The sequence below is a fragment of the Microtus pennsylvanicus genome, chromosome 3 (genome assembly GCF_037038515.1).
Source record: "Microtus pennsylvanicus isolate mMicPen1 chromosome 3, mMicPen1.hap1, whole genome shotgun sequence".
NCBI lineage: Eukaryota > Metazoa > Chordata > Mammalia > Rodentia > Cricetidae > Microtus > Microtus pennsylvanicus.
Genome location: NC_134581.1, coordinates 67,301,618 through 67,506,663, shown reverse-complemented (window position 1 = coordinate 67,506,663; position 205,046 = coordinate 67,301,618). Strand labels below are relative to the sequence as shown.

Sequence of the window (205,046 nt, the reverse complement as noted above, 5' to 3'; positions counted from 1 at the left end):
CAGTGGATACTCAGAAAACACTGTTTGAAAGAGGAACCACACTCCAGGGACTCCAGTGAGGGCGACTGCCAAGCACAAAAGAAATGAAACAGGTGAGCCTCTGAGTGAACCGTGCCAGCGAACTTCACAGTTCCCCAACTCTGGGTCTCGTACACGGCGGACACTTACTGTACCACTAAAGGCACAACCCAAACCTGACCCTGTAACGTTTAAACCTGTTTTTTTCTGACTGAATGTAGTAGTGCTCACCTTTAATCCCCACACTTGGGAGACAGAGGCAGGGGGATGACAGTGAGTAAAAGGCCAGGTGGTCTACATAGAGTTCCAGACCAGCAAGAGCTGTGAATTAAAAGCAGGATTTCTCCACAGGGCAAGGTAGCTTACACACCTTTAATTCCCCCCCCCCCCCCACACACACCCCGTACTAGACAAGGCTGTGAGGAAGGACTGCCATTGGTTCAAAACTAGCCTGAGCTAAGAGGGAGACGTCCTTCTCAAAAGGAAAAACAAAAACAAAATATAAAATAAGTGAAAGCGGTTACAACAACAGCTGCCTTTCTCCAAACTTCTGACAAACTCGAGCCTCTAGTGGAGGGAGGCCTGGGGACGGTGCACGCCAACATCCTGTCGGCTCCGGGGCGCGCACAGGGCCCGCGCGGGGCGGCTCTAGGCAGAGGCCCGCCCCCGGGTGTCCCCTGGAGCCCGGCGCTCCTGCCCCTTCCTGGCCGGCCGAGCTGTGAGCCGGCGACCATGCTGGGCATCCCGCGGGCCCCGCTGCTGCGGCTGCAGCTCGTCCTGCTGGTGGCCGCGGGGGCCGGGGCGCGAGTGAGCGCACCGCGGAGCCTGGTGTGGGGCCCGGGGCTGCAGGCCGCCGTCGTCCTGCCCGTGCGCTACTTCTTCCTGCAGGCGGTGGACTCGGACGGCCGGAACCTCACTAGCTCGCCGCCAGGTCAGTGCCCGTCGCCATCCCCGCGCGTCCCTGGCCCCATACACAGCCACTTCCCGCTGTGAGTGTCGCCCTTCCTCCTTCCCTGACACCCCCGGGGGCGGGAGACACCACCTTGGTCCGTTGGGTGACTAACTCCAAGGGCTGGGCCATACGTCCCGCGCGTGGACTGATGTTGGCGTAAATGGCACCGCTGATGTCCTATGGGGTGCGGTGGCGCGATCACGTGATGCAGATGGTCCTTCCTCCCTGACTGCACCCAGTAGGCCTGCAGTGCAGGGTCTTCTTGCACGCAGGGTTTTCCTTTTCTTCTTACCTTTGACTTATTAAATGTAGACCACAGAAATCGGTGAAACTAAGTAGAATCGGGACGGGGGATGGGGACGGGATCTTGTCCTGATGCTCTGCAGGGTTCTCCTCCCACATCTGACAGCTTCTCTGGACTTGTCCAGCTGGTTTCAAGTTGTTACCTGTCAGGATTTGCTCAATTGTGTCTAAACTTAAGGCTGCTTCTAACAGGCGCTCTATTTTGCCAGCAAAGAGACCGAATAGTCTAGGCCTACCTCCTCCACAGTGCAAAGGTACTTGGAGATCGCTATATATTTGGTAATCCTGGAGTTAAGAGAGGATGTTAATGCCTGCCTATCAGAAAACTTAAGACTCTGCTGAGAAAATGGATAAGCAACTGAGCTATCGGGGCATGTCACGGTTACTACAGTGGGATATGTACAGCGTGGTGTAAACATTGAAGAACTGCCGGTGGGCCCAGGGAAGTCTGGGAAACCTTCGAGAGTACGGGTTTGGAGGCTGTTTTTTCTGGGCATGCTTGCAGATGTGCAAAAGCTGAGAGTGTGAGGACCAATTGTTCAGAACAGAAGCCCGTAGGGCATGTTTCAGATTCAAAACATGACATAGTATCACTCCAAGTTTGTTTCCAATAAATGAACCCACGCATGCACGTCTGTGGTTACAGCAAGGGAGTAAGGATTTTTCCTCTAATTCCTTTTTGCATTCTTTTTCCCAAATAAACTTTTCTGCAAAGATTCTATCTTATTTATATGGATGTGGGGTGTGTGTGTGTGTGTGTGTGTGTGTGTGTGTGTGTGTGTGTATGCCACTTGTATGCATGTGTGCGTATAGACCATAAGGGGGCGCTGAAGCCGCCGTAGCTGGAGGTCAGCTTGCTGAGAACTGAACATGTGTCCTCTGGAAGAGTAGAAGGTGCTCTTAATCCCTGAGCCAACTCTCAGCCCCAGTAGATCATCATGTTTTCATAGTGAGGGGGGGAAAGCCTCTCGATATGTTTGCAGTGCATGAGTGGATGGATCCTGGAGTGTGTCCATGGTAAGAAGTCAGACATATTTGAAGGATTATGTAGTCCTAGGGCGTAACACTTTGGTCTTCTGGGACACTCTAGTTGCAAATGTAAGATCAGTGCTTTCCCTGTAACTGCAGAGAGCTTTGGTAAACTTCCTAACTGGTCTTGGTGGGTGGTGAGATCCCCGTTGCCAGAGACTCTCTTCCACTTAAAAAGCTGGAAAGCTGTGACTGTCTCCTGGCTGTGCAGTTCATTGATATTGACCCTCGATTACTTCTTGGAGCCGGGTCTCTCACTGCACAGCGTGGGTGTTAACTACCTATCTGACATACCAGTCTTACAGGAGGCAGGTAGAATGCTCGAGAGCTGGTGTGATGGTGAGGGCTTATAACCCAAGCATTTGTGAGGCAGAAGTAGGAAAATTGTGGGTTCTAGGCTAGCCTTGACTATGTAATAAGAAGTTGATCCAAAAAATAAATAAACAGACATGAACACAAGGAATAGCCCATCGTAGGGGATAAGTAAATATTTTTTTTAAAAAAAAATGCTTTTGGCTTCTTTGAAATTTAAGTGTTCAGAATTTCTGATGTAAGGGTTTGGTACTTGCTGCCTCCCTTTGTGTCACGATGTTCCCTTCAGTCAGCTTTTCTGTCTTTATTTCTTCTCCCTCCCTCACTCCCTCCCTCCCTCCCTTCACTGTTGTTATTGAATAGCTAACAACTCCCTTGCTAAGTCAGATCCTTGGCTTGAGGATGGGTCAGGCATGGTTGCTGCCTCAAGGATCTCCCAGGCTGAGCTGAACGTGGTTTACCATGAACACTGCAGGGCAAAAGAATTCCTGTACAAAAATCCCCGTCTAATCACGAGACATGAAAATCAGGAAATGGTCATGCTATTTGTATTTCTTCTGCTCCCAGGTCAAACACAATTCAAAGTAGTCGTAAAATCCCTTTCACCGAAAGAGTCAGCCCGAATTTATGTCCCTAAACCTTTGGACAGAAATGATGGAACATTTTTGGTGAGATACAGGATGCACGAGACTGTCCATGAAGGCCTCAAGGTGGAGGTTCTTTATGGTGGTGAACACGTAGCTCAGTCTCCCTATATTTTGAAAGGTAAGTGATATTAGTCACCTGAACCTCGACTTCTGTGAGAGGCATGCTTTTCAGAATGGCTGTAATGAACCTGTGGTCAAGTTCAACAGAGTAAACATTAGATAGGCACTCCTTGAAGATCAAATTTTATATCACTTTGGCATTTAAAAAAATTATCATTGTCTGGGTTTGGAGAACACTGGTTGCTCTTGCAGAGGATCTGGGTTCAGTTTCCAGAACCCACAGGGAAGCTAAGTCATCTGTGACTCCAGTTCCAGGGATCCAGCATCCTCTTCGACCTCTGTGGGTACCAGACGTGCATGTAGTATACACACAAACATGTAGACAAGCACACACCTAAAGTTATCTTTTAAAAAATGTTTTTCTGTCTCATTTTGTGTAGTTACTATTGCTGATTTGTTCATCTTTTTGTCCTGCATTGCCAAGTTGCTATTAATATCCTACAGTGTGTGTATATATATATATATATATATATATATATATATATATATATATATTCTTTAATTTTCTTAAGCTTTATCCCTGGGATATGGCCGAGTTGACTGAACATAATTTAATTCTTTTTTTTTAAATTTATTTGTTTATTAAAGATTTCTGTCTCTTCCCCGCCACCACCTCCCATTTCCCTACCCCTCCCCCAATCAAGTCCCCCTCCCTCGTCAGCCCAAAGAGCAATCAGGGTTCCCTGCCCTGTGGGAAGTCCAAGGACCACCCACCTTCATCCAGGTCTAGTAAGGTGAGCATCCAAACTGCCTAGGCTCCCACAAAGACAGTACGTGCAGTAGGATCAAAAACCCATTGCCATTGTTCTTGAGTTCTCAGTAGTCCTCATTGTTCGCTATGTTCAGCGAGTCCGGTTTTATCCCATGCTTTTTCAGACCCAGGCCAGCTGGCCTTGGTGAGTTCCCGATAGAACATCCCCATTGTCTCAGTGTGTGGGTACACCCCGCAAGGTCCTGAGTTCCTTGCTCATGCTCTCTCTCCTTCTGCTCCTGATTTGGACCTTGAGATTTCTGTCTGGTGCTCAATGTGGGTCTCTGTCTCTGTCTCCTTTCCTCGCCTGCTGAAGGTTAATATTCAGGAGGATGCCTATATGTTTTTCTTTGGGTTCACCTTCTTATTTAGCTTCTCTAGTGATGTGGGAGTGTCATATCAATCTGTTGATTTCATTGTTTAAGCAATAAAGAAACTGCTAGGCCCATTTGATAGGCCCACCCTTAGGTGGATGGAGTAAACAGAAGGGAAGGCTGGGAGGAAGAGGAAGTGAGGTCAGACTCCGCAGCTCTCCTCTCCAGAGCAGACGCAAGAGAGACGCCATGCTACCTGCTCCAGGGAAGATGCACACCATGCCCCAGCTCCGACCCAGGATGGACTTAGGCTAGAATCTTCCCGGTAAGCGCACCTAGGGGCGCTACATAGATTATTAGAAATGGGCCAGAGCAGTGTTTAAATGAATACAGTGTCTGTGTAATTATTTGGGGCATAAGCTAGCCGGGCAGAGCCAGGCGGCTGGGGTGTTTGGGGATGCAACCCTGCTGCCGCCCATATTACTACACTCTAGGATCACGAATTATAGGCTCAATGTCCTTGGTTTATGGCTAGAAACCAAATATGAGTGAGTACATCCTATGTTCCTCTTTTTGGGTCTGGCTTACCTCACTCAGGATAGTGTTTTCTATTTCCATCCATTTGTATGCAAAATTCAAGAAGTCCTTGTTTTTTACTGCTGAGTAATACTCTAATATGTATATATTCCATACTTTCTTCATCCATTCTTCCGTTGAAGGGCATCTAGGTTGTTTCCAGGTTCTGGCTATTACAAACAATGCTGCTATGAACATAGTTGAGCATATACTTTTGTTGTATGATAGGGCCTTTTAAAACCGGATCAGGTTTCTCTGCTGGCCAAGGGCTTCTCTTACAGAATGCCCTCGCTCTGTTTCCTGGCTCCTGCCGGGGGGCCAAGATCCCTCTCACCCCTCAGAAGGGTCTTCAGGAACAGGAACAGGCTCCCCATTTGCCAGGGACCTCGCCAACCAAAGGCCTACCTCTTTGATTTAATTGTAGTGGGGCGATCTGCTCTCGGTGTTGCCCGCTGGTCCCTGCCTCCTGCGTCTGTGCCACGCTGGTCGCCACCGCCAGCCAGTGTCGTCTGCCGCTGCACTGGTACCTGCCAATCCGGCTGCCTGCCGCCTGCGTTGTCTGCCCATAATTTAATTATTTTGAGTTAAGTTTTCACAGTTTGTTAGTAGATGAGATTGAGCCACATTTAATCTTGGGCTAAATATTCTCAAGGACTGAGATATGCTTTTCCCAAGTCCCAAGAACGAAGAGGCTTTGTACCTTGGCTGGTACAGGCACTTTCCTCAGCCCTGTGGAGTGGTATGCATTGCCCTCCAGTGTTCTGGATGGTTCTTTCCTGTACTGGGTGACTTCATTACAGATGCCCTGATCATAGGCTGGGATGTCTTCTCACTCACAAAGGCCTGCATGTTTCCAGGCTTTTCCATGTTCCATTCTTACCCTTCACCTACTCTGTCTTCCCAGGCCCTGCGGCCCTGTTCTCCCGTACTCTTGCTTTCCTCAGCTCAGCGAGACTGCCCAGCTCTAGCCACGCCCCCTTCCCTTTTCCTCTGCCTTAAGCGAGCTCCTGCGACCCGGAGGCTTGCTTTGCTGGTGTTCATCCCCCAGACTCACTGTCCTTCACTGCCTCCTGTCCAGAGTCTGGAAACTGAGTTCACCAGTTCCAAGTGAAGAATAAGTCAGTGCCTCCTATTAGTCTTTCTGAAGTTAGAAATTTTCAAAACAAAACCAAATATCAGGCTTAATGAAGTAATTCCAGCACTAGAGAGGTAGAATCAGAAGGATCAGGAGTTAAGGTTAACTGGGCTACATGGGACTATTTCCAAAGATCATAAATAAATCCTCAAGAAAATTTAATTTTTTTCATTAAAATAAATATGGGTATGTCCTGAAATTATATGTTAGATTTGTACACATTGTTTTCTAGATGCGTCTTCAGGAAAGCCCTCTGCGTTCGGCTGCCCCCCTAGCGTCATACTGAGAGGTCCTTTCAGTTACTCTGTCTTTCTCTGAGACATGCCGACCGAGACTGCACTAGAGGCTTTGAGGAAGAGGCCCCCCAGTTTCTCAAAAACTCACTGCTTCTACATTCAAATGTCCAAAAACCAGGAAGCCCTCCTTCTGTGTGCTAAAATGAAGTGGTTGTATACTAATTACTGACAGCTCACTAGACGCGAATGTGTCACCCAAGTGACTGGGTGGGAGGAAGCATGTACTGTCCAGTCTGTCTAAAGTGCCTCGAGACGGGGCAGACGTGGGACTCCGACATAAATACTGCGCCACTCCCTTGTCTAAGATAGTTTTGCCTCTGTTGGTAGTTTTCAGATTTGCCAAGCTCTTATCCAGTGTTCACTTCTCATTGTTAACTTGGGGGTGACATTGTGTGTGTGTGTCACCTCCTCAGGACCCGTGTATCACGAGTACTGTGACTGCCCAGAAGAGGATCCTCAGGCCTGGCAGGAGACCCTGTCTTGTCCAGACACGGAACCACAGATTGAGCAAGATTTTACTGCCTTCCCCAGTATCAATCTCCAGCAGATGCTGAAGGAAATCCCCAAAAGATTTGGGGACGAGCGGGGTGCTGTTGTTCATTACACAATTGTCAATAACCACATCCACCGGAGATCCTTGGGGAAATACACAGACTTCAAAATGTTCTCTGATGAAATTTTGCTGTCTCTGGCAAGAAAGGTATGAAAACGAATGAACCAGATCTCAAAAATAGTATCATTTAATTTCTTTTTGTTGCAGCAGTTACATATTTAGATCGAGTGGCTTTTAGGACCCAGAACTGTGTCACGGAATATGCGTGTGTCTTTGTAGATGACTCTTTCCTGTAAGGTATAAACTAAAGTGGGCTTGGTGGCTCTTGCCTGTAATCTGGCATTCAGGCTCACAAAAGAGTTCAGTCTAAGCTAGAGAAAGAGCAAGACTCTGAATGCCAGGACAGAAAACTGGTCCTATTCCATAGCCTAAAGGTTCCAGTAAGCCTAGGTGACGTTCATGGGGGTGTAGAGATTTGGATAGCTATGTAGGTTCGAGTTGAGGGAGGTGAAGTCAGAATGCCCAAGAAGGAAACTGAGGCAGCATTCCAAGCAAAAAGACCTCCGTGGAGGACCAATCGTGGACATGGAAACGGTGGAGGATAATAAAACAAACAAACAAACAAACAAAAACCAAGGTAGATGGCTCTTGAGGAAAAATGCCAAAGATTGATTCCTGTCCCCTACACATATACATGCATAGCCAAGAGACTGGGGTATTTGGTGCCTCCCAACACTGATGTTTGAGCCTTTGTTTTTGTAGGTCACCCTCCCAGATTTAGAATTTTATATTAACCTTGGAGATTGGCCCTTGGAGCATCGGAAAGTCAATGACACTCCTGGCCCTATACCTATCATTTCCTGGTGCGGCTCCTTGGATTCAAGAGACATTATCCTTCCAACATACGATGTCACCCATTCCATACTTGAAGCAATGAGGGGTGTCACAAATGATCTCCTCTCTGTTCAGGGAAACACAGGTAAGCTAAGGTTATTTCTCATGGGGAAAACCTTAAAGATAAAAAGGTGGAGGGAATCAGAAAGAATAGATGTGTATGCTTAATCACTCTTGCTTTCTACCCAAGAAGAATACATGTCTAGCGTGTGCAAGGGCCCAAGCTCCATTCCCAGCACAGCAAAGTAGGGAAAAGCTCCCTATGGCCAAAAGAGAACGTTTGGGATTCCAATTTGAAAATTAAAAACACATCCTTTAGGAAACTAACACCCAGGCCTGTATTCACGGAGGCTCCCTTGAGTTCAGTCGTGCGTAGATGTCTTCTCAAGTCGCATTGGTTGTACTTACGTGAAATGTTAAATCAAAACATTAAAGATATGTTTATTTGGTAAACCTGCCACTAATTCTGACTCCAATGATTCTTATTACTGGATGAAATGAGAGCAGCCTGAAAACCCTAAGACGGCCGTGGTCATGGTGTCATTCATTGGGCATCATGACCCCATCCTCGGGTACTCTGTAAGGAATTCACTTCATCTTTCCGTACTTCCCGAGTCTTCAGAATTGGAATCCTTCCTCTCTTTATGATTTCTTCCATTTGCAACACAATGGAAGCCTCTTTTTGGAAACTCATTGGGCTGCGAAAAACTTGGCTTTGTCCTTTCCAGCCTCTGTTTCTTTTTATTGTTATTTGGAGGCAAGATCAGAGATTTGTGCAAAGTACCTAAAGATATCATGAAGAGAAAAGATAAATAAGAATAAGATGAAAACCATATGAAGTAAACGTTGGCCTACTTTCAATTTGATAGTGGTGACTTTCTGGGTACTCTGAGAAGCTTAAGCCCCTTCGATTCTTCTCTCTTATGATGTCCCCGGGGCACTGATGGGCATTTAGCCAACATCTTACTTTAGAATAGTAAGAGGGTTTTTTCAGAGATTGAAATTAATTTTTCTAAAACATCTCCCTTCCTAAAAAGAGAAGATACAAATGTAGAGAGAGCTGGGCATAGTGGCTCACGCCTGCAATCCTAGCACTTGGAGGCTGAGGCAGGAAGAGTGTCTTTAGTTAGAGATCCGTCTGGGCTACATAGCAGGTAGCAGATCAGCCAGGGATGAAGAGCAAGAGCCTGTCTCAGAGTCCTCATATACCTGTGTGAATGCGGTGAATTGTATAATTACACTTAACGGCATCCAAGAAAAATATATTTTCTCTATCCAAATTTATGAGTAGCTGAACTGGAGAGATGGTCAAGTGGTTAAGAGCACTCACTGTTCTCCCAGAGGACGCAGGTTCAATTTCCAGCACCCACTTGGTGCACAACAATCTGTCACTTCAGTCCCAGGAGATCTGGCGCCCTCCCCTGGCTTCTGTGGGTACTTCACGCACACAGTGCACAGGCATACATGGAATACATATACACATAAAACAAAACTAAAGGGAGAAATATGAACTAAGAACTCTGTTGGGTGGCTTAGTTATGCAGTTTTCTGTTGACCTCTAGCGCAAAAGCCTAACCCCCTGTGTGATTGTGAAACATGAAAGTAAAAGGAACTGTGGCCTTGGCAGTAGGACAAGTCACAGAACCGTTTGCTCTGAGTTTGCCTGATACCGTGAGGGCTATTTCCCAGTGTGAACACAGTGAATAGCAGTTCCCATGAGAACTGTGGTTGATAGGTAAATGGGAGGGGCTGGAACAGACAGACAGACAGACAGCCCCTGAAAGCACCTCTGGCAAACTGAGACTCAGTCCCAGGTGTTTTGGGAACAGCGTCTGTGTTACGAAATGGGTTTGTGATGAGTACCAACATTTTAAATGGAAATGGTGGATTAAAGGTCATTGTGCTGTCTTATGATTTCAGATTCTTAATCATAATTTTTTATGGCCTCAAACTTCTAGGGCCTTCCTGGATCAATAAAACAGAGAAAGCTTTCTTCCGAGGTAGAGATAGCCGGGAGGAGAGGCTGCAGTTGGTACAGCTGTCCAAAGAAAATCCACAGCTGCTAGATGCAGGAATTACAGGATATTTCTTTTTCCAAGAGAAAGAAAAAGAGCTTGGAAAAGCCAAGTTGATGGGTTTCTTTGATTTCTTTAAGGTATGAGTCTTCCTATGGCTATGAAGTGATAAACTGTGTCCAAAGTCCACGAAACTGGTAGTTCAAACAGGTCGCTTTGGTGTCTAGCTAACTTCGCTTTCGCTCTCTCCAGTCTGACCGAGGAGTCACTGAACTCTCACAGTTTTGTCTGTTAATTTTGTTAACCGAATAACCTAGAACTATATTTAATGTTTAATGTAAGAGCTAGCATGAAGTTTTACGTATTTATTATGGCTTTTCCCTTTGATTTAATGATCTGCAAAGATGTTTCTTTTATGTGAGGTGATCTCAAGTATCTTTGGTAAATAAAAAGAGCGTTCATTTTTATACATGCAAAAAAAGAGGTGGAGCTGGAGGGAGTGCGGGTTCTGCCTGTGGCCCCTCATCTCTTCGTGGCTCTGGTGACCTGTGATGCCTGCTATGTTCCTTTATTTTCTTTTTATATTGATTTTGGCACGCATGTGTGTTTGTATATAAATGTGTGTGTGCGTGTGTGGTGTGTGCACGCACATATATGTGTGTGCCCCTTTCTCTGTCATGAAACCCACACCTAACTGGCTAGGAAAGACGTGGTACTGATTATTTAATAAATTTGTTTTTTTTTAAGAGATTACTAAGAATTTAGAGTGTACCCCTGTGCAGAGGACTTCTGTTACATGAGAGAGGCATAGGTCTGATCTCCAGCACTGAAAAGGAAAGGGAGGGGAATGGGAGGGAGGAAGGGAGGAGTCAGTGTAGTCGGAAATGGACCAGCTTCATCTGGGGGGTTTCGTGGTAAAAAGAGCAGTGAATTTGTGTTCAGAATGAAGGTTTATAGCTTTCTCTGTATTCCAGTTTTCTCACTTGTAAAGACAAAACAAAAAACCTTGCCTCATAGTATAATTAAATAGGATTTTTCATGCCTTTGATATATGCTTTTGAAATGGAAGTTAGAACTTACTACTCCAATACATGTCAGTGGAGTAACTAGTTTTTATAGCACTTAATTTCTCCCTCCCTTCTCTCTCCCTCCCTCCCCCCCCCCCTCTCTCTCTCTCTCTGTGTGTGTGTGTGTGTGTGTGTGTGTGTGTGTGTGTGTGTGTGTGTGTCTGTGTCTGTGTGTTGTCTGTGTGAATGACAACTTAACAGAGTTAGCTCTCTTCCTCTACCAGGTGGGTCCTGGGTATTGAACTTGGGTCATGGTTTGGCAACAAACTTCTCTTCTCACTGAGCCATCTTTCCTACAGTTCACAGGCTGGAAAGATGTAGACTCTGTTTTACACAAACTCTAGTTTATGTTTTGTGGGTTTAGTGTAAGGAACAAACAAAATTTTATATATACATGAAAATTGATAATATCACTTTTCAGAATATTAAGATGTAGAACTTTGACAGCAGTTTGACAGGAGTCTAGACTCTCCGCTTCACAGACGTAATTGAAACAGACACTTGTTCCTGTGTCCTAGAAGGTCCTGCTAGGGACGCGTTAGAGGCTGTTTGTCATTTTTATACAAGGAGAAAATGAAAGCAGTTTGCAGTGCAGGTGTGGGAACGTGGAAGACGATCCCTCGTGTTTGATTTAATACTGTGAGAAGCGGGAGTGGAGCAATGGCTTGCTGAGGTTCTTTCTTTTCGTCTTCTAGTACAAGTACCAGGTGAACGTGGACGGCACGGTGGCTGCTTACAGGTTTCCCTACCTCATGCTGGGGGACAGCCTGGTTCTGAAGCAGGAGTCACCGTATTATGAGCATTTCTATGTGGCGCTAAGGCCCTGGAAGCACTACGTTCCCGTGAGAAGAAACCTCAGTGATCTGCTAGAGAAAGTGAGGTGGGCCAAGGTATGCTTCATGCCATTTTCCTTCTTAGGGCAATATCAAAGTTATCGATATGGAGGACCTGTGTTCCATTACGACCATGTATCATACTGAAATAAAAATCAAAGGAAGTATAATTTTCTTTAAAAAAAAAATGTGTTCCCTTTAAGTAGCTAAAGAATAGACATGGGGGGGGGGGGGGCTGGAGAGATGGCTCAGCGGTTAAGAGCACTGACTCTTCTTCCAGAGGTTCTGAGTTCAATTCCCAGCAACCACATGGTGGCTCACAGCCATTTGTGATGAGATCTGGTGCCCTCTTCTGGGGTGCAGGGACACATGCAGGCAGAATACTGTATATGTAATAAATAAATAATCTTAAAAAAAAAAAAGAATAGACATGGGGCTGGAGAGGTGGCTGAGAGCCCTTGCTGTCCTCCCAGAGGACCTTGGTTTCCAGCACCCTCGTTGGGCAGCTCACGAGGTCCTGTAACTCCAGCTCAGGGGATCAGAGGGCTTCTCCTGGCTTCCATAGTCACTGCACTCATGCGCACAAACCCACATGCAGATACATACATGTGCACATGTCAAAGAGAAAGAAAGGCCATCAGAATCATTTTGTATGCCTCTGTCAACATTGTTGAGGGTTGGATTTGAAGTCCAGTGTTATTGTGATGTGGATTTTTCTAAATGATTCACTGTTTGCTTTTATATATGCAAAAGAAGAATTGCAAAATGAAAATTGCAGATTGAAAAGGTCAGAATTGAAAGGCTTTATATTTTAAGAGAACATCCCAGGTAAATCTGGTAGTCTTCTTTTCCTTATATACAAAAAAAAAACCCCACAAGTCCTTACCCAACACAAACTACAAAGCCTACAAGAGCAAGGTCCCCATAAAACAAGGATTTCTTTTTTTTTAAGGAATAAATTTTAAAATAAAATTTAAGAAATAAATTTTATAATAAATTTTAAAATAAATTTGAAGGAATAAATATTAAAAACTACTGTGGTTTATTATGAAACTATAAAGATTTATCCTCCTACAATAACATTTTTCCATTTTTTAAGTTTTGAGAAATAATATTTTGGTTATGGGAATAATGGATCAGAATCATCATTCTGGCTTTCCCTAATATCCATGATCGCCAGCAAATAGCTTTTCCTATCAACAGCATGCAGAAAGTCAGGCGTTTCCTGTGGCTGTAATCAGGAGCATTGATTACTCCTGGCACTATAGCCCGTGAGTACTAGTGGATGGATAACTTTTATCACAACGGCATTTTAGTCTTTCGTGGCCATCGCTTTGTAACAGAACACTATCTCTGCATATTTGAATGAAGCTTTATGAAAAACACATTTCTATTATTTTTAATTTTACACACGTTTCAGTGTAGAGGTCTGTACACTTGAGTGAAGATGCCCTCAAAGGCCTCAGGCCCCGGATCCCCAGGAGCTGGAGTTGAGAACCACCAAGATGGGTGCTGGGAACAGAACTTGGGTCCTCTATAAGAGCAGTATGCACATTTAACTGCCCAGCCAGCTCCCCAGCGCTGAAGCTTTTAAAAGACATTTTAACATGAAAATCGATCCATTCTGTCCTTAGGCAGAGGGCCCCGCTGGGGAGGCAGATGATGGACCCCAGGCTTTCTCCCTAGGTGCTAGGAAAGCACCAGAATAGGCTCAGGAGAGGCCGGTGAGGCCGGTAGAGTCAGGTCCACACACCTACGATCCTTCCTCATTAACAGATATTAGTAAACGATCCCATGGCCTCCTTTGTCTTAGCCCATTGCAGTCCACTTCCTCCGTGCTGTTAACATTCGCCTCGCCTCTCTCTCACTTAGCGTTCTCTGTGGGCTTCAGCAGCAATTTTTCTTCTTTCCTTTTAGGAAAACGATGACGAAGCAAAGAAGATTGCGAAAGAAGGGCAGTTAACTGCTAGGGACCTGCTCCAGCCGCCCCGACTTTTCTGTTACTATTACAGAGTGCTGCAGGTCAGTTCAGGGTCCAACCTGGTGAGTCGGGGTCCTTAGGCCACATGAGTGGCCTGGACACTTTGTACCATGCTTCCTGAGGGGATCAGCCGCAGCTTGTGGAAAGAATTTGGATTCAGCTGAGACTCCAGCCTGAGGGAGGAAAGAACCAGTGCCTCCACCCTTTCAATCTCTGTTCTTGGAGCGCAGGGAAGTAGATTAATTAGAGGCTCTTCCCCTCTTGTTAGGGTGCGCCCCCTGGTGGTTGATTTTTAGAGACCGTCCTTCTTGTCTGTGGGTGGAATAAAGGCAAGTTACGTCCCCTGAGCCACTCCCCCCCACCACGTCTGTCTTGTCATCCTTAGATTGGTTCCATCCTGTGTACTAATCTAGTTTTAACATTTTAATTTTAATTGCATTTTACTTATTTTGTGAGCTCGGGGAGGTGGAGGAGGAGTGGAGCACCTGTGGAGGTCAGAGGGTAGAGGACTCCCGTAGGAGTCGGTTCTCTCCTTCCACCACGTAGGTCCCAGGGATTGAACTAGGGTTTTAAGGCCAGGAGGCAGGCATCTTTACCCAGTAAGCCATCTTACCAGCCCTAACTTTAATTTTAATGGTAGGAGCTTTCTACCCCTAACATGTTTATTAAGTTCCCTTAGTTATATTGTTATTTTGTTGGCATTAGCCCAATACTAGGAATACCTACCAGAGCTGACCCAGAATGAAGACAGGGAAAGACTCGGTGCATAGGGATATTTCTCACCAGGGTGTAAGAACTTTGCACGGGCCTCTTGGCGTGGTTGTAACTCCAGCCCTCCGGGATGGATGGACGCTGTCTGGAGATGCTGCTCATCTCGAGTTGCAGTCATGAAAATCCAACAAGACAGTCATTCATTAGAAGGGAGGATACGTGCTGGCGCCACTGTCTCAGTTAGAGGCATTTGGCTTGGCATCTCTTTTCTAATTTACACAGAAGTGTAGATTAGGGTTCCCTGCCAGACTATGAGATGTTTCACCAGCCTTTGGTTTGGGTCTGAAACTTTGCAATTGAAGGTGGAGATGTGTGGGAGGTGGGACTAGAATGAAGCATCAACTAAACCTTCCATGGCTTCCATATTTCAGAAATATGCTGAGCGCCAGACCAGCAAGCCCATGATACGTGACGGGATGGAGCTTGTTCCCCAGCCGGAGGATGCCACATCCTTTTGCCGGTGCCACAGGAAGACGCCTGGGAAGGAAGAGCTTTAAGGAGGCCCCGGCTTCACACTCTTTGTGTGCTGGCTGCATCTTTAAGACTTGTGAAAGATGCCAAGCCCTGAGGAAAGAGCGGAGCCAGGCCTGGTGGGTCAGGCTCACACTTCTAATCCCAGCACTCCGGAGGCGGAAGCAAGAGGATTTCTTACTGCAAAGCCTGCCTGCGATATATGGTGATTTCGTGGCCAGCCCAGACTTCCCAGTTGAATCTTATCAAAAAGCCAAAACAACCGGGAAGTGGTGGTGCACACCTTTAGTTCCAGCACTTGGAAAACAGAGGAAGGCAGATCTCCGTGTGAGTTCAAGGCCAACCTGGTCTACAGAGTGAGTTCCAGAATAGCCAGAGCTACACAGAGAAACCCTGTCTCAAAAACAAAACAAAACAAACAAAAAGCCAAAGCAAAAAGAAATGCAGAGGGACGCTAAGCATGTAATCCCACACCGTGAGGCTGAGGCAGGAAGATCATGAGTTCCAGTATTACCAAATGCCTCTGGATCTTCATTTTATTTGGGGTGAAACTGCTCATTTGAGCATCACAATAGATAAAAGGACTTATAAATCACCTGGGAATCTGTGGATGTCACATTTACCGGTTTGTTTCTATCTTTTCTTCACTTATTTTACATTCAGTTATGAAGGGAAAAGCGTTGGGGGAAGGTTTTATTTTCTCCGCCCTGTGTAGTTTCTCCTTTTGCAAGCTGTTCTGATGCTCTGTGATTCCAGCCTCCTGTTGGAAGAGCTGATGAAGCTAACTGAGGAACAAGCTAAGTAAGGAACAAGTCTCCTTGCTGTTAAGGGTAACATAGAGACGCTGGAGGAACACGCTGCGTCGTTTAAATCTTTTCAGCTAAGTTTTTGCCAGGGCCTAGGACAGAATTAAGGGGAAATTGTACCTTACACTGGTGAATCAGTCTGTTTGGGTTGCACACCTGTTAAAGACAGCATAGCTATTAATGTAGACGGTGGCATTCTATGGGTATCTTTATCATCTATGTACTAGGAATATAAGAAATAACAGCTGTCAACGTGAGATCTTTAATTCCCTTTCTCCTTCCAAAAGAGTCCTCGATCGCTGCTACACCAGCCTCAGGAGGCCTCAGCATCCTGGGATTCACTAATATGCCCAGGTACTGGTTCCTGGATCTACAGATGGACAGAAAGAGCCTCCTCTTTCAATGGGTTGAACCGTTAAGATAAAAACTTTGGCACTTGCCTCTGCCTTTTAGAACAGGGTCGAGATCTAAGTCTCATACCCTTAAATTCCTGTCTAACTCCTCAGAGCACCATCAATCCAAGACACAGTTTATGACAGAGTGCGCTCCAAAACCAGAGCTCCCCTAACCGGGGAACTCATGTGGTCATGTCTGTTCTCCCGAGGGCCGAAAGGAACACGGGAATTTGTGTTTTTAAGTAGACCATAGAAATGATCAGCAAGCCCATCGCTGATTTAAACCCGACCTGTGTAGTATGAACTAAAGGACAAGCTGGCCTGAGGCCACACCTGGTGCATCTGAGTCTGCCTTCTGTTGTTTATAGAGAGTAGAGCCTTATGGGAATGGGTTATGGAAAGAAAGGCTGCCTTCCTCTTTGCTACCTCTGTAACCCCAGGTCCAGGAAGCAAAATGGCAGTTTGTCGTAGACACAGTAAGTCTTTTAGGTTGATGTCGTATGATGAACAATCCTAACAGTTAAAAGGAGTTGAGACAAACTGGGCAGTTTCTATGGACTCCTCGGGGCCCCCGCGGTCCTCACTTTTGGAGCATTGAGTCTCTGACGTGAACCTGCAGGGGACATTTCACATCTAAACTGTAGCGCTAAAGTCTATCACGAAATTTAGATAATCCCCCATCTCCCCAGCTTGACCACAGGCTTTGAAATGAATTTTAAATGGCTTTTTGGTTTACTAGATTGAATAGATCTTAGTGAAAGAAACTGGCTTATTAAGCCCTGATTCTTTCCTTCCCAGCTCATCTGTTACCCATATACCCAGAGCCACTTTTAATCCTGAAATTCTTATTAAAATGTATCTGGCTTCAGAGGCCAGGAATCGAGAGAGAGAGTTAAGATGATTACCTGGGAGAGGTTGGAGGAAGGAAAGGAGACAATGATTTATTTTAATTTCAACAAAAATATTTTTAATTTAACTTTTGAAAAGAGAGGGATGTAAGGGTGTAAAGATATAGTTCCGTGGGGCTGGAAAGATAGCTCAGCAGTTAAGAGCACTGACTTTCTTCCAGAAGACCCAGGTTCAATTCCCAGCACCCACAGGGTGACTCATGACTGACTGTAACTCCAGTTCCAAGGGATCTGATACCTTCATGCCAATGCACATAAAATAAATAAGTTAAATGAATTTTTAAAAAAGATATAGTTGTGGGGGCTGGAGAGATGGCTTAGAGGTTAAGAGCATTGCCTGCTCTTCCAAAGGTCCTGAGTTCAATTCCCAGCAACCACATGGTGGCTCACAACCATCTGTAATGAGGTCTGGTGCCCTCTTCTGGCCTGCAGGCACACACACAGACAGAATATTGTATACATAATTAATAAATATATTTTAAAAAGATATAGTTGTGCTCGTTTGAATAAACTGTCACCAATGCTTGTGGCTTCCAACACTCCACGTGGCCGTCACCCATCAATAGTGAATGCATTGCCTAGAGAGATCCTAATGCATTGAGGACTGCGTACACCATCGGTGAGAACAAAGCAGTTTTAACTGCGCTGCATGGAGAGTTCCCACGACGAGTTCCGGAAAGACCAAAGGTACAGGACATAGTATGTGAAAACATTTTGCCAAAGACGAAAAGAAAATGATTGAGTTTGAAGGACAAACTGCCAGTGTTGTGGAAAGTTGTGGAGAGAAGGGAATTTTTTTTTTCGTTATACCTTTTTATAATATTTAAATTGCTTTTTAACCATGGATATAAATCAAGTTGTAAAATAAAAATGTCAACATGGTAAAAGAATAAGTCCACAGAGGACATAAGAAAGAAAAGAAAACGTTATTAATGTTTTCCACGATGCCATATTAAAAACCTATGTCTAGAACTTTGTCATGTGGTTTTATTATATACTCTTTTTAAATAAAGCAAATTTTCTTAATTAAAAATTGGAAACCATGTGATTTGTTTTAAGAAAGGTTATCACCACCTTCTCCCTGGTGCGTCTATGACAGTTAGTCTAACCTGAATTTCTAAAGATTTTATTTATTGATCTTCTGTGTATGAAGTTTTGCTTGCCTATACATCAGTACCCCACATGCGTGCCTGGTGCCCAGAGAGCCCAGAAGAGAGTTGGATTCCCTCAGGACTGGAGTTACAGATGCTTATGCCTGCCACGTGGGTGCTGGCAACTGAACCTGGGTCCTCTACAGGAGCAGCCAGTGCTCCTAACCCCTGAGCCATTTAGATGAGTCTAACTTATGTCCTCATGAATAACTGAACTAAAACTGCTGTGTGGTCATTCTGTCTGAATTCTACTCTGCAGAAATAGGAAAAAAATAGGCTTCATGCCACTATATTTTAAATACTAATCTTTAAAGTTAATATACAAAGCAGCGGGTCTCATTGTGCTATTCTCCTACATATATGTCATTATACTCAGCGCTAATCGCCCTGCCCCTTCCGCTTCCTCCCTTGTGCTTTCCCGATGTTAGTAAAGAAAACAAGAAAATGAACCCACAGATTCACCAACACGCTAATCTGAGGGAGATATTTTCCCAGTTGAGGTTCCCTTTCCCAGATGTCCCTAGCTTGCTAACAAAGAGCTAAGCAGCATAGTTCTGCAAAGGCTCGAATGTTTGAACACTTGGTCCGGTTTGTGGTGTTGTCTATGGAGGTTATGGAACCTTCAGGCTACTGGGTCTAAACCTTCCTAATTCTGTGACCCTTTAATACAGACGTCACTAGACGACATCAATTATGTTGTGGTGACCTCCCAATCATAAGCATTATTTTTGTTGCTACTTCATAACTTACTTTGCTACTTTTCAAATTGTGATGTAAACATCCATGTGCAGGATGATCTTAGGGGACAGCTGTGGAAGGGTCACTCCAGCCCCCAAAGGGGTCAAACACACAGTTTGAGAACCACTGCTTGAGGAACGACAGCCTCGACAGAGGAAGACCATTGCTGGGAGGGGATTTGAGGGATTAGATAGCCTGCTCTGCTTCCTGCTCTGCTTCCTGCTCTGCTTCCTGCTCTGCTTCCTGCTCTGCTTCCTGCTCTGCTTCCTGCTCTGCTTCCTGCTCTGGCTGCGCTTCCTGGGCAGAGTTAAACATTGCTATCAGGCAGCCTCCAGCTCCTGCGGCCGTACCACCCCTTTCTTTCCTCGGTGGCCTCTGGAACCATAAGCCAGAAATAACTCCTTTTTCCTCAAGTTGCTTGTTCTGCCATCTTGCCACAGCAACAGCAAAGTAACTGACACACATGGTTTCCAAAGATTCACTGTTGTGCCCAGATTACGACCCCCAGAGAGGCCCAGACTGTAATAAATAAGGTTTAATCAGCATAATACAAATATGTTTGGAACTCATCTCCATCCCCGTTACAACAAGGTAGAGAGGAGTTGTATCTCCTCTGTGGGGTAAGTTTTTAAAGGCATAACCACAAAGAGAATCTCTGAAGCTGCTTTGGCACGGGTACAAGGACTTTTGCTCCCTCCCATTCTGCTAAATCAGCCTTTTCCTTGTTCTTAGAGCAAGGCCACTGTTCTTGAGTTAGGCCATCTTTATCAGCCTGTACCAAGTGCCTGGCTGGGCTGAGCTAAGTGACCTTGTGCTAGGAATCTCCTGGGTGGGAGAGGGGAAGGCCACTATCTTCCTGGGAAAACATTCTGCTAGGAAATTTCTTCCTGCCCCTTCGAGAATAAGGGGTGAGGGTCCCACATTCACCTTCATTGTAAACGATTGGGAGGAAAGGAGAGAAAATGAGCTCCCTCCAGAAACATGAAAGCAGTGTCCATGTCTCTAGGAGTAATGAGAGCCCCCTGCCACTACTGGCATTACTGCCTACAGACAGGTGACCCTGAGATGGAAGCTAAAAAAAAAAGAAAAAAATTAAAAAAAAAAAACTTCCATGGACAATTGTTTGTCCACTGTGCCAGGACTTCAGCATTTGGGGGAAATTCATCAAGGAGTTCACTGAACTAGTTTGGAGTGCCATGGAGCCTCACAAGAGGAGAAATGTTATAAATATTCTGTTTTTACTGGCACTGTGGAATTTCTGTTACTAAAGGGAGCCCATGGATTTGGACGCCTGCCCTTAGCCCAGCGAGCCAGAGGAGCCCAGAGACTGGTGGTTCTTAGCACCTGAGCTTGCTGCAAAACTCCCTGCATCCAATTAGCAGGCAAATGAGCCATAACAACCGACTGGCTAACTAGGCTGTAGGTAATTTATTTTTGAGGCCCCATGTCTGTTTCTTATAAATGCCGATGGGCAGAGGCTGATTGAAGTTCTCAGAACACCCTTCAGCAAAGGTCAATTACAGACTCCTGAATAGTTTTGTTGGGGTTTTTGCTTGGATTGAGTAAACCCTGCTGACTTTACTGTTCTAGGAAATGTAAGTGATTTTGGTCTAGTCGTGAAGGTCCGAGAAGGTACACTGGCCCTTAGGGACCTCATGTCAGTTCTCCACCAGGTCCACAGTACCCACTGTTTCCTAACCGACTCTGGGCATTGTGAGAAAGTTCAGATTCTAGTTTCTTTGTGTTCTGAGTATCTGAGTTTGGCTGTTTGCTTTAGTGGGAGAGCTGTTGGGGGCAGGGTCCATGGCTTTCTAGACTAAATGTCCTACAACTGAGGTATTGTAATACCAGACTTTGATGAGACTTGTTTTTAAAAATCTACTGTGAATGGCCTAGGGGAAGTCCCAGCCGCAGCCCCCCAACCCCCTGCCTAAAAACACCCCAGACTGCTAGGTGGGGAGGGCTCGTGGGGTTTCGCTGACTGATGTCCCCCACAAACCCCTTCTGGGTGTCTCCACCCAGGCCGCCAAACTCTTGAAGATCCAAGTTCTGGGCTGCCCGAGCCGTCCAGGCCATCTCTCTCATGAAGCCAACCACAGAAGAGGCGGCGGCAGCAGGTGCAGCGCCCGAAATCAGTTAGCTGGTGGCAGACAAGCTCACTTCCACCACTCTTGCTTCTGGCGCAAGCATCACCACACCAACCCCCCTGGGCAGTTAGGATGCACTGCACGGTGAATTTTACTCCTTCCTTCCTTCCTTCCTTCCTTCCTTCCTTCCTTCCTTCCTTCCTTCCTTCCTTTCTTCCTTCCTCCCTTTCTTTCTTCCTTCTTTTTTTTTCAAGACCGGGTTTCTCCGTGTAATGGTCCTAGCTGTCCTAGAACTTGCTCTGTAGACCAGCTTTCTTCGAGCTCACAGAGATCCTCCTGCCTCTGCCTCCCAGGTGCTGGGATTAAAACCGTGCGGCTTCACCGCCAGCACTTGTTAAGAGCAAAGGCAGCTACGATGAGAGATTTGGTCATAAACTTCACAAGGAGATGGACTTGGGCTCCAAGACAGCCCGAGATCCCTCTAACAGTCATTCCTTCCCCACATGGGGGTAGAGCTGGCCAGTGGGAGGGACATTGATCTGGGCCTTTGGAGTGGGGGTGGGGAGCTGAGTGGGAAGGGATGAGGCTCCCTCTAACAGGTTTCAGACTTAGGGCTCTGCTCTAGGATGCCTTAGTTTTCCCACAGGCGGTGGGGGTTGGGAAAAACAGAATTGAAATTTTCACCATGCTGCTTCCTTCAGCCCATTTCACCTCGCCCACGGGTCCCGGGGGGGGGGGTGTGGGGGAACAAACCTAGGTTCACTATTTAGAGGTGCCTTTTCTCCCACCTGCTCTCTTCAGGCTCCCAAGCTCCCTCACTGCCACCGGGGCCACCCCTACCCGTCCCCCATCTACTTCTGCCCTTAATCTGGTCCTGAGCCATGCTGGAAGAAGAGGAAGAGTGCACACGTTGGGTCTCATAGATGCCACCCGGGGGTGGGGGGTGGGAGGAGAGGCAAGACAGCCGGCACCCCTGGGGTCTGGAGGCCCCGCCCACCACAGAGCTAACGTCCCGCCAGGCTGAACCTCAGCTGACAGGGTTGGCAGTAGCTGCGTTTGCCTCCTGTCCGGTGTTGTGCTGTTTGGAACAAGGCTTGTGTGGATGAGCTCATCTTGAGAGGACTGACTACAGTTGAGTCTTTCTGGAAGCTCTCACTTAAAGTCAGCCGGGCCATAGAGTAATCCAGCACCGTCAACACAAACCAAGTATTCTGGAGTGGAGTTTGCAGAATTTTCCCTCCATCCTTGGGGGGCTCTGTTTACCAAGCAAACCAAGCAGAGAGGCTAAGAAACAGCAAGCTGCAAAAGAGGCTCCCCAAGAATAGAGTTCGGGATCAGAGATGTCCAGAGCCCTCGCTTCCGGTTCTCCAGCGGACTTTCAGAGCCATCTTCTTTTAGAGAAGAGCAGCTTCTTTAAAAGTGCCCGCAGTGGGAGTCTATTCAGCACCAGGAACCGTAAAACGTAAGCATTTCTTGTTTTCTTCGGTCTTTTTTAAAGAGCAGTTGGCAAGGACACACCTGCCAATATCTCATACAGTTCTTCAGTTAACAAAATCAAACTGTCCCACAAAACAGAAATTGGTGTCATTGGCCTCTTAAAATGGGATTAGAGAAATTCTAATCAGGCCTGACATGGGCCTTGACCTTGATTTAAAATTTGTAGCTTAATTTTATTTAATATAAAAATTTGAACTGTTTGTACTAGATTAAAAGGTATGAGTATTAAATTTTGCTCATGTCTGTGTGTTAATACATGGCAACAGCTATGTGTTAATACTGTGTATCAATAACAGCTATTTATTAAAAACTTATAATGATTTTTGAAGGACTCTGAAGCTTGCTTTGTCACTAAATTCTCTACAGGGTTTTTTCTTCCCTCTGTACAAATGTGTTTAGTATATAAAAAAGTATTTTCCTAGAAGCATCTTCCATGCGAGAGCATTGAAGGAACATAGAAGAGCTGGGCAGGCCGAAAGACGCTTCACTTTACGTCCTTACACTCTGACACTGAGGTAACGTCCATGTGTGGGATATTCGGCATTCAAGCAAATAAAGCATGCGTTAAATATGCAGTAAGATTTCCGCTTCTGGGAAGTCCTCTATTTTTACAGAAAACCCGAATCATGCTAAGGAGCTTAAATTTGGAAACATTAGACTGTGGCCTCACGGCACATACAGGCGGTCCCTCGGAGTTCCTTTCTAAGTACTTTGCCTCTACGTCACTGAGAATGGAAGAGAGAGAGAACAAACCAGAACAGATTGGGGGTGGAGCCTAAGAAGGTTGCTTTGGAAGGAGCTGTTAAGTCATTTCCCACTGCGTCGTTACCAAGGAAACAAACAGAGAGTGAGGCCACGGAGATTGGCAAGTCAAGGGACGCGTCCCCTCCCAGGCTCCTTTTTGCTCTGGCATCTGATCGGAACTTGGCCTTTCCCGGACCCTAAACACCCTCAGCACGCTCCCATTCATCCTGGTATAGACGCGCTCTGTCCGCAGTTGCTCTGGTCTGATGGAAAAGCTTTCCTCTAGCTCACCAACCCCTTCTCCAGCCCTTCCCTAATCCCTGGCCTGCAGCCTTGAGGACATTACTAATTCACTTCTCACCTCTGGATTCCTCCCCACACCCTGTTCAATGTAGTGCTTGGCTTTAGGCCTTTGCCTAAAATGTTTAGAGATAGAGGGAGTGTTCTAAAGGGCACATGAATAAGGGCTTCTGTTGACGTCTGTCTTGACTCTCAGAATAAGCGTCTATAGGTAAAGAGAAAAAACAAAATCATGGCACATTCCTGGAGAGAATACAGTTTAGTAAAGAGGATGGGAATACAGGTTCTGCGTTAAAACTACACATGCAAGGGAATTGATTTGAGATCGGCTTGAATGCCCACCTCTGAATCACATGACAAGGGCATTGAGTTAAGATCGGCTTGCAGGCCTACCTCTGCATCACATGACGAGGATATTGATTTGGGATTGGCTTGCTGGCCTTACCTCGGAATTATCCGTGCACGGGGATATCTAGCGAAGTCACGACTTGGCCGATGGTTTACAAATACTCGAGTCTTAAAAGCAGTATTTTCACGTGATTAGTTCGTCCCATTACTCAAAGGATTTTTCATTTCCTCTACTCACTCCTGCACTCCAGCAATATTTTCACATATTTTAGTGCATCATGTTTAAGAAAGAAAAGCCCTATCGAGTCCAGCTCCCTCTTCCAGCTGTGTCCCTGCTTCTGCATAACGCTCCAGAGTCTTTCTCTACTTGCCCAATTCCTCTACTCACCTCTGCCTTTCCCTCTGCTACCCCACTTCCTGTAAAGTCAGCATTCAGGAGACTGAGGCTGTGAGTTCTGGAACATCTTGGGCTACATGATGAAATTCTGACTCTCTCTCTCTCTCTCTCTCTCTCTCTCTCTCTCTCTCTCTCTCAAAAAAATGGCTACTGACTTTACTCAAGCTCATTTGCCTGACCCACCGTTTAGTGTGTTAACAATATTTAGGACAATTGAGTTTGTGATTGTTTTGTTTTCCTGTCTTGAAGTGCCCGATCATGTCTGCATCACTGTGCTGCTCATGACGGAATGATACACACACTACACCTTTAATCTGCATTATTAACACATCACCATGTTATCCTTACATCTTAAGTCAACCAGAAAAAAAAACATTAGGTACTGATTTAAAATGTTAGACAACTTTCATGATGTAAATACTTCTATGGTCAATCTCACAGCCTCAGGATGTGGGAGAAACGAGGCAGTGTTTTATCACGAGTTTCTTCTTTATCATTATTGTTACTGTTATTGCTGTGTTATTGTTATTATTTTGGAGGTAGCCTGGATTGAACTGTGGGAGCCAGGTAAGCACTCGGCTACTGAGGTGCAACCCCAGCCCTCCCTCTTCCCACCATGCTGGTTCAATAGACTACTGTTCTTCAAGTGTGACAATTACTGGAGACATTTTTTTAACTTTACATTTGTGTATATGTGTGTAAGCACCTGTGCCGTGGCACCTGTGTGAAGTCGGAGGGCAACTCTCCTTCCACCTTTATGGGGATCAAGCTTGGGTCATCAGGTAGATGGCAAGTGCCTTTACCCGCTGAACCCTCTCCCCAGCCCTTTGGAGACAGCATTGGCTGTCACAGTGTGCGGTTGTATTTGGTAGGCAGAGGAGGGGATTCTACTCAGCACTGTGCCTTGCACTCCCTGCCACCACTCACAGGAAAATAATGCAGCCTGAAGAACCAGGAGTGCCACTCTTAAGAAATACTGAAATAGACATACATCACCTCAACGGTATTGTAATAAGGAGCTGTAATAGCACAACTAAGAGTCTTAGGTTCTGAGTAGATTTATAAGTCTAATTTCTTATGACTACCTTTATGCGTGGTTAAGCAACAATGATAGCTTAGGGCTTCTTTATGTTTCTTTTGTACCCTTTCAGAGCTATACTTTAAAAGTGTAATTCAGATCATGTTTAATAGTCATTAAAATTGTTAGGAAAGGGGAGAAACTAAATGTGTGTGTACACATATAAATATTTGCAGACCCACTGATTATATGTTTGCATGCTACAGCAATGTAAAATGGCTATAAAGGTATCTGCTCTCGTGTGTGTGTGTGGTGTGGTGTGGTGTGTGTGTGTGTGGTGTGTGGTGTGTGTGTGTGGTGTGTAGTGTGTGTGTGTGGTGTGTGTGTGTGGTGTGTAGTGTGTGTGTGGTGTGTATGTGTGTGGTGTGTAGTGTGTGTGTGTGTGGTGTGTGTGTGTGGTGTGTTGTGTGTGTGTGTTGTGTTGTGTGTGTGGTGTGTGTGTGTGGTGTGTAGTGTGTGTGTGTGGTGTGTGTGTGTGGTGTGCAGTGTGTGTGTGTGGTGTGTGTGTGTGTGGTGTGTTGTGTGTGTGTGTGGTGTGTAGTGTGTGTGTGTGTGTGTGGTGTGTGTGTGTAGTGTGTGTGTGTGTGGTGTGTGTATGTGTGAATGTGGATATGTGGCCACAAGTGCAGGTGCACACAGAGGCCAGAGGCATCAGATTCCCTGATCTGGAATTACAGGCAGTTGTGGACCACCTGACTTGGGTGGTGGAAACCGAACTCGGGTCCTCTCAAAGAGCAGCAAATGCTCTTCACCACTGAGCTGTCTCTCCCGTCCCTGCTTATGTATTTGTTGAGACAGCCTTGGTGAACCTGGAACTCATCATGTTATCTCGACCAGCTTGCCAGTGAGTCACTTGGGATCCTCCAGTCTCTGCCCCATTGTGCTCTTAAGGGCTGGGGCTACAGATGGCTGTAGCTTCCTGCTTTTTATACAGATGCTAAGCATCTAAACTTGGATCTTCACGCTTACGGAGCAAGAAGTAACCCACTGAACCCTCTCCCCAATCGCTCAACTTTTTGAAGGATGTAATCTCATATGCTAACATAGGAATTGAGTCCAGCATGAGTCCACAGAACACCCTCAGAGTAGCACGGCTTGCCATCCATTACCTCCCGACATAGTCGTCAAAAGCTATAGCAGGGATAGGGAGCAGGAGTGTCTGTCTGATTTCCCCAATACTCTTGACAGTTCAAATAAAATCTGTGCAGTACAAGTAGTGATTTTGTTTTGCTCATTAATAGTTCAAACATCATCTTTCTAAAGATGGTATGCATGATCTATATAAAATAGGCAGTGTGGATAAGAAATCTATAACCAATCCCCAGTTCTAGGTTAGGGGCTTGGGTAACCTTGTGGCTACAGCTGTTTCCCTATGAATTCTGGTTAAGTTCAAGTCTTACAACAAAGTAGGTAAAGAGCACAGGCTTTAGAGACACAGACTGAGATCAACTCTGATGAGTTATTTACTATTTGACCTTAAATCTTGAGATTTATCCCAGCACAGACATAGTAAAACCTCTGCAGGGAATGGAGAGATAGCTTAATGGTTAAGCAGAGTGTTCACTGCTTTACCAGAGGACCAGAGTTCGGGTCCCAGCACCACCATTGGTGGCTCTCAAAAGACTGTGGTCCAGTACCAAGAGATGTGATGGCCCCTTCCGGCATCTGTGGGCACTTGCACACACAAATATCCATCTTTTCAAAAATCTCTTATGCAAGGAAGGCACTTGTTAGAAAACCAAGTGTACTATATTAAGAATATAATTTAAATACCAAATCTTACTTCATTGTTTCCTTTAGACAACTTTATTTAAATTCTACTGGGTCCCAGCTTCACAGTGGAGCATATACAATTATTTCAAGGTTCCCATTTTGCTTATTTTTCTTTTAGGACTTCAAGATGCCTAGCAAATTGTCCTCAAAACTTCCAGACCAGGAACTGGCTGCAAGAGTCATTCAGAGGGCCTGGAAACGTTTCCTTGTGAGTCTGTTTAGCTAATCCCTTCAGAGATAACTTACAATTCACAAAATTCATGTCCGTAAAGTGTGCACAGTTCAATAGCTCTTTTGTGTTTTTATACAGGTTTGTGCCACCTTTTAACTTAGAAGTCTACTATTCAGTTTCAAAAGTTATAATTAGTGGTGGTGGTGTGCCCCGACCCGTGGGTTAGTCAACGGAGACCCTAAAGGGGGGGGGATGAGAATTAAAAGGGACAAGAGACACAAAAGATGGAGACAAGACAGGATTCTGATCAAGTCTTGTTTATTAGGGGAATAAACAGGGTAGATATAGGACAATGGGGGAAAAGGAGCGGGTTCTTACGTCAATGGGTAACTAGGCAGCTCTCATGAAAAATGTTTCAGAGGAGATTTACAGTGAAAGTCACTAATTGCAAGGAAACAGATATTTTTAGCAATTAGCTAGAAAAAGGGACTGTTAGTAATATCAGAAGGTTAATAAATCTGAATAATCAGTTCTTAGGCTGGGAACTTAGAAGATAGCAAAAAGTTTCCCACAGTGGTGCACACCTTTAATCCCAGCACCCGGGAGGCAGAGTCAGGCAGATTACTGTGAGTTCGAAACCAATCTGGTATACAAAGCAAGTTCCAGGATAGCTAGGACCATTGTTACACAAAGAAACCTTGTCTTGAAGAAGCCGAAATAAAAAATAAGTTAAAACTATTTCATTAGGTTCACAAACATTTACATTCTTTTTAGTTAAAACAGTTTGTGTGTGTGTGTTCATGTATGAAGGTATGTTTGTGGTATGTGTGGACATATTTGTGCGTGCATGCACGCATGTGGAGGGCACAAACCAACTTCAGACATTATTTCTCAGGATGCTGTCTCCTTAGTTTTTGAGACAGGGACCCTCACTAGCTTGTCACTTGCCTAGTAGGTTATCCAGCCAACATCAAAAGACACATCCAGCTCTGGCTCCCCCGTGCCAGGACTGTGGGTGTCCCACTGCATTCAGCGTTTTTACATGGGTGCTGGAGATCAGATCCAGGTCCTCATGTTTACACAGCAAGCACTTTCTTACTGAGCCATCCCTCCGGCCCCCACTGAGTTTCTGAACAGGGTCATACTCTTTGATAATAGCTAATACCCGTAAATGTATCACTGGTAGTCTCGTTTGACTTTGACCCATGTCATGTTTGGGAGGAAATGGTGAGGGCATATTTACTCATCCAGTATTTATGGAATACTCTTGAGGATCTTATGGCTAAATGACATAATTTATCTGAGCTAATGTATTGCTCGCTTACGGCGCTCTTAACTTGGATAGAATTGGTCTCAGAAGTAATTTTCCATGTTTGCTTACCTGGTTGGGTGACAACCAAGAGGTAAGATGACTTCACTCCTTTTTATAGCCCCAGCAGTTCTGTCACTGAAGGGCTTTGACAGCCCTGAGCCTGGTAAATGTGGCTCCAGGAGGTTGGGCCCTTTCCCCTTCCCTTTGCCTGGCTAAACCTTTAGATTACATTCCTAAAGCTAGCCACCAAGGTCTAGTTCCTTATTTGGTCACGTTGTCAGGTGTGACTCATTCCTGAGACTGATCACCAAGGTCCAACTATCAAAACATCGAGGCCCAGCAATCAAAATTTATTATTTAACTAACCTAATTAAAATACCCAATCAGAACTTACCAACGCGTCCTAGCTCATTCTAACACAGACTACCCTAAGCCATTTGCTGCTGTTTCTGCCCGTCCACTTTCAGCCACCAGTCAGTCTCTTTGCCTTGTGTAAATTGCGTTTCTGTGTGGTCCATGCCTAATTCCGGAGTCCAGAGGGGGACCCCACACAGTACGTGGGTCCCTTCAGTCCCTATGCCTGGTGGCCTGTGTTAAGTTAGACTGCTGCTTCTAGTCCACAAGACCACCATCAGATCGATCAGATCTTGCAAATCCCCTATCACCCCCTCTGGAAAAGCCATACAACCTGTGCTGGTGCTTCTCCACTGATTTCCGTCACGCAGACAGCAGCTTCTGCTTGCTTTAAGTTTGCATTTACTTTAAACATCGCATCCATGCCTTTTCCACCATCCCCTGTGCCTTGACTGATGGCTTAAGTTTCTGATAAGTTCCAGGCAGAATATTGTTTTGGTCTTGTTTTCTAATTCTGCTGATAAACTCTATATCGCTTAATTGGAGAATTTAGTCTGTTTACATCTAAGATTATTAATGGAAGTAAAGACTCCTGTTCATTTCTTGTAATTGTCTTGAATATTCATTGTAATTTGATTTTGTTGATGGTGTACTGTTTTCTGATGAAGACTGATTATTCTTCATTTTCCTTTTGTTTGCTGGCTCTGGTCTGGTCGATGCTTCCACGTGCTCTCATGATGCTATCTTTTGTTCACCTTTGAGCCGAGCACTCTCTCAAACAGATTTTCACTTAACTCTGTCACCTCACGGCTCACTGTGCTTTCTCACGTGTGCATATTGACCCCTTGGGTCTCTGGGGCCGATGGATTGCTATGTCTTTTGCAGGACATCTCTTGTCTCCCACACTGAGATTTGCACATCTGGTAGGTCAGATAGCCCCATTAACATACAGGGTAGCCTTGGTAGTTGATGGAGGAAGGTCATTGGTTAAGTAATAAAGAAACTGCTTGGCCTCATAGGTTAAAACATAGGTGGGAGGAGTAAACAGAACAGAATGCTGGGAGGAAGAGGAAGTGAGCTCAGAGGCCATGCTCCCCTCTCCTAGGCAGACGCCATGAAGCAAGCTGCCAGGTCAGACATGCTGAATTTTTCCCAGTAAGACTGATGCTACACAGATTATTAGAGATGGGTTGATCGGGATATGAGAATTAGCCTGTAAGGGCTAGAGTTAATGGACCAAGCAGTGTTTAAAAGAATACAGTTTGTGTGTTGCTATTTTGGGGCATAAGCTAGCCAAGCAGCCAGGAGCCGGGCTGTGGGAAGAGGCCTGCAGCTCCTACTACAGGTAGTGAGCGCTCTGCTCCGAAAGATGAGCCCAGCAGCATCAGTTTACTGCACGGCATTGGCTTTGTTTCCACTAAGCACCATAGCATCTTCCCCATAGCTGCTTTAACTGGAAGGGGAGACTTTGGGCATGGTGTATACATGTACACAGTAGCTAGAGCCTGCTAGCTACTGTGAGACAGACTCATGGTCTCTGGGGGCCAACAAGAGCGGGGACTGTAGTGGTCCAGGGAGCTGAGACACAGGCATGGGTGCTCAGGATGGGGCAGCACCACAGTGGGAACAGCAGCCTGGATCAGATGTTTTTTCCCACACACTGCTTCTGGAAAAGTCTGCTTGCAGTGCGAGTTCCAACCGTCCTGAGGAGCCTGAGGCACCATGACTGTCCCTCCACTTCCTCAGGATCATTGCTCACTGAGGTAACTGGAGCCAAGGCATTTCTCTCTGCCATCCCAGTGGTAACAGACCCAGGCACAGAGCAGGAGCTGGAGCCCCTTTAGCAAGCCCATGTGAGTAGACCAGCAGCAGGGACCACAGTGTTTCCTTACAGTTCTAGTGAGCTTCATGGGTCTCTGCTTCAGTTTTGACACAAGTGCAAGGCCACAAGCAGCTGCCACACCCTGGGCCTCAGGATGCAAGTGCCGAGAATTGCTGGTTCTTAAGATCTGTGCCCCGTTTGTGTTCATGTTAGAAGCCCGTCCTTTGCGATGCAGAGCATCCAACTAGCATAGGGCACAGAGACTCTGCAATGTCAGGCCGGGTTTGCAAGGTAGCTATCCTCCAAGTCAGTGCAGTAGGTGTCTATGAAACTTTGGAGGGGCTAGAGAGATGGCTCAGCAGTGAAGAGCACTAGCTGTTCTTCCACAGGTCCTGAGTTCAATTCCCAGCAACCACATGGTGGCTCACAACCATCTGTAATAAGATCTGGTGCCCTCTTCTAGCTGCAGGTATACATAGATAATAAATAAATAAATCTTTAAAAAAAAAAGAAAAGAAACCTTGGAGGGGGAGGGGTGCACAGGGATTTCTGACTCCTAGAACCCTCCAAATTTACACAACAGTACATGTCTTGAGAAGCCACCAGCTATAGCAGCCTGTGCATCCACCTGGAGAGCCTGAAGTCCTTGTCCAAAGTATAGCCACCATATAGAGTTATGGTTGCTTACCTGACTAAACCATAAACCTGGGAGAGCTAAGAAGCTTTTTGCTAGCAGGGGCAGCCAAGCTGACAGGAGTCTATAGGAACTCTCCTACAAGGCGTGGGGGCTGGGCTTCCTTGTAACTCTGTGGAGCCAGGTGGGAATTGAGGAAATGGTTTCCTTTCTATGCTGTCACCCCAAACATCTTAATCCTTTCCTCTCTCCCTCGCTCCCTCCCTTCTGCTTTGTCGCTCTTATTTAGTCCCCAATCATCTCCTGAAGTCGCTCGGCTCATAACGCAGCTATGTCTGTCAACTTGGTTCTTTTCGGAGTGGGTGATGGTCTATATATAGCATTCCCTCTGTCCTTGTGTCTAACCCCTCACCCCTCTTTTACAGTGTTCTCGAGAAGACTTAATGTCAGGATAACACCAGCCTCCTCAAAGGAGCTGGAGAGAGCCATGAGGGTGAGGAGCTTTTGCTCTCCCTGAAAGGGTTTCATTTTGAAGCCTCGTTTCTCTGCTCCTGCAGAACTATTCAGATCTGTGTTTTTGGGTAGGTGTACGAACGGGTAATAAGAAATAGAAAATTCGGGACCGGTGAGATAGCCCAGTGGGTAAAGGCAAGGGCCACCAGGCCTCGTGATGTAAGTTGTAGCCATAGGATGCACATGCCGGAAAGGTGAAGCCAATTTCCAGAAGTTGCCCCCTGCTCTCCAAATGTGTACTAAAGTACCCCCATCACAAATAAACAAATGTAAAACTACCTTTTCAAACCCTGAAAATGTAGAGAATCTAGTTTTAAGCATAAAATTCTGTGTTCCGATTTTAGAATATTGCTGTGTTCCATCACTTCAAAAGCATGATTGACCTGAGAAGACAGGGGGAGCCGCGTCAGATAGTGAAGTATATTAATCCCAAAGAGGTGAGACAATTCTTACTGACACAGCATCTTCGGTGTTCTCGTGTTTGCTTCCTTCTGAATCTTTGACTGAAGCTGTAGCATACAAGGGCCAGCCAAAGAAACCCACTCTGGCCCTGAAACCAGAACCGGTGAAAGAAACCAACCCTGACCCTGAAACCAGAGCCAGTGACAGAAACACACCTTAACTCTGACACCAGAGCCAGTGAAAGAAAGACTTTATCCCTGAACCCAGAACCTAAGAAACATACCCTGACTCTGAAACCAGAGCCAAAGTAACACACCTTTGCCCTGGAACCAGAACCAGTGAAGGAAATACGCCCTGGACCCAAAACTAGAGCCATAGCTCTGCTAGGATGTTCCCTTAGGAGAGCAGAGCAGAACTCAGCTGCACTGGCTCTCTGAGAGGAACAGGATTGCTCCATCCTTCAGGGAGATCATTCCCCACCACATCCCAGCTTCAGGCACCACCTGACTTCCCGACAAGTCAGGGTATCTTTCTCTCCAGAGCTGGCCCTTCACAGCTCCAGGCATCACCTGACTTCCCGAAAACTGCAGCCCAAAAGAACCGGCTTCTGGGCTACAAGCAGGACTCAGAGAAAAACTCCACAGCATTGTAAATCTAAGACTTTATCTGAGGGATTTCAAGGGGAAAGAACAAGCATATACGTTCTTGCTGGTATTACTCTTTATTCCCTCGTATTAAATCCCACCAGCTTTCTTTGTGCTTCACAGCTTACAAAGACCCACACAACCTTTCAGGCATTACATCTGAAGGTCACATACCATTTCTTAAGTAAACGATAAGAAACAGAGTCCTCTCAACAGCAGTAACTACAGATATCAGGAAAAGAGCATTTTCTTTCAGTCGGCTTCCTGACTAGTGGGCTGCAAACCACAGCTGCAGGAGGACAAGCATTTTGTCATCGTATCTTCAGAGGTGGCCTTATGAAACTCAACTATTAAGGAGACTAAGAGAAATAAGGAAACTGTGTGCTATAGCCTATACTTTTAAATATGTAGTGGTCATAAAAGCCAGGACTTTCTCAGACTGGAGACTTTACAAAAAGCAACGTATCGGTAGAGAGTGTGCAGCACCCTCAGCTGAGGAGCCCTTCATGGCAGGAGCTGCAGGGCAGGGGGTGGAGCACAGCAGAGGAGCTTACTCGGCACTCTTCAGGGCACAGCTCTTCAGGGCACAGCGACCTGCCTGTAACCCTTGACCATAAGAAGGGAGACTTGGAATTCCTTTCCAGGTCTGTGAAGTTAGTTTATGTTTTGTGGTCCTGGTCAGTAAGGAGCCTATTCCTGTGGTCTCTGGACAAAAGCCATAAGACTGACGTTAGAATTTGTCCAGAGAGTTAATCGCTTCCCTCTGGCACCACAATTAGATTGCTTCACACTGTTTACTTTGGTTCAGCAAATCAGACCACCAGCTAGTGTCCTTGTAAATAAGATTGTATTTTTCTGTGAATTGTCTTCAGATAAGAGATCAATCCCCCTCTTCCATTTTCTTTTTTATACAGGGCACTATATTTACAAGATTTACTACACACAAAATTAAGATCTTTTTTGACTTAACAAAAACTAGTTAGGAAAAGCCCATGTAGTGTTGAGCTTGAGAGGACCGGTTATTATTTTTTCCTGAATTTATTTACATGGTGTAATATTTTATATGTAAGTCATATATTTGAGAACTTATTAGTTACTTGGGATTTGTAATTTTGATTGTTTTGCAACAGGATCTCCCTATCTATACAGTCCTGACTGTCCTGGAATTTACTATGTAGACATGCTGGTCTCGAACTCCCAGGGATCCACTCTCTCTGCCTCCCAAGTGCTGGGATTAAAGGTGTGCACCACCATGCTCATTTGAAGATTGTATTTATATTGCACAGAAAGGAGAGTTTGGCAGTATCGTTCCAGTTATCCTCAGGACTGTCCATAAGTCCTTAGCTCTCAAAGTGTATCATGATTTTGGGGCTGGAGAAATAGCCCAGCAGTTAAGAGCTCACACTGCTCTGCCTGAGGACCCAAGTTCAGTTCCCAGCACCCACATAGAGAGGCTCACAACCACCTTACTCCAGCTTCAGTGGGATCCAATGCCTCAGACTTCCGTGAGCACACACACACACACACACACACACACACACACACACAATCATAATTAGAAATAAAAATATCTTATGATTAAATCTAATTATTTGAAGTCCACTCACCCACCCTGCTTTATAAACAGTAAATGCCAGGGACTATTTGTAATGGACAGAATGAGAAGTGACGAGGTGCTGCTCACGGCATGCTGAGGGCCATCTATCTCTTTTCTCACAGGCGGAGCTCCTAGATGCTGCGGCTGGCATTCAAGTCCGATTCAGGCTGGGTGGGGTGAGTATGGAGGAATCTTTATTTGGTAGGTTAGATTTTCCCCATTATTGAAAGTAGATTTTCTTCTCACATAATATATCCTGATTACAGTTTCCCCTCCCTCTATGCTTCCCAGTTCCTCCTCACCTCCCTTCTCATCCAGATCCACTCTCTTTCTGTTTCGTTAGAAAACAGACTTCTAAGGGATAATGGCATGCACAATACGTTATGATAAAACAAAAGCTAACACACCAGAATTGGACAAAGCAAACAGAAGGAAAAGAACCTAGGAGAAGGCACAAGAGTCAGAGCCCCACTAGATAGTACATTCAGGGATCCCATAAAAACACTAACTGAGTCGTCATCTATACACAGAGGACCCTGGTACAGACCGGTTCAGGCCCTGCGCATGCTGCCTCAGTCTCTGTGAGTTCATATGAGCTTTGCTCATGTTGGTTTAAGAGGGCCTTGTTTTCTTGGTGTCTTCCAACTTCTCTGGCTCTTACACTCCACTTCCTCTTCCACAGAGTTCCCCGAGCCGTAAGGGGAGGATTTTGATGGAGATTCCTCATTTAGAACTGAGTGTTTCAAGATCTCTCATTCTCTGCTTACGTTCCAGCTGTGGGTCTCTATATTTGAACATCTGCTGCAGGAGGAAGTTTCTCTGATGCTGGTAGAACAAGGCACTGTTCTATGAGTATAGCAGAATGTCATTAGGAGTCATTTTATTTGCGGGGACAGTATTTGGTTTTACCCTTGGTCCTTGGACTATCTAGCCTCAAGTTCTTGGGCCCCCCAAGCAGTGTCAGGTATGGGGTCCATCTCATAGAGTAGACCCTAAGTCAGATAAGATATTGGTTTTTTTACTCCTACAGACTTTGTGCCACCATTGCCCTAGCATGTCTAGTAGGCGGAACAGCACTGTAGATCAGAGGGTTGGTGGCTGCATTTGGTGTTTACATTTCTCTTTTGGTAGTGTACATATTTTCCTGTGTCATAGATGCTCAACTTGGGGGTGAAGGCTTTATGTAGGTACCAGCTTGACTTCACATCCAATCAGTTGTGTAGGTATTGTCTTCAGCAATGGGGGCTTTCTGTCAATTTGTGGAGTGTAAACTATAGTCTTGGCAACAGCCTGGGCCATTTGGGGATTCAACGGGACTCCTTTGGCCAACAGCTCAATTAGATGTAACCCAATTCTGGTACTGGATGCTTCATTTGATGATAAGAAATGGCAAGATGGGGCCTTCAGAGATGGCTCACTGGTTAAGAGCACTGACTGCTCTTCCAGAGGACCTGGGTTCAATTCTCAGCACCCACATGACAGCTCACAACTGTTTATAACTCCAGCTCCAGGAGATCTCATACCTTCACCCCAGTGCACATAAAACAAAGTTAATAAATTATTTTTAAAAGGAAAAGAAATGGCTAGATGTCTTCCCAATTATTTGGTATTTCATTTAGATCGCCTTCATATATATATACATATATACATGCATATATGTGTATATATGATCCTCTACTGTACTGTTTCCATACTACCCTTAAATTTTTAGCCGTCTCTCCCAACATTTATTCCCTCATCCCCCTTTTAATCCTCCTCCACACTTGATCCTCCCATTCCAGACTCCCCCATCCATATCTATCCTAATTCTTTTTCCTAACAAGTTCTGTCACCCCTTGTCCCATAATCTATGCCTAACCTCTATGGTTCTACAGATTGTAGCTTGGTTGTTGTTGACTTAACAGCTAATATTTACATATAAGTGAATAAAAACCATATTTCTGGTTCTGAGATACCTCACTCAGGATGATTTTTTTTCTGGTTCCATCCATTTACCTGTGAATTTCATGATTTTTATCATCTTTTTAATGGGTAGATAATAATCCATGGTATAAATGTACCACATTTTCTTTTTTTTTTATTGAGAAAAGGAAGAAAAAAAAACAAGTTTCCACCTCCTCCCAGCCTCCCATTTCCCTCCCCCTCCCACCCTTCTCCCCCTCCTCCCACCCTTCTCCCCTTCCTCCCACTCCTCTCCCCCTCCCTCCTAGATATGGACAGAGGGGGGAGGACCTAGGACTTACCACATTTTCTTTATTCATTCTTCTGTTGAGGGAAATCTAAGTTATTTCCAGCTTCTGACTACTATGAATAGAGTATCAGGGGTCATGGTTGAGCAAGTGAAGAGGAAGAAGCATCCCTTGGGTATATGCCCAAGAGTGGTATAGCTGATATTGGTGAAGGTCCATTCCATTTCCCAAGGAAGCACCACACTGATTTCCAAAGTGCTGTACAAGTTTGCAGTTCCACTAGCAATGGCAGAGTGGGTCCCTTACTCTACATCCTCACCATCATGTCTCATTAATCTTAACCTTTCTGATAGATGTAAGATGAAATCTCAAAGTAGTGTTGACTTGCGTTTCCCTGGTGGCTAAGGATGTTGAACATTTCTTTAAGTGTTTCTTAGCCATTGAGTTTCTTCTTTTGAGAATTCTGTTTGGGTCTGTACCCCATTTTTTAATTGGGTTATATATTTTGTTATCTAGTTATTTTAGTTCTTTCTTTATTTTCTATATTAGACCTCTATCCAATATGTGGTTATTAAAAATCTTTTCCTGCTCTGTAGGCTGCTGCTTTGTCTGTCCTACTGATGGTATCCTTGACTTTTTAACTTCATGAAGTCCCATTTATTAATTTATATAATTGTTGATCTTAGTGCCTGAGCTATTGGTGTTTTGTTCATAAAGTATTTTCCTGTGCCAATGACATATCATTAATTAATAATATTAATATATATAAAATATGCATTGGTGTTTTGCCTGCTTTATGTCTGTGTTTGATCTTGGAATTACAGACAGTTATGAACTGCTGTGTGGGTACTGGGGATTAAACCCAGGTCCTCTGGAAGAGCAGTCACTGCTCTTAAGTCTGAGCCATCTCTCCAGCCCTGCTAAGTAGTTTGAGTATTCCTACTTTCCCTTCTATCAAGTTCAGTGTATCTGGTTTTATATGGAGGTCTTTGATCCATTTGGGTTGAGTTTTGTGCAGGGTGATATGTATGGATCAATGCATTCTTCTACATGCAGACATCTAGTTTGACCAGTACTATTTGCTGAAGATACTGCCTTTTTTTTCCAGTGTGTATTTCTAGCTTCTTTATTTAAAAAAAATCAAGTATCCATAGGTGTGTGGATTTATGTTTGGGTCTTCAATTTGATTCCATTGATCACATGTCTGTTTTGTACCAGTACCATGCGATTTTAATTACTGTAGCTCAGTAGTACAGTTGAAATCAGGGATAGTGACGCCTCCTGCAGTTTATCCATATGCAGCTTTAAATTGTCCTTTCAAGATCTGTGGAGAACTGTGTTGGAATTTTAATGGGGAGTACATTGAATCTATAGATTGCTTTTGGTAGGATGGCCATTTTTACTGTATTTAATCCTACCGATCCATGAGCATGGGAAATCTTTTCATCTTCTGATAATTTCAGTTTCTTTCTTCAATGTCTTGTTTTTTTTATACTTGGTTATAAGTTGCTTAGTTAGACAGCCCCAAGATGTTTTATATTATTTGAGGCTACTGTGAAAGGTTTTCCCCCGATTTCTTTGTTTGTTACTTGTATACAGGTGAGCTACTGATTTTTGTGTGTTAATTTTGTACCCAACTACTTTGCTGAAAGTGTTTTATCAGCTGTAGGAGTTCCCAGTGGAATTTTTAGGGTCAATTCTGTATACTGTCATATCATCTACAGATAGATACCTCTTCCTTTCCAATTTGTATCCCCTTGATCTCCTTCAGTTGTTATATTGCTCTAGCCAAAACTTAAAGTATTATATTGAATAGGTTCGGAGAAAGTGGACAGCCTTTCCTTGTTCCTGATTCTACTGGGATTGCTTTGCATTTCTCTGCATTTAAATTGATGATGGCTATAGGCTTTATGATGCTTCAATATACCCATGGTATCCCTAATATCTCCAGGCCTTTCATCATGAAGGGGTGTTGGATTTTGTCAAAGGCCTTTTTTGCATTTAATGAGACGATTGTGTGGATTTGGTCTTTAAGTTTGTTTATAAGATAGATTACACTTCTCAGTTTACATATGTTGAATCATCCCTGCATCTCGGGGATGAAGCCTTCTTGATCATGGTGGATGATCTTTTTGATTATCCATGTTCTTGGATTTGGTTCAGAGGGATTTTATTGAGAATTTTTGCATCTAGGTTCATAAGTAAAATTGTGATTTTTTATCTTTGTTGGGTCTTTATGTAGTTCGGATATCATGGAAACTGTGGCCTTGTAAGACAAATGGGACAATATTCCTTCAATTTTTATTTTGTGGAATAATTTGAGGAGGATTGGATTTAACTGTTCTTTGAAAGTCTGATAGAATTCTACACTAAAACCATCTGGCCCTGGAGGTTTTTCTTTTTTAATTAGCATGCTTAACTATTGCTTCTATTTCAGTAGAGGTTAAAGGTCTGTTTAAATTGCTTATCTGATCTTGATTTAACTTTGGTAAGTGGTATGTACCAAGAAAAATCATTCATTTCTTACAGGCTTTTAAAGTATGTCCTTATGATCCTCTGGATCTCTTTGGTGTGTTGTGTCTTCCTTTTCATTTCTAACTTTGTTAATTTGGATATTCTCACTTCACACTTTAGTTAATTGGAATAAGGGTTTGTCGATCTTAATGACTTTCTCAAAGAACCAACCTTTTGTTTCATTGATTCTTTGTACGTTTTTTTCTTTTTTATTGATTTTTTTATCCCAGAGTTTCATTATTTCTTACTGTCTTCTCATCTTGGGTGCAGTTTCCTTCCTTCTGTTCTAGAGTTTTCAGGTGTGCTGTTAAGTTACTATATGAGATAGCTCCAATTTTTTTTTTTACGTAGGTACCTAGTGCTATGTTCTTGCATCTTAGAACTGTTTTATTGTGTCCCATAAGTTTGGGTCCATTGTGTGTTCATTTTTATTCAATTCTAGAAAGTCTTTCATTTATTTCTTAATTTTTGCCTTGACCATTTTTTTTCATTCAGTAGTGATTTGTTTAGCTTCTGTGAGTTTGCAAGCTTTATGTTGTTGTTGATATCCAGTTTTAATCTGTGGTGGTCAGTTAGTGTAGTAATAAGGGGCGGCGGTGTTGCGTCCCCAACACCCCAGCCGCCTGCCTGGCTAGCTTTACCCAAAATAATTACACAGACACTGTATTCATTTAATCACTGCTTGGCCCTTAGCTCTAGCCCTTACTGGCTAATTCTGATATCCCAATCAACCCATCTCTAACAATCTGTGAGCACCGGTCTTACCGGGAAGATTCTAGTTCAGAGCTTCATCGCGTGTGTCTGCCCAGGAGCCTGGAGCATGGCGCCTCTCCTGAGGCGTCTGCTCCCGAGAGGAGAGCTGTCGGGTCTGACATCACTTCCTCTTCCTCCCAGCGTTTTGTTCTGTTTACTCCTCCCACCTATCTCCTAACCAATGACAGCCAAGCAGTTTCTTTTAATTTAACCAATGACCTTCCTCCATCAAGTTAGGATGCAGGGAGTTATATCAAATTTTGAGACTTTGTGTTTGACTATGTAGTCAATTTTGGAGAAAGTTCCATGAGGTTCTGAGAAGGTATATTTGTCTGCATTCGGGTGAAATGATCTGTAAATATCTATTAGGTTCATTTGGTTTATAATGCCAGTTAGCTCCAACATTCTTTGTTTAGATTTTGTCTGGATGACCTAGTGGTTAGAGTGGGGTATTGAAGTTTCCCACTATCACTGTGTGAAGGTCAATATGTAATTTAAGTTATAGTGGTGTTTCTTTTATTTACGTGGGTACCCTTGTCTTTGGTGCATAGGTATTAAGAATTGTAATGTCTCCTTGGTGGATTTTTCCTCTGATGACCATATAGTGTCCTTCCCTATCTCTTATCAGTTTTGGTTTGAAGTCTGTTTTGTCAGATATTAAAATTGCTACACCAGCTTGCTTCTTAGGTCGATTGAATAGACATCTCTTTAGCCTGGGTGATGTCTATTCTTGATGTTAAGATACATTACTTGGATGCATCAGAAGTATGGATCTGTTTTTGCATCCGTTCTGTTAGTCTATGTCTTTTTATTTAGCAATTGAGACCATTGATGTTGAGAGATATTAATGAGCAGTGTTTGTTGATTGTTATGTTGTCGTCATGGTGGTGGTGTATGTATGTATGGGGGTGGGAGTGTGTGTGTTTTCCCTGGTTTGATTTACTTGTCGGGGATTATTCCCTGTGTTTTCTAGGGTGTGGTTAGTCATTTTAGGTTGGAGTTTTCCTCTCAGCACCTTCTGTAGGGCTAGATTTATAGATAGATATTGATTAAATTTGATTTTATCATGGAATATCTTATTTTTCCATTTGTTTTAGTGGAAATTTTGTTTGGGCTAGCATCTATGGTCTCTTTGAGTCTATAAAATATCTTTCTAGGCCATTTTGGTTTTTAGAGTCTCCATTGAGTTGAGAAGTCAGGAGTTATTCTTAGTAGCTTTGCCTTTATATGTTACTTGGTATTTTTCCCTTTCAGCTTTTAATATTCTTTGCTCTGTATGTTTAATATTTTGATCAATATGTACCAGGGGTTGAGGGGATGACTTATTTGCTGATTCAGTCTATTTGATGTTCTGTATGTTTCTTATAATTTGATAGGCATTTTCTTCAGGTTACAGAAATTTCTTTGATGATTTTGTTGAAAACATTTTTTGTGCCTTTGACCTGTGTCTCTCTTCCTTTCCTCTATTCCAATTACTCTTAGATTTAGTCTTCTAATAGTGTTCCAGATTTCCTGGATGCTTTATGCCATGATTTTTTTTTTAGAGTCAACATTTTTTTTAATTGACTTAGCCATTTATTCTATTGTGTCTTCAAATATCTGACATTCTCTCTTCCATCTCTTGTATTCTGTTGGGGAGGGGAGACTTACCTCTGAGGTTTCTACTTGAGTTCCTAAATTTTTCATTTTCAGATTTCCCTCAATTTGGGTTTTCTTTATTGATTCTATTTCCACTTTCAGGTCTTGAACTGTTTTATTATTTCCTTCCACTGTTTGCTCATGTTTTCATAGATTAAGAGATTTGTTCATTTTTTCTTTAAGAGCCTCTATCATATTCATAATGGCTATTTTAAGGCCCTTGTCTAGTGTTTCAGCTCTGCTGCATTTCTCAGGGCTGGGCGAGGGTTGCTGGGCTCTAGCGGAGAGATTGTTCTGGCTGTTTTCTTGGTTTTATGCTGGTGTCTAGGTATCTGGGTTTGGGAAGATTGTAATTCTAGGTACTGATGCTGATCTTGTCTTTGTTGGTTAGGTGTTTTGTTTCTTGGTTTCTGTGGCCCTCTCTGGTTCTTAGTAGATAGTAGTCGCTATGTGTTGCCTGGTAGGAATTTTTTTCTGGGATCCTGATAGATAAAATGTATTTCTAGATATTGGGCGCTCACAGGTAAGAATGGGGATGGGCTAGAAGGGAGATTTGGAGGGAGGGAGAAAAACAGGGTATTCCAGAGGACCTGCTTAGTCCCCTGGGAGTGGGGGCAGAGAGTGAGGAGAGGCCTCAGAGGGTCCGCTACAGAGCTGGCGATGAGACTGGGGGATTGGATTTAGAGGAATAGAGAGAAAGGAGAAGATCTGCAGTTGCCTGTGTGTGCCCAGAAAGTGCCTGCTGGATTAGCAGCTGAGATAGAGCAATGAAGTGGGGGAAGGAGGCTAGGAGGGCAAGATGTGTGTCGTCCACTGGAGATGGGCCTCAGCAGGTGGTCTGGGGCAAAGCTTAGTCAGGGGGATTGGGTTTGAAAGAGCTGAGGAAGAAGTTAAGATCTACAGTTGGCTTACCTGATTCCCTGGCTGGAGTTCTGATTTGGTAGTTTTAAAGCACACTTACTTGAAGTGCAAAAGAATTTTAAAAATGTAATCCATGTCTGTTACCGCCTTACAATGACGCTTTGAACTTTCCCATCTACAGGTTAAATTTCCACCGGAGATATACTATAAAATTTTTACTCACAGACATGTTGAAGATCTGTGTGCTAACAGCCCTAGAGATTACACTAAGCTTCCAGCAAGATACACATCTCATAACAAGAATGATCCGCCTCCGGTTGAGGACCACAGTGGCTGGTACCGCCGCATAGAGAACAATGGCTGGAGGCCTGTCACCCAGAGAGTAAGACAATGGCAATAGTAGTCATTTTTATTTTATTTTATTTTTTTAGTCATTTTTATTTTTATATATTTAGAAATTAATCTTGAATTTTAAAAGTAATAGTTGTGATTCAATTGAAAAAATGCTAACTTAGCTATTCTGGAGTTGTTATATATGATAAATTGTTATCCTTAGAAATTATTTGAATTATTATTCTGTGGGTGTGTGGGTGTAAATGGTGTGTGTGCGAACATGGGGGATCATGTGCTCCATGTGCATGTAGACAGCTTGTAGATGTTGGGCTCTCCTCATACCCAGGTTGTCAGGTTTGAGTGGTGTTTTTATATGGTGAGTTGACTCATTGGCTCCTTACGCTTAATTTTTTTCAACACAATAATTATTTTTTTGGTTTTTCGAGACAGGGTTTCTCTGTAGCTTTGGATCCTGTCCTGGAACTAGCTCTTGTAGACCAGGCTGGCCTCGAACAGAGATCTGCCTGCCTCTGCCTCCCGAGTGCTGGGATTAAAGGCGTGTGCCACCACTGCTGGCTAACATCATAATTTTTTATTGGTTCTCTGGGAATTTCACATCATGCACCCCAATCCCACTCATTCCCCAGTCCTTCCATGCCTGCCTTCCACCCCTGTAACTTCCCATCCAAAGGAAACAAACAAAAGTAAAAATTAAAAACCAAACAAAACCAACATCTTGCCGACCCCTCTTGGCAACTACCTGCTTCTCTATCAACATCAGCCTTCTCCCACACCCAGCATGGCTGTGTCGTCTCCAGGTCGGCCTGGCGTGTACCACTCCTCTCCTCCATCATGCCTCTCTATCACATATTCATCTGTTGGAGTGGATTAGGAACTCCAGTGTGTCGCACAGTATACCCTTTTGCCTAAACAGCTTTACTTGCCAGCGTTCCCTGCAGTGAGTCACTGGTCTGGTTCAAGGCCGCTGGTTTCTGCTACACCATCAATACTGATAAACAGCTTTACTTGCCAACGTTCCCTGCAGTGAGTCACTGGGTCTGGTTCAAGGTTTCTGCTACACCATCAATACTGATAAACAGCTTTACTTGCCAACGTTCCCTGCAGTGAGTCACCGGTCTGGTTCAAGGTTTCTGCTACACCATCAATACTGACCGGACCTTCACCAAGATTCCTCTTGGGTATCCTGCTGTTGCCCTAGTCATGGAGACCCTATGGCTCTGGTTCCACAGAACCGACCCCTTCACATGTTCCAGCAAGTCATAAATGGGGTAGATGCTGGGGACCCAGGTGGCAGCACAGGCCACTCCCATCAGTCTGGTTCTCACTGCTGCCATGTCTCCAGTTACACCTCTCTCCACCGCACAAGAACTGCCCACATCCCTCTCTCCTCTCTATCCACCACATATACGCTCATCAGGAGGCAGCGGGCAGGCTTCTCTTGCATTTATTTTTAACAATCAGGTTTGAAACTAGGGCATTTTTATTTTCTCTCTGCTAACTATATACTTAAAACCCCAATTATAGGATGTGGTATACTTATACAACAAATTTTTCAATGTTTGAGATGTTTAAAATGACCAAGGTGTGAATCCGCTCATTCAGTACTTGATTACGTGCCTGTCATACACTAGACATGGTTCCAGATGCTAACTAAGCACACCGTGGTAAGAAGACACAGCTCCTTCTCTCACAGATAATGCTGTACCTAGAGATCAGTCAAGTAGGCAGGATGCTTTCGTGTGGTATGGGAAGTGGTTAAACAGGGCAAACTGTTGGGAGACACAGCAAACGTTATCTAGTGTTGTGGAAAGAGAAGATAAACTGGAACTGGGAAAACAACCAACCAGCTAGGAGGACATGGCATTCAAAGACACCACAGTTTGGGACATAGCAGTAGACACATCTTTTCTGAGTGGATATAATCCTTGAGGATAGTCATGAAAAGCCAGCAGCACTAGGAGGGGCTGGGTATGTTCAGGTGAGATGAGACGGACATGCTTAGAACAGGTCTGCTATGCATCCACTTCACCAAGTACTGAAGGAATGCGTCAGTGCACAAGTGGTTTGCCAGTGTTGCTATAACACGTGCTTCTGAACCTGCTATGTTATTAATGGGCACATGACTTAATGAGAGCCACCTCGAAAAGGCTGGCTTCTCTTCTACCCCTCTCCTGTACATTCCCACCAACACAAAGTCCTTGTCTATGGAGGGTCCTTCACAATCAGTATTTTAATTCTGTGTATGTTCATCTCTACTCGGCCATAGTTTTGGCTACCATTTGAAAATGAAGTGTTGGAAAGCACAAAGGAAAGTGAATTCCATTTCTCTAAACTGAAGAGAAAGCAAGATATGGAAAAGAAAAGAAAAATTAAAAAGATAGAATGGATGCGGGAGATGTAAGTAGATAATTTGGTCATATTAAAGAAATAGTATTTTTTTCAAGATATTTTTCTTTTTATCATTATTATTATTACAAATTTTCACCTCCTCCCATTTCCTTTCCCCTCCCCCCATTCTCCCTCCTCCTTCCTCTCTAGCAGTCAGGGTTCTCTGCCCTGTGGGAAGTCCAAGGTCTTCCCCTCTCCATCCAGGTCTAGGAAGTTGAGGATCCAAACAGACTAGGTTCCCACAAAGCCAGTACATGGAGTAGAATCAAAACCCAGTGCCTATGTCCTTGGCTTCTCAGTCAACCTTCCATGTCAGCCACATTCAGAGAGTCTGGTTTGATCACATGCTCCATCAGTCCCAGTCCAAAGAAATAGTATTTTTGAGAAAAGAAGTTAGAGAACTCATACTACTTAATTTTGAATTCTAAGGCTTACAAAACAACAGCAATAAAGACATTGTGACCAACATAAAGCCACAGAGATGACTGGGTCAGACCATAGGACTGAAAAAAAGACCAACACATACACTGTTAGTTGGTTTTTTAAAAGCAAAGTGCCTGGTTTTTCTCTGCTGCTTTGAGAAGATAATCTGACCACAGCAATTTAAGGGAGGAAAGGGTTCATTTCAGCTTGCAGGTTACAGTCCATCACTGAGGGAAGTCGGGGCAGGAGGCCATGTACTACTTGAAGCAGAAACCATGGAGTAATGCTGTTTTCTGGCTCATCCTTAGCTAGCTTTCTTCCAGCCCAGCACCTGCCCACCGAATAGGCAAACTGGGTCTTCCATATTAACTAATGATCAAGACAACCCCCCCCCCCCACACATACCCATAGGCTAGTCTGATCTGGACAATTAAAAGTGGCTAGGACATTGCACGAGGAATTGCATTTAGAAGACACTGCCCTTGTACTTGAGATGCAGGCATTCTTTGAGCAATTTTTTTTAGGTCAGGTCTAGTGATGAGGTGGTGAGTTCCCTCAGTTCTTGGCTCAGAAAGTCTTTATTCATCTTAATGAACTTTGTTCAAACTGTCCAGATCATGGCATCCCCAAGTATTTGGATTACAGGCATGAGCTATCACACAGGGCTTTATTGTATCACATTCTTCCAGGGCCCTTGGGCCTCTGTGCCTGCACAACCGCATCTTTTTCCAAGTCAGAGACACTTCATTGACAAGGTTCTGTGTCTTTCTACTTTTTGACATCTTGTACTGATTCAAATATTTTAACAGTGCCACTGTGTCCCAGAGTTTTTCTTCATTTTTTCCATCTAATATACCACAAAAGGCCTATCTTTATGTTCATTTTTTCCTCTTGGTTTAATGCAATGATGAATCTCTCAACTGCATGATTAATTTGAAATAATGAATTCCTCATTTGTAAAGATTTCCTTATCTGTATCTGCTAGACATTTCATTCATGAATTTCCCCAATTTTGTTGAATTTTCTGTATGTAATTATCCTGTATCTCGCTGAGTTTTCTCAGATTTGTTAAATATTGAATAGGCATTTAATTAGTATACTTTCCTTTTGAAGTCTGTGGCTAGAGTTCTGGTCCCTTGGAAGTTTCATGTTACTTTGTTTTCTCCATACTTCTGTGTCTACACCTGGTGGTTAAGTTGGACTAACTTTACAAATGGGCCCTCAGAGTAAAAAGTCATGTCTCTTTGAATGTTGGCCCAGCAAAGGACACTGGCTTTGCTTCCAGTTGGCCATGGAAATAAACTACTTCCCTGCCTCATCAGTGACTCCTGGATACGCTGCATGTAACAGCAGGTTCAGACTCTCCCAAAATGAGTGTTTACATACAATGAGGAGCACTGTGGGAGCACTATTTCCTTGGGCACTCTGGGGGCAATGTAACATGAGGGGCCTGCTTGCTTGTTGGTGTTTCTGTCCCGCCTGGTACCCCACAGCTGGCAAGTCCCAAAGAAAATCACACAGAGATCTCCACAAGTTATAAAACGGATTGGCCCATTAGCTGAGGCTTCTTATTAACTCTTATAACTTATATTAACCCATTGTTCTTATCTATGTTACCTTTCACAGTGGAGCAGATCACATCTTGCTTCTTCAGTGGTCTGGGCAGGAGTGCAGGAAGAGCTCCCTGCTTCCCAGAATACTCCTGTTCTAATTGCCCCACCTCTACTTCCTGTCTGGTTCACCAGCCTATACTTCCTGCCTGGCCAATCAGTATTTATTTAAAACATGATTGACAGAATACAGACAATTCTTCCGCACCAGGGCAAAGCATTATTTATGTCCGTTTACTACAGGTTCAGGCCTACTCTAGGCATTTTTTTTGTAGCTCAGGTCTAGTAATGATGACAAAGTCTGCTGATGATATATTCGTCTTCTCAGTGAATTTCTGTGTTCCCTGTTCTTGGTAAGAACTACTAATGTCTCCCTATTCATGTTTGGTAGGAACATGGACCTTAAACTAATGTTTAAGATAGTATCCAGTCAGAAGGAGCATGTGCTGAGAGTCAAATTTGCAATTCCTTGACTTCTCCAAGTCTCAATTTTTTATATAAGAAAGCAGAAACAACCACCACAAATGGCTGTCTTTTTAAAAGAAAGATATGAAAATTATGCAGTGTATAAGACACTAATATGTAGATAAACCTCCTTTCCCCTTCACTTGCTGTTAGCCTCGTGACTTTGTAGAAGTCACATGACTCCTCCTGGTCTTAGTTCTTCACCTGTAAGACCAGAGAGCTGGCTTAGTCTTTAAGAGTCTTCTCAGAATTGGGTTCATATTTTGTTATGAAACTTACAGCAGCTGAGTAAGTGAAGTCTTTCTGGTTAGTGATTAGTTTGCCCCAGGAAGAGTCATCCACACCGGTCTTAGTTTAGAAGTATACAGAACAAAAGCTTGATTTAATTTATAATTTTAATATATAAACATCTATCAATTGTATTCACTTCTAATCACTTATTGCAAAGGATGTGTGTCACTTCTTTTCCCTTATTTAGGTACTACCTGGGAAGTCTGGAGGCCAAGGCGACCCGGCTTGAAACGTTAGGCCTAATTCACAAAGCCACAAAAGGACTAATCAAGAGTATTGAAGATGGCGGCATAGATTCTGTGATGGAATGGGAAGTAGACGAAGTGCTGAACTGGACGAACACACTCAACTTTGATGAGTAAGTTACTGCCACTCACAAGGGGATGAAGTCCTGTATTTTTCTTTCTAGAATTTCCTGTTTCCAGGTTGAACCTTGGGTTATGAACATAACCTTTAAAAATATAATTTGTCTAAAACAGAAAAGGAAAAACTGATTTTGAGAAAATATAGCAAGGCAGAAGAGTAGATTATAGCAGCTATGTCTAATTTACTGTTTTACTTTGGGATTCAGAAACAGAAAAAAATAAAATTTTTAATATCTAAAAAGAATAGACCATATAGATTGAAGCTATTTCTTTACATAATTAATATAAATAAATTCATATAATTAATGTAAATAATTAAAGCTTTATATATAAACATACATAAAAGCTTTATATATAAAGTTTTACTATACTATATATTAATATAGGTGTATTATATTTATATAAAGCTTTAATTGCATTATGTAAATTAAATAAAGATTTATATATATTATTTAAATATAAATATATAACATATATAAAGCTTTAATTTAATTGCATTAATTATGTTAAGAAATAGCTTCAATCTATATGGTCTACTCTTTTTAGATATTAAAAAACAGTACCAGTAACTTAAATGGCCATTGAAAGGTCTTTTTAGGATTTTGTGTGGTGGGAATTTCAGTTCAATGCAGTCATCAGGTAAACGCCAGCTGAAAGCGCAGTGGGGCCTTGACACGACCAGCGTGGCTAGTAAGGAGTGCTGGCAGGAGTTCTCAGAGTGGAGCCTTGATACGGCCGGCAGGAATGTGCGGTGGTTCCGCCACTCCGGGAGATGGCTGGTGATTGCTCAAGTGTTGCAATGTAACCTAGCAATACCACTCCAGCAGCTGCACAAAGAAAAAGGAAAATGTACATCCATGCAACGACTAGCCAAACGTTCACAGAAACATTTTACAGCGAGGAAAAACTTAGAAGTAATCCAAATGTCCATCAGGTGTGGATTAGGCGAGTAAAGCACAGTTTGTTTGCACAATGTAGGATTGCTCAGCAGCAGAGCAGAGAAATTCTGGTACGTGCCATGATGCCCATGGAATTGTCACGTGATAGCAGCTTAATTACAAGTGATATATGCAGAATAAGTAAGTTTAGAGACGACATATATTAGCAGTGGTTACCTGAGGCTGTGGACCGGGGATTACAGGAGGTTACAACTAAGGAACATTGAGTGTCTCCTGGCTGTAATGACAATGTTTGAAAATGGACTGTGGAGAAAATGCACAACTCTGAATATACTAACCGTCTCTGAACCATGAGTGGACTGTAGAGCCAACAAGTCGTACCTCAGCATCGCCGTTAAAATATTCAATGCATATTCAGCTGCAAAAAGAACTGTGGATATTGCATGGGCAAAGAGAAAAATTATAAAGATGGTAAAGAAATGGGAGACATTAGAAAGAGGGAGTTAAAAGGGGACAGGAAGAATTGAGGTGTCAGCCATTGACAGAACATGAGGAAGAGACCAGAGGAAGTAGGTGATAAAAGGGAAACTTCCCATTATTCAGAGACGTCCTTGTCATCATGTCTGAGGAGATGCTGGCGGAGATGTTCTTGTCATCACGTCTGAGGAGATGCTGGCGGAGATGTCTTTGTCATCATGTCTGAGGAGATGCTGGCAGAGATGTCTTTGTCATCATGTCTGAGGAGATGCTGGCGGAGATGTCCTTGTCATCATGTCTGAGGAGATGCTGGCAGAGATGTCCTTGTCATCATGTCTGAGGAGATGCTGGCGGAGATGTCCTTGTCATCACGTCTGAGGAGATGCTGGCCTAGACAAGCCCATGCTGCCAGTCATCTCTCTGTTAGACTCTGTGGGATGAACACACCTTCTTTTGACATGGTGAGAGAACTGAAGAGCCTAAATGTTTCCAAATTATGTACTTCTTTCAGTTCACTCCAGTTAAGTAAATAAAAAGCAAAGTGTTTCGCTGTACCCCGACAAGAACTCAGACGAGGTGATTGCTGCGAGTGTACAGGCGGCACTTCTGCCTGCAGACACACGGTATCTGATGCAGTTAGGTTCTGCGGCAGCCTGGTCCTAGGCAGCGGCAAATAGCAACCTCCCTAGGCTTTTATGGCATCCGGTCCCCATTACTGTTCTCTTCAGTTATAATTGGTTTACTGACACATCCTGTGAGAAAAATTCAGAATCTGCCATTTCTCCCTACAGGAAAATTGGTAAGTTAGTAATTTCTTGGAAAGACCTCTAAAAAAATCTGAATAAATACACTTACAGGTGAATTTGTTTTACAAGTGCCTCATTATTTTGAGACAATGTCTTACTATGTAACCTCAGCTGTCCGGGAACTCGGAGATCTGCCTACCTGTCTCTGGAGTGCTGGAGTTAAAGGTGTGCGCCACCATGGCCAGAGGTTCCATTTGAACCTCTTGTAACTCGTCTTGGAGATTGCCTTATAATCACATGTGACCCACTAGGAGGTGGTAAAGTCATGAAAATCAGACACTGAGGCTAGTGAAGATGCGATCATTAGGCATTGTTAATTAGCATTATTTAGTAATAAGTCAATTTAATGCCCATATAATATGTTACAGATATATTGCTACCTGGAAAGAAACTGCTACAAGCATGTCTTCAGCTAAGTTAAAAGGTAGGTGATTGTTTTTTTGTGTATGAGAATCTTGACTCCATGTAAGCGTACCCCATGCATGAAGTGCTTGTGGAGGCTAAAGAGGACACCAGATCCCCTGAAACTGGAGTTACAGTTATGTGCCAACACACGGATGCTGGGAACTGAACATGGGTCCTCTGGAAGAACAGTCAGTACTCTTAACCACTAAGCCATCACTCCAGTCCAAAGTAGGTGGTTTTTAGCAATACTTTTTGGAAAAACCTATATGGGTCCATGTAACACCCGATTTGGTGTTACACCCTCGGTACAGTTCGCGCGCCACTGTACCGAACGCGAGTCGGGCAAGGGCCTGGAGATTGAAAAGAAGACACAGAGAGACCAGGGTCATTCGAAAGGGGGAGTCTTTATCTACCTGACTGCAGCACAAGGATCTCCGCCCAGGCAGGTGGGAAATTACCATATTATCAATGGAGTGAATGCCCTGCAGCTAACAACCAGACGGGGCAGGCATAGCACAGAAACACACAGGAAGCTTAGTAGTTGATCATAAACTGTCCTCATGAATGCACCACAGGAATAAGGGAGACCAGGGCCCTACAGGTCCAAATGAGCTGTACATATTCATCATTATCTGAAGAATGTGTGTATGCACACGTGGATATAAATGTCAGGTCATGGTCGTCATGTCTATTTTTCTTTATATGCTGGGCTCTCATTTGGAAATATGTTTTCCATTTTATTTAAGGCAGGATAAAAGTTTTGAAAGTTGTATAGCTCATGGTCTCAGTAATGACTTCCAGTGGGCAAGCTAGATTTGGCAAAATGAATGCCTCCAAATGTTGGAAATGTTTAAGTTCCATTCCACCCTTGTCCTTCAGTAACGGCACACAGAATCCTACCATTATGCCACAGAAGTACAATGAGTCTAATGTCTTAGGGTTTCTACGCTGTGATAAAACACAGGGACCGAAAACAACTTGGGGAGGAAAAGGCTTATTTCACCTACACTCCACATTACACTCAATCATCCAAGGCAGGGCAAGACTGATGCAGAGGCCATGACGTGCTGCTTACTGTGCTCTCCGTGGCTTTCTCAGTTTGCTTTCTTATAGACCCAGGACCACCTGCCCAGGGATGGCAATGCCCACAAGAGGTGGGCCCTCCATCCCCCATCACTGGTCAAAGCCATAGCTCAGGCTTGCTTACAGGCCAGTCTTTTAAAGTGGCATTTCTCAGTTAGGAGTCTTTCTACCCATGTCTGTGTTTGTGTCAAGTTGACACAACCAACCAGCACAACCGTCAAAGACTATGATTTATTTACCTGTGACCAGAATGTAACTCTACTACCTTGTATGAGAAGCAGCCAGGCAGAGCAGTTAGAGTGTGGAGTCTGGGTTTGAGTTCCTGTTCTGCTGTTGTTATAACACAGAGAAGAAGCGTAGACTAGGGCTTGACACTTAGCAGAGCTTAGGATGCTGCCCAACACATATCACCCCATCGATATGAGCTATCGTTTTCATTCGTTGTTCACTTCCTCCCAGCTCACCACTGCCACTCAAATCTAGCATGTGATTGGCCCTCGTCCCTTCTGGGATGGTTCCCATGCTGACATTGCCCAGGGCCATTCTACACACAACAGATAGTGTGAACTCTTAGCAACTACTGTGGAGAATGAATTTAACTTGATCTTTCAAACAAACATATGAAACAGGTTCCATTATCTGCATTTTCTGAGGGAGGAGAGACGATATGACTTGCTCAAAGCCAGTCTGTGCTGGGATTTGAACTAAAGCAGGTTAAGAATTCACAGCTGAAACACTGTCATAGTCTGCTGCCTCAAATGCACGCTTTCCACATAGAAACCATGGCCTCTGGCTGTACCTACACGGACATGTCCCGCGTTTCATTCATACTCTTCATTTTCCAGACCCATGCCTGTTCCTCAAACACACCAAGCAGTTTTTACATTGGGGATTAATGGAGTTAGTGCTGATCTGTTAGACTGTCTTATATGGTGTAATCTGTATAGTCCAGCAACGGCTCCCATGGGACAGTCTGAGGATCCTGCGGCTGCTCATTCCATGGGGGCTGGGTGCAACGTCAGCACTGGAAGCTGGAAGGGTCCCTGGAGAGCTGCTGACCTTAAGGACATGTCAGAAACCTGAAGAAGCTGATTCTGCTCTCAGAGAAAAAATGCAGCAACAGCATAGACAAACTTGCCATTATAATGAAAGCAGGCAGGCAAAGCGAGCCTTTCCTTTCCACCTTCTCTTATTTTGGGTTGCCACCAAAAGGTGCCACCCATATTGTGGGTGGGCCTTCTTACTTCAATTAACCCGGTAAAGCAAATTCCTCATGGGATAGCTGATTCCAGACAGAGTAAAGTTGACGGCCAAGTCGAACCATTACAATGGCCTTCTACAGAACAATTTTGGTTACTATCTTTATGATAAAGGGCAAGGAGATTAAAGCAGAAATCACAAGAAGTACACACTTAAGTGATTTACTGATGAAGAATATACATGACAGATACAAAAAAGGAAACAATATGAATTACTAAGTTATGAAAGGTTATGGTAAAAATATGTTCCTTCCAATTATCATATTGATAAGGGTAAGGGAAAACTATCTTAAATACTGAGGAAAGATGGTGGCACCGGGAGAATATGTGTGCCACCCTTTAAGAAGCTAGAGAAAGCCAAACACTTGAGGTAGGCAGGCATTCTCTGAGTTCAAGGCCAGCCTGATCAACATATTAAGTTCCCAGGATAGCCAGGGTGACATAATACAAAGACCCCTGTCTCAGAAACAAAACAAAACAAAGAGACAGGGTGTGCATGTGTGTACACAGGGGCTGGATGGGGCAGGTATCCAGAGCAGATTCATAAACGGACAAGATAGTTCATTTGGGAGTGAAGAAACGGCTCTAGCTAATTACACAGCACTCATTCCAAACACAATGGACCATCTCATTTAGTTATCACAAATCCAGGCAGGTTCTGGGAATGGCTTAGTGGAGAAGACCACTTACTGTGCAAGCTTAAAGACCCTGGCACAAGAAAGGCCAGGCAGAACTTGTGGGTGCCTGTAACCATAGCATGAGGGAGTGGACACACGTGGATCCGAGAGGCTCCATGTTTAGTGAGATTTTAGGGCAGCGTGAGGATACCTCACAACATCCTCTGACCCCCATGGGGGTATATACACCATGCAGCAGGTGCTACCACAATCTTAAATTTTACAGATGAAGACTTGGGCTTACAGAACATCAACGACTGCCCCAAATTACAGAGGTATTTTTTGGTAGGTCACACCTAGAACTTGGGTCATACAGAAACCTGTGTAGAGAGGAACAGTAGTTAAAATAGAATGAACAGAGATGGGGGCACTGAGAATTTCTGTTAAACAGCAATAAGGACATGTGTTCAGAGTGTGACGGAAGGACTTACAGACAGGGTACTGTTGTAACCATCTGTCCTTTCTTTTCAGATATGAGGCTTCAACAAATCCAGAAAAACCTGTATTATAACTTTGATGAGTCAGAGGAACCAAAGAAAGGGTCATATGAGGATAATCACTATGAAAATATTTACGTAAGGCCACAGTTCACTAGCTTAACACCCAATTCCACGTTTGGAATGAAACCATAAAGGACTCCCTTTTCTGAGCAATGGCCCATTTTTCAGTTAAAGCCTAGAGACTGACTATTTCGACTGTAATGACTTTTGTATATGTTTACTCCTATTAAGGACTTCAGAAATACTACACTGGACAGTGTATAGTTCTTCCTGGTATTCTGATAAACTGTAGTTGTCTGAAATCACACTTAAAATAAAGCATATTTAGGTTGTTTAAAAAAAAAACCTCCAAATGCAATTTGCTTTTAGCACAGTTGCTCAGGGCAGAGCTCATTCACTGTATAAATGGCCCTCACTTATTTTTTCCTGAACTGTCCACTTTTTTAAATGATGCACAGTATTTTTTAAATACTTTTTAAAAGTATTTTTTAAATGATGCACAGGTAACAACTTACACATCTCAAGGGGGGAAGTGTATTTCACAATGCACATACAACATGTACCCGTCAAATCTGGGTGCTCAGGGCTCCATCTCCTTTAGTTTGGTGCCTTTGGATGGAAGCAGTCAATGTAGGAAGCATGGATTTCTTTGATACGTTGGTTTCCTTTAGATAAACACCAGAAGTACCACTGCAGGATCACACAGTAGTTTTGCTTTGAATTTTTTGGAGTAGCCTCAGGGACAGACATATTCAAATACAGTTAACAGTGATTTAAATACCTCATCAAGAAATCATCCTCTTCTAGAAAAAAGAAATGTAGTTTATATGTACAGCTGAGTACTATTTAGCCATAAAAAGAGTAAAATCATGTCACCTAGCATCTGGGAGAAAATAGATCTGGAGAGTATCATGTTAAATAAAATAAAAGTCAGACATAGCAAAACCACAGGCACTCTTGTGTCACATGGAAATAAAAGGGAGGAGGAAACCTCCCCAAGAGAGGAGAATGAAGATCAGACATGATCAGTAAATTTACACACATGCACACACAGAGAATCAATATGCCTTAGGTTCTGTGCCTCTGTAGTGGGGTAGCTATAAGAAACAATATTCTGTATATTTCCAAAAGCCTGAGAGAAAGGGCTGTGAAGACTTACCATAAAGAAACTATACACCCGGGGCTGGAGAATTGGCTTAGTGGTCGAAAGCACCAACTGCTTTTCCCAAAGACCAAGGTTTGATTTTTCAGCACTGACATGTGACTCACAACTATCTAACTTCAGTTCTAGATAATCTACTGCCATCTTCCAGCATGTGAGTGGTAGACAGACATAAACGTAGGCAAAAACCCATCCATACACCTAAGAACAAACAACAGAAGCCCTCTTGAGGAGAAACACTTAACCTGATGGCATATGTTTTCAATCTCAAGAAATCATACATTGTGAGAATTAAAAGGTGAAAAAAAAAAGCCCCAAACAAAAGGACACCATTTCTGGTTTTATACCAGAGCTAAGGACAGAGTCCTAATAAGATGTCCACATACCCATGTATGTTATGATAGCATTCTACTGTTGGGGTAAAATGCCTAAGGTACACAATTTATCAGACTCCTTCACTTCAGGTTCTGTGGTGAGACAGTATCACGCCAGGGAGCAAGTTGTCTTGCAAAGCTGACCATTTCAAAGACAGGGAGCAGCAACACAAAGAGGCACCAGGATTCCACTTTATGAGTTCAAAGGTCATAACCTGCCTCTCCCCTACCTGCACTGGCCTACCTCCTAAAGATCCCACCAATTCTCAGGTGTTGAAAGTGTATGGCTGACTTAATTTTAGGAAACCTAATAGTGTGAACACCAAAATGACACGCTCACTTTCAGAAAGTGGTCATTTACAGCAAGTGCAGTAACTGTTAACCCAACCCCAAAGCGTCACAGCAGTCCAGGGATTTCTTTAACAGGAAAAGTGACACAGACGCCTCACTAACAACCCTTCAGGAAACAGAAAATGGGGAAACACTGACACTTGAGCGTTGGCCATGAGCCATAGGACTGTTCAAACATGACGGCTTGTATCTTCCGTTATCGCTGTACAAGCAGAGGCTGTGGCCAAAAGAGTAGAGGAAGATAAAGTAACAAAATAGTATTAGATCTTGGAGGAAAAAAATAATTATTCATAGCAGAAATGAGCACCTAAAACACCAGTTCTCAACCTGTGGGATGTGACCCCTGTGGCGGGGATTGAATGACCCTTTCGTAAGGGTCAACTGAGACCACTGAAAACTATAGATTTACTTTACAGTTCATAACTGTAGCAAAATGATAGTTGTGAAGTAGCAATGAAAACAATTCTATGGCTGAGGACAACAGCTATATGAGAACTGTATTAGGAAGGTTGAGAACCACTGGGGCTAAAAGAACCAACGTAAGTTTCTAGAAAGAATAGGTAACATTTCCATGGAGAGTAAGCACCTTAAATTCCAAATAATAATAAGAGACAAGAGATACCGTATAAAAACCACAAAGGTGCCGAGAAAGAAATGAGATAACAGTATGAGGATCTCCACAACAGAAACTCTAAGACTTGGATAGCGTTGAAGGGAATTCCTTACAGAAAAGATTTAACTACCTGTGAAACTGGTGATGACAATGAACGATAAGCCAACAGAGGGGAAGGAGCAATGTATTGCAGAGTGTACACTCTTACTCCTGCTGTATACAAAACCATGCATCCTGTCAGAGCAAAGTAGGGGGCTTTTATTCCAAGGAGTAATTCCATTATATGAGATTTTTTACTAAGTCTAAACCCAATTTTTCTGGACACTCTGACCACACTGTATACAAAATTCATTTTACCAGAAGCTGCACAGAGGAACATGAAACTTTCAAGAAGAATGAATTTATTTTAAAATAATATGATAAAATGAAACATCACATTTAGGATATCAGGATCTTTATTTGTCATATCCTGGTGCAACTTAGTTTTTCAGATTTGAGAAATGTCAACTAGATCATTTTCTAAAGCACAGCCAAGAACACAGCCGGGAGCCCTCCTACCTGGATTCTGAACCGAGTGCTGACTTCTGGGCTCACTGCTGTCTCCCTAGGAACTAGCCCCGTGACGGGCACATATCAAGTATTTCATAAAATGGACATACACTTGTACCGTTAACATAAACTTGTATAATTCTTTATTAAATTTTTTTTGTAACATTCAGGTAACAATGTAACAGATTACATTTAATAACACTAAACACATCTATATAAAATATATAATTTCATGAAGGTGCAACTAAAACACTTGAAATGGCACTTTTCTCTATTCCATACTGGCCTTCTACTTAAAAAGGTGGTTATTATAAACCTTAAGGTGCCCAAAGTTTTTCCTTTTTGCTTTTGTTCCTTTTACCATATTTAAATTTGTGACAGATTTCTAGGTGCACATCTTTTCCCCATTTTAAGTGAACACTATGACGACCTTACATTTGGGGCCTGACTTGGGACCACTCTGAGGGTGCACAGGGTTGGAAGAGGGACTGCTGCCTCCCTCACTCTAGACACACCAGCTGTCTAACTTCCTTTTCTACCAGCTTCTCTATTTGCTCTTCACTGACTTATACCTGACCAGTGAACGCCAGATTCTTTTTACTAAAAGCTCTTCAACTGAAGAGACTGCTTATATGATACTTGTGTGTAATGTCTTCTGGCCTCAGACAAGTAACCTTTTCCAACTTTTACTTTCTCTGGATATAAAATGAAATACCTGATGACATCAGTTAACAAGATAACGACTAATCAGCAGCATGAAAAATTTCCAACTGACACTTTAAAATTATTTCTTCATAAAATAGAAGGTATACCAATGTTTTGAATGCCGGCTACCTAAAAAAAACTTTGGAATACAATTTGCCCATCAAAAATATATGTTTTAAAGAGTCATTGTAAAACATGAACCCAGCCTTATATGCATTTTCTTCTCTCAGGAAAAGGGCACTTAGTGTATAGCTAAGGCATTCAGAACAAAAGTCCGACTTATTTATTGCTAGTATGTATGATGCTTGTATTTTGAATCTTTGAGTTGTACAGATACGGTACCTTCAACACTTCTGTTTCTGAGGGCTCTCTAATCTGGTTTCCTACTTTTACACATGAAAAACTAAGAAGGTTTTGGAAAATTCAAGGGCTATATATCTGCTGATTATCTAATGAACTGATGGTATGCAAAATCATGCTATAAGGTTTTAATCATCGTGGCTCAACTTACAATCAATGAAATTTATTGTGAGGTAATAAATATCACAATGTTGTTGCCATTTTTCCTGGCAGGTAAAAGGCATAGATTATTTTTCCGTGTTTTATACCAATAACTTTCTCTAATTATAGTATGCTACAAACAGTATTTTTCTATTATTAGCCTAACCGTAGCGTTATTTATATAGGTTCATCATGAAAAGAATTTACACATCAGCAGCAGCTGGGCATGCTCATCCGCCCACTGTGATCCACAGTTTGATAGGACTGGACTAGGAGAGCTACTCATCCATTAACATTCTTGTTGGCTTTTGCCCAAAGATTTCAACTGTGTACTTTGTATATAGGTCTGTTGCCCAGTTTTGCTTTCTGGGATCAAAAGATTTACTAAAATGTAGCTTAGTTTGCTAATTTTATAGGTTTCTAAAGTGATGAAAGGCTTAAGGATATGCTTAATAAATATAAACCTACGAATAATTATTTTCAAAAGCAAAACAGGAATATGGCTTTTCCCAGGTGACTCAAAGATGCCGCGGTCTTTTCCTAGCAGATATGGAGGCATTATGACTTGTAACAAGTTTCTTTATCTGTCACTCAAACAAGGCTGGAATGCATAAGTACTGTCTATATGCTATATTTTTATCTATTAATATTTTCCTACTTCCTTTTTCTATAGGTGTATATATTGTATATTAAAAGGGGTCTGATAAAACAATTTAGTAATTTTATGTGTATAGGTGAAGCACTTGTCATGGATTTAAACAATGAGTACAGTAAAAAAAATTTTGTTTTCAAAGCATTAAAAAAAAGAAAACCATCCATTATCACAAGTTTTGGTTGTAGGAATCAAACATACTGCTGACAGACATGTCAGGTACTCGGCATAAAGGAAATTCCTGATTTTAATACCTGTAAATCTCACCTCATTGGCTCTTGTAACTGCCCATCTTACTCAAGTTTGTCAAAAATATTTTATAACTTAATCTTTTCATATTTCAATTAGCTGCTTCTAGGTTTACCTGAAAACCTAATATAAACTTTTCAAAGTCATCGATAAAATGTTTGTGGCATATAATTCAAGGGTGAAGAATGGATCAACTATATTATTCCAACCTCTTCAGTGATTTAACTACAGAAACATTACAAATTCATTTAACTAGCTGTTATTAGCTAATATCATTATCTATGAGGAGATCAACACTTTCTTAAAGACATTCTAAGTTCAACACATCCCCTTGATTACTACAGTAAGTAGATAACAAATATTCATAATATCAAATTCTGACAAAAGACACAAAGCAGGAAAGTTAAAATGCAAAATAATTTTCATAATAGTTTGCAGAAACCAAGAGTTTGGCTTTGTGTATGTGTGTGTGTGTGTGTGTGTATATATATATATATATATATAATATATATATATACACACACAATAATGCAAACATCCATGTGTGTATTGATGTATATATATTTGTGTGTGTGTGAGTGTGAGTGTGTGTGTGTGTGTGGACTAAAGAATCTTAGGCTTGCAAACAGCAAGGGAGAGACATTAGATGCACCTCCCTTCACCCTACCACCTTGATGCACATGCAGGCTTAGCTTTCACTGAAAAGGGTATCAGTACAACACTCTCTGCCTATTTGCACAGAGATAACAGAGGCCTCTGTCATGGCCTGGGAGACTCTTCTGCTCTCAGCAATCTACACTATTCCTGAGACCTAGAGCCTGGAGCCGAGGAATTTCTGTGATGTCCCTGGGGACATGAGCAAACTCTCTTGAAGAATCACTCTTAACCTAGGCCATGCAGGAGTCTCACACACACACATGTGAGAAGGGGGCTGAAAATGAGCTCACCTTTCAAAAAGACAAACTAGCTCACCAAACTCAAGAATCAACAATATAAACACCCAGCATGAGACGTTTAAGACGGTTAGTGACAGAAAAGGACGCGAAAAGTTCATTAAGCTGAGTATGGTGATGCACACCTTTAATCCCAAAACCTGGGAGGCAGAAGCAGGTAGAGGTCTATTAGTTCCAGAGCACACAGCTGAAAATAAAATCTACTTTTTCCCTCGTAAAAATAAAAATAAGCTTCATTGTTGTATGTGTGTGGACATGCATGTGCCATGGCAGGCATGTGGAGGTCAAAGAACAGCTTTACATGGGTTCTCGGGGCGGAACTCAGGCGGAACTTGTACGGCAAGCGCTTTACCTACTGAGCCACACTGTCAACCCTGAAAAACAATTTTTGAAGGAATCTAGGAGATGAGATGTAGTTAACAGGAGAATTCATGAACTAGGAGAAAGGTAAGAAAGAAACATACAGCAACGGTGAATACTAGAGGGTCTGAAAGAGGAAGAGCACAGTACTCACTTAAACACCACTAGCTACACATGCTCTTCCTCTCCAGACCTCATCACTTGGGAACACTGAGTGATCCTGCAACTGAAATCAGAACATTTCTTCTGCTTTGGTTTTAGAGACAGGGATTCTCTGTGTAGCTCTGACGGTCCCGCCATGCCTGGCTTGAAAGCAGACCATTTCTTAAGTGCAGGTTTATTCAGTGTCCCCTCCTAAAAATGCCGAGGACCAGAGCTGCCTCTGGTTTTGGATATTTTCAGATTGTAAAGCATTTGTGACGACTGCAAGCTAAGACTAGCTATGCGCCTAATCTGAACCTCTGAAATGTGCTCAATATGTCAGAAAGCTTTGGATACCAGAACATCTCATGTTTTGGACTTTGAAACTAAGTGTGTTCAACCTATACTACTTTGTTTTCAACACCATTTACTTACTCCATTCCCCGCCACCCCTTTAATCTGCAATTCTGGTTTTGAACTTGGGGCCTCAGACAGTTTGGGCACTTGTTCTATACTGAGCTACACTCCAGTCCAACATTTATTTTAATGTGAGTTTCCCATGATATAGTGACAGTTATAATTTTAACGTCTACCCTTTCTACAGTATTACTAAGTACTTTGGAATTCGCACGCACATGCTAACACAGTGACTGTCTGGGAACTTGCTTTAACTAAAGACTGCTTAGAGCAAGAGTTACAAACTCGTCCTAACACACACCAAAGCAAAACTCACTCTGCTGCTCCCACTGGCTTCAGGTCCCTGTGCACCTCAGTGATCCCACTGAAAACAATACAAGCTTGATCTTAAGAGTCAACATTCATCCTAACATACAAGAGCAGAAATATTAATTTTTGGCTGGTTATGTATCAAGGAGAAAACTGGTTCAAAAGCAGTTATTAACTAATTTCCATCCAAATATGGTGGCTGATATGTAATTTCTGAAGTCTTGAGTTTAGAGTAATTCCTGAGCTGAAGGTCACACCCAAGCTTTCCATCCTGGGAAGAGTCGGCTGAGATTTTTGGGATCCATGGCCTGCTGGATAAGCAAGTTCACCTGTCCGCCCACACTGAGCACAGTGCCTTCTTCCACGCCTTTCAGTTTCTCCTGCAACCTCATCAAGACACGTTCAGCTACTTTGTTGAAACTCTGATCAGTATCACTAAGGATGAAAAACATAAAGAAATCAAAGAGGCACAACAGTTAAGGGCTTGGGAATAACAAAATCTAAGTAACTAACAATAGGTCCCTCCTAATATCTCCCACCTAAGACTTCGTTTGCATTCTTGATCTTCCGCATTGGGGGTAGAATGGAGGTCAGTCTCATCTTCTGGCCTCTGTTGCAAATACAAAGCTTTTAAAGGATTCATAGTCCAGTCAAAGAGAGGATCGTACAAAAGGACCTAGACAAAAAAACAAACGATGTGCATGTTGATTACAATCAACAATAGCAACCACATGAAATAACACTAGTCTCGAGCAGCCGGCGGAGGGAGCAGACTAAGAGATGAGTTATGTATTTGTGCAGAGGAGCTATGTTAAATATAAGCTCCAAGGTTCTCATCCCACCCCGAGTTCACTCTTCCCCCAGGGTCAGGTGTCAGGCTGGATGACACTGTCCTAGCTGGAGGAGATTGTCACTGTGGTTTTTACTCTCTTCTCTCTCCAGGTCTATTTCACCTCACTCTTAAGCCATGTTCCCTAATGGAGTTTTAGCTCCATCAAAACTAACATTTTGACCACCATCCTACTACCCACTCCAGTGGCTCTTTTTCTATTAATTAGATCCCAAGCGGAGTGAATCTAATAAAAGGATGTAAAGTATTCAACAGCAAACTGCCCTGCTGTGTGTACACACAGACATTTCTTGTTTCTCAGTCAGACTTAGGCAGTCTCGGTAGTAAGTAGAATACTTGGTTACAGAGGCCAGGCCAGTATCACAGGACCACAATCGTTTCTGATAGTCACCTTCACTGGGTTTCCTCAGCATCCACATGCTAGGACTGTAAAATGTCTTCAGCATATTTTAACTGTAGGACATGTACTAGATCAGCAGTATCAAAAGCTTTTAATTTTGTGCCGCTGCTCTGAGTGTCCTCCAGGACCACTGATAAACCATGGAGGGACTGAAATTAAAAGGAGTGACCTCGGGATTGAAAGTCAAAATACTATTGGGAAGCACTGCCCTAGAGCAGGAGACAGCAGTGATGAAAGAGAAACTGTTCCTTAATATTAGGAAAACCATGGCAAATGACTCTCAGAAATTTGGACTGATTTACCAGGGGCAACAATAGAACTTTGTGTGACTGTGAAGGGTGGGTTTGTTCTAAAGGGATAGAGGTATTGTAAGTGGGAACAGAAATCATTTCTCAGATGTAATACTCTCACTCAGACCAGCATGGCAAACTGCTAATTGAATCTTCTAAAGGACACAGCTCCACCCTTACTATGAGTCTCAATAGTGCCAGCGAAATACAAATGACTCTCAACCCTGCCTGCACAGGAGGGATTTACAAAACACACATGCTCCTACTTCTTCGTCCCTAAAAATCTGGTTCAAACTCAGGTAACAGTACTCGTTAGAAGCAGAACAGGTGATACCTGTGTGCAGTCGGGCCTGTACTCAACTTCCTTTATTTCTCTCTGTAGGAAATAGCTGAGTTCTTGTCTCACACATCCTTACCAGCTTTGTAATGACTGCCAGACGCACACAATTCTCACTTGGGTAGAATTAATGTCATAAGCACTGGAAGTATGACTTTTTTCCCTCTCTGTCCTGGGTCTACATGAGATGATAAACCTGATTTAAACACATGTTCTGCAGGACACAGCTCCATTCAGATGAACTGTCTCAAAGCTACATAGCAAACAAGAACTACAAGAGCCTCAACAGCAAACCTCATTCTTCAGTTACATAACTAACAGTGTTGGTATTCTGATTTGCAATTAAATTAGCTCTGAAATTTGGAGGGAAAATGACATATATTACTGATTTCATGGAAACCAATCTCAATCCCATATGGGATACATACAGCTACATTGGTATGTATATGTACACACGTGTGAGGGTGTGATGGGACCAGAGGTTGATGTCAGGTGTTTTCTTCAATCATTTTTCTATTCATTTTCTTTTTGAGACAGTGCCTATCACCGAATCGGTAACTCACCAATTTGGCTATACTAACTGGCCATGAGTCCCAAAGATCCTCCTGTCCCCGCCTCCTCAGTGCTAGGATTATAAACATGCACTACTATGTTAGGTTTTTATAAGGCTTCTAGGGATACCAACTCAGGCCCTCATGCTTGTGTGGCAAGCACAACAGCAACAGGCCGAAGTGGGATGTCTAGGATGTCAAAGTGCTCATTTATTTTTTAGAAATTGGAGATTACTTAAAAATGCTACAATATCCCAAGACACGTTTCTAACCCCAAACATTGTGACGTAAGAAAATGTCCACTGTGTCCCTTTCTGCTGCTGCCCAGCATCAGTCTACATGAAATGAGCAATGCTCTTCAAATGAGTGACTTCCTAACAAGGCAGGCTGACCAGTAAAGGAATCCAGATGTCTTACTTCTACAATGGTTAGCAGAGTTTCCTGAGAACTGCGCATAACTTCCATGGTTTTCTCACAGCATCTGCAAGGTAAAACACATTACAAACATGAATTCTGTAGCACACCAATATTTCAGTCATCTTTGCCTATATGCACTTATGCATGCATACTTAGATGATCCTTGTTAGCAATTCCCAAAATTTTATTTCAAAAAGCAGACCAGTTGGCAAAGGCAGCATTTAAGAGATGTCCCAGAAATTAATATAAATAAATACAAATATGTGGTGTGTATTTTATAAGATCAGCACTTATTTTAAAAAAAAGACACTACTGCTATGAAATACTTTGTCTTGATTGATTACTGGGGCAAGTATTAATTTACTTTTACAATCTGAGATTATAGATCTTTACTGGGAAAACTACAAAAAATCTTTGGCTTTGAACTATACTAGAACATGGTTCTTTCAGACAGAAGTATCATCTCTTGAGCCCAATTTGGAGATCTCTATGAGGTCCCTCCCCTTGGAGCTCAAGAACCCCCATTGAAGAGGCAGAGGAAGAACTGTAGGAGCCAGAGGGGTTGAGGACCCTGGAGAACATGGCTGACAGAATCAACAAACAAGGGACTCACAGCAGCTCAGAGACTGAAGCGGCAATCAAGGAGTCTACATGGGTCTGAGATAGGTCTTCTGCATATATATTATGGCTGCTAGCTTGGTGTTTCTGACTCTTTTGCCTGCTCTTGGAACCGTTTCCCTTCTACTGGGTTGCCTCGCCCAGCCCTTAATATGCAGGTTTGCTGCCAGTCTTATTGCATCTTGTTATGCCATGTTTGATTGATAACCCTGGGAGACCCGATCTTTTATGAAAGGAAATGGAGGGAGAGTGGATCTGGGAGACAGGGGAGGTGGGGTGTGCTTGAGAGGAGTAGAGGGAGGAGGAACTGAAGTCAGAATGTATTATATGAGAGAAGAATAAAAATAAAAACAAAAAACTACTATCTCTTTAACACCCCCAACAATGAGCACCAACAAAACAGTAAAAACAGAGCATGTCAGCTAAGGTTGAATAACAGTAAAAGTGGGCCTCTTCCAGAGGACGTTAGATGTGACAACATGTGCCATGCTGAATTAAGTCCCAGGTGGCTGGAAAGAAAATTACTATCTGTACCAAGGGTCTTTTCCTTAGTACTAAGTACCGGGATGTCATTCTACCACTGAATCCCATCATCTATATAAATTTATTAGCTGAATAATAAACTTGATAGCAAAAATTGTTTGCCTTCCTCCCTTACCTTCTGAAGACACCTTCCACACCAGTGATGCCCATGCCATCCACGATGTCTCTGCTGAGTCTAAAAGGAACTGTTTCTGGAGTGGGAAGGATTTTACCCTGCTCAAAAGCCACTCCTAAAATCAAAGATGTGAAGCAAGAAAGTGTGACTGGCTGACACACGGTCTCTTTAAGTACATGCTAACTCTGTAAAGGCAGCAAATAACCTGTCACTCACATGCTATCAGTACTTGAGGATTACTCTATTTTTGCTTTCCCTGCCTATTACCTCTCCATCATCTTTGAGAACCACTTCAAATGCAAAAGAACAGCTTACTGGCAAAGGAATGCACATTAAAGGATGATTTAAACAGTGGAAAACTGGCATGTTTGAAATTTAGAAGACTCGTGTAGTAAATGTTTTGAGATATAAACTCACATGCTTATTTTGGGGTAAAAATACAGATTCACATGCAATTCTAAGAAATAATGCACAAGGACCACCCTTCACACCTTCTACCAGTCTTTCTCACTACAGGAAAAAACCATGATACAGCATCATAGCCAGGATATGGACACTAGTACAGCCAAGGCATATAACATTCCATCACTAAGAGGTCCTCCATACAGCCCTTTTATAGCCACACCTACTTTCCTCACATGGCTTGTCAATCCCTACATCTATCCCCAATCATCTAACAACCACTAATTTGCTTATTTATATAATTTTGCCATATCAAATGGACTATATAAATGAAGTCACACAGTATGCAGTTTTTGGGATGGGATTTCCTCACTAGGAGGACACTCTAATTCTCTTCACCTCTCTGTTGTAATTAACCCTGGGCTTTATTATGGCCTTCATGGGATATTTTCCTCCTGTGGCTCAGAAGGTGACTCCTTGCAAGGCTGAAGAAATGGCTCAGCAGCTAAGATACCTCTTCCTCATGGTTTCTGAGACCTATTTTTATCTTTTTGTTTTGAAATGGAGTCTCATTTCATAGCTCAGACTGGTAAAAAATTCCCTATATAACCTAAGCTGTCCTTGAACTCAGAAATCCTCCTCCACAGCCTTTTAAGTGCTAGGATTATAATAACCAAGTCCACTCTGGTTTAGCATTCCCAAAGCCTCCATCTCCAGTGTGAGATCAGAATCTCCGCCAGCCCAGGGATTTCAGTCTTCTCTACTGCTGAGAGTTTGACTTGCCATTACATCCAAACGCTTTTATATCAAGATTCCACTACTTTCCAGAAATCTCACTGTTTTAAAATAATGTGTAAAACACATAATTTTTCTTATTTTCATTTATTCGTTCATTATTTTATTTGTTTTTTTATGAAGCCTGCTGTATTCCTTTGTTAGATGCTTCAGCTGTCTAGAAATCCCTCTCTCAGTCTGCACAACTAACGTTAGTGGTAAAACCTAGAACACAACCATCTTCAACTCTAATCTCCTGGTCACTACAACTCTAGTCCAAACCTTCATCATTTCATATCTACACTATTATTTTCTCTCTTAACTTCCTGGTCCAAATTGCTTAGAAAGTTACCTAAAATTCAAACATGATTGGCTCTTGGTTAAATATTTCCCAAAATTTAGCAGATGAAAAGTCAAAACTCTTTAGCCTATCTATCTTGTTAATTTACTACCCCGCCCTCTACTTAATTATAGGCAGAGTTCCCTCTAGCGATATTTAGGACAGCTCTCAATTATTACCCTGTCCCCATTTTTAGATTTCCACCTTCTCGATCACTCTTCCTTCTTTTCTTGAGCTGCCCCCTCTTACAGTAAGTTTTACTTATTATTGTAAGTGAAGATGGTTGCTCATCTCACAAGTGCTTATGCTGAAGAAAAAAACTTAAGTTATATACTTTCTCATAGGCAAATAGTCCTTGATGACTAAACATTAATGAAAGATACAAATCTTTTACTACTCACCTAAATCTATGTGTACGAGTTCTGCTGACTGCTCGTTTATCAAGATATTCTGTACATGCCTATCACCAAGTCCAAGGATGTAACCAACTAGGGAAAAAACAAAACAACCATGTAAAATCTCTAACATATATCCAACCATAATACTGCTGATTCTAAACAATTTTTAAGTAGTTCAGACTTTAAAGCTATTTAAAGAAAATTATACATTGTAAGTAGCATGTAGAGTTTAAGTCAAATCTAGCCAGATATTTTAATGTATACTATGTTTTAAAAATAGATATGCTGCTAAAATTGTTTTCTCTTTATTAGAAAGCACTGATTTTCTCTGAAATTAGTGTGGAAAAATTAGTGGAAAGCTCAAGACCCTGATTTACCTCAGCCAGTGTAATACACTCAAATTTTTATTAAGTGTTCTTAAGAGAGATACAGTGATTGGCAACTTCAACATTCAACAGTGAAACTTTCCTCTCTGCCTGATAAACTACGCTGACCAGAAACGGATCACTACTTGATTTCACAGGTGCTTTTGCAGGCATAACTGCATTTTGATTTTTAAGACAGAGAATGACATGCCTTAAAATACCTTTAGTCTGCTGAGCTACCATGTAGTACTACAGAAAAGTCATTGGGTGGCAAACAGGATGTCCCGTGCCTGGCTGGCCTTACTGTTAACTGAGCCTGATTTCTTATTCATAACTCACACCACTTTAACCCAATTAGTGATTTTCAAGGAAGAAGAGGTTCCACAAGTACTGGGGATCTTGCCTAAACCTACATGTCCTGTCACTCTAAGTACATTACAAAACTGGCACAAGAAACTGTTTTTAGTTGCAAATTAACATGAGACAGTTTCTACATTGTTATTTTTGTAGGGAGAGGGCCCACTTGTTCTTCTCGGCCACCCAGTTTCTACATTGTTATGGTTTTCATACTTTAGGATTTTGTTAACTAATTTATCTAACAACTTTATTCCATTCTCATAAAAAATTAAAAAGTCAAAACATACGTTGAATAGCAAGTATTTAAATACATATCACAATTTCTGTTCTGAGATTCTACTAAACAATGAACCATTGAGTGGAAATCTATTACAGAGATTCTGTACAGAAGAACAATAATAAAAGAAAGCCAAAGGGTGCTATGAGAAGTTTTATATTCCAAAGAAAATCTCAAAGAACTTATATTAAAGGGAGTGAAAATAAACTATATCCACTATATTAAAAACAAAACAAAACTGGTTTTAGTTTCCTACCTCAGAATGGAATTCTCGTCTATAAAGATGGTTGCAAGCTAACAAATTAGCATGAACAAACACAATGATCAAATGGTGAAGACAGTTTGAGCAACAACTACCATTACCACTATCATCATCTGGTAAGTCAGAATATAGTTATGTGCTCAATATGTAAGTAATACAGGATTACCAATAGAAGATGTGGCCACACTACGCGTATATGCCAATCGTTTCTCAAACCAAACAGCTGGGTCCAAGAATTTTTCCAGGCAGAAGTAACGAAAAACTGGTTCAAAGTTTTGGCAAATATTCATGAAGGTATCATATTTCTCTTCAAAAGACTTCTTCTGGACATCCTTTAAACAGAACATTTGCAACATTTTCTCAGTGTTGTGTTCACGTCATTCAACTAATATCCACAATGTTTCTATGTGAAATAGCTAACAAATTATAGGGACAATAAGAAGAAAAACGAGACATTCTACCCATAAGAGGTTAGCAACTTGGCCAGGAAAGTTTTATTCAAGTGGTGATCCCATTAGGATCCTATCCTTTGACTGATTAAATTCTAATTTGAAGGGTCTTATACTATAGATGGAGTGACACAGACATGCTAGAGGCAGCTCCCAATCATCTTAGGTGGTGTCACCACATGCACTGTGACAGGATGGAGACATCAGGCTTCTGTCCTGAAACCTCTCTCTGGAATATTCTCCTGAGGCAAAGTTTATCGACTTCAGCAGGCTCAGTGCCCATACACTAGACGATGACATCCTAACCTGGTCCAGGCGCCTCCAGTTAACTTGAGTGATGTGCCAAAGCCAAACACAGCTGCTCACCTCACCATCCAGAAAACTGTGAAGAGCACACCCTTCTGCACACGGTTTTTGTTGCTGTTGTTTACTTTTTAATAAAATTTTATCCAGGTATATATTACGTATTGAGTATATTACCCCACCCAATACCCTTCCGCTGTGAATCCTTTGTATTCCTAAACAATTTCATTTCTGATTTTCTTCATTTTATATATACATATATAACCATTAATTAGTCTTACTTAGTTAAAATATATCCCTAATCTGTTTTCTCAAAATGACAACATATATTGGTGTCAGAACTCTCTTTCTACAATGTAAATCTGTAGCTGGGCATGATGGCATGTGTTTTTACTCCCAGCACTCAGAAAGTAGAGACAGGCACATCTCTGCAGGTTTGAGGCCAGCCTGGTCTACATTGAAACCTACAGGATAGCCAGGTCTAGAGGGACTCTACCTCAGCTCCCCACCCTTTTACCCTCCCGCTAAAGGAAACCTGATATCCTATTCGTCACAAGGGTCTGTTTCGAGAATCTAACTCTCCACTCCTCCCCACCAGGCACAAGAAGCACCTCCTCCTCTAAGCCTATCCTTTACCACTAGTGCCTGCACAAACTTCCATCAAATGCTGATCACATATTTAAAATAAACTTTGAGGGGCCAGTGAGGTGGCTCAGCAGGTAATGGAGCTTGTCATGCAAGTCTGGCAACCTGAGTTTAATCTCTGGTTCCCATAGACAGGCACAGCAGAACCGACACTACAGAGTTGTCCTGTGACCTTCAGCACATACACACATACAGGGACACAAACACACACACACACAGTTTAAAACAAGCTAACAACAAAAACCATGTGACAGAAATCAAAATGAATTTTCTGGAAAACAAACAAAAATACAAAAACAAAAAACAAATAATTTACCTTGGACAGACAAGTCTTAAAGCTCTGCTATAAATTACAGTCCCTAATCTCACTTTAAAGTAGGGATAAGAATGACTGTCAAATTTGTGACGTCTCAGCTTAGTACCTGGTTGACAAGAGGCATTCAATAAGTGCTGCTAAAACAGCAAGTAAAAGCCAAACCAGACAGCCAATGGCATGGAAATTATTTCAGAAACTTGTTTAATGTAAAAATGGCTTAATTTGTTTCTCTACTTTAACTGGTATTTTGTTTGTTTTATTAAGAATCACCTTATCACAAACTGGAAGCAAACTAATATAAACTGGACAATGTTTATATTTTTAATATGACAGAGTTGGCACTTCATATTGTGTAAAGACCTCCCTATGTCACTTACACATTCATCTTGGTAAGTTTACATCTCGTAAACTAAATACTATGTTCAACAATTATCTCATGAAGCTATATTTTGTATTTTACAATATTTGGTAGCTTTATATATTTTTATAAGCTATTAAATAACCTTTCAACTCACCATCATTTTCTTTTGGCACTGATGGGCACTGAAATCATTTGGCCTGTATCTTTTATGAGCACCTTCATCGTTGTTGACAAGATATTCACCAATAGGGATGGTTCCTGTGCACCACTCAAGAACACCGCTTCGCTGAGAGAGGGGAACCACCTGAGGTGAAATCAAATACATTTGATTACAGAAAGACATCAAAGACCCGTGGATGACCATTCATCATCAGTAGTGCAAAGCATCTCCCAGAATTTATTAACATCTTGGGAGGAAAGCAAGAAATAACAAGGCTCAGAAATGAACACCTTTCTAGCTTCTGCTTAGACTTAAGACAAGCTACCCATCCCTCAGTACCCAAAATTCTCCGAGATATCATTCGTATTAGTGACACTCAACATTATCTGTGATTGGTCCATAATTAATTTGTTCATTTAGTAGAGAATGCTTCAATTATGCTTTGTTTCTGAAACAGGGTGGTTATGTAGCCTACGACCCTTGAACTTTCAAAGCTCCTGCCTCAGCCTCTGGAGTAGCTGGGATTATAGGTATGCACCACTACACCCACTACTTCCCTTACACTTTTGTTACCCAGGACACTTAGGACATTTCACCTAGGAAAACAATTACTTGTGACTGTGGCCTCAATTTAACATACTTTCACTATTTAATTATACTGTATTTTTGTTTAAAGTCTTATTAATTTTAAGAAGAGAAAAAATATAATTCTCAACAAAAATGAGAACTTTTACTGAGATAATTGTTTTTAAAATCATGGTATTTTATAAACATACAAATGTAAAAATAATAAGAAACAAATATTATTTTATACATTAAACCACTTTACCAAATCTAAGAGTTTGTCAAATTTGCAGGGAAGAAGTGAAGCTTATTTTGTGCCTCTTGCTGTGTTCACGCCTCCTCCCACCATCACAATGCTTGCTACTGCTTTTCCACATTCATGCATTTTTGGTGTTTTATTTTCAAAGCTATTTATGTACAAATACCTGCCAACATTATTTCACAAATTAATTAATTATTACTGGGGGCATGCGTGCCAGAAGACAAGAGAGCTACAAACTTTAAAAAAAAATATGTGTGTCAGCTTCTACAATGTGGTTTTTCTCACTTGATATTCTCATATTTGGCTTTGTTAATATACTTAACTATCAATTTCATAACTTTATGGTAACACACACATACAACTGTCCAACTTATCCAGCTTGCATTTCAACATTTATATTGGTTGGTATTGTTTTCTTATTTCCTGAAGGAGACATGTAGGTCCTTGTGCTCACAGATGAGAACTAGAAAAACCTTTGTCTCTTCAAAGGGAGAGCTGTATAACCTGTTTTCTGCTCAGAAGACTGGGAGCAGAGACAGATAATAGCCTGGTGAACTCTGTGCTATCTGTACGGCCAGGACATACCAGCTCCTCTAAACCCTTACCTTGAGCTTATCTTGGCTAATTTATAGCATTATCCTCTCCTAGATCCCTATCATGAGCACTGATGACCTTGAGTCTGCTCTCAGTTAATATATGGAACCTATCTTTATGTCACTTGTACTTTGCAGGAGTTTTGATGTAGTCATGTCTTAACCTTTACTGTGCACATGGGACTGAGTTAATTATCATTGGGAAATTTTTTACCATATTGTGCTGTGCTTAAATATGCCTAAAGTAAACTACTGAGTGCCAGACTCTGGAAGTTTGACCAACACTGGCTACTGAGTTGTGCTGAAGCCGACTTCTAGCCTCTGCTGGCCATAGCGTTTGTGGAGACCCCCACAATTTTCCCTGAAATACTGCTGCAGTGATAGACCATGGGTAAAAATGTAACAGGGTTACAGGGAATGTATATCTTTAACTTAATGAAGTAACTATCCAAGTTGACTGTTGCAATTTATAGAATTACCAAGAAAGTTGTTACTGAATTTTTCCAACACATGTCTGACTTTTACATTTTGCCACTTTCACGCTAACTGTAGCACACTGTGGGTTTTAGTCTGTATTTTTCAGATGACTAACAGAATATCATATGATAAATTTATAGGCCACACAACTTTTTACTTATGAATTCTGTTCTTTTCTATCTTTTTCTAATGACAACCTTTAAATTCCCTGTAAGAGGTATTGTATAGTCTATATGTAAATTTCTTGTTATAATATTAAAATTTACTTTCTTTATGGATCCCCTGTTTTTATGGTATCTTTAATTCTAAATATTTTTTTCTTTTACTATATTTAGATATGTAGAAATACTTTGTTTTGTGTCCCGAGGAACCCTTTAGTTCCAGCTCAGGTCCTCATGCTTGCAAAGGAAGCACTTTACCCACTAAGACATCTCCCCAGCCCCACATATTAAATTTCCGTAAAATAAAATACAGTGTCTGAGCTTTACTCTGCCTGAAAGCAGTACCTTTAGCTGAGGCATGAAGAAAGGGTTATTCTGAAAGTGAAGATGGTTAACAAAAGAGCTCTACTTTACATTTATTGTGTTTGAGATGCAAATAACCTCACAAGAAGTAGTCCTTCCAATTGGTAGGTGACAATCTATCTTTAGAGATCAAATGAAGGACAAACAGGGAGTCTGTAAAAGCAAGTTAGATTTCCAAAGAGCGTAGGGACACAATCCATATGTAAATTCTTCTAGCAACTTGAATGGCTTCAAAAGCCCAAGCACACTAGGACGTCAGCCCCAAACACACTCTGAGTCTGAGTTACAGGAGACCCAGCCTTAAACTCGTACACTGATGGGGTAGGTGTGGAGAGAGAAAGGGAAGCGGAGAGAGAAATTAAGAGCACTTATTCTTGCAGAGAACCTGGGTTCAGTTCCCAGTGCCTATATGGCAGCTCATCTGACCTCGGAGGACACCACACACAATGTGGTGCACAGACACATATGTGAGAAAAACACTCATATACAAAAATAAATCTAAAAATAAAAAGCTTTCACAGAACCGTAACTACATCTGTTGGACTGGGAATGTAACTGAGCTGGTAGCATCTACACTGGGCTTTTAGAAATGTATCCCTGAAAATATTTTAAGGCTTACTCAGTTTTACTGATTTCCTCCACCCCCATCTACACCCCACCCCAGTGATGGAGATAGAAGCCATGTATGTGCTAGGCAAGCATTCAACAGTACTTACAAAATGTCTTACTGAAATTTTACCATCAAAAATTATTTTGAAATAAGCTGATATTTTTCAATGCCATTCCACTTAAGATATATCTCAGCTTTCCTTTACATTTTATGCTTTCCTAATTTTTTTTAGCCCATTCCTGTATTTATTTTGTTAATGCCACTGCTAGGCAGTTACTCTTATTTTCCTTCTTGTGCAGGAACTATGTTAATTTTATCTGAATTGTTCCAATTTTAGTATACGGGCTGCTGAAGCGAGTTTAATGTTACTCTTTAACTTGTGAAGGGAACATTTTCCCACTGTATTTTCAAACAAGTATTAATGTTTAGGTTAGCTCCTGATAAAATACTTAAATTTCTAGAGAAAATACTTATAGAATCTACCCTTCTGAAAATAAAAGAGACAGATAGTTAGACTGTCTGGAAAGAACTGGTTCTCGACTACAAGGTGAATTAAATGCGTTTTAGTTTGTTCATATATTTCTGGGAAAAGGAAAAGGCACCAGCAGTAAGTCCTGTTACAGCAGTGACAGAGGACGGAGAGGTGGGTGAGACCTGGGAACAAAGCCAGAGAAGGACACACCTACGGAATTTTATCTCTTATGTTTATTAATTAATTAAAATAGTTGGTTCTTATATTAACTAATTAAGAGTTAATTAAGAAGCCAAAGATCAGCTAATAGAATAACATGATTTGAAGATTTCTACTGTGAAGGAAATGGAAATGGGTCTAACTCCACTGACTGTCCTCTAGCAAAATCTACCAAATTATAGTTGCATGTGTCCAATCACCTATTAATCCAAATTTTGGAAATCTTTCCAATAGACTGACCTGAGTATGAATGAAACCATGACCTAATAAACGATATACATACAAACAACAGCAAAATCCCTATAGTTCATTACAATAACGGTAGACAGAATATTTCAGGTAACTACAGGAAATATCTAATGGCAAATAACTTTAAATGATAATGAAAATTGTATTGTCCCACCAGAGAGTGGCAATCAATGGCCTCTAAAGAAAATAACAGCATCAATCTATTTCTGTACAGCATGTAAGCAAAGAATGGCTTTACAGATTTAAAATTCAAGGGACCTAAGTGGCTCTCAAAGTCTAAAATATTCACTATTTGTTAATTTACAGAAAACATTTGCTCATCCTTGGTACAAATAGTACACTTTACTTGGTGAAGCACCAGAATAGAAGCCAGTAAGTTACCTTGTATGTGCAGATAGTCAGTTTCCTCTTTCTAGTCTCAGTGTTTCTCTGCAGTAGTGTATTGCACATCTGGAAAACCTGCTGCATGACAGCATCTTGCCTGAGGTCATCACGGCCCTTCAGAACAACCAGACATAAACAGGTACTATAAGTACACAGTGATCTAAGAACAGCAGTACAAGGCTCTCAGAAATCAATCTGAGGTATGCTCCGTTTCAGAGTCTCTTGAATAATTAATAGCTACTGTGATTCTTTCATTTAGAAAAAACTATGAAACTGGGAAGCAGACTAATACAAAAGACTAAGTTTCTCTTGCTTCACTATTAACTGAACTCCCTCACCTGAAGGCACAAACAAAACACCCAGCTAAAGTAATATCTTATCTCTTTTCTATCTTCAGCAGGACCTCAAAAGCACCTCCGCAAGCTTGTTTTTTTCAGAAACAAGCTCATGGTGTGTATATACTTTGGTAACATTCTTTCTCTTGAATCAGCCATACAACGATAGTACGCTAAACCCAGTAGTGCTGACCTACAATTTCAGGTTCTCCAGAAGTTGAGTTGAGAGGGTCCCAAAGTCAAGCTCAGCCCAGTCATCTTAACAAGATCTATTTCAAATAACACCTAAACAAGAGCTGGGATATAACTCACAAGCAGAGACTTGTTGAGCATGAGCAAGGACCTGGTTTTAATCCACAATATCAGGAAAGACTTTCTCTGATAGTCTTTCAAGAAAGACACACAATAAAAAAGCAGTCTGGTTCTAGCAAACTGTATGTCTACTTCACAGATGTTTCCTACCTGTCATTATTCAGGATAAAGCTAGAGTCACACAGCCAGCAAATGAAAGAAGAAGACAACATCTACTCAAATTGTTCTTGACTTTGATGTCATTAACCCTCAAAGGACTATACCAGAAACAGGAAGTCTCACCTTGACAAGCTGTCTCCTTTCCTTGCCGTCAGAACCCACACAATCTATTATTTTTGGTAAATTTAAACCTCCTGCTAAGCGAAATTCTGCTTTAAATGATTTTATAGTCACCAGATTTTCATACTCTCCTGTGGGATCAACCTAAAAAATGACACATAATTAGTATAGGAGAGATAAACACTGAACACTGAAGAAAAACAAATCATAAATAGTAAGAGAAAAAACAGATAAGAACATACTGCTGGTTAAGAACTGGATCTTTAACTTACTTTGTTTAAAGTCAGAATAAATGACATTGGTAGGTTTTTATTTCATTTGCTTATTTACTTTGTGTGTGAGTCTACATTTGTGTGTGCCACCATGTTGGTCCCTGGGTTGAGCTTTGTTTACAGGCTTGGCAACAAGTGTCTTTACATGGTGAGGCATCTTGCCAACCCAGATTTTTAAAATTACATATAATTTAGTTTACTTTCTTTTTTTTAAATTTACTTATTTATTTAATTATTTATTTATTATGTATACAATATTCTGTCTGTATGTCTGAAGGCCAGAAGATGGTTGTGAGCCACCATGTGGTTGCTCGGAATTGAACTCAGGACCTTTGGAAGAGCGGGCAATGCTCTTAACCACTGAGCCATCTCTCCAGCCCCTTAGTTTACTTTCTTAAACATCTTTTAATAAAACTTCAGCATTTCAAGTCAATTAGAATAGTGTTGCTGAAAAATTACTGAAAAATTAGAACTCAGTTGTTATTTACATCTATTAAATCATCTAAGAAATTATATAATTCACAAAAACATCAGGTTAATTTTGAAAAGTGAAAATATTCAGTTAAACAACAGAGCCTCAATCAGTTAACAAATATGATTCAGTAACAGGTCAGATTCAGTAACAAAGATACTAATTTTAATATATAAACTCACACATCAGTTTGTAAAATGATAACCATAACTGTTACATGCATCCTGTCTACATGGTACTTCTAGTAATAAAAAAAGACCACTGTGAATAGCTAAATTTAGTATGTACACACAGCAACTTAAAAGTACTGTAGTACTGTATACTGTTGTTCTATTAAATAATACAATACATCACAACCAATACTTCCACTGTATAAAGAATTATTAAAAAACAAAATAACTGGTAAAGTGCTTCCTTACCACGAGCACCATGTCCCCCTACCCCCATGCAAGCATGTACATACTTGAAAAAAGTGGAGCAACGTGAAGTGAAACAATTGAACGGGCCATGGGCCTACAGTCCCAGGTACTAAGGAAACTGAGACAAGGAGGGCTGTCAAGTTTCAGGCTTGCCTAAATTACAGAGCAGGTTCTAGGTCAACTCAGTAAGACCCTGTCTCAAAATTAAAAGTATAAAAAGGCTTAGTATAAAAACGTTTAGTCCTTAGTGCTAAAGTAATAGTAAAACAATGGGAATTCTCAGAAGCTTGTGTATTTTAAGGCTTAGGGAAAGGAAATCTAACAGACAATATCTAGGTGGAAACACATGAAACTGCAATGACTAGCCATTTGGACTACATAAAAAGGTCTACAGATAATTTAATCTACTAATGTGTAATTTAGTATTATTAAAAATCAAGATTTAATGGTAAATTACCTTAATTTCCATAGTGGGAACAACAACATCTTCTAAATTCTTCAGTTTAGTGATTGGCTGGTTTGCTGGAATATTGATGCCTTCTATATTTAAAAATAAAGAGTTTAGTGACAACAGTAAACTGAGGAGTATCACTGAAGGTCAAGCTGAAACAATAGCAGCAACAACACTTTCAAACATACTTCTCTGGTTCCTCCACTGAGAGGCATCCAAGTTTGCCAAAATAATGTAAGCATCACAGAGTGCCTCCATGTCCTTCACCATCTTACACCTCTCACTTCTGATGGTATGGATTATCCTGGTTGCAGCCTCTGTTCGATCCTATCATCATCAACAAGGAACAAAGAAAGACAGAACGAGATCCACTGAACCAAGCTTCTTGGAGCTACACAAAGAGAATTTATATCTAGACAATGGAAGGACTATAATGCCTCAGATATAAACAAAACACCCATACAGTGAATGACATACACACATAAAATCCAAGGTTAAGACTTGTGTACTTTTCAAAAAATCTGTTTTTCTGAGGTTAGAGAGATTGGTCTGATGGTTAAGGGCGCCTGCTGCTCTTTCAGAGGACCCAAGTTCAGTTCCCAGCATGCACATGGCAATTCTAGGTCTAGGGGATTAAAACACCTCTTTTGGCCTCTGTGAGCACAAGATACATACATGCAAACACACGTATTAAAAATAAATCTATTTAAAATCTGGATTTTCTTTGTCTATTGCTACAAGAAAACAAAACTAAGCCAGTATTTGTGCTCTGGAAAATGTTCAGGGATTGTTAACAAATTTTGGGTGGCATCATCATAATAAAGTATTTAGAATCTACTACCAGCAACACACATTCCTAAAATCTGAGAATTAAGAAAGGAACACTCTGAGAAAAAACAACCACGACAACACAAAGGGCATTTGTATTTAATCTGAATACCTCATCAAGCTGAGAGCTTTCTTTTGGTGCATTTTTGGGTATTCTACTCCTTCTTGCTGCCTCTGGTTTGCTCAAAAGTTCATCTTTGTTTGCATTTGCTAAAGCCAATATAATGAACAGAGTATGATGGGGGTGATCCATTGAAATCCTGGAGATCAGCTATCAGAAAATTAATAACTATTAGTTTTACCCAATAGAAAAAAATTAAATATACATTTTAAATTTTGCTTTACATATAAATTCAAATTATGTCACTACTGTGCAGTAAGTAGTACATGTCTGTGTGAAAGAGAACTAGGAAGGAACATGAGAAATAAGAGACAAATTTATCTGTAATAAAAGGAAACAATTTGATGTTCTAATGGTGTAGGAGGTTCTTCTGTTTGTGTGTTGCTTTCATTGGTTGAATAAAGAGTCCGTCTGCCTTGGCCTTTTGATAGGGCAGCCCTTAGTGGGCAGAGTAGACAGAACAGAATGCTGGGAAGAAGGGAAGTATGGCAGACGCCATGCAGCTCTGGCCCAAGATGGACGTAGGTTAGAATCTTTCCCGGTAAGCCACGACCTCATGGTGCTACACAGATTATTAGAAATGGGTTAGATCAAAATGTGAGAGTTAGCCAATAAGAGACTAGAGCTGATGGGCCAGGCAGTGTTTTAATTAATACAATTTCTTTGTGGTTATTTCTGATATAAGCTAGCTGGGCAGGATGCAGCCGCTCCTCTTACTACATTCTGATTTCTCACTTTCCTTTATATTTTATTCAGTAATATAAAAGAAAGGTAATTATTACATTTTGACTTCAAGTCTACTTACATTATTGAGAACTTCATGAAATCCTAGGCCTCCCATCATTTTGGTTCCCATTCTAGCAGCCAATTGATACATAAGAGGCAAAAATTTATATGATGAAATCTTCATTCCATCTCTCTATTATTAAAAAAAAAGCAAGATTAAGACATGTGTAATATAACCTCACATCTAAGCCAAAATGATGATAGTAAAATAATGTTCCTCTACTAGCACAACCTAGTGGCTATCAAAACTTCACGAACTACACAATTTCCCTTGTCTCTTGGCCTGTCTCAAAGACTTTCTAATAAAGCCTAGGAAGCCTGATTCAGTGATAATAAAAATACTTAGCCCTAAATTAAGTTGCATCTCGAGCTGGAATGCTAACCACTGCATACATTCTAGTGACTCTGAGGAACACAAATGTGGACCCGAGTCCTACTATGCTCTCCATTCCCAAGAAGTCGGTGTATAACCAAAATGCAAGTTCTTTTCCCTATATGCCAGAAATAATGAAGTTAAATGCACACAGTAGTATAGACTGGCTCTACTTAACCCTGAGTTTTATTATTCTTTTCATTCTAGAGAAACATTTTGCCTTCAAACTAATTGACAATATTTTATAACCATATCTTAAGATTTTTTTCAATAAAAACTTAGAAAGTATTCCTGTATATATTATAAAATTTCTTTATTTGTAAAAGCACTCTATTGGGAAAAAAATCCCTTAAAAGTATTTTTAAAAAAAGGAAAAAGGAAAATTCTTGCTTAGGATCACATTATCTTTAATGGTTTTTCTATTCCCCAGTCTAGCATTCCCTTTGAGGCACTGCCATATGATATCTGCAAGGATAAATCTCTCACCCCTACACAAACCTGCATCATTTAGAGCTTATACTTATTCTCGGAGCACCAAACCCACTGCTGGGGAACACAGGGATGTAAAAAACCAGACACTGAAGGGGCTTATGCCTCAGTTTTTAAAGCAGATGCTCAAATGCTGGGTTGAGTAAGACTTGCCTTCATCATGCCATTGACTTCAGCAACTCCAGAATTTTCAAGCCAGAGGGAGCAAAGCCGGAATACCCACACATCATGCTCTTCTCCACACAGCAAGCAGCTGATGTAGTTCTCAACTGCCTTACACAGGAAGCGCTTCCGGTCTTCTCTCAGCGCACGGAGAGCACACTCATCTAGCTCCAGCTCTCTCTGAACCTTTACTGTGTATCTTGCATTTGATAAATTCACACATAAAAGTCACAAAACTTTACATAACTATAAAATCATACATCTCATACAGCATAAATGAAAAACAAGGTGTTTATTCCCAAGGAAAAAAATTCTAAGGATAGTGAAAGGAACTAAATGTCACAACTGCAACCTATAAAAGTCTTCCATACACCCAAGAACAGAGTGGATTCTATAGTTAATTCTCTGCTTATTCCAAACACACAAAACCCAATGCAGACTTAAAGGAACTTGACAATGCCAAAGCAGGCTTCTGTGCTTAATTTCAGTACCTAGGAAAACCAAACAACTAACATTCACGTAGTCTGCTAAGAGCTAAACCAAGATATCAGCTCTTCAGAGAAGAACATCTGTCAGTGTACTGAAGACTGATTGAAGCTGTAACTACTGATAAAGTCTGTAAAAACAGCCAATTTATGTGTTCAAAACTGTAATTTAGATGACAAGTTTGAGTCGCATTTCTCATGAAAATTCTCCTTTAGCTGAACACAATACCACCACTTGTAGACATATTACCTGTTAGTCTGAATTTTATGTTCCCTTAGAAGGCCCACTTCTTCTTTGGCTCTTTTTAAGAGGGCTTGCTTGTTTTCAAATTCTGATGATTTCATGTAGTTTTCAATTCTCTGGTACTGAGTATCGGAGAAACGTGCTAATGAGAGAAATGCCTTCATCTGTCCATTTCTGAGCTCACTGCTTTCGCCATCATAACTTCCAGCAACTTTCACTGCCTTCAACAACATACAATCCGCTTAGTTCATATTTACAAGTGTTAAACAAAGCTAAAGAATTACTCAAATCAAGGTAAATCACTTATGTATACGTAAATGCCAAACTCGATGACCTGGAACCCTTATCAGCTAAGAGATGCAATGAACTGTGTGAAATGAAGAGCTCTTTAGTATCAGTGACAATTACATTTCACTTTTCATATTAAACTTACTGAGTAAAATAACTATTTCCCAAATTAGTGACAAGGAAGGATAAAAAGGGAGAAATAGTAAGGTCAATGGGGACTAGAAGTGCAATCCTATACCGTGCCCAGTCTGATTTGGGGGAAGGGGCATGGTCTTATCTCAACGTGGTATCCCAGACTTTGGTGACTCCCCTTCTGAAGAGGGGATGGTGGGGGTAAGGGGAGCAGGAGGTGAAAGAAGGGTAGTGAGAGGAAAATGGGGATGGAATGTGAAATTTTAAAAAAAAAAATTAATTAATTAATTAAAAAAAACCCTAATCCCTACTTTGGGTAGCTGAACCACATACAAGTAACAATGACAGCTTGTATGTTACCTAATAAGATAGTTTGTAAGATAAAATAAATTCTTCAAAGAGTAGTTAGGGGTGGTTCTAAAGAGTAGATAAAAGACACACATGTATTTAAAGTTGTTCCCTCTTTTGTAGCATTCTGTTTCATTCTGCTCTAAGGATTACAGATCCCCAGCAGGAACTGAGGCATGAAACTACACTTGCATTTGCTTAGGATCAAGTGTATTTATGCTAAACCTCAATCTTCAGAGTTGCACCAACAACCTACCTTTTCTAGGTAGGTCTGCATGATGACTGCAGGATTTTCCAAGCAGGTTTCCGCCAGCCAGTTGCCACAAACCCTCAGACACTCAGCATATATGACTTTTAGACCTGCATCATTCTGTATTAAGACGTAAAAATCTTAAAATGTCATTCCTTTTCAAGATTACAAAAATGTCCTCCATGTAGGTAGAAAAAGCACTCAGAAATATTTTTCTTAATGTTTTTACCACATAACTATTAAAATAAGTAAAATATGTAAGTTCATGAAATAACCACCCTATCATCTTCATCAACAGAACAACTCACATTTACTTAAAAATGCCAGAAACCTTCCAACAGATTTGTGTATATTAACTTATGATATTCTTTCTTTCTTTATTTTTTTTTTTTTTCGGAGACAGGGTTTCTCTGTAGCTTTGGAACCTGTCCTGGAACTAGTTCTTATAGACCAGGCTGGTCTCGAACTTACAGAGATTCGCCTGCTTCTGCCTTCTTGGATTTAAGGCGCGTGCCACCACTGTCCAGCTTAACTTATGATTTTCACAGGAATCCTATGAACTAACTAGGTATATCATTATTACTTGACAATGCAAAAACTGAGTATACAAACAGCCCATACTTTAGGGCCTGTACCATTATGGAATATTTAAGCAAGTTGTACTGGCACCCAGTGCTTTGTTATAATAAATAATTCCTGGCCCTACAAAACCCTGAACTGTCCACTGAATATGATATTTTCAGAGCACTTAGAATGACAAACTGTTCTAACTTGTCTTCCACTGTTCTTCTCTCAGACGTTTCTAATTCCATTTTTGTTCTTGCTACTTCAAAGTTATAATATGTATTTCCATTTATTTCCTCTATATCATTCTTGACTTCTATAGAAAACTGAAAGACTTTGCACTGGGATCAATTAAATGAATATACCACAACACGGATAGATTCATTTTAAATAAGAAAAAGTTTCCTAGTTTCATATCTGACATTAATTTTCAAAATTCTTTTTCATAATATCTTGTTCATGAGTCAGTAATTTCAAAACCTTAATCATATTCTGAAGCACAGAAATGCTTTTCAATAACATGAAAACACTAAACCAGCCAACTAAACCAAGCACATACCTTTTTAAAGCTGGAGTCCAACTTCTTGATCATTTGTTTGAGAATATTCAAGGCAAGACCTTGCTCCTTTTTTGCCCAGAACACTTGTGCTTCTTCCAAATGCCACTCAGAGACTCCACAAATAGCTGAATTATACTGTTTAATTTTAAATATTGCTCTTTCAGGGAGCTGCAATAAAAATAGCATATGGAGATAAATACTTTTACCACTAAGATTAAAAACCAAAGAAGCAATTACCATTCACCAAGAACTTCACTATTTGTCAGGGACTATCTTTATGAGCTCCCTGCTTACTTACCAACCTGCAGACCAGAGAATCTCGCATGTATAAGTATGTGAAACCATTGTTTTGTTACCTATATCTAACAGGAAGTTATCTTCATTTTATAACCAGGAATTGGGGCAGAGTTCAGGTTTTTGTCTAATTTCAATATAGAAGTTTTGTTTGGTTTTCTCCTTAATATTGGAGTTTGATTCCACATACTAGTCAAACAAGCATGATACCACACAACTATAGTCCTAGCCCTTTTTTCAATGTGCATTTACGACAGATCCCACTAGGTTATTCAAGTTGACCTTGAACTCATTTTGCCCAAGTAGGTTATGAACTTGTGATCTTCTTACCTCACCCTCTACAATAACAGGATTATAACAGGTCTATGCACAAGCCTGGCTCAATATGAAATCTTAAGTAATTTTATACATAGTAGTGATTTCTAGTTTTCAATGACATTTCTTCTTTACATTATTATACCTTCTGGTATCTGAGTAATACAGAAGCCCAAGAAGTGAGATGACAAATTTTACAAGGGTTTTTTTGTTTGTTTGTTTGTTTTTTTACCTGGGTGTTCTTGAAGGTTCGGGCCAGAACAGAGAATTCTACAAGGTGTTTGGTAAGAATGTCCTTACAGCACCCTCCTTGGGAGTTCTCCATTTCCTTTTGCGCCAGGATCTCCAGAATAACTGTGCGTAGAGCCATGAGAGGCTCCTGAAAACTAAAGTCACTGTCCTTCAGAAGCTGGGAGTGTTTCTGCCACTTCAAATACACTTCAGAGAGATCTCTATCTGTGACTGACCTGGAAATCAAGTCACATAACTTATGTGAGTAAAAGAAATTAAAAGAAAAGGGCCCTCAGGTTCTGAAACTTAAGACACTGTATAGGAACTTTTATAGTAGCAAGATTAGAAGTTACAAATAGCCCTAAATATTTAGACCTGTAACTATGTAGTCAGAGGTCAATAGGAAGGTTATAGATAATGGGTACTTAAAAGATTTTCTAAAAAGGCAGCCTTTCTAAACAGATTTTGTTTTGAAATGAGAATGTTGTAATCAGACATATAAAGATATGACTACTCCTCTAGTCCTCCATGCAGCAAAGGAGGACACATCCTCAAGGAAATCAACTAATTCCATTAATTACCTATAAATGTCAAAAAGTCAGTTCACAGAAGAAACAGCTGGCATTTAAAAAGATTCCATCTGCTTACATCATTAAAGCAAAAGAAAATGCAGAATATACAATTCATTAATATGAATACATTGCCTTTCACAGGCATAAAGTAAGAAATACTATCTTATCTTTCAAGACTTGTGTTGACAGGGAGACTAAGGAAATGATGAAGCAAATGTGAGGAATTATTCTAGTTGCCTGACAGAGAAGGAAACAATAATGCATGTAATAATGCATGTACATAAAAACCAAACTGCTACTTCCTCCACAAATGACCCCAGAGTAACCGACCTAAACATTTTAATCATAGACCTAAAACATTTTAAGCATAGGAACCTCTACATACTCTTTTTGTGTGTATGTTTTTAAAATATTTATTTATTTATTTATTTATTATGTATACAATATTCTGTCTGTGTGTATGTCTGCAGGCCAGAAAAGGGCACCAGACCTCATTACAGATGGTTGTGAGCCACCATGTGGTTGCCGGGAATTGAACTCAGGACCTTTGGAAGAGCAGGCAATGTTCTTAACCTCTGAGCCATCTCTTCAGCCCTCTATATACTCTTAAAATTAATGAAGATTCTGAAGAGCTTTCAATTTCAATTTTTGTTATACCTGTTAACATTACATTTCTCATCTGTGAAAAATCTAAATTGTATTTATTACATATACTAATAAATTTAAATGATGTCACAGTGTGTCAAATAGTGAGTGTGCTGAGGTCACTTCCTGGTTCACAGATGACATCTATCAAGTTTATTTTATAATAATTCTCTCCCTTTTGTCCTGTTGTCTGCCATCAACACAATGCTTTATCCAGGCCAGCATAGAAGTAGCTAATAATGGGTTGAAATCTTTGAAAACCATGACCCAAAATAAACCTTTCCTCACGTAACTAAACAAATAAACATACCCATCCATCATGTTACTACAATAACAGAATGCACTTCAGGCTTATCAAAACCTATGAACCACACACCTCGAGAAAATCTCCCCAATGTTTTCCAGTTCTCCAAGTGCCTGCAGTCTACTAAGTGTGGGATACAGCGAGTACACAGATTCAAGGCTGCCCTTACACAACTCTTCAACTTCTTTCAATCTAGGGGTAAAAGAGAGAAGAGTCTGAAATTCACAAGTTTTAATGCACAGAAATTCTATTCATATTTAGCATATGCTTGCTGCTGATCTAACAAGACTAATACACACAAACAGTGATGATGACACAGCAATGCAACCAACACTAGCTTTAGGATCACCCAGTTCTAAACTGAAAGCCCAGTTCTGCTATGTCTGTCTACCCTTGAATCTGCTACTCAATTCTGCCACCGCTATTGTTTTTCACCTTTGAAGTTACTTTAAAGAACGTGTGTAGAAAGAGCCTGACAAAGTATCTAGTATTTTATATATTTATTTATTTTTAATGTATTTATTTTACACACTGACCATTTTCTACTCCCTCCTCTCCTCTTAGTCTGTCCCCCTACCCTCCTTTTGCTCCCATCCCCCTCAATCCATTTTTCCTCCATTCCTGTTCAGGAAAGGGTAGATCTCCTATAGATATCAACAAAACATGTCATATTAAGTTGCAGTAAGACTAAGCACCTCCCCATGTATTAAGGCTGGGCAAGGTGACCCAGTATGAGGAGCAGGATCCTAAAAGCCAATAAAAGAATCAGAGATCATCTCTGTTCCCATAGTTAGGAGACTCACAAGAGGACCGAGTTACACAGCTGCATTATATATGTCAGTCCAATGCATGCTCCCTGGTTTTTGATTCAGACTCTATGTATTCCTAATACAATCACTTTAAGGGTAAAAAATATTATTTGCCATATATTTGGTTTTATAATATCAGTGGTTACTGTTAAAGCATTTATTTTAACTTGTTATAGCTAACTGTTACATCATGTGTCATCTCATGTGTGACTCAAAGCAACCTAGAAGGACTATTGCTCATCATCTCATGAAGCAGAGATGCAATGGTAAGAGAGTGCAGCCATGGAACTAGAGAGGACAAAGATTGAAAACTTTTAGGATACTTGTACAGGAAGAGAACACTATCACGATCTTCCTGAGGGCTCAGAGTGAAGAAGGGACACAGAGTTCTGGGGGAAGAAAAGCCTTTCTTGAGAGAGAGAGTAAAGAATGGCAAGGAAACAACCAATCACAGCCACCACATTTTCATCCCTTCATCGACGCAAATACTCACATCAGAACTACTCACACTGTGAGGACAACCGTCACGGCATTAAATGTAAAAATAATCTTGGCTTTTTATGATACCTGGCATATCTGAGACTTTCATAAAATGTGGAGAATTCTCTGTTTCTTAGAGACTGCAGAGCATTATACAATGATTCATGGTAACTGGCTCCTTCTAGTTCTTGGCTGCGGCATTAAAAAACATTTAAAAACAGAAAATCATAACATATGCATGTATAAATGACTAACTGAAAGAATAAAATTGAAAACTAAAATTATTTCTTATAAAAATTTGCAAAATTAACAAAAAGTTGGATGTGATGGTACATGCCTTTATTAGGGTGGCAGAGGTAGGCTAATCTCTGTGAGTTCAAGGGCAGTCTAGTCTACACATGGCAAGTTCCAGACCTGACATAAATAAATAATAATGAAATAAAAAAATAAAACAAAGCACTTTATAGGCTATTTAAATTATTAAAATAAGAAAAGGTTCTAGAAAACTTCTTTGGTTCTCAATCTTTTATTTCCATTTCTTATTATATTCCAGGTTCTATGAACCAAGTTCTAGATGCAAAAGATCTATTGATGGACAAATTAGATAGTTTTCTCTCTTGTGAAGCTTATATTCTGCTATGGACAATAAATCTAAAAAATACTATATTATCACAAGAGTCATGCAGAGAATCAATGTAGGGTAACAAACTAGCAGGAAAGAGTAGCTGACATAAGAGTGATCAATAAAGGCTTCTGAATTAGGGCATTATTTAATTTATTTATTTATTTGAGTTTTTTGAGAAGAGTTTCTCTGTAGCTTTGGAGCTTGTCCTGGAACTTACTCTGTAGACCAGTCTGGCCTCAAACTCACAGAGATCCGCCTGCCCCTGCCTCCCAAGTTCTGGGATTAAAGGTGTGCACCACCGCTCCACCACTGCCCGGGTAGGGTACTATTAAAATAGAAAATGGATGACAAGAAACTGTGACAAACATGAAAATTGGAGGAAACAGGCTTCTAGCCTTTATATAACACTATATTAGACTAAATCAAAACATAAAAGGTGACCTGTGTGGCTGAAACACCAAGCAAGGAGAAGAACTATCTATGTAAGTTTACAAAAACAGAGACCACTTTAAACAATAAAATGTTTTTAAAATATGAGAATAGCCAGTGGTAGTGCATACTTTTAATCTCAGCACTCTGGAGGCAGAGACAGGTGGATTTGTGTGAGTTCCAGGATAGCCTGGCTGACAAAGTGAGTTCCAGAATGCCAACGCACCAGAGAAAAACTCTCTCAAAAAAGAGAGGGGGGTGGGGGTGGGGAGAGGATAAATCTATAGCACTTACAATATGAAATCTAAAAACGATTTTTATAGAACTACTAATCCTTTACTAATCTAGATGTTTTGGTTTTCATTTTTAAAAATACGGTGATTGACATACAGATTACAACTTTCATCTTTTGACACCTTGGTTTAGCACTATTTCTTTTTGTTTGGCTATCTGTTTTTTAAGTCATTGTCTCCCTGTATAACACTGGCTGGCCTAGAACTCACTATGTAGACATGCCTGATTCTGCCTTCCTGAATGCTAGACTAAAGACATGCATCATTTCTTCTAGCCTAGCACTAACTTTTAACAGAAGAAAATATTAACAAGTTAATTTATTTTACTATCCAGTCAATAGTTAGTGAAAGTGTTTGTGGCTAACTACAATGTAGGCAAAATGTGGAAGAATGCCTTTACTTGCTTTTGGATTCCTCAGTCTAACAAACAGTATTCTCATAGGAGAAGACCCTTTTAAAATTTCTACTTGTGAGCCAGGTGGTGATGGCACACGTCTTTAATCCCAGCACTTGGGAGACAGAGGCAAGCGGATCTCTGTGACTATGAGGCCAGCCTGGTCTCAGAGCGAGTTTGAGGACGAGCTCCAAAGCTACACAGAGAAGCCCTGTCTCGAAAAACCAAAAAATAAACAAATAGATAAATAATAAAATAAAAAATTTTATCTTCAAAAATGCCCGAGGCAGGGAACAGAATTTATCTTGTGGAAAGAAGAGAATATATATTTTTTTGAGACAGGATTTCTTTGTGTAGCCTTGGCTATCCTAGAACTAACTCTGTAGACCAGGCTGGCCTTGAACTCACAGAGATCCACATCCACCTGCCTCTGCCTCCTAAGTATTGGGATTCTAAGTACTGGGATTAAAGGCATGTGCTACCACGACCCGGCCTGAAGAATAAAATTTAAACTTTGCTGTTTTAATTACTTATTGCTACCTTATTTAGGTATAGTATTTAGGTACATGTGTAGCCCATAGTAGCAGTAAAATATAAAAAGAACACCTTAATATTCACAAATAAGAAAAAAATCTTTTTAAAGATTACATTTTAGAGTCAGACAAAAACGTAACCAGGGAAAGGCTAATGCTTTGAGACGTCCATTTATTCTTACGTGGCAGAACTGCAGAGGTCCCACTGCATATTCCTCCATGCTGCTTGATAATGAAGTTCCTGCAGTTCAGCACCCCTCTCTCTGTTTTCATGATCTAATCCTTTTAGATAGATGGAAAGAACATGGGAGAGCCCCAAATTCTGCAAAGCCTAAAAGGAAGTTATTACAAAATAAATAATCAAATATCTCAACATAAACTACAGCAGTGGTTCTCAATCTTCCTAATGCTGTGATCCTTTAAGAATAGTTCCTCAGGTTGTGGTGACCCCAACCATAAAATCGTTTTCATTGCTACTTGTCAACTATACTTTTACTTTTGCTACTGTTATGAATCATAATATAAACATCTGATATGTAACCCTCTATGAAAGGGTTGTGTGCGATCTACAGATTGAGAATCACTGAATGGGGGGGAGCAAACAAAAATTAACTTAAAAAGTTGTAATCAACAGTATCACCTAAAATTCTAAAATAACGCTTATCATATTTCCTCAGAGGATGCTAATGTTTGGTAAAAAACACCTCAACATATTGATCAGTGATAGAAATAACAGTTTCTGGGACCATCTCTACTGCAAACTAGAGATGCCATGTGAAGCACTAAGTATCTCCCGGCATACTGTGTATACACACTCAAGAAATGTCTTCTGCTGTCGTCTAATAAAGCTTCATCAACAAAACTACACTGTCCTGTCCAGTTTTCCTGTGTATCCCTGAGGCTTTAGCCTAATGTCTGAAAGCAGTAACTCCAGTCCTGTCTTCAGAGTTTACCTGACTGTGTAAACAGTTTACTGAGATGCTGAAATAATGTTAGCAGTTGTCCTGATGATGGCTTTACAGAGCAGATACAGAAAAAGAGTGTACCTGAATTATTCCTGACTGGCGGGTCGAAGAGGAGATTGCGGTCTCAAGGTCATATGTTACTAAGGCTTTTCCCCACATTGCTTCATGTTCGTAAGTCCGTATTCTATAGGAAAAGATGATAAAAACATCTTTTGTTTTTGTATGCATGTAGCTACTTCAAAAAGAACAATTACTATCTAAAAAGTGCAATTTACCTAGTAAGGGGCTGTAACATTTTCCCTCCACCACAGCCATACAGGCTGTCTGGTTCTCCTATGCTTCTGTAGATCTCTAAGAGAAGATCCTGAAAACAGAAATACCAAAGATAGAGATTGAAAAAAAGAAAAATAATCAGTTCATGAATTTATAAGCTTCAAATTTCATCATTATCAATTCATAATTCACAACATATAAATGTGTTGTAAAGGTAAAATACAGTGATATTTAAAAACATACAAAATATTTGAATCAATAGGACTGTAAATTCATCCCATACGATAAAATGATTATAGTCTAATTTAGAAGGAATGCTCACAGACTGGAGAGATGGCTCAGCAGTTAAGAGCACTTACTGCTCTTGCAGAGGACCCAGGTTTGATTTTCAGCACTCACATTGTGGCTCACAATCATCTGTAATTTCAGTACTATGGATCCAAAGCATTTTTCTAGCCTCGGCAGGTACCAGGAATGCACATGGTGCACTTATATACATGAAAACAAAATACTCATATTCATAAAATAATAAATCTAAAAAAGAAGTGACATTCACAATTTTATGAATTAGATAAAACATACTAGGGTTTTTTTTCAATCATATTCAGCAATAATTACCATTCAAAACAATCTAATCAGCAGATGAAATTGTAAATGGGAAAATAAAATTCTGCAAAGCCTAATTACTGAAACTGGTAAAAACATTTTCTTTAAAAGGAATCATAGTTTAAGTGCAAAAGCAGCAATTTAATTACTTAAACACCTATGTGAAATTTACATAGGAAATACTAGTGCTGTTTAACTTCAATGAAATAAAACACACAACAAAAACAAAAAAAGAAGCTACATTTTATAAAAAAATGAGTAAGCAATTTACTTGCTTTGATATTTTTGCTATGGGAAGTATTTCCTAAATACAAATCCACCAATACTGGTATAATTCTACATAAAATTCTTATTCAAATATTCTATTCATAGACATGAAAAAAAAAAACCTTGAAAGTTGAAACATTTAGTCCCTAACAGTGCTTATATAAAAAGAAACTCATAAAAAATCAGCACAGAAAGGCGAAACTATTTAGTATTAAGAGAAAAAGGAACACTAATATAGTGGATCACGTGATAAGCACAAGACAAGGCTGAGGATGCATCAATGTGCTTGCCACGAAAGCATAAAGACCTAAGTTCAGATCCCCAGTACGCATAAAGCTCAGGAACAGCTGCAACCATCTGTGATCCTACCTCTAGGGAGGCAGGCAAGTAGATCCCTAGAGTTCATTGATCAGCCTAGCAAAATCAGTGAGCTCTAGGTTTAAGAACACACCTTGTCTCAAAAAAATAAGATACTGATTAAAGACACCTGACTTCAACATCTGGCCTGCTTCCGTGAACACACACACACACACACACACACACACACACACACACACACACACACACCATGGCTGAATGTGAAGTTAGAAGTTAAGGAGAAAGAAATAAAAGGTTATAAGCAAGCTTAGCAATTTCTAGTTAGTGGAAAACATTAGGCAAGTGATATTTTAATGGAATGAAGGAAAGAAATGCAGAAAGCAAATAGAGACAACATCACAAAGTCCAGCTGTTAAAGGAAAGAAGACAGTGAGACTAAAGAGAACACAGAGAAGAGAACCTCCTCCTATCTCCAAGAACAGGAATATGTTTGAAACAGTAAAGGTCTGAAGTGGTTACGACACAATTCTGAAGGAGCACAGCATATCAAAGTTACTGAGAAAGAGCAGATAAATAACCTGAGATAAAGGGAAAGTGTTATTCTATTTTAATAAGAGAAATTATGACAAGAGCATATGTGGGGAGATTTAAGTCTGATTGTAGAATGTTGTAGGACTTCTACCTATGTGATGGTTTGAATAAGAATACCCCCATAGGCTCATGCTTGAATACTTGGTCCCCCGTTAGAAAAGCGGGAGAAGGATTAGGCCATGCAGCCTATGGAGGAAGTCTGTCATGGGGGGAGGGTTGTCATGCCTTTGCTCTGCCATTATGGACTATAACCCTCTAAAACCATAAGCCCCAAATTAAACGCTGTCTTCTAAGTTGCCTTCATGGTTAGACAATAGAAAAGTAACAGAGACATCAACTATTCTCTCCAAAAAGCAGAAGGCAGGTGAAGACAGCTAGAAAAAACGTGGACTTCAGAGGTTTAATCAAAGCAGAGAGGAATGAGCTGGCCAAGGAGATCAGGAGTGCCAAACAGTGCTACGAAGTACGTTGAGACAGTACTTAGAAACTTACAAATGAAGCTGCTGCTCTGTGACATATGTATACATGCAAAAAAGTTAGCAACTTAGGAATGCTATAAATAAAATAGAAGAAAACACAACGGCAAAAGCTGTGTGGTATAAATTTACACCATGAGACAGGTGATTTCACTTCAGCCTTTTAAAGTCAGACAGGGTCAGTTATTTATGCAGCATTACATAACAAGTGGCAGGTCAAGACTGGAAATTATTTCTCTACTCAGACCACATATACACATACATACATACATACACACGCAGATACATACATATGATGCTCAGTCCAGTAAGTAGCTTCAGTTTTAAAATCAAGGATATCACTATAAAAAAATAATACAACGTATCACATAAAAACCATCACAGAATTTCTAATATTTACCTGTAAGCTTATTCCTGTTTCTTCTTTACTTTTTTCACTCAAACTAGAAATAGTTGTACCTTGACTCCCTTCTTCAAATGTTGGACTTCTGTTTATTATAAGAACAGCTCTTTTAATGAGAATATACTAAGAGGTTATGAATATATTTATCCTACTCTTTAACAGAAAGAAACTAATTATGGTTGCAAAAAGAACGGTAATCCATGTTTACACAGAATATCACTTAGACCTGGAATTGAAAAGAAATTTGAGAAATTATATATAAAAACAATATTGTATAAATGGCAAAGCTATATGCCAAACATGATTATTTATATAGAAATAGGCCTGTTTAAAATAGAGCAGAAGTTTCCCAATTTGATTCTAAATATTCTATCAGTAGTCTTACCTAAAGTTCAACTTGATAATTGCAGATATACATAGTAAGACCACAAGACACATTTAACCTCCAGTAAACTGAGAAAAGTTAAGACATTTGAAAGTAAGTTGGAGTCACTGAAACCTAAGATTATAAAAGTAATAAATAATGAGAGTAGAACTCAGATTTATCCACTCTAATTAAGCATTTAAATATATGGGTGTATAGTTTGGTGACTCATTTTCATATCATGTCTTTTACTATGCTTATAATAATCCAATATATAAGTTAAATGCTGCTATGATAGTCCCTCTAATATCTTTCTAAAATATGTTCTGTATTATCTATACTATTTTCCCTCAAACTAGATAAAGTTATATTTTTGCTTTCTTCTTCCAATGTGGCACTTTCTTATCAACTACACTTACATATTTGATGGAGGAGGGAAATGATGTATATGTGTTACTTTTATTGGTTAATAAATAAACTGCCTTGGCCTTTGATAGGACAGAAGATTAGGTAGGCGGAGTAGACAGAACAGAATGCTGGGAAGAAGGCAGTGAGGCAGACGCCATGCCTCTCCTCTCCAGGCAGTCACCATAGCTCTCCTCTCCAAGAATGGATGCAGGTTAAGATCTTACCGGTAAGCCACCACCTCGTGGTGCTACACAGATTATTAGATATGGGTTAATCAAGATGTGAGAGTTAGCCAGTAAGAAGATAGAGCTAATGGGCCAAGCAGTGTTTCAAAGAATAGTTTCGGTGTAATTATTTCGGGTAAAGCTAGCTGGGTGGCGGGAAGCGGCCCGCTGCTCCTATTACAACATATATTTTTTTTCAGTTCTCCCCCACCACCCCCCAGACAGAATTTCTCTGTGTAACCGCTCTCATTGTTCTGGAACTAGCTCTTATAAGACCATGCTGGCCTCGAGTTCTCGGAGATCCACCTGCCTTTGCCTCCCAAGTGCTGGGATCAAAGGCATGCACCACCACCGCCCAGCTCAACTATACTTTTTTTTTTAAAGATTTATTTATTTATTGTGTATACAACATTCTGCCTCCATGTATGCCTACACGCTAGAAGAGGGCGCCAGATCTCATTACAGATGGTTGTGAGCCACCATGTGGTTGCTGGGAATTGAACTCATGACCTCTGGAAGAGCAGCCGGTGCTCTTAACCACTGAGCCATCTCTCCAGCCCTCAACTACACTTTTGTTAACTATACAAACTAGTACAATCACTTTAAGAAACAATTCGGCACTACCTTAATAAGTTGGAAAGAGATATCTTGATTGAGGAAGCCACTATGGGGTTAGCAAGAAACCTGGCTCTAGAAAAATTCCCAGGAATCCACAAGGATGACCCCAGCTAAGAGCCTAAGCAATAGAGGAGAGGGGCCCCGAACTGGCCTTGCCCTGTAGTCAGACTGATGATTATCTTAAATATCACCATAGAACCTTCATCCAACAACAGATGGAAACAGAGGCAGAGAACCACACTGGAGCACTGGACTGAGCTCCCAAGGTCCAGTTGAAGAGTGGGAGGAATGAGAATATGAGCAAGGAGGTCAAGATCATGAAGGGTTCATCCACTGAAACAGTTTACCTGAGCTAATGGGAGCTCACCAACTCCAGCTGGACTAGGAAGGAACAAGCATAGGACCAAAATAGTTCCTCTGAATGTGGTTGACAGTTGTATGGCTGGGGTAGACTCACTGGCAGTGGCACTGGGATTTATCTCTACTGCGTGTACTGGCTTTTTGGGATCTTATTCTCTTTGGATGCATACCTTGCTCAGCCTAGATGTAGTAGGGAGGGCCTTTGATTTTCTACAAAGCAAAGTGCCTTACCCTGTCTTAGGATTAGAGGGGGGAGGGTGGGAGGGTGTGTGGAGGTATTGGGAGGAGAAGAGGGAGTGGGAATTTGGATTGTTTTTTTTTTTTTTAAATCTAATAAATAAAAAAAAAATTCTGGCTAAAGTGTCTTTTAAATGGAGAAATGGGGCAAAATAATCTTTACTATATAATTTTATTGAAACAATATTAATACAAATTTAAAAACCGAAATGTCAAAATCCATTACCTTTTCTCTTGTTCATCCATGCTTTTCTTATCTGAATAGATCTCTGCGTAGAGCAATGCTGTGAAGTGAGCAGCACAAGACTGAGCTACCTTTGCAACCTCCAGGTAATTCAAATCCAGCCAGAAAGCATCATCAAAAGCTGTTCCTGAAGAAGGCCTGAGGAGGAAGTAAACATGATGCCATGTCACTGCTAACACAAGAAGCACAATGGTACAGAACAGAGCTGAAAGCCACAATTCTCTAGTGTATGATTATAAACCATTCTGAGATAGCCTGGCTAAAGTCCAGTTCTCAATGGTCTTGACTCATAAACCTCTCAGAGAATCTGTAGAAAACTACCAATTATCACGCCATACAAATCTGGGCTCTGCACCCACACTTTACATCATCAGTTGCAAAGGACAGCTTCATAACCACTTTCAGTATGAAAACATGGTTTCTTCTCAGACAGGAAAAATAAACTGTGATAGGCTAATTCTAATTGACTACTTGATGGAATTTAGAAAGACCGTGGATACAAACTTCTGGGCACATCTTTCACAGATTTCTAGAAGACCCACCCTGAATGTGGGTAGCACCATTTCTTGAGCTCAGATCCTGCGCTAACTAAAAAGCTGAGCTCCAGCATCAATGACTCTCTGCTTCCTAAAAATGAAGAAAAAGCTATCAGCTGCCTCCTGTTTTTGCCACCGTGCCTTCCCCAACACAGTCAAACATACACCTCAAACTAAAAGTCACAATCAACCCTTCCTTCCTTTCCTTAAGCTACTTTCATAGGGTATTTTGTCACAGTGATGGGAAAAGTAATATACATGTCTTTTCTGTTGTAATGATTTGCTCCTATTATCCAACACTGAACTACTTAATTAAAAAAATGTCCACTGTGATAATGACAGATCAGAACTGAAAACTAGAGATATTATCTTTTTCAAAGCTAAAATTATAGCCATAAGACAACATAGCGGTTAAGGGTACTAGCTATGGAGTAGTATACAGCTAAGTACAAAGCTAGTTTTACCACCTGCTCCTAACTGTATCATCTGTAGCAACTTAAGTTAGTCATTTTGAGTCCTATCTGTAAAAACCAGAACAGCACAAACAACATTTTCTACATAGTCAGCACTTCAGCATAATAATTACTTCTGAGGAAATTCGAGTTCAGAAAAATCAAAGTTGCCCACCGAAAAGAACTGTACATTTATTGAATGCTAGGTATATTACATACATTGTCAATGTTGCTTACCATACATCTCTATCCTTAAAGTAGATATTTTTTTTAAATATTTATTTATTATGTATACAATATTCTGTCTATGTGTATGCCTGAAGGCCAGAAGAGGGCGCCAGACCTCATTACAGATGGTTGTGAGCCACCATGTGGTTGCTGGGAATTGAACTCAGGATCTTTGAAAGAGCAGACAATGCTCTTAACGGCTGAGCCATCTCTCCAGCCCCTAAAGTAGATCTTATACTGATATTTATTTGGGACAGGGCTCACAGTCCTAACTATCCTGGAATGCATAGAGATCCCCTGTGTCCTTATCCTGATTTTTTAAGAATGAGAAGATATCAGGTAACACGGTAAGATCACACAGCTTTTAACAAAGCACTTAAGTCCTGCTCTAGTCACATCTTCTTGAGTAATTTTTAAAAAAGATTTTTTTCTTTTTCAAGACTTGATCTTTCTGTGTAGCCATGGCTGTGCTGGAACTCACTATGTAGACAGGTTGACCTGGAACTGGGAGATTCACCTGCCTCTGCCTCCTGAGTTCTGGGAAACATGGTACCACCACACCAGACCTCCAGGTTTTAATAACAATAAAAAAGTAAAATTTTTTTGTATGGAGATAGTGTCTTTGTTTTGTAATTCTAGGTTGACTTTAAACTCACTAGCTGAGGTTGGCCTCAAATCACAATCCTTTTCCTGAGCCTCCTAAGTTCTAGGATTACAGACGTGCACCACTACGCCCAACTCAAGAATTTCTGTCTTGTACAATTACTGTGTCAACTAAACACAAAAAAGTGAATTTTTAGATGTGTATATGTCTATAGCACGTGTATGTCCATCATGTGCTACTGTGCACATGTAGAGGTCAGAAAACCATTTTGGATGTCGGTCCATATCATCATCCTGTTTAAGACAAGGTTTCCCTTGTTGTCTAGAATGCATAAACTAGGTTTGTTAGCTAGCCCACACGCTTCTGGGCATTCTCCTCTGTCACCTTTTATGGTTGTGGGATTAGATGCATGTTCAACTGCACCATGGGGATCCAGGATCAGGCCATGAGGCTTGTGCAGCATGTAAGATTTACATAGTCAGCATTCCACTCACTAACCATCTTCCTAGCCCTAAAAATAGTCTCTAAAAAAGATTTACCTTCTCTATGTCTTGCCAACAACATCATTCTACCTCATTAAGCCTGAAATAAATGGCTCTAAGATTAAACTACCTCCCATACCAGAAAAGAGCCCTAGCAGCTACAAGTGAAGTGCTTTCTCAGAGGAGGATATGGCATAAAACAAGATAAATTACAAACTTTGTAGTCACAAAAAGACATTAAAAAGAAAAAAGGAAAAAAAAACCACAAAAAAACCCAAGCCTGTTAGTGAGATGGAATGTCATGAAAGGAATGTATCTTTTACAACTGTGCTAACAATGACTTTGTGGTACTTTTTGGCTCCTGACTGCCAAGATACCATTCTACCCGAGCTGCAATGCTTACACCAGGCAGAGAGGGAGTAACAGATGCTAGTGAGACATAGAATGAGTTAGATGCACAGAATTGGGTAGAGGTAAAAGCAATGTGGCAGAACATAGATTTAAAAACAAGCCTAAGCCAAAAGTCTAGCTTTTGTAATTAATAATAAACCTCTGTGTCGTTATTTGGGAGCTGGCTGGCGGGACAGAAAAAGACTCATTACACATCTGAAGAGGTGAAAGCAGTCAGAAGGCTGAGGTGGGTGGCTTGATTGCTATCCAGAGCCATGGTGATTTCTAGGCCATGTCTGGGTTCATGGCCCTGATGCAGGCTCAGTCTGTGCTGATGTTGGTGGATCTTGATACCACAGAAGGCCTAGAGGATAGGGCTATAAAGAGTTGACCCCCACCCTCCCTACTTGTTGCAACACTAGAGAGAACTGGTCCTACCCCTCACTGGCTAAAGCACTCAGGAGAGAGTTCTACACTCTGGTCAACCCAGTAGAGGTAGCCCTGATGATGTAGGTGTGGGAGAGTGGACCCTAAGACTGTGAAAACAGAACTGGCCCCACCCACTGCTCATAACTGCAAGGGGTGAACCAGGCAAGGCAATGTTGGAGAACTCACCTTGGTGGTGAAGAGAGCTGGCAGGTTGACCAACCCTGCAAATACCCAGGCCCAGAAGTAGTGTTATGAGTTGGCCCACCCTATCTATGATCTGTTGGCGCACAGACCCAAAGCTGAAGGATCTCTACAACACAAGGCAACAGCAGGAAAATCAAGAAAAGTCCTAGTGAGGGCCCAGCATTGATACTGTACAAGAAACCAGAGGCCTTGAAACAGACCAATGATTCTTTGCAATGAACACTTGCAGTAAAGATATAGGAATAAAAGGGTTTACTACGTGACTCACTGTGTCACACTACAGCTTCCATGAAGAGACTAATTTTTCCTTTTTTCTCTTAAATTTTTTTATTTGAGGGGGAAAGGTTGCAAGGGCAGAGGGTGGCTAAGAAGGAATGAAGAAATGAATAGGTTGGAGATGCATGATGTGAAAATCACAAAGAATAAAAAGAAAGTTAAAAAATAACAATAGAAACAAAGACACTATATTGCAAAGTAACTTACCTAAATCAATTCTGTCATATCACAAAAATTCTAGAGATTTTCATGGTAAGTATGGCACACAGCAACAAAAGCTTTACCTTATAACACAGATGATAAAGGAGACATCTGACTCTAGGTACTCTAAGAACTAGTTAATGAGCAGCAGCAGCAGTACTGAGAACAATCTGGGAAAACAATATACTTCTTTCTCACATTCACTAGAGCATGACTTAGCCACAGCAGTATGCCTGCTGGACAACTGGGACAAGAACCAACAGTTCCCCACACTTGACCTAAGTGTTGTGCTGCATACAGATTACTAAAATATAGAAGTATCATACCCATTAATTTTAGCAGTCTGAAGCAGTTGCAAATAAAACAATCAAGCTAAACTGTAGCCAGAAGGAAGGTACAGTGCTCAGTTCCCAACCTGAGAAACAATTGTTACCATATTACCTCTTCTGCCTTCTCAAATAGTCGACAACAGCAAGCATTGTTCTTTGTGACTTTTTATCCAAACAGCATCGGAGAAAGTGCTCTGGCTCTAAAAGAAACAGAAATGGCTCTTCTAAATCTCAGAGTGATATAAAAGTACTTTCTTGTCTGTGTCCTTCTCCTTCTACACTGATGGGTGGTTACCCAAAACAAAAATGCTTCTTAATAAATTTAAACCAATTTAATTTAGTGCCCTTCCTTTTATTTCAAAAGAAACAATATGTATAGCATAAACAAGAACTGATGGTGCCAATTGTAATTTGTTTCTGAAACAGTACCTACTGGCTTGAGATGTCCTATGAGCTGCGTGCTTAGTACATTCACAACCATGAACAAATCAAGACTGTTTCTGCACACAGAACTCACTGGTTAGCCTGGAGGCTCTTAATATGGGGTGACAAGAGGAGTGAGAGAAAGGTTGAGATTGCTGTAGAATTTATGTGAGAGTGACCTCACCTGGACTAAGAAAAGCTTGAAGGAAAAAGTAACATCTGAAGCCAAAATACTGGTCAGTGGGGGAAGGGAAAGGATGGAGTACCAGGGAAAGTCAGCAGAGTCCAATGGGGTGAGAGCAGCTCAGTTGGAATGAGTGTTGTGCTAGCCTGCACGAAGCCCTGGACTCGATCTCCAGAACTGTACAAACTGGGTGTCATGGCAAGTGCCTCTAATACCAACACTTGAGAGGTAAAGACAGGAGAATTAGAAGTTCAAAGTCTTCCACTGCTATATGAGGAATATTTGAGTTGCTGTCTCAAAAAACTAAACGCTAAAAAAAATGTGTACCTGAGACGGTTAGTAGTAAGTAGAGTTCAGAAGGTAGTGAGGGCATCTCAACTTTCTGAATCAGAGCTAGAAAGCAGAAAGGATGATGGTGACTGAGCAAACAGAACTGGCCAGATTAGATACGCAGAGGGTGAGAAGGGTCTCCATGTGGGAAGCAAAGAACCACTAATTTTTATTTGCATAACTGAGTCTGAGATTCATGTGATACATTCAAGTAAAGGTGTGAGACTTCCAGACACCAGAAACAGATACAGCATTTAAGATTTATAGGAATCTACATTTATTGCCATTTCAATAATAGTTTTATATATGTAAAGTCCAAAATTTCATTTAAGGTAATAAAAATATTAGCTCTCTATTAGCCCTCTCTAGAGACAAAACTAGATAATTTTGCTATTAAGTGATCAGAGTATAAACATAAGTGGTAAAACTGTTTAAAAAATACTTAAGATCGAGGCCAGCCTGGTCTACAAGAGTTAGTTCCAGGACAGGAACCAAAAGCTACAGAGAAACCCTGTCTCAAAAAATCAAAAAAAAAAAAAACAAAAAAAAACAAAACAAAACCAAAAACTTAAGATAAACTTCAAATTATTACTTATACCTATGTATCACATATTTTTTTCCCCAATTAAACATAGGTGATATATTGTAGACAGCTAACAAAGTCTCATCAAGGGTTTTTATTTTAGATTTTTTACATTATCTTAAATTATTTTTTAAAATAGACTTAATTACAATAGTTATTGTACATGTGGGCACTGAGGCAGGGAGTTCGTATGGAGATCAGAGGAGAGACGCTTGTGCAGGTTGGTTTTCTCCTTCCACTATGTGGGTTTCTCAAGACTAATTTACGGTCATCAGTTTTTGGTGGCAAGGAACCTTACCCATTAAAACCATCACATCAATCCATACTTTAGGATTTTTAATTCAGCAATTCCCCCAAAATTTCATTAAGCATATTCCAGATCATTTTGATGAACAACTTCTAGTCTAATAAGATCAAAGGTGGGGCAGCCATGTCTGTGTTGATATTTGTATGTTCTTTCGGACAGGTTGTTACTTTTGAATTTAACTGAAATCATACATATTAATGAGATGCCATTTGATTTTTCACTATAAGTATGTATTCTATAATGTTTTAGTGAGGTTAAATCAGGAGTATATCTAGCTCCTCAAAAATTTAAGTATAGCTGGTGGGAATGCAAACTGGTACAACCCCTTTGGATGTCAGTGTGGCGATTTCTCAGAAAATTAGGAAACAACCTTCCTCAAGACCCAGTAATACCACTTTGGGGTATATGTTAAAAGGATGCTCAATTGTGCCACAAGGACATGTGCTCAACTACGTTCATAGCAGCATTGTTTGTCATAGCCAGAACCTGGAAACAACCTAAATGCCCCTTAACCAAAGAATGGATAAGGAAAATGTGGTACATTTTACACAGTGGAGTACTAGACAGCAGAAAAAAATAACATCTTGAATTTTGCAGGAAAATGGATGGAGTTAGAAAACATCATTTATAGCGAGGTAACCCAGACACAGAAAGACAATTATCACATGTACTTACTCATAGGTGGTTTTTAAACATAAAGCAAAGAAAGCCAGCCTATAAACCATAATCCCAGAGAACTTAAGACAACAATGAGGACACTAAGAGAGACTTACATAGATCTAATCTACATGGGAAGTAGAAAGTGGATAAAGACAAGATCTCCTGGGTAAACTGGGAGCATGGGGACCTTGAGGGAGGGCTGAAGGGGGGAGGGGAGAGGCAAGGAGGGGAGCAGAGAAAAATGTAGAGCTCAATAAATATCAATAAAAATATTTATGACAAAAAATAAATATAAAAAAATTAAGTACAATAAAAACATAGTAACTATTCTTCAGTGTGTTTTAGGAAGATTTTTTTAAAATGTATGTGTAGGTATATGCACATGAAGACAAGTGCCCATGGAAGAAAGAGGTGTCAGGTCCCCACGGAGCTGGAGTTACAGGTAAGCTACCCAATGTGGTGTTGAGAATCAAACTCAGGTTATGTACTTTCCAACAAACCAAAATGTTTTTATATGCAATCATTATTATTATCAACTGTCACCCTACTTTGCAGCAGAACATCAGATCTTATGTACATATGAATCCAAATGTAGATATCTTAGATTATATGATTATGGGCAATTTAATTTTTTTTCTTTTTGGATAATTTATTTTTTAAAAAACTTATAGAACCTTTATTGTCTACAAAAATACACCTGATTTAGAGGTCTAAAAATATAAAAATTCCATCATACCTCTACCATGGTACCAAACATGTGGATAAGTTTACGTTTTTATCTAAAATGGGAGCTCTGTTGTTACAAACATTACAAGCACAATGCCAGACATACAGAATGCACAGTAAGCTGCCCTGTTATTTACTGAACCATCTTTCTCTAAGGCCGAGAAGTTTACAGTATAAACATTAACAACTGAACAGCATACCTGAATCCGAACTTGCAGGAGTTGCTGATCGGCTTGCCTGTGAGAAGTGTTTAAAACAGCTAGTGAAAAATCCTCGGACATGTGTAGACAGCAGAGTCCGCCAAGATTCATGTGTATCTTGGAGTAAGACATCATGGATCAAGTAGGGCAGCACAACCTGGCAGAAGTCAGGTTTCACCTAGAACACAGTACACACCCACACAACTGCTTAGAGTAACACAATTCACTTAAAATGTTTACCCCACTGCTGACATATGAAAAATTTAAAAATACTACGTTGGTCTGCCATGAACTCAAGATAGTACTAAACACCAACCACCATCGCCAAAATTGTGTATCAAGTAGTGTTTAAAGAATAAATAAACAAACAGTAATACCAAGTATGGTATCTCAGGACTTGAGAGATGGTGATAGGAGGAACAAGAGTTTAAAGTCATCATTGGTTACATATGGAGACCCTATCTCAAAATGAAACAATAACCAACCAATAAAACACCAGCAGTGACCCTGGTCCTAATGCACTAGAGGCACATAGTCTCCCAGTGAGCCACAGCCTTTGTCCCCAAACATTTTTAGCTCTTTGAATTGGCTCATATACTTACTATTTGCTGAAATCAACTGTACCAGACCTTCCCATGTAAAACTCTACCGCTACCTAACTTTCTTCACTCAGAAAGCATGCTAAAGAATGCCAATTGACAGCAAACAGGAGCTGACTTTCAGTAATACAAAAAATTTATAATCACCATTGTTTAACATGTCATTACTAATTTATTCTAGTACTTTGCAAAATTTAACTAGTATGTTGTCATCTCAAAACTAAAGTGTGGCAAAGCAGTAGTGGCATATGTCCATAATCCCAGCACTTAGGAGGCAGAGGCAGGCAGATCTCAGTGAGTTTGAGGCCACCTGGTCTACAAAGTGAGTTCCAGGACAGTCAGAACAGTTACATAGAGAAACCCTGTCTCAAAAAACCAAAACTTCAAACAAACAAAAAAACTAAAGTCTGCCATGTAGCTCTGGCTAACCAAAGATACCTACTTCAATGGATTTATAGCAACTAAATGTGGATTACACTGCAGGCAGATGATATACTCATCACTTAGTATTCTTTTCAAATATGCAAATCACAATCCACAGAAATTAAATAGAATGGGAAAAGCAAAGAAGAACAAAACCACAGGCTCTAAATCAGATTAATTAATCCTCTTACCTCACACATTGGCTTTAATAACTGAAGAATTTCACTTTTTATGCCTCCACTGTCCAAAAAGGCACATGTCAGAGTCTTTATCCAAATGTCATGACTTTCACTTTGAGGAACCCACAGATTCACATCATCCAGGCCTTCTAAGATATCTTCTTTAACAAACTGGGGTACTTCTAAAAACTAGAAGCAGAAAATCATTTCCTTGTCAAATCTGTTTCCAATAAAACTAAGTACATTTAGACTACACCTAGGGCAGCCATATGGGTCAGCAAGTAAAGGCACTTGCCATCAACCCTCACTGACCTAAGTCTGATGCCCAGAACCTACATGGTGTGAGGAGGGAACCGACTCTGGCACACGTCTACACGTATAAACACACAAAAGAGAAAATAAATGCTTAATAAAAGGAGTAAATCTGAATAGAATTATTTGCTTTTTTAAAAGTTAAACAGATTAGACTAGGAATGGTGGTTCAGGCTGCAGTCTCAATATTCAGGAGCTGAAGTAGGAAGATTTTAAGTTCAAAGCCTGCTTGGTATCTTAGTGAAATCCTGTCTTAAAATAAAAGTAAAATAGAATTGGGATATAAGTCAAGTACAAGGCCCTAAGATCCAATCCCTGCTCCAAAAATAAATGAGAGGGAAGGGGGAGCACACATGTGAGATGGGGGGTTTAAACTAGGGAGTGAAGCAGTAACAATATTACTGCAGGAGAGAGAAACCCGAGTTCTACTGTTAGCTCTGTCACTCGCTGGTAGTGTATTATACAACTCACACTCTGCCTCATCTGGCTCATCTACAAAACTGGTTCAAATTTACCATAAAAAAATGATTTCAAAATGAGATTTTTACATGTTAAAAATACTTTACACTAAGCTATATTAGTAACTTCATTAACAGTTCTTACTAATTTTACTAAGAATCAATCTTAGTAAATCATTAAAATTACTACTTTAATGATGGGTATTTCCATTGAACTTAAGCAGGAAAAAAGCAATTGCATATTGCTATCACTTTCTGAAAAGAGGAATGCTTAGTAACAAGAGATGCAAAAGCTCTTAACATTATTGCAGACTGCGTTCAGCAGAATTGTTATGACATCAACATACAAGGAGGATGCGTACAGTACTCTTATATTTATCCCAGTTGTGCTAAGCAGTAAATGCTTGTTGGCTGATCACAACATCTAAAATCATCCGGGATTGATGGTGCATGGGATCAAATGGTTTGCTATACCAGAAAAGAATTTCCCTCAGCACCAAATTACCACTTCTCTAGGTTATCTATTTCAATGTTTCTATCCTGCCCTAGTGAAAAATAACAAGTTCCTTAAGTTCAAAAATGTACAGTATGAATTTTTCTAGAGAACAGTATATTAGTACATAACTATTTTAAGCAATTTGATATCTATAGTACAAAACAAATGTAATCATTCTACAAATAATAGGTATTCAACAAACACTTATTATTTAAGGGACCTTTTTCCTTGATGTTCTAAAAGGCTGTAGGTAGATCAGCATGGGATCTTCGGAAGTCTTATAAGCCTCCCAGAAACTGTGTCCAGTCTTTGTAGCCAAAATGTTTTTCAAACAGGTAGCAGCAGCTGATCGAACTTTGACACTGAAAAACATCACAATTAATTTATCAATTTGGAATGTTATGCAAATTCAACTGGAAAATTTTAAAGTATTAGAAACTTCCTATCTATAAAACTCTGTAACACTGAAGAAAAAAGCCAAAGATTTTTAAAATATTCCCTCAGTAAATATCAGTTACTGATCACTTCAGCAGCAATTCTCTTCATTCTATACAATAATGACTATGTTACAATGATCATAATTTAAAGAATTCTTAGGGGGAATTACTTGGAAAAACATAGTATCATAAATATGATGAATTCACCTAAGGAAACATATTGACAGTATTTTCTCTAGTAATACAAATTATTTTTGAGGTGAAGTACAATGATATCTAACTCCAAATGATAAAATTATTGCAAATATATATATTTTGAAGGTACATACTCATTCTGACAAAGTAGTTAGTTGAAAATCATTAGCACTTAAAATTTCTAGAAAAAAAGTAAAATTTCTTCTTTTAAAACAAAACACCCTAGGAGATAGAGGGCTACAACCGTCCTGAAAATATGGCAACTGACAAGACAAAAAAAAAAAAAAAAAGCTACCAGGCCCTGAAATTAGAATAATAACAAGTTAACAAAGAAGATTTAATTCTGTTCAGGTATGCTTTGCTAATTACCCAGAAGATGACCTATAAACCTGGATTCATTCCTCATTAAATCCAATTGACTCTGTTAAAAACATATCCTGCTTCCATCCATGCCCCTCATGTTCATTATTGGTCTCCTAACTACCTAACTCATATGATAATTTTTTCTCCTCTGTACTATAGCAATAATTTCACAACCAATTCCTGTTTAGTCACTGTACTGATTTTTTTTTTTTTGGACAACTTGACACATCTAGAGTTGTCTGAGGTGATGCCTCCATCAGACTGGCCTGTAGAGAAGACTGGGGACATTTTCTTAATGAGTGGTTAGGACCCAGGCCACTGAGGGCAGTGCTACACCTGGACAGGTGATCCTAACAGATATAAGAAATGTAGCTGACCTAGAGAGCAAACTGGTATGTAGCATTCATTTATCCATGGGCTCTGCTCTAGTTCCTGTCTTCTTCTTCTTCCTTTTTTTTTTTTTTGGTGGCTTTTTTGAGATGAGACGGGGGTTCCTCTCTGTGTAGCCTAAGCTGTGTTGGAACTAGCTCTGGTCATCTCTTAAAGGTAAATATGTTTGTTGGCTTTATTCTTCTGCCTATCTTCTTATAATCTACCATGTTTCCATTACCGATTTAATGGACCTTTACTTTTTTTGTTATCGTTGTTTTTGTTATATTAAACTGGCTGGCATAGATTCTTTCCTAACATTTTATTATATAAATTTTCATATATACAGTAAAGGTGAAAAAAATTTACAGGGATTATCTGTATGCTTACTGTGTAAATTTTTGCATTGACATTTTTCTTCCATTAACATTTTACTGCTATCCTTTTTTAAAATCATGTTCCCTAACTTTCCTACCATTGTTAATCCTCTGAACTGAGCCTCCCACAATGGTAATGATGGGGTGGACAAATAAACCAGTTAAGTCAATGACTAAATAATGAGAGAGCTGGGAATATGGCTCAGTGATGCTTCAATGTAAGGCCCTGGATTTAGTCCCCATTATTGCAAACAATTAAAAATAACAGTACAATAAATAATGAAAGGAAAGTAATCTGACAATCAACAAGCTAAAATAGTGACTGTATCTTAAAATTTTGTTTTGAACAAGGAATAAAATAGTAATAGAAAATTCTATTATTTCAAAGTTTTGGTGGTTAGAAAGCTTTTGCTCCATGGAATATTCTAAAAGATTCAAAATAAAGATTAGCTTGGAGGAACATAGCACCCTGGTTTTAAAAATCACAAAATATATTACTTTTTACATCCCTGTGTTTAAATTTGTAAGGGTGAAGGTGCATGACACCATGCTTGTAGCAGTCAGAAGACAACTTCCAGGACAAGGCTCTGTCCCTTTAACGTGACTTCTGGAGATCAAACTCAGGTTGTCAAGTTTGATGGCAGGTGCATTTTAGCTGTTGAGCCATCCCACCAGCCTACATTCATGATTTACATTGTCTGTGTGGAACCACCTGGCAGTTTACTTCTTTATCCTTTGTCTAACTTAGTCTCACGAGATTTAAACAGACCTTACTCTTCATCACCATCAAGTATCAGGAACAGAGGGTATTTAATCACACAAATTAATAAAGAAACTTAATAAAAAAACATACAAGATTTTTTTTAATGTAAGAACTTGAAAGTCGAGAGTAAAGAAATGTCTTAGTGGTTAAGAGCACTCATTGCTCTTGTAGAGGACCTGGGTTAGATGCCCAGCATCCACATGGTGTTTCACAATCACCCAACTCCAGTCCAGGGTATCCAATACCCTCTTCTGAGTTCCGTGGGCATCAGGCATGCATGTACATAGACACACGCAGGCCAAACATTCATGCACATAAAGGAAATATAAAAAACTTAAAAAAGAAAGAGAGAGAAACAGAAAGAAAGGAAGGGAGGGAGGAGGGAAGAAGGAACCAAGGAAGAACTTGCAAGGCAAAGTGGTAAGCGAAGCATTAGCATAATCTTCCTGAGAGCCAGATTTGGTTTCAGTTTCTATAATTGAATGCAAGGTGTGTAAGTACTCACCTATCTTCTACCAGTGTATTGTTCAGGGCGGCTAGCATTATCAAAGTCCACTGAAGTTCTTTATCTTCGGGTAACCCAAGGGCTTTGGTATACGATGTATTTTTATTATGCTGTACAGCTATAGTAGAGAAATCCAGAGGACCTATTTCTCCCAAACACCTTCCAACAGCCTCTACATATAAAAACTTAATTTTAGTACAGCCATAAGTAGAAGGGTATACAACACTTCCAATTTAAAAAGTATTAACACCATTTTGTCATGCTTCAAAGATTTCAGTGTCTTCCAACATTATAACACATCAATGTTGTAATATATTTTTTTCTCAGAGGTGATAGAAAATAAGTTAACAATTATAATAACAGAATATTAAAAGCACAAAGTATTAACATGGCTGACACCGTATAAAGTGTCAACCTTAAAACATTAAAAAAAGGAAATCCCGGGTATCACACATATATTACTCATAAATCTTAAACATCTAATTCAGTGAAAATGCCATCTATAATCACAGGCATGGCTTCCTTTCCACTTTGCACACTTTTCAGTTCTTTTCCTTGCTTGATACTCTGGTTAGAACTTCAATGTAGTGCCGAATACAATCAGTAAAGGTAAAAAATACTTTTCTAATTCCTGATGTTAGAGGAAAGATTTCAGTCTATTACCACCAAATGAGGCACAAAACAGGATTCTTCTTGTGTATCACACAAGAAAGCTACGTTGGGCTCCTGGAGCAAAGCAGCTTTATGTCCAGACGCAGGAAAATGAACAAAGATGTTAATTCTGGGGGCAGGGGAGACTCAAGGTTCTGGTAAAGTTCAATTCCTGGATCTGGGTGACAGATGCACAGGTATTCTTTAATTGTATACTTTAAACTAGGTACATTTGGTCTGTATTCATGTCTATATGTAAGATGCATTTCAATAAAAACCAAACTAAAAGCAAGTATGCTAGATAATAGGCTCCAGTGGGAACTGAGAAAGTGCACCAACAGCTCTTACACTCCCCATTCTCAGTAAGGCACCACTGCCATGCCAGCTTCCAGCCAATGTTAATCATGTGACTTTCCATTCTAAAACCACCAAATCTAAATACCTATACTCAAGGAAAAATCTAAATGGTATTTTAAAAGATGTGAGTGTAACCATTCTTCAGAAGCGTTGTTCCTATTTGCTATGTACAACATAGACCAGTATATAAATACCAGTAAGCCATATTTATAAAATATCTCATAAGTTTACTAAGCAGAGATTTATGATATTCCTACATCTTTATAAGGTGTTTTAAAATTAACATTTATAGCCGGGTGTTGGTGGCGCACACCTTTAATCCCAGCACTCGGGAGGCAGAGGCAGGTGGATCTCTGTGAGTTCGAGGCCAGCCTGGTCTACAAGAGCTAGTTCCAGGACAGGAACCAAAAGCTACAGAGAAACCCTGTCTCGAAAAATAAAAAAAATTAAAAAAAATTAACATTTATACACTATTAATGATTATTGCTAACTTTATCTTATAAGCACATCTAAGGAATATGAAAGGTGAGTATCTAGAGTTACCTGCCCTTATTTCTCCAGTAAATCAAACAACAAGCTTACACTTACTATGACCATACTAAAGAAGACCATTCACTTAATCATTACCTAAAACTTCTCTTTCACCAGTCTGGTTCACTGCCATCTTGGATAGCTGCAACAAGCTGACAACCAGCTTCACCACAATGCCATCCTGTGGGTTATCTAGAAATAGTTTAGAGAAAAGTGCTCCAATTTCCATAAGGGCAATATATATTTTTTTTCAACACATATGCCCCATCTTAAATCATAAATGGATTTTAAAAATACAGAGAGAATTCTGAAATATTGCCACATGAAAATGATTAGCAAAATTTACCAAGCAGACAGAGAAAGAGCTTGAACAAGCTAAACAGCAAAGTTAATACCTTACCAAAATCACAAATGACAAGAAAAATAAGAACCATTAAACACAAAAGCTAGCAGGGACCTTGCTTAGTCTGTTACCATACAGTATTCAGAACTTAGCACACACTATACAGTGGCCTCTCTGCAATGATGTGAATATAAATGACAATGGTGGCAATCTGACCAAGAAGAATATACAAAAGGATATCTGAAGAAGAAACAGGAAGAAAAAAATTCATAATGCTAAAATTAATACCCGGAAGCAGCTGTAGAGCTGGCTCATCTGTTAAGAGCAATTGCTGCTCTTGCAGAGGATCCAGGTTCAGTTACATATATGATCCGGGTTCAGCACATATATGACAGCTTACAACCATGTTTTAACTCAAGTTCCAGAAGAGTCCAATACTTTCTTCTGGTCTCCATAGGCACTAAAGTTATGTGGTGCACATATATACATGCAAGCAAAACACCCATTCACATAAAAATAAATAGTACCCTGAGATGCTCTCATAAGATCTAGTATCTCATCTTTATGTTGTTCCAGTTGTCTTCGAAGATCCTTCAATCCTTCAAGCCTGGTCAGTGGAAGTGGATTGTAAGCACTCACAGAAAGAAAATGGTTAATTTCCTGAAAGACAAAATCAAATTAGTATTAGGTGAGTATGTACTGGCTAAGTGTGAAAAATAAAACAAAAACAGAAAAAATAATAAGCAGTGTCTTTATAGACACTGAAATACAAAACAATACATTCCTTCTTCCACTTTAGTTCTGACAATGTTTTAAGGTAGATAAGAGTCTCTTATCTACATTAGATGTCAAAACAACAGACTCTAAGACTACCACAGCAAGCAGTTCAATTTTTATTTATTTACTAGTATAACTTGAATTTTATATCTGAATGCATTAAATGTTTACAGATTTATAGTCTAATACAATGATTTTAAATTATAACATTTAAAAGAATACAGACATAACTAAAATTTATAAAAGATTAACATGCTGAATATCATCACTAATATAAACATTATTTATTTATTTATTATATATACAATATTCTGTCTGTGTGTATGTCTACAGGCCAGAAGAGGGCACCAGACCTCATTACAGATGGTTGTGAGCCACCATGTGGTTGCCAGGAATTGAACTCAGGACCTTTGGAAGAGCAGGCAATGCTCTTAACCGCTGAGCCATCTCTCCAGCCCTCTAATATAAACATTATTAATCTTTAAAGAAAAGGGCAACAATTTTCAAATACTAATGAACCATAGGACCTTATTGTATGAAAATTAATAATATTTTATATCATATTCTTTGAATATTCAAATTCATCTTAGTCAGAGCTTTGATATCCAGACATTAAATGCAATGCAAAAAGATGCATAAAGATCTGTTTTGAGGGGCTGAAGAGAACACCGGTGGTTAAAAGACATGGTTGCCGGTTTTATCCCATAAATAATTTTCAGTCATAGTCCAGCTGGCCTTGGTGAGCTCCCAATAGATCAGCCCCACTGCCTCAGTGGGTGGGTGCACCCCTCGTGGTCCTGACTTCCTTGCTCATCTTCTCCCTCCTTCTGCTCCTCACTGGGACCTTGGGAGCTCAGTCCAGTGCTCCAGTGTGGGTCTCTGAACATGGTGAACAATGAGGGATGATGAGAAGCCAAGGACAATGGCATGGGGTTTTGATCCTACTTCATGTTCTGGCTTTGTGGGAGCCTAGCCAGTTTGGATGTTCACCTTCCTAGACATGGACGGAGGGGGGAGGACCTTGGACTTTCCACAGGGCAGGGAACCCTGACTGCTCTTTGGACTGGAGAGGGAGGGGGAGAGGAGTGGGGAGAGGGGGAGAAGGGTGGGAGGAGGGGGAGGGAAATGGGAGGCTGGGAGGAGAGGGAAACTTTTTTTTTTCCTTTTCTCAATAAAAAAAAAAAAAAAGACATGGTTGCTCTTGCAAGGGACCTGTGTTGTTACCAGAACACATGTCAGGTGGCTCACAATTATCTGTAACTTCGGCAGCAGGGGAATCTGAAAACTTCTTCTGACTTCCTTGAGTACATGTACATATAAGGTATACACACAGACATACAAATTTAGAATATATTTAGAATATATATGTATATTTTAAAATATTTAGGTTTTATTTAAGAAGGTAAATCTCATGCATTATTTTTACTACAACATAAAGTTTTCTGTCTTTATCAACAGAGCATTAAAGGTTTATAAAAATACTACTGCCTATATTGTATAATACAAAGTTATAAATAAAACTTTTATTACCTCTAAGAGTGAAAAGGGTCCTCCACTATATTTGATTTTCTGCTGAGTAAGCCGCAAATTCTTAAAAACAACATGGTCAGGAAAAGGATCCAAAAGTTTAATCGTGACAAAGAGATTTTCATTGTCCTTGTTATCTATCACCAAGTACTTCAACAGGTCCAATACCTAAATAATAACCAAAGGGGGGCATTAATTATATTCAGAGAATTAAAGCCCATTAAATATATTCAGAGAGTTAAACAAACAAATCTCTGCTAACCTAGAAATGAACTAATGGTATGTGTGGTACCCAGCTATTGATGTGCATAGCTTCAAAAACTAAAATACGTACAGTGCTACACACAGCGGGCGTAACAAATAACAGGGTTAACTGAACATTTTATATGGGATCTCACAATCCATAACTGTGGGAACTGCTAGTTTTACTTTGGACTACTACATTTCAGTGTAATAGATAAAACTAACAGATTTATTAGATCAAAATTACCAATGGTTAGGTAACTGATTTCAAAGATTAATTTACTAATATTGTCTTCCCCGCCATTTATCAAAAGAACATTCGCATTAAAACTACACCAGCAAACTAACAGCATTCAATTCCTAAGAGTTCATTTATCTCAAATACCCCTCTGTAGATCAACTGGTAAATTACCTGTTCTCGAACCTCCGGATAATCCACAAGTGGTATAAGTGTGCCAACAATGACATGAAGATGGTTTTCTAGGGCATCCTTACAGTGAGTTACAGCTGTATGGCAAACTCGACTTAACAAATTACAACAAAGGGAAAAGCTATGCTTTGATACATCTGTGAAATGAGAAGGCCTAACAGGAAAAAAATTAAAAAAAAAATATCAAGGTCTAAGAAACTACTCTGAAATAATACTCAAATCATTTTTAGTCAATGTCTCTAATTCTGACATGGCTTGACAAAGTCACTTTTATATCTAATACTTCAATGGTTACAATTCAGAAAAAGAAAGCATGTCAGAAAGATACACAATATACAATCCTATTAGAACTACCGGAAAACAAAAAAACTGCAAAACTCATTCAAGTAAGAGATCCAGGAATCACTGCAAGCCAGCAAGCACTAAAGGACAGTCGTAGCAGTCATTTTTGTAAACAAAAGTCTTTACTCTTTCTCTCATGTGTACCCTATCCCCAGTACTTTTGACAGTGCTCCTGATAATAACCGCTGAAAACCCAAAAGAAGGAAAAGAAAGCCAGGCTGCATTGAATACTTACAGAAAGAAAGCCATAAGAGAAGAGCTGGTGTTCAGTAAAAATAAAATAAGACAAGAAGGAAGGGAGGAAGGAAAGGAAGGTAGGGGGAAAGAAAAAAGAAGGAAACGAATAAAGGACAAACAAGGCCGGGATGATGGCTCAGCGGATGAGAGTGCTAACCCTGAAAGCATGAGGGTCTGAGTTCTAGTTTTAAGCATCTATACAAGGAGCAGGCATGGTTGTTCATATCCATACTATAGGACTGTGGGCAAGGAGCTTGCTGGCCAGCCAGACGTGCTAAAATGGCCTGGTTCTCACTGAGTGAGAGATGCTGTCTAAAGCTAGAGGAAGACATGGCATGTCCCACTCTAGTCTCCATATGCATACCCAGACAACCAACATGCATGGAGCAGCATTCAGAGTCAAACCTTAGGGAAAATCTGATTTCAACACTTAACCTCATTATGTACTGAAGCGGTCAGATTTTATTAACAAAACTGCAAACCCTATAAAGAAATAAAGCATGAAGTAGAAGTATCCAGAGTAAGAAAATCGAAACATTTCCTGAAGAACTCCAGATACTGGAGTTACTAAAGAAAGAATTCAAAATAATTTTAAAATTTAATTAAAAGTTGAGAATAGAATGAAGGTTACCAAAGAACAGAGAGTGGAGATATGGAAGGATGGGGAAGGGATCTGTGGGCACTAAGTCACAGCTCGGGAATGAGACATTCTGGTGTGCTACACAAGAGGATAACTGCAGATAACTGTATAGATCAAAAAGCTACAAGAAAGGATTTTGAATGCTTTCATCATAACAAAAGGATGAATGTTTTTAAATTTCCCTTCTTTGAAGATATAAAAGAATGACAAACCTCTGGAGCTATTAAAAAAAAAGGACAAGGTCAAATGAACTTATGAGAGACTATCCAGAGAATATATGCCTGCAGCTCTTGTTATTTGAAAGGTCAAGGAAAGAGAAATTGCTGAACCTAGGTGTTTGTTTGAAGGCAATTCAGCAAAGCCCTAACACTTTAAAACAATTGATAGTCAATAATAAGGAAAGAAAAACTAACTTAAATAGCTAATTTGAACAAGTCAATAACAAGTAATGAGACTAAATAAAAAGTCATGCAACAACAAAGTCCATGACCAGATGACATCACTAAACTGATACTGGTTTTTCTCAATTATTCGAAAATTAAAGACAATTTCTACTAGTTCATTCCACTAGACCAGAATTATCCTGACACCCAAACCACAGAAGTACATAACAACAAAACAAAACAAAACAAAACAAAAAAACAACCTGCAGGCCAATATTCCTAAGAAGCATAGATACAAAAAACCTCCCATAAAGTACTAGCAAATCAAATTCAACATCACACGGCAAAGATTGTACAAGATTAGGTGGGGTGCATCCCAGAGATGCGAGGGTGTTCAACATATACCAATCAATAAAAGTGCTAAACCATATATCAACAGAATTAAGAGTAAAATCTATGACTATCTTAAGAGCCAAAAAAGGAATTTGAATAAATTTAACATCCCTTCATGTGGGGGAAAAATCTGAACTAAACAGATATTTTAGGAATATACCTCAATAAAATAAGAAGTCCAGAGTTAACACAATGGACAGAGAAAAGCTGAATAGTTTCTCTATCATTTTTAAAAGGACAAGAGCTTCTCTTTCACTTCTATTTCAAGACAGTGATAGAACACATAGGAAAGAAAAGTAAATTGTATCCAAACTAACAGAGAAAACTCAAATCATCACTATTTGCAGGTAAACTTAACAGTTCCACAAAGAAACCCACTAAAACTACTAAATGTATTCAGCAAAGTGCAGGTTATAAATTCAACATAAAACAATCAGTAGGATTTCTTCACAATGATAATGAATGAAATGGAAAAAGGTAGGGGATCTCATTTATAACAACCACAAAAAATTTTAACCTGAACAGAAACAATCTCTTCAAAACAAAAAATTTATTGTATATTAATGAAAGAAGGTAAAAAGGAAGAAATCCTTTAATCATTATTAAAATGCTCACTCTACCTACACAAAGCAAAATGCAATAATATAATCCCTAAAGATACCAATGACTCCTTAGAGAACTAAAAATAAATAAATAAAATTTCCAATATTCAAACAGAATGCACACACACAAATCTCAAACAGCCAAAGCAATTTCGAGTGAAAAGAACAAAGCAAACGTACTAGACTACTTTTGATGACAATGACATAGGCAAAAAGAGAATGAGATTATCATGAAAATGTACACAGAGACCAATGAAAGAGCACAGTGTTCGCCTACAATCCCAGGATGCAGGAAACAGATAGGTATCCTCAGAGCAAGCTGGCTAGACAGACCAGCCATACTGGTGTGCTTTGGTTCCACTAAGTGACCATGACTCAACGAAGCAGGTGAAAAACAATTAAGAAAGATGCCTGATGTCAACTTCAACTCTACTTACACTCATGTCCAACATGCACGCACTTGCACACATGAAAGACCAGCACACAAAAATACTGCAAATGCATCAGTTCAATCTATTCCTTACCTTTTATTGATATAGTGAATCAATGTGTAAATAACATCCCGAAGAACAAAGGCCCAAGCACCTCCCAAGCTGCTTTTTATATCTTTCAGTAATAAACTAACAAACAATTGATATATTTTAAGAATTCTGTGCTTTTTATAGACATTATTTGTCTCATTTGCTTGTTCACAAATGGCCAGAAGAATTTTCTGATAGGAATCCTATAAAATAGATATACATATAGAAAAAATTTTTAAATCAAATATATTCAGCTACAACCAGAATAGTTTAAACTTTACTAAATGATCATTTAGATATGGGCTTGACAGCACATGCAAAATATTATATTAAAATTGTTAAGAGTATTTCACTTTTTAAAAAGTTGCTACATTAGTTTTTAGAAAATAAACTGAAACTTAATAGATTATTATGAAACAGTAAACATATTCCCTGAGATAATTAATAAGGCAGGGTCATGAAATCCTGGCCTGATACATTTAGTTAACAATAACTAACATACTAAAATACAACTTGTAAATCAAGTGTTTTTCTTTTTTAAATTAGTCAAGTAAGTTTTCATGTTTATTATCCCCCATATATATTTAGATTTTCTAGCTAAAAAGGACTTTTCTTATCAATTATTATACTAATAATGTAACATGTACTTACAGGAATTTTAGAAAGAATTTCTAAAATGCTTTTAAACTTGGTTTTATGGCAGTTGCTGATGTAGGCAAATGTTGCTTTAATAACATGTGATGGAAAATATGGTGGATTAGGAGCAGGATCCAAATCCCTAAAGAAGAAAAAAAATGTAGGTATTTTAAAAACAAAATTAGAAGAGTGAACTTCTAAAATGGAGCTTTAAATAACTCCCAAGTTACAAAACTGGCTTCTTACTGAAACAATATATTTTAAAATCACAAACAGTAAAACAAAGTTCACATATGAATCAGACTTAACTTCAGATGGATTTGTTTAAAACAATTGGTTTATTTAACCTTTTATGATGTTAATGGCAGCCTCAGAGTCAAGCCTTAGCAAAACTTCCCTTCAGGTCTGATTTACAACTCCATATTAGAGTATTGCAAGACCAATAGTATCTTAAACCAGGTGACACATTAGATCAGTAACATTATTTAGAATACAATTATATACTCTAACTTCTTTCCCAGCATTAATACTAATTTATATGCTTAGCACAGTAAGCTTTTATAAAAATTGAGTATTTTCAGCTGGGCACAATGGTGCAACCTTTAATCCCAGCACTGGGAGGCAGAGGCAGGCAGATCCTTGAGCTTGAGGCCAGTCTGTTCTACAAAGAGAGTTTTAGGACAGCCAACACTGCACAGCAAAACCCTGTCTAACAAAAACAAAACACAAACAAAATATTTTGGGGACTGTAGGGATGGCTCAGCAGCTAAGAGCACTGACTGCTTTTCTAGAGGACCCAGGTTCAATTCCTAACATCTACTTGGTGGCTTACAACTACAGCTCCAAGAAGTGTGGGGTGTAGGGGGTGTACTAATGCCCCCTTTACAGCCTCTATGGGCATAACATGCACGTGATGTTTTGATATTCATGCAGGCAAAACATCCATATGCAAAAAAATAGTATTTTATTTTTTAAAATTGAGAATTTTCAAGTAGCTTACAATCAAGCCAAAAAAGTCACTCTAATATTCATATACAACCAACTGATTTCACATCTGAGTTAAACTGGACAGCTAAAGAGCACCACAAAGAAAGAAGGCAGAGAAAAGGGCAAGACGTGGCTAAGAGAATCAGTAATAAAACACATCGAGAAAAAGTCACAAAAGGAAGAATGTAACTCAATGCTTAAATACCAAGGGAAGAGTGAAAAGACTGGGTTTCCCCAAAAAGGCAGCTATAAAAGCAAGTACAGTAGGAAGGCTGCAGTGAAGGAGACGGGTGATTGAGGTGACTCTTATACTACATATGCTGCAGTGAAGGAGACAGGTGATTGAGGTGACTCTTAGACTACATATGCTGCAGTGAAGGAGAGAGGTGATTGAGCTGACTCTTAGACTACATATGCTGCAGTGAAGGAGACAGGTGATTGAGGTGACTCTTAGACTACATATGCTGCAGTGAAGGAGACAGGTGATTGAGGTGACTCTTAGACTACATATGCTGCAGTGAAGGAGACAGGTGATTGAGGTGACTCTTATACTACATATGCTGCAGTGAAGGAGACAGGTGATTGAGCTGACTCTTATACTACATATGCTGCAGTGAAGGAGACAGGTGATTGAGGTGACTCTTAGACTACATATGCTGCAGTGAAGGAGACAGGTGATTGAGGTGACTCTTAGACTACATATGCTGCAGTGAAGGAGAGAGGTGATTGAGGTGACTCTTATACTACATATGCTGCAGTGAAGGAGACAGGTGATTGAGGTGACTCTTATACTACATATGCTGCAGTGAAGGAGAGAGGTGATTGAGGTGACTCTTATACTACATATGCTGCAGTGAAGGAGACAGGTGATTGAGGTGACTCTTATACTACATATGCTGCAGTGAAGGAGACAGGTGATTGAGGTGACTCTTAGACTACATATGCTGCAGTGAAGGAGACAGGTGATTGAGCTGACTCTTAGACTACATATGCTGCAGTGAAGGAGACAGGTGATTGAGGTGACTCTTATACTACATATGCTGCAGTGAAGGAGACAGGTGATTGAGGTGACTCTTAGACTACATATGCTGCAGTGAAGGAGAGAGGTGATTGAGGTGACTCTTATACTACATATGCTGCAGTGAAGGAGAGAGGGGATTGAGGTGACTCTTAGACTACATATGCTGCAGTGAAGGAGACAGGTGATTGAGCTGACTCTTATACTACATATGCTGCAGTGAAGGAGACAGGTGATTGAGGTGACTCTTATACTACATATGCTGCAGTGAAGGAGAGAGGTGATTGAGGTGACTCTTATACTACATATGCTGCAGTGAAGGAGACAGGTGATTGAGCTGACTCTTATACTACATATGCTGCAGTGAAGGAGACAGGTGATTGAGGTGACTCTTATACTACATATGCTGCAGTGAAGGAGACAGGTGATTGAGGTGACTCTTATACTACATATGCTGCAGTGAAGGAGACAGGTGATTGAGCTGACTCTTATACTACATATGCTGCAGTGAAGGAGAGAGGTGATTGAGGTGACTCTTATACTACATATGCTGCAGTGAAGGAGACAGGTGATTGAGCTGACTCTTATACTACATATGCTGCAGTGAAGGAGACAGGTGATTGAGGTGACTCTTATACTACATATGCTGCAGTGAAGGAGACGGGTGATTGAGGTGACTCTTATACTACATATGCTGCAGTGAAGGACATAGGTGATTGAGGTGACTCTTATACTACATATGCTGCAGTGAAGGAGACAGGTGATTGAGGTGACTCTTATACTACATATGCTGCAGTGAAGGAGAGAGGTGATTGAGGTGACTCTTATACTACATATGCTGCAGTGAAGGAGACAGGTGATTGAGCTGACTCTTATACTACATATGCTGCAGTGAAGGAGAGAGGGGATTGAGGTGACTCTTAGACTACATATGCTGCAGTGAAGGAGACAGGTGATTGAGGTGACTCTTATACTACATATGCTGCAGTGAAGGAGACAGGTGATTGAGCTGACTCTTATACTACATATGCTGCAGTGAAGGAGACAGGTGATTGAGGTGACTCTTAGACTACATATGCTGCAGTGAAGGAGACAGGTGATTGAGGTGACTCTTAGACTACATATGCTGCAGTGAAGGAGAGAGGTGATTGAGGTGACTCTTATACTACATATGCTGCAGTGAAGGAGAGAGGTGATTGAGGTGACTCTTATACTACATATGCTGCAGTGAAGGAGACAGGTGATTGAGCTGACCCTTAGACTACATATGCTGCAGTGAAGGAGACAGGTGATTGAGGTGACTCTTATACTACATATGCTGCAGTGAAGGAGACAGGTGATTGAGGTGACTCTTATACTACATATGCTGCAGTGAAGGAGAGAGGGGATTGAGGTGACTCTTAGACTACATATGCTGCAGTGAAGGAGACAGGGGATTGAGCTGACTCTTAGACTACATATGCTGCAGTGAAGGAGACAGGTGATTGAGGTGACTCTTATACTACATATGCTGCAGTGAAGGAGACAGGTGATTGAGCTGACTCTTATACTACATATGCTGCAGTGAAGGAGAGAGGTGATTGAGGTGACTCTTATACTACATATGCTGCCTTCCTATGGAACAGGCTTACCCTGAAAAGTCAGCGAGGTCAGCACTTTGACTGGCATCAGAATCAGCTGTTTCATGGAATGTCATCAGTAACTCCACCACAATCTCTGGTAAATTACTAATGAACACTTGATCAATCTGCAAGGACACAAAATTAAAATATATTAAACATTTTTATATCTGTGATTTTTACAACAGCACTAAGGGTCTGTATTAATTCCTTACTTCATACCTATAAAAAAAGATAACCAAGCCCAAGTTCTGCAAAGAAAACCTCTATATTTTCTTCTACACAGCCAATCCATAGACCAAGATGAGCATAAGGAAATCACAACAAACCAACTCTCCTTACTTCAACCCTTGTATCATACAGAATCATTTTAAAAGAATTTGGATTTCACATTAAATTTCTAAAACCGGAAGTTCTCCAGCTAGCAAAGTTCCATAACTTACACTGTTCCTTGATTTGCATTTTACTTTTTATTCATCTGTTAACTCTTTAATAATCTTAACTATTAAGAAACCTTTGTGAGCCCCTGAGATGCCCTGTACTCTTCTTCCGTATCTGGTGACAGTATCACTTTTCATCAACAGCTGCTAAAATAATGACTGTGAAAAAAGTAAATTTCTCACCAATCTGCTTCTGCTACAGGCAGGCTCACGAAGGGCAGAAATTCTCTAGGAATGCCAGCAAGCATCCAAGATCCCTGGCTCTGGGGTTACATGTGTGAGCTGCCAGCCAAGGCAAGCTGTTACATGGATGTAGGGCTATGAACTCAGGTAGCCATATTTACACAGCAAACACATTACCAAGTCATCACCCCAAGTCTGATAACCTTAGACTTTAAAGCTTACATCTTTTATCAGTAAGGGGATAAGAGTAGATAAAAAGTGAAGCCATACCTGTTTTCCTAGTAAGTCTTCACCTTTAAGTATATCATAGACTTTGGTAGCAGTCTCTCTCTTCTGTATTATGCTGCTGTCTCCTGTGCTCTCATAGGCAAAGTAAGGAAGAATGTGTACAAGAATCTTTGGAAAGCAGTCTATCAACAGACTTTTCCAGCATTTCTGAATTTGATTAGCAATGGACTTCACTTCATCAAACTCACTTCTAATCACCAAATGTGGAATCAAAACCTTGTAACAAGATCTGAAAATGTGTAAGTTTAAAATTTAGGTTACAAATGTTTTCAAAGTAAAATTTTACATTAAAATAACAAAATATGCTGGGTGGTGATGTCAAATGCCTTTAATCCCAGCACTCAGGAGGCAGAGATAGGTAGATCTCTGCGAGTTCGAGGCTAGCCTAGTCTACAGATTGAGTTCCAGAACAGGCTCCAAACCTACACAGAGAAATCCTGTCCCAAGAAACCAATAATAAATAAACAAACTTACTTTTATATTTTAAATTATTTATTTATTTAAAATTTTACAGATGCAGGTGTTCTGCCTGGTGCCTATGGAGGCTAGAAGAGGGCATTGGATCCCTTGAAAAAAAAAGGGGCAATGGATCCCTTGGAAAAGAAGTTACAGAAAATTGTGAGCTACCATATGGGTGCTGGGAATTGAACCTGGGTCCTCTAGAAGAGAAGTCAGTGCTCTTGACTGCTGAGCCATTGCTCCATACCCTAGATCATTAAATACTCTTATTCTCATTTTATAAATGGAGAAATTAAAGATAAGAAAAATATAAATAATAACACACACAAAAATAGTACTTCTATTCTCCCTCGCTTTTTCTGAGACGATAGCACTCCGTAGCCCAGGCTAGCCTGGACTAACTATACTTATGTACACACCATGTTGACCTGTAAATTGTGGGAATCCTCCTGCCTCTACCTCTCGAGGTCAGAAATTATAGACACACGGTATGCACCACTATATCCAGCTAAGGAACTTTTATTTTTTACCCATAATCAACTTGGTGCTTGATTATGGCAATGGTAATGGTAATATCAATCAAAACTTAATGTAAGACCGATGGTAAAACAATTTATAAATTCAAAGAACAAATATGAAAGTTATTGCAAAATATAATGGATGATAAAAACCATCAAATGTACATCTATCAAAAAACATTTTTTTAAAAAAAAATACAGGATCCTCTGTAGTACAGGCTTGCTTTGAACTCCTTCTCTAGCTGAAAATGACCTTGAACTACTGAGCTTCCTTCATCTATTGACCTTCTGAGTGTTCAGATTATAAGTATGTGCCACTATGCCTAGTTTATGTAGTCAGTGTTGAATCTAGGACTTTGAGCATGCTAGGCAAGCACTATACCAACTGAGCTATATCTCAGCATTTTTCGATAAGCTTTGAAAATTCATAGAAATAATGACTAATTCACTATCAAGCAATAGGAAAGAAAAGGAAATAATTACCCCACTAGTAATTTACCTTTGATTATTTTCAAAAGTAAATCAAGGTACATAAGATATTATGTACAATTCAAGATAAATAAGATAGCATGTAAATATATCTTATATGTGTAAATCGAGATACATAAGATATTACTACAGCTTACTCAATGACACACAACTGATTACTAATATTGCTACCAACAAATCCTAAGTCTTTGAACTAAAAGCATACATACATCCTTTGATACAATCTCACTATGTCTTTTTTTTTTTTAATAAAAAACCAGGCAACTTCCTACCTGTAGATATGGATGTGAGAGGTGGGAGGAGGGTTGTCAACACTACTGCAAACAATATATATAAACCTACCTATAGAAATCCTCAATACTTGTGTAATTTAATAAAATAAAAGGAAAGGAAGATAAGTTGTATTCAGTATCTTGAATGTTCAGCCATTCTGAAACCAGATAATCTAGATGAGAAATCATAAAGTCTTCTAAACTTCTGCACCCAAAAGATTCAGAGACTTTCTCTAAAACCTGCACAAAAGGAAAATGTGATGTTTAAGCTTGCTAGTATTTAAACTGTATTTGTAGCAGTCACTTAATATTTTTCTACCTTGACTTCTTTATCAATGACACAGGGGTAGTAATAAATGAGAAAATGGAAAATGTTACTTACTATACATTTGCTGAAGCAGCATCCAGAGCACATAGAAAACCCACAATATACATTAAATAAATAATAGCATAATTTTATATAGCTGACTATATCTCAAAGAAAAGTCTAAGGAAAATTTAAATATTTTCATCTTTACATTTAAATTTCTAAAAATCCAAAACCATGTCACTCACTTTAATAACAATAAGTAAAAGGTTAATTCATTTAAGACCAGTTCCCTAGACAATGACCTACAATAAAGCTTCATGGAACCCATGCTGGTACAAAGTTAACTGCCCATCAGCCCATATTTACCACATTAAACCTGCAACAAGAACTTGTAGAGGGTTTCAAATAATGAGCTTGGAGTGGAAGAACAGGGAGAGCTACCACAGTCTACAAATTGGATGTTATGTTTGCAATGACTGAGCCCAGGCCTCTTTTCAAAATCTAACCTAAAAGCCACATTGTCCTCAACTTATTAAATTCCAGTGTGCTGCTCCACAATCTGAGGCATAAGCAAGCAAAAATCTCCAAGTGTTTCCATCAATAAACAGTATTCTAGAGGAACTGGTCTGTGTGGACACAACCACTAAATTTTGCTAATTCTCAATGATTGTTTTATAAAACTAAGAAGAAATACTGAAAACATATATACTGCTTAAAGAATTAATAAATTTGGCTGGGGAAAAGACAATAGTTCGGTGGTACAGTGCTTACTTACTAAGTACAAGGCTCTGGGTCCAAGCGCCAGCAGTGGAAAAAATGCACCCCTTACACATGTATATGCGCACACAATCAAACTTGTTTCTAATATTCCCAGTCCAAAAAAGAAACTGTTTCTAAGCATCAAATGACACATAAAAACAATGTGAAAATATTCATCATACCTTTTTCACAAGATGAGGTTCTAATCCATTTTCCTTCACAGATTTGCATAAGGCAAACAGAGCCTGTTTTTCACACACAGGGCTACAGTGCAAGACCACAGCTATCACCACCAGTAAAACAGATTTTCTATTGTGAATCTCATCCAGAAGATCAGGGTTCTGAGTATCACATGACTTAAGAAAATTATAAGAATAATGACATAAATAATGAAATTGATAAATCAAGCAAGCAAGCTCAAGTATTCTCTAATCTCTAAGTAACCTGCAAACTTTTAAATCTTATAGTAATGAGCTAAAAGGAAAGACATGAGAAACAAGCTTTTCTATAGTTAAGAAAAGCTGCCATTTCCAAAGATCTAAGGGAAACAATTACCAAAGAAAAAACATTTTCACATGGTATTAAGTTATCTAAAGAACAAACAGCAAAAGGAGAATGAGAAGTTTTAAGAGTTCTTCCACTACAAGGTGCTACTCCTAAGACTTTGTATGTTTTCTTCTTTAAAAATCACTGCCATCTGTCTATATTAGTAAAGGAAAGCCTTGTGGACAGAATAACATGCTTTCAGCTTAGCCATCAATTACTTTTTTAAAAGTCCCAACAGGCACCCATCTTCAGTTTTTAAATTTATTTTTAATTTTTATGTGTGTGGGTGTTTTGTCCACATGGATGTCTAAGTACAGTGTCTACAGAGATCAGAAAAGGGTGGCAGATATCCTGCAACTGGAGCTACAGATGCCATGTGGGTGCTGGGAATCAAACTCAGATCCTCAGAGCCCATGTTTTTAATTGAGAGCCTTCTCTCCAGCCCCTTTCTGCATTTTCTGACTAGGTGTACTCACTCTGCAATCCAGGGAGCTCTCAAATTTAATTCAGTCATTGAATAGTAAGATCATAGGCACATACCATCATACACAGTATTTTCTGGTGTGTTTTGGATTTTTCCTTTTGGCTTTAAACATTTAAGTTTAAATTAAGTTTAAGACTAAAAAAGGCCTTTTAATCTCTCTTTTATATTGAAATCCCCATTAAAGTTGGATTCGCCTCACAATAATTACATTAGTTGAAGCAAAAATAATTGTTATTATTGACTTATTCTGACCTATAAATTTCATTCAGGAAAATTTTATCCGGTCCATACACTTGACTTAGACCAGCTTTACAGTGTTAACTACTAAACGCAAACTCTCATCAAAACTGTGCTAAGAACATGTAACACTGACAGACCGCACGTGAGTGCAGAGCACAGACAACTTACTGTAGTCACGTCTCTTATTCCTGCCTCTGCTTTCAGGTATGCATTTTTAAAAGCTGTTTGCTGAAACTTCAAAAGCAGTGCTTTCGACCAGCCAGAGGAATCTCCATGTCTCATATCCTGGAATAATCTTTAAAAACAAACAAAATCTATTTATTTCAAACCCTACATATCAAAGCATATTCTAGAACACAAATAAACCACTCCAAAGCTCTTCCTTTGAAAGGCTACTTCAGCAGTTCAGACCATCTGCGAAATGTTAAGGTCCTTAATCTATAAGCCAATTTTTCTAGATACAAAAGATTTCAAAGTTCTTTAACTACTGGTTGGATTTGAACATCAAAGCCAAGTTGTCAGAAAGATTGTCTCCTCTTGTCAAACATGAATCATAAGAGTCTACAAACTTATTTGTCAATCTTTTCTAATGTTTAATCATCCCCAAAATGAGTAGCTTAATACTTGGATATTCAGTTAACATTATATTTGATGTGGAGGTTAATCAATGTCTCTTACATAATAAACACATATTTTAAGGCAACTGTAATGAAGTTTAGTCTTGATATTTCTTAGAAATTTGTTATTTCTGATTCCTTTATTTTGCTAGCCTCTCTTGAAACAGCCCAACAGTAAATATCTAACAAATCAAAGAAAAAAAAAAAACAAAATATAACAACAAGTCTACTTATCTTTCTTGAAATTTTTGAAAACTTCGATTCCCCCCGTGATATTACTTCACTGAGTTATTGCACTCAACTTATGATCCTCTATGGCCTGATAATTTAAACTTCAGTTCAGTAAGTTGAACTCCCACACATAACCAAGAGCAATCTTGACAATGCACTATTTTCTTACTAAAATAAATGAGGAAAGAGGAACAACACCTGGCTCATGGAAACACCACTGTCACAGACTCAAATTTTGGACACATTTGTTCTAACATCATAGAGCAGTGGCTCTCAACCTTCCTAATGCTACAACCCTTTAAAACACTTCCTCAAGTTGAGGTGACCCCCAACCATAAAATTATTTTCATTGCTACTTCATAACTATTATTTTTATATTGTTATGAATCATAATGTAAACATCCGTGTTTTTTGATGGTCTTAGATGACCCTTGTGAAAGGGTCGCTCTACCATCCCAAAGAGTCACAACCAGCAGGTTGAGAAGCACTGCCATAGAGTATGTGCCTGCTTGGATAATTTCTTTATGGCAACCTTCTTTTATTGGTCATTTAGATCTGAAAAATAGGCAATTTTCAGCTTTCTAAAAATTTTATTTTACTATTATTATTATTATTGTCTTTCAAGACAGGTTTCTCTGTAGCTTTGGAGTCTGTCCTAGAAATAGCTCTTGTAGACTAGGCTGGCCTCGAACTCACAGAGATCCGCCTGCCTCTGCCTCCCGATTGCTGGGATTAAAGGCATGCGCCACCACTGCTCGGCTCAGCTTTGATGTTTTTAAAGTAGCACAGAATTTCTTTTTCAAATATATTCATTTCACCAATTGTCAATGAAAAGCCACCATAGCCAAATATTATTTTAGGCTAAAAACAGAAATTATATCAACATCATACAAAATGAAGAGACTACTGACTCACATAAAGTCATTAATAGCCAAATATTCTACACCTTCTGTGTGCTAGCAGACACTTCTCATTCAAACCAATGGCTCATAAGTTCCATAGCACCAAGCCAGTTAACTCTCTAAGCCAGTTTTCAATTATAAATTAGAGACAATGTTATATAAGTGACAGAACTGTCAGATTAAAGAAAAAACACAATTCCCAGGCACATGCATACACTGATTAAGTGGACGTTGCTGTTAACATTGCAGCTAGTGAAGGTGCTGCTGCTATCAGCAGCATTACAAGAGCTTTGTGAAAACCTAACTCATTACCTGTTGATTGACCCTGCAGCCAACATCCGAACTTGGTGATGATCATCAGTAAGAAACTGTGGAAATACTTCATTTACAGGAAAGTCTTGTCCCCTTATGTCAAGGATTGCCCATTTGGAATATGGATCCGCCTATAGTAAAATAGCAATCAAAGTTAAATGCAAAATAATAAGAAAAAAACCACTCATTAGCATACAGAAAGAAAGGTGGCCTCGATCATTCCAATGAAAAACTTTTTAGTAACATGGAGTAACCCACCTCAAGGAGAGCTTGAAGACACTTTACTAATGCCATTCTTACAGAGAATATACATTTCTTCTCCTTTGTTAGATGCCTGAAATCAGATAAGACTTTCAATGTAATAATTATTCAAACAAAAGCAAAAACAGAAAACAAACCAATAAATATTAACAATATCATAGATAATTTTAAAAAATTCTGCTTTAAATTAATTGTCAAGGCCAGTCTGGTCTACAAATCTAGTTCCAGGACAGCTAGGACTATTACACAGAGAAACCCTGTCTCGAAAATACAAAAAGAAAAAAACAACAACCCACAAAACCGCAAATAAATAATTCTCATTATAAGAAACATACCAGCATGCCAGTATATTTATCTTCCCTAAAATTCAAGCTAAATAAAGAGAAATTCATAATAATGTACACTTGTTTTATATCTTGGAACTGACATACTTCAGGTAGCCATACTATAGAAAACTGAATATGAACAAAATATCCTTTAGGTTTTCGTCATTATACCATATATTTAGAAATCTATGCTCTATACTGACTTAGAAAATACTTTACTATTCTAAAAGAATGAGGCACCTAAGTGACATGTATGTGATCTCCTATAAGTAACAAATATGTTATTGCTGGACCTGAGTTTGATCCCTGGGACCCACACAGTAAAAGGAGAAAAACTGACTCCTACAAGTTGCTCTCTAACCTGAACATGTGCACCATGGCTGTGCTCAGACTTCCCCACACATTAAATGAAGTGTTAAAAGGATGTTTACAACTGTTATTGTGAGACTATGAATGAAATAAACAGAGTCAAAGCCAATGGGTTCATTTAGATCACCAACAATTCAGTTGGTTTAGGATCGCTGCACTTTTTATGCACCATCCATGTCAAGTTATGTGTGATTCAAAATTTACAGGGCCATATGCTAAACACTTTAGAACACAAAACTTTATAAAAACTAGTGTAGCTTTTCAGTTAGGAACTGGAAGACAGAGCTGGGCAAAGGGCTCTGTAGCTGAAGTACGTGCCATGTAAGTGTGAACATGTGAACATCAGAATCTAGATCTCCAGAGCTCATGTAAAGTAAGATGCAGTAGCATCCATATGTAATCTCAGCATGCATACAGCAAGATGAGAAACAGAAAAGGAGAAATCTGTGGGTCTGGTATCCTGGTATGGGCAGCAGCGAACATAGTACCTGCTTTAAACAGGTAGAAAGTGAGGACTGACACCCCAAGTTGTTCTTTGACTGTTATAGAGTACAGTGACACACATGTACCCACACCCATGTAAGCAATATTCACTGACATGCACATTAAAGAAATGAAGACAGATTATGTTATACTACTGTTAAATATGCAGAAAGTTACACGAGATACTCAGGGAAAAAAAATCACCAAAGTATAGAGTTTACATCTGCATCCCGAGGTGAAGAAAGAGACTTATGCTTACCAAAACGCCCCAATCACTGTCAGGAACTGTCCCCGAGCATTCCTTGTGCCCTCAGTGTCCACACTGCCTTGACTTAGGTTTGTCACTATATGATGGACATGGCTTAAAATTGTTCGACAAACATCTTGGTCGCGACGATGCAGAGAACATGCAAGGCTGTGGTAGAAAAGGTTTTTGTTATTAAGCTTACAAGAACATGTCAGTTAGCTTATAATTTAAAGTGAGCATAACGTAACATGGCTTTCAGTTCTTACGATAATGGTTTCAGAAGTTCAGCAACATCTTCCATTGGCAACGAATGCTCTCTTCCAGAAAGATCCTTCAGAAGCACTAAGTACTAGGGTAGTTTACAAAAAAGAAAAAGCCAGTTTACCCATACATCACTCTTTTAAGCACATATAAACATCACAGAGCATTTCTAAACACAGCATATAATAAAATATCTTTAAAATCAAAGACTTAATTCAAAATTCAGCACAACAGCTTTAACTTAAATGATTAAGAATCCTGACTGTATGGCATGGAGAACCCACACTCTCGCCTGTTTAATGGGGATTATCAATTATTTGGTCAGGTAACAAAGGAGTAGAAACAATAACTTCTATTGCTGGAATTCAATAAATGATCATCACTGTCACCACTGCAGTTAAAAGATAAAGAATCTGAAACTACTATGTCTCTATACTCTCAGAATAATGCTAAATTCAATGGTGAAAAACTACTGAGTCCTGGGAAGCAAAGATAATCCTGAAAAGTAAAATATCCTAACCTACCTACTTAACCATGGCAACTCTGTAACTATGTCTTACTACACACACACACACACACACACACACACACGGAGCTGTTATAAGTAACATTTATAATGGTAGTTAAAAATAAGCAATCAATTTTCTCAGAGGTGCTAAGTAACTTTCTAGTTACAAGCAAAAAAATCCTAAGAGATATTTCTTATATATTAATAAAGAATTTGTTAAAACCCTCTTTAATACTTAACTTGGGAGTCATATATAATGTTACTGAGAATGTGGAATGATTTTAAACATCAAAGCTTCAAGACAAGCATATAACCCTTCCCACAAGTCCGGGGTAAAACTTTATACTAGAGTATTTGTGAGGAATGAAACCAAGGGTCCCAACAAGATACAATGAAACCCATTTCAATCAGAGAATGCCTGTTCAGCCTAATCACATGACAAGAGATTCCATTACACAGTTAGGAATGCACCAGGTATGTCTACTAATTACCAAACCAAGTCTATAATCTATCCAGAAGATACTCAATGGCTCATGAGCTATCACCAACTGCTTACTGGGAATAAGGTAAGGACATATTCCACATGATAAGAAATTAGTTCCATAGACGGTTACTGAGTAAATAAATTCATTACTTATTTGTGAAAAGGCAGAGTTTTCATTTTGTCTTATAAAGACAAACAAAAGAGCTACAAATTTGGGGGGGGGGGATTAAGCCACAAAGTCATGAATTAAAATTGCAGGTATATATTAGTAGCATTAGTTTGAAAGCAACACTCAGACCTCAAATTCCAAGTTATGAATTATTTTTACAATCAAGACCTGTTTTACTGACTGCTGAATACACTCATAATCTCCGCACTTGGTAGAAAGACTGTAGCACAGGACAGCCTGGGCTACACAGTGAGAACCTGTCTTAAAGATGTTTCCTGTTCCAGTGTATAATAATACATAATAATTATAGGGAATAATATTCAAAATATACCCAAGTTTTAATGTTTCAGCCTCAAATTATTTTCATAGCATGCTAAAAGAGAAAAATGAGGAAACCAAGCGTGATAACATATACCTGTTACCCCACTTACAATAAAACTGCTTCTGCTCAATCTGGGAAACACATATACACATACATGCAGAATATATTTTATAACTAGTCTCAGATTCATCTTTCTAAAAAACAAGTCTTCAAAGTTACTGTACCACTCTTACATATCCAACTATTACATTTTTTGGTAACACCATAAAAACAATCAAAAAGCTTCTTCCACTTTACTCACCATCTGTAGGTGGATGGATTTAGTGAGGTCCAGTGTGCTAGAATCAAGTAGCATTAACAACTTTCTTCTAATATCAGTTGCTCTAAAAGACACTGTATTGCTCTGAGATGCGGTTACACACAAGCACAAGAACTTGAGCATGTCTAAAAGAAGATGATCTTGTTTTGACAGATAATCAGCAGCTAAAAGACTCATGGCACCTAAAAACAAAAGGCACTCATTAACACAGACTGGGGCACAGTAGACTGATACTGATATGACCTAAAACATCCCCCTGCTTTCACAGTTGAAATAATATATCATGTAGTTTTCGTTTAAACTATTTTAAGTTTTTCTATGAACAATAAAGAAAGAAACTAAAAAATTTGAGTTTTATAATGAGAGTGATTTAAAATGTACAGTACGGAGGGCCAGTGAAGTTGACCCAGCAAGTAAAAGGGTTTACATATAGCCAACAAAACTGAGTTTAAAACCCAGAACGCAGAGCACACAGTGGAAGGAGAGAACTGACTTCTGGACCATTGTCCTTCAACCTCCATGTGTGACCACATTAACACACGTGAACACAGAAAATAATATAAACAATAATATATATTTTAAGTGCTCAGGCATAGTGGCACACACTTTTAATCTTAGCACTTGGGAGGCAGACTCAGGTGGATTATTTTGAGTTTGTAGACCACCCTGGTCTATATAATGAGTTCTAGGACAGGACTACATAGCAAAACTCTTGTCTCCAGAGAAAAAAAAAATTAATGTATAGAAAAAGAACAATCCAAGTAGACAATACCTCAGGGGAATAAAATTATAATTAAAGTTCTTTTCGGTGAGGTCCTTTACAGTGACAAATTCAAATAAAGTGGTAAAGGAAACCCCAAGCAGTAAACACTTACTTACCAACAGTACTCTGGTTCTCTCCAGAATCATTTGCATCGCTCACAGTACTAGCAGGGTAACCACTAAACTGACTTGAGGATGATGGACCCTGTGCCTCCATCAGACTTTCATCAGCAGCACCTTTCACGGAATTTACCTCTCCATAATCAAATTGCTTTTTTATACAGGATGCCTTTAGAAAGAAGAAACAAAGATGCGGTTTTCAGCTTCTTTCAGAAACACCCTAATCCATCATATTGTAGGAAGTGAATATATAAACTGTAATCTGTTTAGATAGCATGGTAATAACAAGATCTTAAAAATAAATTCTTATATAAAAAATTACCATGGGCCATCAAGAAGGCTCATGGGATAAAGGCACTTGCTGTCAACGCCTGATGATCTTAGTTGAATCCCTGGGATCCACATGTTAAGAGAGAAAAGACTCCCAGAAATGTTGTGACACACGTGCCCACACACAGCATAAATAAATAAATGTAATACAAGAGTCTAGCAGTCATTCCAAATTGTATTTAAACATTCGAGCACCACTCTGAACCCTTACAAACAAAAACTTTTAAAATTTAACACCAGAAATTGATGAAAGCACAGAATTAAGTGTCAATTATTAGGACTATTTTGTTGGACAATAATAATATCCATCGAAATTAAAATTAAAGGGCATGGAAGCATGTGCCTGTAGTCCCACCTCTTTGGATACCTGAAGCAAAGAGCAAAGGAATCATTTGAGCCTAGAGTTCTAGGGGAGCCTGGGCAACACAATTAATATCTTATCATAACTAACACACACACATACACTCCCTAAAATCCTCACATTACTTTGAACAATACAGTCCCTTTCTTGCATCCTTTCAAGTGCCCAAATTCCAGAAGACAAAACAGAAACACAGAAGTCTCTGTAGCAGAACTTTTGGTTAAAAGGGGAAAATAACTTGAAATGTTAAGTGAGAGCAGGTGAGTATGGAAGGCATAAGGATATGGTCCCTAAGCAGATTGCTTACAAGGCTTAGGTAGGATGACTGTCAAAAACTCAAGACCAAACTGGGGTATGTAATCAGTAACTGGGTAGCCAGGGATATCCTAGAAAGATGCACTCTAAAACAGATAGACAGACAGAAAGGAAACAAAAAAGTAAAAGCAGGTGGATTTTTTTAAAAAATGTATTATTCTGATAGCGATATATACACACTATCCCTAAGCTAAGGAATACCATAACTGCCACATACAGCACAGCAGTATGTATCTCACAGGTTAAGTATAGCAAAAAGAAAAACAATTTGTCATTAAATACAAATAATAAAGTTACAGAGTGTTTTTTCACCCAGTAAGCAATTAAAGTTTTTTCAGGCACAGTTAGTGAGCATGTATAACAAAAGCCCAATGTGATAGAAATGAAGTTTAAACACAATAGTAAGAACAAGTTCCCTAGAAGACAAGGTGTCTTCCTCTACTTTGGGAGTTCTTTGTTTCTTAATTAATTGGCTAGGCATGGTGCACACCTTTAATCCCAGTGCTGGGGAGGCAGAGGCAGACCTCTGGGAGTTCAAGACCAACCTGGTCTGCACAGCAAGTTCTAGGCTAGCCAAGCTATATGGTGAGAATATATCTCGTACAATAAATTGAATCTATCAGTCAATGATTTAGTAGGAAACTAACAGGCAACTAAAATACCCTGCCAGATACTGATATTAAGAAAAAAATCAAATACAAGTCCTCTTAATGCAATAAGTTTATTAAAGGCTACATTTATTTTTTTAAAAAAGTTCAAGATGCTATATAACAGGAGATAATATCTATTCATTATAACAAAAATTTGCAATTTAGGGCCAGCAAAATGGGTCAGTGGAAGAGGCTTTTGCATGCAAGTCGGTTACTGGATCACAGAAAGTGAGAGACGAGAATCCATTCCCAAGAATTGTCCTCTGACTTCCACATACACCATGGGACACAGTGCCGGCTTGCTTGTGCTTGCTCATCCTCCATCCTTCTCTCTCACACATATATGTATATATAATTTTAATTGCATCTCAGAATCAATGAAATTTATTAGTCAAAAAAGATTCATACTTACTAAACTTTCACAAATATCTGCAATGTCATTCACAAGCTTTGAAGTTAACAATCGTAGGAAAAAGCCGGATACAATCTTGTGTGGATTACGCTGTAATTTAAACAAAGATCCAAGCAATAAAACATAAAACAAATACAGATTGTTGTTTATAGTATTTTCTTTATCATGAATGAAATGTAGATAACGAGTCCAGAACTGAGGCCAAATTATAAGTTGAGGTACATTATCATCTTTCTTTTTTTTTATTTAAGAACAAGGACTTATTGAGTCTATTTCAAGAAGGCAGTGAACTATAAAGTAACCAGAATAGCAACTACAGTCTAATCTCCTTAAGGAAATAATAAACGAAGTAAATGTCTTTGTGTTGATACATCATTAACATATCAGCTACTGATACTAAACATAGTAAGCAACTGTCTGTGAGGCTCCCTCTTTCACTTCATGCCTTCCACACTTATACAAAAATACAAGAAAGCATATTAGAAAATTGAAACTATATGCTATGAATATTAGGTTGCTTATGTACTAGCTTTCAAAGACAGTTCCAATTAGCAACCTTCTACATCCGTATGGCTATCCCAACAGGCTTCTGAAAAAATCAAAACAAAGATTACACACAGCTGTACTTTTTCTACCAAATGTTACCTAAGATAATATGGGTAAAAGAAACATTTGTACTAATATCATTTATCTTTATGAGCACTCTACAGACTGAGTTCATCCTAAGGTGGTGTTATTCATTTTTGTACCACTTATACCACCTGTGGTATAGTGTTATGAAAAATTGCAGACTTGTAAACAACGAATCAACTAATGAAAATGTGCTAACAATAAAAGACTCATCTACGTAGTTTTATATATATATATATATATATATACACATACATATTATATATAATAAGAAAATGAAGTTACAAAATAAGTTTTATAATAAACCAATATTTTTGGAACATTTTTATCATTCAATTTAATTTCAGATCAGTATGTAAACTTATAAATGAACCAAAAACTCAAAATCACTAAGTAATAAGCCATATGAATATACTATACTACCAAAAAGATGATCTTACCTTGGTATGCCGACACAAGCAACTTGTACACAGATGTATCACGTTTCTCAATGAACCAGTTCTAGATTCCTCATTTGTCTTATTTTTAAATAGAGAGATACTTTCTCCTGCACACTGCATTAGAGACTATTTAGAATAGAGGAAAAAAGACAAATTTCAGTTGAAATAACAACTTAGTATTGCTATTTTAAAATTTCATTTAAGAATCAAAGCTAAATATAAATATATATAAACGGAACATGAAACTGGGAGTGGCGACTGACACTTGTGATCCCAGCACTAAGAAAGGTCATGAGGCCACCCTGGGCTAAAATCTGAGACCTTATCTCAAAAAAATAAAAATGCACATGGCCATGGAATAAGATTGCAAATGAGGAACACCCAAAAAAGAAAATGACAAATTTAAGTCATGTGTGGCAATACACCTATATAATTCCAGTGCTCAGAGGGTACTGGATTTTTTTAGTTCCAGGCAGGTTGGACTGTACAATAAGGTTGTCTCAACAAACAACATAGGAACAAAAACTCACCAGAATTTTACACCCTGCTCCCTTTGCAAATCTCACCACAGATAAGACATACTAGTATCAAGAGATTAAGCAAGTTTTAAGCTTAGAACCTACTTGATTAATATGCCCAATCAAGAATCCTTCACTATTGATTATCTTGGGGAAAAATTTTAGGAGTACAGATAAAATCAATGTGCATGGTGGTGCGCACTTTTTAATGCCAGAACCTGGGAGACTGAGGAGGAAGAACTCTGTGTTCCAGGACAGTCAGGGACCCTACCTCAAAATAATACTACTACTAACAACAACAACAACAATCATAAATATATCAGTAATGTAATGAGGTTACATTGTGATAAAGATCTTTACCATATTTATTTACTACTGGCTTGTAATAACTACACATCTTAAGAAAGGACACGCTATTTTTTTAGACTGTATAAGTGAAAGAGCACCTCTTATCTAAAATATACACAACAAAAAATGTTTCAGAATTTGGGATATATATATATATATATGTATATATATGTAAAACAAGATATCTTTGGGATAGATCTCAAATCTAAAAACAAAACTCATTTGTTTCATCAACCCTGTGTTTGTTAGTTTTTTTGTCAACTTGACAACAGCTAGAGTCATAAGAGAAGGGGGACCTTAATTGAAAATTAGTCTATAGGCAAGTCTGTGGGAGCATTTTCTTGACTGATCATTGCTGTAGAAGGCCCAGTCTACTGTAGACAATGCCATCCACAGACAGTCCTGGGTAAGAAATAAAAGTGAACCAGGGGGATCAAGTCAATATACAGTATTCCTCCATGGCATCTGTTTCAGTTTCCACTTCAAGGTTCCTGCCCTGATTATCTTCAATGTTGGACCATGATCTTGATGTATAAGCCAAACACCATCATCTTCCCCAGGTTGCTTTTGGCCATGGTCTTTAATCACAGCAACAGAAAACTAAAGACAACATCTCACACACATCCAATGCTAACCTGTGCCTACATCTTGAGTATGACCTGTCATATGAGGGCAGATGTGGAAATTTTCATCATTGTAGTTGTGCTGGGACTCAAATTTTCTAGTTCTAAAGTGTTTCAGATTTCCTATTTTTTTCAGATTAGGAACATTCAACAAACACAAAAAATTATTTTCCCTAATTTTTCCAGGAATTCATTTAAATCCATCTAAAACTTTATCAGTATAAATTTACCTACCTTGGCCTTCTGGAACAATTCTGATTTATATGCTTCCTCTTCCATTATTATACCCAAATAACAATAGCAGCCAAGAACGCCCACCAAAAGACTTGAACACCGGACAAGTGTTTCTGAACTTGTAATCTTAAATCATAAATTTAAAAATATAGTATTAGATATAAATAATTCTGTGTACTTGGAATTACCTCTGAAAAAGAAGTTCATGCATATATGAAGAAATAAAAATTCAGCAGAGTTAAAACTGGAATGCTCCAGGGTAGCCATTAAAATCAGCTTAAAGATGACTGTAGAGTTATGATAACCAATATTCCAAAACAAATAGTCTAAGTTACTCCTAAAGACAGGTAGGAGTATCTCCTCCTACTCCTCCCAAAGTAGCAACACACAAGAAGGAAAAAAGAACAGTCTGGCAAGCAAACAAGTGTCTTAGAACATGAGCAGAGAGCTGGTCATGCTGCTCAGGGGAAGAGTGTGTGCCTAATAAACACAGGGCCTAGGTTTGATGCCCAATACTGAGTGGGAAAAAAAAAAAAACAACAAGACTTTGAACATGATCAAAAACTAGATTCATAGAAAAACTGGTGTGGACCACACGACAACTATTGCTACTTGACAAAGTTTCAACTTTGTGAATCACAGTTCTCCAGCACCCTTTTCTTTTACTTTTTCATGATTCTCACTATGCTGTCATTCTCTTTGGAAATTTTGTGAAGGCTTGGGTGAAGGATGGAAATGTATAAAATGGCAGACTCTACAAAATTCTTTGGAAAAATCCCTGCCACCGTGGAATCATATAGGGCTCTAACTCTGCCTACTCCCCACACAAGTTAACACCACCTGCTAGAAAACTTAGATAAGTAACATGTGCTTGATAAACAAGGTATATTTCATAATCAAGATTTATAAATTCCTAAGATCTATTCAAGTTCACAACAATATTTGTCTAGCTTTGCTTTGCTCACTTTAAACTGATGTCTTTTCCCCAAAGTCAGGAAATTAGACAAAAGTCCCCATTTTCTCCAGGGCTTGAAGAAAGTTCCTGCTTACTAAAAAGGGAGTCATTCTTATCTCTGGCAAGAGGAACTTGTGGGCCTTCCATTAACCTGTTACCTTGTCAAGGTCAACGCTAGCCCTGGATCCCTGGTCACAAGCTGCATCCCAGATCACACACCCCCTTTCTCTCACTTACTCCTTAGTGCAATGATAGAGTATAAGACGTGTAGCCTTTTGTCAATAAAACAAGCAGCCACTCCCAATTCACCCCCAGATCATCTCAGTCTCCTCTCCACCTACTCCACCACTCCAGCAAAAACAACATTCTGAACAAGAGCCATTACTGATTAGTAAGCTTTATCAGACTCCAGACTGTCAGAAAATATTTTTGCAAGTTTACATGAGTTAGATAACTTTACAGGGTTTTACATAAGAATCCATAAAGATGATCTTGTTTTGTTCCAATCCTGTAAGAAATGACATTCCTAAGAAGAAAACCACAGAAAACTAAATTACTTTAGAACAAAATTAGCTACAGCTGTGATAATAAAAACCATCAACAAATGGCAAGGACAGAAGAAACAGGCACACTGTCCCTACCTGGATTTTTGGTCATTTTTCCTGGCTGCTTATTTCACTCATTTGGGGAGAATTTACAAGCTTTTTAAAATTGTGTCATTTACATAAGACAGGACTTCATATAAATTATAAAAACTAATAAATTAGTATGTCCTTTAAGCAAATTAAGATAAACATATAAATACCTGTGCTGTAGAAAATTATTTTAACATGTGTTGCTTTTGTTTATGCTGCATTTGTTTAACTCTGTGAAGCTGTAATTGTTTAAAACACCTAATTGGTCTAATAAAGAGCTGAATAGCCAATAGAGACGCAGAAGAAAGGACAGGTAGGGCTGTCAGACAAAGAGTATTAATTAGAAGGAGAAATCTGGGAGGAAGGAGATGTAGCCAGAGAAAAAGGACTTGGGGCCAGCCATCCAGTTACACAGCAATCAACGAGTAAGAGAACGGAAAAAGTCCAGAGGCAAAAGGTAGACAGGATAATTTAAATTAAGGAAAGCTTGTCAAAAAAACAAGCCAATCTAAGGCCAGGCATTTCTAAATAGGAATAAGACTCCATGTGTGATTCATTTGGGAGCTAGGGGGCGGGCCCCGAAAAGAGTAAAGACATTATATACTACTATAACCTCAATTCTATTTTTTAAATAAATCTTACCTCAGACGAATAATTATTTAGAAGCTTTTCTGATAATTCCAGAAGATAATGATCCAACGATTCCTTAAGATTTTGATGGACAGAAAAGCCAACAGTAGATTGAAATTTTTCTACAGCACATGCTTTTGCAGTGGTTAAAAAATCCATCTTGTCAAAAGTTGTCTGCAGAAATAGTTCTTCTATATCTGAAAACGAAGGCTCTTCTTTATCTTGGCAGTGCCGTTCACTTCAAGGGAGAGATTACTGATTAATAACTACCATCAAACAACTTTTTCAACTTGTTTGCAACATATTACATGTAAAAACATCAAGAAAGGGGCTGGAGAGATGGCTCAGTGGTTAAGAGCATTGCCTGCTCTTCCAAAGGTCCTGAGTTCAATTCCCGGCAACCATATGGTGGCTCACAACCATCTGTAATGAGGTCTGGTGCCCTCTTCTGGCCTGCCGACATATACACAGACAGAATATTTATACATAATAAATAAATAAATATCTAAAAAAAAATCAAGAAAGTACTTGCAGCATTCAAAGACTGCTCATACAATTCATGAATTATTCTGCCAAATGTTTCTCTTCTATGGGCAAATTAAATTCACATTGAAAAATGTCATCATTCCGTAGCAAACTTTACTCACAAAAATATAGAAGCTACAATTTAAAAGACAAATTCAGAGAACTCTTTAGACATTAACACTAGATAACTGAATGTAACCACCAAAAACATTGCCTTCTTTTTATTGCCAAAATGCATGATTTCTCTTTCATTTAATGCCTTTGAGAGACAGACCGGATATCTTTACATCACTGAGTTATCTTCAGTCACAATGACAAAATTAAGTCTTTAAATCAATCAACTAAAAACAAGGTTTTAGATATTTTTAATTTAATTGTAATTAGGGTTGATTGTTTCTAGTTACATGGCTCAGGATGGTCTTAACTTCTGATTTCAAGATACTCTTGCCTCTGTCTCAGTGTTGGGACCACAGGAGATCATTATATCCAACTCTCACCAAGATGTTTTTTTGGGTTTTTATTTGCTTCCCCACCATCCACTTAGCTAGTTAGGTTGAGAGAGAGTCTGTGTGTGTAGCACATGCATGCCACAGATGTATGTGTGAAGCTAGAGTCAGTTCAGTTCCAACTTCTAGCATGTCAGTCCCAGGGACTGAACTCAGGTTGTTAGGTTTGTACTTATTTTTAATAATTTATTTTTCTTTTATGTGTATTGGCGTTTTGCTTGTATGTATGTCTGTATGAAGGTGTGTCAGATCTTGGAGTTATAGACAATTTTTAGCTGCCATGTGGGTGCTGAGAATTGAACCTGGGTCCTCTGGCTGCTCTGCTCTCTGATCTTCAGGCAAATTTTATTTATTAAAACACAAATAATATACCACTATAATTTTTTCTTTAATCAGATCAACTTAGATCATAATTAGTAATAAACTTCCACACAGTCAGAATTATCTGTTTAATTAATACTATATCTTAAAACATCACATATTTTCTTATATAACATACCATTCTGGCACACTCTGAAAAAACTTCATTGCAGCTCGTGAGTTTTTCATAGTGAGACTTACAAGAATTTTCTCCAGTACAAGATGAGGAAAATTACTAAAAAAAAAAAAAAAGAAAAAAAGAAAAAGCTTTACTTAAAAGATCATATTCTATGTGTTTAAAGCTACAAATTATGACCCCCTAGAACTCAGATCCCAAACTAAAAATGCTTTCATCTGTCCTAAATCTCTTAGTATTTGAAAGATTTATTAAAGAGGTTGGAACAATACTACTATAATTTCCAGCACTACTAAAAATAAGCTATATATAATTTTAAAAGTAGGATTTTAAAAAATTATTTATTTAATATTCTTATTTTTATGTGTATGGGTGCTTTTCCCACATCAATGTCTGTACATGTGTGCCTGGTGCCCACTAGGCCAGCAGGCGGTGTAAGTTTCCAGGACTGGAGTTACAGACAATCATGAGCAGGCACGTGAGTGCTAAGAATCATACCCTGGTCCTCTGGAAGAACAGCCATGTGCTGTTTAATTGCTTGAGTTATTTTTCGAGCACCCCTTCCCCCAATATTATTTCTGAGATAAAAGATTATAAACTAAGTTCTACCCTCTGGGGGAAAGGTAAAGCAGGGCCCATAATAGGGCTTAAGTTCTTTGTTTTTCTTATCACTCAGTTAATGAATTTCACCAGAAAACACCCATTCTGATCACGGAATAAGAACAAGATAAGGGAATTGCTTAGAAGATCACAAAGAAATACCCCCGACCAGGTGTGGTAGCACTTGCCTTTAATTCTAGCACTGAGAAAGCAGAGGAAAGAGAATCCCTACCAGAAGCCAGCTTCGTCTATATACTGAGTTCCAATCCAAACCACCCAGTTACATGGGTAAGACCCTGTCTCAAAAAAACGAGCCAAAAAAGAAAAAGAAAAAAAAAAAGAACAGGTATAATTTGTAAGGGAGAAAGACATTCTGATGTTGTACTATGGAATGGGTGATCATAATAATTTATTGTATATTTTCTAAATAAGTCAAGTCATAGTTTTCAATGTGTTCCTAATAAGTAAGTTACAATTATTTGAAAAGATAGTATGTTTACCCTTATTTAAACATTTTACAATGTATGCAAGTATCAAAATATTAAACGATATACCACAATTATGAATGTTTATAAATATTCTAAATTTTTTAACAAGAATTATGTGTCTATCCTTCATGACCATCTCCCATATCCTACAGTGATGTAATCTTTTATTTTAGAAATGATCAAGCACAAAGATACAGGTAACTTCAGTATTTTAGATATAACTCCAGGAAATTCTGCATTATGATTACAAAATTAAACTATCTGATATTAAATATGTAGATTGAGCCTTATAAAATTAAACAAGTAGACATGTACAGACAAAACAAAACAAGAATCCAGGAGTATTCCAATAAATTACCATTACCTCTGAAGAATCGGGGGTGGTTCCGTGCTGACTTCTAAGTCATCCTCTGACTGGTAGAATAAGAGCCATCTCATTATTGACTCCTTTATAGAGGAACTTTTATTTACTTCACACATACTTTGCTCTATTCCCAATTTCATTGCATCCGGAACTACACAGATATTAAGTGCCATAGTCAAACAGCATACTGAAGGACTATAAAGAAACACAAGACAACGTTTAGAAACAAGCTCTCTGAGGAGCAGAAGCCTTACTTACTTATCCTGCTTTCCACTGAGCCTCTCAAGCTCAGAGCAATTCAAGGTACATTTTGTTAAAAGGTTACATTTGAGAAAACTCTTGATTTTTCTGTCCAATAAAAATATACACAACTACAAAAATGTTTATGAATAGTGAATAATTATTATTTATAGGTAAAAGATTTAAACTTTATAATCCTTCAAAGAAAACTGGCCTAAAAAAATAAAAAGGTAGAATACAATGATTCATATCTTTAATTCAGGCAGTTGGGAAGCAGAGGCAAGCAGATGGCAGATATCTCTAAGTCTGAGGATAGCCAATTCTAGAAGTGGAGGAAATTAGAGCCACACATTAACCCTATCTGCAAAAAAAAAAAAAAAAAAAACAAAAACAAAAAACAAAAAACTAAATTGGCCTAAAAAAAAAAAACCTCTGTATTATTAAGCATTTGGGTCCAAACAAAAGTACCCAAAACAAAACCTAATATATCTTCTACTGGAGTAACAAACTACAAAAGGAATCCACTTATGTCCATATGTAAAATCAAATATAATGCAACCTACCTTGAAGGTTTACAGGCTGAGCCAGTAAATAACTTCCAGAATTCTCTGTCAAGTTCAATTAAACTACCTTGAATAATGGCCCCAAGTAAACCAAAGTTTTCATTTTGTGTATGTTCAGAAGTTATACCACGAAAGGCAATAGACCAAATTTTAATCCACAGTTTCAATAAATCTGACTTTTGAGAGCTTTCTAGGTTTGATTTCTTGCCTTGACATAAGGCAACTTCCATCAGGCATCGCAACACATACGGTGTGCGTTCTCCTCGCCGCTGTTGAGGGAGAAGCTGGTACAGTATTAGTAGTAATGGCGACAGCTCACAGTTTGGTAAACTGGATGGATACTTTGATATTAATTGGGTTGTAATCTGTAGCCTGAAAGAAAAAAAAAGAATTAATCTGAAATTTTTTTCAATCCCATTAACAACCTAAAGGAAACAAATATACAAATTATATACCCACTGGGCAGTTGTAGCACATGCCTTTAATCCCAGCACTCAGGAGGAAGAGGCAGGCAGATCTCTGTGAGTTAGATGCCAACCTGGTCTACAAGAGTTAGTTCCAGGACAGGCTCTAAAGCAACACAGGGAAACCCTGTCTTGAAAAAACAAAGAGGCAAAAAACAAAAAAATTATATACCTTTATGTATCCTAACTAAAGTATCATCTTCACTCTTTCCCATAGTGCTTTCAAAATAGAATAACTTGATATTTACTAGGCCCTGCTGCCAATTACGGAAGGAAGGAAGAAGTACAACTTCTGGCTGTTCCATTGGAACGTCCAGCTCACTCCTGCTTCATCTGAAAGCCCCATTCCTAGCTCTCTCTCAAAGAATCTTCAAGAAATGGAAGGCACCAAAAAGCCCAGTTTTGCACTCTTGGCTGCTACAGCAGCTCCTCCCCTGAAATTGTCAGCCCTTCTAAAGTCCAAAGTTCCTGCCTAAAGTAGTCTGTTTTTGACCATACTTGGACATAAGACCAGCTTGTGGTGGACACGTCCTCACTCCTTGCCTACAACTTATATAAGCTCCCTGCTTTAGTTCAGGTAGATATATGACTTCTCCTGCCTCTATCTTGGGGGGCTGGAGAAATCACCTAGAATTTGCCTTGCTCAAATAAACCTGTTCTTTTATTCTTTCAGTTTGGTTTGATCCGGTTTACTGTATGCCTGGAGAAACGTATTATTAGAATACAGAAAACCTATTACTGGCTAGCTAGATCTTTTTTTTTTAAATATTTATTTATTATGTATACAATATTCTGTCTGCAGGCCAGAAGAGGGCTCCAAACCCCATTACAGATGGTTGTGAGCCAGCATGTGGTTGCTGGGAATTGAACTCCTGACCTTTGAAAGAGCAGGCAATGCTCTTAACCACTGAGCCATCTCTCCAGCCAGGTCTTTACATAAAACTAGCTAGGTCTTTACATAAAACCTCAAAAAAAAAAAAAAAAGAGAGAAAAGAAAAAACTAAATTTCTGATCTTTAGTCACCAAAATTATTCTATGTTAAAAAAAAAAACCTAAACATTTCTAAACATTTGTTCTTTGAAACCAATTTATTATTCAACACAATGTGTTGTCTATTCTCTAGAACAGTGATTCTCAACCTGGGAGTTTAACAGCCCTTTCACAGGGGTCATAGTCATAGATCAGATATCCTGCATACCAGATATTTACATTATGATTTAGAAGAGTAGCACAATTACAGTTTTGAAGCAGTAACTAAAATAATTTTATGGTTGAAGTTACTACAACATGAGACACTGTATTAAAGGGTGGCAGCATTAGGAAGGTTGAGAACCACTGGTCTAGAAACCAAGAATCCTGTATTGTTCATTGCTGCATGTCTAAAGTATGACACATAAAAGTCATTCAGTAATTCTTATTTTGTTTGTTTTTGCTTTTCGAGACAGGGTTTGTCTGTGTAGCCCTGGCTGTCCTTGAACTCAGGGAGAGATCTGCCTGTCTCTGCCAAGTGCTGGGATTAAATGTGTGCATCACCATCGCAGAGCTAGTAATTCTTGATTAAATAAAGAATCTAAAGTAGAACTGTCAGGTATATAAATATAAAGTTAAGCAATAAGTAACAAAGTCTATATAGTTTTCCTCACAACTCAATTACATCTAAATATTCTAGCAATGTGGTGAAAACTACACAAAAACACAAAAACCCTGTAATTTCTAAGTGTCTTTAGGGACTCTGCTTAACATTTCTAGAGCTGGTCCCTTTCAGCAAAGTGGAACAGGCCTAACTAGATATAGTCTAATGATCCTTATCAGAGCTAATCTGTGATTCTAAAATTGGGCACATTTAAATACGCATGAAATGAAAATAAAAAGAGGAAGAAGAAAAAAAACAAAAACAAACCCTACTATCATGACAAAGATCAAAATTACCCTATGATTCCTTAAGGTTCTTTAATTCAATGCTAATCCAACCTATGTGAAGGTACTTTGCACTGGGGAGGGAGGGGGAGTTTTCTTAATGAGGTTTACAACTCAGTGAACCCCGAGGGCAGAAAGTACAGACTGCCTAGCACACCCAGGCCCCTCTTCCCTGCTATGTCTACGCACCTAAGAAGGTAGTCTTCTCTAGTGCAGCAGATGAGCCTTTAGTGGTTAGCTCAATATGCTATAGCAATCACACTTTGTTACTACTAGCTGGTTTGGGAGTAGACAAATGACAGTTCTGGTCAGTGGACACTTTCTGGGAAAAATACAATTAAATGACATTGAATGAGAAAAATAAACATTTTACCAAGGCACAATATCAAAATCATTTTGTGACTTCTGAAGATGATCTTTTATCACTTCCCAGCCTACTTCTATTTTCCTTTTCTTACAAGGCACACTGTAATCAGTGGATTCTCTTTGTGTAGTATAAGACTGAGAAATCTCCACGGATCTGGTATCTGCATTAAAAAGCTGCAAAAAAGAAGAAGAAGAAGAAGAAGAAGAAGAAGAAGAAGAAGAAGAAGAAGAAGAAGAAGAAGAAGAAGAAGAAGAAGAAGAAGAAACCCACATTTTTATTGCTACAATTACAATTTTCTAGTAAAACATTGGGGGAAATCTTTCTCAAATGAAGATATAGGAACTCATAATGATTAACAAGTTATAGAAATATATAAACATATTAAGAGAAAAATCTTAGCAAATATTTGCATGTAGGTAGCATTATTTCCTGGGGATATTTACCAAAACTGCAAAAAGTGTATTTTCAACAGGATTAAAACTTAAATTTCCAGGCTGGAAAGATGGCTCAGCAGTTAAAAGCACTGATTGTTCTTCCAGAGGACTCCGGTTCAATTCCCAGCACCCACAGGGCAGGTAACAACTGTCTGTAACTTCCAGATATGACACCCTCACAGACATACATGCAGGCAAAACACCAATGCAAATAAAATAAAAAGAAATTTAAGTTTGGCCAGGTGGTGGTGGCGCACGCCTTTAATCCAACACTTGGAAAGCAGAGGCAGGCGGATCTCTGTGAATTCAAGGCCAGCCTGGTCCTTAGAGTCCAAGATAGCCAGGACAGAAACTCTGTCTCAGGGGGGAAAAAAATAAATTTAAATTTACCATTAACATTTAAGAGAGCAAAACTACCACCAGGTAATCAACCAAATCTGTATGAAGAAGAGTTTTACTTAAGACACACACAGTAGGGTATCAACTGATGAATGGTTAAGCAAAATGTACTATACACATATAATTATTGTTCCATTATAAGGAATAAAATACTAATTTATATTGCCCAGTGGGAAATACTACGTGATGTAAAGGAAGCCAGGCACAAAAGCCCACATACATATGACTCTATTTTTATAAAATATCCAAAACAGACAAACCATTCAGATATTAGAAGTAGCTTAGTAGCTAAGAGAAACAAATAAACCTAACTGAAAGCTAGGAGGTCTGAAGTTTCTTTTGAGATAACAGAAAGACTCTGGAATTAGATTTTGGTGATAGTCTTAGAACAAACTAAGAATAATTACTATTGTAAATATCAGTGAATTTTATGCTACATGAATTCTAATTTAACTTTTTAATTAAGGTATATTCACCTTCCCTGTATGATTGTCACCACTAGCTCCAGATATATGTTCAAAAGAGTTATCTTTCAATTATAAGGGTTAATTTCAAATATACATTACTTGAAAATAATTTTTTATATATATAATAATTTTATAGGCTTCTTGTGATCATGAAAGGTATAAAAGCACAGCAGAAAGAAAATTAACAGGAAATTTCAAATGTGACAACAGCTACTATACCTGGTGACAGATATCTGCCATCAAGTCAACCAAATTTTCCTTGACTGCAATATTACGAGATCCTGAAGAGTATTTCCCTCTACTTCCTATGTGACTTATTTCATTCACCAGCAGGTCATATAAGTTGTACAAGATACTTTTCCACTTCGCTGATTCATAGGCACCTGTAATTCAGAAACAGGTATTTATATAGAAACCCACCTGCAATGCCAGCTCTCACATCAACATCATGTCCAGTCCAGCGTCTCTTCAGTACTAATGCCTCTTGGGCCATAGCTTTGAAAACTCTACTCCCTAAGGGTTCACTTCATGATTAGGTAACTGTGGTTGTTATTAATGTCCTTACATTCTCATCAAAATCTTCCCTTTTTGTATGATGTCCCCTAAGGAAGATAATATGCCCTCTTCCACATGAGTAACAGTTTCTATTTTTTTTTTTTTTTTTTTTTTGGTTTTTCGAGACAGGGTTTCTCTGTGGTTTTGGAGCCTGTCCTGGAACTAGCTCTTGTAGACCAGGCTGGCTTTGAACTCACAGAGATCCGCCTGCCTCTGCCTCCCAAGTGCTGGGATTAAAGGCGTGCGCCACCACTGCCCGGCCATGAGTAACAGTTTCTATTTTATGGGGGCGGGGGAGAGTGAGTTTTGAGACAGGGTTTCTCTGTGTAATAGAGCTGGCTGTGCTGGAATTTGCTTTGTAGACCAGGCTGGCCTCAAATTCAGAAATCTGCCTGACTCTGCCTCCTGAATGGTGGGATTAAAGGAGTGCACCACCACTGCCTAGCTTTCTGTTTAATTGTTATTAGTGTTAACAGGAAACTATTACTAGCTTTTTCAACGAGCACATATATGATGCCATCCGTTTATGGTGGTTATTGCACCATTCAAGTCATACTCCAGTTAACTTATGTCTCTCTTAAAATGCTGACCTGGAGTCTGCCAAGTCTGGTGAACATAATTCTCCAACTGTCTAATTCTCATGGAAAAATACAGGGTCATTAATTCTCACAGACAGTATACCATAAAAATAAATTATTGGAGGCTAAAATCATGTGAATTTTCTGGCAGCCTGATCATCCTGTCAAATTTCCACCATAACTAACATTTGATACCACTTGTTAACCAACCTGATTTTTTTTTTTAATCCTGGTTAGAACAGGGTAAAAGACAAAGAACTGGGAAGTCACATCGTTTCATGGGCTACAGAAATCTAAGAGCTGATACATATGGAATAGAAAGTGGCTACAACGGCTATCTCCCATTCTAGGTGCTGTTATTTATGTGGCAGTCATCTTAACAAAAATTATCACTATTAGCCACGATGAACTAGTATAAGGCTAGTGTAAGCCCAAAGGCAATTACAGATAGTCACGATGGAGTTCTTTTAAGTCAGCTGTCATTCACTCTAATTCCGAAAGACTGAAGAGCAATACTTGGTTTAAAAAAAATAAGGAGGAGCTGGAGAGATGGCTCAGCAGTTGAGAGTACTGACTACTCTTCAAGAGGTCCTGCGTTCAATTCCCAGCAACCACATGGTGGCTCACAACCACCTATAATGAGATCTGGTGCCCTCTTCTGGCCTACAGGCAGGATTCTGTATAAATAAATAAATAAATCTTTAAAAAAAATAAATAAGGAAAACAATCAGGAAGGAAATTAAACCAATGTTTTACTGTTGCTGTTTTCATTCTCCAAAAAAGGTGTGACTAAAGGCACAGGTGCAGTCACTGTCCCATTCAACCTTGCATCTCTGCAAAGTCTCAAGTACAAAACCTCTTTAGAAACTGAATAATTGGATTGCCTGTTTTCAATTTAGCTTTCTTATTTTCTACTAGAAATAAGAAGCAACATGTAGATAAACAAGTTCATGCATTTTCTAAACCTCTTTGCTCTACAGCGTGCGTCACCTCTTAACACTGAAGAGGGATAAATGGCTTTTAGAGAAACAGGCAATGTCTCATATTTGGTTGCATCATACTTTAGTGAACAATAGAAAGGCAAGATATAATTTACTGCCACTAATTCAAATTCAAGAAAATGTATAAAAAACAGTCTCAAGACTAATTACACTATTAATCAGAGATACTTCATTCATCTACAGAATATTAATGTCATGCTTAGGCCTCTTACATTTTAATGAAGCGTTTTCAAACCAGAAAAACTTCCCGTTATACCTTTTTCAGGGGCTTTAGCTCCTTGTGGATGATGGATATAAATCTGCAGTTGAATTAGTTCAATAATTACTTCTTTTAAAGAATCATTAAGTCTATGTTGAGTCCAAATATACAGTAAGGTAGGAAGAATTTCATCTCCTACTTCACACACACGTTTCCGGAAGTTGACAGCCAACGTCTTGAGGAAAATGACAAGGGCTGCTAAGATATGACTGAAGCCAGGAGAGCTCTTCTCTTGTCTGCAACAGAAGACAAAGTCAACTCAGTGTAATTTTCAAACAGTATCACATCTTGGGTTCAAATTTCTTTGGAAAACAAACAAAAACCAAACACAACAGCACTAACCTGCTGTGGAATATTACTTTAACCATGTAAAGGTGTGTTGCATTTATTTATGCTGCATTTGTTTAATGAGGTAAAGATGTGGTGCTTTGTCTGCCTAAGGCACCTGATTGATCTAATAAAAAGCTGAAGGGCCAATAGCAAGGCAGTAGAGGAATAAACAGGGTGGGCAGGCAGAGAGAAAAAGAGAAGGATCTATTCTTGAAAAAAGAGAACAAGGGAGAAAGAGAGGGACAGCCCCAAGGCCAGTCAACCGTGCAGCCAGACACAGAAGAAGCAGGAAAAGCAAAACATATAGAATGAAAGGTAAAAAGCCCTGAGGCAAAATGTGGAAGAAAAGCAGGTGAAAATAAGTTTTAAGAGCTAGTGGGACAAGCCTAAGATAAGACTGAGCATTCATACGTGATATTAACTTTCTGTGTCTTGATTTGGGAGCTGTTTGGCCATCCAAGAAAGCCTGTTACACTAACCCGTAACAAAAACATATTCTTCTCACTTGGGTCAAGAAAATTGTTGCTAAATCTCTCTACTACTAAACCACTGTCTTAAAACACACACAACTGATTTGTATACCTACAATTCACACGTTTAACATAAACTAGAAAATGTCATAGAGGTGTGTACCAATGTTTCCAAAAATTGTATTATTCTTATTATACCACATCTATCCTTAAAATGGAATTACTTAAGTGATATTCAACTTCCCTAAAATAGTTTATTACCTTATTCTCAATATACTTCATCTATCCTTAAAATAAAGAGAACTTAAGATACTCAACTTCCCTTATCATCATATGAAAAAAGACCCCAAGGCTCACATTTAGTGTTTATTAAGGAAATTTGTATCTGATCCTTGGAGAAACGGCTGGTTCTGAGTGAATGGTTACTTCTGAGACAGTATTTTACCCTCTCACTGATGCAATGAGTCATCTTTTCTCCAAGATGTTGATAGCCTTTCCTGTTTGTTTCTATAGAACCACTTTATCGCACCGTGGTTTGGCTTTCAGGTAGGTCTTGGACAGCTAATGAAGTTAAATGTATTCATTATAAATTCACTGATTACATAATTATCTTTCTTTTCTCATCTGTTTTCTTATGATACAGACCAAGGTGGCTGTAAACTTAAAATCATCCTATACAGAGTCTCCAAAGAACAGGTATTACAAAAGTACACCCCTACAACTAGCCCTTTGCCTACCTTTTATAAGAGTAATAATAAACCAATTTTATTAATTCTTTGGAGAATTTCATACAATGTGTCTTGATCAAATTCACCCCAATCTTATCTCCTAATGATATGGTTTTGTTATTTGGTTTCCTGACGTTGTCATATAATCTGGCTGTTAAGTCTTTAATAAGATAAACAGTGTGCAAAAGCCCCTTCCATTTGCAAAGCTATCTCTTCACTCTTCTCAGTATTTTCTTTCTGTTAAAAAGCTGCAGTTAATGTGATTTTATCCCTTTTTTGCTTTTGTGTTTTTGTAGGGTATCCCAAAAGATCACTGTGTTTATCTTAAGAAATAATTTAGTGTGTGCAGACACACACACACACAAGCATGAAGATCTCTAAAGGAAGATGCTGGGTGTCCCAACTGTTCTCCACATCATTACCTTGAAAGAGGATCTCTCACTTACTTGAAGAGTTTGCCATTTTGGAGCAAGGCTGGTGGTCATCAAGTCCTAATGATTTTGTCTCTGTGCTGAATTTAAAACTTGTCACACTACACTGAGCTGTTTTATGTGGTGGGGGAGGTGGCTTGGTGAATACAAACATTTGGTGTGTCCTTTCTATCAGTATCTTAAAGTGTTTCGTCTGTTTGCTTTCCTCAAGTTTCTAAGTTACAAATAAAGCTTTGGTCTATTTTAAGGTTTTAGGTTTGTTTTTGTTTTTCATGTAGGATGTGAAATAGAGGTCAAGTGCATATAAAAAATGAAATACCACATTTGAATTCTATGTTCAAGAAAATAGAAATATCCTGATTTGATCATTACATACTGTATATCTATTACCATATTTTACATCACAAATCTGAGCAACTGAAATAACCACTGTTTAAAAGGTAGTATATTTTAGCCACTATATCTAAAACATGGTGATGGCAAGAAGATCTAACACAGTTTGGTACAATATGAAAACACAGTGAGATTAGATTACCTTGCATACTGAACAGCCTTGGAAAAAAAATCTAAAAACTGTGAAGGTAATCCGTCAGTCTGTGAACAGCATCCTCCAGTGACAGCATGAATTATTCTAGCCACTAAAACTCTATTCATCTCTTGTGACGGTCTGAGATACAGCTTGAAGTACACAGAGAACAATTCTAAAAATTGGGGGAGAAAAGTATTAGCTAATTATTTTAAAGTATATTCAACATCACAATTCAACTTAAGTATGCCATAATTCTCCATAGGCAAGAGCATTAAAGATTACCTGAAGTTAACAAATACTCCATCAATGTTTAGATATTGTACTTAAAATAGGAACATAAGTAACACGGTGTGTGGGAATCTGTTTTAACAACTAAACCTCAGATAAGCTACCTAACTTCTCCACGCCCACACTCCTTTATCTAGGTTTAACAAAGTCTTTGACAGAGTCTTGGTGTCCTATCAATGATGTTCTTTAAATATATTACCATTTATGAATGGCCTTGCATTACTCTCACTGTAATTATAATCACTCTGCTTGTAATTAACCAACAGTATAAAAGTTTCATGCTTTTTGTCAAAGGATATGAGCTTCTTACTCAAAGAAAAAGAAAAGTTTACTCCTCACAGCAGTAACAGCAGGCAGAATACTTCCATCTCTGCATTAGTTTTCCAAACCTCAATAGCATCAGGAAGAGGAACATCTGATCCACATGAAAATAGCACTTTTATAAACAAATGGGTCAAAAGCAAAACCATTCTTTGTATGAAGGAAGCCACTGACTCTACCTCCCAAGTTATTCACTATACAATCAATACACCCTTAAAAAATAGTAGTCTGGACAAAAAAAAAGCAGCCAGTATCTCTGTCATAGACATGCAGAAAAGTAAAATCAACTGAGAATTATCCCAAATATAATAATAAAAAATAAGCTAGTGGCTTACAACTTTATTCTTATTAGAAGATAAAGAGACAGTAATAAACAGAAAGTATAACAACTATTTGTATCTTCCTTTTCAATTGTTTATGTCAGATTCTGCAGAAATGGATAAATGGCTTAAAATTGGGTATAGAACAAGATATAAGGCCAATATAAATAATTTAAATATTATATTGCAATAAAGTATTTCAATCAAACTTCAAAATAAGAGTTGATAGAATTATATCAATTATGCCAACATATTTTCATTGCATGAAATAGCCACTCAATGGTAAAAACGCTTCTACATAAAGAAGAGGTATTCTTTTAAATAATTTTCTCTTTTATTGACAGATTAGGTGAGATGAAATAGCAAAAGACAAAACTGCAACTGCTTCTCATTAAAGCACAGACTTCAAGACACACGTTACTTGGAAATGATTCAAATGATCACAGAATCCATCATGCTCTGCTAGAGGGGATATAAAGGATGGCAAAGACATTTCTAGACGTCTCAGAAGAGCAGAATCCTGCTTCTTCAAAAGGAGTGATAAATACGTATTCAGATGTATATAATTTCTCCATGAATCCAGTAACAAAAAAATCAACGTAGATAGTAAAATTACATATGAGAAATACGTTTCTGAAGTTGAAAAAAATCCTCAAATATTATCAAGTGTAAATTTCTTGAGACATTATACATGAGTAATCCTGTCACTTGCAAATCGAACTAAATGATATAAACCTTTCAGACCTGCTATTTTTGCTTAGCAGCCTGGACTACAATACAATGCTGAAATGCTGTACAAATGGGCTTGACTCTGGTAAGGCCTCAAGTCGCATAGCATCACAATGGTAGGAGAACTTATATGATCAGTGATTTGGAATCAGGGTTTAATATCTTTCTCAAGTGCTGAAACAAGGATATCAGAAATAAAAAAAAAAACCAATCATTACCACATCACTGAACAATCTGGAAATAGAAATTAAAAAATAGCATTTTGCATGTCAAGTAAGTCAATGGATAAGATATTCTAATGCATTTGATTTTCATTACCTGGTCAGTTACCTAATGTCTGTGCCTAATCCAATAAATACTTATACACTTCATCCTTTCTGTATCATTTAAAGTGTCCACCATCCACCACATCCCTTTGAACTCAGAACACTTGATTTCCTTTTTTCTTTTTCTTTTTTTTCTTTTCTTTTTTTGGTTTTTTGTTGAGACAGGGTTTCTCTGTATAACAGCCCTAGCTGTCCTGAAATTCACTCTAGACCAGGCTGGCCTTCCCGAGTATTAAAGGCGTGCACCTCCACCGCCCAGGCAGAACTCTAGCTTTCAACTTCTGTAATATCTCTTCCTCTTTTGGTTTTCTCCTTTCTCCATTATTTATGGTCCAGTTGAGATGTCACCGTTGTGTGTACACATTGTATGTGTATTGAAACAAATGGCATGGTAATTTTTAGTTGACTGGACTTTATTCAATCATTGGATTTCTGAATAGTTAAAAACAGAGCAGTAATCTTTGAAATCTGCAATTCCAGTTCTGGTAGTAAGCATCTACTATAAACTATACATGACTTCATAATTTTAAAAGTATATTATAAATAAAAATTGAGAACTGAACATGGTAGTGCATAATCCTAGCTCTTGAGAGACCAAGGCAGGAGGATTGCAAGTTAAAGGCCAGAACAGGATATGTAGCAAGATGTTATCTTTTTTTTCTTTTTTTTAAGATGTTATCTTGAAGAAGAATTAAGGAACTGATACTGTAATGATATACTTTCATCAATGTAATGTTAAACTGTGAGTCATGTGTAGGTTGTATAATGCTTTTACTAATAAAATTTCATCTTATAAGAGAAAATAATCACAGCCTTCAAAACATACCTAGCCACTGTTGCTGAGATATTTCACACCAGTATTTCCTCACAGAAAGAATGTCTTTGAGTAGTATGTTGCTACAATCAGATCCATAAGTTACTCCATTAGATGAATCTTTCACTGTATCCATGACATAATTCAAGAGGTCTTGACATTTTAGCCTGGGTGCTCCTATTTAAAAATAAAATGAAAAAGTAAAAACATAAAGATATTAAAAATAAAAAATCCTTGGAATGCCAACTTTTTTAAATGATTCCATTCATGAAATTGCTCTCAATTCACTTTCTCCTATAACAGGGATTAGTAAATTCTATAGTCCCTGAGTAAAATTCAACTGGTTGGCTATTTTGTTAAAAAAAATTTACTGGAACACAAACATGTTCATGCATTTACTATTATAAATGACAAGAAATGAGTACCTGTAACAGATATATGGCCCAGAAAGTTAAAAAAAATTTTTTTTCTATATGGCCCCACTGAAAATTAAGTTTGACAATTCATAAAGATACAGCAAAAATAAAGATTAATTCTTATACTTAACAATTCACAATTCCTGGCATTAGACTTAAAAGGATAATAAGTATCTGAGCATATTTATGAATAAATTTATTAAAATAATCTTGGATTATTCTAACTAGAAATAGCCTATTTACTCTAAAAAGCACGATGACTTTCATGGAATCTAACAGCATACAAGTGACACACACATAGAAAAAGGCTGAATTCTTAGCAACACATTTTAGATTCTAAAAATTCAGTGCTAATAAGACAAATATTCTTTTAAAATGGGCACTTAAAGCAGACACCTTTTCTAAAATTTTATTATTTATATTTGTATGGGTGTTTTGCCTGCATGTATGTATATATGAACCACATGCGTGCAGTGCCAGAGGCCAGAAGATGACATGACACCAGATCCCCTAGAATTGGAGCTATAGGTGGTTGGGAGCTCCCATGTGGGTAAATCCAAGTCTTCTTGAAAAGTAGCCAATGCCCTTAACCAGAATCATCTTTCCCACATCTAGATGTATAATCTCAAGAGTCACAAAACTACATTTAAAAACAATTTGAACAAAACACAGTATTATACACCAATAATCTCAGTGGCCCCAGGTAAAGGCATGATTAGGAAGGTCAAGGTGTCATTCTTGACTACACAGTAAGTTTAAGAACACTCTCTCCAACATAAGCTGTCATCAGTGCTTTTGATCTCTGCCATTCTGACAGGTATAAGTTGGTATTTCACAGTTATTTTAATTTGCATTTCCCTGATGACTAAGGATGCTGAACAATTCTTTTAAGTGTATTTCAGCCATTTGAGATTTTTCTGTTGGGAATTCTCTGCTAACAGCTGTACTCCATTTTTTATTTGGTATTTAGATGACCCAGCTAAGACTCCTAGCAATAGTGGCGAGAATGCCTGAACACCATGACCATCTACTGAAATCAGACTGGTAACTTCACTAATTGTCATCAGAGAGCCTTTATCCAGTAACTTATAGAAGCAGATGCAGAGATCCACAGCCAAGTACAGGGCCAAGCTCTAGGAGTCCTCCTGAAGAAAGGGAAAGAGGAGATCATACGAGTCAGAGGGGTCAAGGTCATGATGGGGGAACCCACAGAGACAATTAACCTGAGTTCATGAGAGCACATGGACTCTGGACCAACAGTTAGGGAGCCTGCATGGGACCGGCCTAGGCCCTCTGCATGTGTGTGACAGTTGTGGAGCCTGATTTGTTCATAAGGCTCCCAGCAGTGAGGGCCTGTCCCTGGCGCTTAGCTGGCTTTTGGGAACCTGTTCCCCAAGCTGGATTAACTCACAGCCTTGATGCAGGGGGAGGATCTTGGTCCGACCTCGACTTGATGTACCAAACTTTATTCAAGCCGCTGGAGGCCTGCCCCTTTCTGAATGGAGGAGAAGGAGTGGATGAGAAGGGGATAAATGAGAGTTGTGGAGGAAACAGGAAAAGAGGAGGGAGGGAAAACTGGTTGGTATGTAAAATAAATGAAAACAATGTTAATTTAAAAAAAAAAGTTTAAGAACACCCTGAGCCACATAGAGACCCTGTCTGTTTTGTTTTGGAGTCAGGTTTCTCCGTAGCTCGGAGCCTGTCCTGGAACTAGCTCTTGTAGACCAGGTTGGCCTCAAATTCAGATATCTGCCTGCTTCTGTTTCCTGAGTGCTGGGATTAAAGGCATGCGCCACCACCACCTAACAAGACCCTGTCTTAAAATTAAGAAACAAGAGTAAAAAATTTAAGTCAGGTATGGTGGTGCATATCTGTAACTCATGAACATAGGAGTCTGAAGACAACTTGTGAGAGTCTGTTCTCTCTTTCCAACTTCCTAGAGACTGAGCACAGGTTGTCAGGCCTGGCAGCAGGTACCTTTTACTTGCTGAGCCATCATGCTACACCATGGATTTGCCTCATTTTAGCCTAAAGTTGCTATTACAAAGTCTACAAAGTCTGAGATCCCTCAACAAATGATATTTGTTCTAGTTTTCAGTGCTATGTAAAACCTATTCCTTTGCAAAAGCTTATGATGGTCCTGCATTTCTGCTTCAAAAATGTCATTCTTGACGTAGTAAGTCAGTTCCTCTGGTGAGGTGCTTACTGCCAAGCCTGAAGATCTGAGTCCAATCCCCAGGACAATATGGTATAAGGAGAGCACCAACACCTACAATCCATGAACACATCATGGCAAATGCATATACATGTATACAAAATAAAGAAAATGTAGTGAAGTTTTTAAAAATCAATCCTTCAGATTATCAACTGTATGGACTAGAGATAGCACAGACAAGACCTCAGGCTTAGCACCCAGTACCATATATGCATCTACACACAAACACTTAACTATACATAAGTTCAAGATGAAAGATAGGAAGTTTATCAGTGACATGCACACAAAAAAAGGACTTGACTTTTGTTCTTTAAATGACAGCACAATATACAACTGTATTTTGACTACAAGAATGCTAGCGTTATCTCAGAATGAATAAATTCTGGAGCAATAGCTTAGTTAGTAAAGTGCTTGATTACAGGCATAGAGACCTATGTTTCATTTCCCAGACCACACACCAAAAAGTTGGGCACGGTGGTATGCACTTGTAATCTTTGCATGAGGAAGACAGACAGGAAGATCCCTGCAGCTTGTTGGTCAGCAAGTCTAGCCTATTGGCAGCCTCCGGGCCAACAAGAAACTCTATAAGAAAACACAGGTGGATGGCACCAAAGGAGTGACAGCTGAAGTTGTCCTCAGAACACTTGGGTGCACCCATCACTTATAGGCATGAACACAAACACACACAAATAAATAAATGCATCATGGGGGCACATATCTGCAATCACAGACAGCACAAGGAAGATCTGAGACAGCAGAATCACAAATCTAAGCTAAAGTGAAAGACCTTGTTTCACAAAACAAAACTTGAAACAAATATGCTGTAGACTATGTCAGTTAGATTATACTACAAAGTCGAGTTCCACCTTTTTTTTTAAATATTTATTGATTTATTATGTATATAATATTCTGTCTCTGTGTATGCCTGAAGGCCAGAAGAGGGCACCAGACCTCATTACCGATGGTTGTGAGCCACCATGTGGTTGCTGGGAATTGAACTCAGGACCTTCGGAAGAGCAGGCAATGCTCTTAACCGCTGAGCCATCTCTCCAGCCCCAGAGTTCTACCTTTTTTGAGAGAAATAACAAACCAAAGAATATTAAAGAGAGTACAATAAAAACAAGTCCACATGAGCTGGAAGAATTGGGTACATTTACCTTAGAAAAAAAGAACATGGGAATTCTATGACTATTTTCAAATATATCAAGTGTTATCATCTGAAATAATTACTAGGTTTTCTGTATATCACTTAAGAATTTGTAGGGGTTAGAGTGATAGCTCAGTGGAGAACATCTAATGTTCTTGCAGAGGACTTAGATTTGGTTCCCAGCATGCACATGGTAGTTTATAACCATCCAGAACTCCAGTTCCAGAAGATTCTTCTATCTACAAGTACTAAAAACATATCATATGGTACACTTACACATATGCAGATAAAATACCCATGTACATAAATAGATAAGTCTGAGAAATTAAGACTTATTAAGAAGCAGTAATAGAGACAGATTTTTTTAAAAATCCTTAAAAATTTTATTTTTATATTTAATATTTTTAATTTTATTTTTCATTATTTGTGTGTGTGCACATGGCTCACACATGTACTAAAACACCCCCATCATGTACATGTGTGGTGGTCAGAGGACAGCTTGGTTGTGGGACTCACACTGAGGTGCCCAGCCATCTCACTACCCTACCAGGCTCTCACACCTTTGAAGCTGCTCAGCTTCAAAACGCTTACTGAATCTTTAAGACAACACTTCTGCTGACATCTAAAGACAGAGGGGAATTAAAGAAATAATTTTGATCTTTCCATTTTGGAGATTAAAGATTTTATGCTAAATTCCCCCAAATTTTGGTACAACAGTACTAAGAGTCAGTATGTGCTAGGGATTTCAGTCAGTACTTAATTTTTACGGTACTGTATTAAAATCCGATTTATGCTATGTTAACTCCTGACTATGTGTAATACATAATGTTGCTTACTCTTATTTGCACATTTGATGAAGTATCTGACTAAACTGCTGATCTCTTGCATCTTTTTCTGTCTGGAAGTCTGTGTGGAGGCTGATACATTTGATTTTGCTGTTCTCAGACATTCTGTTTCTTTTTTAATATAATTCTGTAGGAACCTGGAAGAAAAAAATGCATATTCTCATTAACGCTTATAATTTTATCATTCAAAAGTCTCCTGTATGCCTTCCCCCAAAACATCATTTAAACCACAGTGTTGTACTAGTTACATGAAACTATCTTTTCCCAGGTCTAACAAGGTGCAAAATCAATATAAAGCCTGGCTTGCAAAGCTTTTAAGCCTGTAAGCTGCACGGTTGTCCGTCACCTCACCTACTTGCTCAGAATGCTACTGAGGACTTCAACTCTCCTTACATTACAAGCAGCTAGTAATATTTCTGGTCTTTAAATGAAGACTGGCTAGAAGATATTGAAAGCTGGTCGAGTATTAGGTACAAATATGGCCTATCTAATCAGCATATAAAAAACAAATAACTATATTTATAAAGTTGCAAATAAATTAAATGCTCAACAAGGAAGCATGCATTTTCCCATATCATATGCATTTAGAATTGAAACAGTTTAGTATCAATCAAGAGAGGAATTATCAACTGGGAACACTCAGGAGGCAGAGGCAGGCAGATCTTTGGGTTTGAGGTGAGCTGGTCTAAAGATCAAGTTCTAGGATAACCAAGGCTACACAGAGAAACCCTGTCCCCAAATAAATAAATGAATAGATAAATAAGTTTATCTGTTAGAAGTATTCTAAGACAATATAATATTCTATAAAGAAATGTGAACCTTTCTTTACTGTAATTATTTAATTTGTAATGAACTGAACTCATTATCTTCCTCTATCAACTTCCCAAAAGCGAAGATTACAGGTATTATACCACCATACCAGCTTCAGATATCTACACAAATTTAAAACACATTTGGGGGGCTGCAGAGATGGCTCAGTGGTTAAGAGTGCTTATTGTTCTTCCAAAAGACTAGAATTCAGTTCCCAGCACCCATGCCAAACAGATTACAACCTACTTCAACTCCAGCTCAAGGGTATCCAATGTCCACTTTTGACTCCTAGGAACCTGCATATACTTGATAAAGACACACGTGTGCGTGTGCGCACATACACACATACACAAAAATGTTTTCAATTTTTTTTTTCAAAAACTTTCCCCCAAAAAGTCTCACAATATCTGTTTCTAGTTATATATAAATTTGCGGTTGAAAATAAAGTTTTAGGGATGGAGAGATAGATGTCTTAGTGGTTAAGAATACTAGCTCTTCCGGAGGTCCTGAGTTCAATTCCCAGCAACCACATGGTGGCTCACAACCATCTATAATGGGATCTGATAACCTCTTCTGTCATGCAGGCATACACGCAGACAGAGCACTAGTACATAAAAACAAATAAATAAATATGTTTTTAAGGAAAAAAATGAAGTTTCAATATAAAAATGTATAAACTATGCCACAAACAAGTATTTTTAAACTCCGCTAATGTGAAAGTATTCCAATATTTACTTCATTTGCTTTAGTATAATTTAGCACATGCCAGATACTTATAATCAGCAACAATCAAAATAATAAACAAATATTATAACTTACTTTTTTGTTTTCTTTCTGTTTTTTTGTTTTGTTTTGTTTTTGAGATATAGTCCTGGCTGTCCTAGAACTCGTTCTGTTGACCAGTCTGGCCTCAAACTCAGAGATATGCCTGCCTCTGCCTCCAGAGTGCTGGGACTAAAAGCGGGCGTGTACCACTACTGCCCAGTTATTACTACTTATAAATCTAATTTGGAACAAATCCGTATAAACTAGTCAAAGTGAAAAGAATTCTTAATCAGTTCTTTGTTTTCTTTGAGACAGGGTCTTGCTATGCAGACCAGATAAGACTGGAACCCATGCACCTCCTTCCTCAAAAATACAGTATTACAGAAATTCCATGATGGCCAGCTTCTTTCTTGATCTTAAATGACATATATCTAAAGCATTTTGTTGAAAAAATGACTTGAAACTTCAATATTCTGTATGAGTTTTCAAAATTATCTTAGATAACTAAGTGCCAACTTCCTATATAACACACAATGAAGAAAATCAAAAGGGATCACAAAACAGAAAAAGAAAGTAAAACAAAATCAAAGAGGATACCTGAAAACAGCATCCCAATTCAAATATTTTTGTTGTTTGGAATCTGAATGCTTATCTAAATTTAGAACTGTTTCAGGATCCTGAATCAGACGCTTAAATTTCTCCACTTCTTTCTGAAAATTAACAAAAAGAATATAATAATAATTACATGTTACCTATCAAACATTTATTTTAGGAAAAACAATTTCAAATAATTTATTACCCTTCGTTCTGTAGCTCTATCATGTTCTAATTGTCGGCAGCAAATGAGCAGATCGTTAAGTGCTAGACTCATGGTTTAAGATTTCAGACCATACATCCTCACCTGTAAATAAAAATAAATATAAGCAATTAATTTTATTTATTTTGGTTATTTGGTGCTGAGAACTGGCTATGCTATAAGTCTGCAATTATTTTACACTACAATACCTCTATACATATAAACCTAAGTGTACATCCAGAGGCAGACTATGATCAAAACTGCAATAACTTTTTGTAACATTTCTATAGGACATTTTCTTAGAATATATTAAAATTATGCTCGTCTCAAATGTGTGCTTTGTATAGCAGAATTAAGTACATTTTGAAGAAAATAAAACAGTTCAGTATTATCTCTATAAAGAGAAAACATTTATTGATAGTACAAACTATTTGTTTCACATATACAGTGTTTGTTAGGCATGTGTATGCGACAGCAAGAAAATAAATGAACTACACTGACACAAAGCCTGCCCTCTGGGAAACATCTGGGGAAAATGATGACAACAAAAATATTAATGCATAGCTCTAAATTGTAACATATGCCTCAAAGAAGCAAAAAATACAGGAGAAAACAACAGAATGAACAGAGTGTGATATGCAGGTAGTACCGCCCGTGAGGAGGCAGAGGCAGGAAGATCAGTTTAAGGTCACCCTCAGCGTGAGTTCAATACCAGGTAGCGCTATAAAAGCTCCTGTTGCAAAAAAAAAAAAAAAAAACACAACAGTTTATATTTTAGATAAGTTGATAGCAACATGTATCAAAGGAGGTTTAATAATGTCAAGATCTGAATTGGTGCCAATTACAAGAACTAAAGAGTGAACATTCTAAGGAAGGAAACTGGAGAAGCCAAAACTCCCCAAGACGGAAAAAAAGAGAACCTGTGAAAGGAACTGAAAGATGCCAGATTGTGCTAGCTTCAGAACAAAAGCTAGTCAACGAGATAGGAGAGCTATCAAGTAAACAAACTCTATTTACTAAAACAGATAACATAGTTTCAACTCCCAACAGTCAACTGAAATAGTCTCCTAGACAAATTCAGGCTTACTTTCAATTCAGTGGATGTAGTCACAAATTTGACAGTGACAATTACATGTCATCTTCCCAGAAGTAACCCCACCTCTGGCATGCCGTTCTCGGCTAGTGCAAAGAGCACAGGGCTCAGCCAAGTATGGCAGCACACCTCGAAATTCCCAGGCCTGGGGAGGACAGGCAGCAAGACTGTGAGTTCACAGCTAGCATCGGCTGCTGCAAGAGACTGGGCTCTACGGTTTGTACTGTGCGCTGCAAGTCCACTCAGTTAACAGGTATCCACCCTGGAGCATGATGGTTAACCTCTCAAAGCTGCTTTCTCCATGCTAAACGAGAAAATGATGCCAGTATCTGTATCTGTATCCCTCTCTCCCTCTAGCGCACACACACACAGGGAGAGGGAGGTGGGGAGAGAGATAGCCCAAATGTTCAGTGTAACGGCCATCATATTACCGTTTTCCCTTAGGATAACTTCTTAAGTCTATTTGGATGGTTCTCTCTCTCTTTTTCCCCTTCTCTTTTTGTTCTTATCCCTCCTGTGGCTGAAAACCTGCAAAATCTGTAACACTCAGTAACAGAGCTCGCTCTGGACCTTCAGAAGCCTACGCTCTACGCGTTTCCTCCGGTCGGAAAGCTCCGCAGGCACCGTGCAGAACAATTTACATCCGGCGAAGTCCCGCAGTAATCAGGCTCAATTTCCAGAGCCCGTCCCTCCGCGGCTAACGCAGCGCTCTCCTCTCACGTTGTCGCCCTGAGAGGTAGCTGGCTAATCATCTGTGCCAGGTGGCGGGGACCGAAGGGCCCAGCGGTTAACTCTTTGGGGGCGGCAACGCACCTTCCCACAGAAGACAGCGCAGGTCACACAGCTGACAATAAAAACTGAACTCAGACTGATTCCTGAGCCCACGCTCTGAACCACAAACCTCTATTTTTTACGAACCTGTAGCTTAAACGTAAATATCTCCCCGGCGACAGACGGGGAGAGGGGACACGCACAAGGGAAGGTTCAGGCTCACTCCAAGCGGAGTGCGCAGCCAGGAGGAGCAGACCACAGACGGCCGGGCAAGATGAGGTGAGAGGCGTCCAAGGCCATTCCGGAGCCGAGGAAAGATGGGGGTCTGAGGAGACTTTTCCCGCACCGAAGCCCCGGCGTTCGCTCCGCGCTCCTACCGTTGCATTTTGTCTCCCAGTGCTAACCGAGGTCGCTTTGTCTTTTCCCGCGGCCACGCACCCCGCAGCTGGTTCTCCAAGCACGCCTTCGCGCTTCCGGTTCAAAAGCAGCAAGTTCGTGCAGCGTGGGTCCCCTAAGGAAGGCGTCTGAGGCGCTGCACGGTGCGTGCGTGCGCACAGCGATCACGCCCTCTCCGACTCAAAACATTCGTCCCCCTCAAAACAGTCACCCGGCCTGAGGAAAGGCGCCTGCGCGCGGCGCACCAATGACGAACGACCTCGCGCCGGGAGCTCCGCCCAGGGGCCGACGCTCCCACACCCGGCCATCGGGTCCTCGCTAGCCCCGCCCCTCCGGGGGACGGAAATGACGACAATTCGGCAGAGCACGGAGGCGGGTTTCATTTCGGCGCCTTTCTGTCTCCCGCGGAAGTGATTGGTTGGTGTGTCACGAAAGAGGCGGGACGAATTGCCGCGGGTTCAGTGCCGCCACTGGAACCGGGAGATGCGGCGGCGCCGGGGCTGTCGCTGTGTTTGCTTTGAGTTGACTCTCGCCCCGTCAGGCGGCTCCCTGCGCAGCGCGGATCATGCTGTTACCCTCGGATGTAGCCAGGCTGGTGTTGGGTAAGTGCCGGTCCCGGAGGGCGGGTGATCGGACCGGGGTGGAGGGGACGGAAAGACCGGAGGCGGGAGGGACAGTTGCTTAGGGTGGGGAAGCTTTGGGAGGTCGCCCCCTCGGGTCCGAGTTCAGCCCTGCGGAGGTGCCCGGTCCCTCGGAAGCCCGGGGTGCGTGGATGCCTCTCCTCGAGCTGCGCAGCGAGGGGGCAGCCGGAGAGAGAAGCTCGGCGTGGAACACCTGGGGCCTGGATTCCGAGGCAGAGCCAGGCCCGCTGGGACCCCTGGAAGAGGGTCGCCTACGTGATGGACGGGGCTGGCTGGCCCTCATCCTTTCCCCTTGTCACAGCTGGGGCCGAAAAAGGAAAAGGGAAGAAACAAAAAAAAAAAGCGCTTCCCCGGCCTCCCAGCTTTTTGGAAAGACTTTCCCAACGCCCTTATCCAGAACCCGACGTTAGCGCTAGGAATTCGGGACACAAGCTCTCCCTCCATACCCCTTACCGGAGAGGCTTGAAATGCCGGTTGCATATTTTAGAACGGCCGTTTTTCATGTTCTTGGGCAAATATTTCGGGGGATCGGACGACTGCCTTCTGGTTGCACACGTTCTCTAGCCCGAGTTTTTCCTCCATTTTTGAAAAAGGCTCGTTCGTATACACCACTGGGTGCTCGGGGTAGATTGTCTATGTGAAATACAGTTTTCGTTGTTTGCCCTCTGAAAGAATAAAAGGAATTGTACTGCTGGGAACAAGTGCCTCTTTGGCTCAACACTGGGCAGTGACTTTTTGAGACATCATTTGCGACATCTCTAGAAGAAATTGGTACAAGTTTGGTGAATCCTTCCCTAGTTTTCACAACCGTTACTAACATTTGCATTGGCCTAGTCCTGTTCAAAAAAATAAAACAAAATAAAAATTGCCTGGGGTTCTTGATAAGCACGTTTAGCAGGAAATATTAAGTGACTTTAAATGGTTCCACTGCCCATTTTTGGAGAACCTTAAACACTAAAACTTAACGTTCTGAATGTCCATTTTTTCCCTACTTCATCAGAATTGAGTAGTTAGATTTATACTTGTAACTTTGAAAGTTAGCTATCTTGTAATTTTTAAATTTATTAGGGATATATGAAAAGTATGTACTAATATATCCTTTTTACCCCCTCTGTTTATTGTTTGGGTAAGAATTGTTGTGTCTTTTAGAAGTCTGGCGATCCAAATGAAATCCGTGATCATAGTCTTAAAAAAGATTTTTCAGCCTTCCTATCATGGTGGCCCATGCCTTTAATCCCAGCACTTGGAAGGCAGAGGTGGGCAGATCTTTGTGAATTGGAGTTCCAGGAGAGTGAGGGGCTACACAGAGAAACCCTGTCTCAAAAAAAAAAAAAAAGTTACTCGAGTTTGGCGATATAAACATTGTGAATTGGATAATTATTTGTAGTGGTTTTCCTGTGTTCCTGTTTTATGAGCTGTTTAGCAGCAATCCTGATTTCTCTCCAACCAGATACCCTTTAGGGCCTCCTTCCACAATCATCCCAGCTGTAAGGAGGAAATGCCTCTACATACTGTCAGTGTATCCCCCAGAGAAAGTCCTGCCTGTTGAGAAAACCTTAAGGAAATGACAAGATTTTTCTAATTGGGTAATTGTGCTTCTGCCCCCCATCAAGCTATATAGGGACAATTTTCCCTTGGTGGCTAGAAACTCAAGTCTTGGCTTTTCAACCTTAAAACCATCTTCATTATTCAGATTTTCTTTTCAGTGTCATCAATTCCAGGGTCCCTTCCTTCCCTTCTGTGTTGAAATCGTGATTTCTTTCTGTGTACTCCACTTGCAGAGCATGTTTACTCCTGTTTCAAGTCTTCCTGAAGCATTCAGGTCCTAACCACATGTTCTAAGAATGAGACACTCTTGGTATATAAAACATCTTCCCACTACTCTCAGTTCTGTGATTTAGTTATCTTTTACATATGTAAACTTATGTCAACGGTTTACTGCTTGGTTGTGATTCTTCTGTTGTGCCCCCTTACCATCTTTATTTAGCCCCTCTCTTTTGGTCCCTTGTGATTTTTTTGTCGTCGTCGTTGTTGTTTTTTGACATGTTCCAAATGCTGCCAGTTTCTGGGCATAAGGGAAAAGGTAATTTGTCTTCCCTTAGCATTCACTCCTCTGTTTTTTAACCCTTTAACACCAAAACATTTTTTTTTTGAACCCCATCTCACGTTTTCCTATGCCCTTTGTCACTTAGAAGATAGATTACCTTGTAAAATGACTTGTTGCTTAGCTGCTTTACTAGTTCATTTTCCTCTAATTCTTCAGCTTACAATACTCATCTCCCTGCTCTCTGCTTAACCATAGCCTGCTATTTATTGCCTTCATGGAAATTTTCAAAATATTGGAGAGGCCAAGATACTCCAGTAAATTGTCGCTTACTACCTCTAAGCTCATCAGTTTGGCTTTTACTAATATGCCATAAGAAGTGCTCTGTGGAGCTAATTCTACTTGTCTTTCAACCCAGGCCCATCTTCTTAATATTGTCGCTAGGCTACAGCAGAAAAAAACTTGCTTCAAATATTATATATTCCTCTTTCCCTTTTTCCTAATACACTTGTATTAAAGGTTCGAGTCAAATGTAATACCAGAACGTTCTTCAAATAGCTAAAATTAGTAATTTCTCCAGTGTCCTGTGAAAGTCGATGTGTTGGTAGAAAACAGTGTTTTTGGTAAGGAACACATAACAAAATTGGTCATTCTAGTAATTTATAAGCTTATAGTGTTAGTTACATGGCTTTGTTCTGCAACCATCCCTACCATCCACCTCTAAAATTTTACTTCCTAAATTGAAACCTTCTCAGTAGTTTTTATCTTAGATTCAAGAGTTCTTAGGAACCAAAATGATGGTTTTTTTTAAAAAAAAAAAATTCTATGTATGAAAGAAGTACTTTCATGGTTGAAGGGTTCAGATTTTCTTCAATTTCATAAGTAGGTAACTTTTTGCGTGAGTTGGCATCCATTCAGAAAAGAAACCAGAAACTAAGTTGTATGTTTAATGTGTTAGGATTTAATGAGGGAGTTGGTTATACCAGTGAAACAAAAGCTAAGAAGCCAAACAGCTTATGTGAGACAGCATGTAGCCATGCTCAGCCAGGAGACAAGGCAATATAAAGCAATCAGACAACTGTGTGGGAAGATGGAATTGAAAACCTGTCTGATAGGAGAGCAGTAGTCAGAGAAGAGATTCTTGAGGCAATCAGGGAATGTGGCTTCTTCCTCCTGAATTCCAACCTGAACAAGCACTTGCCATTTTAGCAAACTTAGCCAGATGTCAGCTGACAGACAGGTGAGCCAGGTAACTTTGCCTGTTTTAAATCTGGCTTCTGTTTTTAGAGTCCTGGAAAATGAACAGTTGGTTTGAGAACAAAGGGGACCAGGACTGACATATTCTTAAGAGATTAAGAACCATTGGTTTTATTTACTTTTATATTAGAGACATAGATAATTTAATAAACACCAGAATGCGATTTTGATTATTCTATATCTTGAGTACTACCTGTATTCACTCCCTTCAGGTGTATGGCCAGAGATACCTTGGAGCTGGATTTGCAGGAAGTTGTAAGCCACCTGACGTGGTTGCTAGGCATCAAACTTTGGGTCCTTTGAAGAATAATACACACTTTTGACTGATAAACAAAACCAGTTATTCATGGTTCTTAACTATTTGTCTTTTCTGTTGAATCTCGTTAACTATTTTTATCTTTTATTCAGCATCTATACTAGGCAAATAAATTCCTACATACATGCGTGCGTGCGTGCGTGCGTGTGTGTGTGTGTGTGTGTGTGTGTGGTGTTTGTGTTTTGATTTCCCAACCATATCAGGACATATCAACACCTTCTTAAAGCTTTGAATGATTTTCTCATGCCGGGTAGTAAATTCTTGAGTCTGTATCTTCTCATGAACTGAGCCATTCCTATTTTCTCATTACTTTTAGCTTTTCATAAATCATTTCTATCTTCTAACTCCTCGTAATTCATAATTTATGGATTTATCTTAAATTTGTAGATCTACTACATTAAGAACACTGTTATCTTTCTAAGAATTTATATTTTTTCCAAGGACATTGAACCAGCAATATTGCTAGGGAATCAATACATGAAGGGGTATTTACACAAAGGGGGCATTAGTTCTTGCTTTCTTCAGGTTTCCTTTTGTCTTTCCCTCAAAACGCCAAGCTCTTGGAATTATGATTTCCAAACTTTAAGTAACCTTGCTGTAGTTAAGGTTTTATCTGTCGTTTGATTGATAATTGGTTATGGTCAGTGGTTAATGATGGTGAGTAGGTGTTTTCGTAGCCTGCTCATAAATAATATAAACATTGGCATTGTTGAATATTTTCAAGTATTTCCTACATTGTTTTTTAACTCTTTGGTTTTTTTGAGACAGGGTTTCTCTGTATCTTTGGAGCATGTCCTGGAACTAGCTCTTGTAGACCAGGCTGGCCTCGAACTCACAGAGATCCACCTGCCTCTGCCTCCTGAGTGCTGGGATTAAAGGCATGTGCCGCTACCGCTGCCCGGCTGTTTTTGAACTCTTAAGACAAAGTAGAACTTAACCAAATTTAACCAAAAATGGAAGCTCATATTTTACTAAAGCATATTTTTAAGAGTAGAACATAATGTGCCCCAGGTATTTATAGGTGACTATAACTTGAGCATTGCTTTAACAAATAGAAGTAATACAGCATTTTCACAGAGCCTTTTCTCAAATATGCTCTGTAAGCATGTACTGACTTAGAATGTATCATGAACTGTCGTGTCTGATATTCTTTCCCCAAGGTATTCTAGCACCGTTGATCATATTTTCTTCTTAAGGGTGGAAGAATTAACTACATTACTCTCTAGGGCATTGCTATTCAGCCTTCATTTCGCTGTCATGCCCTTTAAGGAGTCTTTTTTAGAGGAGACTTTTTCTAACCGCCCCTCACATATATTTTTAATGTCACAAGTAAACTGTACATCTTTTTATATTAGATGTATATCTCTTGTATGTGCATAAAAATGAAATACTCCTATTCCCTCATAAGCAGTTTCTACCCTGTTTTAGGATGATATCACTTTTTAGGAATATATATTCTCCAGGAAGGAAAATCTTGATCGAGTCCTGTTTCACAGTGACCACCTGTCAAAATTCTCAAGTGACTGAATACATCTAGGTGATTCATGCTTTCAGAACTCCCCACCATGAGAAAAAATTATTTGGTGGATCTAATGCAAAATCTAAAGAAAAGTTCTCACTGTCCGAATTCTAAGGTGATTCCAGTAGTTTGTGTGTGTTCTCAATTGGTATTCATAAATCCTGGTGCCACTTCACTTCCTCCATAGTCTTCGGGAATACCAACTGAGACATTTTTTTCAATGGTTATATTTCACAAACAGGGAAAAATGCTTTTTTGTAGTTGAATTTTATTATATTGTGTGAGAGATGAAGGTGGAAATATTGGACAGAGTGAATGTGCACGCATGTGAAGGCCAAAAGATAACTTTCAGGAGTCAGCTGCCTCCTTCCACTGTGGATCCCAGGGTTCAAACCAGATCCTCAGGCTTATGAAACAAATGCCTTTACAACTGAGCTGTTTTGCTCGGCCAGACCTGTCGTTCTAATTCATGTAATAATACATCTGAAATGTGATCTTCAATAGTAGCAATTTTAAAGTAGGGATATCTGAAATAAAGGGGATTGTTGTTGTTTGGCTTCGGTTTTTGTTTTTTTTTTTGGTTTGAGTTTTTGTTTGTTTGTTTGTTTCTGAATGTTTCTTGTGCTCCAAAAAAATACCCTATGTTTGTATGTTTGTTTTTCTTCATCTAAGGCATAAGTTAGAATTAAGAAAACCTATTTATTAACTACAAGACGAAAGTGGTGAGTTGATTCCCAGATCAGAGCAGGACCTAAAATGAAATGACCTTTTCTTTCCTTGCTCTTTCCTCGTTGGAAGTCATATAATGGCTTTATAGGCCATCTCATCAGGATGGGGTTTTTTATTGTTTTTGTTTGGTTTTTTTTTTTTTTTTACTGTTTTGCCTACTGTATGTAGGAGGTCAGAATAGGGTGTTTCTTGGGGTCCCTGGAACTGGAGTTACAGATGGTTAAAAACCACAATGTGAGTGCTAAGAACTGAAGCCAGGGCTGGAGAATTGGCTCAGCAATTAAGAACATTAGCTATTCTTCCTGGGGTCCTGGGTTCAATTCCCAGCACCCACATGGCAGCTCACAGCTGTCTGTAACTCCATTTCTTGAGGATTCAACACTCAGACAGACATACATATGGGCAAAACACCAATGTACATGAGATAAAAATAAATATTAGAGAAGGAAAAAAAAGAACCAAACCCAGTCTTTTCGAAGGGCAGCAGGTGCTCTGAACCAGCCCTTGTTTGTTTTGTTTTTAATTAAAACTGTGTTAAAAAATACATTTCCAACTGGACAGTGGTGATGTACTCCTTTAATCCCAAAACTCAGGGAAGGCAGAGACAGGTAGATATCTTTGAGTTTGAGGTCAGCCTGGTCTACAAGAGCTAGTTCCAGGACAGCACAGATACACAGAGAAACCCTGTCTCGAGGAAAAAAAATATACATTTCCAAGTGAAGAAACTCTTAAAATTTAAAATAAGAAGAAACTTTAGATGTCATTTATTAAGGCAAACAAAAATGTTTTTTGCTTGCTGTATTTTACCAACACAGATAAATACGCTTAGGATAAGCAATGTAAGGGATTACTTAGAGTTATTACAAAAGACTTACAAGTATAAGCAAAGGGAATACGGTATATATAGAAAAATTAGTTTTCTGAAGAATTGAAAATTATATTAAACACCAAAGAATGAGTTGAAGCTACCTAGGCTAAGGCAAGATGAGCTGCCCAAACAAACAACACAGTATACATTTGGCTTTAAAATAAGAGCATTGTTATTTGTGGAACTTTTGTAAGATTAATTTGTTTGAAGAGATGGAATTGTAAGACAATTAAAATGAAATTAGGATGCAACAAGTAAAGTTCCATACAGTATGTGCTGAATTTACAATTAGGTTTTTTCATGGCAGTAAATAACACAAAGTAAAATATTGTAGAGAATATAATATTTTTAATAAGCAATACTACCATTAATTCCAAAACATTTGCATATCTCCGACAGGAAATGTATACGATAATAAGCAGTCTCAACTTTCCCAGCCTCCAGCGGTTACCTTCTTTATATGTATGGATTTGCTTTTTCTGGACATCACCTATAATTGAAATATTTGTGGTTTTTTGTGTTTTTGTTTTGTTTTGTTTTTTTTTGCCTGAATTCCTTTAGCATGGTTTCAAGAGTGATTCAGATCATAAAGGGTTTAAGGCTTCTGTCCCAGTTTGTATGAACGGAATAATGGTTTTCCTTTTACATTTTCCTAATGACTAGTAAAGTTGAATGCCTTTCCAGGAGTTTGTAGTATTACCCTCTTCGCAGAGCTTTTGCTTATTTCTTAATTAGATTACCTTTTTATTATTGACCCTTTCAAGTTCATTATATAGTTTGCTTTCTAGCATTTACCAGATATATGATATGCAAATTTTTTCTTCCATTTTAAAACATACTTTACTGGATTGATGGCATCCTTAGTATGTATCATAGAAATTTGAAATGTTGAAAATCAGCTTATCTTTTTCTTTGATTTCTTGTTTCAGATATTATACCTAGGATATCATTGTTCTATTCAAGACCAAAAGTTTATCTTTTTGTTTTTCTAAACATTTTATAACCTTTGCCATTAGTTTTCTATTTTGTTTGGATTTGGGGGGCCAGCTTCTTTTTTTTTCTTTCTTTCTTTCTTTTTTTTTATAGAGCTAAGTGGTTAACAACCTCTTAGCCTTTACTTGTTAAAGTTGAAGTTCATGTTGATATTAATATAATTTAATGGTTATAAATTGAAAATTAGAATTTTCTTCTGACCTTTAACACAATGTACAAAGATCTCTGTTCACTTTGTTCAATCTTGAAGTAGATAGTCAAACACACAAGTAATTGATACTGAGAGAATATGGCATTTCAATAATCCAATAAATGGATATATATCATCCCCTTTCCTAGTTACTGTCGAAGCCATGGAGTAGTGGAGTGTACTTGCTTACTCTTTCCTTGTTTTTGTTGTTGTTGTTTTTCTAAATGTATTATGCAACGATTGTTGTTTGTCAAATATCTTTTTACAAGCGCAGCTAGAATTGGATCCTATGGAGGAGCCAATGACTGTAGTTGCCCTGCTTCATACTGCAACCCAACCTAGTGAAAGGTTGTAAAACACCAGTGTGTTTGCCTGAAGCTATGCTAATAGTTTTCCTACATGCTCTAGCATTTTGAAAGTCACTTATCAAAAGTACAGAATTACTGAAGTATTTGAACTTCTCTTCGTCATTTAGGTTACTTGCAACAAGAAAACCTCACATCTACGTGCCAGACGTTTATTTTGGAAAGCTCAAATTTAAAAGAATATGCAGAACACTGTACTGATGGTTTTATTCCAGCCTGCTTACTGGTGAGTTACTCATTCCTTATAGGACATTTCATTGCTAACCAACACAGAAGACTGGAAAGCAAAGCCTTAAAATGAACTTATTAATGATGTGAGGCACTGTGTCTGTTGTTCCATCTGCTTGGGAACTTAATAATCACAGGATCACTTGAACCCAGGGGTTAGGGACAACCTAGACAACATAGCAAGACCCTTGTCATTCATCAGCCAAGTGAGCTATGGCACATAGCAACATGACTTATCACTGCCTAATTCACATAGGTGGAAGACAGAGATTTAGTCAGGTGGTAGATATCTATAATGCAGACTTTGGAAGACTGATGCAGGACTATTGTCATTACTTTTAGACCAACCTGAGCTATATAACAAGACTTTGTCCAGAAATTAAAAGAAAATATCGTCGCTTCCTTTTGTAGCTATCTATATATAAAAGGAATATGAGTTACGTGATTTCACGTGGTACTTGAAGTTGTATGTTAAGGATGACTTTTTAGTGAATTATTTGGATTGTTCTAATTTTACATAAAAAGATGATTAGAATACCCCAAACAGTTTTGAACACTTTGAAAGAGTTGCAGCACTAGGAGAGACGGCTCAAGCACCTGTGGCTCCTCCAAAGCACTCACATTTCATACCCAGCGCCCATGTCTGATGGTTCTTTAATTTTTTTTGATTATGTGTATTTGTCTGTTTTTGTGAGAATATGTACACATGTATGCAGGGGCTCTCAGAGGCCAGAAGAAAAATCGGATCCCTGGAGCTGGAGTCACAGGTAGTTGTAAGTTGTCCTGTGTGGGTGCTGAGAACGAAACTTGGTCCTCTGAAAGGGTAGTAGTTCACTCTGACCTCTGGACCATCTCTCCAGATAAGTGAACTGAGGTCTTGAAAAGAAAATTGCATGCCCAAAATTCAATTCATTTTTACAAAGAATGAAGACAATGGGGAGCGAGTTCTTAGGCAAATCTGCCTTCTCAAGCTTGGTGCTGGTTAAGCACTCTCTGTCTGAGCTATATCCCAGCTTCAATTTTACTTCTTACGTTGAGTTTGGTTTTCCCTAACTTACCTGAATTGGTCTTGAACTTTCTCTGTAGCTTAGACAGAACTTGAATTTATAGTCCTTCTACTTTACCCTCCCAAGCAAGTACTTAGGAATATAGAACTGTACCATATTCCTTTAATTTCAGCACTCAGGAAACCAAGACCAGCCTGGGTTTTGTGGTAAGACCCTGTTACTCCCTGTGCCCCCCCTCAAAAAAAGAAATCTAGTATTGAAAGTTAGGAGGGAAAAGAGACCTAATTGCCTGTGTCAGACCTCTTCCTCAGTATATTACATACGTCCTCAATATTATCTAAAATAATTGTACAATATGTTTGCAGTAAATTTTAAAGGATTTGACACATGCTATTAAGTTTTTTGAAATCAGAACTCTTGGTTCCAAAATCCTTGCTATTTTAATAACCTCAAGAGTATGTGATCATACTGTTGTAACAGACTACTCTTGCATTGTAGTGAGCTTAGGGAAGGCATGTAGGTAGGTTAACAGAAATGTAGAGCTCCTCAGGAAGAGTATTTCATATACACTTTTTTAAAAATACTTATTTATTTATTATGTATGCAATATTCTGTCTGTGTGTATGCCTGCAGGCCAGAAGAGGGCACCAGACCTCGTTACAGATGGTTGTGAGCCACCATGTGGTTGCTGGGAATTGAATTCAGGACCTTTGGAAGAGCAGGCAATGCTCTTAACCTCTGAGCCATCTCTCCAGCCCCATACACTTATTTTTAAAAGTTCAGTTTTACATGGTTTACGTGGCTTTCAGGTTAGACCTGGGACCTTATTTCTTTAAAACAGTAAAACAGAATTATCTCCCTCCTGACTGGAAACTGCTTTTCATGACCGTGCTTTTGTTTTACATAAGGACTCCTGTAGGCACAGTTCAGACGGATAGCGTGCTTTCTGTCAGATGTGTCACAAATACCTTAGTGAATGTTGGTGGCCTGCTTCTCTACCCTTTCCTTACTGGATTTCTGCAGTCTACATCTTTCGTTGGCTTTTATGATGGGAAAGTGATAGTTGTATGGTTTGGTAATATTTGATCTTTTGTTTTTCAGTCCTTATTTGGAAAAAACTTGACAACAATTTTGAACGAATATGTAGCCATGAAGGCAAAAGGTAAGAAGTTGGATGTCATTGTTTTAAAAGCTTTGAAAAAATTAATATTATTCTGATAAGATATATTTTACTGGGAAACAATTTATTTTTGCTTGTATTGAGTAAAACAAATTCTAAAACTCCAAATATTAACTAACAAGCATAAGCCAAAACTCATTTTAAAGTGAAATAAAGCTGAATGAACTCTAGGTTATTTATCATAATGATGAACAACCATTGATATTTGCTAAAATATTTTGAACTGACAATTTAATTTTAATCTTCTGTGTAATATGAAACTGGGCATAGGACTTAGTCGAAAAATTGGCTCAGAGTTAACAAAACATAAAATAATTGTTTAAATTTCTCATAATCCAGAGGGAATTAGAGATTATTTTCTTGACATTGTTCTCATAGTTCATATCATCAAAACTATTATTGTTAGATTAATTATCATGAAGTAATAGCCGAAGGAAAAGTAACTTGCTTTACTAATGCCTGGGTATGTAAGCTTCATGTTAGGTGCTTCATATTTTATCTCATTTAATTTTTAACCCAGTAAGAAGTAATTATTACAACTGTTTTTAATAAAGATATCAATTAAGTTTATACATAAAGGAATTTCTGTAATGTTTCGGACAATTATAGTTTGCCTTTTCTGATACAAAGAAGTTAGAAAATTATTAGTCTTCTAAGTTTTTTAGACACACTTTTTTACTAGTATTGGATTTGATTCTCTGTTTTAAGAAAATAAGGCCACCTAGTTGGCCCTTTTCACAGTTACAAATAGGCTTACTTTTCAATCGCCAGTGGTACTTATACAATTTAGAAAAGTTTTTGTTTATTTTCCTGCTATAATCTATGTTTTTGTTCAAATTGAAAAATGAATTTTCTTCAACTGAGCTTATTTCCTCTTACAATTTAGAAACATCAAATGAGGTCCCAACAATAATGTCATCTCTGTGGAAGAAGCTAGACCACACCCTTTCTCAGATCAGGTACTATGTTCATTACAATGTGCTGAGGAATGTACATGCACTTTGGCTGCAGAACTACTTGAGATCTTTATAATATGCACATCTAGCATCTTGAGAATTTCAAAGGTTTCATAGAAGGTGGTAGAAGTTCTTTGTCTTTAATAGAAATAATTTGAAACAAATTGCATGCTTTTATTTTGGTTTTTCGAGACAGGGTTTCTCTGTGTGGCCTTGGAGCCTCTCCTGGAACAAGCTCTATAGACCAGGCTGGCCTTGAACTCACAGAGATCTGCTTGCCTGTGCCTCCCAAGTGCTGGGATTAAAGGCATGGGCCACCACTGCCCTGCTTTTTTTTGTTGTTGTTGTTGCATACTTTAACAGATTGTTTACAAATGAGGAAATTGCAATATATAGAAATTTAATGACATTTTCAGTTTTGCATAGCAACTTAGAAACAGTTCAGACCAATATATAGAATTCTTTAGACAACCATTTCTTAATGACGTAATGTGAGAACTGTTGACTTCATGCTCAGCTGATTCTTTCCTTCTGTAATTTTCTACTTTCAGTATTTTTAGTATTTTCTACTTTTAGTATTCTCTCATGGTAGAATACTTATTGCCTTCTACCTAGTTCATAGCCTTAGAATGTCAGCTCAGCATCCTTAGAAGTATACCAGCTCTGCTGAGATATGTGTTGGCATCTCTTATGTAGTGATAGAGTCTCGTGAAAACCCCTTCCTTTAAAAGCTACAAGTGAATATTCCATCTAAATAGCAGAGGCCTCATTTTTGTCTTCTAGTTAGGCTAATGACTCTAAATGCTTTCTTCCTGGCAGCGAACCACGTCTTATTTGGTAGTTTTGTCTCTGTATTTCTTTCCCTAGCTCTTTTTCTGTCCTTGGAAACAATTCAAAAGATTTTCTGCAGTGTCTGGAGCGATGGCTCAGTCAGTCATTAAGAGTGTCTACTACACAAGCATGAGTACCTGAGTTTGGCTCCCAGAACCCATGTCAAAAACTGTACACAGTGGAGCTTGCCTATAATGTCAGCCTGGTTGGTAGGGGAAAGAAACACCTGGAAACCTGAAGGTCATTGGACCACTGGCCAGCCTAGCTAAGATGGTGAACTTCAGGTTCAGTGAAAGATCCTGTCAAAAAAAAAAAAAAAGCAAGGTAGCGAGGAATTATGGAAAGACAGCCTAACATTACCTCTGTCCTTCATACACTGAATGTACCACAAGTGTGCACACACACCTATACCACCAAATTCACATACTGTACTTGCGTACCAAAAAATAGGCCTTTATAACTCAGTCTCTTAAAGTGATTTAGTTTTGAGGGTTTTTGGGTGGGGAGGGGAGCAGTTGTTTTGGTAAGCTATTACATAAGATTCCTTTTACACAGGTTCAGGTTTTCTCTAAGATTTTATGTATTAAAAATCTTTATTCAGTTTAAGTTTTGTGGGTCTTGTTGATAAAAATTGACAAATTTCATGGGATAAGAACACAGTGCTTATGAGTGTTTACCCAGTGTTAGTGAGTAATTAAAATTCACAGTATAAGAATTACTTTTGGTGCCTGGTGAGATGACTCAGCAATTACGAGCACTGATTGCTCTTCCAGAGGTCTTGAGTTCAGTTCCACGTGGTGGTGGTTCACAACCATAACGTAATGGGATATGATGCCCTCTTCTGGCACGCAAGTGTACATGCAGATACAGCACTCATACATAAAATGAATACAGCTAAAAAAATATAAAAATAATTACTGTCTACTATGAACTTTTATGTTTACTTTTCTACGTATATATAGGATCAATATAATTTCATAGTCATAAATGTGACAGCAAGAGGTCTTGAACTGAGATTATAAAGTATTGATGAATATGAATCAGGATTTCTTTATAGGAAAGTCTCATGTCACAAAATTGAATTGAGGATGACTATTTATATGTGGCTTACTTAAATATATCAAGTTCCTAAAGTCAGATCAAACTATACCTTGATATCATAGCATTCGAGTGCATAATTATCAATTTGAATAGAAGTTTAATCAGCAAAATTATGTTGTATGGGTGTTTATATGTTTTTGGTTTTCTTCTAAAACAAATCACATGTAGACTCTTTATCTTAGGGCAATCACCCTTTAACTCGTAATTTACATTATCTCTGGCCATAACTAAGCCAGGATATATATCATCTAAAACACAATACTTAAAGAATAACTACTTTGTTTTATTTGTTAGGAACATGCAAAGTTCTCCAGGGTTTGCCGCCCATCAGAGAGGTTGGTATTTAACTTATAAGCAATCACACTCTTTCTCATGATCGTTTTAACTAACAGCACATTTGTGCTAAATCTATATTTTTTTAATTGCTTTTTTTTAAGTACAATCATTAGACATTTTCATATATCACAGTTGAGGGGACTTGAGGTATAGGTAACTGGTAGTGCATACACAAGGTCCTGAGGTTGATCCCTAGCAATTTAAAACAGAATTAAAACCATATATGTATGCACATATGTAAATATACATTTTCGTGTGTGTATATTCATATAAAATATATTCTAGTTTTACTAGCTGACTGTTAAGTACTAGCATTCTTAATCCATAATTTTTAATATCTTAAATTTGGGGAAACATCAATATGAATTATTGAAGAACAGGTGTATTTTGGGATTTGTGAAGTACAATGTATTTATTTTAGTTTGTTTTACATGAAGTTGTTGCATAAAGCTATATTATGTTTTCAAGGCTGTCTTTTAGTCTATATAGTGTATAGGCCATACAACATATAGAATCTTGGTCAGATTCTGAAATGCCTCTTGATAATGAGTTAATTTTGTAATGCCCATGTGTTTCAGCCCGAACAAGAAACGGAATTGCAGAAATCAAACGACAGAGGTGGCTTGCATCTCAGGCAGCTCCCGTCAATTCAGAGCTACTCGTTTTACCTTATGGTTCGGGACAATTTACCACTTCTTCTTTGGTAGCCACACAAGCTGTTAAACCAACTGGTCAAATTTCAACTCCAGTGAGATCAAATATTGTAGTAGTCAACCAGTCACAGTCACAAAATACTGTAACTAGTAAGTTTAAGTTTTATTCTTTAAGTTCTGTACAATGCCTTCCATTTATAATACATAATCATGACCCAAGAGAGAGATGAGAGAGCTTATAAAAGGAGCAGACTTCAAGTAGTTCAGCAGCAAGAATGTAACTATGAAACAGCATAAAAATTGGCTCACCTGTAATCTCAGCACTAAGGGTGATCAGAAATTCAAGATTATCCTCTGCTATGTGCCTTCAAATAAAAAAATCTTGACTTAAAATCTGGGAGTCATCTTGGCTACAGTTCTTCCCTATTCTAATCAAACTGAAGTCCATCCTTGAATTCATCTAATTCTTAATTTGGGGGTAATAATAAGAAAGACCTGATTGTGTTTTTTGACAGAATATACATTATATTTTACCAGTCTGTCCTCCTGGAACGTCTTCCCAATATATGACTGTCTTTATGTGTTGACTGTTTTGTATATTTCCAACTGAGTATTGAAGCTAGATGTAAAGTTAGAAATAAAGTTCTAATATAATTCTTGTTATATACATACTTATACAGAATAGTAAGAAGTGGGAAGCTAGTTAATATGTGCTTTGAGATTTGACTTCAGAGCTCATGACTCTGTTCTAAGGAGGAGTTTTATTACTGCCCTTTAAGATTACACTGGAGAGTCAGAGGCAGGCAGATCTCTAAATTCAAGACAGTCGGGCAACACACGGAAACCCTGTCTCAAAAAAAAAAAAAAAAAGACTGTTCATTTGTCTTTCTTCAAATCCTGTTCTACACTAGGAGCATTCAGCTGATACTTCTTTTATACTTATTTTCTTTTTTATATTTCTTTTGTATTTTTAAGTGTAAAACCTTAAAGGTATAGGTACTTTATCGCATAGCTCTTATTTTATTATCTTGTACCGTGCCTTGCTCATAGTATTACTCAGTGAATGTTTACTGGACTTTAGTATAGAATAATAATTAGTCTCTTGCCGGGCGATGGTGGCGCACGCCTTTAATCCCAGCACTCGGGAGGCAGAGGCAGGCGGATCTCTGTGAGTTCGAGACCAGCCTGGTCTACAGAGCTAGTTCCAGGACAGGCTCCAAAGCCACAGAGAAACCCTGTCTCGAAAAACCAAAAAAAAAAAAAAAAAAAAAAAAAAAAAAAAAAAAAAAAAAAAATAATTAGTCTCTAATGTTTCTGATGTCATTACAAGTTTATGTGTGTTTCTTTGACTTATTGTGTTTTCTTAAAATACAGCTGCAGAGTCTTTAAATATCATACCTGGTCCTCAGGAAAGGAAAACTAATACCAGTTTAATGTCTCCTGGTAGGCGTAAAAGGTAATTACTTCTTATACTTGCTTGACATGTTGCCCCAAGCCATTTAAGATGGACAAAATAGAGTTTAGTGAATATGTACATTGTGAGTAAAGTAAAAAGACTAGATTAAGTTCTTGGGACTATTATTCATTCCATAAATGGCTTTTCCAGCATTCTGACTTCACTGAATTCGAGTTGTGTTTTAATCAACGGTGTATCTTACTGTTCACTCACTTTCTGTAGTGATGTGCAGAGTAATATGTGTCTTTCAGATGATCTTTCTCGTTTATAGTGTTCTCTTAAATGAATGTAAGTAGTGTTAGTTTTATGGTCCACAAGAACACATGAAGTTGAATCATACCAGCATGTTTTAAGGTGTCTTTTCCAGAAAAAAATTTTTATTTTTTTTTATTTTTTTTTTTTTATTCTTTTGGTTTTTCGAGACAGGGTTTCTCTGTGGTTTTGGAGCCTGTCCTGGAACTAGCTCTTGTAGACCAGGCTGGTCTCGAACTCACAGAGATCCGCCTGCCTCTGCCTCCCGAGTGCTGGGATTAAAGGCGTGCGCCACCATCGCCCGGCTCCAGAAAAAAATTTTTTTGTTCTACTTCAGCTTGTATTTCTTAAAAACAAAATATGAGAGATCAGAGTGGTGTTTTTGTGTGATTGCTTTTTTTCCCTTGGAGTTTTGTTTGGTTGGCTTTGGTTTTTTGTTTTGTTTTGTTTTTAGACAGGGTTTCTCTGTGTAGCCCTGGCTGCTCTAGAACTCACTCTGTAGACCAGGCTGGCCTTGAACTCACAGAGATCCACCTAATTCTAAAACTCAAGTGGTGGGATTAAAGGTGTGTACTGCCGCTGGCCAGGGCAAGAGATCAGAGCTCTAATTTTTTTTAATGACTTTATTTATTTTTAATTTATGTGCTCTAGTGTTTTGCCTGCATGTATGTCTATGAAGGTTTCAGATCCCCTGGAACTGGAATTACAGACAGTTGTACGCAAACCATGTGGATATTTTTTAATAGCTAGTGTGTTTCTAACCACTGATCCATTTCTCCAGCCCCTATAAGTGATTTTTATCTATTTGATCATCTGTCAACCAGTAGGTTTGGGGTTTTTGGTTTTTTGAGGATTTTTTTTTTATTTTATTTTATTTTAGGTTTGGTTTTTGGTTTTAATTAAGAGTTTTCACTGTGAGCACTCTCTAATTTTTAAAGACTTGACTATTACAAGCTTCCTTTAATTAAAAGTCTCCTTTATTACAAGCCTTCTGATTTAACCGCATAAAACAGTAAAATATTTTCAGAAACTTTGACCATTTTATTATAAAAGTTCATGAATAATTAACTATTTTTCTATAAACCCACTAATACAGCTGATCTTATTCTATCATAAGGTAGGTAATGGAGCTGGGTGTGTAGCTCAGTGGTATAACACGTGATTAGCATGTGTAAGCCCTAGGTTAAATCTCCAGCAGTACCAAAGGAAGAGGAGGATAAAAGTAACAAGAGTTCATAGACTTGAGACCACATAGCTAATTTTTTTTAAGTTTTGTTTTTGTTTGTTTTTTTTTTTCATCTTTGTAGTTTGTCGTTGTTTATTAGAGCTCGAGTCCACTACATTTGAATCTATGTCTGGTAATGCTTTCTCTGTTCTTCTAACTTTGTCCGTTACATTTGAATCTATGTCTGGTAATGCTTTCTCTATTCTTCTAACTTTGTTTTTATGGGAAGAAAAAAATATGAACTCAAGATGTATATATGTGGTCTGTTAAATATAATAGTAAAAGATAAGCTCTTAAAATGTATTTCAGTGAATCACAAAGGAAGAGTTTCACATCGTCTGGACCTCATTCTTCAATAAGGAATTTACAAGATCCAAATGCATTTGCAGTAGAAAAAGTAAGTGACCTTCCCAAAGTTTGCAGCTTGAAATAGTCTGAAATTTAAAAACACTGATGTATATCTAAATAGTTATGTGTGCTTATGAACTTTGGTATGAATCTGAGAACAGAATTGCATATTGAATAGAGAATTGTAACTGTAAAGTTATACTTAGAGAACACACACATGCCAAATGCACCAAGTAAAAATTCTTTGTGATTGCCGGATTCTTTGATTTAATTGAGCATTTTACCAGGATCAGATAATGAAAGGCATTGTGTGACAAAATAATGTGTAGAACTGCGTTTTAGATGTACTGAAGACCAAGGTGGGGAAAGATCTGTGACAACACTTCTGAATTGCAAAACATTGTTCAGGACTAAATGTGGAGGGAGGCATCAGAACTTGGGTTTCTACTTGCATTTATCATAACTGTCTACTGCTGTTTTTTGTGACATTTTTGCTTTTTCATTATTTATTTAGAAATGAGGTCTTGTTATGCTGTTCAGATTGAACGCAAACTCCCGACTCTAATTTTAATCCTACCTCAGTCTCCCAAGTTGCTGGGATGAAAAAGCATTGGCTTTGGTTTGATTTGGTTTTCAATGATATAATATTTTTTCCTAGCCTTTTACTAGTCTTGATTTTCTTTTTCAGCAAATGGTTATTGAAAATGCAAGAGAGAAGATATTAAGCAACAAATCTCTTCAAGAAAAGCTAGCAGAAAACATAAATAAGTTTTTAACTAGGTGAGCTATATGATTCAAAGCTCTGGTTATTTTTGCTTAATCACCCAACTGCACTAATCTTTTCCTTTCTGTGTTGCAGTGATAATAGTATTGCTCAAGTACCTAAGCAAACAGACAACAACCCTACTGAGCCAGAAACTTCAATTGATGAACTCTTAGTGCTTCCGGTATGTGTTGGGGGGTGTGTGTGTGTGTGTGTGTGTGTGTGTGTGTGTGTGTGTGTGTAGGGATATGAGTGGTTGAGAGAGTTTTGGAGGATTGTACAGTTAGAACTAAATGTTATCTTGGTTTTATTTTAAAATCATTGCTAAATATTGTATGTATAAAATCTAATTTATAATAATTAAAATAAAATTTTTATTGCATATGTAATCTGTTTCTGAATATATTTGAGCAGTGAACGCATTTCAAAGACTCACTTATTTAAATAGTAAAAATGGTAAGAATTTTTTCTAACGCTTCTAATAGCTAATCTGCTTTATAGATACCAGTGCAGCTTTATTATACCTGTAAAAAATTATTCATGGATTTTTTTAGTATTTAGTACTTGCAAATTCACTACATTGGTATCTTTGTATTTGATGAACAGCAGCACTCTGTCTTGTCTTTCCTATACATTGCTAGGAACTGAGAAGTAATTTAAAGATTACTGAAATAGAATATTAAATATGACTTGCATTCATCATGTACTTTCTAACAAACTGATCCTAAATGTAGCATTTCTCAATTCTAATTCCAGTTTTCTTCACCTAATATTTTTGTCATGTTTGAGTCATGTGTTGGTGATGTAGAATTCTCACTGTTGTTTAATGAACTTTCACTTCCAACACCTGAGGGATTTTCCCCTCTTGCTGAACTGTTTGTGGTATGTTGGTAATATTCATAATTTCGTCGCTGCTTCTTTCTGAGTTGAAGATCTCATTTATTTTCTCTATAAAGTCACTGATTAGCTTAATTTGTGTCATATAATTCATCTAGTTTGTAGCATGTTTGTATATTCAGTAATTGAGAAGTTGGTTATCTCTTGCTGGTAGCGTCTTTGTTGGTTTTATGTGTCTGTTCATACTTTTAAGGCTTCCATCTCTAGTACTTCTCAAAGGAAGCAACCAAACTATGACAGCAACAACACCAAATCAAACACAATACCAAAAAATAAAATCCACCCTCAACTAAATCCAGCTCATACATCATAAAGACCATAGAACAGAAATGGACAAAACTAATGTGGTGTGTTACAAAGTTAAAAATTAGTAAAGGTAAATGTGACAATAATAAGCTAGTGGAATGAAGACTAGAGCAAAGGAGAGAAGGAAAGGTTAAATAAAAGAATGGGAAAGAAAGTTATTAAACAGGAGAAGAAAGAACTAGTGATTAAAAAAAAAATCAAGCCAGCCCTGGTGGCACATGCCTTTATTCGCAGCACCCAGGAAGCAGAGGTAGGAGGATCTCTGTGTTCAAGGTCAGGCTGGTTTAAACATTGAGTTCCAGGACAAGATAGTCAAGATACTACTGAAAGTATTATTTATTTAAAAAGGAAGCAGAAGGGTGTGGAGCTGAATTATTGTAGCAACTTCTTTAAGGGTAGTATACAATTTAATCTGTGGGATAGAGGTACAGAGTGGGAGTCTCTTCGGAGACTTCTGTTTCCTATGATTTAGGGTAGTCCTAATCCATACTGGATAAATGTCTTAAACTAATAGAGCTGTCTCTTTACTTCAGTAGCTTCCCTCAATCTGTAGGCTAAATTTTCCCACTTTATCAGTTCATATACCCTACGGTGGAGTCTTTGGAGTCAGGGAAGCAAACCGCACTAAGATCATACTTTGAAAACAATAGACATTAAATATCCTGCCAATGTGACCATGGACATGAAGTAATTTGCTGAAGCTTCAGGCTTCTTAGTTCTTACCCAGTGACCTGCATAGCAGAATGGTTGTTTCCAGACAACCCACTGTCTTCAGGCAACAGTCTCTGAGCTATCAGGTGACGATGGGCTTGCCTAGCCACAGAGAAGTTATATCTTTCGATGCTCAGACCGAACTCTTCCTTTCCCTCATTTCCATATCTATCTTCTTTATCACTACATCTCCTTCCCTCAGCTGTTTGACCCTGGGTATGTGGGAAGTTGATTCTAGGTTCCCTGACTTCTGAACATCCCTTGTTTTCAGATCTCAGGTTGTCTCATCTTATTAGAATCCCTCTCAAGATTGTGTCCACTTACAGCCCTCCAAGACAGGGCAGGCAACAAAATGGGCTCCTTCTCCACTGCTAGCCTGGCACAGTGAGGATTCACTATCTCAGCAACACTCCCAATAGCATTTGAGGATGTTGAGAACTGGGGTTTTGTCTTCTGGATATATAAGACTGCCAATCTCTCTTTCACCCTACCACATGGCTTTCTCTTTGAGTGAGGCTGTGTTTTTCCCTTTCCCAGTCACCACTTTTATACTGTATCACCATCTGTCCATTCACACCTTACAGCTATCCTGTTACCCTGTTGTCCTTCCACCCATTCTTTTCAAAATATAGTCTGATCCTTCTGGTCCTCACTCTTCTCATCGACTACAGTTTCTAATCCACGAGCTCTCCAGAAGTCTTATTTTCTTTTAGATAGGCCTGTTGTTCAAATCAAAAGGATTTTCTTGTAGGGAAATTCTCATATATAAAAATAACAATAACATGAGTAATATCTCTGGTATTAAAGCTATGTTAATTCTACTTGTTCATGACTTTGTTTTTACTTTGCAGAGTGAAATCCACATGTCTGAAGAAGCAATACAAGATATATTGGAACAGACAGAATCAGACCCAGCATTTCAGGCTCTCTTTGATCTATTTGACTATGGTAAATACACCATTTACTAAAGCAAGTAGACACAATTTTCTCCACTATCTTGAATAACCTAGCACAGAATAAAGTAACATCACCTAGGGCTTTTGAAAACTTCCTGTTTCTTTACAGCAAGTAATGTATGGAGATGCAAGGGTATACCTTTATGTTTACTTAGGAAAGTTCAATTATAAAAACAGAGAATTGGGTTTTTGGTTTTATTTGGTTTTGTATTTTTACCAGTCAACATGAGGTATGCTGACTCTATTCTAATGCAGGTAAATATAATTGAGAGATCCTAAAAGAATGTGAAGTATTCAGCATTAAAGTCAGAACAGCCATCGTATCAGCATTCTCTATGAACTTGTTACGTGTGCAGATTCTTGAACCTTCCAGAAGCTCTTAATAAATGTTTATCATTCAGAGCCACCGTTTGGGATGGAAAGATGGCTCGTGATCTGCTTTTCTAGAGGTCCTAAATTAAACTCCCAGCAACCACATTGTGGTTCACAACCGTCTTTAGTGAGATCTGATGCCCTCTTCTGGCATAAAGTCATATGTACAGATAGAGCACTCATGTTAAACAAACAAACAAAAATCTTTAAAAAACAAAAAAAGAGCCACTAGTTGAGCTGGACAGTGGTGGTGTACGCCTTTAATCCCAGCACTCCAAAGGCAAGGCAGGTGGATCTCTGAGTGTGAGGCCAGCCTGGTCTACAGAGTGAGTTCTAGGACAACCAGGGCTGTTACACAGAGAAAATTTGTCTCAAAACAAACAAACAAACCCAGCAGTTGTAGTCAGGTGTCATGACATGTGCCCATTGTCTCAGTATTCAAAAGGCTGAGAGGCAAGAGGATTGCTTGAACCAAAGACTTCAAAAGCAGCCTAAGGCAGCATAGAAAAAAAAATAATGAAAATTTGGTGAGAAAAGCTTTGAATTCATATTTGTAAGTGGCATATAAAGCAGCATGTTAACAATCTTAAGGTTGTGGCTATAATAATCTTTAGGGATTCAGAGGTAGGGATAGGAAAATCAGGAGTTCAGAGTCAGCTTTGGCTAAATAATAAGTTCAAGGTCAGCCTGAGCTACCTGAGACCCTGTCTCAAAAAAGAAAAAAGTATGACTGAAATAAAACTTTGAATAATTTATTTAAGAATGGCAGTATTCAGCCGGGCGGTGGTGGCGCACGCCTTTAATCCCAGCACTCGGGAGGCAGAGGCAGGCGGATCTCTGTGAGTTCGAGACCAGCCTGGTCTACAAGAGCTAGTTCCAGGACAGGCTCCAAAACCACAGAGAAACCCTGTCTCGAAAAAACAAACAAAAAAAAAAAAACAAGAATGGCAGTATTCGTGCTTTTTGTAGTATGGTCACTTAATTATTTCTCTATTCTCTTTTTAACAGGTAAAACAAAGAATAATAAAAATATATCACAAAGTGTTTGTAGTCAACATATGGAAACTAATCCTAATATAGTGTTAACTGAAGAAACTAATCTAGCAATTAAAAGTTCTTTTGAAACAGAAGAATCTGGTAAGATTTTTTTTGTTTGTTAATGATCAACTAAAATGTTAAAATTGTTCAAAATTCAAAAGCAGTACTATTTAAATTAGAAGTTATTCAAATTACTACATAGTTCATTTTTATGTTTATAATTCCCTGTCCAAATCCTTTGATTAGAAGATTAATTTTTCATACTCATTTTTTTCATAGAGCAGTAGACACACAATCTAATAAATAGATTAGCCAGTGGACAAGTCTGTAATGAAACAGTTTCATTAAGGCTCAAATTCTAATATCTGATCTATTAGAGTTTTTCAGTCTTCTGAGTTAAGCTGACAGTCATAATTATTTCAAGGAAATTATACAGTATATGCTGATAGTCTTGAATTTGGTTATTTGTAAGTTTGTAGGTTATCCCGCATCCCTGCTGTCTTTATTCGGAGCCTTTCAGTCATGTCTTTCTTGGAGTACCAACATAGCATAGTTAGTCCATACATAGGAAGCACTTTGTGAATTAAAGAAAAACTGAGTAAATCAGTATTAAAATTTTAAAATATAGAATATTTTTAAAGAAATTTTGTCAAGTATAGCACAAATTTATAGAAGTACATAATAAAATTGTATTAGCTTTCTGTTATGAAATCAAATCAAGAACTTGCCTCTCAAGTGAGAAAAGGGTCTTTGCCAGCACAACAAAGAGTCCTTTCAGTCCCTGGGTCTCTGTTCTTCAGATAGTCATCATCTTCACTTTTCATAATTTGGTAAACTTTATGCCGTTTTCAGCACCAGCGACCTCCATATTATTTAGTGTCTCTACAAGCTATGCTTGATCATCATTTTTCTTTACCTGTTTTGATTGATTGGTGATTTTTTGTGACAGGGTTTCTCTGTGTCGCCCTGGCTACCCTGGAACTTTCTCTGTAGAACCAGACTGGCCTTAAACACAGAGATCCACCTGTCTCTGTCACATGAGTGCTGGAATTAATGGTGTGTGCTGCCGCCACCTGGCTCCTTACCTGTTTTTAAGTGACATGAGTAATGGCTTCCAGTTTTTTCACATCTTGTCCTCAAAAACTTGTTTTAGAATGTCTTTCATTGAGTTCATTGTTAATAACAAAGCTCAACTTTGCATTTCTTAGGCTGAACTATATTTGTGCATTTGTTTGTGTGTTTGTTCACAGCTAAAAGATTGTTTCACTGAAGCTTTAGCATAAGCAAAATAAAATTTGTAATCCTGTCCTCAGAAAGTCTTACAAATTCATTAAGAAACCTCTTTCAGGTTGAAAATGGAGCTTGTGCAAGAGTGTTTATGTAACCTAGTGCTCAATTTAATCTTTAGCACTGTTTTTTTTAATGTCATTTGTCCTGTATTTGTGTGGCCTAATATAATTTCCCCTAATCTCTCCCTCAATATAGAATTAAGTGGGCTCTATACACTATATGATTTTACCAGTTATGATAGTTACAGCCATTTTTCTGGATTTTTCCCTATTTCTTTCCATATTTGTTCAAATTGTCTCAATTACTCTGTAAAATTCACTGTATTGATGCTACATTGTTTCCTCTTAAAAAGATTTTTTTTTTATTTCTTTTTGGCCTTTTTCCTATATTATATTACAATTTTCTATTCTGTGTTTTTTCTAGATATTTTAATCTCTATAAGATCATTGAGTCAATTGTTCATATTTGCATGCTAGAAAAATGTGTGTGGTTGTCCTCAGTAAATATGTTAAATGTTAAAGTGTACACAGAAATCGTGTTAATTGAGCAAAATGATCTTGGTCTCGTTTTACCATTAAAAATAAATCAGGCAAATAGAGTAAGTAGACATGGCAAAATTTGAAAATCCCATCATTCAGGAGGCTTGAAGTGAGAGAATCACTGCAAGTTCAGGGCCAGTGTGGGCTACTTACATAGTGGGACCTCTCTAAAAAACACCAAGAAGAAGAAAAAAGTCTAGATAGGGAAGCAACTATTTCCACTATTGTTTAGAGCCAGATTAGGGCATTTTGTCTTCTGGTAAGTACTGGATGTTCTTAAGCCTGTGTACATTTTCCTTCTTTGGCGTCTGTTTTCCTAGAAACTTGGAAACAATCTGACATTTGTTAATTGTGCGTCAGTCTTAAACTTAACTGTTATGCCAAAGATTAGTGTTTTCTTGGCAAAGTAGGTTGTACAGGAAAAATGGCTGCTTTCAGAAGCTAAACATACTCAACGTAACTTTCCATCACACTGGTGTTTTACAGATGGGCAATCTGGTCAGCCTCCCTTTTGTACATCCTTTCAAAATGAAGATGTATTATTAAGTGATTTGAAGAATGGCAATAGCCACGATGTTCTTCAACAAGAATCCCAGGAAAATTTCTCCCAAATAAACACTAACATTCAAAAAAAGGTCTTTAAAACAGCTGTACCTGCTGAACAGAAGTGTGCCCTTGATATTACCTTTGAGTCTGTGTCTAATTTGAGTGACTTTAACCAAAGAGGAGGCTCTACTGAATGTAATGACCATTGTTCTGAGTTATACACCAGTCAGATGCCCACTGACACTGAAAGGGCTGTGGAGGTTGAAAAGGATTCTTTGTCTACAAGTATGCTGAATGAACCTCAGATACAGCCTGATCAGCCTGATATACCAGTGACTTCATTTGTATCCCTTGGTAGTGAAGCCAGTGGTGAAAACTTAATTCTCTCTGGGAAAAATACCCAGCTTTTGTCCCAGGATACTCCATTGACTGGAAAGCCATCTAAAAGTCAATTTTGTGAAAATTCTAACAATATAATAAAAGTTAAAACTAATTCCCATGGTTCCGAGTCACTAGATTCTTGTCAAACTCAAAGTAGTAAAATTGAAACTAATAGTGTATCATCAGTTGCAGCACAGCCACTACCAGATTGCCAAGATAATTCTCCATTGCAAAGTAGAACATCACCTGGGACTGTTGAAAGTTCAGGTTTAAATGTATCTGAACAAATAGAAATTCATCTTGAAGAATCAGTCCCTTCAGATAAACAGCTATCTAATGGTTCAACATCTGTTGACTTGAATCATATGGAAAACAAGCCTGAGACACTTAAGTCTAAGAACTCCCAAGAGCCTTCCTCTTCTGTGAAAGATGGAGATACAATTTTTCTCTCTTTGGGTGAACACAACAGCTGTGAAGAAGTTGCACTGGTTCCCCGAGAGGATAATCCTGTGAAAAATAATCATTCGCTTCCTTCAGAATCTGGTGGTTCAGTGGGAGGGTCTCCTGAGACCCAAAGTACTGATGGTAAGCCTAGCAAAGACTCAGTGGAGGTGGATGCGTCAAGTATTGTGTCTCTCAAAATTATCATTAGTGATGATCCATTTGTTTCCTCAGATGCAGAGCTTAACAGCGCTGTATCTAGTATCAGTGGAGAAAACTTGCCAACGATAATTCTGTCTTCTAAATCTCCTGCCAAAAATGCAGAATTTGTTACATGCCTGTCTTCAGAAGAAACTACAAGTGCTGTTGTATCTGTGGAAGTAGGGGATTCTGGCTCAATGGAGCAGAACCTTGTAGTGCTGAAACCTGAGGAACCTGTGGTAAGCAATCCTCAGAGTGAAGATGGCATTACTTTTTCAACCAGTGTTGCACCATGTGTTCCTAAGGACGGAGGATACATACAGTTGATGCCTGCCACAAGCACAGCCTTTGGCAATTCAAGTAACATTTTGATAGCTACCTGTATGACTGATCCAACAGCCTTGGGACCAACTGTCAGTCAATCTAATGTAGTGGTATTGCCTGGGAATTCTGCACCTATGACTGCACAGCCTCCTCCGCAGCAGTTACAGACACCACCAAAGTCTAACAGTGTATTTGCTGTCAACCAAGCTGTGTCACCAAACTTTTCACAAGGTAACTCTAAGAGCATATTGGAGGTGAGCTGGGGATATAGTGGTGGAAAAGCACTTGTATAGCATGTGCAAGACTGTGGACTGTATCTCCAACACTGAATGAAAAGTGATACGTGTATGTGTGTGTGTAATTTATATGGGTGTGCACGCATTTTGGAGCTTCTCTGGATTGCAATCTTAATTTTCTTGTGTGAAGTCAGTGACTAGGAGATAAAATAGATAATTCACACGACAAAATACCATACAAATAATTGCTTATGCCTTTCTTCCTACCTAATTCAGCCAGGTTTTGTTTAAATCTGGTAGGCTATAGCTTTAATTTTTTTCTGTCATAGTTTTTCGTCTACAGCACTAAGCTGTGAAAAAGAAAAGAACATAGTTCATTTTATAACTCAATGTAGCAGGATATTTCTTTATTCTTATTATAGTCATAGTTTTTTTTTTCCTGGGGGGTAGGGGAGTTTTGAGACAGGGTTTCTTGGTATAGCCCTGGCTGTTTTGCAACTCATTCTATAGACCCACTTGACTCTGCCTCCCAAGTGCTGGGATTACAGGCTTGTGCTGCCACCACCTGACCCTATAGTAAGTTTTTAAGGAATTTGTCTTTTAGAGAGACTTTCAAGAAAACTTGAATTCTACTAAAACTCTTTGTCATTTCTCATATTCTGTTGCTATTTAGAAATGATTCTTTAGAGGCTCCACGGGGGCTCTTGTCTTCATTGTATGCTGGTTTACATACAGTTAGTAATTGACAAGCTTATCATATCTATTGGTTTATGTTTTTTAGAGATAAGAATTTACACATGTTCTCCTATATCCCCATGTGTACTGATTTATAGATTATTTAATTATTATTAACTATTAAATTTGGTAAATCTATTTTAAGAACTATTTCAAATGAGGTAAAGAAGAGGCCAGAACTGTTGCATAATATGAAGCTTGAGTTAAAGCTTAGAGAAATGAGGTAAGATTTGAAGCCAAGGGGAGTAGAATAAGTATTCGTGGATGTTTGGGAAACTGGCAGGTTTGTGTGAAAATAAGATGAATCTGACAGGGATAGTTAGTGTATTAGGAAAAGGTACATTCATACCAGGACTAAATAACTAAGCTTTTCTTGTGGCTGACTCCTAAGGACCATGTATGCACTATAATTTTCCCTTGGTAGTTTAATCTGGTCACAAAAGTATATTGTTTTTGGTCAATACCATTAAGATAAAAAATAGTTAAAGGCTGTAAATTCTCACTTGGAATCCAAGTTTTCTGATACAAAGTTCAAACATGAGACATTGACTACTCAGTGTTTAATTAGTTTCAGTCTTCTTCATTAGAAGAATCAGTATGTAATGGATCTTCTAGCCATAGTCTAGTCTCGAGCTTAGGATAATATCGCTAAGTTGCTTTTTCTTCATTTCTCAACTTTATTACTGTACTTAATCAAAAATTTATAAACAAGATTGTCTTAATTAGGGTTACTATTGTTGTGATGTAAACACCATTATCATTAACAGCTATGGTAGGGGAAGGGTTATTTCACTCGTTATGCCATAGGAAAAGTTAATCATTGAAAGAGGTGAGGGCAGGAACTCAAGAAGTGGTGTCAGGAATAGATGCAGGGCAGTCCTGAGGACACAGAGGGCTGCTGCTTACTGGTTCCTCCCACTCTTGCTTATGACTTGCTCAGTCCGCTTTATATATATTCTTGTTTATATATATATATCTATAAAACCTGGATCGATAGCTTGGGAATGGCACCACCCACGATAGGTTGGGCCCTCCTGTGTCAATTACTAAGAAAATGCCCTACAGGCTTGCCTACAACCCAGTCTTAGAGAGGCAGTTTCTCAGTTGAGGTTCCCTCCTTTCAGATAACTCTGGCTTGTATCAAGTTGACATAAAACTAGCCAGCACAGTTGATGCCTTGTCATCTTGACACACAAACACATTACTGTTAAGCCACAACTTTTCTTTTTCTTCTCAAAGATCACACATCAGTATCAACATTGCAGTATGAACATTCCAAATTTTAAATTATAAAGTCCCATGATCTTTAAAAATTCATTCTCTTGTGGTTGGAGAAATGTCTCAGTGATAAGAGCACTGGCTGCTCTTCCAGAGGACCCAGTGTAATTCCCCGCACCCACATGGCAGCTCACAACCGTCTGTAACTCCAGGGGTTTGGCACCCTTACACAAGCATATGTGTAGGCAAAGGACAACTTTTTTTTTTAAATCTTTTAAAAAAAAATCTGTCTTCAAAAGAGGCAATCTCTTTTAAAATTCAGAGTCTTTCAACTGTGGTCTTATCAAACCAAAAATAGTTACTTAAGGAGGGAAGAACAAGGGCACAGTCACAATCTGGACTAAGCAAAACCAAACTCAACAATATAAATCATTCACTGTCTGATGTGTGAGATTCACTCATCTTCTGGGCTCCTCCAGAGTAACACAAAGAACTTGGGTCACTTCTCAGACTCTGCCCTCTGCAGCACACACAGCTCGTTGTCTAGGCTATGGATGGCTCCACCCCACCACCTGCTACTATTCTTGGTGGTCATCCCATAGTGCTGGGGTCCCTGCCTACAACTGAGTTGCACTTTCAACGACAGCCCCTCCTGGGCTCTTTTCGGGGACTTTAGCCCTGCCACACAGTGCCAAGCCTCAGCTGCTCTCCATGACCCCTTGATGCCTTCAAAATCAGTACTGCCAGGGTGACTCTTACTTACACTACCAAGATTGGCTACCAGTATGAAGTACAACCTTGGCTGCTTCTGGAACACAGCTTCTGTGTGCTTACCCCAAGGAAGTACTTCCCAGAAGACTTCACCTCAGTGATGCTAGTCTCTTAGTCACAACTGGTTCTTCAGCACCAACTATCCCAGCAGAGCAAAGGTTTTACTTGAGTACTTCTGGGCTCTTGCTAATCACAGCCAATTCTTCAGCTCCAGGTGACCAGACACTACAGATTCTTCACACACAAGGCCCAATACAGTGTTTGCTTCCCTCTGAAACTTAACAATTCAGGCCTTCATCATCTGCACTCTTCTTAACATTCTTATCTTCCAAGCTCCTAAAGAACCGCTCACTGAACTCTTAATATCTAGCCCAAAGTTCCAAAGTCCTTCCGCGGTCCTCCCCAGAAGGTGGTTAGGTCTGACTGTAATACTCCACTCGTAGTACCAACTTCTGTTTTAGTTAGTGTTAGTGATGTGATGAAACACCATGACCAAAAGAAACTTGGGGAGGAAAAGATTTATTTCACAGTTCTGTATAGCAGTTCATCAGTGAGGGCAGGAACCTGGAGGCTGGAGCTGGTGCAGAGATTGTTAGGAAAGAAGATTTGGTGATAGAATTTGCTTCAAAATACTAATTTCTTTGGCATTTATTGTTGTCAGAAGACTTATGGAAGTAAAACTGATTTTAATGAAAATTGCTTTTTAGGCTCTGCTATCATAATTGCTTCTCCAGTACAGCCTGTGCTTCAAGGAATGGTGGGAATGATACCTGTGTCTGTAGTTGGACAGAATGGAAATACATTCTCTACTCCTCCTCAGCAGGTATGTTTATGAACTAAGAATAGTGTGGGGAAGCATTCCAACAACTGCTTAGTTAATTTTCTCTGTATGTTTCCTTCTAGGTCCTTCATATGCCTTTAGCAGCACCTGTTTGTAACAGAAGTATTACTCAGTTCCCCGTTCCTCAAAAATCTCAGAAGGCTCAGGGACTCAGAAACAAGCCTATTACAGGTACTTGTTCAAAGAGTTTGAACGTTGTGTTTGTGAAGCAGCAACTGAATGTTTTCTTTCTTTTTTGTTTTTTCAAGATTGGGTTTCTCTGTGTAGCTCTGGCTGAACTCAGACATCTGCCTGCCTCTGCCTCCCAAGTGCTGAAATTAGGTACCCAGAGAATGTTTTCTTGAATACCTTGTACATCCCTAACAAGCAGTTCTCTTTCCCTTCAAGCAAGCAGTTTTTGATTGGACAGCTTTGATTCTGGTAAATCCCTTTGCTTTGCTGAAGGCTTTAGGTTTTATCCATTGTTTCTCAGTATGTTCTTTGGAGCTGCCTAAAATCATAATTCCCATTTTTTTTCAAACAATTTTGAAGTGTTTAACAAAATAAATGTAACACCTTCTCTTGTTCCCTGCTTTTGCAAGTGGTCCTACCATCTCTTTACATGTGTCAAAAAACTGAGTTACTCTTGACACACATTTCTCTTAGTTCAAATAGTCATAACTTTCTGTCACATCAGTAGTGTTCTACCCTGTTTTGTTTTGTTTTTAAGATCCTCAATTTTCTTGTTCATTCTATATTTCTTAGTTGAGTGACACCCCTGCCCCATACATATTAGAATATGTGACTTCCTACCTAAACAATTTTAGTAACTCCCGGTTGGTCACAGGATAAAACTGAAGCTCCTGGCCTAGGGTGGTGGCAAACTATAACCCGCACATGGGAGACTGAAACAAGAGGCTAGACCAGGTGGAACAAGTTAGTGAGATCCTTCTTGAGAAGGGAAAGGAAGTGAAGGAATTGCTCCCTGAGCATTCCCTAAGAATATTCTGGATTTCATTGGAGCGTGTTGTAATGTCTGTCTTTTTACTGCCAGTGTTATTAACTTGGAACTCCCTGTCCCCGCCCTCCCACCTCAGTTGTTTGTTTTTGGTTAGTTTGGCCTAGGAACTTTTCAGTCTTGTTAATCTTTACAGAGAATCAGCTCTTTGTGAGATTCATTCTGTATTTATTTTAGTACCTGTTTCTTCCCTGATCTTTATCATTCCTTACCATCTGCTTTCCGCATTTGAGTTTGTTTGTTTGCTGGAACCTTCAGATGCATCATTGTTCCGTGACACTGTTCTTGGAGAGATGTGAACAAACATCTCCTCGCTCCAGATGAAGAACCAGGGAACAGACCATAGATCAGAATCTAACTTGGTGAACCAATGAGCTCTTTTAAATTTACTTACAGGAACTTGAGTGAGGGGTTCCTAACAGCAAAAATGACTCAGACTCAAACTGTATAACCAAAGCCCACAAAAGCCTGGGTGACAGCTTACAAAATCTAGGAACCTGGCCACTCTGCACCCCCTAATAGAGGTAGAAACCTGGAGTGTACTGTACAATCTATAGGCAACACAGCTGGCTGGAATCCTTTCCAGGTAACTCTGGGGATCTGAATCTCTTCCAGGCAGGTGGGCAAATATAAAACTTTAAGTTTCACCTGACCTCCTAAAAGTACAGAAGTATAAATACTAACAATTAATAATAACAAAAAAGAAATGAAAACATTTAGGGCAAAGATTAAAATACAAACTAAAATTGATAGAAGGATTTGTTTTGTTTTGTTTTGTTTTTCGAGACAGGGTTTCTCTGTGGCTTTGGAACCTGTCCTGGAACTTGCTCTGTAGACCAGGCTGGCCTCGAACTCACCGAGATCCACCTGCCTCTGCCTGCCGAGTGCTGGGATTAAAGGCGTGCGCCACCATCGCACGGCTATAGAAGAATGTTTTCAGTTTGTATTTCTTCCTGGTTGGGGAGAGCCTTCTGGTTACTTTAGTTTAGTCTATAAGGGAGCAGGTTTGCCAAACTATCCATACATCTTCTTCCTGTTCTTGCCAGGGTGGGGGCTGTTGAGAATTAGATTAAGACCCCTTACTGCACCTCTGTTTTGATCCCCATTCTGCTGTTTCAAGTCTGTTAGTCCCATCAGGATGTTGTGACATGTTCACCATTCTGCTGCTTTTCCTGCAGTCTGAGGATCTGCTCATCTGGGTAGTGGCAGGCATGAGGAAATGGTAAGGGCCTTGTGCCCTTTTCTGGTACCTTATATATGGCCTGTTGCTCCACTCTCTTCAGCTCCATTAAATTCAGCCTCCAGTTGGTACTGTCTCTGCCTGGCTCCTGTAGCATCTGGTTTTCAGAGTTGTTTGATATCACTTTCCTGGACCCAACTCAGCATAACAGTGTGGTGTGGCTGGGTATACCAGCTGGCTTCTTTATGGAGAAAAGTCTGTCTAGTCTTATTTCATGTAGCTCTTCCTTTTTTTCCTCCTCCATTGGTGATTTTATTACTTTGGCTTCCTGCTTTCTTCCATCCAAATTCCAAGTCTCACAAACACTACTTCTAGTTTATCATTGCTCCTTCTCTCAAGATGCTTTCTTACACTTAAGCTCTCTTGATCTAAGTACAGTTGACTTCTTTTCTCAGTTTCTTTGACATTTGCAGGTTCAGCCAACCACAGGCAGAATTTTGGAGAGTTGTAACTGCATTTGTGCTGAAGAGACTTTTCTCATTGTTTTTCCCTGAACAATACAGTATTAGCTACTAACATGATATTCATATGAGTAACCTAGGGATGATTAAAGGATATGCTTAAGTTCTGTGCAAGTACAGCTCCACTTTTCTGTAAGGAACTAAGCTATGTGCAGGTGTTGTTATCAATGGGATCAATTCACTCAGACGAACTGGTGTATTAAGTGCCATTAAAAGCTGTAGTTCTTGAAGGCTGGATTTGTGTTGGCCTGAAATTAAGTCATTTGGTCTGTATCTAGATTTTCTTTATGAAATGAATGAATATGCTATAGAAAATTTAAGTATTTAAAAAAAATAGTATAGCCAGGTGGTGGTGGTGCATATCTTTAATCCCAGCACCCCGGAAGCAGAGGCAGGTGGAAAGCGGATATCAATGAGTTCAAGGTCAGCCTGGTGTACAGAGAGTTCCTGGACAGTCGGGACTGTTATACAGAGAGCACCTGTCTCAAAAAACCAAACAACCAAATAAATCAATGAATAAATGAATAAAATTAAAAATAAAGAGAATAATATATCTATGAAAATGTTTTATTTGCAAATTAGCAGTCATTTAATTTTTTTCTCATGTAACATTATCTGGCTCATTTTTTTTTCAGTGGAGTATATATATTCTTTCACAAATATTTTTCTTTTCTAATGAATTAACTTATGATTCCAGGAAAACAAGTAAATAATTTGACAGATTTGTCCAGTCTTTCAGGAGCATGTCATATGCAAAGGTAAGGATAAAATAATTTATACTGTAGATTATTAAAATGCTCAAATGACAAATTTCATGTTACTAAAAATGAGATGTTATACTTTCATTTCAGTAGAACTGAAGCTTCTGATAAGAATATAGCCCCTGAACTTGGGAAAAAATTAGAAGAGGTCACAATTCCCCTCTCAGCAGAGAGGATAGCTCCTGCCAGCAAGCCATTTGAAAGTCATAGGCGTGTGCTCTGTTTCGATAGCACTGTTTCTTCTGTGACAAATACGCAGGGGCCACAGAATAAGATGACCTCCCAAAACAAAGAAAAGAAGGACACGTCCTTTCCTGCTACTGACTTAGCCATTGTCCCCTCCACCTTAAAACCACCTTCTAATAGTACCGTTAAAAGAGAGAGAGAGAAAACTGTGCCCAAGATTTTATCTAAATCAGAAGCTGCCTTTAGCCGACACACCACTGTGAAAGAAATTCAGTCTGAAAAGAAAGTTTTCCCCACAGAAGTGGCCCTTGAGTCTTTCCATAAAGCAACAGCTAACAAGGAGAATGAGTTGTGCAGTGATGGGGAAAGACAGAAGAGTCCAGACTCCTCAAAACTGCCTGTTGGGCAACAGAATGGGAGCTTGCGGAATGAAAAAGCTATAGCTTCCCTGCAGGAGTTGACCAAAAAACAAGCCACGTCCTCAAACAATAAAAATGCTACTTCTATAGGTGGAACTGTGAAGGACCTAAAACAAGAGCAAAGTAAATCTACTAATTCTTTAATTGGTGCAGAAATATTGCAGGATGTTCCACTGCACAGCCCAGCAAATAGGATTGCTGATACTGATTTGCCAGTACCCCGGACACCTGGCTCAGGAGCAGGGGAAAAGCATAAAGAAGAACCTGCCGACAGTATGAAGGCACCCTCTAGTAGGCGCTTTGGTGAAGATGGCAGCATGCCCAGAATAATGGTCCCTCCTGTTACTGCAGACTTGCCTGCCTGCAGCCCAGCCAGTGAAACAGGCAGTGAAAATAGTGTGAGCATGGCTGCTCATACGCTTATGATTCTCTCTAGAGCAGCAATCGCTAGGACGACAGCAACTCCTCTGAAAGATAACACACAGCAATTTAGAACATCTTCAAGGAGCACTACAAAAAAGCGGAAAATTGAAGAATTAGATGAGCGGGAGCGAAACTCCCGTACTTCTACTAAAAATCTTGCAAATTCATCAGTACCAATGAAAAAGAAGAAAATCAAGGCAAGTTTAAAAGTTTTTCATTCCAGTTCCACTTCTGTCCCTTCCTTCAGTGTTCACATTAGATAGAGAGAGAACTTAGTACTGTTTTGCTACAGCTACCTGACCAAATGTACCCTCAGGACCATACACTTAGTAGTGTTTCCCAGTCATGATGATATCATTCTTAGGAAAAGTGAATGTTTCTATCCTGATATCTATCACCCAGGATTTTTCATGGGAACACATAAAATGTGAAAGACTGGGAAACTACCATTACATGAATTGCCCAGTAAAACACTACCTTACTTTCTTTGACTTGGAGTTTTCTACTCGTTTCCCCTCTCTTCCATGGTCTTTAAGAAAAATTCATGTCCCCGTGTTTTTTCTTACCATGATTGTCTTTAGTAAGGCAGTGCAAGGGTAGTAGCAATGATAAATGCTTATATCTAAAATTTGTTTGTTTTACTGAGTAGACTGAATCGAAAATATGTGAGTACCATAGAGAAAATAGAATAGGTGGGGAAAAGGATATCTAGGTTTTGTGCCCTGCAACTCTGAGTTTGACCTCTGTTTCAACTGCTTGTCATCCCTGTGACCATGATTCTGTGCCTCATCATTTACCATAAAATCATACATCTTACTCTGTGATTTTATAGTCTGCTATATAGTCTACTACTTCAAAAGTATCTCTAGTTAATGGTAGGAACTTGGTGAGTGAGTGGTAATCTTTGTGTGTTAGCAAAGGGGTCAGATGGTAAAGGTACTTGTTCTCAAGACTGATGATTATGGAGTTTGATCCCTAGAAACTACATGGTAGAAGCAGAAAAGCTCCCCCAAAACAGTCCTCTGACTTGTGTACGCATCTGTGTATATGTGTGTGTACAAATGTGTTGCACACATACAAAATTAGTATAATAAAACAATATTTGTTAGTAATACTTTCTAAGGCCTATGGTTTTACAAACATGACCACCTTAAAGGAAGCATGTTCTCGAGATTTGTTTCCTGCCTTTTGCCTAAGCTAATATTTAATTACAATTAAAGTGTATTTTAACATTGGGTTGATAAAACGTGTCTGTCTTTCCCTGTAGAAATAAAATTTTAACAGAATCAAAAATGATGCAATTTAATAGTAAAGAACTCTATATAATGTTTTAGGTGATCTGCTAAGAAAATTATCTAGCCTAGAGTTTATTGTTTTTCCTTCTCTCTTGTTTTTGTCTTCACAGAAAAAGAAGCTACCTAGTTCATTTCCAGCAGGAATGGATGTGGACAAATTCTTGCTGTCGTTGCATTATGATGAGTGAACCCCCTGATGTAGAGAACAGTAGCTGTTTAAAACTAGTGTCCTTCAAACTGTGCGTGTAGGAAATGGGATCGCAACAGACTCTGCAAACATGACCTGCACTTTCATTGTACTGAGATTTCACTTTATATCTTAAGTCATGCTGTTTCTGAAGCAGCTTCCTGGTTTGTAAATAGACTTCCTTGTTATATTTCTATTTTAGAACAAAAGAAAATGTGCAAAAATGTAAGTAAAGCCAATCTGAAACTGTACAGCTTTGACACTGTATATTGTACATGTGTATATCGTGTAGAAATACAACTTAAGTCAGCCTAGTTCCCACACTCTTGACTTCTATGATGCCTAAGGCTTCTGGAGTAGCTTCTCATCTCCTTTGTAGGAAGATGATGGTTATTCATATAAATTACCTTCAGCCAACATTAATAAGACACTTAAATATACAGCCACTAAGTAAAAAATAATGATGATAACCACCTCAACTTGTTAATAGAATACCTAATCAGAAAGCAGCAGCTTGATGATTACCCTCGGAATCAATAATTTATCACTCCTTTCTCATAAATTGCAGTAAAAACTATATTTCTGAAATTCTGTACTTTCTTCCAATCATCTGTTCTCTTTGTTTTAAAGAGATTTTTATAAACCATTTATTAAGTGTTCTGATACTTCAATTATAAAATTTTACAGAACATTAAGTGGTTAGACTATTGAGCCATAAAAAATTTGACTTACGTAGTAGTTGAGATTTCTTTATTGTATATAAACTTTCCCTGAGTACTAGGGATACAAAGAATTGCACTAATTCATAGAATTTTTCACATACTAGTGACCAATGCACATTTAATTTAAATCTTGTATGTAAAAGCTTATGTGGAGGATTGTCTTCTGGTGTCTTTGAAAGTCATGTCCATCATAAGATGTAAAAATACAAATCATAGTTCTATTGTAATTTAGTTTGCCCTAAAGTGGGGTGTGTAAATAACTGTGTCTGTACTTACCTATAGAGCATTGTGTTCCTAGAATGTTGTAAATACTTGTTCTCGAGGGCCTTAGGGGAGAGAGAGGTGCCTTCTCTGTGCTGACGGAGTGTGTTATAGAAGTAACAGTCAAGTTGAAAAGCTGGCTTAAACTTTAAAGTAATGACAGAAATTATCATTAATACTTGACCAATTGTGCCTAGATATTGAAGTGTTTTCGTAAGTCCTTTCTGTTTAACTAAATATCAGTATATTAGGATTTTTTTTCCTACGAGTGTATATTTTATTAAAAAGTCACTTTCTTCAACCATTTTTTGTACTGGGCCTTTAACAAATCCATCCCACTGTAATAACAAAAAAGTTTTCAATATAAAAATTACGTCTTTAATTGCTAGACTTTACTGTATAAATTTATACTGAGAAATTTTTATATGACTGATCTAGTCCTAAGGAACTGAATAATCATACAGTTAATATTTACATAACTCAGTTTGGATCTCTCCTACAGTTAAGTTTGAATAAATGTATTTTCATTAACTTTACAAGTTTGAATTTATATTGACAGTCCTATTTAGAAACTGTTGGTTCAATTTCTTTGCAGGTTAGTTAATTCTCACTGTTTTTTAGGAATTCACATAATGCAGAAAATTGCAGATTTTCTTGTGTAATTGAAATCTATGTGCTACATTGTGAAAATTCGTATATAAGTTAACTCGTGATTTATGTAATAGTTGTGTGTTTTTTAGTCAGTGTCTCTCATGTAGCTCAGCTCACTTTGGATTCATTATATAGTCAAGTGACTTTTAATTCCTGATACTCCTCTCTACCTCCTAAATGCCTAGTATTGTAGGCATGTACCACACACAACTTCTTCAGGATTCTCTTCCTTGTTCTTTGGTGGGTTTGTTGTTGTTTGCTTGTTTTATTTTTTGAGACAGGGTCTCTATGTAGTCCTGGCTGACATCAAACTCAGAGATCTGCCTCTCCCTCCCAAGTTCTGGGATTAAAGGTGTGTGTTACCATGCCCAGCCTTCAGGATTTTTAGTGAACTATCCTGAAGCACTAGATAGTAAGTCCAAAGACAGTCTGCACATACACACAACCAGAGAACAGTGTCAGGATGTTTTAATTCTCTATGCCATTCTCCCTTAGGACAAGGTCTCTCTAGGCCTGGAGCTTGATGATTTTAACCTGTGCTGACTGGTCAGCAAGTCCCAGAAATTCTCCTGTCTTCCTCTTTGTGGGACCCGAACCCCTTATTCTCAAAGGGGCAAGAAGAAATTTTCTAGCAGAATGTTTTCTCAGGAAGAATGTGGCCTTCCCCTCTCCCACCTGGGAGCATAAGGTCACTCAGCTCAGCCCAGCCAGCCAACCACCTGGTGATAAAGATGCAGAATGGGAGAGAATAAAAGACCTTGTACCCGTGCCAAAAGCAGCTTCAAAAAGCCTCTTTGTAGTTACACCTTTAAACGCTTACCCCACAGAGGAGATACAATTCCTCTCTACCTCACTGCAGCGGGGTCAGAGATGGCTTCTAAACATGTTTGTATTCTAATTAAACCTTGCTTATTACAGTCTGGGCCTCTCTAGTGGTCTCTCTCTGGGGGTCGCAATCTGGGTACAACACTCCTGCCTTTGTTTCCCACATTCAGCAGCAAGGGTACAGGTATACAAGCCATTTTCATATGTGCTGTTCATATATAGGTGCTAAAGATCTGAATTTCCATGCTCAGCAAACACTTAGCCACTAAGTCACCTGCTCTGCCTTCATTTCATTGTTTTTAGGTGTTACAAATAGAAACATCACTGAGCTAATTTGTAAAGAAACATCTGTTTACATATTCATTTATTTCCTTAGACATTTTACTAGTTACTTTTCTGCCAACAAGTAGTTGTTTCTTCTAAACCACATATTTATACCTT

At 39.1% G+C, this 205,046-nt stretch overlaps 4 protein-coding genes across 10 annotated transcripts; 3 read left to right on the top strand and 1 right to left on the bottom strand.

Annotated features, from left to right (window-relative positions):
- The first annotated feature begins 685 nt into the window (after positions 1-685).
- On the top strand, positions 686-18,173 carry Poglut3 (protein O-glucosyltransferase 3). Of its 2 annotated transcripts, XM_075965891.1 has the most exons (8): positions 686-949; positions 3,182-3,379; positions 6,867-7,153; positions 7,769-7,985; positions 9,859-10,055; positions 11,678-11,872; positions 13,733-13,837; positions 14,939-18,173. In XM_075965891.1, the coding sequence occupies exons 1-8, from the start codon at positions 751-753 to the stop codon at positions 15,062-15,064; spliced, it is 1,524 nt and encodes a 507-aa protein (XP_075822006.1). In that variant the 5' UTR covers positions 686-750; the 3' UTR covers positions 15,065-18,173. The 2 variants fall into 2 exon arrangements, with proteins under 2 accessions (XP_075822006.1, XP_075822007.1); XM_075965892.1 differs by lacking the exon at positions 3,182-3,379.
- Positions 18,174-27,387: 9,214 nt separating this feature from the next.
- On the top strand, positions 27,388-54,799 carry C3H11orf65 (chromosome 3 C11orf65 homolog). The gene is made up of 8 exons (XM_075967574.1): positions 27,388-27,468; positions 32,412-32,504; positions 34,833-34,886; positions 42,847-43,047; positions 45,286-45,416; positions 48,384-48,554; positions 51,112-51,167; positions 54,639-54,799. Exons 1-8 carry the CDS (start codon positions 27,388-27,390, stop codon positions 54,797-54,799), a joined length of 948 nt encoding a protein of 315 aa, XP_075823689.1.
- A 3,037-nt stretch (positions 54,800-57,836) lies between these two features.
- On the bottom strand, positions 57,837-165,278 carry Atm (ATM serine/threonine kinase). 4 transcript variants are annotated; one of them, XM_075965888.1, is made up of 63 exons: positions 165,098-165,277; positions 162,860-162,961; positions 162,658-162,770; positions 160,477-160,622; positions 155,875-156,039; positions 153,071-153,236; positions 150,574-150,812; positions 148,403-148,566; positions 146,890-147,056; positions 144,136-144,507; positions 143,333-143,527; positions 141,884-141,979; positions 140,366-140,591; positions 138,134-138,259; positions 136,411-136,536; positions 135,341-135,430; positions 133,270-133,441; positions 132,373-132,572; positions 130,594-130,676; positions 130,340-130,495; positions 128,900-128,975; positions 128,642-128,772; positions 126,748-126,874; positions 125,492-125,665; positions 124,311-124,480; positions 122,485-122,731; positions 121,604-121,719; positions 117,983-118,109; positions 117,335-117,534; positions 114,196-114,367; positions 113,544-113,708; positions 111,764-111,896; positions 110,990-111,085; positions 109,355-109,526; positions 106,566-106,707; positions 105,092-105,268; positions 103,879-104,056; positions 100,578-100,665; positions 96,317-96,472; positions 93,877-93,964; positions 91,221-91,309; positions 91,027-91,129; positions 90,163-90,311; positions 87,794-87,898; positions 86,490-86,609; positions 84,898-85,132; positions 84,057-84,224; positions 82,940-83,053; positions 81,922-82,136; positions 81,174-81,385; positions 80,182-80,291; positions 79,368-79,526; positions 78,616-78,754; positions 78,434-78,516; positions 76,817-76,957; positions 75,885-76,001; positions 71,528-71,677; positions 69,466-69,631; positions 68,042-68,128; positions 66,125-66,239; positions 64,849-64,912; positions 62,543-62,679; positions 57,837-62,438 (listed from the first exon to the last, which is right to left on the bottom strand). In XM_075965888.1, exons 2-63 carry the CDS (start codon positions 162,929-162,931, stop codon positions 62,255-62,257), a joined length of 9,171 nt encoding a protein of 3,056 aa, XP_075822003.1. In that variant the 5' UTR covers positions 162,932-162,961; positions 165,098-165,277; the 3' UTR covers positions 57,837-62,254. The 4 variants fall into 4 exon arrangements, 3 of the variants coding, with proteins under 3 accessions (XP_075822003.1, XP_075822002.1, XP_075822004.1); XM_075965887.1 differs by having other exon boundaries at positions 164,868-165,264; XM_075965889.1 differs by lacking the exons at positions 146,890-147,056; positions 148,403-148,566; positions 150,574-150,812; ... (4 more) ...; positions 162,860-162,961; positions 165,098-165,277 and adding an exon at positions 146,706-146,778.
- A 188-nt stretch (positions 165,279-165,466) lies between these two features.
- Npat (nuclear protein, coactivator of histone transcription) lies at positions 165,467-203,433 on the top strand. Of its 3 annotated transcripts, none has more exons than XM_075965901.1 (18): positions 165,467-165,718; positions 174,149-174,264; positions 176,375-176,435; positions 177,340-177,412; positions 179,636-179,676; positions 180,256-180,480; positions 181,705-181,786; positions 183,573-183,660; positions 184,300-184,391; positions 184,471-184,558; positions 187,140-187,236; positions 188,625-188,753; positions 190,970-192,607; positions 196,044-196,159; positions 196,240-196,348; positions 199,573-199,633; positions 199,730-200,861; positions 202,070-202,296. In XM_075965901.1, the coding sequence occupies exons 1-18, from the start codon at positions 165,682-165,684 to the stop codon at positions 202,145-202,147; spliced, it is 4,263 nt and encodes a 1,420-aa protein (XP_075822016.1). In that variant the 5' UTR covers positions 165,467-165,681; the 3' UTR covers positions 202,148-202,296. The 3 variants fall into 3 exon arrangements, with proteins under 3 accessions (XP_075822016.1, XP_075822015.1, XP_075822017.1); XM_075965900.1 differs by having other exon boundaries at positions 165,551-165,718; positions 199,727-200,861; positions 202,070-203,433; XM_075965902.1 differs by having other exon boundaries at positions 165,560-165,718; positions 192,176-192,607; positions 199,727-200,861.
- Positions 203,434-205,046: the final 1,613 nt, after the last annotated feature.

What these genes read in the sequence shown, in the direction of transcription:
- Poglut3 (XM_075965891.1), top strand. Translation starts at nt 751, where the DNA reads ATGCTGGGCATCCCGCGGGCCCCGCTGCTGCGGCTGCAGCTCGTCCTG. An exon ending in CCTCACTAGCTCGCCGCCAG is followed by an intron (nt 950 to 3,181) that starts GTCAGTGCCCGT and finishes TTCTGCTCCCAG; the next exon opens with GTCAAACACAATTCAAAGTA. An exon ending in GTTTCTTTGATTTCTTTAAG is followed by an intron (nt 10,056 to 11,677) that starts GTATGAGTCTTC and finishes TTCGTCTTCTAG; the next exon opens with TACAAGTACCAGGTGAACGT.
- C3H11orf65 (XM_075967574.1), top strand. Translation starts at nt 27,388, where the DNA reads ATGCCTAGCAAATTGTCCTCAAAACTTCCAGACCAGGAACTGGCTGCA. An exon ending in ATAGAATGGATGCGGGAGAT is followed by an intron (nt 45,417 to 48,383) that starts GTAAGTAGATAA and finishes TCCCTTATTTAG; the next exon opens with GTACTACCTGGGAAGTCTGG. An exon ending in GTCTTCAGCTAAGTTAAAAG is followed by an intron (nt 51,168 to 54,638) that starts GTAGGTGATTGT and finishes CTTTCTTTTCAG; the next exon opens with ATATGAGGCTTCAACAAATC.
- Atm (XM_075965888.1), bottom strand. Translation starts at nt 162,931, where the DNA reads ATGAGTCTAGCACTTAACGATCTGCTCATTTGCTGCCGACAATTAGAA. An exon ending in TCCTGCAAGTTCGGATTCAG is followed by an intron (nt 100,666 to 103,878) that starts GTATGCTGTTCA and finishes TGTTTCTTTTAG; the next exon opens with AGCCAGAGCACTTTCTCCGA. An exon ending in GCCAGTCAGGAATAATTCAG is followed by an intron (nt 90,312 to 91,026) that starts GTACACTCTTTT and finishes ACTTCCTTTTAG; the next exon opens with GCTTTGCAGAATTTGGGGCT.
- Npat (XM_075965900.1), top strand. Translation starts at nt 165,682, where the DNA reads ATGCTGTTACCCTCGGATGTAGCCAGGCTGGTGTTGG. An exon ending in TGTAGCCATGAAGGCAAAAG is followed by an intron (nt 176,436 to 177,339) that starts GTAAGAAGTTGG and finishes CTTACAATTTAG; the next exon opens with AAACATCAAATGAGGTCCCA. An exon ending in ATGCATTTGCAGTAGAAAAA is followed by an intron (nt 183,661 to 184,299) that starts GTAAGTGACCTT and finishes TTTCTTTTTCAG; the next exon opens with CAAATGGTTATTGAAAATGC.